This window comes from Symphodus melops, assembly GCF_947650265.1.
Source record: "Symphodus melops genome assembly, chromosome: 3".
Classification (NCBI taxonomy): Eukaryota; Metazoa; Chordata; class Actinopteri; order Labriformes; family Labridae; genus Symphodus; species Symphodus melops.
Window position 1 is genome coordinate 15,367,906 of NC_136693.1, and position 288,358 is coordinate 15,656,263.

Here is a 288,358-nt window from a genome sequence, read left to right on the forward strand (position 1 = left end):
AAGATAAATAAAAAGAAAAAATAACCTTTGACCAATTTAGGAAATACAAAAATAATATATTTTAGTGTTCGGAAACAGACTTCTCCTTGAGGAACCAAACTAAAGGATGGGAAGGAAAAAGAAACAACCACACTCATTTTAATTTAGTTTTGTACTTTAAGCTAATCACTACTTACTTTAGACGACTAGGTGACGTGCAGTTATCCACAACAGGCAAAACACTGTTTTAGACTAGGTTAATGTTTTGACTTATTTGTTTTGAAGAAGAAAATAATGGACATTAGTTCTAATCATTTGTGATGTTATTTTCCTCTCATATCAATATGAAACAGTAACACAGCTGTGTGTAAATATTAAACATTGCAATTTGATGGAGTCATGTATCTTTTTGTTAGGTTTTAGAACAACACAAAATGTGATAAAGTACCATGAAGCCGGAGTAGTGAGCTCACAGTAAGTTATTCTCCTCCTCAGGCCTGACGATTGTCAGCCTGTGGTCCATCCACAGCCCAATCTCAGCAGAGGACACTGATTATTGGCATACTGCACCCTGACTCCACGGTCTGAACAGTGTAAGAGTGACCACAGCTCATCTACCTGCAGGAGAGAAGGTCATGTAAGCCTTTCTGGATGCTCGAGGAGGAGTGACAGCTCTGAGGAAGAGTGTACTGAACCACGTGTGTCCATATGGGAAAGGAAGACCTCTCTTCTGCTACCAACACATCTATTTGTCTGTCCTCTTGCAGAATTGGATTAAAGCGGACCCCCTCCAATTCTGCACAGTTCCCAAAGATTTAATATGCCGCTGGAATTTGATATATGACTTTATTTAGATGGAAACCTCATGACATGCAGCTTGTGACCTCCTGTTTAAACACGTCTTAACTCTTTGTGAGTGTGTTAATGCTTCATGGACCAAAGTATACCAAACTCTAAAAAGTTTTATTCGTTCAAGTTGGAGTTAATTCTGTAAAAAAAATAAAAACATAAGATATATATATATATATATATATATATATATATATATATATATATATATATATGATATTTGTAACTGACAAATGTTAAAATATGATAAAAGCATTTTTTAAAGTTACCTAAATTATCCATTTCATAATTTTATTCATTTTATGTCAACTTAAGAATACTTTTTAAATACTTATTAAATACTTTAAATTATTTTACTTTTTTTCATATGTACTGACCTCTTACTTTACCAAGTTTCTAATTTCAGACACATTCAAATGTGATGTTTTTAAACGTCTATCGTCTCACAAATGGATGAATATATGAAACATGTTTCATTCTGGTTTACTAAAATTCAAGCTCTCTTTGTTTTCATGTTTAGTGTTAAGTTTTATTATAAATGCAGTGTTGGGAGTGACTTAAAATTATTACATGCCAACAGTTTGTCTTTCACACCTTCATGCATTTCTTTTTCGACATAACATTGTTTTCTTTTCAGACTGAAGATGATAATATGCCAGTAAGGGGGGGGGGGGGAACAAACATAATTTCCCCTTAAGGATTAATAAGCATGTTAAATTCTTCTTTATTAGACTTTTTCAATTTTCAATATATTTTCTCTTATCAATTGTAAATATCTTATTCTGAAATAAATGGAGATTTGCTTCTACAAGTGTCTGAGGTTTATTTGCACTTTTGTGCACATGGAGCCGGGCAGGTGCGTGCAGTCCACCGTGTGGTATCAGGTATCCCCTTGGCCGAGGCCTCTCCCATTTGTCATGGTGAATGAGTGGTCTGCCTGACTGCACTTTCTCATTCCATTTCCTCCCAGGCTGCGCTGAGGCCCTACCACCCACTGTACACTGTCATTTCTTTAACCCCTTTTCCATTCACATGAAGTGTGGGCAATAATGCTCTCGCACATTCCTTCTTTCAATAGCTTACACGCTACGGTCCCCCACCTCTGCACTCCGAGTCACCATCACTCCCTCCCAAACACACACACACACACACCTCTCTTCTGCAGGTCAGCCTACACCTCCCCTAATGGTGTGAAAAGCAAATGTTAGCTATTTGACAGTTCACATGTGTTCTACAAAAAAGCTTATTTATTAGTAATAGTAATGCTGATAATAATCAGAAAAAATATAACGAGAACTCCAACACAAAAAGAGAAAACGTAAATACATGTTTTTGAAACAAATAGCTATGAAGTAATCATAACCTATTCCTAAAATATGAAACAAAAAAAGCCCTGGAAAATGCTCATACGATTAATTATTAACCTCTTTACAGTGAAATCCAGTTTCCCTGCACTCTTTATTCTCAGTCCACTTACAAAGAAAAATGTTCATGCTGTTCTTACTTACGTCCAAAGCTGTGATATTTGGCCCCGCCATCCTACCCACCATGTTCCACAACAGTAAAGTCCCTAACACTGAGCAACCACTCTCTACTGTCAGACGCAAGCCAGGAGAAAAAAGAGCAAGAACACCAGTAAAGGTAATTGCAGAACTCCTGGAGCTCATCCTATGAAGAAAAAAAAAAAAAAACCCTCACTTCTTTCCTTTTTTTTCCTGCACAAAGAAAACCAGGAAATCTCCACTTATTTCAACAAACATTTGGCTCAGCTCAGAAACCAGGCCGGACGCTTTTTTTTCTTCTTCTTCTTCTTTTCTTTTTTTGCTTTTAAAAGTGTGCAGTGCATGTCTGTGGGAGACTGGAAGGGCATATGGTGTCTCGTGCTGCTGTAAATGATGTGCAAAGAGATTGTAGCACCATCTGCTGGCAGAAAGAGTCTAAATAAAAAGATAAAAGTTTCAAAGAAGTTGGCAGAAATATTTGGCACAGTGTGAGTGTTTCAGCATCAAAACAACTGGGGTCACTCATTGTCACCCTTATTTTTATTTTTTTATTTTATACTTTGTTAATCCCTGAGGGGGAAATTGTGGTTTGCAGTTTGTAAAGACATGTTTCTCACACACTTAGGCCTGAATCACACACATGCACAAAAAGTACCCGGGGACATGCATTAATGGAGAGATGTCAGAGTGTGGCGACTGCCCCCACTAGAAGCAACCCCTGAGCAGGTGGGGGTTCGATGCCTTGCTCAAGGGCACATAAGCATGTGCTCGAGAAGCGATCTGGCACCTCTCCAGCTACCAGACCGACTTCCATGTTTTGGTTTGCAACTGGACTTGCACCAGTGGAGTTATAGTACAGTTTGGAGCTTTGTATAAAAGTCCAACATGACGGAGTGAAGATGACCCAGACAGTGGGAACAATTCCCGTATGTCAGAATCATAATTTAACTGTGAGCTAAAAGTTCAAGGAGGCCTCTTCCTCAAATCACATTCATAACTCTGAGCAGGAGACATATAAACAACCTTTTTTGCTTCTTGCCCTCATTTCCTTCAGTGAATCCCGTGGACAACTAATAAGGACTTAATCAGCCTGATTGCACATTCATCACCGTGATCTGTTTCTTTTTTGCAGCTGACGAGGGGAAGCATGTTTTACTTGGGAAATGAAATATTTAGTGACCTGTTGCTTTTGCCCTTCCACTGGAGGCAGAGGCCCTACAGCTGAGTAAACAGCAGGGCTGTATGGAGGACAGGTAACAAAAGTGCCTGATCTCCCCTGCACTGCCCAATAAGACCATTGTTACACTGGACACAGGGCCTGGATTTCGAATAAAAATATCACCTTTTTTTTGAAGCACAAATAACAATTGGGCGCAATACAGTGACTTGTGTTTCTTTTGTATGTAATGTATTACATTAAATGTGTATGAGTTCAACAATAAACCATCCAAGGAGTTTACAGTGAATTCCTAATAACAGAATGACAAAAAATGAATCTTTAGAAGGAGCACCCATATTAGAGGCGTTAAAAAGACAAAGACTAAAATTCTTTCCTTGATCAAAATAAAGTCATCTGTGGACATTTGAGTTGTTCTCCTCTCTTTAATTTAAGCCTCATCCCTAACCCTAGCCTCAGCCCTAACCTTACCTCTTCCGTAGCTGTGGACTTTGTAAGAAATCACAGCTTGTGTTTCAGTAAGTCCTTCATCTATCTGATATATTCCTGATGTGGTCAGTCTATGGAGACATTTGTTATACTTGGTTGTTAAGTCCCACAGCAGTGAGGGACGATGAAGAGATTCCACCATAGTCCTCCTTAGTAAACCCACATCTCATCGCTACAGCCCAAGAAGTTCAAGGAGAATTAAAATCTTTACTCTGGGTCTATTCAGCCAACTTCAAAGACTGTTATGAAAACCAACAAGACCAGAGGGCTCAGGAGATGTTGGGAAAATGAGAAGAATCAATATCTTTGAGAGGAAACTGGGGGAATTATGTAAATGTATTATTCAAAGCTTGGGAGATGTCTCAATGTATTTTTATTCCTGCAGTAACATCCAACGAGTAACCAAATGGCTTCTCCTCAGAGATTTATCAAAGTTCTGTTGCTTAAGGAATGTTTTTGTATTACTGAGTCATTTAGAGAGGTCATTTATGAGGCTGTAAAGAGAGAAAACCATAAGAGCTATTGACACATGTAAATTCAGTTTGTTTATGCCATGCATCAGCAATATACCGTCTTACAATCTGTTGGACAAAGAAAGACTTCAGAGATATTAAGTATAGAAAATAACAAAGCTCCAATTGAATGATTGTATATTTAGAACAATCACGTATGTTTGCATGTGGAATGAAATAACACGTTTTTAAACCATATGGTCATAGTCTTTGTTTTGCTAAAGGTAATCCTTTTTGTAGCCATTTTGTGTGCAGATCTCTTGTTCAGAAGCATTTGCTTTAAAGTTGTGCTCTTAAAGGTGTAAAAAATGTGGAATGTTAAAAATACCTTGAGCAAAATTCATCTTATGATAACATCTGGTGGTTCAGTAAACAACCAGAAGTTAAGGATTGATGAAAATAGATTGGTTGTGCCTGATCAAGGTCTATTGAATTCTAGCTTTCAGCCATCCTCAAATGACCAGTCAGCACTAATGCATCCATATTGTGTCTATAAGTGTGAATTGATTTATATTGCTGCAAAGCATCCCCAAGACATTGAAAGAGCACCATTGGATCCCAATACCAATTATATATGTTTGTTTCTGTGGAAATGGCCACTCAGTGCATTGGATCAATGTGGACATCAAAGGTCAGAGCAATACATTTCTGCTGAAAAGTTAGTGTGCCATCAAGCAGCTCATCTGGCAGCAACCAACCTTCTGCAGAGTGGAAGTCAGGAGCACTAAAGACAAACAGATATATTTACACAAGTGATGTTTTCTAATATGCACTATGCTCCTTCCCTCACTCCAATTAAAACTAGACAGAACAAGTTTATACAAATGTGTACAAATGTCTGCTGTTAATTTCATCAAAGTGAGAACATTGGGTTTATCTGAGCCTGGCTTGAGTGGCAGGTTTTGATATTGAGGCTATACACATTGGCTGCCCTGGTGGCTTTGCACACACTCTTTTTAAACTAAGGGGACTGTAAACCACCCCATAGGAGCAGAGCCTATCGGCATTCATATGCAAATCTAACTAAAGACCATATTAATTGCCTGGGCCACAGAGCCTCTGCTGAAACCAACACCTGGCATGCCTGCAGACAGGATATCCTTATGCAAGCATGCCTTATAGATTGTTGCTTTTTTCCCCCCTTTACTGCTCATGTCTCTGAGGACCTTTTGAATCCATATTAATTTCCTCTCTGGCAGTTATGTGGGCAGGGTATGAACTGAGCTATTTCACTTTTAATCTGTCAGTAATTTAGTAATGTGTAAACTAATTATGCGGCAATATTAATGTAATTGGTTCTTGGAGCTGTTCAAAAAAATCAATGTGTTTGCAGAGAATGCAGTAAATTGCATTGGGTTATTATAATCATGTGTCAAGTGCTGATTATGTTATGAAACTAAAAAGTGGATGTCAGCCACAGGTCAATAAAGCCTGGCTCCATAAAATCTATGCCTCTCCATTCATTAATGTGAAAGGAGTTAGTGAGGACTGTGCTTCCAGCCCTACTGCAACCATTTACACATCAACTTCCTGTTTGTATGATTACAGGAGACTAGAGGTTTATAACCTGGCTTGTAATAAATAAGGTAACAAAGACAGAGAGGCAGGACGTCAAACTGCTTATTAAAGTATATTTTTTAGATGTTATCTCACTCAACCTCTGTCACGTCACAGCAAGAAGGTTGCTGGTTGGAATCTCCGTTCTCTGTGGAGTTTGCATGTTCTCCCTGTGCATGCGTGGGTTGTCTCCGGATACTCCGGGTTCCTCCATCAGTCCAAAGACAATCTCTGTGACTCTAAAATTGCCCATAGGTGTAAATGTAGGCACTGTAATTGACTGGCAGTCCAGGGTGTACCACACCTCTTGCCCATGATAGATGATGGATGTATAGATGATTCTGATGTCATAAGCACATACATATTTATTATATAACAATAATAATGATAAATAAAATTAAAATAATAATGATAAATAAAATTACAATTTCTGACTGTTTTACATATCGTGCAACACAAGTAAGTAAGTAAGCTTGCAGAGGAAAACACAAAAGGAAACAAGTGAGTGAGATTTAAATGGAAAAGATGGTACCGATTCATTTGAGATATGTGTTGCACTGTAAATCAGGAGGTTTAAAATAAGGAACCATTAATATAAATTAAATATATGTGGATGTGGATAAAAAAAGATGTAATTGTCAAGACATACAATAACCTCTGGACAGCCAAATTCTGTGAGTCATTAAGAAAATCAGTTCTTTTAAACAGACATTAAAGACTCTTTTAATGTTTACACCAATGGCAATGTCATGTCATACACTTTAACAAGATACTTTGTAGTTGAAGGAGACTGGCATGGAATACTGTGGGACTGAATGATGTCTTAATGCAGTAGTGATTGAACTTACTCCCCATCTCTGGTAGCAATTACAGCTGTCAAGGGTTATGATTGATAGCCTTTGTTTACAGTGTTTAAAAAGGGAGACAGATTTCAAAACATCATTTCGTAGTACACATAAATAATTGAGTCTAACTTGAACGTTAATCCGGAGTAAAGACTTTAGCATTTGCACCACAAGGTTCAATAATCAAACAGCAATAACATTTCCCATCTTTACCATGAAATTATGTCCGCTTTATATACCCGCTCATACATCTTAACTTGACAGGTTTCAGCCAACTGTGACCATTACTGGAGGTAAATACAGTGCTCATGTCAAACTGTACATCCTCATCAAGGGAGTGGTTTGGACTTCCCCCAACTGAAAATGGTTGAAATAAAACATCTTGAAAATAGAGTGAATGCATTTTTAAGTGCCTGAATTAAGCAATCTAGTGCCATTTACAAATAACAGATTTTGAATTATTTCTAATTGGGACACCAAAGCCTTGAATTTTATCAACTGATTAAAAAAATGTATGCAAAACTTCTTTACTTTACTTTCACAAGCCAGAGGGTAACTTTTCAAATGACAGTAATCAGCTATTTCTTGGTCTTTTCCTTTTATTGGTTAGGGTTAGCCAACAGATGGTGAAATGTCTCCCTCCCTGTCTGATACATTTGCTTGGCTAGAGTCAATGAGTCTATTGAAGCTTGTATTCCACAGAGAAGGCATTTAGTTGAGACCCAGGCCCATACTGTGAACAAACAACGCATCTTTGGGTGACTCTGGCAAAGCAGTGTTGTTGTTGTATAGCTGGCAAACAGCCTTAAAATTCAAACCCCCCGCCATTGGTGGGGGGGTTTTACTTGCTGCCTCAGATTGCTAACAGAGGTTTCCTGCATGCTAGACTTACAGACTCATTATAGGAGTATTGTTGCATGGTATGTACAGTATGTTTAAAAAAAATAATCTAAAATTGGAGGAATGTTACTATTACACAAAGTCCCTATGTTGTGCTTTTGAATGTCTTATAATCCATCTTTTAGGATTTGTGTTGATCATTTTTTCAATGTTATGAAATAGAATTTTTGGATGCTATCACACCAAGAAAAGCTGGTTTGGTCTATTCTTAATGGGACTTTTCCTAATTAACAGATTCAGTGTATTATTTAGGGAAAGACAACATAAATACAGAATATCTAAAGTTGACATGCACAGAACTGGTGCCTCACAGTGCCTCTTGTCTGAGCCAAGCAGTATTAGTGATGATTCATAGCTATGCCTGGTCCACGGTTCTTCTTTCTGGCCCTAACAGCCTGAGCTCGGGGTTAGCCAAGACTACTGAAACATCTTCTTTACTTCCAAATCACACTAAACCTCTCTCCTGTTTAACAAATTGTCTGAACTACAGAATTCCTCGTCTGGGGAAGACTTGATCAAGCTTTGAAGTCTACAGGTCAGCATAAGGCCAACATTTGAAGTCACTGCGGAGGTTGGACTAAGCTGATTTGCTCTGGTGAGGGCACACGAATACCACCACAAACTAAGACTCTGAAGCAGAATGCTTTCCATTTCCTACCAGTTCACTTTTTGATATATCATTCCACTAGAATTATAATAAACCTTTGTGACTTAGAGGTTAATATATTTACTGTAAATATGAAGCCAAAAAGAATTCCTACCTTTCCCTACCACATACCTCCACTGGTCCATGCACAGTCCATTCTATGACCGTGCAGTGGCCGAGATCCCCCGCGATGTCGGCGTCGATGACATATGTGGACTTGTAACGCCCCTACGCGCCAACCATTGATCTAACCACCAGGAGGAGCAGCGTTAATAGAAGCTAAAGTGATTACCGCATCTGAAAACAGCTGCGCGTAATACTGTATGCATACATATTTTCACCAAAACGTTGTGAGCTTAGAAGCTTTATACAATAGATCAAATTTGTTCATGTGCATCATCAAGAAAGTGGTCAAAGAAGAAGGTGGTTGCTTTTCATGAAAGGTCACTTGAGTATTTGAATACAGTTTTTAAAGTTTTTTCCATGTAGTGTTTGTGATTACGTTTGGCTGCAATCTTGGTCTCTCTTGTACAAAACATGCTAATTGTTAATCAAACTTAATGGCAAAATAAAAATAGAAAGTTATTTGTTGAATACAATGGTTATTAACCAGATGACAGGTCTGGTCAGGTTATATATTTTTCCAGTAAGTATAAAAGTCAGACTTGCAGTGAAAATTTCCAGGGGATTGGATCATTTATGAAAGGAACGTATTGTATTTCCTCCTGAGAAAAAACATTCTCAGCTACAGCCCACACACAAGGCAGTGTTTTTATATGTTTTATCTTACAATGACACATGTGCTGTAGCCAACCAAATAAAAGTGTTGAGGCAAAGGTTGCTCAAGATGATCACTCTCTCACTGGTCGCCGGGCATGGAGCACTCAGTCCTGTGGTGAATGATTCGCTTATGGCGGACCTGGTCAAGCAGGGAACGAATTGCAAGAGCTAAGGTCACAGGCAGATGATGAGGCTAATTAATCTTACTCTGCACTTCACTCGCTAATTATTTGCTTCCGTAATTATGCCCCTAATACAATCCCACCCTCCTGAACTGATGTAGCTCATCTCAACCTCCTGCCTGTAGCTACAGAAACAGCCCATAAATTAGAATTTATGGTGCATGTGGTGGTCAGAAATGAAATCACACAGCTTTATTTGTGACATCTGTTTAAAAAAAGTGAAAAATCCCTTCACATCATCCAGACCCAGCACACTCATGTTCATGTTGGGTCAACATGTTTGAAAAACTCTTACTCTCTCTGTGTTCCTTACAGCAGAAAATCACAGAAAATTGGAAGGAGAGAAAAGATGAAGGAACGGGGACTCATCAAGTGACTCATTAATTCTACATTATTACTCTTACTGATGCTTTTCTGACACTTCCTGTCTGCTTCTTACTTGTAACAAGCTGGCTTGTATGAGCCTCGCAGAGATTGCAGCAGCAGCAGAAGACAGCAGCAGTTTCAGATGGCAGTGATAGTTAGGTGCTCAACAGAGGGGAAGTGACACAGAGACAGGCAGTCACAGAGCTGGGGGATAAAGAACGCTGGAGTAGCAGAAGAAGGCTGGATGAAGACCCCAGGGCTCAAACAGAGCTAGATTTACCCTTATGTGTTGTTCTGGAGGAGCCATGGCCATTGATCGAGGCTGGAGAGCCATGGAAGCCGCCATTTAGGCTGGAGCAATACAACTGTGCTGGTATTGATTGATGAGGCTGCCCCTGTTAATATTATTTATGGAAGGGGGGCTACACAGCTCTCTGGCAGAGTAAGACCCCCATAATAAGTGGTAATTGATGGCAGAGGAGGCCAGGGCTCCCTCACCCGGCCTTCCCCCTACTCACTGACCTCAGCCCTGTGGAAGTCAGATGGATTGCCTCTAACACATTTATGATTGATATTATCAGATTACATAACCAGCTACAGAAGCCTTGTGGGCCCACTCAAGTGGGCACATTGATTTTTGATTAGGATGCCACTCAACACATCGGGAAAGGAGTTGGGAAAATATTTCCTGCAGATCAGGCTGCTTCTCAGGCTAACTGAAGAATTTTTCCCCCAATATATCAGTGTCCCAAAAGCAGTGTGTACTATGAGTCATTGGTGAAGCTGAACATATACATGGCAGTCAGTTGACCAATCATGTTGCTCTTATTCTAAACTGCGCAAATATTTATGACAGTAATGATTAGGATCAGATAATGTGTGGTTACAATTTAGTCCTCATGCCTTGATAGAACCAGCCCTGAACCAAAGGCTTATTAATTATGGGTGAATTCTGAATATGCTGAACTCAGTTTTGAGTAGATGTTTGCATACAATTTGTATTACTTGTGTTTTCCCAATGTGTTGAGACTTTTCTGATATGAGCAGACAGAAGCTATAGAGTATAAGCAAGGAAGGTAACCGTTAATTTGATGTTACAATATCATTTCAATGTATTTTAGCACCAAATTCACAGTGGATTTGACCGTCCATTCAAAGTGACCATTTTTTGTGAATGAAAAATGCACCAAATAGAAAAGTAGATGCATGGTTTACTGGTAAACGTAGCTCGTTTTACAGAACAAATATTATACACCTGTATCTCTGACCTGCTTTGTGACCTATTTCTTTGAACTTTAAACAATTTATACTTTATCTTTAATACTGTACAGCTGGCTTCAGAAAAGGGTAAGCACAGGTTTTAGAAAAGTACCTGTGCAGTAAATGGCTGTACTGTTGAGTGACCAAGTTTTGAGTGCCCCCACCCCTACACCTCTCAATTACTGTGAACAGATGGACGACATCCAGCAGGTCTCAATGGCTTTCTGTGAGTCAGGGGCAATTTTCACATGCGGCTTGCAGTAGGATGAAATCAAAATATGTATTTCAAAAACATATTAGTGTTTCCCCTGAGGCTTGCCATAGGTTTTTTCAATGTACGTGGTGTTAAGATGATGGTGGATAGATGTGTTCCTGAGAATCTGTGATTCAGACTGTGATTAATGTGTCTTCATGACTCTTTTGAAACCTCCGGTGTAATTGCTAGATTAATAGCTAGAAATAGCTAATTATCATCTTATTTCAGCCAAAAATTGTGTTGTCAGCATTTTCCCTGGAAATGAAAGACATATTTAGCTCGCATGGGAGATTTCTTTGGAATGCTGAATTATGGAGATTGAGGATCTTGTTTTTTACCCACTAAAATCTTTGGTCTGATGGCATTTTAACGCAGACAGCAAAGAGCATCTGTGAGCCTACTGTGTGAAGTGACCTCTGGCTGACTAGAAGCAGAGGGAACAAGGCTTGAGTTATGTAGCTAGGAAATACATCTTAACATGGGGTCTCAGGTACTTTATGAACAGGTCTGTTTGTTCAAAACTTCAATATTTCCAGATCTTACATAAATGACGTGAAATGAAAACACCACGAGGTAAAGAAAAAATGTATTGAAGTTATTTTAGTTAAATGCTTGATCTCAACAAACTTTATACTTCTCACTTCAAAAAACAGGATGTACCTTTTAACATGAAAACATAATTTTATTTTATGAAATGCTGCCTTCACAAGAAATGTTATTAGTATTTGAGACATTTTTTGAGACGTTTTTCCTTTTAATAAGGTTTCTACAATAATGAAAGAGTGCCAACAGTGTTCCATCCATTTAATTTTCTGCATAAATGAAGACTGTAGCTGAGGGATGATAAGAACCCCTGCCTATACTGCTTTGCATTTGGTCAATAAATTTAAAGATAAATAACACCAGACTTGTAAATATGATAATAAGAAATTGTTCCTCCTGTGCACTTCCCTTGTTGTTTTATTGCATGCGTGGGCAACCTTCCAAATAGAGTTGAATTGATTTGTTTAATGATCTTCAATCCCTCCAACGCTTTTTCCTCATTTTCTAACAGCCTGCCTCTAACCCCTCAGCATCCGACGCCCTAACCCCCTGCCTCTTTATCCCACCCTCATCCTCATCAGCACAGAGTAAAGCTGTGAATATGAACATTATGAGCTTTGGGTTCAAAACTTAATGGTTCACAAATCAGCCACTATAGATTTTCTGCTACTGCAATCAATAGTGGCTGGAAGGGGGTCATGATTTCCAGCTTTCAGATATACTCCCACTCCTAATTCATATCAGTGATTTAAAACCCTGTAGTTCGAGTTAGTCATAGACAAAAGGCAAAAGTTTCAGAAGTATAAAGCATTTTTCTAAAGAGATGTAATGAACCTTACAAACGTAGTGTACCAGCACATGTGCCGTCTTCTTGACATTACATCCATTTACAGTTAGTGATAAAGCTTAGGTTTTTGGAGTGCAGTTCTCTGCTCGCAGTGTGAGTATGACTTGGAGGCCTTGTCCACATAGGAGACCTCTACATGATATTCAAATAGCAAAGAGAAACACAGAGCCGTTCACTGCAGGACAGCCTCAAATGATTAATCACCTCAAATTAGGGCCGGGATGGCAGGTTTCATGGCTTCCTACTGCCCACACCTCCCCCAACCAATGATAATTTCTGTCAGGCGTGCCTCAGCAGCTCAACTCTGTAACGTCAACAACGTCCAATTTTTGGACAAGACACTCTGCAGACTAGAAAGGATAAGACCTAGCACTACTGTCCATCCCATTTACATCTGCAGGGTAAAAGTCTGTTATGTTTATAAAGTGAATGTATAAAGAAGTTTGTCTATGAAGGTTCTCAGTCACCCAGATCATGGTAACTCAAAGTTCGATCCAAAGGCACATAATATGATAAACAAAAAAGTATCAACTATGAATATGAATCCCCATGATAATATCTTATTTTCAGAATATCCAAGGCTTTGGCACCTGGTTACTGATAGTGATAAAGATCACCATGAATAGCTGGTGTGAATATGAATGCAATATGAAATTGGCAAAAAAAGCATGTTGGCAAGATGGCCTGCTCTAGATTTTTTTAAAGGCCACATATCGGTCTGTCTTAATGAGTTTGTATTCTGTTCCACAGGCAGCTTCCATTTGGGCAGCATGCTGCCTGCTGGCTTCAACACAGTGCTGGAAGAACTACTTCTGTTCATGGAGTTTTGACTCTAACTTAGTCTTACAAAACCACTTTCTTATTAAAGTCTGGAAAAGGTTTCAATGGGTGGGGGAAAGGAAAAAAAAAAAGAAGACCTGACAACAATTAAATACAAACCGCGTTTGTACTTGGGAAGGAGTGGTTGTTGTATTTCAATACCAGACGACCTATGGGATGCCACGGAAGTGCCATTAAAAAGAGAAAGGATGCGTGAACAGCTGTTTTCTGTGACGGCTCACACTGCTTACCATGATTTTGCTCTGTGAGACTGGGTCAGGATTACCACAACCCCCACACCAGCCTTCTAAACTTCTCCCTCACATGGCGCACACATGACAGAGTAGACTGCGTGTGTACTACATCTGTGTTTCAAGAGACAGAGATATGTGGAAGGAGACACAAGCCATAAAACATAAGCATATGTGTTCATGTTTGTGTGCACTGCAGTAAATATGTGAGTGCCAAATTGACATTTATGCGTTCTCAAACGTGTGTGCATGTTTTTGTGTGTGCACAAACCTAATTATTGCTACTTATGTAGCCTTTTCCACAGACAGAGACATTTTTTAATATAGATTTGACAAAGTCAAAGACAACTATAAATTAAAAATGGCAAGAACCAAAGGGAGAGAGATATAGAGAAAGAAAGAGGGAGAAAGAGAGAGAGACTGCTGTAAGAATGTGATTAAGTCTGTTTATGGAGTCCTATCACTGACACACAAGAGCAGGACCACCTGCAGTCTGGAAGTCATTACGCTGGGGTCACGGGATATCCTACATGTAAACTCTGAGTCACTTCACCTCAAATTGGGTGTAAAGATCCCATTTCCTCCCATCGACAAACTGAACCACCTGCAGGGTGATAGGATATGATGTTGTTGAGGTCTGCGGCCTCCATTTCTATTCTATCATACAGCTGTACAATAGAGGAGACCTGAGAGCCAATCTTACAGGTTTTGAGATGTTGCTTGTTTGAGAGTTGAATGAAGATTTAATATTGAGTATTATGTTTTATTTTTATTTTATAGTTTAATGTTTTCTTTTGTTAGTAATGTCCACTCTTAAACCTCACATGAAATCCATGACTTCTAAAGATACTGTAGCATTTAGTGACTACAAGGCTCAACATTATCTATCAGGAGATAGGAGTTTAAAAAAATGATAAAGAAAAGTAAATATTCAACTTAACATAAGAAAAATGGCAAGACACGCCTCTAAAAAAAAGATAGTGAGTAACTGCTACCTGCTAGCTGTTTAGATAAGAAATTGATTCGCAATATCATCTTTAAAAACAATGTTATCTATTGTTCACAATCTATTAAAACTGAATACAGGTGTGAAAAAAATTTGTTACATGGGAACCGGTGATCTTTAAGATGGTTTCTGCTGTCTTCACGCTGTAAAATCCCTTTAAACATTAATAAAGGCCTCTCCAAAATAATGAGAAGATTTTCTACTCTGCAAGCTGAAATTTTGCTGAAATGTACTGTAATACTTACCACATGTCTACTATTATTTTATCACTATTAATTACTCATCTAAACGGAAACCCTGTGCAGTTATCTGCTATAGTTACTGTTGTCTATTTAAATAAAAAATAAATACTTACGAGACACTGATATGGTATGACTCTACCTCTCTTTTTAAAAGAAAAGAAAAGTAAAGTGACACTATAACAATAGGCTAACATTAAACAAAGCAATACACAGCCCCCATATTTGTTGTGTACACTTTTCAGCCATCTCGTGACTGGAAGGCAGATGAGGCGATGTTGTGTTGTTTAGATTGATGCTTCCCCTCTGTCTGACAGTTCTGAATCATGGCTCTAGCCGCACACACCAGAGGCAGCTCTGGAATGTCTGATAAAATGATATTAATTCCACACATTAATGAGATTAATGAATCAGTGCTGCTCAAAGTAGAGAAACCAGCTTTTCTTTTTGTCTGGCCCTGAAATAATAACACAAAGGTAATTATAGTGCATCCATCAATCTGCTGCTGGACAGTCTAATTATCTGGGCATTTCTGAAGTGCTCTCACTTCTTCACACCCATTTGTATTGTGTGATATGTTATTTTTTCATTAATGGAGAGCTCATCTGTGGCTCCTCCTGCATGTAACAGTGACTGCCTGTCAGCGGCTGCAAGAGCTATGATGGAGGGTTTAGGGTGTGAAGATTGAGAGATCCAAAATTTCCATGATGGATGAAGATGTCATACTGCTAAGAGGTACACATCATCAGCTCATCGTGCATCTTGACAAAGTGCTCTTATCCTCCAAAAGGAATAATGAGGATGCTGACAGCACATCCACTATAATCAATGGCTTTTAAATGAATAATCAACTCTACTAATTGAACAAAGAATTTCTACTTGGATTTGGACCCGAAGAAAAAAACTATCATAGCCTTATTTAGAGTTTGTTTTACAGAACTGCCATTGTTGATGCAAACCATGTTGCACCAAGATGGGTTTTTTTTGTTTTTAAAAAAATATATATATATTAAGCCTTTTACCGGGTGGCTTTTGACTATTTTGAAGAAAATTGGCTAAATACTAAAAATACTAAAAACTGTATCCTAAAGTGGCTAAAGGTAGGTGAAAACAGATAGACAAGGTGAACATTAAAGAATATTTTCATATTCAAGATGGTTTACGTGAGCCATAAAGTATTCTAGCTAATAGAATATTTTAAAAAAAACAATTGTGTATTTTGTTAAGTTGGACAATAATGCTCAGCATTTGAAAAAAGTCCCTCATCCCTTCTCATATTTTCACAAGCAGCTGAATAACCCTCTACAGAAATTCAGCCTTTTTCAAACAAACTCTTCAACTCCATCTGAACTTTAATGGATTTTCAAAACAATAATAATTATGTGAGCTGACCGGAGTGAAACAAGGTTTGTGCTGGGTCTGCCCTACATCCCGACTCAACATGAATCATAAAAACAGCCACTTCCTGAAGCTTCCTTACTAATTGCTACAGACAATTGACATTTCAGAACAAATAAAGTGTCCCCCAGCTGTGTAAGTAACTGGTTTCAGAAAACTTCCTTGTGTTTTTCTTTTTTTTTTACACGTCAACAACAGAAAACTACAAAACCATCCTTCCACAGTTTCCTGCAGTTTGTATCCCTTTCTACTGGTTACTGTGTTCCGCTATACCTGAAGAAACTCTTTCTTTTTGACATAATCTGAAGAGAGGATGGAGATGAAATGTGTTTCTCTTAGCTAAGCAAATTGATCCACAAATGCCTTTAAAAGCTTTTATACAACAAGCAAGCCACAAATCATCTGACAGACAATGTTATGATGTGTCTCCTGTCTCTGTGAAGGGACTGCCTTGAAGGCAGAGTCACCTCGTCTGATAAACACTCCCTTAGCTTTCTATAGCCACAGTCTAGGTGGGAGTGAATGGGAAAATGTACAAGCTGTGCTTGGATTACAGCTGTCGCGCCAACCACAGACAGGTTAATGGTCATATCATAGAGTTGCCCCTCTTTAATTTCAATAAAGTCATTAAAATTTGAGACAATTCATTCTGCTTCCTTCAAACGTCTTGTAAATGGCTCATAAATGTCCATTTCCTTGTTTAAAGAGTGGGGTCAGTTACTTATCATGCCTGGCAGAGGGACACTTACTTTAAAGTGTTTCTCGTCTCTGTTTTTGAATAGAGGCAGCACAGATGACGGTAAAATAAACAAAAGAAGAAGAGTGTAAAATAAGACACAGCCCTCATCCTGTCAATGTCAAAGAGAACCTAACAAACACACCATGATATGTTTCCAGTCTGATCTGTTGCCTCTTATTTTAATGCCTAATAAGCATAACTACTTCATGGAAAAAACACATGTGTAATATTTAAATCAAAAGAACAGGTCATATGATAACCGACACTACAAAGAGTTATGCTGCAAACGTCTTTTTTGATAGAAACAGCTGCAAGTAAAATCCATCCATTTTCTACCACTTATCCAGGGTAGGGTTGCAGGGTAGCGGTCGAAGCAGAGACGCTCAGACTTCCCTCGCTCTTCCTCCATCTGTTCTGGTAGGACCCCAAGGCGTTCCCAGGCCAGCCGAGAGACATATTTAGGCCCTTTTCGACTGGAGGAACTATCCCCCAGAACTATGGTCTTTTTGAGGAGCTACTCTCTTCACGTCTACCCAGAGGCATCATTCCAGAGGGACATACCCGGAACACCTCCCAAGGGAGGCATCCAGTGGGCATCCAGAACAGATACCCGAGCTACCTCAGCTGACTCCTCTTGATGTGGAGGAGTAGCGGCTCTTCTTCGAGGTCCTCCATAGTGACCAAGCTCTTCACCCTATCTCTACGGGTGCGCCTGGCCACCCTACTGAGGAAGCTCATTTCAGCCGCTTGTATCTTTTTCTTTTGGTCATGACCTAAAGCTCATGACAATAGGTGAGGGTAGGAACGAAGGTCAACTGGTAAATCGAGAGCCTCACCTTTCGGCTTTGCACCTTCTTGACCACAACGGACTGATACAGCAACCCTATGGCGGCGGACGCTGCACTAATCTGTCTGTCGATGTCATACTCCATCCTCCCCCACTTGTGGACAAGAACCCAAGATGCTTAAATTTCTCCACCTGTGGCAAGGACTCCCCAACGCCTTCTCGAGATCCACAAAACACATGTGGACTGGTTGGGTAAACTCCCTGGAGAGTGTAGAGCTGATCCAGTGCAGCCGGGACAAAAACTTTTTCTTTTGGATCCGAGGTTCGACTAACGGGCAGATCCTCCTCTCCAGTACCCTGAAATAGACTTTCACAGGGAGGCTGAGGTGTGTGATTCCCTGATAATTGGAACACACCCTCCCATCCCCCTTCTTAAAAGAGGGACCACCACCCTGGACTGCCAGTCCAGAGGCACTGTCCCCGACCTTCATGCGATTTTAGAGAGACATGTCAACCATGACAGCCCCTGCACATCCAGAGACTTAAGATACTCAGGATGAATCTCATCCACTCTTAGTACCTTGTCACAGAAGAGCTTTCCAACCACCTCAGTGACTTCGGCTTGGGTGATGGACAAGTCTGCCTCTACGGACTCAGCCTCTGCTTCCACAGTGGAAGACGTGACGGTGGGATTGAGGAGATCCAAGTATTCCTCCCACCACCCAACTACATCACCAGTTGAGCTCAGCAGCTCCCCAGAGATCAGATGACACAACCACAAGCATTGAAGTCCCCCAGTAGAACAATGGAGACCCCAGTCGGAGCACTATCCAGCACACCTCCCAGGGACTCCAAGGAAGCTGGGTAGCCCACACTGCTGTTTGATCCTTAGGCCGAGACAACAGTCAGTGACCTGTCCCCTACCCGAAGGCATAGAGACGTGACCCTCTCATTTACTGGGGTGAACTCCAACACATGGCTGCTGAGCTAAAAGCATTTCCAGAGAAGTGAAGAGTCCATCCTCTCTTGAAGAGCTAGGTTCCAGAGCTCAAGCCATACATGGAGTTTAGCTCAACTATATCTAACCAGCATCTGAGGTGATAGTCCATGTCTCAACAACCAGAAGCTGTGTCCAGGAATTGGGTCGCCGAGGCCCCTGCTGTCAACTGCCGCCTGATCCACAGTGCATGCACCCGACCCAATCAGGTTAACAATAAACATCTCAATTATTGTTAAAATCCACACATAGCTAAATCAACATAATTACTCAAGGAACTCTCAACACAGTCTCTTGTACAGCCCCCTGCCTGTCATGTGAAAATAAAGCTAAACAGCTTAAAAAAGAAAAAGAAAAATACACAAAGTCTAAAATAATGATGTCATGATTAAAAAAACATATTGCATTTATTTGACATTACTTCCTATTATTTGGAACTCCTGTACAAGTCCGTTGGGCTTCGTTCCCTCCATGCACCATTTTGATTTTATTTTATTTTTTTATTGGAATGTGTGCTAAACAAATAAACTAAACTATTTTTCGGCCGAAGCAATGACAATTTGAAGGACCCTTTTGTATCCCAAAAGAGTGTTTTTGTTCTTTTGCTGCCATTTTTGAATCCTGAATGCTACTGCTATGCTATTTATAGTATACCTGTTTGAAGGAACTTGTCCAAAAGGGAACGCGTTTGATGCAAACCTAGTGTTACTGTGTTCTAGACATTAAGTTGTGCTCCGCACACTATTTTGTCAAATTTTTACAATTTTATGTATGTTAACCATGTCAGGACCAACCATTTGAACATAAGAACATAAACTCAAGACACTATTCATGCCAAATCAGTCACAGTGTATTCTAGACATGTTTAAGATTTCCCGTTGTGCTCCTTCTACAGAAAAGTGTCATGTTTTGGGTTGTTTGTGTCTCTTCCCCACGTGTGTGTTTTGTTTCCCTGTCTGTCACTCCCTCTGTGCTTCCCTAACCATTAATCAGTGTCCACAGGTGTGTCCCATCACAATGACCGGGTTACTTAAGCTGGCTCCTGCCAGGAGGCCAGCGCCGGATTATTGTTGTTCCACAGTGGTTAGTAGCTCTCTGTGTTCTCTAGTGTTTTCAGTGCTCCAGTGATATTTCTTGTGTGATTCCCTGCCGTGTTTATTAACCTCCGTGTTCTCTTCCCTCTTAGTGTTCCCAGTCCTGCGTTCCTGCCCCCGTGTCCGTCGTCGTCGTCTTGTTCGTCCCATCTGGCTTCTTCACGCGTGCCTTTGTACACCTCGTGTCACATAGTTTGTTGTTGCACATTTAGAGTCACTTAGTTTTTGTACACATAGTTGAGAGTCACATTGTTTGTTTGTTCACATAGTTTATTGTCACATTAATTACCTGTACACATTTTCGAGTCACTTAGATTTCATGTTACACATTAGAGTCACTTATATTTATTGTATTCATTATCACCGTGTCACCCGTGTTATAATAAATTGTTATTTCGTTTCATTTTCTGTTTCTGTCTCGTGCTTTTGGTTCCGCATTATTCTAAACATAACAAAAAGGTCGTGGCCTCGGTTTACTGTCAAACTTTCACTTTTACACAAATCCAACTATATATGTAATATGTATGATATTTAAAGATTCCTGATTTTGTTTCAACTCTGTGTAACAATGTTTATTGTGGAAAAAGCTATGAATGAGGTTATGTGTGCCATAATTGTGTTTAATGGTCCGTTTGTCAGGTGGTTCCTTACACTGTTCACTGCACATCCGCTGAAATTGGTGTGAGTCAAAAAAAGAAGAGCGCAAGCTAGCTCTAAGTACCCGCCAAGACTAATGTAGCTTCTCCAGCTTTTCTGTCCCTTATGTAGGCTACTAACATATAACTAATGGGGTCTTGAGATAACATTTCTCATGAATTGACTGTATACAAATAAAGATTGATTGCTTGATGGATTAATTGATATACAACTATACAAAAATCTTCAGTGTGTCATAAAATGATTATTGTAAAGGGTTGTCTCGAGTTATTATTTCTAAATCACCCTCAGTATTTCAATCTGCAGAAATGATGGATAGATTTCAGATTTTTACCTCATTCTCTCACCGAGACGGTATATATACTCAACAAAAATATAAACGCAACACTTTTGTTTTTGCTCCCATTTGTCATGAGATGGACTCAAAGATCTAAAATTCATTCCAGATACACAATATTACCATTTCTCTCAAACATTGTTCATAAATCTGTCTAAATGTGTGATAGTGAGCACTTTTGCTTTGCTGAGACAATCCATCCCACCTCACAGGTGTGCCACATCAAGATGCTCATCAGACACCATGATTAGTGCATAGGTGTACCTTAGACTGTCCACAATAAAAGGCCACCCTGAAATGTGCAGTTTTTGCTTTATTGAGGGTCTGGGGACTCAGAACCAGTCAGTATCTGGTGTGACCACCATTTGCCTCATGCAGTGCAACACATCTTCTTCGCATAGAGTTTATCAGATTGTCAATTGTGGCCTGTGGAATGTTGGTCCACTCCTCTTCAATGGCTGTGCGAAGTTGCTGGATATTAGTGGGAACTGGTACGCGCTGTCGTATACGCCGGTCAAGCACATCCCAAACATGCTCAATGGGTGACATGTCCGGTGAGTATGCTGGCCATGCAAGAACTGGGACATTTTCAGCTTCCAAGAATTGTGTACAGATCCTTGCAACATGGGGCCGTGCATTATCTTGCTGAAACATGAGGTGATGTTCATGGATGTATGGCACAACAATGGGCCTCAGGATCTCATCACGGTATCTCTGTGCATTCAAAATGCCATCAATAAAATGCACCTGTGTTCTTCGTCCATAACAGATGCCTGCCCATACCATAACCCCACCACCACCATGGGCCACTCGATCCACAACATTGACATCAGCAAAGCGCTCACCCACACGACGCCACACACGCTGTCTGCCATCTGCCCTGAACAATGTAAACCGAGATTCATCCGTGAAGAGAACACCTCTCCAACGTGCCAGACGCCATCGAATGTGAGCATTTGCCCACTCAAGTCTGTTACGGCGACGATCTGGAGTCAGGTTAAGACCCCGATGAGGACGACGAGCATGCAGTTGAGCTTCCCTGAGACGGTTTCTGACAGTTTGTGCAGAAATTCTTTGGTTATGCAAACCAATTGTTTCAGCAGCTGTCTGAGTAGCTGGTCTCAGACGATCTTGGAGGTGAACCTGCTGGATGTGGAGGTCCTGGGCTGGTGTGGTTACACGTGGTCTGCGGTTGTGAGGCCGGTTGGATGTACTGCCATATTCTCTGAAACGCCTTTGGAGACGGCTTATGGTGGAGAAATGAACATTCAATGCCCGAGCAACAGATCTGGTTGACATTCCTGCTGTCAGCATGCCAATTGCACGCTCCCTCAATGCTTGCGCCATCTGTGGCATTTTGCTGTGAGACAAAACTGCACATTTCAGGGTGGCCTTTTATTGTGGACAGTATAAGGTACACCTATGCACTAATCATGGTGTCTGATGAGCATCTTGATGTGGCACACCTGTGAGGTGGGATGGATTGTCTCAGCAAAGCAAAAGTGCTCACTATCACACATTTAGACAGATTTATGAACAATGTTTGAGAGAAATGGTAATATTGTGTATCTGGAATGAATTTTAGATCTTTGAGTCCATCTCATGACAAATGGGAGCAAAAACAAAAGTGTTGCGTTTATATTTTTGTTGAGTGTATTAAACTAACTTGACCTCTAGGTCTTCAGTTACAAACATTACTCTGTACTGTTATACTTGTTAAGTAACCAGTTAAAATACTGTACACCTGCTATTGATGAGTAACTGCAAAAACTCTGCATCCCAGATTTACCTTGGTCAGTATTTTGTAAACGACATTTTTGACACTTGATGTTAAAAAATGTCACATATCAAGAGCAATACAACTATGTCAGTGACACAACTGTACATTACTGTACATAAAATACATCAAAATCAAACAGACAAATAACACATGAAAACAATCATATTGCGCTTATAATGCTAGCAAAAAAATGACAATAAATCTAAAACAAATGAAACAGTTGTGGGAGCACCAGAGGTCACATCACAACTTGTGTACCCTCCCGTGTAAGCCACTGGGACAGCAGCCGCCAGGGTTTGGTTTTAACCACAGCTCTTTGCTGGATGTCATTCCCTCTCCCTTTGCTGCTTTTCATTTCTAAGCTTTCATGATCAAAAACGACAACAAAAACAATGTTAACATGATGTAAAAAATATAGTCTCCTTTCTATACATTCAGCACACCATATGACTGACTCGAACACTTAAATACACATGCAAAGATTCAGAGCAACACAACTTCAGTAAATGTGGCAGAATAAAAAATGCCCATGAGAATGCCACCGACTGTCAGCTTCACCGACATTGTGACAAGGGACTTGCTTCTCTTCCTTTAACATCAGGATTCCTCCTCATTCAGGACTACAGCATCTTTAAGATGAGTTATTTGCTGCAGAGTCTGATAGATCACCTCATCGGTCTGACTTGTGTGGTTTTAGGCGTTTTCATTTTCCGGCCCCTCTCAAAAGTTATCTAAATGGATTGCACAATATACCGTCGTGCCCTGAAACCACACAGAAAATAATTATTCTGTGTTCAAATGTTTGACAGGAAAAATTAGTAACAATCACCTGGAGAGCAGGTGCTTTTCTTTCTCCTTCTCCCCTCCCTCCCTGAGTGCCTGCAGCAGAAAAGGTTGTGTACAAGGCTAGTATTGATTCTGAAACCATTTGACAAAGAATAAATAAGACGGGAGAGCAGGGGGGCCTTAGCCATGAGCTTTTTGATCAATCAACTTGTCACAACCGGAACTAAATTCAATTCTTATTTATCAAAATCCCCTGCTTGGTTAGAATGCTATGCAACAATGCTTTTCACTGCCCTTAATAGTCATTGGAGCCACAAGCATCACTGTCACTGGCATAGATTTCACGACGGACATAGTTTGCTGTTAAATCTTTATCATGTGAAGACAATAAATTCAATGAAAATGCATGAGGAATCTCTAATCTCGTATTCAATCATAAGATCACAGGTGTCATGCAAACCCCTACTGACTGAAATAATATAAAAAAAGACGTGGTTGTTGCTGAGGGGTAGAGCAAACACTCAATGTTCAATGATGAGCAGCTATTACTTTCTGATCTGTTACATACCCAGTAATTTCTGACAACCTTCATGTATTTTCATAAAACATGGATCAGAGGTCAGCATCCAACCTGTGATTTCACAACAATACAGTCTGATGAAGGCTGAACACCAACAGCACTCTTCACTCAAACACCCTGATTAAGAAATCAATTTTCTGTCATCTACCGAAGACGTCAGATAAAGCTTACTTGACTTGTGTTATTATTGAAGGAAAATGGAATACAGGTCACATTTTTACTGCTGTTCAACAATCTACCGACTTGTCCACCTTTGCTCCACCACTTTGCTTTCATACACCTCCACTCAACCCATGATCTCTTTGCCACTGGCACAGTAATATTTCTTAAGTTCAAGGCTGGCATGTGATTGAGGTTAAGAAAGGGATGAAACACAGTTTGACTGGTCGACTATTTATCACAAGGTTAACAAAGACAAAACATCTTTAGGCAACTCCAAGTCCAAGAAGTAACTAAGGCAACTAAGATATGACACAGATGGAGGGAAGGCCAAACTTTAAATAAAAACAATTAATGTTTCAATAAAGACATTTAAAAAAGCTTGTTTATATAGAAGACATTTGAAAGCACGAAAATGAATGTTAACGTTTTTCTGACGAAGTTCTGCAATATATTTTTCAATGGATAAATACTGACTGCCAACAACACACAAACACTTTTTCAACCCTGAATATTACATAGAGGTAGCTCAGTCTGTTGGGGCTTTGATTGGGAACCTGAGAGTGTCCAATTTAAGATCCTGTGCAGACCAAGTATAGAATAGGAACTTGCTGTTGAATAGCCAATTTCCATCCTGAGCTCTGCCAAGGAGCCCTTAAGAAAACACTGAACCACCATTTATCCTGTGCAGTCCCTGACCCCTTACCCTGACAACTTAAAACAAAAAAATACATGTCTATAGGCCTATGTGTGTGGTAGGTATGTCTCACAATAATAGAGACAAGAGTTTAATTTACCCTCTTGGATTATTTAAGTATTTTTGGAAAAAAAACAACAACAACAAAAAAAAAAAAAGAGTAGCGCCAGTATAACAAAACTTTAATAATCAAGAGTTGAAGTATTGTGCCAGGGAACCCCTTGCTAATGAATCAACATGAGGCGCACTCAAATTCCATTGTATTTGACTGTTTTCTGTTTTCTATATTCTCTGTATAGTTCTCTATGGCATTCTTTGTGAACTCAACAATCAATTCCTGTTGCTTGACAGTTTTAGTGTTGATTTTTATTTTGTTTTTGACAAATGTAAAGAAGGGGGCATTGATCAGCAAGAGGATTGTCCATACATTTAAGTCAGCTAATTTTACCAAGCGACAGGATGCTAGCAGAACAATAGGCTAACACAAGTCTTGTTAAGTAGATGGAGCTTTGAGACATTCTGAAGTCAACAACTATGTTTAAATTAACTTTCGTATTACTAAAGTTCCAACATTTTGAAAAAAAAAAATCTAAATTCTTCCCAGAGAGAAACGTTTAGATTTTAAACATGTTGTTGGATGCTCAAATCAGGTTAAATGTGTTGCAAACTATACCATCCTATGTGATAAGGACTGAGGACCATAACTCTGGGGTGACAGTAAGAGCCAGAGGGAGAGAAAGAAACAATACCAAGTTGATATTTCAGATTAATTTCTTAGTAAAGAAATATTTATCTTGAAAATTGGTTTCGCTGATATCCCTTCTCTGTTACAGGAACATAAAACATCGTTCATGAGAAGGTGCTTCAGTCACCGTAAGGCCTGTTTTATAACAGAAGATATCATGAATGAAAGCTCATTCCCAAACGTGGGAATAATCAATCTGCAATGCTTATGACAATTAACAGTGTGGAAGCAATAAAAGCTGGGTGTTTTGACAGCTTAGATTTGGATTAAACCTGGTTTAATAGGATCATTTTTCTCACAAAAGGTACTCCTTCAAAGCAGAGCAATCAATTATTATGAATTATACATGCACTGAATTAAGTGTCTAATGTCATTAATATGTCTCATTAGTTTGCATTGAGTGCAGGATATTTTTTCCTCTGTGACTCCTTCATCAAAGGGGGCTTGGGGGGGAGGGGGACTATACAGGCAGAGAGGGGGAGAATAACAGTATTTGCATTGAGCAAAGGCGCCATTGTGTCAATGTCAAATGGAGTGTTTGTAATCTCTCTGTCTCTCTCTCTCTCTCTCTCTCTCTCTCTCTCTCTCTCTCTCTCTCTCTCTCTCTCTCTCTCTCTCTCTCTCTATTCATTTCAAATATTTTCAGTGATGCATTAGCGTCAGGATGTGTCGGGTCCATTTCTCAGGGACGAGCAGAAGCATGACAGCCTGGGCGGATGTGTAAATACAATAGAAAACACTTAACTATGAGATCATCTGAATGGGGTTATTAATCTTGCTTTTTAAAGGGCTGATGTGGCCTGACTCCATCTATGTATGTTCCTTCCAGACCACTGTTGTTATATTATGAACCATGATATCCAACAGAAAAGGACAAAGAATCTCCATTAAGGAGATGGATGCATCTTGGGGATGGTTGGAAAACAAGAGGAACACACAAGTGCTGATTGGTTGGGTTATGGGTTAAGGGAACAAATACAATGGGTGCTTTTGTTTGGACGGGACACCACACAGGCTACAACGGCTGTTGCTGTAATCCCATACATCTTACTGGTATGCGGGCGATTCCTGACCCTGTGGAAGTCTGCAAAGTGAAATCTACTGTTGGACTCAGGAGTTTTTATAGTATACAATGTGAATTATAAAGTGTTTTGAAAGTACCTGTCTTTTATGACAAACCAGCCTCACATTAATACAGTTACACACTATCACACTTGTGAAAAGCACATTATTGTATGGTATTTGTATTCAGGGTCATGTTCCTTTAGAATGAGTTTGTCTCTATCCTATTTATTCAAGTCACATTCGAAACATCAGAACATGCATGTTTTTCAATGCATAAAACACTGATGCTTCACATAAAAAAAACAATTAAATGTTGCTAACATTGTAGACTGCTTCATAATAAATAGTTGTTTTATCCTAAATTTATTCATAGCAACTGTCTGAGGTCAGTCTGTGCAATTCCAGCACAAGCCTTGACATACACTGCCCATACTTATTCACAACACTTCAAAACATGGAATGACCAATGTATCATCTATGCTGGTGCTGAATCCAGGGGTGATGACATGTCTCTGTGACAAGGCTACTAACACCAAACCACAGGCCAGTGAGGCAATGCCCCTCTACAATTATAGCAATCCTTGTCCAGGGATTCAAGCACATATCCTCAGAGTGGATCCCTGGACAGTTAAAAGCCAATCAGAGTTGAAAACAGACAGAAATATAACTATAACAAAGACTGGGGCTTGTATCCATTGATTTCTTATTCCCATTTATCAGGCTGTAAACAGCAAACAAAAGACAGCCATGCATAGGACATTAGACTACTTATAAGAAGACACAGCGAACTTGGCCTTGTTGAATTCAATCCATGTATACTTCAATTAATTAAAGCTAAATAAATAATGTGCAAGAAGCTTATTTAGAGGTTTTATTCTCAAGACATAAAAGCCATTAATTATCAGGGTCAATGTGGGGGAGGGAGATAACGGAGAGCGAGTGTGTATGGAAAACAGGTAGAATATAAAATGTTTATTCAAACTAGCAATCTTTACCATTTAACATTGAAATAGAGTCAAAACAACATGTCAATTTTTTGCTTTGCCATTTTTCCAATATCACATACGGTGCATACCTGAATCACATAAGACTACAACATTCCTGTGAAATTACTCATCCTTGTTTTGGAGTGTCCAGGGAGGCAGGTGAAGTCTGCCCTTATTACCAATGTCAGTGATTCGATTAGGCACGAGGAAAGCAAATGATCCCAATGAACTAATGATTAATCCGGCAGGTCTATTTACTAATGTACCAGAATGCATTAGAGGCATAAGTTAATGGGGACAGGACATCAATTCAAATACAAATGAACCACATTTGCATTGGACGCTTATTGACTGGTGTAACAAAACGAATTACAAAAGGTAATCTACTTATAAACCTTTGAGACGGATGAAACATGATTCCCTACATATCTACAATCCAACTTGGGCCCAGTCTTGCCTCCGGAAATGACAACGTCAATACAAACAGATTGACTGGCTTGTCATCAAAATAAAACATCTGTTCAAATTAAAAGGGAGGCTGGAAATAATTAACCTGATTTCCCATCTGTGCATCGAGACAACAGTTCACTCAGATGGGTAAAGACAACTTGTGCTCCTTGATCTGTAAAGTTGAAATGTCAGGGGGACCTCAAGCCTTTTCGGGTTCAAACATTTAGCATACTTAAAGTCGACAATTTGTGTGTAGGCTACTTCAGACTAGTGACTAACAGCAGCCCCTCCTAATAGAGACAGACATGTTCCCACACTCTTCTCTGCTAGGTGAAGATGAGCAGTGTGGGGGATCGTCAGACCTGCCTGAGGCGACACTGTTATGGCACTCTTGAAATGGCTCCAGCCAAGACTACGGCCATCCCCAGGGGTAAGTACAAAAATAAAAATAAATAAAAAATACTACTCCCACTTTGTGGATGAAAGGCCCAGACTTAATCCTTGCTTTGTTCTTGTACATAGATGAACATGAAAGCCCACTTCTGTGGATTGCTTCTCTCTGGGCCCTTGGGCACAGCACTGGACCCAGAGCACACTCTTATCAATAATGCTGCGCTCTTAACTACAGGCTTAAACCGGTGGAAAATTTTCCACAATTTCACGGAAATCCATCCATCCCCTCTTCCCAGCGGTAATGACACTTTTGCCAGCTTGTCTAATACCATCTAGTAAGTGATTTTTGTAAGGGGAGGAGGGGGAGGTTTAAAAAGAGAAAAGCAGCAGTTCTATTTGATGTTTCGATCTGGGATTGATCTCAGAGGAAAGACTCACATTCTGAAAGTGGGATTATTGGCTTCACTGGCTCTCCTCAGATGTCAAAGATCTTTGAACAGCCTTGTAAAGTGCGCTACTTCTAGGCTGCTGCTGAACTGCTTATGAACTCATCAAAAGAGCACCTGTCTCCATATTAATGAGGAACCATGCACTTGACAAGGGTCCTCTTCCCACACATACCTGTCCCCTGGAGAACCTCGCCGCTTTTCCTGGAAACCGCAGAACAAAGGTGCTTCTCATTCTCGAGCTGTTGTCTCCTCACTTTCACACTCTGAAGCGAGCACAAGAGATCTTCAGAGGAAACTAAGAGCCACACTGAAAGTAAAAGAACACAAACCATGATCAGGAGGACGGGTGTGTAGATCAGAATTTTGGAACATGCTAAAAAATATCTTAGTATTTGACTTGTATAGTTGGCAGATTGAAAAAAAAAGAAAAGTGGCGGGAATGCAATGTGGTGTCAGTTTTAACTCTTGTCATTCTTCACCTCTAAACTTCTTTTTAACAATGTGCCACGTAATCCAGCTATATTCCTTTTGTCTTGTTGTGAACTTTTTCTTTGGCTAATTAATTCTGTTCAGGATGTCTTCATTCATTGCAAAGCATGTTTTTGTTGTGTTTGCTTTTTCCCTGTATGCAGCCCTCTTTTGGCCTGTTATTCACTGTGGCAATCTTGTTGCCATACCCAGAAATACACAACACTTTTTTTAAGTCTGACTTTGGATAGTGCTATCTAAAACAAACCTTCCGGCTGGGTATAGTGTGGTGTGGCGGGGGGGGGGGGGGGGTCGGGCCATGGCTGAACTGTAATTGATAATGTAAAGGCAGATGGGGGTCTCCAGGGAGACCGAAAGAATCCAAGCAGATGGCCAAATTGCCGCTTATTTATGTGGAGCAGAGGGCTCAGCCCCCTCACCCGCATGGTATGATGGATCATTATAGCTCTCTGTGCATAAACACCAATATGCTTTTAAATCTGGACGACAAAGCTGAAGAAAGCCAACAAGCAAAAGAGCTGTATTTTAAGGCTGGTGTCAGGAGCGGGGGGGGGGAGTCTGGTTATGGCAAACAACCTATGCTACAATGAATCTGATTAAACACCATCCGCTCACAACCTCTACTGTGTACCTCCCTCACATTGTGGTAAGAGGTTTCTTCCATCTGTGGTGCTGTGTTTACAGATTTAAGGAGCTGACAGCAGTGAGACTGCTTGGAGGACGAGCGCATACAGAGAGTTTTCTTTAAACCCAGACATCTAGATAAGGAGTAGTAAAAGTAACATGTACACACAAGGATCCATGCACACACACAAACATACACATCCTTGTGTTGGTGGTCAGTGTGTTTTGATGACACACACTGTCATTACGTTCGATCAGCTGTTCCGTGTGCAGACACAGACAGATTGGTTAATATGGTTGAGGCTCCTTTGATCCCACCCGGCCCCTGGGTTAACTCTATTAATGTCACCTCGGACAACCTATTTCATATTTACTAAGCCTGTTTCATCTCCCCGTGCAGTAATTGGTCTCCTAATGTGAGAGCGCTGATGTGAAGGCCATCCATCGGACTGACATTACAGAGCATTCTTTCCCTTCTTCTCATAAAGGCACTTCAATACTAACCAGCTTTTCACTGCTGGGGATTGTAGCTCTAAGCAACACTTCTAAATCATTTGTACAACGCTGTCCATCTGTGGTACAAAAAAATGCATCAATGGACCAAAAAAATTCAACATCACTGAAAATTCATGGTCACAACCTGGTATAACTCATGTTGTGTTTCTTTAACCATAGCATGGAGATATACTGTTTATACATAACACCTGGTTAAATGTTCATTAGATATTACTAAGTAAAAATACCAATATGTCAAGCTTTTTTTGATAAATCATTCTGACTCATTGGATTGGATCGTGTGAATCCACAATTTTATGACGATCAAAACCACTGCAGTATTTTCATTTAATATTAAAACTCTGTGTCTCTGCTGTTTTTCCTGAATGGAATGATATATATATATATATATTATTTTTTTATTTTTATAAATGGATAATACACTTTTTCTGAGTTGGCGACTCTAAATGGCAAACAAAACTGAAAAGATATCATTAGCACAGAAAATACATTTGAGGAGTGAGGAGAAAAACCGGCCCACAGACCAGGAAACTAAATGTGTCATTAAGAGGGGAATGTATAACAACTCCCTGGGCCTCACATATTTCACCTTCCAGAGTAACACCAGCAAATATTAATATTTGCTTTTCATTTCAAGTAGCAGGGGTACTCGGTTCAGGGTGAGTGAAAGGAGGAGTAAAGCACGTGTGGTAAATGGGACTTCATACTGTACAGGATATTATAGTCACGAGGGCTACCTGATCAGTCAGTGATATAGAAGATTGTTGTAATTGATGACATTTCTACCACAGATGAAAATAAATTCACACAAAGGGCTCCCATTGTGAGGTCTCATTGTGCAGAGATTGAGGATAAGGCTCTCTTTGTGCTGAATACAATGATCGACAGAACATATAAAAAGTCAGCGTGTTAAAAAAATCCTCCCCCATCTTTCTTTCTTGTAGAAAGTAGTGACAGTGTGCTGTTGTGGAGTGCTTACTTCACACCCTAGAGTACACTTCTAACCCCTATAACAATCAGAGTGTTCAAATTATCCCACAGTAGAGGCACTTTGGGCTCTAATTAAGTATTGGTATTGATTTTCGGAACATATAGGTATTTACAGTAAAAATAAAAATCTTTATGTCAACATTTATAATTTTAACTATTACAAACTCAAACACAAGACTTTCTCTAAATGCTCAACAAGAGACTCCTCCGTCTCCAGGCTGCTCTCATCTCTGTGCATGGTCCTGGCAGCCTTCAGTGCAGATTGGCTATTATCATGCAACATCTAGCGAATCAGATAGTGCTGTGGGCGGGACATTAGGTGAGACAGAGTGGGGACTAAAAATAAGACGCAGACAGGAAGACAAACCTGCAGTGGAGCTAAAGAAGCACACTTGTAATTTTTTTATTGTATCAGTGATCAGTAAGATAAATTACTGATACAAATAATCAGGCAAATGCCTAATATCTACAGTACTGTACAAAAAGTGCCCAAACTAATAAGGATGGTTTGAGTTAAGCTTTAAACATCTGACTCTAATTTTTTTGATCAATTTAACTATTAACTTTTTTTTGTATTAGTCATTAATTAAATCTATGTGAAAATTCAAGCTCTTTAGAAAAAAACAAATGGATATTATATACCATCAATTGTAGCTGACCATGGTAAATGTTCAAGACTGATTTTGTTTGATTCAAAATGAAACTGTATTGACTTAAAAAATCAGTAACATAGTAATGTAAGGTTCTGTCTATGGTACCAAACACATTATTAATCTCAGCAGCATGTGCAGGAGCCACAGACATGCAGAGAAGGAAAACTAGGGCCAGTAGTATTAAATATTGGGCAGTTTTCCATCAATCGAAATTAATTCCTTAACCTCATGAGTAAAAAACTGATTTTTTGGAAACAAATAAAAAGTGGATAATTTTTAGAAGGAATCTTTTCTTTCAGATGTCGAGGGGTGCCAACTCATTCAGTACTTCAAACTGAAATGTATGATTCCACGGCTGTCCGTCTCTGCACTCAATTTTGTTAATTACTCACTCGGCGGGAGTAAGAATGAACCTGGAAGCAATTTGTGACAGTACAGCCAAGTTTTCTTTTTCCTTCGACAAAAGTTATTCTAACTATTGACCTTGACACGACTTGAATGGCATTTCCAAGCATTCTGGGTTGCCATCACTGCTCTCAAACGGAACTTTTTAATTCCGTGCGTCAGTGTTGTTTTAGGCCTCATCTCCAGGGTAAAGCACTTAAACTATTACTGTATACGCTCACACTTTCAGCACAGTATTTCAATAGAGGGCCATTCTGATAGTTCTGAACTGTTGTTAACACATTACAAAGTCTACCCCAGAGAAATTGTGGTCTGGTGGATTTTTATGTCAAGCAGCAAAAATAAATCTATCATTGTCTTGACCATCCAATATAAACACATATTAAATTGTTCCCTTCCATTCAAAAACATAGCCTTACATGTTTTTATACAGAATTGAGTTGTCATCGATCCTTTATGATGCACTCAAACAACCTGCTGATCTTTCTTCCTTTAACACTGCTGCTCCCTTGTGGTGTATCCAGATATGATAGGCTGCTTTGACAAAGTGTATACAAATTCAAAGTCCTTGGAGGTTAATTGAGAGCAAAAGGGAGAAGGGTTGTTGTGTTCATTCCTGTTACAAGAGTTAGTAATCACAGGTTGAACTAGAACTTCTGAATAGAATTTGAAGCTTTTTTTAAAGTTACACAAATAAAAGGTCAATTATGAAGGCTGAATCACAGTCACTCGAAATAATTAGTCATCTAAGTTTTTGATTTGCCTCTTTAAATGCTCTTGATTAGCAAATCAGAACAGCAGGAAATAGTTTCTTGCTGGTCATTTTATTTATACAGGGATGGCTGTATTCAGGAAATCAGATAACTGAAAGCCATCTCCAAACTTCAAAATTAGTCCAGTCCTTAAGACTCATCCCTCAGTCATATCCTCAACCTGCTACCACATCACCCTCATCCCAGCTCCCGTCTCTCACCAAAGCAATCAGGTAAATCCCACATTAACTCCGGGGAAACAGCCCATTAATATTTCACTTGTTTCCAAGCCTGTTTGTGCCATTCATCAATGCCCAGCCTCTCCTTTCAAAGCCATACATTAGAACTATTTTCAAAATACTTCATTGTCAGCCTGTGGCAGCCTCATTACTTATTAAGATAAGAGAAAAAGATGTGCAGGAGCAGTTGGTGGCTCAGCTTGCTTTAAAAGCTGCTTTCTACTGTTTCTACCTCCTCTGCATGCCTCCCACTCCACCTTCTCCTCCGCTGTACTTGTTTGTGTGCTAACAATGTCAGAAAACCTTCGGGAAGTTGTTTAGCTGAACATAAGTGGGATGGAACTTTAATAGATGGGAAATAAAAAAAAAGTGTCTATACTTAAGAGTTCTAAAGTAAGAGGATATTCAGCTCTGTTTTTAATCCACCAATTTAAATCTTAAATCTCAAAGAGAGACATGAACGATGAATAAAGTTTGCACACCATTTAACTATACATTAAATATAATGCTATATACATTTCATGAAGCTGTCTTACCATAACTACCAATAAAGTATTAAGTATTATTGTATGTGAACACTACTATACTGTAGCATACCGTTAAAAAACTACAAGTTTTGAACGTGAGGTCCTCCATATGATAAAGTATCCGTCATTGCGGGGCACCACATAGTGTAGTGGTTAGTGCATGCGCCCCATGTTTGGAGGCGATGGTCCTCCAAGCAACGTGTCCCAGGTCCAAATCTGAGTCCTTTCTCGCACATCACTTCCAACTCTCTCTCCCCAATTTTTAACTCTGTCCGCTATCCAATCTCACAATTAAGGCATAAAAAGCCCAAAATAAAATAAATGATAATAGTAATATATAGATTTATTTCATGCATTCTGTATTTTCTTTAGTTTTTTTACTTATTTTTAAAGCAGTTGCTTTAAGACCTGGTGCTAGTTCTGTGAGTTTTGTTGATAATGCTTTTTAAGGAACAAATTTAGTTTAAGTCATTTGTATAAGATGGTATACACTTGGCATTGGCCCTAAAAGCACTGTGGCTGGGGAAAACACCACCAGGATTGTCACTTCAGGCATATCAAGAGTAATAAACTGCCATCCTGCTGGAGCGACGACAGAAGAGCGATTGCAGTAATATTACCTCATCTTGGCAGACAAAACATTAAATTGCCATGAAGGGTGTTCAAAAACTTTTGCAATAGGAAAAAAAGATCAGAGAGTAAGATGTAAGAAAGATATAATCTTACTTTATTATAGGACTTTACTGTCATTCTTCCAGCATGATAACATACCTTGGTAACTATTGGAAAGTGTTTCATGACAGCTCTACCCATCAAAACTATTGAAGGCAGAGGTTTTATAGCAATTATATAAATCCTATTATATGAATCCTGTATACAGCATAATACATTATTAATTAAGCAAGTTACAGTTACAGGCCCAGATGTGTTATAGCAACTTTATTTGATCTCTAAAACCCATAACAAACAAGTCAATAAAGGGAAACCAGTAGAAGAAGAGGAAACTCTCCAGGTGACACAGAACTCAACGAGGTCAACACTGGGTTAAGGACAGAGTCGGGCATTCATTTCTAAAGTGTCACCAAACCTCCACTCCAGTGGAAAGTCAGAATAAAAACATGCTACACCTGGGGAGTATACTTACTTACATCATGCTATCTGGCGAAGGCAATGTGACTCTACAATGAACTCAGGGGTCTGTTCCATTTGACAAACTCAACATTTTGAAAAAAACTTGTCAAATAAATAACATGAGGGCAACATCTATGGCTATACAGTTTAGGCCTTTCAGAAGATATGACTTGTCATAACCAAACAACCACAGATGGAAGTAATAAGACTAATGATGGCTTTTTTCCACTGCTTTCACAGAAAGCTGTCATTAAGGTAGCATGCCTGAAAGACCTAAGTTAAATTTGGTCATTATGGCTATTAATGTGATTAATTACCCCTGTGCTGTCCCTGCCATGACACGTTCAAATGTCTCCTGTAATCATAGCAGCACAGTGACAAGGGCCTTTGTTACTACTCCCTCACAGACGACTATTAGCTTACTGGATGGAACAACATAACCACTATAATGGAAAAAATGGAATGGACTCAAGAAGTGGAAAGCCAAAGCTATCAGCATAGCATAACTATGATACATACACTACAAAACATCTGGCGACATCTGTAGCCACATTGTAAAATTTAAACGGACAAATAAGCAGACACCATAAGATCACAAATTCTAATTATATTGAGCTAACTTTATGAAGCACAATTGGGGACTACAGATGAAAAATAGCCCTTTGGCTAATTCTGGCGCATTTACAGAAATGTTATTAATGTGCACTGTCCCTGTTTTCAAATAAACGTATTATTAAACAATGACATAGCCCTTAGTTTGTAATCAAACTAATCTAAGTCTAGCAAACAAGCATTACATATTACCCCCTTTAGAAGCCTTATATCCTACTTTCACTAACTTACAGCTAGGACCTACTGTAGGAAGCAGATGTCACAGTTGTGATATTCCACATACATAGAAATTTTTCTTCATAAAAACTGTCTCTAAATGGTCAGGGACAGATGTCCCTGTATTTTTTGGAACTTGTATGCTGGTTAAGTTCCTTTCCATAGAGCAACGTAGATTAATTTAACTTTTTTTATTTTTTTTCCCATGACAACAGTTATTGTACAGTACATTACAGGGAGCATCAGCTGTTCCCAAGCAGATAATTTGCCTGTGCAAACAACTGTACCTTTATCAGACATCTCCAGTCAGGCTATTAGTCATCACAGAGCAAATGCTGAGCATTTTCTGGAAAATGGTGATGAATGAAGTAACATTTCAGTTGACATTCATCATCTATACAAAAGTTAAACACACTGATCCTTCATCTCTCCAAGGATGATAGAGTTAATATGGAATAGAATTTAAAGTTATGGCTAAACCAAACCAGTTACAGCAAAAACCTCAACTATATGAGATATTGAACTTAATTTCTTTTTACAAGATAATGACACTGAAACGGAGAAAAGGGCGTGAACTCGTATAATAATATAATAATTGGTATACAATAAGGTGTTCAATACAAAACAAAGAATGGGTTATGGCACAGCTGGAGTGTTTTGAGTGGGACCCAACCTATGCTCAACACCTCGTGCACATACACAACAACGTAAATGGCTGTTTTGTTTTCATATTCATCTTTTTTGTACTGAGTTACACACACACACTCTACTAACTCACGTAAGTACACATGCCAACACATTGTGTCAACAGACTCACCTAAAAAGCAGGGAAGAAAAAAAGGGGAGGATGCTACCAAAGAAAAGTAACTGCTGATAATTCGGGCAAATGTGGTCATCCACAGGTGCTGTGTGTCTGTGTGTGTGTGTGTGTGCGTGCGTGTGTGTGTGTGTGTGTGTGTGTATTTGACTGCCTGTGTGTATAAGAGAGTTCTGTGGGGACGTCCCTGTACTTTACTGTGTGGCTCCAGCGACAGCCTGGGGTGGCACATCCATCTATGTCTTTTTGCCAAATTTGATTTTAAATATTTATCACACCATACATCTTGGCTGAAACAAATTGCTGGCAAAGTGCTATTGTCTGTGAAACATGTAGTAAGAAGGATGGAGGCTTTAGAGGGAACATCAATGTTTCATTTGGTAAAATATATGACTGGGAAGCGTATGTGCAACTACAGCACTTTTCTTTTTTTAAAAAAAGAGGATGATACAGAAGTTAAACTTTTCAAAGTCCTTTATTCGTATGGAGTAAAGGTTGGGGAGAGTACTGCAAAATAAAATGTTTTTAGTCTTGTTGAAGCTGCATACTGTGTGCACATTTAAATTCAAAGAGTGTCATTTATTACAAAATAAGATGTGTCCTTGTTGAAGGATTTTGAAAAGCTGCCTGTATAATGAGTTTTTTTTAAGAAACTATATAAAGTATAATATAATCCCATCTCACTATAAGAATATATTCAGCAGCCCATCGAAATTATTCAACATATTCTCATATAAGTATCATGCTTTGTGACATCAGTTAACATAAAAAAAAAAAAACTTGTTTAACCAAAAAGGAAGTTATAAAGGAAGAGGAGGGGAATGTTTAGTAAATGTTTTTTTTTACATTTAAAATACATAAAAGCTAGATTTTATGTCAGAAATTTGAATTCCATTTATTGTAGACTGACAGGTATAACATAGGTTGTAGCGATGAAAATGTGTTGATTCATCATACCGGCATGGTGCACACACTGCTGCAACATCGTCCATTTAAAAACAAGACTAGTTTGGCGCTTCTTTTGCATTTATTACAGTTATGTAGACTAGAAACCACCATCCTCTACTTTTAACCACACATAGAGGGTTGTTGAGATAAAAGTGGAGCATCATTCTTTGATTTCCTAATTCCTCAGTGCAAAAGCAACCCTGCTAAAAACAATACAATCAGGCCAAAATTGGAATAATGGCAGCTTTCCTATCGTAAAAAAATAGAGGATGAAGAGCTTAAATCGGGACAGAACAACCTCAGTACTTCTGTGCTGGAGGAGGTCAAGCCACTAGCAGATTCAAATTACTAAGACATTGTTCAATTGTAGGTACTCAGAAGGTGCACTATACCAGTTTCATTATAAACAACTAAGAAACTTGCCTGAGAAAATTGCTGCTATGTATCTAGATATTTAGAGCAGTGAGGACAAAAAGTAGTTTGAATGTTCCATCGGAGAATTATTGCATCAGGAAACATGAAATAAATGATAGATTGACTTATTTTAAGAGAAAAGGTCCATACACTCTTTGCCCTTCTAACCACAGGTAAATCATCAAGCTGAATGCTTCCACTAAATCTTTCCAAGCTGCTGCTGCTGCTGCTGCACAGGAGGACAGAAGGATATAAATGACATTATACAGCAGAATGAAGTACAATACTTCAGCAACATATGGCTTTGTTTAACTTCATGACTGACTTATGACTCTTTATTTAAAATACACACACAAATCTGTCTAAATTGTCAAATTTTCCAAACAGATGAAAGAAGAAGAATTTATGTAGCTTAGTAACTTTTAACACATCTACACCTATTGTTTTTCTTTTCTTTTTTTGTACAATCATTGGATGACCACACGATGGTGCTGTTGTCATGTGATAGATTTAAAGATTGCCAGTCAAAGAAAAGAGAATGAAAACGTCATGCGTTGTACAACTCCAATCATAGCAAGAAACATATGCGACCTTCAAAACACACCTCAAACAGTGGATAAAATAAAACCAAGTCTGTGACCACCTTTAACCTCTATTATTGTCTTGTGTAACTTGTGCCTTTGTATTCTTTTGTCATTTTATAGCACTTCTGCTATAATCTGGCATTTTTTACAGCTGTAATTGTTACAGCTGTTTATTAATATTCACTGTCCCTAACAAATAAATAAACAATCAACTAGTTACACTGAGTAATGCATTTAATACACATTAATGTATTTTAACTAAATATTTACAATGTATTTCTATATTTGTACACGTTTATTACAACATGTGATCTAAATGTGATATTGATACCCTTTACATTACGTGGGGCTGTGTAAAATGTTCCCCTCAATATCCTCCCTCTTAGCCTCAAGAGCCTGACAAGTTCTATTGTGCATGCAGTAGAGTAAAAGTGAGTCAGAGACATTATTCGGGTCATCCCTGGCAACAACACCTGCCACTAGATGGCACTAGTGTAGCATCACTACCTGGGAAAAATGCTTATTTTCTGCTGCCATTGTTCAAGCCATTGCATTAACCAAAGGACTGGCTACAAAAAACAGCAGTGATCAATTACTAATTCAGTATTAGCACACATTATCATCCAGAATTCAGCAAGAAGCAAAACGACAGTGCAGTGCAACCAAACAGTGAATACACTTGGAAAAAAAATATAAATCAGGAGCTTTGAGAACATTTGGACATGCATCTCACAAATCTCCTCTGCACATAAATATGTATTACATCTGCAACTCAATTAGGCATGGTGAAATCTGGCCTTTGGGGCTGAAACCTGTGAACTTGCATAGATTTGTTCAAACCACTTTTCCACAGGCCTTCAGCTGCTTTTGCTCTTGCTGATAATCATCCCAGCCGACCAGTTTATTTAGGTTGTAAGCTAATATACATTTCATCTGAATGCACCACAGGATTACAGAAGCATCCATACAACTGGATTATGGTCTGCAAAATAGCTTCATTATAGTCCGACTTGTGATGCTTGGATATGCAAATATCCAGAAATCCAAATGAAGAACTGCAGCTTCATTAAATTTGGCAGTAAAATATTTGCAATACCTCATTGCCTTCTAATAGCCATAATGAGAAGTATGACTGTATCCAATTGCCTTGCATTAGATTTAATTTGTTTGGCATTTTACAGACGGGGATGCATTTAGAAGAATTGAGTAGATATGATAAGTCATTACAAACTCAGAACATTGACCAAAGTTTGCTTTGTGGTGAGTCAGTCACCACAAAGCCACTAAAGACAGGGCTCTTTCTTACATACTAGAAATACCAAACGTTAATTTCAATGTGTTGCATTTCAACATATCAGGTTACTGGAACTTAACTAATGCAATTCCATTCCTTATAACTATTTGCAGCTGGCTTTTGTCCAAGCATAGATAAGATTGACCGTGCAGACTGAGCATGCCAAGTAAAGATAGCACAAGAATAAACAATGAAGCTGCCTGTAAACTGAGAAAAGAGGTAAACGCAGATAAGAATTCTGTTCCAATATTGGTTAGCTGATTGCAGATTTTTCATTATGATTGAAAGAGCTTACTGAAAATCAAAGAAGTGAATATCAAATAAAGATACAGAGAGATCTGTGGTCAAACAATGATAAGCCACAGTAAGAGGGACTGACTCATAGTGTGCGTCTCAATACAGCAGCACCCTAGTGTATAATATAGATAGTGCAAATAGCATCTTTACATACTGACGCCTTGCATCATGAGTCAGATTGTAAACACATGATTGCTTTCTTTTAATTCAATAAGCAGCAAAGTGACACAGAATAGCAAAAAACCCCCCCAAAAAACAGATTGCTTCATTCAGCGGCTGTTTGTTTTGCTTTTTATAGCACAAATCAAACATGCCCCTTCATATGGCTGCAGACAAGAGAGCAAACATACATAACAGATTTTCTGTTTAGCATCAAACACATGATTCAGTACATGCTACCGTATCTATCTATCTATCTATCTATCTATCTATCTATCTATCTATCTATCTATCTATCTATCTATCTATCTATCTATCTATCTATCTATCTATCTATCTATCTATCTATCTATCTATCGATCTATCTAAATTCGACATTTCTCATCAGGCAACATGTTACTTGTAACAGAATAGGATCATCAGAATTCAGGGATTACAGCAGAGAGAATAATGAATACAGCAGAGTAGGAACAATGCAAAACACAGAGCAAATGATTAGATGCTGTCGGGAGAATAAGACTCAATTTGATTACATCCTTTACTTTTCAGAGCACTACAGCAATCCATTCAATATATACACAAACTAGCTAATCAATTACAACCCCCAGCTAAAGATGCTTTTCATACAAAGCCTCCTTGCTGCGCATTGCTAAGATAAATTGGTTTTGACCCAAGCATGACCCTGGCTGATGTTCATGAGACCATTAAATTTCCTGCAAAGAGGTTGTAGTTGGGTTTTGTGTGTACGTTTGCGTGCGTCTGTCCATAAAGGGTACAAGAGACCGAGATGTACAACACAAAAGAGATTTCAGAAAGAGACGTGTAAATTTGATTCTTTTCTGATTTGAGTTTTACAGATTTTTCTTGAAAGTGAGCCAGATATTGTTGCAGTTGTGGTTTGGAAAAAAAATAAGTGCAGAACATAATTTATCTCTTAAAACAAAAAGAAAACAATATTTTTCAGATTAATATGAACATCAGCTCTCACATGCATAGTCCATTGGAACCTCTGTCCTATAATTAGAGGCTCTTAGATGGCCTGTTTAAGTAGGTGTCTGTTAGTCATGAAAATACTGTTTGTGACAGAACAACACCTACAAAGTACAGTATATTAAAGTGTACAATAAAGTCCAACCTGGCATTAAATTAGGAAACAAGAATAATCTGTTATTTCCTATTCCACTATAATACACTAATTCACACCTCTTGCATTCAAAGATAAACAACAACTAAGCAGACCATTTATTTTGCTAAATGTAATTTAAGTCATGAACGTTACTTTCAAGTTTGTTTTAACAGTGTTTACAAAGGATGTGTTTGCACATCTGACTAACCTATGAAACAGCTGCAGAGGAAATATAAATGTAGCTTTGAAAAGAAAAAAAAACAGCAATTAATTTGCAACATAAATGAAGAGCGAAATCAATAATGCATGCACAATAAATGAGTTTCAATGTAATGCAAAGAGATCCTAGTACGAGTCACAATGGTTTAATGTATCCATATTAATAAACTGAATATGTTATATTTACAATTCCATTACTTATTCAAGCATAAATGCATCAATGTATTCATACACATTTTGCATTTTAAAAGGTTAGAGAGGGTAATCAGGAGAAGCTATAAGTCATGCATCAAGTATCACCGATGTGAGTTATAACCATAGGCTGTAATGGTATCAGGGATAGCCTTATGAAAGAAGTTTCATATGCATTACACAAAGCATTATCTTAAAGCTCGAAATGAAGAAAAAAAAAAGTTGCTCACAATTTAAGCTAGTATAGAGAACCCATCATCAGCAAATCACACCCTTACACTGCAGAACATCCCAACAATTACTGCCTTGGCATTGGTGCAGCAGAGATCAGCAGTGCAATCGTTAGCTTACATTAGCTAACAGACATTGAGCAGAGGATGCCACAGGGGTAATGTGAATCTTTGCACATGTTGCAGGCAAAATGAAGACAATTATTTTTGTTCCACTGAGTCTTACTCTGTGCTGTGAGTGTGTAGTGCGTTTCCCTGGTCCCTGTAATGGATTAGCACAGTGACCATGGATTCAAGGGTCAGCTCTTGTAGCTGTGAGCTACGACCTCAGTGTACTGTACTTATCCCACAGTGTTAAAACACTTCCACTCTGCTGTGCTGGCTCTCACAGAAGCATGTGGACGCAGTGAGAAGCCCCATCAGAGCAGTTTGTCATGTTAACATAATCCAGAGTGATGTCTGGTTAATTTGTTTCCCTATTCGAATAACCTTGCATATAAATAGTAACTAGCAGCAAGTGTGTTTCATGCATTTTTCACCTCTGGAGCCTCAGAGGAAATTAGCATTTGAATTTGTAATCATGTCCCTTTTCAGTTGCATCACATGCAGAGGCTGAAATGAGGAGACAATTAACCTGTACAGCTAAGTGGACAAGAAGATCTGACCAAAATAGCTCAGAGGAAAATTAAGTCACGTAACATATTTCATGTTCTGTTTTAAGTAGGGTGGCTGTGGGTAACAGTTTCATCCTTAAATCTCAGTAACAGGATTGATTTCAGTTACACTGCTGAAAAACAACTCTTTGTATACAACTCAACCTATGTGAGAACTACTTTAGCTACATTAGGTAGATGACTTAATTAATAGATGTAAAATGATTTGTTTATTTGGGTTCTGTTTAGCTGGATGTTAGGGGCCATGTCAAAGGCAATTATCTCAAATTTTGTAATTAAAGTCAGTAAAAACATGAGTTACGTTATGTTAAAATCATTATGTTAATAATAAAGATGTATTATCATATTATAAAATAACATGTAGGTTAACCATAGCCTAAAGTTATGACTTATTTTTTCTTGTATCAACACAACTTTTTTTCTAGTGACTCAAGTCACTCTCTCCATTTTATTCATTCAATGTGGTCCCAATATTTCTACATAATTTTGTAAAAAAATGTCATGAAATTAAAATGAAAGTTTCAGCCTGATGACAACAAATTTCCCATTCTGTTGTTGGATGACTTTGTGTGAGCCTAAGGTTTGGCTTAATTTATTTTTCATTTAGCTTATCATGAAGCATGAACATCTTAATGTCCACAAATTCGCTAAACACACACGTACTGTGAGTGAATTCCAGAAAAGAGCAAAATAAAGAGGCAATATATAAGAACAGTGTTTCTTCACACAAAGGACAATATATGTACCAGAACATTTTTGTCAATTAGAGTTACCCTGTATAGTATTCTTGTGAACAAAGATGGTCATTTTGTTCCCATTCAATAGTTTCCACCAAACATCTCATTAAAAACAGGCCAGGTTGTGTAAGGAGTCTGTCATTGTGGAGAAAGTAAAGCATCATGAGCAGAGGCTCAGAGGGACAGAAAGTCGGGGTTATTATTAATAAGTGGAGGAGAAAGAACATTATGCTGGCAAGCTGGCTCATGAGCCAGCAAATTGAGCTTGCAAGTACTAAAACAGCACAGAGATAGATCATTAAGATACCCAGACTGGAGCTGAGAAACACAGAACTCACAAAAAGGCTTTGTGCTTTCTGAAACCACAAGAGTTCAGACAGATTTTCTGTTTAGATTCTCTTTTGAAGCTTAAGGTGCCAACTGCTTCCTAAATTAAAATGATTTAAACCATTCAACTTGAATCAATGTGAGTTCTTTTCTATTGGAGTACAGAACCATTAAACCACTACTTTCTGTGTATACATGTGCTTATGATGAACACCAGGCTATTCAGAGGAATAAATCAGCTCCTGAATAGTTGAATCTTTTTGTTTGCAAAAAAAGCCAGATCTTGTCAAGTACACCACACTGAACCATTAATGATAGAGGACAGAATACCAATAGCTCTTTGTTTTGTTTAATATGTGAATAACAAACGGGCAAAACAAGGAATAAGAAACTCAAAATGTCTCATTTATGAGAAATACAATCTTATTTGCAAGAAATCATTATGAGCTGGATTCTAATGTGATTATCGAAAAGGATTTCTTTTTTTGTCAAGGGTGGCTCTTGTTACCTTTCCACTGTATTTGCTGTTCAATGACATGGCCTACTTTTTAAAGTAGTTGCAAATCCAACATTTACGAGGATGATTCGGTTTCGCTTCATGCATAAATGATATTTGCTTTGAATAGGTCAAGACAGAAAAAGAGATCCATCATTCCTCCCCAAAAAACCTTCTGCAGAACCAGTGTTGGGATTTTTGCTTCCATATTTCAGCCTCCATCCCTCGAGAAACCGTCAAAGAACTTGTGCACTGACCCATCGCTTTGAGGTCTGTGACCTGAGTGGTCACCTCAGATGTCTTGAGCCAGATAACTGCGTTTGTACTGCTTTTCTTATTGTATTTTTGTCAACGCATCCAAAACAATTCGGTTTTGCATTACCATAAAATAATAGAAACATGGAGGCCGAATGTTTGAACATATACAGGAATAACAAGTGGTTGGTATTTGGAGTTAAATATTCAGCATTTGATATAACTTTCCTAAAACAGCAACAGCATTTTGAAAAAATATATATATATGTACTTGTATACACTTGTGCTATTATGTGCATGTGCTTTTTTTTTTAAATGCCATGATACATTTTTTTTTTTTTTGACAAACCAAAGTATTATCTCCTCTGTTTATGGTTTATGACCCCACAGACATACAACAAACTGCACAAACCAGGCACGAATACAAAACAAGCTGTTGAGATTCACCAGTTACTTTATTAACACCACAACACCACTAAAGCACGCTGCCATTAGGGTCTGCAACCGAGATAAGAATGTGCAAAAAGCAATTTCCGAAAAGCAAAATCTAACTAATCAACAACTCTCTTTTCCAGCCCATCTGATATACAAATTGTGCCTAATGAACCTCGCAAAATCAATTACCTGGGTAACACTTTGCATGCAAGGGAAAGCAAACACTGAATGCATGATGCATACATAAACAGACATTACTCACTGCAGATTATTTTGCTCCATTTACATTGCATTAGCACTAGAAACAGCAAACTGACTGGTGCACATGTATTCCTCAATCATGTTTATTTTATTAGAATGCAACTAGGCCGGATGCATATAGCTTAACCGCCTGAAGACTATAGTAAGAGCATTCATTACATGTAACACTAACTTGATTAATGTTACATCATGGAGCGGAGTAACAAATCACAACATTGTGTTTGTTGGGAAATTAAGGGCAAAGAATAATAAAGCGTGAAAAATTTAGCTGACTCCTGAATAATGGATGATAAGTCTTCGTTCTGCTGATGAAGATCTTTATTTATGCCTGTTAAGCGCTGACACTGATGCATGAAACATACTAGCATCCATGCTGAAGATAAAAATTTTTTACGTATAGTTCAACCACAATCTTGTATATGTTTGAGAGATGAAGAGGCTAACAAAATCTGATACCTTGAGACTTTGACAAAGCACATAATTGCACTTATCAGCCTCCTCATATGAAATTATTTCCAGGATTAACATGGCATAGCAAATGCTGTGGATATATTTCATCCTTTAGTGCTTCTCCATTTCATTTATACTAGAGTACTGCGTGATCTGCGATATATCAAGCTTGGTTAAAAGTTGTTCAACTGTATGTCCAACTTTACAGAAAAAAAGAAAAGCTGATGCGCAGCTCTTCTGCAAAGTAACATAGTGGAGAATTTTCAGTTTCAGAGCAGCGAGGCACAAATCTAAATCTGGTGCAATGAATTATTAAAGCCCCCTTTATGGAATTTTTGTCAGAGGAGAATATCCAGCACAGTACAGTACAAGCTGGAGATCAAACACTCCAGAGAAATAGAGCCAAATGTAATGCAGAGAAAAAAGGACTTCGATCAGCATTAACTCGATCATAACAACAACTATGGTAAAATGTAGTAAGAGCCAGCACCTCATGGTCATTGTCATTCTCGTCATCATTTAATATACAGAGGAAATGATAGAACTCAGCCTACCTTATTTGATGACACAATGATGACAAAAGAGCTCAACCCTCTGCTAAACATTTTGAGACAAAAGAAAAAGCTTTGATAAGAGTCAATTGGGGATGAATCACTCTTTTCCGTGTCATCAAACTCTGTTGCCGAACAGCTTTTTGAGTAATAGTGGCATTTATACAACATTTTATCTTTTCCTAAAAAGTATTTTTTTAGCAGTCCTTTCAGTCAATTCCCTGCTGGGGAGATACATGCAAACGTCTTTCATGGGCTTTTCATCCATTTGATTTGGCCTGTGAAGCGTTTGGGTCATACACTTGTTCCAAAGCACACACTACATCAAAAGCTGTCTTTACTTTCTCACAGTGTTATTTTTGTAGATTTAGGACACATCACACACCGTCTCAAACTAAATGTTTAGTTTTATAAAGATGAATAGAAAGGGAATAGGTTCATTCTCTGTTGACGACCATGTTGTGAATGTTCAGTCGTGTCTTCACACTTACTTCAAAAAAAGAATACACAATTTGAAAATGATGTTGCATTTTTTTTTTGCGTAAATGAGGTTTATTAGCAGTCTAGCTCTTATAACATTGACATGGGCAAGCCTTTTAGACATACATGTATATCTGTAAAAGAAAAATGTGGCCTTTGCATGTACATTGGCTTTCTCCCTCACTCGTAAAGCCTACAATGTAAGGAAGACATTTAATGTTCTTATATTGTTGTCAACAAAGCCAATGATCAAAAACCTAAAGCCAACACTCAATGTATCAGTTTGCAAATAATGGATCCTGCAGCTTGTCTGATGTAGTTTTATAAGCACAATCATTTAAATATAATAATCATTTAATAACTAATAATTGTGGGGCATATGCATTTATTAAAGTAAACATGTACAGTTTAGTTGGTTCTTCTCCTTAGGCTAAACAAAGCAGCAAATTCTTCAAACATCAAACACCAGAGACTTTTTCTCTTGAAAACCAAAGTGTTTGAAATGTTTGAGCAGAAATATGCTGCAAAGTATATATAGTGAAGGTTTAGAATGAAAAGAGCTCAACGTTGGTTAATTTTCTAGAAAGGAGGAAACAACTTCAGTTAGAGAAATCTAAGAGCTTTAAAGTCAGACCAGACACAATATATTGTCATCAACAGCTGCAGTTCTTGAGAGTTCTAATAACCATCCTAAATAGACTCATCACTGTCATCATCAATATCATTAAGTGTGGAGGTTTAAAAGAACTGGGTCTTTCACACCTATGCGCTTTTTCTTAAAGGTGCAGAAGGACTCTGGAAAATGATGGCTGCTTCACCATTATGTTCACAAATTAGTTTTTCTGTTCAACTTCAATGTTTCTTATTGGTCTCTACTTCTTTATTGCCCAAGGAACACCGAAGCATGGAGCCACTGAATTACTAACTTCCTGTTGGTGGGTTAACTTCACCAGAGTTCAGAATTTGATAATTCTCCTTGATTATCTTTTTTTTTTTTTCAAACCAGAAAGTTTGTTTCAATAGTTTCTTTTTTTCTTTTAACCCTTTTTACGTAATACTTTCTCTCTCTCCTCAAATTACCTTATTGACTCACCATGGTGTGGTGTGTTAAATATTTTATTGTTACCCAGATTGTGCATTTTTACATCCATTAAAATCCGCCCATTTCATATAACCATGTCCATATTGTGCTCGCAGGCATAAGATTACAATGACTACAGTTGCATCATCATAAATATATTACAAAGCAACAATTACTGTTATAGATGCAGCTCAAGGAGCTACAGAGGATGCGTTCTATGAAAATTGACTGAAATACTAAAACATGGCATTATAAATATTAAATACTAATACATCCATATACCTCTGTGCAACTAGTAGTGTATAAACATGTATATGCAATGATGACAGCATTGTTTATTTACTACTTGTAGATGTCACAGATTGAGAGGTTTGAAAGAAGGAATTACACGGTCAGAGTAAGTTCTGACTTAAAGAGACGACTTGATTGCATACACTCGTCGTATCATGATGGCAATGTAAAAGAAAATATGTATTACACTATTACTGTATGGTATGTGTCAGATTACAGTGACATACATATATGTAAACTCTACAGCAAAGCACATTTAAGACTAAAGTGCTGTACACATGCCTGAATATGTATTCACTCCTTTTTGTTTGTCTGCAGTCGAAACTTTGCAGAGCTCTTTGTTATTTCCAATCTCTGCAGCTCTTCGACTGGTAAAAAACATCAGAGGAAGGAGAAGCTGTTGTCTCTTAAGAGAGATAAACTCGGCTCCCAGAGTGAACTGCTTTCCATGGAGAGAGAAATGTATTTTCAAATCTGTATTCTGTTTAGAAAACATTATAGATTGGAAGAAATAAATAGAAAGTGATATAATTTAGTTTGAACTGAATCTCTCCACTTGACTGAATCTGTCTATAGAATTCTCAGTGAAAAGTAGGTTGCTAAAATGGACTTAATTTGGCATGATAGATTGAGTCCATGCTTCAGTGACTGTAATTGAATCTGTGACCTATTTCTTCAGAAGAAAATTGTCTCTGGGGTTATTTGTCACCATACATTTTAAAAGGAATTCAAAGACTGACATTGAATTTGATACTTTTTCATTCAATTATTAGTAGTTCCTTTCCAATCTGCAGGATGTTTGAAATGTAGTCTTTGATACAGTAATATCCCAGCCTCAAACGTGACAGACACAGGCTTGTCACAGTGCAGATTTGTGTTTAGATTTCAGTGAATACATTACTGTTGTTCTTATAACTGAAATCAGCATTAACGCAGCACGGGATGACCGCAAAGTGTAGTTGGCTTAAACTCTATTTATATCCAGATATTTGTCACTCATCAGTGATTAGTGGGTATGAGAAAAATCACAACAGAAGCTAACCACATTTATTTATTCCTGCACTGAATGTCTCTCTTAAAGAGATCATTGTTGATTCTTTTAACCTGCTGTGAATCATATATACATTTGTACTTACTGCGATCAGCACAGCAGTCTTTTCATGCATTATTGTACATTAAATTATTTTAGAAACATAGGAGGTATTTTTACCAACTAACAGACTGAGCTGTATGTAAGACAAACGTCGATCAGAACTACATTTAGAACCACCACATCTTTTTTTTCTAAATAGCGTAGTTGACTTATTTTACAAAAATACAATACCTAAACACTGGGGAAAAAAGTCACATATGGATAGAAACATTTAACATTTTGGGTTTTTATTTTTCTGAGCTCGTTGTCCTCTTTACTACAGTAGGTCATGTTTTACAACATCATTGGCTTATTTTGTAGTATTATTTTCCCCAGAATTACATCTAAAATAGGATGGTAATGATGGTACAACCTGCTTGTGCATCTTTGCAAAAGCTGTTCCTGTCCTCTCTGACATCAAGCTTTGACACGGTACTGTACAGGAAGAGCTGTCACCCATGACAAAAGATGCTAAAAAGGAGAGACAAGTTTTGTCAAACAGTCAAATAGAAAAAGTGGAGTTTTTCAAGAATGCCTCAGGACACACAGGGTGTTCCTCTACAGAATCTTAAGAGCCAAAACTGGGCTGGTTCAGTCACAGTACTGCTGACCATGTTCAAAAGTCATGCCAATTGACTTTCATATTTACATTAAAAGACATTTTACCAAGATATAAGTTCTTCTCTTATCTATTCTGGTGGATAGAGCCCTAATATATTACAGAAGCACAAATGGCTGAGGCCAGACTTGGAGCTAAATTCTAATGCGAGCGTGCTAGTGCACTGATGTTTGTAATTTATAATGTTAACCATGTTTGCCATGTAATTATACAGTTTTTGTTTAATTACATTTGCTAAAAAAACAATTAAAAAAGCTTCATATGGGAAGAGCAAGATTAAAAAGTCTGAGATTTCCTCAAAGACAAAAGTTTTTCCAAGTGGTGTCACAAATGTCAACCTCACGATGACAAGCAGGTGAGCGGTGTTTATCGTTTTGGACATTTCAATCTGGACTAAAGACAAGGACTGACCATCCATCTCTCAAGCCAATGCCATTATCATCTTCATATTCTCAAATAATTTACTGACTGAAAGAGATAAAGTAACTCTTGGACTAAGTGGCTTAAGACTAAAGTCAGGCTAAGTTTAAGTTTAAAGTGTACATTTAGCACTCACTGGGAGCACAGCATTTGAGATTTACAACACAAGAATGACTACTAAAAAACAAACTACAACTTCATCTTGTTTTGTGACAAAACATCTGCAGGAGGGATGGCTGGATCAGTATCATACTCTTAAAAATCTAACAAGATTTTACTGACATTTGGGTATTACTTCTATTTATTTCTCTTCTTTAGAACATGTGACCTATTGGTCCTTGCACTTTCTTTTTAAGAGATTAATTATTATTTACACAAGACTGCAATAATGGTCAATGCTCTTAAGATGTTAATTTAAACTACATGTCTTAATATACAGTATGTGGCCTCTGATGACAGAGTACATTTGGTGGTAAAATGTAATTAGTGGGGGCACCAACCGGTCTGGCTCAGACTGCTGCAGCTGTCATATATATTTATGTGTGTGTGTGTGTGTGTGTGTGTGTGTGTGTGTGTGTGTGTGTGTGTGTGTGTGTGTGAATTATAAAGTTAAAAACTGAACAGACCTGACTGATAAAAGCCTCTCACTCATGATGAGATGTTTCTGCTTGTTTACTGACGTAAAACAGAGAGCTTTAATCTTTCATAGTAAACTGCTGTTTATCATTGTTGTCCATATCCCATTAATGAGTTCCTGGACATTTTCATTCTAAGTAATACTTCTAATTCCTGTTAGTTAATTGTTGATGAGGCTCGCTCTATCTGCTGAGAAGAGGAAAGGGAAAAAAGGGTAATTGTAAAAAAATAAATACATTTGTGATATTGAAATATGGGTCTAGTTTTCTCCTTTATTTGTTAAGCAAAAAGCCTCAGCAGTGTGCTAAGTAGCAGATTAAAGCAACTATTTGTACTGCAAACTATTTAGCATGAGATAATCATTCTGTTAAAAGGTTTATCATATTTACGCATGAGCAAAATGTAAAGCAGTGAAGGTTGCCAGAGGAAGTCCAAAAAATTTGGAGTGTTATGACGTTGAAATGTAATGAGCTAACAAACAACTTAGACATATAGACAGTGTATTAATTAGGGTTGTCAGCATAGATAGATGCATGAGAGTCAGAAATGATTGCCTTATATATGGTTATTACATTAAACACATTTATTTATAGCTATTTTGTTGTTTCAGGCGCACCTGAGGTAAGCTTCTGCCTGTTCTCAAAGGGATACAAAGAATGAAGCTGCTTCACCTTTGGATGTCTTATTTCACTTTTTTCCTTCATGCATTGATGTATTACAGAATGGATACAGCATTGGTAGTGGAGTCCTGTTTCTTCCAATGCAAGCTTCTCATAGACGCACAAAAAAAATCGGACTTCCACTTGTAAAATTACTTGGATCTTTCGCATTACTAAACCCATAGAGCACATGCACTTGGGGTGGGGGTGGGGGGGTCCCTCCTCTGGGTCTAGTAGCCCGCCCTGTCATATGTAAACTCCTTTAACTCCTTTCACATCCCACAAAACAACATTAACCAAACATCATCAGATTCAACACATACCATACACACTGCTCAAGTCACTTTTCTCACGTTCTCACTTTTTTCAGGCAGTAATTCAGAGACCCTAATGAATACATTTTGTCACCCATCAATCTTCCTCAAGCTTCTGATATACAGAAAGAACTGCTGAACAAGCAGATTTCAAAAGAGGTATAGTCATGCAGGCTATCAAGGATTTACAAAATATCAAAGCCCCAGTGCTGGACGGTTTGTCTCCTGAATTCTATAAAGCTTTTTAGAACCTGTTAAGTGATCCCTTGCTCAAGATGCTGTCTCACTCTTTTGAATCTTGAGCTCTTTCCAATACTATGATTGATGCAAACACTTCATTAATCCTCAAAAAAACCCAAAAAAACCTGCAGATGAGTGTGCTTCCTATAGACCAAGTGCTCTGCTGGATGTGGACCGAAAAAAAAAAAAAAAGAAACTGGCCAAAAGGCTTGAAAGTGTCCTACCAAATATTATCTTATTGGACTAGACTGGCTTTGTTCTAGTTTGTAACTCTTATAATAATGTAAGGAGACTCCTAAATCGTATATGACATGCTCTTGACATGGAGCCATTGGCAGAGGCCGTTAGGATTGACCCACTAGTGACTGGCATGCAGTGGGTCCTCTGCAGCACAGAATTTCGCTTCACGCGGACAACACCCTTCTCTATCTTTTTAACCCTGAGGCTTCTATTGTAAGAGCAGTGGAGAATTGGACAATTTTCAGGCTACAAAGTTAATTACTCTAAATCTGAGGTGATGCCAAAGACCCCAAATGTGTCATGGTCTTCAAATTGCTCTGCCCCTTTTCGTCGGTCCCCATCAGGTTTTGTCTACTTGGGTATACATATTACACCCTCCATCTCTGGCCTGTAAAAAGCCAACTTTGTGCCCTTAATTTAGGGATCTTTGGGAAGCCGATTTTGGAGAGACTATTTCAGATGAGGAGTTGAAGGAACAGTTGGGTCGAGCTCCACAGGCTGCCTGTATACCAACAAAGCTAGGGAGTTGCAGTTTAAGGTTTTACACAGGCCTCAAATTACTCCTGTAAAAAGTAGCAAATGCAGTCCTTTGCTTTCAAAATACTGTAATAAGTGTAAAATTGTTGAAGTTTCAGAACAATGAATCTTTGTGTTACTGATCCCAGAGTAGCCTGCCTATATGTTACTCATCTCAGAACAGCCTTCCTATGTGTTACTGATCCCAGAATAATCTACATTTGTGTAACTGATCCCAGAAAAGCATGTTATGATCCCAGAACATCCTACCTATGTGTTACTCACCACAGAACAGTGAATCTTGGTGTTACTGATCCCAGAACGGCCTGCCTATATTCTAGAAAAATAAACATACATTTGTTCCACCTTTTTAAGATTTATATTCTGTTCTGCAGTGTCTGTCTTGCGGCAGTCGGCAAATTACTTGGTGGTCATTTAATAGTTACATACTGGTTATCTCGTGGTTCCTTCCCCTATAGTTTCTCACTAATTATGGAAAATGCGTATATGCAATGTGTGTACCTTATTGTAAAGCGTTACTGAAGAATAAACAATGATTAGCAGGATTTTTTGGCTTTACAACTACTTTACAATGGTTGAACATGAGCCAGGTCAAATTGAACCAAAGACAAAAGGGTTCAAAATGATATACACAAAAACTCATGAGAATGTTAAACAAGATATAGCTGAAGTAAGTGTTCTTCAATTTGATGTACATGTTAACAGGTCAAATTATTTTATTGAGAAACCACAACTCAAGAAACAAAAATCACAAACAATTTATTGTGAATGAACATTAATGCTTACCTTTGCATCTGATCATTTTGTTCGTCTGTTTAGCGTCTCTGTTGATGTTCTATCACAAACTTTTGATGTCAACAACCCTTTTCAGGCCTTTTTTAGATGAATTCAGACATGGCCATTTAGACTTAAGTACATTTATCAGAAAATCAAGGCATTAATGTTCCCTGCTACACATATTCACAATTTCTGAAGTTCTGCCATTTAGTCTTCTGTAACATCTCATGCTTACGAAACACATAACATGATCCGAAATGATAATGGGGTTTTTGAGACCCAAACTGAGACCCCAGTAGGCCTATAGAATTATCACTACTTTTAGTTTTTATTCCATTGTTGTGTGATTTTGTTGTCAGCACATTCAACCATGTAAAGGACAAAGTATTTAATAACAATACTTCACTCGTTCAGATCTAGGATGTGTTATTTAAGTGTTCCCTTTATTTTTTTGAGCTGTGTACTATTGGCTGGTGTTTTTGCCAACTGGTAACAAGAGACAGATGTTCTGTAATAAGAGCAGTCCAGTATACCAGGAATGGAAACAACCTTTACCTGGTTTGAAGAGGGGAGGATGCTCACTGTGTGAGAACTTGTTATCAAAACAAATTCTTGTTGCACATAGCACTGGTTTGCCAATGTCTGTTGCAAATACCCACACAAACACCTCTTCACAATGTGGCATACAGTAATTACTGTAGATACACAGTATATTTCTAAGTCTGATATATTAATATTTGTTGGTTCAATTCCCATTACAAATAATTGCAGACAAATGTGCCAGCATGTTTGGATATGCATTGTGTTGCTTTCTCTACTCTCTTCTAACAGAATAAAAACACATGGGGGTTTTGAAATAGTTAAGACCTTAAACAGGGTCACTGGCTAGACAAAACCAACTCAGAAGCACAAAGTCATTAAATAATTCTTGAATACCAATCCAATTACTCATAGAACAATTAGCACTGTTGCACGCTCAAAGACAGTTTGATCCAAACTGCATTTCCCTGTCTGATGGTATTGTTTAACAAATGTCGGAGCTATTAACGCTGGCACTGCTGTGGAATATTAACTACACTCCTGAGATGCTATTGAGCCATTCGCCTGACAGACAGACAATAGCAGCTAGCAACCAAAACCAACGTTATATCTGTAATCATATTCAGATCTCAGTCCTCTTAACGACCAAGTAGAATAGAGGGTTTTCATTTTTTCAAAAAGTGGCATTTGTACAACTGAATGAAAAAACATTCATGCATGCCAAAAACTAAAGTCAGCTTGTAAAAAGACTGTGGAGGAGTGTAATTAACAGCATCTGTGGCATTTTATGTGCTGCTAAACATGGCAAGCGTTCTGCCAGCTGAAGACTTATTGTGGGGAAAATAGTTTAAAAAGACAGGACACTAAACAGAAAACCAACCATGCAACAGGGAATGAGGGGCTAATTTATCACATCTCTCTGCATACAAACAGAGACAGTGAGTGTGTCTGCATGTTTGTATCGGTGTGCGTGTTTGTTGGTGTATGTGTGTTGTATGTCTGCAGCATGGCTCAATGAGTTAATCGATGACATCTTCATTCTCTGCAGATTCTGAGTATGTGATCAGTAAAGACTTTCTATACTTTTTAGTCAGTGGGGGACTTATCTGTCACTGCCTTGTAACTATAAACCTGTGATGGATAATAATTAATCCACACTGAACAGAGAATATGAGTCAGGCCCATTATGACATTGGACCTTTGAGTACAAAGTGAGTCACAGTAAGCTGTTTGGAGTCCTCTGATTAAGATGAACGATCTTAAATAAAGTGATTTGCAATCTTTACATTTAATTAAAAAATGCACTCCTGTTTATATTAGGTATTGTCATCCAAATATTGAGAGAAGACATTAAGATTTATGCTTTATACCTTTGGCATTAAATCTGCCGATTTCTCATTGTGCAATAAAAAAAAAGGTTAATACTGCAGCAGGTTCCTTGTTACATACAGAAGGGTTTGGTCCAGTTAAAAACTGCTATGTTGACTATTGTAAAAAAAAAAAAAAAAACATGACATGGACATACACATGATGAAAAAATACATGCATCACCTGAAGCGTAAATCCTGCAGGAGAACATGTATTTCTTCACACAACAGATGGTTGAAAGCGCCTGGTGAAAAACACTGTATCCTTTGCTTGCTATTTGGCAAGCATTTTAGTTGAGACCACAATCATTGTATTTCTTTCTTGTACACATTTATATATTGTATGATCTGTAAGAATTCTTCTAATTTGATACAAATTTTAGCAATCTCTTATTTATTTCATTTTCTGCCCATCTGCTGCTGTTGTGTTTGTTTGTTTTTTTAAATAAAGAGTTTTGCGGATTTGCATCTTCTTCTAGTCAAGTGATCGTGTGATGAATGTCACTAACAAGTCAACATTTAAAAGTGCCAGGTTATTTGTGAAGAGAGTCTTTAGAAGATGCTGAGACAGAGAGCTAACCTGAGCACAGACTGAATGATTATGCTTCTAAGTTGAAAGAAAAATAAAACCTGCTCCTCCCTCGGCTAAAAGAGCAAAACTTTGTTAACAGGCTCTTTGACTACTTTCAAGGGAAATGAGTGTCCTCCTCTTAGCACCATGGTTCAGATCTACAGCATTATACATGTATTTGTTTGTTCCTTCAAATTAGGAGGTTGTCACCACAGTTACATCCAGAAAGAACAATAATGCAGACTATTTGTCTTGGAGGGATATGGGACGAGACAGGCCTCATAATTATTCAGCTGCTACTGACACACCAATCGAACACAAAAGGACTGCAGATTGCGTCTCTGTAAGGTGACCTCTGCTTTATTGTGGCACATCTTTAAAAAAACATCCACATCCAGACCTGCCACAGAATACAAAGACTGCTTTTGTTCAACAAAGCCTTGCATCAACCTGAGTACTGTAGTGTTGAGAGTAAAAGTGAAAAACACACACACCTACACACACACACTGCACATACAATGCAGAGCTGTTATTAAGGTCCTATGCAGGAGGGCGTGAAAAACCAGAACGATTTGCACCACAAAACCGACAGTTTCCAGGGCCAACATACTGATTTACGTGAAATCTTGGGTAGGAAACATATGACTAATGGGCAGCCATGTAATGCTTTTCTCCCAGGTGAGCTTGCTGTGTGTGATTACCTGTTTCATAATCAAAAGAATAGGGTAGGCCTTTCTGCCTATTATCTATATTTGGTTCAGTATCAGTAGGCAGTTTAAGGCTTCAGCAATCTGTATTACTGCAACCTCTAGATATCTCAAGGTGACCGAACTGTTGCCAGTTTAGATATCAGACATTTATTGTAGATTTCAGCAGAAATTACGGATTACACACTCTTTACAAACTTATGGTATGACACTATCAGGAAAACATTGCAACGAGAAAGTATGTGTGATATTTACTGATCTGGAGAGACAAATCCCTGAGTGGTTGATTACATTTGTACTTTGATGGTATAAACAAATCAACAATGTTCTGTAAGGTGTTCCTGATAATGTTTTTGGCTTTGCGCTGAAACGTGTCCTTTGGTGATCTGTACACTGCTTCTTCTTGTAACATGTCTGCTGTCTGCTGACCTTTCTGTTTTCTTGTAAGTTTGTTTTGTGGCTATGCACCTTAAGGTTTGTAGCTGTTTGAATGTGCTCCTTGTTCTGCAGTTTTAAATTAATATTTAAATGAATTACAAATTGCAAATGACAAATACCTTGACGAGCTACCTGCATCATCCTTTCCATGTTTGCAGAACCATGCTGATCATGTTCTATCACTTTGTTGTAACAAGTGTGATCTTCTAGGCTGCAGTGTGCTGGGGCAGCATGTTGAGGGCAAATTACACAAATAGAATCAATAAGCTCATTGAGAAAGCTAGTTCAATCCTGGGATTGAGTCTCTAGTTGATGAGTCTGACAGGAGGATCCTGAGGAAAGTACTCAGTATCATGAACAACACCTCTTACCCCATGCACTCCACTCTGGAGTCCTACCAGAGCACCATCAGCTGTAGATAAAGACCATGGAGAAACACCAGAGAAAAAGGTCTTCAAACTTTCTGCAGCAGGAAAAGTAGTGCATAATTTTAAGACAGTATCATGTGCAATACTGCTTGCCAAATCAATCATTTTCATAATATCCAGGGTACAGCGTTTACCCTTACTTATTTTTTTAATTGGGATTAATGGTTCTGAATGTTAGACTGTTATCATGTAGTTTTATCAGTGCAGTCACGGAGGGTCTGTGATTGAACCCGGGCTGCCCCTTGCCAAAGCGGCAGATTTTTGAGGGACTCTAGGTTTTGACAACGATGAATAAAATGATCTGCACATATAAAGTCAGTTACTTTCGAAGACACGGTTAAGTTGGTTTAAATTTGAAGTCTGAATGTTTCTGTTGTGATTCTGAAAAAAAAACAAAAAAACAAAACACTGGGAACACGAAACATTTCATTTGCATGGATCCATTAAAAATCGGCTCTGACTGCTCTTCACTGATGTTTGTAGTAACAGCTTACTGATTCCGTCTTCAAGCATTGATCAAAGCTTTCTGCAGGAAACTTGCTCCATTACAGTAGATCACAGGCCCTACATTTCTTGACAATAATAATCATCACATCCATCTAAGCCCTCTGAATGAGCCTTAAATCATGTCTATGCTGCTGATAAATTGCTGCAGTAATTATATACATGCAGCTGTTCGTCCAGATGCTGTCGAACTCTACTCTCAAGTCATGTTGGCAATTAAACCTGGCTAACACGGAGCATGTTAATCAGAGTTTCTCAAATAACAAGTGCTACATCTGCTCTTAGACACACCTAGGTTAAAAATATATATATACAGTAAGTATCAATGTAATGATACAATCTGAAAAATGGATTCAGTAAGTCTGGTTAAAGCAGCTATAAATGATCATTTAGGCACTTTATATATAAAGAACCAAAATCACACTAACTGTACACATGCATGTTTTGAAAGCTGAACCTTGAAATGAACTGTAATATTTCAAGGGAAAATAAAGTCATCTTGGGAATTCAGCCATATTTTAATTTTTAGTGAAAGAAAAATCAACAAATAATTGTAAATGAACAAGAATGGAACATTGTATAGCTTTTGGGAAAAGGTGCAGCCTGTTTCAGGAAAATAATATAAATAATATAAACAACATTAGAAGAAAGAACTATTTGATAGGCTCGGTTGGTTGAGTCTGTCATCTCTGAACCAGAAGGTTGGGAGTTCAATCCCCAGCTCCTGCAGCCACATGTCTGATGTGTCCTTGGGCAAGACGCTTAATCAAGTAGCTTCCACTGCATTATCAGTAGTGTATGAATGGTATTTGTTGCTTCTGATGGACTGTTTACATAGCAACTTCAGCCATTAGAAAGTGAATAGGTGTGAATGTGTATGCACATGGTGTTATAGCGCTTTAAGTTTTGAGAAGACAATAAAAGCACTACACAAGCTGAAGTCCCAGTCTGCTGGTATACAGCTCACTTCCTTCAGTAAAAAAACAAAACAAAAAAAACTGCAGCTCCGAAGCGACCAACATGTGATGTGCTGCAATGCAGATGGATTTGTCAATGCCCTGCATGGAGGAGGGCACAAGGGTAACATTCCCTCTTTCCTCACCGAGGATCTCTCTTGTCTTGGAAGCCTCAGTCAAAACGCATGATCATCATTTATCCTCTCTTTAATGCAGCCACAATGTACCGTGTCCTGACCGCCCGACAATTTTATATACGCTGAAATTCATGACCTCATCATGATGCAGAAATTGATTTAGCATGCTCTGATTTTCTTTTTCGTCTGAAGCCTTTTCTGATTTTTATATTTTTGATGTCTCAGGCAATATGATGTGCTAAACTTTTCCACCATTAGATTACGCTTAATGGGATTTGATGATGCTCACAGAACACAAGTAGCTAGTCTAATAGGAATACAGAATCATTATGAAGCCTACACATTGACTACAGATCTCGACTTTCACTTTAAAATATGACAATAAATGTATTTCTTTCATATTTAAAGGCATCTCAAGGCTTTAATTCTTGTTGTAACGTCTCCAGCTCAGAACATTTTATCAGTCTGGGAGGAGCCAAAAGATTATGCACTGCAATGATTTGGAATAAGAATTGAATCAGTAACTGGTTGGCTTAATAAAGCGTGTTGTTGTCAAAAATGACAGGTTGGGGCGATGTATTTGATAGGGTGCATTTGTAAATCCCATTGAAAGGCATCATTAATCTTCTCATCTGGATGCCGTGAGACATAAAAATGAGAGAGTGGGAAATTACTTGTCATCTTCACAGCAGTGCACTGGAACATTTTAAATGGGGGTGTAATTGTTTTGCTGATTAGTTCAGTGTGGGTATGTGTCTATTTATTTACATTTTCTGTTAACAAGGACAGTGTTTGTTGTGACCCACTTTTTCTTTTCCCGTAGCCAATTGAGGATGAACAATCCCTTTGAGCTCCATGTGCAGAGTGTGGAGCTGCCTCTGCTGGAGAGGGAGACATTCTTCTAGTTTAAGGAGACGTTCAACGATTCATTTTCACCAGAGAAATGCGGGGAGTCTTTTTTTTTTGCATGCAAAAGATGAACAAATGTGAAGCTAATATAGGACAACATGTTTATTAACCCATACATTCACATGAAGCACGTGAATACCTCTCACCAGAAAATATTATAGAAAGACAATATAAACACTGGCTGGGCTAAATTCCTGCAAAACCAGAAATACAGATGACAACATTGCAATGCTGCTATTGACATCTACTGGTGAATTATGAATATAAATCCCCTTTATACAGAACAATAATATTAAGAGTACAATTTGATGGGGATAATTGATAAATGATATTCCTGGTATAATCTTAGGTAAATGACTTCTGTATATACTGATTTTAATTGATTAATTATTGCTGTGACAAGCATCAAGCACACCAATCCCAAAATGATAACTGCTTAGTAAAACGTAGCCTGTTGAAATAAACATGTTTTCTTGTTATTTGTGTTTCTGTCCGCCTGTTCAATGTTAGTTCAATATTGTCTTCTTTTAGCTCTTAACTCCAGAGGGAAATATCTCCTGAATTTATCACAGCTCTTTGCAGAAACCAGCTGCCAGCTGAGGCTGAGAGGGAGGTGGATGATAAAGTTTGAAGTGAAACAAAACAATTGGATCCATAAAACCACAACAATGAACTGAACCACTCTGCAGAGCCCATAGAATCTATAGTATGGGGTGATAATGCCATTTGTTACTGAACAAATGCAGTCAAAGCAGCCTTAAAGAACTGTCCAGGATATGTTTTGGGCCAACTGGTGTGTTATTTGGTGTCGTATAGTTATTTTCATTGAAATGTTCCAGTATGTAAATGTTGGTGTTCTTGATACATTAAAAACAGAAGCAGTCACCCACCCACCACCATCCTCCGAGCAGACACTCAGTGAGTAACAATGCAAAGCTAGTGTCTCTACAATGAGTAAACAAAGATACACTGAAAACAGCTCTTCCTCTGTAGAGAGAACTAAACTATCAGGAAGATTTATAGAAAGGCGGAGGTGTGCCTTGGTTTGGGTTCACACTACCTTCCCGAACCTATAATTAAAGTACCTGCCCTAGTTTTAAAAGCTCAGAAATAACTCCTGATTGAGCAGATGTTTGCATTTTAATAGCAGCTGCCATGCCTGTATGCTGGCAGCCTCATAACATGCATATTTGTTGTAATTGAGAGGTAGTTTTGCTTGTCAAGGGAGAAAATACATCTGTCATAACAAACCACTGCTGCGACTGGTGGGATTTATTGATAAGCGTTGGTGAAGTTCCCAACAACCTGGAAATAATTTTAACTTTGTCATGGAGCCCTGAGCAGCATTACTAATAAACTGTATTATTACACCATATCTGAACTCCTCTGTCGTGGTCACACCTCACACGAGTTTAGAGGAAAAAGGGGAGAGCAAGGTGGTGGACAAATTATTTTCAGAGACGAAATGGATGATTTTACAATATTTTGTATTTCTTTGAAAATAAAACTTTATAAAAATGAGGAGGAAAAACATTTTCTCAAATGAATTATTACTCTAAAAACATACTTACTGCACTAAGCATAATCCGACTGTGTTTTACTTACATGCTGTAAAGTGTTGGTCATAGACAAACTCACATTGTCAATGAACCACAATGCAACTAGATCTTAACACAAAAAGCTGAACCTGATCATTCAGGTCTCCAGGGAATCTGCTGATGTGCCAAAAAGGTCTCAAGTTCACAAGCAACAAAAAGCCAAGGACGCAAGCCACCTGCTGCTCCAACAAAACAACAGGCAGCCACTGCACGTTAGAAGGCTTCTTCTCAGAAGCCCTGTGAACCAGTCAGAGTAATGTTAGCATTGATCCAGACAAAGCTGGTCCCACACACCATCAATAATTAATGGCGAGTCATAATCACAAGGTTTTTTTATTAAATTATTTGCCGGTCATTGGTCTTTTCAGGGTTAACCAGCTGTGTTGTTGGAGACGTTTCAAACCAGGGCTTTGTTCCATCCAGCAGTTGTCTGCTACACTTTCCTGGTTTCACTTACTTTTATTCTGTCAATGCATATTAACCACGTGTTATGAGTTAAATGTTTTTGTATAGAAAAACAAAAGCAAAACTGCTGTGTGATCTTGATCATCAGAAATTCCCTTAAGCAGTCACCTGTGTAGTATTGTCCTGCATTGCCAACTTCAGATGTGCTCTGTGCTATGATAATAACTATTGCAGTCATTAGCAATATGAAACATGAACAATAATAATGCTTCATTCTCTGTACTGTCCTAGCTGTTTAGAACTTAACCAACCAAGACTTGAAAAGAAACGGTTTAAAAACAACTACTACAAATCAAAGATTGTCTGGGTACAGTGTGTCTTCCTAAAGCCAAACAATCCATTTCAAGGACTAGACCTGACCCACTACTTGGCCACAACAATCATCTGTTAACTATATATGTTGTTATTATTTCACGTGGTGCCTCATTGTTCTTAATTAATTAGATAACATAATAACGCGAAGGCAAAAGGCTCACGGTTGTGGATGAGGCAAATGGCATAGAGACAAGTATTTAAAGAGGCAATTGCAGGTTTTTAACAGAAAAAAAGTATAACCATCATGTTAATGAGACTTTATTTCCATTTTATTTCACTTTGTTAGTCAGCTTAGCCTTGTGTTCATGTTTGCCAATGTTAGTGTGTGTGTGTGTGTGTGTGTGTGTGTGTGCGTGCCATAACCAATTAGAGGTAAATGGCATCATGCCAGCCTACTTTCTGTTGCCATGGCAGCTGCTGGTAGCCTTTGGTAAGAGCAGTTACTGTAACTTCAAATGTAATCTAATTTCTGTAATCTGTAAAATTACATTAAGATAAAAAGTGTTTACGTGTTAAAGCTCAAAAAGTATATTTTTCCAGAGACTAGTATAGTTTTGAGTCCTAAAACCAGGAAGTGAGTTAGCATTTTAGCGCCATGGGTTCCTAACTCTAAAAGTGTGTTTGACACAGAGCTTATGTTCTGCAATGATGCAAAATCCAATGCAAAAATCCCACAGGCGAATTTTCGTAGGAACCACCCGCGCCATTTTTTCGGGTTGACCTACAAAAATATTTCATTACTATACCAGTCTATTGCTTGCTTTCATGGGTGTGAAGTTCTTGTGTTCTTATTCCGGAATCAAAGGTTTCTTTCTTCAACTGTTTCTCGAACCAGCAAACGCATAACTTGTTTGTACAGATGAAGGTATTGGAGATTTAGGCAGCGATTCATTGCTCTAAAGACCAGATGAATGGTGATGTTCCATAAAATTAGGAAAAAAAACAAAACCTCAATAAAACCTAAGAAAGTCATGTCCAGGTTTTATTTCATATTCTTTTGTAACATGTATTTGTCGTTTAAGCAGGGCAAGGTGGTGAACACAACTGTCCTAACAGCAGTATAATTTCTTCAACGTCTAGAAGTCAAACTAAACTGCCACAGCTGCCATTAGTCTTGCAAAGTTTAGCATCATGAATGTAATGTTAGACTGCTGTGTTCAGGACAGGACAGCTTTGTTTGTAAAATAGAGCTTAATCTCGCTTCACAAACAGATGAAACAAAGGCTGGAGCCCTGTTGCGTGTATTAGAGCTCATATATTTGTGGCTGGCACAGTGTCGGTTTTACATAACGTGAATGAGAGAAGGAAGTTGCACCTGCCCCTTTGTCCTCTTCCCTGAGGGGGATCTTTTTGTTTGTCCCAGAGCACCATGGAGTACAGTGACAACGTTCAGTCAATAAACCTCAGAGCCAGTGACAAAGCTTGAGGAGCAAACAGAACGTCACACTCACAGTTAAAACTATTTGAATGTGTGGTGAGTGGTTGTGCGTTACAGACAGATGGAACACTGTCCAAACCTGCTTTTTGAATATTTTTTGTTAGTTTTTGTAAAAACACACTTTACACAGGAATACAAAATTAATAAATTAGGATCTCTTCCAAGCTAATTAATGTTTATTTTTAAACAAAGCAATATAGTGATTAAAAGGAGATGAAAAATAAATGTAGTAAATAGAATTAGATGGGTTAGGGTGATGTGTTCTAATAGCATCTCACACACATCTCCCTTAACCCACTGTAGCTGCATCGGCCCCTGTGCCTAAGAGATCGGAGCTGCAGAATAAAGACGGCATCTGTACTCTTCCAGGTCAGTCATGTTTGGGAAGGTTGGAATTTGAGATCCAAACATAAACATCAGTTCCCCAGAAAGGATGGTTAGCCATGTTTGAATACTGCACAGGGAAAATGAATCTCTCCACAAGCAAAACAGGCATGAAGAACACTTTCATCGGCTCTACCGAGTTAATTCTGAACCTGCGGCTTGAGGCTACGCAGTAACTGTTTTTGTGCTCATCCTGTGCCAGTCGCTTAACTCACATGAAAAAACATATGATTGTGGAGAACATGAAATAATGACAACGCTTATGCCAACAGAGAGCAGTAAATTTGTCCACTGAAGCTACGTTCTTTTCTGCTTACAAAAACCATCAGAGCTAAACTTGAAAAAGCTATTTCTCTGCAAACGTCCACAATCTGATTTTGATGTGCAGCATTTTCTGTTTATTTTGATCTCCCATCTTTTTCCTGGGGAGAGAAAAATATCTCCTCAGGCATAACCAAGAGTAACCAGCTGTGCATTTGTACTATGAGTGCTTACAGGTAATCAGCAATGCATCCACTTACCCAACACTCCTCACAGAGGAGATTGTTTTCAGCTGCACACAGTGATTGAAAGCATTAGTGATGAATGGCAAATGGTTTAGATGGCCTGCACACGTGCACTGGGACCGTGCCCGCACCGAGACCGTTGAAGAGGATATCGTTTCTATGTTTCTAGCACATTTGAGTAATGGAGATTCAAAATTGAATGCACATGGTACAGTAAGTGGATGTTTAGAAAATCATTTGTATGACAAGCTAATACAACACAGACAGATTCAGAATTGTGTTTTTAGTGAACACTACATGCTCGTTTCCTATATTGTGGAACAGACACAAGATCAAACCCATGATAAGAGGAATTCTTTAGAGGTTAAATGTGGTACACTTGCACCTTTTTGAGATAATGTAATGCAGCGAGACCTCTCTCCCTTGGCATGCTTCACATCTGAATGGATTCATCCCATAAATATAGTATATATGGTATAGTGAAAAAAAAGAAGGTTATTTTACCTTTCAGGTGGTTGTTTTGCTGCTCATGTGGGGTCTGTTTTGACATAATAATGACAGAATAGAATGTACAGTCTGTATGTTGAATGTCCATCATATATGTCGACATTCTTAGAAACAACAAATAAAGACATGGCTTGACTTTTTTTCTCTCTCCATGTGCATATGTGGGACTAATGACTGCTAACTTCTAAGCATAGTCATGTCAATTAGATTGAATGTATAACATAATTACCCAGCACACAATGTGCCTGAATTAAAGTGGAGTGTGGTAACAGTATGTAAAGTGATCCTACTTCGGTTTTAGTCAAAGTAAGTGTTTCTTAACAGCAATGAACTAAGACTATTTGAAAAGTTACATAAGGCCATTCCTTTTTACAGCCATAAACAGCTCATATGAGCCTTTTTTTTTCCACATTATGAATGAAAACTGTTCCTCTGACATTTTAGCCACAGTTGAAGTTTAAGTTGCCAGTCTCTCACTCCTTAAAACCAACATCTGTTTAAAAAAGTTTTTTATTTAAGGCAGTAGAATAAAAACTGCTAAAACAGCAGAGGCACAGTTACAATAGGTGTAAGAAATCAGGCACATCGAAGTGTCATAGCCAAACATAAAGTATGGTTTAAGCTTACAGTTTTAGATTTAGATTCAAACAAGCTTATTAAGCTATTTTTCCAAGTGGAATGCATTGTATTTGCCACAGATTACATTGTATATTTACTCATCTTTTAATCATCAATCTTTGCTCTCTTCCACCTCATCTGAAGTAAATATCTGGCTCCATGCGGCTGAATACTCCTTGATTAGCATCAGCTAGTTGCTAACTTTGTTTGCCATTTGCTACTAGTTGACTACAGTGTGTTAGCCTGGGCTTGTTATGGTAAAGAAACCAAACCATGTTCAGTAAACCTTGAGGTTTTAAAAAAATGGAGAGTACCAATGAGACCATGTGTATCAAACAATCATTTTTAAAGCTTCCTGCTTAAACCACATACTAGAAAGTGTTCAACAAGCCATTAAAGCTATTAAAAATTACAGACATCAATCTATTCCTAGGAATTAAGAGTAACATTACTCTACAATAAGTAATAAAACCAGAGATAATTTAAAAAACAGCTGGTTTTAAACAAATACAAGTAGACACTGTTGCATCCTCCTGGAGTACAAATAAGCTACCCTTGGTACAGTCCAAACTGCCTACACCTGGTGAAGCAAGGTGCATTCATGTGCGTGTGGTCATCAGAGAACTCTCCTTACACAGGAGCCTTAAAGACAACGACACAATCAAAGAAAACAAGAAACAAGGAATGATAACAAACTTAAAGGATATTAGCTGAACAACACACCACAAACACCTCATATTATTTCATTGGCGATAATGTTTGTGTCCAATTAATTGCTGAGAAAATGAGTGACACTCAATAATAGATGTTAACCCTGAAAACAACCGTGTGCATCTTTTATCTTTAAACAAGACTGGGAATGTGAAACATGAAGTTGAACCAAAGTTGTAAAGTTACAGCCATCAAACAAAACGTTACCAAAAAGATCCATGGAACTGTAATTGATTGCAGAGTTGGATGAAAGTTTGTTTCTATACAAGTCTAAGATAGAATCATTTGATCAGAATATTAGTGATTGCAGCTTTGATATTTTAAATTAAACATTGCTGTATTTATTTAAGGTTTGTGCTTACTGTAAAGAGAAGAAAAATATGATACTACTACATAGTTTATTTTACGAAGCATTTTATTCAGAGCCAAAGTCAATTTAGAGCAGGACAACCTGGTACAGATTATTGGATTTGAATAAAGAAGGTCACACATTTGCATCTTTCACTATCCAGCTTGTATGCTTTAGCAGGTGCCCTTCTTCACCATTTCTCTTCAGTAGTGTTTAGGTCTGACTGGCCATCTGGCAACAGTAAGTCCAGTTTCCAAGTTCAGTTAGTCAGCATTAGAGCTGACAGACAGAATGAGGTACATGGTTCCTAACGTGGCATTAGTTTATTTTTTGGCTAAAAAAGAAGGAAAAAGCTCTCATCCTTATTTTTTCCTAAAAAAAAGTAGAGATCACATCTTTAGAATCCCATTCTTAACACACATCAATAGTTGACCGAACTGTCAAATTGGCTGCTGATTTTTTTTTCTTTGGATGGTTTATTTCATTGTGCGTTGGTTAACAGATCTCTTCTTATTTAGAAAGTTGTTAACAATACTTCTCTATATCCTAACACATCATCGGTTCTGTTTATCTATATTTGTTACATTCAGATGTTTTGGTCTTTTTTATATACAAATGCATTTGTTTGAATGTTTGAGCTGTCAATTCTGCTCTCAGAACTTTGAATTAGACTCATAATGATAAACACAGAGTACAAAGTGTTGGATCCAAAAAGAAACAGAATTCCTTTTCCAAAAGCATAAAAAGCTAAAACCTGGGAATTAACTATAAGTTCAGCTGCAGCTTCAACATTGTTGAAAATACATCAGGGGCAGCTGCAGCCTCCAGCTTTTACTGTTCCTTGAACAGGGTAATGTTGCCTTCATGTGCTCCTAGAATATACTGTATGTCCTCCAAAGTCATATTACGAGTTGGAAATTGAGATATTTTAATGATACCCAATTTACCTAGTTGTGTAGTTTGAGAAACAGTGTCAACAACTGACTGAGACAACAGGAAGTGAGACAACACACAAACAATATGCTTACCTAATATCAATGTTTGTTAAGCTTATAAAGTAAAATATCAAGTGCATACCTGATGTGGATTCTGCTGCTGAAAGCACAAAGGATTTCTCTGCTTCTTGCTTTTGTTTAATAAACATCAGCCACCAAAACAAAAACAATCTGGCTAACAAGGTGGGACGAGGATTGCTAACAACCAATCAATAATGAGGAAAGCAGTGGGTGAACAAAAGGAAGTGAGGTAGGTGATGAATGTTAGTGGTGAACATAAGGATATTTACTACACTACTTAGTTGGCCTGTTCTTGAGTTCAAAAAAATTCTCCTGTCTACATCTACATCTGGTTCTGTTACAGCTCTCTTTTAGTACGTGTTTTAAACCCTCCTCCCTCTTAGTTGGTGTCAAACAATGACAGACCAGCTCCTGCCACCAAATCTAGTGTGGAAGATTTTGCACTAAAAAAATAAAGATGCTGTCTGTCAGCACCCTAAACAAGCCACATGGCAAATTCATGAATGGAACTGGGCAGACATTTCCATAATTGGCATGCTGGTGTATAAGAAATAATTGGCTCATTTTGGTCCGTTGACTGATGACTGGAAAATGTGCACTTAAAGATTACCCATTGTGTTCTATGGGGACTAATCCGAGAAGCGTTAATATTTATTGTCTGTGCTCAGATAGACATGGATATCCTTGTGTCATGCGTCAAGGGTATGAAAGGAAGGGATGATTAATGATGCAAGTTTCTCTTTTAAGTGCCATTATGAGGCATCATTCACCAACGCTAACCTCAAGCAGCTCAGATCTTTATTCAGGCGCTGTTGCCTCTGTTAACGTGGAAAATATTCAATCACTCTCCCCTCAACAGTGGAGAGAGTCTGAGAACAACATTACTGTGTTTAAAAGCAGGGGAAGTAAGGCAATACTGGGCTTGAAGGTTTAAAGCATTAAGGGAAATGGACACACTATCTCCCTCCAAGTCAATTCAGTTTCTGAATGACAGTTTTAGTTATATTTGACAAGATAAAGTAATATTTGCTTGGCTGGATCCTATCACAATTTATTGGTAATCAATTATATTAAAAACATCTCGTCTCCTCCTCTAGTGCACAATTTTCTGATGTTAACTCTTCATAAAGCACTTTCTCATGAATCTCAGAAAAAAAGACCTGAGCTCTCCTTCACAAAAACCATGTTGTTGTTAGCATGACAAATACTAATTGTTACCCTTGTATCACCACCGTATAATCGCCAAAAAATCCAAACTTTTTTGTGACTGGATTAGGAGTCATTTTTGGGAAACACATTTGCAAAAAAAGATTCTCAGAACAAACGGATTTTGGTAGCTCTAGGGATGAAAACATTTCTTCTCTGCACAACATCTCTTTGTGAAGAAGCCCCAACATCACACTGAATATGCATGCTGATTGCTGAAACTTAATTCCTCTTTGCCAAGGTCACCACAGGGGATTGTATTATGGCTCTGTCTTGAACAGGTGCGATGAATGGGCATCTTGTCTAAAACACACTCCCATGTGGAGTACAAATAAATCACATCTCTTTGCAAGACATAACGGTGTGCAGACATTTCAGTCACCTCTACAGCTTCAGCTCTAGAAACTTCAAGTTTGATTTCAAAAGAAGCATAGGATAAAATTCCTCTTATTGGCACTAAATGTGAAATAAAATGTCCTTGACCACATTTATTGTTCGGATTAAAAAAACAAGACACAGCAGGAAGACGTATTAACCTCTTGTAAGTGCCTTCAACCAAATGTCTTGTATTTCCTGTCTTCACAACATTTTTGTTTCTGTTGCTTTGGAGTGCTGATGGTTTTATGCATTTCTGATGTTTATGCTTCTGCAGCTTGAATCTTTTCTCACTGTTAAAGAGCATCAACCCTGTTCCTTGAATCTTAATAAACATGCTCTGTGTTGCCAGGCAACACACAAATGTACAGTATGAATGGATTTAAGCATTACCCTGACACACTATTAAATTGAGGGACTTTTTTGGCATGACATCAGCTCAGTCACGACAGTTCCCAGCGATGGATCCTCAACTGCTTTGCTTTGGAAGAGCAAGCAGACGAGATAAATCACAAATATGCTTCTATGAAGTGCAATAATCACTGAGACAACACGTTTGCTGTAAGTGCTCACGTGCAGTAAACATGTCCGCTTGGAATACAAAGAACATAAACAATGCATTGTGAGTTTAAATAATTGTATTGTAGCTATACATTATCAATGCAGATAAATGGTCACAAGTCTTTTGTTTTTTGATGATATGTACTACTGCTTTCATTGTTCATTCAAGTGTTCTGTTTCTCTCTTCTCTTGTCGAAGTCTAATTTTAGTGACTGTGGTTTTTACACAGACTTGTGGAAAAGTAATACACAGGGTCAGGACCAAATGAAAATGATTTGTACTGGCATTTCCAACTCCAGACATAATTTAACATCTAAATAAGATCCTGATACACTGCAGAAAACTGCAAGTTCAAGAAGTTTTGAACAGAAATTGAACAGTTAGGCTAACTGGCATGGGGAACATAAAATCTCAGAGCACCCATTCTGTAAGTTGAGCAACCCAATAGCTCCAGCAAAAAAAATCTCTGGCACCACCACTGGTTTGTATGTCGGGTCTCGGTTTCAAAAAACAAAGAGGAGGACTGAATTTCAGGAACAGAAAACATTTATTAAACAAAAGGCAAAACCATAAAACTTACTAAATAATCATCCAAAATGCCCAACAGAGCCACAAGGAGAAATAAAACAAGGTAATCCACAGGAGCAGGGAGCCTAACGACATACTACACTAACAGAATACAAAAGCCAATGAACCAACACATGAGTGTAAGAAACACTATATAGACAGGAGGTAATCAGACACAGGTGAGACTAATGAGACAGGTGAGCACAATCAGGGCAATCAAGACACAGGAAACCACAGAGAGGCAGGAAACAAGACAACACTGAGGAACAGAACTCGAAAATAAAACAGGAAACACTAAAGACTGAAACTAAGAAACACACCAGCGAAAACAGGCAACACGAGGGAATGAATAAAACACAATTCGAAACTCTAGAATAATCTTTAAAAAACCATGACAATAAAATCAACTCCATACCCTCTCACTTGATTTCCTAAGTTGTACCATTTTCTCCACAGAAAATAGACAGTTGAGCCTGCAGACAAACAGAGAAGCAGACAGGCGTCGACCTTATGAATCAGAACAACGTGCAGCACAAAGAAAGAGAGATCAAGCAGAGAGGACTGAAGATGAACACATGTACTGGAGTGTAGGTGTTGTGTGTGTGCTGCTTGTTTAGCATTTTAACAAAACCATCTGAATTAGTAAAAATCTTTAATTTGTAAAAGGGCTGTTTATCACCATCGTAAAGCTCAGTTCATTAGTGAACTATTCACACTTTGTCCTTGTGTTTGTTCATTACTATTGGAATAAAAAGGATAATACATCTTAAGAAGTCAGTCCTGTTTGTTGAGATTACATCCACAATTACCGGCTGTAAAAGTAAAGGCAAACTGTTGATTAAAATATAAAAGTGTGTTTGGAGATCACTGTGAGTACATATGTAAAGAAAGTTATAAAGAGAATTTAGTGTGCGAGAGGAAGGAATAGCTTCAAGTGACAACGTGAGTCAGTACTACTAAGGGTTTAAAGGTTTTCAATGCTGATTCTGAAACTCCACACTCACAGACTTCAAAGTGTGTTCCTGATAAGTATGTACAGTAAGTGATAAGTGCTGTCACACTGTTGAACCTTCAAGGGCATGAGGACTCTGAAACTGGAGATGAATTCAATAAAGCTATACAAATATAACATGACGGCAAGCTGGTAGTGGTGGGAAAACACACATAAGCTAAAGTAACAATATGCATCCTATGTATTATTTGTGTGGTTATATACAGCATCTACATTTAAAGGTTTTTTTTTTTAAATGTTCACAAAGTATTAATATGTATGTTTGTTTCTGACTTAATAATGAGCTTGCAAACTAATCATAAATTGGCAGTAGACCCTTTTTTTATTTATTGCCTGTTTACAGTCAATGTATGACGTCAAGTCATTTCTTTTACCATCTTTAACGCTTTCATTTAAAACAGTTTTTTGTGTCGTTACATAAATATGTCCTGTCCAATAATCAAGTATAAATGTGTGAAAGCAGTTATTTGTATGTGAGGAAGTGGTGATAATAAAGCTAAGAGGGAGTCCTCCAGTAGTGTGTAGTTTACATTAGCATCTTGTTTCCCTCAGTTAATTGAATGCTTCTCTACAGACCTGCAGAGCTGAGCTGCAACTCACCATCAAACTAACCACAGAACAACACAACATTTTAACGAAGGATCAAATGAGTGATGTTACATGACAACAGAGACATTGCCCACCCTTTGTTTTTCTCACTGGCCTACTTTTGTCAAACATTACCGAGAGAGACTGGAGGTAGAGTTGCTGTAATTCAAGCTCTTATCCACATACAAGAAGGGGAAGAGGAAGCACTTTGAACTCAGCAGGAACCGCAAACAGATGCTAATTAACATGATGTTCTAGTGCAGGCCTCTAGCAACAGGATTATATCAATTTAGAGAGAAATGAGGGGGAGAAAGTATTCACATGAGAAAGCATGAGCAATAGATATACTGTACTTAGGATCATTCACATGGCCTGGTTAGTTTTAATAAGAAAATTATTTTCCCTTAAATTTTTTATAAAACAGTGGAGCCAGTTTTTTGATATGATTCGAATGCTTGGGAGATTTTTTTCTCTATCATTTTAATTGCACTAAATTCGGCAAGTATTCCTTCCAGCAGTTCTGATTTGAGGTCAGGCAATGATCAAAGAAGTAGTTCTATGTTTAAAGTCCTTCCAACGTTTAAGCATATTTTCCCAAATTAATTTCCATTAAATACATTTCTAAATGGTGTTGTAATAATAACAATTCATGTACAAAAAAAAACATTTCCTCACTCTCTCATCTCCCTCTCAATGAGTCGTTTCTTGAAGATTCCATGTACTCGACAGTTGTGTGTCTCTGAATGCTCTTAGATCTTCCTTATCTAACATTTAAATTATGTATAAAACTTTATCTTCACTGTGTATGAATTGTGTAAATATTGGCTGATGCTGGTTGTATATCAGCATTTTTTTCTCTCTTGATATGAATAACTACTATGCTTGACCGTCTTTCTCCTTTCTTTCTCTTCATTCTTTTATCTTTGTGACTACCAAATCTTAAGCTACATTATTTGAATGACTATCACCTGAGTAAGAAAGAAAGAAAGAAAGAAAGAAAGAAAGAAAGAAAGAAAGAAAGAAAGAAAGAAAGAAAGAAAGAAAGAAAGAAAGAAAGAAAGAAAGAAAAGTGCATTGACCACTCCTGCCTCCTCTTCCAGTTCCTCTATAACAGGGGAGCTAGGTGTCATTGGTTATTTGCCATGGGTAGTTTATCTGAGAGAAACTGTGATGAATGCTACAGTGAAAGATGCAGCAAAGACGACAGAGCCAACGATGAAGACAGTTCGGGTACAAAAGGTGAGACAATGTTGCAAGATACTTCTGTGTGTAGCAATAACAAGCAGTAGTAAAACACAAACGGTGGCATGAATAATGTATTAACATGTGTGCGCATACACACACACACTTCTTACACTAAACATTTGCACACGTGCACACATAAAACAAATCACGTCAAATAAATGCTTGATTATAATGTATGAAATGTTTCTGATCAGTCAGCTGAAAAACTAATTTCATTTTCTCATTAGAAGTCTGTGCCTCGGGCTCATTCTCATGTCAGTGTTTATTACTCTGAAAACAGAAAATTAAAATCATCAGCTTGGTCACAATCAGAGCTCTGCATCGCTGTTCATGCCTGAGAGAGAGGGAAAGAGAGAGAGAGGAAAGAGGGAGGAAAGATATTAGAGACTGGACAACAATTGAAAGAACCCAGCTCATTTTACTGAGGCAGAGGATTTATTACCCATGTGACCTTTCCTTCTCCAGAGATTTGCTGCTCTGCTGTCGTCCATCATGTTTCTAATGTGGTAGAAGGTGCAGTAGGTTCATCAATATGTTTTTGGGGGGTTTTTTTGGTGAGGGAGAAGATTTTGGCTAGCTAATAAATGTATTTAGAGAACAAAAGTTCACAGTATGGCTATTTCTTATGATTGACTAATTCTATGTGCATTTTTAAAAATAAATTTCAAATTAAAGCTATTGTGTTTGTATATCACAACAAATCATTGAATCACACTTATCATCTCCAGGCATTATAAGCAAAAACAAACCACCTCTGTTTGGTAGTTTACTGCTATAGTTTACATTTACTGCTTGCTCCCGCACACTAGCACACGCTAACAACTGATGTTAGGCACCTGCATTTCCAACAGATTGCAGACCAACTCAATGTCCATGGGGGAATGTTACTTTCAAACAAGCTTTATCTACTTCATGATTCACTTTGATTATATTTTCTCTTCTTTGCCGCTAGTCCACGTCCATTTGAGTCACACCCAGTCACTGAATTTGATCCATTTATAATCTCTATTTTTGAACCATTTAATCAGATCTCTGGGACGCTTGCCTAGCAATTAGTGCGCACCCAATGTACTAAGGCTTTGTAGCGAGTGGCTTGGGTTCAAATCTGACCTGTGGTTCCTTCACCGCAGGTCGCTCCCAACTCTCTCTCTCCGGTTTCAGAATCTATCCACTCTACTATCTCTCAAACAGCATAAGTTCTTCTCACATTAACTTAACATTTGGTCTTAGGTGGTCTTCTCTAATAAACGTCTAGAGAAGCATTTCTAGTACATTAAGTATATCATTTCATTTAAATTAAATTTAAATATATTCATTAGTATAATCATCCTTAACTTAACTCAATGGATTATTTTCAGAAATAACTTTACCTTGTCTCTTTAAGTCTCACAATGTGGAGGGTTTTTGTATGAGGTGCAGTGAGCCAAACCTTTGCTATAAACAGACTTTATTCCACATCACAGAAACATGTGTCCTGACCTTCCCACCAAGACCTTTCATTTATTTTCTAATACAGTTCCCCTTGTGAGTTACTCTGTTCTCATAGTCATAGAAAAGGTCAAAGAAAGCACTGATGTCTGCCCTGTGCCTGCTGAATTAGCTGTCACCTTTCATTTTACAGAATCAGACTTCATCACAAAGCCCACCATCATATATCATTTAAAAGTAGTATGCCTTTAATATCCATGCTGTATAGTAATTGTATTATTATATGTAATTGTATTGTACAAATTAATTTTAAAGTATGATGGGGATAATACATTGCAGCATCTCTACTGAAAAACTAACCCTACGCTAATGAACAGATGTGATTGTCTATGAATAAAACAATGGTAGAACCAGCTCATTTGTGTTGTTGCTGAAAATGAGTTTTTGAAATTTGGGACATTGTGAAGAAATGACCCCTTTATGCATGAGATCAGCCTCTGAGAGTAGAGACAGGGGGGAGGGGGCTGTCAAAACAATGTTGATCAATGATGCAGCCTCAGATCATGAACACAGAATTAGCACATTTGGATTGAAATGATAAATAGTCCAACCACCAGCCAGTCCCCAAATCACCTCAAAGAACTGATACACTAATTGACTGCTGCCCCAATTTGTGGTGATTTTAGCTGGTCATTGTGTTTGTAGATTTGTATCCCAACCGTCCACAAGATACAAGAAACACATTGGACTAGAGGTGAAAACTGACTTCATTAAATAGGCTTTTACAGATATCAAGTGTTTACATAAAATCTTTTGTTTCAGTGGAATTGCCCAAATTACGATACCTTTGCAAGGGCAATGTAAATGAATGTGCAGTATATTTATTGAGCGGAGTTTAATGTAAATGACCTGGAACATTTCCATTAAACCCTCTTAAACAACATGCAACCATCTGATCTTTTAAGGGAGTACAAATCTGAAAATTTAAACATGAAAAGGGAGAAGTTTGCCTTTTACCAATGTTGCATTCTCCACTTTAACTTCAGTCTTCTCTGTGAGAGTGAAAAGTTCTGCTCAAATGACAGTTTACAAGTAGAGATGTGACAGAAGGTAATGACACATATTTATGTTAAATGAACTTTGTGAACGTATTGTTCTGTTATTGATAGAGCTATTGATTCGCTAAGGGGAAGTTAGCTTTAGCAATTCTTTCCTGTTTTAGTATGTTTTAGTATAGGCCTATATCACTTGAATTAATATTTTCAACACTTTAAAATCAACACTGTCAGGACTGATCTGCTCAGTACTGAGAAAATATATGGCAACTAATCTAACTGTTGTGGCCTTGACTAAGTAGCAAGTTAGCTGATTGAATGCATCTGTATTGACATATTCAGCCCTTGAGCAGTCTTTTGTTAAAGCCATGTGCAGAGACAAATAAGTCAGTTATCTTAAAATGTGAGTTTATCTGATGCAGTTGAGTAGATGCACAGCTACAGCCAATCCACACAGGTCTTCTATTTGGCTGTTTTGGCCTCTTCTAGGAATAGTAACTCAGATCATATTTTAAAAATTCAGTAGTACTGACTACACTAGCCTCGTCATTAGATGTTTATTTTTCATAGATAGCCTATGCTTGTTTGCCTGTGGGTGTCTTTAATAAACAGTATATTTGTATTTAGCAGTGCAAGGGCAGTTATGTTGTGCAGCTGTGGCCATGACTGAGTTAATAATAAAAATATAATAATAAATTTATTTGTAAAGCGCTTTCAGGTCAAAGTGCTGTACAGAGCATGAAAAATACAGTTTAAAAACATGTAAAACTAAAAACTAAAAACTAAATAAATAACTAAAGCAAAATTGAAAACACACTTGGACTCTCAGGAAAACATACAGATAAATTAGGACTCATATACAACAGCAAAAAGATGGGTCTTTAGCTTTGCATTAAAAAACTTAATGTTAATGCTAGAACAATTTAAGTGTGACGTGACAAAATGATCCATTAGTAAACTCTGTTGTGTTTTAAATAAACTGAAATAAACACTTTCCTGGACCCAGTATGATGTTCTGATCATAAGGCTGCTACTTTGCCAGTGTATATTTGTAATATTAAACTCGTACAATATCTTAATAGTGTTGATGAGTTGAATATAAGACGGTTATGTTAATGCAGCAGCTGTTTATTTGGACAATGAAGAGAGAGAGTTTGAAAACAGTGCTAAGGCCAGTAGAGAAGCTGGAAAATCAACTTCCTCTCCCGAGTTTCATTCACCGAGTGCAGAGTTGATTCTTCAAAAAGGAGATTCAAGAGGCTCGGTGTTAAGCACTACTTCTTTGAATTGACTGAATCATACAAAAGAAAGCAAAGTAATAATCATAATTAATTTGATGTGAATTTCTTTTAATTTGCCTCTTTTTCAATTCATAGTTACAACCAAAATAATATGGGTGCAAAAGAGACATTTAGGTAAAGTATTTTGCTATCAATTGACTAGTTGCTACTATATAAAAATTTAACAGCATAAAAAAATCACACAAATTTTAAGTAAATATTTGAAGGTACCCCACTGAGATCAAATCTGCTGCGTATTCAACAGTCTGTTCATTAATGCATTGAAGACATGAGGGATTGCAACAATCACATCAAAACAACACAATATCTGTGTAAGTCTGAATTAAGTGATCTACAAATTTAGCTTCCTCTATAGTAATGAAAAATCCATATTGCATGATGGTCATTCAGCTCAAACATTACATATTCTCACGAACAAGTCACAAGTTTCCTGTTTCCTTCTGATGACCTATCCACTCGGCTTGTCAGATTGAGCAACAAGCTGCAGCTTTGTATGTTTTTTTTTTTTTTTTTTTACTTCATGTCAGATTTATACAGTAATCTTTGTGTTCTACATGTCCGTGTGAGTGATACTCTCATCCAACCTTTACATCTAACCATGAGTTTGATTTACAGTGTCATGCAGCTCACAACCATAGGACTGTTCCAGTCTTTTACTCTGGTAATATTTACTCAGATCAAACAATAGCCAATAAGGAAGCAATATGACTGAAGTACAACAAATATAATCATGGGAACGACAGCAAACGCAAAACATTAAGTTAGATAGATGTCATAAATTGAGAACTAACTTGTTTATTTGTGTTTCAACCTGTCCTGTAAACAAACCAAGCTCCAACTGATGAGGAAAGGGGGACCAAAGTATTTAACGTAATGGATGCACCAGCTAACAGCTAACCAAATTTAGTATGATAATCATGTTCATTTACTCTTAAGTTGCATTTAACGGCATAGGACTTTGGATGTTGGTAATTAAATTGGTTATTGTACGGTGTGCTGAGTTGGTCATCTCTTTGCCCACCACACCCTATAAGAACTGAACTGTTCTTCTGTCATCATTTGTCATTATGTGTGGAGTCTCTGACATTTTAAAGATAGTTTAAGATTGTAAAACATATTTAGAGTGTGCCAGGCCTTATCATATCTTAGGTACCCACACCCTAAAATATACCACCACCTTTTTGACAAGTTTTCTCCAAAATAACAAAATGAACATCATGCTGTTTTGTAGAACAAGCAAACCAAGCAATTGAGATCGACGGAGGGTGGAAAAGGTTATTTCTTGGCTTTTTTCTTATCCACTATGAACTTTCAACCAGTACTCGGGGTTGATGAACAACAAATGCAGTCCTCCCCTGCAGGCTTCACTGTGTAAAACAAGAGATAAGTCTTTTCTTATACACAGTCTATGAGAAAATATTAAAATCCTTTGTACTTTTATTCTATTTTGAAACCTGAGTACAGCAGGTTTTGATCTATTTGAGCTTCCTCTCTATTTCATCAGTCTGCTTGTAACCACATTCTGATTTTCTCAACTCTGTGCAACTTTTCATGTTTTTTTCTTCTTTTTTTTTTAAATCATTCTTTTACATCATCTGGGCTGGCTTGCTTTCCCAGTACATTTTAAGAGGCTTCTAATAAGAAAAACAACAGAAAGCTGACTTTATCTATACATGACAGTGGGTGAACTTTAAATATTTAAGCTGCATCTTAGAAAGATCTGACCTGTGCAAGTCTGGAGAGCCAAGTCTGTGTGTGTGCCAAAACACTGGTGCACTTAATAAACATGGCCTTTTGGGGACTAAACGGACTGTAGGTGAGTGTGTGTTGAGGGTAAGTGTGGACCCCTGGCACCCAGCGAGACCCCGGCTATGCACCGTCCCTCCCCTTTCGCTGGCCCCTTCTCTCTGTGCAGGCCCCGAACAAAGAGAGGACCCAAACAATGGATCACTCTCAGAGCTGAATGGCTTTGCGGGTCAAGCATGAACCCCCCCCACCCTGTCCCCCCTCTTTGACAGAAACACAACCCACACTTGTTCTGCTGAAGAGAGGCTGACCCTCCCGGCAAAGAAATAATGAACGCAGCCTGGGCATTAAACTGATAAAACTAGAGGGACTGGGATCAGTTTGGCAGACAAATCACGTCTAATGGCGTGAGGCTGGAGCCTGTCTTCTGTCCTGTCTCCCCTCCTCTTCATTACAAGTCTACTGTACACTGTCCAGGCATCCACACGGCCATGTTAAGTTCATAGCTCAGGACGTGACCTTAAAGAGCAGCTGTCCACTGCTTCTCCATGTATCACTCATTTTTATTCCATTTTGATTTCTGTTCAGGCTTTTCCTGATGGTTTCACAAGCAAAAGTCTTTGTGTGCTTCCAGCTTAAATGTGTTGGAGAGATATTTGTTAGGCAAATTTGCTGATCAACTGCCACAGGGGCGGCTGTTTATAAATAATAAAAAAAAAACGTGTATCTGTCTCAGCATCAAGGTCCAACCCTGAGATTTGCATGGCTCATAGTCAAATTGGAAGAAAAAAAAAACGTGCAAATCATCTCTAGCTTTTATGATCCACCCATTTCCTTGGGCTACAACGTGTAAATGGTGGTTATAAATCCCAGCAAAAAAAGATAAAGATTTTATTTTAAGAAGCTTCTCATACAAACAATGTTGCTTTAAAAATGCAAAATGCACCATCTGTGAGGTTAGGGACATATTCTAATGTTATAAATTAAGACAAAATGTAATTATATCCAGGTCTCTTCATCGTCAGCATAAGTTATGATAAGATAAAACTTAATTATCCCCATGGGGACAATAGGTAAGATCATCATCATTAACTGATCCCTCCCTTCTTGTCCTCTTGCTCCACTTTCACTTTGTTTCCTCTCAGGCCGCCTTTTAAATGCAGCGTTGTATATCAGGTGCATTTGACTTCCTGTCAGCTTTGTGTACAGCAAGCCGTGACTCTTTAAAACAGCTCAAACAGTGGTTTTACAGCTCGCCTTCTGTATGGGCAGCTGAGGTATGGAGGCATGCAAGCTGTTTGGTTTTTCACCTTCGCTTGTGGCCCCTCCCCCAGGTCAACGGCCATACATTAGATCAGGCAAGGCCTCAAAGGGTCGAAGAACCACTGCCAATCACTCCACAATGCAGCTTAAAGCACAGCTATAAGCCTTCATGAAAGAACAGAAAAGTGTTTTTTATCATTTATCTAAAGCCTGGTTTGATTTAAGATTTTGTAACTAAATCATTTACTACCAAGAAAGCATGTCTTAAACATGATTGTAATTAAATATGATTTCATTTTTTAAACAAATGATCACTGAGTGGATATGCTGTTAGTATGTAATCGCTTTAGCATGGACATTTTAATTGGAAACGAAGTCTTTCCTTCTGCAACTCTTTTTACTGTATAGTGGTGTTGTTCTGCAATATTCATAAATACACCACAGCTGAAATATGACATAGTTCAGTACATCAGTTGTGAAATGAAAATGGTCAAAAAAAGTGACTTGGTTAGTTTTGCAGCTGGAGTTAAAGCTGGGTTTTACTTTTATTTCATAGCCACTACTGACTTTGCAGATAGACACTTTCCATTCAAAATGAATAATCAACCATTTAGCATCTATTGTGGTAGATCAATAATACTGTACATCATCATAATCTTAGGTTGGTAATTGCTTTGAGGACAGCTTTCTGATAATAATCTGTACTTTTGTTCATTTTAAAGAGTCGAGCTTTACACACACACACACACACACACACACACACACACACACATATATATATATATATATGTTTATTTATTTTTTGTCTCAAAAAGTTGACATAAGACATTGACCTGCTTACTCAGTCCTTTACTACTGAAGGATACTTTATAACTCATATATCATCAGCAAATTGAAAAAAAAAAAGAAAAAAACCAATAACAGTGATTTATAACTAAACTATTTATGGATAAAATTATCTGTAGAGAATTTACCAATAAATATTATCGATAACTTATATAACCTCTTCTTGCCGACCTCTTTGTTTTAGTAAGACGAGCATGTCCCTGAACAAGATGTGTCCGTGTGTGTGTGTATACCTGCCTCTACATGTAGTGCAGCCGTACACTGTGAGGAGACTCTACGGCTCATTTACCTCTGCTTTTCACCATGAAAACTCACTGTATAAAAGAATCAAGCCCAGTTTGAATATTGTCACCTGTTTCAAATGTACCAGGTCTGCAGCAGGAACACCTTATTTGTTAACCCTTTCCCTTCCTCTCTGCTGGCTGCCATCCCATTCCCTGAATATAACCATGAGTAAATGTTTTCCTCGCCCTCTTAAATGAGTAATTTTTGGTTTCTAACTTGTCTCTAACCTTTTCCTGCCCCCTTTTGTTTGGCTTTTGTTTTGAAACAGCTGTTATCATGGATTTCTTTTTTTTTTTTTTCTGGTCAGCTGTGATTGCTCCAGGCAAAACAGGAGCAGATGGTGTTTTGCTATGCATGAATGGAGCGTTAGAGGAGTAGGACTGAATAGGCCAAGTTTTGAATGGTGTCTACACAGCACCTGCCTCTTGTAGCAGCAGGGACATCCTAGTGGCATGATCTGTCTTGGCTTGGCTGCCGTGGTAAGGGATGAAAGAAAGAAACAGAGGGGGGAACCTCATTGGGTACCGTCCATATTTATTGATTTTCCTGCAAGTCGTGGCATAATGTGGTGTACAGTCAGTTTGAGTTAATTGGATGTGACACAGCATGCACGTGTAATCTATCACTCTGCTCTCCTGGTACACTTTATCAGTTTTGTTGCCATAGAAACGTGTTGGCTATATTAACAGGCTAAGTAAGTTGCAATGAAAGGCAGTTTTAGAGTAGGGATCCTCTGCTGAACACAAAGCCTATAAAATACTGATTAAATAAATGGGAGAGTGGCGAAGGGAGGGGGCTGGATTTTAACATTCCTAAACCAAACAAGTCCAAATAAAAAGAGACTGCGATCGTTTCTGTGCTACACAGGGACATCTGTCAACCTCTGGGGCATGATGATCTGTCACAATAAAGTAAAGCTTTCTCAAATCACTGACAGCTTGCTCTGCTTCTTTTTTAAGCACGACTGTATAACTCAACAGAGAATAAATGCTCCAGATGCTTTTTGTCCTCTAAATACTGACAATACACGAGCACACTGCGAACCACACTAATCTGAAATAAACCAGCTCCTCATACACTCACTGAGGTTATTGTGAGGGCGATGACTGCTTCAAATAAACACTTTTACTTTGGGCTTTCATGTATATTCTTTGACCTTTCTAACATTGACAGCAGGGTGATGGTGGCCGGCTTATCTTTCCTCTTGAAGCTTGGGCTCAATTGCCCAACACAGAGTCAAATATATATAAATGACATTGACATGAAAAATCCTATTATTTAGGCTGCTGATTGCAAATGCCCCCCCCCCCCCCCCCCCCCCCGATGTTTATAAAATGACAATCAAGCGTATAGGCTTGGTGTAATTACTTTCTTTTCTAATATTAGATATAAAGAAGTCTTTTTTTTCCTTTACTGGATGTGTTAAAATTATACATATCTTGTTGAAACAAAACAACAACATATCACTCCAATGATTGTGATTAAATATTGTTAATCCTTTAAAAGAAATAGTCATTTGCAATCATTCACAGCCACAGCACATTCCTCTGCAATGTTTTATATACAGTACAAAAAGCATATCAATCTTTGCAGTACTGTTTTTTTTTTCTTTCCAATAAAAAAGAAAGGTCGAGAGTTGTGATAGTGTGGCAATGCAGAGTCTGACTGAGGTCAAAGACTGGCAGAGAGAGAGCAGACTTACAAGAACAGAATAGAACAAGAGAGGGGGCTAAGCCTAATGGATGAATCACTGCATCACCAAGGCAACATTATCGCTCAGAGATCTAACGATTGAGAAAGGTGTGTGTGAGTCTTCATGTTGTGTGTGGATGCATGTGGCTGTTAAGTGTGAGCAGACAAGGAGCACGAGGGCAAATTTGACTATTTGTGCTTTTTAAACATTTAAAATCTTTAAAGAGTTCAAACGTCTTAAATTGATAAGAAGGAATAACAGATTGATTTCATGGCGTTAGCTTATGAGAGAGGGTACGTTTTTTCATAAAAGTTCAATGAGGTTATCAGAAGTTTGTACTACCCCCCTGAATATACCATCCACTTTGCTCTAAGGAATCATCTATGGCCCTACTTATGTCTTGCAGGTCAAAAGTTCAATGAAAAAAAAACCCTGACCATTGGTAAGGGATGTCAACAGTGCAGCCAGCCAACAGAGCAGCCCCAAACAAACATCACCATTCATCTCAGAGGTCAATAGTTCTCCCTGCAAAGTAAAGCACAGCGAGGTCAAGAATTCCTTAAACGTAGTCAGCCATTTGGCTAGAGGCCGAGTTCCTGCCTGTAAGAATGGGGGCATGGCATTGGACTTGTAGGATCAGCTGTCTCAGTGCGTCCCTGAACCCAGTCATACAGGAAAAGAAGCTTCTTTTTGTTGTCGAAGGAGAAAAAAAGTTTGGTGTTTGAGCAGGGTGGCTGATCCCACATCTGCCCCCCAAATCTGGCCCTGTGCAATTGGCTGCAGCGTCGGTCTGATGGTCAGATGGTCAGTGTCAGCAGGCCTTTTGTTATGCTCACATTGTATATGTGCGATGAACGGGAAAACAACAAAAGAGCCAAATAAATAATTAAAATACAGAATCCCTCGGCTTCCACATCTGACTCCTTAGTCATTGTTGGCACCGAGGATCGCGACTGACCTCAGCAAGGAGGAGGAGGAGACAATTAGGTCACTTGGTGATTGCATTACAAAAATGACATTAATGTCATAGTGCGCTTCATGCATGTCATCAGTGTTGCTTAATGATGAAGAGCAGCATGGGGGATATTGATTGCTTCATGCTGCTGTGATCATATCTCAAAGTACATTTAGCTTGCAGGGACGTCAGAAAAAAAAGCAGAAAAAAAAAAAGGTGAAGGTCATTTTTTCTGTTATTTAAATGTTACCAATGGTCATTACTAGAGGAGCAGTGTATTATCCTTGTAAATTATGTCCGTGTGTGTATAGTGGTGTTTTGAAAATATCTGTAACCTTTTTTTCGCAGAGTCCCATAACTCCAACCCTGGCTGTGAGATATTTGTACACACAGTGACCGCAGTACTGAGGGGTTATGGAATAACAAGGAGCTCCATGCATTATTAATGGGCTCTGCTGTGAATCTGTTCAGAATAATAACAGCGATTTCCCAGTGCCTCATTACTGTGTGTTTTTAAAGCATGTGTTTGGTATCCATGGACACCCGCTCTCACATTCTCCTCTTCTTCCGGCCTGTGTTAACATTCAGGTCATGCGCGCCACTTGCTGTTTTTAATTTTCATTTCATCATAAGCACTTTAAGACTGTTGCCAGCGCTTATTTGCAGTTTTGCTGCAGACCTCTTCACTCAGGCTTCTGACGGGACAGATGCTGCAATTAATCACGGCAGAGAAATGGGCATCATCTCCACTCAGAGCTGCAGCAGCAGTAGCCTCTGCCCCAAATTACAAATGCTTTCCTACAACTGTCTAATTGAAAACAAACTGCAATTTGAAAATTCTATCACGCCACTATCACAGAAAGAACAGGAGCAGATTTCTTAATTTGTGAGTAACATTAACTCATGTTTAGAATGTCTCAGCTGCCTTTGGAAAAAAAAGAAAGAAAGAAAGAAAAGGCCCTTCCCTGGGCTGCTGCATTCAGGGGCTATTGTGAAGATATGATAATTATTGTTTGCCTGCCTTCCCTCCCCCTCTCTCCATATTATTCAAGGGAGCTCAACAAACCCCCTGGGGATGTCTTGGAAATAAAGCGATTTTGAAGCAAGTAAGAAAGAGGCAAAATCCAATGCACTGGTGTGTTAGAAGGGGACTGTTATTGAGACGAGCACCAGTTACATGCTGACCTTGTCCAGTATAAACTGTTTATACACAGTTACAATGAGAAATTCACAGGGAGATGTGATCAGAAATTATAACTCAAATAAGCTTTGAAATAAACAACTTTCTACAAATAAATACTTGTGATTGATAGTTTAATTTTAAACAGAGACACAAAGAAATATATAATACTTCATACAAAATTATGGCTGCTATCATATTAGTGATGGAATGTCTCTGGATTCTTTTTCATAGCCGAGCAAAACCTCAAACATTAAATTACTTTCCTATTGTGAGCTGAAACAACTTTTCAAGAACTCCATACGTATATGCATTTATTCTATGGACAGATTTAAAGCAGTTGGTTCGTAAGCAAAAATACAAACAAAATCGCTGCTATTGAAACTCATAAAAAAGTATAAAAGGGCAGAAATGCACTATGTGATATAGCAATCCACAGGTCGTTTGACAATGTTTTAATTAAAGCCTCACATATTAAAACTTTACAACAGGTGATTTGAAAAATGTACAACATTATCTATTTTTTTTCCAGGGACTTCTGTACAGCTGGCGAAAATACCTCTTATGCCTTTTTCAGTTGGCTTTGGCAGTGCAACAAACTGGCTCTGCTAGTGTTCTTTTTTTTTTTTAAACAATGACGATATCAATGAGCAGAGTAAAAATACATCAATCCCCAAACCATCTGCCTTGATCTGAATATTTGTATTTACCATAAAATATCCCCTTTGTTACACAAAATAAAAAGATAATTTAATTGTTAAAACATCTGAAGAGAAAACAAATACATTAAAGAACAGGGTTTTTTGTGGGGGATTACACACTTTTGGACAAATCCTCTGGAAGGTTGATTATGATTACTGGATAAAGGAGGTTTCCTGTCCCCCCTCCCGACTCTACAAAAACATGTACAGCAGATTATAGCTACACTTTGATGGTGAGATGTGATGACATAAATGAATTATGGCAGGTCTGTCTCAGTCTGTTCAGTCATTTTCTTTCCCCTTATTCTTCCAGACAGTCTGCATTTGTGACAAGGTTTAAATGTGTCCAAATAACACTTCGCCTTCAACATGTGATGATTTGATTAAAACCATTTCTTCCAACCCATTGTCGAACAGTTCCATCGTAGAGAATAAAGGGTGAAGGATAAAGGTTGGACAAAAGCCTCGCTATATACTGGCCAATGTGGGGACAAAGATGGATGTGTGGGTTTCTGGTTTCCAGCAAAAAAAATCCTGTATCATTCAGTCCAGGAGAGAGCTGATAGAAAGCATTGTGTTCAACAGTTTTTGATACGTCCTTTTGCTGCACTGAACTGACAACTCAGGCCTCATAAATAAAGCTTTATTGTTAAATAAAACGGAGAAAGACACATATCTTTCAGCATAATGTGTGCCCAGTCAGTTTAAATTAACAACTGAAAGACCTCACAAACAAACAAACAGATAAACAACTACTGGGCGCTTATTCTAACTGGGCGTCTGACATAGCTAAGCCCATGGCAGAGAACAGTTTACATGTTTTTCCCCCCTGTACACACATGTGCATATCCGTCTATAACAATGGACAAGTTCTTTGTATAACATTCTAAATCTTACACACTTCTTAAGTGCAACTTAGAAAAGCAACATAGTATGATGCTTTTTTTTCTATTCCTGTTCTTTGAGATAGGATTTCCATTTGGCTCAGTAAATGCTGACCTGGGAGAGGACCTGGGCGTGGGCCTGGATTTGGGAGGGGTGGGGTTGCTGCTGTGGGGCTGGCTGGGGGCTGCCTAGGGATGAAGAGCCCCCTACTGAATGTGGAGTACCAGGAGAGTGCTGTGGTGGGGAACACTGGGACTGGTGCTGCTGTTGTTGCTGCTGCTGCTGCTGGAGATGTTGAATCTGCTGCTGATGCATCTGATGCTGCAACTGCATGTGCTGCAGCTGCATGTGCTGCTGCTGCTGCTGTTGTTGTTGCTGTTGTTGTTGTTGTTGTTGTTGCTGCTGCTGCTGTTGTTGCTGCTGCTGCTGCTGTTGCTGCTGCTGCTGCTGCTGCTGCTGCTGCTGCTGCATGTGGTGCTGCTGCAGCTGTTGCTGGAGGTGGTGTTGAAAATGCTGATGCTGCATCTGCTGCTGGATCTGCTGGTGATGCATCTGCTGCTGCTGCATCTGATGATGCTGGAGATGCTGCTGCATCTGCTGTTGCTGCTGGAGCTGCTGCATGGCATGCTGCTGCACTGGTTGCATGGGCGGGCTCATCTGAGACACGGCTGTGGACTGGGCACCAGCCACCATGGACCCTCCGTTACCCATCTGGCCCAGCATCTGCGGCGGCATCCCAGGGGACATGTTCTGGTGGGACACTGTAACCGAGGTCACGATCTGATTGCCTCCTAGTCTCATCTGCAGAGGTTTGGGGGCGATTGCCCGTGGTAGGGCTTGTTGGAGGGCCTGAGAAGCCGATGACATAGAGGGATGCTGGTTGAGGGGTGAAGGCAGTACCAGGCCTGGGGACAGGCTGGTGGAAGCCAGTGTCTGCTGTACTGACCGAATGGTCTGGGCCTCAGCTGATTCTGCCGCAGCCTGGATGGAGAAAAAAGGATCAAAACTTATCTACAAAGCCACAGTTCTCTCCTTTTAAAAATGTAATTTCTTCCATCTACAGGCATACTATAAAATGTATAGACCTCAAATTGCTTCTGTTAAAATGTAGTACAAGGAATTCTGAGAAAAAGGTATTGCCTTTTACTTTCAAGTTCAGACACTCAGGTGATAAGAGGAAGCAGTTTCTCACCTTAGAAACCAGGCTTGCACGGTACGCAGCAAGGGCTTTTAAATATTCCTTCTTTGCTGCTTCAGTTTTGCTTTTGTAAACCTGCAATGACACAAAGGTATGTGTGAATGGATACATGAATAAAGCTTTTTTTCAATTAAAACCTTAGGTAATATCGTGTACATTTCACACTGATTGAAACCTCTAGTCTAAATTGATCCGTTCAGTGTACTGCTCCATATTTGTCATCTGTTTAAATAGTTAAACTGTACAGTACCTGCTTCTGCTCCTCTCCCAGACCATCCCACATGGAGGCAACAATCTTGGACACCTCTCCAAAGGTGGCGTTGGGATTCTGCCCCTTAATAGCTGCCTGAGTGTCTCTGAAGAACAGAGCATATGCTGAAACCGGCTTCTGCGGCTCATTTGGATCCTTCTTCTTCTTCTTCTTAGGAGTCTTGGGCTTCTTTGCAGGATCTATGGGGGCTGGTCGCTTCTCTCCAATGACCTGTAATGATCGATGGAAAGGTGTTCACATCATCTGCATAACTCATTATTATTTCCGTGTAATACAACCATCCAATGCTTCTTTGCTCACCCTGTTTCCGTCGTCCTGGTCGTCCTCGTTGATGGAGCTGGAGGGAGACGGGGTGGCTGACTTGCTGGCAGGGGGTGATGGGGAAGTATGGTTAATGTTGGGTCCAGCCATGTTTAGACTCAGCTGTGTGTTGAGTTGGGATTGGTTGATGGTGGTCAACTGGTTCCTTGGTATCATCCCATTGGGGCTGTTCATGCTGATGATGGACTTCATCACCATGGCAGGGTTGGGTGGGTACTGGCGGTGATGGGCTGGTCCAACATTCTGTAAACACAGATTAAAGTGGGCTTGATAAGGAAGTAGAAACCAATGGTAATATTTCACTGACCCCTTTGCTTCCATGCCACTATTGATGGTCTGGCTTTCTTCCTCCAACTCAAATACATTTGTCCTCACTGTGACATCCTCCTGCCCAGTGTACAAAGCTCATAAAGCTGTATCTATTTACCAGAGAGGAAATCGGGTCACTGGTTCCTCTGGATTGTTATGTGGCAGATAGCATGTCACAATGTCCTAGGTCTTAAATGTCCCTATTACAGACCATGACAAATTATCTTGACACGTGAGAAGTCAACTTTATAAGCCAGTAAGAGAGGGCTACACAGCTCAGTTGATTAATTTCAAAACTCTATTGTATGGAAATCTGTGACACTGCCTTTGACTGACCCGTCCCTTGAGGGAAACAGTGGATACCCGCACTGTGGTAAACATCAAATGCTACAGAATACTGCAGCTCGAGTGCATTGACCAATTGTTTGAGGCGTTGAAAGCCTCTTTGTTTTGAAGTAACATAAGGTTATAGCTCTGAAGTACGAGCTCTTCATAGATTCTGACTGCCAAACAGTGCAAAAAAACCCTTCTATGTTATAAGAGTTTTTTTGTTTGTCTTCAATACTGCCAAACATGCACTATTCCACATCAGCAAGCATGCTAGCCCAAATAAGGCTTTCAGGTAAAATTGTATGCCTATAATAAACTATAGTGGTGCTATTAGGTGCTATTAGCATTTAGCAGAGCTATAAACATGTTAGCAATCAGTGTTGGACACACGTTTTTTTTTTTTTAAACGATGCACCAATCCACTTTTATTCATTCCTGATCTGATTCATATGTACTGTACATATAGTGATACTGATTCCAATATTTGAAAATAAATAATTACTAGTGTTATTGTTGTTGGTGGTGTTGTGGTAGGCTACACAACACTTTAGCAAACCCAGCATTGTGTTGCATTGCGCTGGCTTCACTTACAAACAGGAAGAAGCAACTGCAAGGTTTACAAATTCAACACTTTAAACTGCAGTGCAAGATTTGTACTTTTTATCATATAGAAGACGTTTCATCTTGTCTGCATGTTGTGATAACAATTTGATGGCACTTGTGGTTGAGTTTGAATGTTTTCCAAGCCAGACTGTGCATGTGAAGAATGTGTTCTTGATCAGTGACATGGATTGGTGCCTGAAATCCAATGTGTAAATTACGTGAATATATGAACCGATACCAATATTAGATTAGATCCGTCCCATTTTTAATAACCATCATAGCTACACCGATGCTCAAGTCCTAGTAAGAAAAAGGGTTCTCTTCCATAAAATCCACCCCATAATCATCTGGCTGACAGTATGATGCTTAAAAGCTTTGAACAGGTTCCCTCTCTTCTACCTTTCAAAGGTTTAGAGTAATAACATTTTCTGAATCTCTTTCAGGTTTTTTTGCTCCTAAAACATTTTGTTCTTGAAATAGTCTCTGAGAAGGTGTCGGCAACATGTTTGCATTGATTGTGGTGAGAATGAAATTACAAGGACTGCCAGCTCCCCAGAGGGAAGACTGATCAGAGAGGCAGCAGAGCTGACATGGAACAGAAACACAACAGAAAAGGTGATTTGTTCTCCCTGGGTACATCCATCTGGTATTCAGCAGCACAAACCCAATCTCTCCCAACATCAACACATCATAAACCCACACACCTGGCTTTATTGAAAGAACCTTATAAATGTGGCTCTTCAAAAACAATATTGTAACACCATTTCAGACAGAAACATATTGGATCTACAATCCATTTCTTTCTCATATAGCATGTCTGCTGCTTATCATAAATACATTCTCTGAAGTGAGAGTGGATTTATATTTACATGTGCAAGGACGATTTCTGGGAGAGGTGAGGCAAGGGTGGGGGAGAAATTGAAGACATATTGTTGTGATTCCTCAAATATGGTAGCTTTCAGTTTTCTCTCAAATAAAAGCTGCAATAAACAAGCCTGCGACCAAAATGACTGTGATTTACATATCAGCAACCCGCCACGTTCCAAGTGCTATTGTCATCTTCATTACTGTGAACACGATGGCTCGCAGTTTGCTCTCTGCTCGCTGCGAACATCATAGACACACACACTGAGCTCATTAGTCGTGGCCATCTGTATAATAACACTTTTGGATGATTCCGATGATGCAGTTTTGACTTAGAGCAATGGTCCATTCTGTCAATTGTTTGGAAAAATCAGGTGATTTCTACTGAATGGCCTTTTTATGTATTTCTTTGAGTATTTCTAGAAAAATATGCACTGATGACCACATCTTTCCACTTCATTATATCAATTGTGTGTTCTTATGAGGAGTCTTATCATAGCACATATTATAACAATAACTGGAGCAGCAGCATTATTGGCTTTTTACTTGATGCAACAAAAGAGCGTTGACAGTTGCGTCAGTGAAATGCTCTCACAAGCACGTCTGATTTGAATAAAAAGATAACAGCTGTAAGAGCGAGTGAAAGAAACCGTCTAAAGTAACAGTCCCCTTGATTGTGAATATGAATACGAGGATGTTTATTTATGTTCCTCTGCCGTCTCATTTGCATTTTGATTGCAGTATTGTCAGCAGTCACAGCAGACATCTAACTGGATATTTTGATAGTCATCGTAAATCTGCAAATAAGTCCTTATCTTGAGTACACAGAGGCCAGATGTGCCCTCCTCAGTCAGGTGTGTGTGTGTGTGTGTGTGTGTGTGTGTGTGTGTGTGTGTGTGTGTGTGTGTGTGTGTGTGTGTGTGTGTGTGTGGTGTGTGTGTGTGTGTGTGTGTGTAGGTGTGCTGTCCTTCTGTGTGTTTGATGGTTAAACCCTAACAAGTAACAATCTAATCCTAAATCAATAAAAGTTGTTCCTGTTGGTTATCGTTTTCATATATTACTCATTGTGTTGTTTTTATTGGGAAATGCATTAAGGCTTGTAAAAAAACATCATGCGGTCAACAATATGCTGCAAAAAAAAAATGTTTTATACATTTTGTTGTCTTCCTTTACACAGTAAACACACCACAAACAGCCACATGAAATGTGCTGACGGGAAGGAAACACTACTGACAACGTGTGAAACCCTTTCCACAATAAAACACAGGGCAATAAACACAGCAGCTGGACTGGAAAGGCAACATTATGCATTCACAGAGTGATACAAATCTGAGCACTGTTGTGAATGAAAGCAGGCTCAAGTCTGCTCTTAAAGATATTTGAAATCAGAATTGGTGGAGAATGTAGGAACACTGGCACCATGTACTGAGCTGTAACAGGCTGAAAAGAATGTTAACAAGTTCAATTTCCATTCAATCAATGCCAGAGCTCTTGGAAATGTTCCATGGCAGGAGAGGGGTAAAATCATCTATATGGTAATTATAAGGATGAATCCCCCAGTAACTTTCGCCAGCATGAAAGGTCAGTCCTATTAAAGATAGTTTATCAGCGCACTGCACATATTCCTTTACTCCCCTTCTAAATGGGTACATCATTTTATTTTTTCCCCCCTCCATTTTTGTCAACCTGCTGAAGTCTGTGCTTAAACCAAATGAGAAAAATGGAATTTTGAATGCCAGTAAAGGCTATAATAGCATGAAGATAAATTGTTTTTCTTCCCCCCGCCCTGTCTCAGTCAGACACACTCCTCTGTCTCTCTTTCTGTGCTGCAGACTTGTCTATCTATCTCCCCAACCTCTCAACCCCACTTTAAAACAAATCCCCCCCTCCACCACCTCGGAATATGAGGTTAGAATGTCCACCCATTCCCCCCCCCCCTTCCAGTACTGACCCATACCCTTTTTACCATTCCTCCTGATGCATTATGGGTATTTAAAACTTGTCCGACATGATATCATTTCATTGTGAGAGCTGCCTGAGAAAAGTAAATTACAGAATCAATCATGCAGAAGGTCAAGCTGAGACTTCATTCCGCGTACTGCATGCCTGCATGAATATCTTTCATTTCTGACTGACCAAATATGTCCGTTGAGGGAGAAAAAAGAAATGCAGCAACAAAACAAAACAAAAATCCACTCTCTTAAACTGATGTACAACTCATGTTGATGCTTCTTGGCTTGGAAGGGAGATAAGAAGGGAAATGTAGAAAAACACACTTTCAGCAACACTGCTCACATTTTCCAGTTGATTTAGGATACAGAAGGTTTTGTCCGGTCAAAAGTGAGAGTATTAAACTCAATTCACTGTGTAATCTAAACAACATCAAGGCATGTTGAATCATGTCAACAACCATCTACAAAATGACTTTTCCAGCCTCTCTTTCAGCTTGAGAGACGAGATATTAGCATCTGGTAAAGCTAAGCGGAAGTGGTTGATGGTAAAAAATATATAATGTGTCACCACATAGAGCTAAATTTAATAAGACTGCAGGTCTTGTGTCTCATAAATACTTATTTTAACATCTAATACAACTACTTGACTACTGTGGCTTTCAAATCCAATCATTGAGGACATTTCAATGCATGCTTACATGTGTCAAGAAAACCCTCAAAAACGTGTCGAAGGCACCAGGTGTTTTTTGAAATGGAACCCAGAGACCCTCGCTGTGCAGCAGGGAGAAAAATCGAGAGAGAAATTGTGAATAAAGCAATACTGGCAGCCCTAACTCCACTACTATTTGGCACTATTGAGATTCAATCACAAATCAGGAGGACACATGCTGGGAGACAAAAATGAGAGTCAGAAGCTTGTTAGAAGAGCAGATTAAATAAATAATGACTTCAGATTCAGGGCTCGCCTGGCACACTGCAGCTGAGAAAAATGTATTTCTCTTTGTAGAAAGTCAGCATCTGTGGCCAATTTGCGAGACATACGCTGAACATTACGGGGAGAGGAATTAGCAGAATACTTGGCAATGGGATGACATGGAAGAAGCTTTTGAAAATAGCCCAGGTTTATTCACTGGTTGGCTTTCTCATTAAGTTCTGATAAGAGACGCACACTAAATATTCTCCAGCAGTGAGCTAGGACACAGAAAGAAAACCAAGATGGGTGTTTGGGAAAAGTGAGCATGCTGTCTTGATGAAAAATGTAATTGCAATAGTGCATGGTTTATTTGTTTGCCCCTGCAGCCATAACAAATAACACAGAATGTAATCATGTATATAAGGTTGTCATTCCTTTATCAGCGTGCTGACAAAATGACAAAACACCCCTCTTAGGGCCTTCGTAAATCATTGTCTTTGTGTATACAACGCACTGTGAACCGTGCTGTTACTTATCTCATTTAAAAGTTGTGTCCTCTTTTCAAGACAAAGATAAAACCGCAGATGAATAGGATTTCTATAGGCACAAGACTTTTGGGGATCAATCCCATTTGTAGGAGAAATGAAGGGCCACCGCGAGCCTTCCTGTCGTACAATGTGTGATGACTGATAACTTTGAGGAGTGTGCCGACGACAATGCCACGAGGCAAGGAGCAGAAACCCACATGCTCGCCTCCGATTTTAATAGAGTCTCCGCACAATCAGAGACATGAGCCATGCAAATGGCGTTAAAGAGGAATAATGTTTGAGAATCAAATCTAATCCTCCAGCAAGTCGTGAGAACAGTCAGGAATGTAATTGTGTCAAGGCTCCGTTTCTTCCAGATGTAGAAAGCTTAACTGACCATGAAATGAAAATTCTTTAGGCAAAAAGCCTTCTGGGGCTCACTTACTGTATGAAGCAGAAAGATCTTTTAAAAGCTGCAATTATTTTACATGCCAAAAGCATGGAAGCAAGATGAAAAGGAGCTGTTAAATGTTATAGGTCCTACCCATATGGAATGTAAATAAATATCTCCAGTATCAGTTTGATTCAACAAATGTGTTAACAGAGAAGAAGGTGGGGGAAAGCAGCGGGTCTTTTATTCACAGTTATAATAATCATGGCACTTTTCCTCACTGCAATGTGTTTTGTGGTTCCCAAAGAAAATCCAGCATCATCATCTCTCTGCTCATGCCCGTGTCCTTTTTTTCTGCTCTTCTAAATTAATCTTCCATTTCTGTAATAGGACTCTACGAGAACTAGTCGGCCGCTGACATTTCCATTTTTCCCCCTCAATGCTTCTATGATGGTGGCATTTGAAAATGTCCCTCCACTCCAAAACAACAATCTCACAACCTATAGCACAAAACAGCATCAACATAAAAAGGAGGGATTTTTTTTTCTTTTACTGTTCCATGTCAATGTCATCCAAAGATAAGGACGGGGTCATTAGGGTCATTCTTAACCAAACAAAGATGAATCTGATACTTCACTTCAAACAAAGCGCGTGTCAAAGAAAAGTCTTTTCTGAGGACCTCATGTGACATTGGACGGAAGCATGCATCAGCATTTACAGCGCCACAAAAAAAAAAAAAAAAAAAAAAAAGCTACTGGAGGCAACATGAATTAAATATGAGCATGTGAAACTGTAGCACTTTTGAATCCCATTTTCATTGTCCTTCTGGGGCTGAATAAGCCTTGTACTCCCAACACCTGTGATCTTTTCACATCTGCTCACCTTACAGAGGGGGGGGGGGGGGGGTCACCTGCCCTCTGTGTGCCTTTAAAAAAATCCTCACAGTAAGTAACATAATATGATGACATTTACTCAAAGTGATCATATACCTCCTGTGTTGTAAACAAGGCCAGATGCTGCACCAGATGCACTGACAACAGGAAGCGTACGGAAACTGTGAAGGTGACATCAGGGATCGGTTAAAAGGACTCATTTAAGCACTGCTTGATTCTGATATCAGTGGTCTTCAATATTATTAATATACTAGGGATATTCTTATACCATTTTTTCCGCTATAAACGTAAATGCAGACTTTTCGCAAAAATCTGTCTAACATAACATTGTGATGTGGCACCGGAGATGTGCACAATTAGTCAACAAAATAAACGTTACCCTTGCTATTCGGCACCAGATTTACCAGTAGGTTAGACCAATTATTTATCTGTGTATTAGTGCAGGCCCTCAATGCTGGCCAAATGCTCTGTCAAGGGGCACCAGTAGCCTACGGTCCTGTACAGGTTTTTCCCCAATCTCTCTGTTCCAGATTCCAAACTCTATCCACAGTCTCGTCCCGATAATAAATACATATAATAATTCTTAAAAAAAAAAGAAAACGTGTCAAAGCTATATCAATCTCTAACTGGGGCTGTAGCTCCTGTTAATCAGTGTAATAATTACCAGGAATAATAGTCACTGGTAACTTCCCTAGCTGACATCACACAGTTGTTAGTTGTAGTCAAACTATAGTTGCAGTGTTTCCCTAACACATGAACATTTTTAATCCATATTAAAATTGCCAGCGATCAAACAAACTCAAGTGAGCAGAGATCGAGAGAGAGAGAGTTGCGTTGTAGGTCTAGGACCCTCCTGTCAATTCAGCGATTGTGAAATAGTCACTTTCTCATACTGCTGTTTTTATGATGTTCAGTTGTTTGTGTTTTTGTACTGAAGAATTTCTTGGAGTTACAAATGTGAATAATAGTTGTCTACTGGATGAAAGGAAGATTTCTTGATGTACTCGTGTTGTGTATGAGTAGAGATGCTCACCACTGGTTGGCCACTGTTGACAGACAACCCTCCCTGGTCCATCATGTTGCGTGAGATGGTAATAGAGGGCAGATCCAGGCTCTGAGGGGGGAACTGTGGGAGTAAGTGACCCCTGTGTGGAGCTGGGGGTTCTTGCATTGCGTGGAAAGGCGAGTTCCCTCCTGTTAGGCCTAGCACAGACTCCGTCTCAGGTGGAGGTGTGATTGGGGGGATCTCAAACTCCTCGTCTCCCAAACTGGGTGTATGAAAAGTCTGCAGAGGGGGAAGAAGGAAGGAAGGAAGGAAGGAAGGAAGGAAGAGGAAAATCATGAATTCCAGCAACACAAAACAGCCAGGAAGCATTAACTGAGTTGGGTCTTATCTAACATGCCGGAACGAAACCTTCAGGGATTAAATCAGACAACTTTGTTTAAAAGGGGGAGTGTTTTAGTCGAGTGGTAATACACTTCTCTGTAAGTGCACTAAGATGTAACATTTCCTTAACCTACTAAAGTCCACTTTGATAAAAGAAGAAGGAATAAAGCGAGAGCAGAGAAAGTTGTCAAACGCAAAAATATCAAGCAGCAATCACGAGAGAGAGGCAATACACGATAAAAGCCCTTAATCTTGAGGATGGAAGATGTTGGGTTGAAGTGCGGTGAAAAATACACGTCACAGGGAGATGGTTTTAAAGAACATTTTCAAAGATTATTACGCTTGGCCAGAAGTGTTTCTTTTTGTTCCCCTTGCCTGCACCCTTAAATCTGCTCATCAAACAGCCTAATCCTTCTGCTTTTTGAATTAAAGCTTTTGGTCACACTTAATTTGCTTATGTGCCTTCTCAGAGATGGGACTGTTCACCTACTTGAGTCTTGTTTTCATCTGCACATTGCATTAAGCTCCTTTCTGGAAAGCCAGCATATTCATATCCTCACAATGACCACACTGCGGGTCCACAAACATGCAGCTGAACACAGGGCCAAGCAGCTTGCTGTCTGTAGAGCTGGGCTCTGCTGCTGCTAAGTTACTAAAACCTCTTCAAAGCATGGGCCTCCTGCTAAAAGTGACATGATTTGACCTCTTAGCACTTGGCATACATCATGGAAGCATATCGGTTTAACAGTAAAAGCAGGTTAAGCTGCCAGTATTGAACAGAATGTGGAATGAAACAAAAAGAAGATATTGTGAACAATAAAATGTCTTCAGTGCTTCAGGTTGATATCAAACATTTATTTCTTGACCTTTAATACCCTTTACAAGCACTATTTAAGTCCTGAATACTGCACTTCTTATTATAGAAAATCCTAGCAGAAGGAAAACAACTGACTTAGGATCAAAAAGAAAGCAAATCGGCATTTATTCCAATTTCAACGGGCTAAATTTAGTCTCCCATGGGATGGTTTCACCTTTTCAAATATACATGCATTTATATTTCAACAGGCCTGGAAGTCCTTGAGATGACCATGCCTCCTTCCTTTTTCATAAACCTGGCTTGTTGCAGAGCAGAACTGTTTTTTCTTACACTCTTTAACAAAATGGGCCGTGAAATTATTCACATATGAAGTGTCGTTTATTATTATTATTTCTCTCATCCAATAAGAATTAAACTATAGGGGAAAGTTGATTTTTTTCTTCTTTTTTTTGACTTTTACTTTGAACATGACAACACATGTCATGAGAAGAACATTATGTGGCACACAGGTTATAATGCACACCCTATAGGAAAGTGTTGCTTTTGTCCTTGTTGCAGTGGCTGTGGGTTTGAATCTGACCATGGCCCTTTGTTGCACGTCATCCCCCATTCTCTCCTCCCAATGTTTCCCGGCTCTCTTCAGCTGTCCTATCTATTATAGGCTAAAATGGCCCAAACGAAAACCATCTATAAATTAGCAGTCTCTGAACCTAAAATTGAGAACATTTTAAGGGATCAGTTAAGGTGACAGATCATCCCTGATATATTCCCATATTAATGGTTTCTTGTACAGAATTTATTAATGGAGATGAACCTTAACTTACCTAAAACATATAAATGTGATAGGAGAGACAGGAATGTGGCCTGTGAGCAGATTGAAAGATGACAAGCAACAAAGCTAACCAGGCATGTCTTCAGTCTTTTTTTTTTTCCTCTTTCTGTCTTGGTTGAGCATAGAAGGGAAACAACAGAGGGGATATGCCAACACAGCCGTTGATTAGGGAGTATTAATGTTCCCCTTGCTTGCTTTAGCACACAGACACTTGAAACTAATTCATTGCCTACTCAGGGCAGCTGTCTTGACAAGCACTGATGAATTCCAGTGGCATAGGCAGCTAATAGAGTTCTCTTTCCTCCCTTTTTCCTTTCCCTCTTCATGCTCCCTACCACTGTTTCACTTTTCAGTGCTCGTTTCACAGCTAGAGAATCAGCTCTCCTTTTTAGAAAGAGCGAAGGTCATATTCATCACAGCTCTGGCCTCTGGCTTGCAGAGTGCAGAATAAATCACCAGCACCTTCAGTAGGAACCATTTACTCTCAGTCCTCTGCTGTCATATTATGCTTTAGTCCACTCAAAATGCCCCCAGAACTTAGTTCACAATAATGCCTGTTCAGCAGCATGTGAATCAAAACACGGACAGTATACAAAAAAAAGAAAAAAAAAAGAACAAACATGTCATGAGTCATGGACAAAAAGTTTCTGTGGCACATTGAAAGGGATCATTCATCATCACTGCCTTCATACATCTTTTGTAACATTTCCTGTGTGGCAGGGTCAACCTACACACTAGCCTCCAGATCTATAGTCCACGTCTCCTCTGTGTCACATCATGTAGCAATCTGAAAGCACTGGCACACTATTACAATCTCTCTGACTGAAAAAAACAGCCCTGTGTGGTTCTTGCTTTGTGTAGTTCAGTCAGAACTCAACAGGCCAAATGTATCCACTTAATAGCTTGCAGGAATGCTTTTGTGGAAATTAAAATAGCCTTTTCTGTAATTGTGTGCTCTTTTTAAAACTATGAATATTTCTGCTGAAGTAAGTACCTTTCCTGTGATGTTACATTGTGTAAGGTAAATCAGGGCAGATCTACAGAATATAGGCCACTGGATCCTATAGGCTGATGTACTGTGGCCTGAATTACAGACCCCACCCTCGACATTTGAGTTGTCAAAGAAAAAGGTTGGCTGAGGTGAGACTCACCTTTGTATGAGAGAAAGCACAAGCATGACTTTGACCTTAAAGCAAACAGTAGACATGTACTTGTGGGAGAGGAACACTAGTGTTTAGTTTCTACTCAATAGAATGAGAGAAAAAGGACAGAAGAAGAAACAAACTGTTGTGGGGGAGGGATTGGTATCAGTCTGTCCTTGTGTGCTTTGCTTTTGTTAATGATGATACAAATTAACATCTGCACCAGGGGCACTGATAATGGAGACATGGCGTTTGTGTCTCATTTGGGGGGGGGGATGTCAGACTCTCTCCTCAGGGAAGAAGTGCCAGATCTTTGTGGAACCCACTGAGTGTTACAGTGTTGCACACTGTCTAGTATCATTTCACATAAAGCCAGTCTAATTCTGCACCCAGAGCAGCTTAGGGGGCTCTGATCAGAGATTAATAGATGTGCGATCCACTTTCTTTACATCACCAGCCTGATTATCCATTTAAATTGTTCTGAAAAGCTCAACATAAGCAAGTGTCAAAGACAGATGCTGGCATTGGATGTTCAGACATGTAAATGGATCGGGTAAGTGTTAGTATTTTGGCTGTCAGATTCCAGTTGTATGGGGGCCGAGGACCTTGTTACAGAAAAGCCTGATGTGTCCAGCACAAGCATCCCATGGAGGTCTGTGTAAAGTCTGCAGAGGAGGTACACGTCATGGTGAGCAATATTTGTATCCCTGCAGCCATATCACTAGCAGTGTAAGGGGTCGACAAAGTTTTTTCTGTAGAACAAATGTGTTGCTTAAAAAGTACAGGTACATCTTTTAACACTCTGATGATGATGATGGACAAATGATGGCAATGCATTTACAATCGCATGCAATTACTGCAAGGTGGTTGGATAAAACATCAGAAGGGGAAAAAATGACAAATGAATATCTTCCAGTGTGTTACCCAGTGCTGTCATGACACCCTTTCAATATCAGGACAAAGAGCAAGAAAAGGCTTTTAAAGCAATTTTCCCAGGCCTTCATTAAACCTACTAATGCAATTCACAGATGCAATGACCAAGACTTGTTAAAGGCAGCAGAATGCAATTACTGCATATAATAGGTCTCAGAATCAATATGGACAGGATTGAGGATCCAGTTTCAAATATTTCTGCAAGCAGAGTGCAGCTACTCAAATGACAGCATCAACCCTGGCAGCCCTCATCAACATTATTTAAACTTTGGATCATTTGTAGTCCATTTCTACATATTTATAGTTCATTATATGTCTCTAATTTGATTGGGAAAGTAAAGTGATACATCTGAGTGGAACACAATCCGAGTATACAGTATCCTTTTTCCTGAGGGAAGCATTTACGCTTTCTCTGTTAGGATGTATGCTTTACCAGGCACACAAGGTCATCTTATCTTATCGTAAGTGCATAAGGTAAATGATACATTGACCATCTCACAAAGCAAATACAAGTCTGCTGTTCTGATGTAGGAACATTCTGCCTCCTACACAACAGCGGCTTTGTTCAATTTTATGTATAAAAGTATGTGCTGCAAAAGAGTAGCGATATATAAACAAGTTGAAGTAATTTTTTTTAAATGATGATCTCTGTGTGTATTTGTACCTTGACACAGGAGTGAAAACAGCTGTGGTCCAAACAGAATCTCAGATCATTAAACTGTAATATTGCGCATATTTCCTTAAATAATGAATTTTATTGCATTTATACGCGCGTTTTATCAACATCACAAGGCTTTATGTTTTGTTGCTATGATAAAGCCAACCCTAATCCTAACCATAGACTATGGTTGCTAATGCTAGCTAAAGTAAGAAAACTGTAAATATGATGGCTTTGTTTTGGCTGTATAATAACCAACAGATGGCAGGTGTAAAAAAGTTACAGAGACTCTGTAACTCACTCTGTTACACTGTTAGGTAAAGTTTAAGCTTTTTAAATTCTGTGTGGTGGTTAATCTGTAAAGCTTCAAACAAGTTAGTTGTTGAGCTTTAACTGAAACCACTTTCTGACATTCGGCAATCTAATCTGTTCTCTTATTTTAAACTTCAGCCATGCAGACAGCTACGCTTGCTTAGCTTGTTGTGATGTTTGAATACTGCATGTATGCTCCATGCGCGTTAGTGTCCTACTAGGTTTGATGATATGAAGTTAATGAGTGTGGACTCTCAACACATGATAGTTTTTTTTTTTGCAATATGAAGGACACAATTCCAATATCACAATTTGCATATAGGGTTTGTTGTTCTGTTTTTGTTACCACCATGGGGGTTTGATGTGAGGACAATAGCTGACGAGATGTGGTGGCATACAGTAACTCTTGCTGTGAAAGTTAGTTGTTCATTAAAGAGCCGTCATAATGGAGACTTCCTTTCCCACTTTACTCTCAACCAAGGCAGACACATTAAGAACACAAATGTAGCATTGCAGTGGGGATAGTGTAAAATCTCACAACCTTTTAGTATTCTCACATTAGGTCGGGTTTCAACAAACAATACTGCACACTCTTTGGCTTGAAAAGAAAAGGCAATGCTTAAGATTTCTGCTCCCTCCTAAGCACAATACCATCTGTGCCCTAACACTGGAAACAGTTGTTTCTTTTGATAAAATGCAAATTAGCTGGGCTGTGTTCTTTTTTGAGAACCCCCCCCCCACCCCGGGCCTAACCCTAGCCCATCCCCCTTCCCCTGACTGCCACAGTGGGCCCTCACAGCTGGGGGCTGAACGCTCCCCAAGCAGCTTGTGTCGGCGTAGTCCCCAGCACCCACTGTGTATATAGAGCATGTGCCCAACTAAGTGCAAACGAAGGGGAAAATTAAACGTTTTCCATAACGCTCTGTAGAGCGGCCACTTTATGACCATGAGGTCAAACCCTCATAACACAAAATGTTACAGTTTCATATGTAATGTGAATGAAAACAATGAGGTTAACAACAGCATCTATCTCACAGTTTCGGAACTGTGTAGAGACGCTTTCCTGTGGGTTTCGAAGCCAGATCAATCTCCCCGGCTAAACAGGATGAGATTGGCCCGTTTGAACCACAGAGAATGACAGGTATTTTTGGTGCACTTGTCTCTAATGACAGGGCAGCGAAGTGGGTGGAGAGGGAATAGAGCGGGTAAATTTAGCACACTGTTAGGACTACTATGGCCTTACAGAGGCTGTTATATACATCTCTGGAGGAATAGCTTTTCCTTTCTCTTTCTTTTGAATGCATCAGTACAATACACAGATTTATTCCAGCAGCTCCGACAGATTCAGATTGTTGGTGACATTTCACTTTCTTTAAGTGCCACTGTAATGAGTGACTGTGAGACTGACAAGACTATAGGATCTTTTTGGGATCCATCATTACGTCTTTGAAAAGAGACAGAAAACAGGTGTTTATATCCTCTGCTTTCTGGGATATCACTTTATCTTACAGAGATCAGTAAAGACAGTTGGATCACATCAGCGTCAGCTCACAAGTTACCATGAGGCAATTTATGGTGAGCCGAGCTCTTCTTTCTCTAAGCTTATTGTCTTTTGTGGGTCTCAAGACAGGCAGCATTTGAGCGGGAAGCTTTTTCGAGCAATAAGAAGAAGTTAGCTATGAAACAGATGGAGAGATTCAAATAGGCATTTATTTTTTATGGATGTCTGAGGGCTTTAAAATGTCATAAATAGGGTTTATGCTTTATGGTATTGGATGTAAACAGTTAATTTTCCAATCCACATTTCCTGGAAGATAATCAAGTACATAGAAATGTTTCTTTCTTAACTATTCAATGGCCACAGTATACATGTCCACCCTTTAAATGCCTTAATGCATTTCAAATTAAGTTATGATCAGTTAAGATAAGAAAAAAAAAACATCTTTACTGTATTGTAATCTGCTGTATCAGTATTTGAGTTGAAAGCCTGAATCAGTTGATTTGTTTAAAATACAATTTTAAAACAGTAAAATGTAAAGTGTACTCACATCTCCAGCAGCAAGCAGGGCACTGTTGGCCTCCGCCATGTTCATGTAGTTGTTGTTATTCTGGAACTGCAAATGAAAGAGAAAAAAGAAAAAAACACACAATGAACCCACCAGTGTCAAGATAACATCCAATGCAACCTAAGCTCTCTCTTTTAATAACGGACACCTGTCACTCAAACCGACTGCTCTTACACACTCAGCTCTTAATGTTTACACATGGAGTTAACCCTTGTCTCCATGCGCACAAGTGTATTCTGCCACTCTGCCATTATTGTGACACGACAAGAGGCATGTGAGAGGCCCGCGCACATTCAGACCAGGGTAATGAGAATCTGGTCTGGCCTTTCAGCTCTTATGGAATTGCAATTAAGGATAGGTTTGCATCACAAAGCCAAGTATCAAGATGCAGTGGCAGAGAGAGTGTTTTCAATATGGGTGGTGTGCATTTTTCGTTAAAGCTCCTGTGAGGGGATTATAGCTGGTGATGTAATAGACTGAAATTGATACTGATGTCTCTATATGTGCTACTAAAGCAAACCAGAACGTCAGTATGAAGATAGACTATGCCGAAAACCGCTGCCGCAGGGTAGGTGTCAGATAAGAAAATAAACAATGCGATAGACTACATTTTTCACAGCTCTTACTCAAATTGATTGACTATCAAAACACAATACAATGATGTACTTTTTTTTTTTTTTTTTTTAGGACACAAGGAGGTGCCACTTTGTCCACCCAGTGGGCACCAAAATCGATACAAAAAAAAGTTTCTCACAGGAGCTTGAAGTGAGCTGGCTTTTTACAATTGACAAGATACATTTATTCATTTTTATCATATTTTAGAGTGACCAGTGGAGATAGATTAAGTCCTAAGTTCGTCACTGCTGTTGGGGTTGTCGGTTGGTCTAGTGAGTTGCCACATGTTCAGAGGACGTCGTCCTCGAAGCAGGGGGCTTTAAGTTTGACTTTAGAGTGTGGCTCCTTTCTCGCATGTCATTCTCCACTCTCTCCAAGGTTTCCTACTCAATTCACTTATGTTATCTGAACACATGCACACAAAGCCCAAAAATAAACATCTCCACTGTTCAAAACAGTTGATTAGCTATTAAAACCCTATACTTTGGTAAGAAATAACATGTTTTCACAACATGCTCCCCCCTGCACCCACGCACAGCCTGCTGGCAAAATGGCATCCACTTCCTTTTCTTTTGAGACACAACCATGCTGACAGGTAGGAACAATGGGACACAGAATGAAGAATTATGGGCTAGCAGCTGGGCCCAGGAGCACAATGCACCTTTCTACGAGCGAGGAGAGCAAAAAAAAAAAAAAAACAGCCTGCACGGAGGAGAGAAAGGAGTTTGTGTCTTCATGAGGTTCCACTGAGAACACATTTTCAACAAAGCACGGCAGTAATCTCTTTTGTGTGTTTATTACAAAGTGACTCTCTTAAAACATTATGACAGAAGAAGAACTCCAATGGATAGAGGAAGAGAGAGAGAGGGGGATAAAAAAAATTCTTATCTGAGCAGAAACCAAATAATAGTGGAAACAAATTAAGATCAGAGTGAACTGAGAAGTGCAATAATACATTTTCTAGCCCTTTGTGTTTTTTTCCCATAGTCTTTTCTTCTGAGTGGTTAGTATGCGAATGTAATTACCGAAAGAACTGCTGCTAATCAACTGCGAATGGTATCCATTAATTAGTCTATGCCCTGGAGAGAGAGCTGGGAATCAGCAGCAATGTTAACAGTGTTATGCACCAATGAGAAAGGGAGCCGGGAGCTTTAGCAGCCACTGAAGCAGGTGGTTTGTGGTGTCGTTTGGCCTCCGGTTTTGTCGTACCTGGAGCTGCCCCTCTAAACTGTATCCAACTCAAATCACTGGGAGTTTAAATGTTTGTACAAATACAAATGCACAATCATAAAAGACACCCCTCCTCAGATGTGAATCTGTCAATAGTTGGCCCCCCTTCATTTCCCAGCAGAGTGTAACTTTGAGACTTGACATGGCTGGGTTACGTTAGCCACTCGGCTGGTAATTAACCTTATGCTGGGCTTATCTTGGAAGTGTTATTGCGTCCTCCTTCTTCTTTAAGATAACAAATTGAAGTCTCAGAGATATCCTTCTCAATTCAAGCACTAGAACATTGTGCTGATTGTGGGAGAGATATAGTGCTTCGTGCACTGGTGTCTTCTTTTCCTGCATCTTTGCGGATGTGAATAAGATTGTAATTTGCAGGCAGGAACGACACATCAGAAATCGTAATAATATTTCATAAAGCCGCATGCTTGCCGTCCTGTCTGCTACATAGTAAGACAACACGCTGAGATGCGTTTCTGTATGTACAGCAGCTTTAGCTCAGGTTGTGCGGCCTACTCTTGGTGGCATTAACGGTCACATTTTAACACTACAAATTGCAGCAGTTTATTTTGATGAACTTCGCTTGGATTTAAGAGTTAAAGGGAATGTGACGTTAGAACAACCAAACTGAGAGGTACAGTTGAAACGCATACTGTTAGCGAGGACATTTTGCAAATCACATTTGTTTCATTAGAGAAAACATAAGCTAGTTAAGTCTGAGTGCTAATTAGTGACGTGAAACTCGCATGGGCTCTTTCTGTGCCAGTCATGTTTGACTGTTTTTCTAGGGCTCTTTAAGAGCAGTTCCACATCTCCTCTGAGAACTGTGACTAACATCCCAAGAAATGTCCCCTGCCACCAGTATCAATCTTCACCGTTAAAAGCTGTACCATGTGGTGGAGCAGCTCAGACTTGAGACCTCAGAGGACGACCAGAGCAGAGAGGGTTATTATTGTTATTCCCAATTCATTTTCTTTTTTTAAGGGTGTGGGGTGGGGGGGCTCATGTTCGCGGCAGTAGCAATTGAGTCAAATGCCAGATGAAATTAAGCACGATTGGAGTGACCATGCAGCTGACGGTGAGGGACGACACTAAAATGGGTCAGTGCAGACAATGAAGGCTCTGTAATTAAAATGATGTGACGAGCAAGATGAGAGCTCTGCTAGACATGTGAGGGGTAAACAATTGTGTGCATGCATTTTGGGATGCGAATTGTAACATAGGAGGAAAAGTGAAAATATGGAGGAGTTACAAAAAGTTGATTTCTGCAAAATAAACGCAGCTTTAACAGAATAAAATATAGATACATTGCCCCATAAAGGATCATAGCAGACAGCTCAGGCGGTGATGATGGAAGCCATAGAAAAGATGGATTTTAAAATAGCTGTGGGTAGAAGGCTTTTATTAGATTGGATTTACAGTTAAAGGTGCTGTGTAATGTGAGTTGCACTAAGAGCCAGACATGGCTACATGGCAGGGCAAACACTGGGTACTCAGTGTTTTTATGTTGCCTTCTGCACCACCAGCACATTTCTTAAATAACTGTTTAACAGGGGAGAATTAAGAGCTTACATGGAGCCTGATCCCAACCTGAAAAGACTCCACTGTCTGCATGATCGCAGGCAAACAAAAAAAGAGAAACCTGGCCGTGAATGAGATGAATTGTGCCATAGTAATAGCATTCTTTGTTTTCTAGATAAAGATAATTCTTGAAATCACTACATACTTCAGTTGAGTTTTGCATTATCAGGCAAAGAAGTAACAATCCCATTTTAAACAAACACTAGCATGCATATGTGCAATTTCTGTTTTTCTGACTGCAGTGGTAGTGTAATTTTAATGTTTCCCCACCTTTTAAATCCCAGTCCAGGAATATTTGTATGAAAGAATGTCTGGTGGGAAATAAGGTGTTTTACAGCTATTATAGCAAACAAAATTATTTCAACCTCAGGGCGAACACAATATTGCACTAACACGACCCCATCTCACACCCCCCCCCCCCCCCCCATATGATGGAGTAACCACCAAATAGATCCTATCAGTAAACATGAACTGGACAACCCAGAATACACGCCTGAAGAGCCTGTGATAGCACAGCTGCCAGCTCTGCATGCATACAAATGGAAAATAAACATGCAGGACCTAAACATTCACATTGAATACTGCTTGGTCAATGGTGACTGTATGATAATGCAGAGCAAGAAAAATGCTAATTCACATATGAGAATAAACATGTCAGGATTGTTTTTTTTTACTCTGCATTTCAAAGAAGCAACAGCAGACTAGTCCTTAGTTTTACAGTACAATAAAAAAAGTCATAACACAGTGGCTGTCCGTCAGCAAGTAACCAAATTAGACACATTCTTCCTCCCCACTGAAAACCACCAAACTAATTCAATCAAGAGCCCAGGCTTTTCCAAAAACACATCCACTGCTGACAAGTGATTTTACAGTTCAGCTGAAGCTCAGTAATCACAGCCTAGCATGTGTTTCCAGGAACATGACACTTGTGCAAGTACATGTTCTCCACTGGTCCCAATAAAAGATCTCAACCTCCAATCCAGCAAAACTTAAACTTGTGGTAGTTTTTCATGCACTTTTTTTTTTTTTTTAAAGTTTGGACCACAACTAGTGACTAGCCTGTATTTCAGCATACTGCATTGGAGCATTTTTTCCTTCTCTGAAATCCTGGTCAGGCACCCTGGAGCAGCTATCTTCTTCCACCCGAGGTCCTCCTCACCAAAGACATGCTAATTTAAAACTCAATTCAGCATAAGCTCTCTGCAGCTGCCCCTCTGGTGGTCACAAGGCCCAATCACGCCCAGCAGGCAGCAATGCATGCAGCGTAGAGTTGACGTATATAGATACATTTCCTTCTATGTCTGCAGCAGTCAATTTGTAAAATGACTCCACAACACAGCATGTCCATCCAGTGGGCTCACAATCCATGTTCTGATCTGCAGGTCCAATCGATTGGTAATTCAGTTTAAAGCTAAAATCATTACACCGCCAGCCCAGTACGGTCTTTCACCATTTAAGACAGCAAGTCCTCGGCTACATAGGAAAACCAAGAGGGGAATTTCATTGTGAGCATCTTACTCTTCCCCTGCCTCTCAGTGGGACTACAACCACAGGAGTGTGGAGGAGAATGTCTGGGATTTATCTGGGATCGGAATCAAGCTGATGACAGCTCTGTTCAACATCTTGCTTATAGTCTTCTCTCTCACATATTGCTAACTACTGTGGCTTAAATTAGAATAAACATGCTGCCTTTCTACAGTATTCAGTCAATGTTAAACAGGTTGAATTTTGCTGCTGTCACCAGCGGTCCCTCTAATATTTAAAAAAATACAAATTACAGATGGAGGGAGTCACAAAAAAATGACTGCACATGGTACAGGAACATAACTATTTTATCAAAGTCTTTGAAACTACGTCTGCATATTCAACAAACGTTATAAGCTAAGTGATAATGTAAATACACTAAGTTCAAGCATTTACAGTTCACAGCTCAGCAAATATGATTTCTGCTTTTAAAAAGGTTCACATGTCATTTCAGCTGTGTTGAAAGACAGTGAAACAGCAGCTAACGTTTGTGCATTTAGTATAATCCTTAGGGCTAAATTTACATTCAGCTTGGACACAGTGTACAAGTGTGACAACACTGGGACACATGTGGTTGATAACTCTAGGACACATAGGAACCAGACCGAAACAGCATTTAGGACATTCTTTAAATATCATTAATCACATTTTCTAAAGGCAATAGTTGAATAACTTAAATAAAGCTAAGAAGAAAATATCTGGTACACACTGCGTGGTTGGAACTCATTCAACAGCACTGTAAAAAAAAAACTGTATACTCTTGCTATACTACAGTGGTTTATTTCCATTTGGGCTTGTGTTATAAAAGAATGACAACATCAGACGACAATTGTTCTGAGATATAGTTATACATTTCCATAAAAACAACAGGCCTCTCTCTTTAAAATCAGATAAACACATACGTATGCACTAAATGCTGAAATCAGCATGCTAATAACTTTACCATTGAAAATACTACTTATCGGTGGTATTTATACCAATAACAGTCTCAGTTTTACATCTCATTAAAAAAAACATTTGCACTAAGCTAGAGAAATTAAATATTAATATTTTGAATTGTGGCTTCCCTCATTTGTATCCTCTGTACATTTTTTGTTGAACAGTTGAAACATCCTTCAATAATCCGATTTATTTCAATTTTAAGGGCAAACATGATCAATCCAGAACCACTTTAACCATTGTATATGTAGCATAACCATTGGCCACATCAAACACCCTGTTACACAATGGAAACAAAATACACTGAGGTTCACCATAGATTTATTTTTCTCAGGCTTTAGACTTGCAAATGCTGCCAAAACAAAGCTGGTCTCAGCATTTGTCAGGATGGGACCAAAGCCTGAGCACTGAAACCTTAGTACTATAAAGGTCAACATCCAACATCCTTTTTATTTCTAGCTGTTGAGTCTGCTCTGTACTCTCAAGAGCAAATCCTAAAAGAAAGCACAAGCTAAATGGGGTTCCATCTTTGATCTGGCGGGGTGCAAAGCCATTGGCCCACAGCCACAAAGGAGCTTAGGAGATGGAGAGGGCCTCAGAAACATGGTGTAGCTTTCTCACAATGGCTGCTGTTGCATGGACACACAGCTCTTCAGGAAGCAACATGAGAAAGGCTTGACGCTGTTGTCTTGCTTTTGCCGTTAAGCCACATCTCTAGGCTGTTTACTTTCAGCAGCTCTGAAGCAACTCCAGCTCAAGATGGTATCAGAGGTGTGGGGTTTTGACAGAGCTCATTTGGCTCTGCTCGCCATTCCTCTGCTGCAGACAGAGAGAGATGGCTGCAATGCTAAGGAAGCTAATAACTAAAATACGATGGTCAAATGTGTTACCCGAGAAGAACAGCCTTTTGTCACTGGAGATGAGTTTGTTTTTGTTGGTGCTAATAGTGATGATTCTGCTTCTACTGTGGGTTTGTCAAATGGATGTGAGCCATTTGACATAAAGCCCTTCTGAGAGCTTCTGGGAGTTGAGTCCTCTCTCTTTGCTCGAGCAGTACAGACACATTTTTCTATATCCTGTGTGCTGTTACTTGCTATTACGCTCATTACAGCTGGCTTTGGAACTGTGCTCAGTGAAGTGCTTTAGAAATGGATCCAGACACAATTCTTTATTTCTTATCTAGTCATGACAAAAAAAGGGTTTATTTCAGTGTTTGTATCTTTCTCAGAACGAGTAAAATAACATGCGCCTGTATCAAAAAGGAATCTCACATGAAGACACTTAAATAAGTAAAAGCTTTGATAAATAAGAACGCATCCCTTTGTGTATGTTCAATAACATTTGATGCTAAATGAAAGAGACTCTTTCTTGGCGCTGCTGCATTTGGAAACAAACAGAAAAATACCCAAACTCCCCAGTGTGTATACACTTACATTATGTCTTCTTTGTAGCTCCGTGTAGATTTAGATGTTTGTTAGTCTTAGTTCATTTGTCTCCTCCAGTTACTTGCTGTTTAAATGCAGTTGGTCCAGTAAGACATTTTATAACATTAAAGAAAAAGTATGTAAGTTGGTGTTCAACCTGTGTCTTTTCTGTTTTTCTTCGGTAAGCCCACACCAAACACAGTCCTACTGCTTGTTCAATCTCTATAAATCTGAAAAACACAAACTGCTGAGCGGTGACTCATATATCAGTCTATTATATACTAGAGGGCCGACTGTATTAAACAAATGGCTAGGCCTGCAGCTGGAAAAGAGAGGCAATATAGAGAGAGCAGAGGTTATTGTCTAATTTAAATCTTGGCTGCTTTCCCAGAGCTGTACCACATTCCAATTTGTGGCTGTGTTGCTTGGCGCTACTGACAGAGGTCCGGCTGCAAATACTCTCCGGCTGCTCTCCAGAAATGTGTCTCCAAAACGATGATCAACAAGTTGGCAGAAATTAACGGAATGGCTCGGGCATATTAGGTTAAATAATGAAAATGCACACACTGGCGCGTGCCTTTTTTTTTTTCCTTTTCGTTTTTTAAGTCCTCCGATGAGTGCAATAATGCATCAATAATCATCATGACTTGATGTGCAAAAACAAAGACTCATAAAGAAAGCCAGTTCATTGCATGTGTAATGTGTTTGAGCTCCATAATGAAACAGCAGCTGGAAAAGACATCTGCGAACACGTAGTGGTTACAGAACGGTTGAGCGGCTCTTAGAAGCAATTAGCTGTTTCCAGCATTTTCTCCTTGGCATACTATTGTCCGTTTGTCTGGTGGATTGACAGCGCACCAGGACATCATTAACAAACCTGTTGGCAGCTGAGCAGCACACATTGTTTTTCTCGTGACAGCAAGCGTCAGGCTAAGTGCTTCACAAATGTTTTTAGCAGTATTTAAACTCAAAGTGTCACTTAAACATCTTTTTACTTCTAAAGCAATTGTGAGATTAAGATGCCAGCTTTTTGCCATTACAAACACTAAGCTTCAACTTTGATTCCATATCATTGCACTGACATTTCAAGACATTCGGAACAAAGACACATTACACATCTTTGAGTCATAGCACACAAATTATTCCTTTCCTTTGTGTAAAGATGGCAGGTTGATGATCAAAGGCATACAGAGACCTGGAGGTGGGCTGTGTATAAAGGCAGAGCTTGTTAAGAGAACAAGGCAAGTAAGAAAAGTTTTTACTGATGGAAAAAAAACTGTGTGCATAAATCGTTCCTGATGATGACATTTGACAGCATGTAGCCCATTAAATGCAAGCGTTTTTCCACACTACATTTCCCTCTTGATCCTTTTAGGCAAACCGATGTAAAATTGAACCCAGCACATTTAAAAAACGGATGTTAAATTAAAGTAATATACACAAGCACAACGTTTTATCTTTTGCTCTGTGGATGAACCTTTGACACGCTACAAGTAAATAAACTTCTCTTTTTACGGAGTCAGAAAATAATTGTACATGTATTTGTTTAACCTCCTTTAAAGCTGTATTGATTTTTTCCTTTGACCACAGCTCCTCCAAGCACTGATATTCCGTTTTCTACACTACTGCTTGGTAAAAAAAAAAAAAAAAAAAAAAAAAAAGGTGTCACTGCCATTTTTCTCTTTTGAGCCTTGACCTCTATTTTAGGACCATGCTGTGAGTTTCTCCTCCAAAATAAATGAGAGAGGCACACAGTCTCTTCCTCTGCACTCACCTTCCTGTGCACGTGTTCTCCTATCACTCTTTATTTGTTTTCATCAGGAACATGTTGGACTGTCTAATACAATCTCTGCAGTGATACGCAGATCCTCAGAATGGATTCGATTTTAATTTCCCCCAGGGACAAATAAAGTTTTTATTTTTTTGTAAGCCATCATAGAAAATCTGTATCGTATACAGAGGGGCAGAAGTACATCTTTTTTTAAAATATGTTTCAATAACTTGCAATTTAAATCTAAATAGAAATAATAATTGCCAAAAAGACATTGAAAAGAGGTTTCCCATGTCAGTTAGTTGCATTCAGTTGAAAATCCCTGAGAGATAATTGCCACTTATCCAATTAATCAATATGTAAACATAGCCAGAGATGACAAACTGAGCTGTGTCGAGAGGGGTCGTCATGCTGGAAATCCTGACTGCATGTTTAAGTCAGAGTGAGAAGCAGAATTCCCACTGTCAACTTGTCATCAGCTAATTTACCTGCAGCCAGAGGGGAGATTCACTGGACACATAGGGAGAGTTAATCTCTTCATTCATCTTCACTAAAGAGATCGACCCAATTAGTTTGCCACATTGACTGACGGTGCTTGTGTTTGCCTGTCTGCCTCCACTCTTCTTCTGTCATGAGTACTGCATTTTACACTGGCTCCATCTCAAGGCCTCTGAAATTATTCGAGGGTACAGTGCAACAGTGAAATAATCAGGATGTCTTTATTCAGATCTGCAGTCTCAAATATTCACCACTGCAATTTGCTGTGACTGATTAGCCAGTGGAAGGGTTGCTTGGGGAGAGTTCTCCAGAGCTCTGTAATTGAGCAGATTTAAATTGGGAGAGAGGGGTTTTTTTTCCTGCTGATAACTACACATGTTCCTATTAGACTATACTTTTCTTTCTTTTTGGCCTCCCTTAAGAGCTAGGGCACACCAGCATGACGACGCTTGCAGAAACAGCAGAATGCAGAAGAGTTTACACTATGATATAACATGTCCCAATATGTGATTAATCATCATGTTTCATCCAAGGAACCAGTAAATGATACTTTACCTGGTTAATGCAGAGCTGTCAGATGGAGTAAATCAACAACTGCCCAGAGGATTCTACCTCTGTGCCTTAAAGTCTCATTATGCCCTCAACATAGGGAAAATGTATGTAAATGTCTGTGCCACTACTAGTTCTGTATGACATGATACAAATTCTTAAACTAATGTATTTCTTTTGTAATCTTTTTAGACTCTTTAAGGGGAGGACTCTGTTTCATATAGTTATTTTTGCCAACCAGTGTGACATTATTGTAAGACCTTATTTTGGTATTTTACAAACGATAAAGTCTGTTGAATTGGACTATGCATAGATCTATCTCTTACAAATAAACATATAATAATAAGCAATTAAATGCATCATTGCATCATTTAATAAACCCAAGGATTCTACGGTTCTACGACGCAGCTATGTGAATACTGTTTTTTAACATGCGTTATCAAGTCAATATTGTGACTGATGCATTTAAATATTGAACATTTTGTCATTTGTCACCAGTTGCAGCTGTTTCATAATAGTTATCAAATACATGTTAAATAGCTTAGGCAACATTTCCCTGTGACAATGGTCATATTAAATGTATGAAAGTATGCTGTGTGGCGTTTTGACAAAAGCGTTGGTATATTCTGAAGCAGATACATCTTGAGCATTGCAAGGTTAAAAGGGAATGATAAATAGTGCAGAGAATGGGGTAAGCCTTCAAATGATGTCTAATAATGAGCTTTTTAGTCATAATCCTGTATGGGTTGTTATGGGATTAATAAATCAATGCTGGTTTTGGCAGAGTTGGTAGTCTGGAAGGAGTAGATTTACCACGGTGCCTGAAACAAAATGCACTAAAAACTGTTTTTTTTCCCTTTCTCTCTTTTCTTTCCTCTGCATTAAATCTCATTTATATTGTAAAAGAATGAAGGGGAGATGCATTTTTTTCCAAAACACACCTCTAATGCTCCAGGGCATGATTTGTCATTGTTATTCAGTGCTCGATCACCTACACTTAAAACATGATCCTTCTGGATTTTAATTAAGCACCATGGTACCTCCCAAGGGGTTTAGGCTTGGCAAAGGAAACTACTTTGATTTATGTACTACTTTGTTGTCCCTGCTTGAAGCTTGCCTGTTATGAGAGTCTCTGCTGATGAATGAAAGAGCCCAGCATAATTGTTATTTGTTAATTAGTTCCTGTAAGGGATGTATTCTTCTGAAATGATCAATAACTATCAATAGGGAAGCTGGAAGAAGTGCTACATATAACTGACTACGACTGTGCACATGTTGAGATCTGTTCGGTTGACTTTTAAATGATCTAAAGCTGATACATATTGACTGTTTGTTCAAACATGAAGAGCATAATCAATCTGTTTATGTATTTATACTGGTCCCATATAATTGATTAATTCGCACTATGTTCATGTTTGACAATTATTAAATATTTGTGTGCATCAAATCCACAAACCTTTGTTCTTCAAAGTCATTATCGCTCCGTATTTTAAAAATATCGCCATGGCAAGTAAAAAAAAAAAAACGTTTTAGTAATGCGAGCGAAAGCACATTTTAAGACTGATGAGCTCAGCTTATTTCAGGCAGTTTTCACATAAACTCTTACAACTTGGAAGCATTAAATGCGTCAGCCACAGACAATGTTCTTATCTTTCTTTTGAGAACGATCTAACTTGTACAGTAACAGTATAGTATTGATTGCAGCCAGATTTCAATAGGACACCTAAAACATGGCACTGATCATTTAATCTAGACTCCGCAGGTGAATGATCAGCAGCTGTTTTGAATAGACAGCTTCATGCGCTGCTATAACAGACGACAGATACCATCTCTTTATGCAATCTGGTTACAAAAGCACTATAACTGTCCCCAAACTTTAGTTAATCGTCTCTTTATTCATTTGTGTGGTCTGATCGGTAACATGGTAATATGATGTAAAAATTACACTGTCGGACAATTTCAACTTCGAGGCATGCTGTGCCTCAATTCCACTTTGACAAATCAAAGCAGTAGCAGGAGACACTATCTCTCGGTTAAAGATAAAAGTAAAGATGGTCAACTACCACAGTGACACATAATGGATACAGACAGAGACCTCGTACCAGGTCTGCTGTCCTCGATGCATATCAAAAGCTAAAGGAGTCTGGAAACCGCAGGGGTGCACAGGATTGCTACAGTTAGCTCGTGGAACTGCTGAAGGTCACCACTGCGGAGCGGAGCAGCCACAAGCCGTCATAAAACCATGCAGCGTATCATTATTTTCAAAGTGTTTCATTATGGACGGTTAACCTTGGCTAACTCCAAGCTAACACTTTAATCAGCTGCCTGTAATGCCTTTGAAACAGTGTAATCATTCAGCTTCTCTTCTTGTTTGTCAGCGGGAGACACAAAAATGTAGTGGACACTATTTAGATACAAAAAGAGAGAGATCCAATTCCAGAGGCTCGTACAGGTATTTGACCACTTGCACTGTGAGTCAGAACCTCCAATGATGAGGGACTCGATCAGTTTCATTGCAATGAATGTCATTTGAAAGAATCATTGGTGGCAATGCAGTAGGGGGAAACCTTGCCAACCCTGAGGCCTCATGGACCTTGATCTTGTTTCTACTTCTGCCACACCACACTATGACCACATACGAGGGTTCCAGAGCCAGCAGAAACACACATCACAATAAACAAGGACATGCTGTGAATGAGCCTCCAATTCAACTCCCCAAAATATCTGAAGTCGACTCAAGAATTTCATGGAGTCCATTCATGATCACAGCCGAGGTTTCAGAGCACAAGCCTACATTATCTGACCGGAGCTTTAACTGAGGCCATGTCCATTGTTCCTTTTTATCATCACAGTGAATAACAACTAGGATCTTCAAAGCGGAGCCATTTCACTTGAATGTTCATAGCTTTGCTCTTTTAATAAAGACTATTGTTGGATAATTATAGACAAGGGGAATGCTGTAACAGTGATGTAATGAGTCAACAGTGTTTCAAAACATTGGACTTCCTGCAGAGTAAGTCTGATTTATATTCTCTACAAAAAGCAGCTCCTAGCAACCAAAGCATGATTAATAGTTTTATGGATGGTTAAGTAAACTGAACAAAGTTAGGTCCATCATTAAAATAGTCTATGGTTTTACATCAGGTTTGTACAGTCTACACAAGTTCTTTATGAAGGAAAATGGTTACAATTTACACAAATATTTGAGGAACTTATGACAGTATTAAATGATTGTTTGTTTAACTTTGTGTATGAACTCGCTACATCTCAATGAAATGTAAGTTCTCTCAAAGAAGTGAGTCAAAAAGAGACGTTTTTAATCAATATAGCAAACCAGACAGTATAAGTTATTATTATTATTGTCTTCATTTATTGATTGAAATGAGTCATTATAAATGTTATTCTTCATGACATATTTCCCACTTTCTTAAGAATTCAGGGAGATTGACAGGTTTATAGACTGGATTGTTGCTTACTCTGGCAGAAATTAACTTCATACAACATAAAGACTTAGTTTGGAGTATTTGAAAACCACAAGATGCTCCAACAACCAGTATTAACACAATACTGCAATACACAATACAATATAAACCATGTGTAAGACGTTATTTAAATGTTAAAATGTTAAAAATAGAAATGTTTTCTAAAGCTTCAGATGTAATGTGGCAGGTTAAAGCTAAAGCTGGTCTGTCTTGAAATCTGTACCAGTTTGCTTCGGCAGCTCATTTTAGCACTCAAATAAAGCTTTTATTTCACTGCATTGTTTGCACTCGTTGCTCAACAGGTCTAAGGTATATTTGCACACCTGCTAGTACTGTCAGTCCTCTAAGTGCACCCTGGTAACACACTGCATTATGGCTGTGTGCGTGTGTGTGTGTGTGTGTAGGTGTGTGTGTAGGATTAATCACACTGTGTAACATGTAATAGTACACTCACACCTGCAGCCAGTACTCTAATGAGAAAGAAATCCACAGTCAGACTGACATCAGAGCAACTGTTGGGAGAGTGACTAATGGGCTGCTTTAGTTAGTGGTCACCTACTTTCTGCTTTAGGCCAATCACAGCTAGCTTAAGGTATAGAAAAATACAAACACTCTTGTTTAGTTTGATGAATTCATATGCAACAGGAATAATGTATACATTTTTGTTCTGTATTTTTAGGGACATGTACTTGGGTCTTATTACAAAATAAGGAACAGCACACAGAGGTACAACTTCTCCAGCTACAGCTTCAGATTGGTTCATTATACACACATGTACAAAGTGAGCCGGATTGCAGCAACATCTGCTTAACGGCAGCTATGGTATCCAACATGCAATGACACATTTGAAAAAAACAAAACAGACAATGGTAACATGCAGTGCAATGTAAGCAGCGTTAACCATGCGTTTCATAGATATACTAGTTTGATGCTTCACAGCATGAGCTTACAGCACAAGTAGAAACGAGCGGAGGGACAACAGGCAGTCTTCACTTCACAAGTGGTGAGTTTAAAGTCCAGACAAGCGAATAAGGGAATAACAAAAACGATGACTGGATATATGATCACGTTAAATTCTGATGTAGGAGCAGGCTTCTGGAATCTGGTGGCGTTTTTCGAGTCGTACTACTGGCCACCATCACAACAAAGAACAGCTACAAGTGAAGGAGATGTATGAGGGAAGCGCTGCAGAAGCACTCGTTGCTCAACAGGTCTAAGGTACAGATTCGTCGATCGTCTATATAGACTACAATAAATACCCATCCCTAGTCATTTTCCTTTAACAAACCGAATACGAAGTACAACAGAAACTGCTCAAACACAGTCGTTTAAAATTCATTCAACTAAACAAGCCCCCAAAATATGACAATAACTTAGACAAAGTCATTCATAACTGGCCTGTGTCCCTTGAAAAGAGCTTAGGAAAAGGGCTTAAGTCAAGCAAGTGAAGTTAAAAGGGAAACAGCTGAATGTTTTGATACAGTCTGTGAGCCCATTAAGAGAATTGGACATTAGATCTATGAAACACTGACTGGCTGCCTCTCTGGAAAGCTTTAAAAAATGAATGTGTCTTAACAGCGAGGCTAACCACAAAAGGGACACAACACTTATTGAATCAGCCAACCAGAAGTGATTGACTGGTCCTTTTGAAAACTGCTTAATTCAGGGTAAAAGCTTTTTTTTTTTTTCCTAGGGCACAGCGACTTTTTTTCCACTCTCTTTTAATAAGTCAGCAAGGTCGGAGCTGTCAAAGATGTAGTGAAGCAAACTCAGATTAAAACAGTTTATCTTGGTGGAAACAACTCCTGTGCAGAGGCCTGCTTTGATTCAGGGAGGAACTGAACTCATCAAAATAAGAACTCTTTGAAACACATGTTTACCTTTGATCTGAGTTAATAAACTCGCCCAAAAAGTAGATTTACTGTTTCATATCAGTGACAAACATACAACTTAGAAATCTAAGTTCACCTAAGTGCTTTTCGAATTTAGCACTTTAGTTATACCGACTTTCAGAGAAAAAACATGTTCATTGTATTTACTTTTTATTTTTGGAAAGTACAAAAGACTTTTGGAAGGGTTTTTTTTCCTTCATATTAAATCCATATGACTTAATTTCAGAGTTGAATAACTAAACAGCATCAGTGACTTGGAATTTGTCGTTTTCTTCTTGTGAGCTAACCTGGGCTAATTTAGGAAGCTTCATAAACTCTCGTTACTCGTAAGGATGGGAAGCAAAACCTGAGTGAATCATTTCATAACTCTGAATCAGGGCCATCGTCTGGTTTGTAGTTTTTGCCAATCCAGATCTTCAGAGTTAAGATTGGTTACCGATTCAGCTTCAGCTTTTCTTTACAACACAAGATGTTAGGCAGAATGTGTAAAGACACTGAACACGTCAGCACAAATTCTTGACTCTTTTCATCAGCGATGCAATTTGTTCTTATGCTGACTCCTTGAAGAAAGAGGTCTACCATGTTGTCAGTAGGACACATTTTTTGCCTCTTGGGTTAAAAAAACAACTTTAGAGTGTGAGGTCTGCTGAGTGTTGTACGCAAAAGACATAATGAAGTGAATTTATGAGCAGTGATGGCAGCAGTGCAGAAGATCTTTACGAGGACAGAGCTGGGTGATAGTCTATGTCTGTCTAAGATTTCAGAGCCTCTCTCACAACCACTTCATAAACAAAATATGTTACCGACGGGTTTAGACTGTTTGTTCAGATCATCAGATTGCACTTGTAAAACACATCGAAAATGAGCAGAAACTCAAAAGGATCCGGTGCGTCTGTGTGTGCACGGGCGCCTGCAAACTCGCCATATGTCAACATTTCAATGTGATCACCAAAATAAAGAGAGTGACAGCTGTGATAATGCCATGCAGCAGGAATCAGAACGTATCAGGCTCATAGTTTCTTACAAGGCTGCTACAGCTAATGGCTAGCTCCCTCCTTCAGAAACTTAAAAGTCTATAAACATTTATTGAGTATTTGCCAAGATGCGTCTACGGCTAACACATCAGCCCAGGATCATAGCAACTATCATCAGCTTTGTTTAGCAGAAATTAGGTGTAAAAAAGATATGCTGTATAAAGTGAGTGCGGGGCATTAACATAATGTTAACATCAGATGTATGTGCACATTGCGGTTTGTCACACAGAGCAGTCATTCTTCGAAGCGGGAAGCTAAAGTACAGTTTGTCTTCCAGCAGGCGGACTAAAAATAACATTGTGTAATCTCAGTGGGAAAATTAGGTGTTTAATAAATCTGTTGAACTACATCTCCTGACAAGCTGCAATTAAAAGTCTTCGCAAAACATGCATCAGCTATTCACTGCTCGGACGTTTAGACATTTAGCATGCACCTTGAAGACAGATCCATCAACTGCAGAGTTTGACAAAGCCTCTGAGGTTACACCCCAACCCCCAACATAACATCCAGCATCTGTGTGCGCACACACACACACACACACACACACACACATATATAAAGCTGTGTTTGGATATGTTTAGAATGTGTGTGATGAAATGGCACCAGCTGTGTACACTGGAGAGATGCACAAGGCCCCCTGGTTGAGCACAGTGTTAACCCCTTCCCTCCCGATGGAGTACAGCAAAAGCAAAGGCGGCCTGGCCTTCTTTGCTTTGGACACAGTACGAGGTTATCATACCTATGACTTTGTTGCTGTAGTAGTAGTAGTAGTAGTAGTGTGATTCACTTAAAGTTATTCCCCTCAGCTCTTACTTTTGGCTTCTGGATGGGTCAATAAGACCTAAAGGGACCATGGACATGCTTCTGTTTCTCCTACATCACATTTTACAAGCTCAGTAAAGTCCTTTTGATCATTTTCAGCTATTTTTTTATTTCATGCTAACCATGACGTCGGTTCCACAGAAGCACCGGGCAGCAAAGTTTGTGACATTAATATGACGTTTCGAGTGTAGACTGTTGCCCATAACCGCTGCTGCAAAAATAATGCCGAATTCTTCTTTTTCATTCTTTATAGGTGTATGTTAATGTAGCGTTGGAATGGTGAACTCTGCCAACCAGTAAAACTAGTGTATGGACGGGGAATTACAAATTGTAAACACACTGAACGACAACTGCATTTTACGAGGACTTTTAATTACCTTTCAATTGATGTGACCTGAGCCGTTTGTATCATTGTGTGAATGTTTAAAAGTGCAGTTAAAATATTCTGAGTCAATACTCGAGTGTAGTCAACTGTGAACTAAAAAGATCAACGGTGTCTCGGTTGTGCTGGTACCCGTTTTGAAAACTCAACTTTTAGCACAAGTACAGGTAAAGGGTTTGTTAAACATCTGTTGGTAATTTGAGTTTCTGTGCCTGGAGGTAATGAAAGCCCACACTAAATGGATTCTGTATCTAAAACATTATTAAACCTTAAGAAGAAAAGAAACAGACCAGATGGCCATAAATATGGGGATAACAGTTGGTGCCTTTCTTGAAATCATTATAGGCAATCACATTTTACAAATTCCAAAACCAGTCAAATCCAAACAGCTCCTCGTCTGTGACTGATACCGAGCATGACTACAGAGCTCACCACATTACTTGAACAGTCTTTTCATCACTGGATTCATCAAAATAAGAGAAAGGACACAAGACAAAGTCCAAGCATATAATGTAAGGCTTTTAAACTACAACAAAACATTGACCGAATATAACCACATGTTCTTAACCCCAACCAAAGAGCAAGAAAAGCCAATAGTCATTATCCGAGACAAATTGAAACCAACAAGATTTAGAACATCAATCAATCAAAGAATTCAGCAGGTTTGGTCTTGAGCATAGCTGATCCGTGTTGAACCTTTGGTCCAGGTAGTTTAAGAGAGACAGACCCTGCTGTGACTGGCCAATCCTCCACCTGCACACTCTGCATTTCATGTTTCAAACTCGCAGAAATAAACCTTTCCACCTCAGCTTTAAAGAGTTTACATAAAAGGTACTGTGTTTGATTTTACCACATTATAAAGAGTGTTTTTTTTTTCTTGTTGGATTTATTTTATGGACATAATGCAGCTGTGTGAAGTTGTGGCATGTTTCTCTTCAGCACCGCTGTTCCCTCTTCATGTCAGTGCCAAGAAACAGCGAGCTTCATTAGTCATGACTGCAGCACCTAATTAAGTTTGTGCCACTTGTTTGGATTTTTTCTGTAAATTTTATAGAATCTCTGATGTGTCAAAGTGCCTCAGGGCCGCTCTGTCATTAAAATTGAACATTTCCTGTGCCAGTATTTTCCGAGGGTATTGCCTGTTTTCAAATCAAAACTGTGACTACAGTGAAAGTTTTGCTGTGACAGCTTATAAATAGATTTAAGAAGGAAAGCTTCAGTTCAGTGTGACTTGTAAGCACGCCACATCTCTGGGATGACAAACGGCTCTGCATTGTGCTTCCTTTCAGCGGGTTCATTCAGATAAATTGGAGCCTTATTTGAAAGATGCATGAAAAAAGAGCCCATTTGTCCACCATGGACAGGCATTGTAACTAGCATGAAATGCTTTCTTTACTCTTTCCCTCTCTATCTCTCTCTCCAACATTACTGCTGGAGATACTGGATAAGTACCTTCTGATCGCCCTCCCTCTTGCTCTACCTTCTCCTGCATTGTAGCCCATTACCGTTACAGATGGAACATTTCAACTGACCCAGGGAATTTATGAGAAGGAATAAAATCTTGCTTCAAGTCTTACAGCGATTCAAAGCAATGTAGTTAACATTTCTCAAGGCTGATGAAGACATGATGAAATTGGGCACACATGACAACTTGGCCACACGACAAAGAGCTGATGAAACAGTGAGACAAACCTGGTAACTGTTTAGAGCAGAGTCAGATTGCAAGGGGCAAAGAGACCCACGACAGGGCTGAATTGTTTTGGAGGGGGTTGACAACTGGTTGTGTGTGTGTGTGTGTGTGTGTGTGCGTGTGTGTGTGTGTGTGTGTGTTTGAGAAAAGAGATGGGGGATGTCAGGGATGCCATTGTTTAAACTTTATAAAAACATCACACTTCGTCATTAGTTTATCAAGGTGGTTTGAGGAAGTTGAATTCCTGATGGGTGACCGGTCCAAATTGTTCAGGTGTGATATCACTGACGGCATCAAAGACTATCATTCGAGTGTTTTACATAACCTCTGCCTCTTCTTTGAGAGTTACTAAACCTGAAAAACTTTAGTTTACTTCACTATTGCTGTGGCTTGTATGCAGAGAGAGATGAGAAAATTGTCAACTGAAAAGAAGCTTTTAAACCTGGGGCAGAGTAGATAAAACCATTTTGTGGGCCATGACATTTTGAGAATTTACTCATGCTATGTTTAATAGCATACAGTGCAAGCTAAAAATGTAAAATCGATTTTAAAAAGTGAGCTTTTGTTAATCTGATCAGTTGAAAATCAATAATGCCCTAAAAAAGTTATTATTTGTGATGGCTGCTTTGGTAAACGTCAACATATCTGCATGTGTTTCTACAACAGATCTATATCCATGGAGCAGAGTTGCCTAATATGACACTTGATCCCCTATCGTCACATCACCAAATGAATGCATACAGCGGCATGTATGGAGCCCTTACAATGATCCCTCACTGATGTCTAGTAACATGTAACTGTATAGCAAACAACACCCATGACTGTGGATCACATCACTCAGTCTGCTCAGAGTTCGGCAGTGCAGTGAGGCTGATCAGAGCATGGACAAAAGTATCACTGAACCACTACACTTGTCTTGTGTCCCCATTTCCACGAGAACTAAATACACAACAGCAAAGTTTGCGGCAGAAGAGAAGGGATTAATTAAGAAAAGAGTTGATTGCTGTTCTCGAGTCAGAGAGAACCACGTGGAGGCAGCAGAGAAAACTAGCATTGATTAGTGTAAATTTAACGAAGTTTTTTGTTTGTTTGTTTTTTTCCCCAGATTGTAAGTAATTACGGCAGAGAGTTGCAGAGCTCTCTACGCACAAGCGCGCTCACACAACACACATTAGGGATGCAAAACACAACAGTGTGAATTCTGACCTTATTGAAGTTGTAGTAGCCCAAACAATGGGCAAAATCCAGGTTTGGTGAATCTCCGGGGATAGAATTCCCCCCAGCAGACGGATAAAACCTTACATCCATGGTTTTAAGAGAGAGAGGGAGCCGCGCTGCTGTAGCCTGCCCTATACGGAGAGCAATTTGTTTGTGCCGTTTACAATCCAAGCGCGCACAGAAAGAGACGCAGAAAGAAAGGCGATGAAACGGACCCAATCTTTGTTGTGAGTCAATGAGACACTGGGATTAAAAAAAGGTTCAGGAAAAGTTCAGATATTCCTCTCCTACACCTGGTTCAGTCGCTTCATTGCTGATGAAGGACGGGCCGGGGGCGAATAAACTGTCCCTCAAGGAGCAGTAGACGCTGTGTGCCCATGCATTTACACACAGCTGCTGCTGTATACAAAGAAGCCACGAGACCGGTGGCTGAGCGTGGGTCCACCTCCTTTCCCTCCTCCTTTGGACGCAGGGAAAAGAAAATTAAAAAAGGTGATATTAAGTGAGAACCGAGTGGTACATCCGCAAGTCGAAGCAACACTATGAAAAACTGTCCGTATCTTCCGATGTGTCTCTTTGAAGTATATTTCTCCAACTTGGAAAACTAGTTAGTGAAGCACTTTGGGGGAGAAGTAGCCTAATGTAAGGTATCTGCCGGCTGCACGCGCCCGTCTGCAAAATAGTGCAGCGATTGGAGGGTTTGTAAAACAAGCAAAACACGCTCCACAGATGGTGCAATTAGTGAATATGATGTAGTGCACGGGGTATACGAGTCCAGCCTTCGGCTCTGCCTGTCGTAATGATGAACAAGAAGAAATGTGTGAACAAGACAGACACTCCCCTAACACACTATAAGCCACTCCCATGAAAACACTGCATTTAAGTCCATGTGACATGTTGGCATATGATCATTAATTACACTCAGGAGTTCTTTGAGCGTGCATTTTTTTTCTTCCTCTCAGATACATTATCAAATTGTCATTTTTCCTTTGTTTAGTCTGAGCACCAAGTTTACAGAGCAAATGAATGGATCATTTGAAGAACAGATACTTTAAGAAACCTCATACAAAGGATGCTATAATGTGCTTTATATAATGGCTCTACTAAGTATACTATACACTGTTATAACACAGCTTCATTTTACCATTCACTCTCGTTTTACCTGCATCATTTGATGGTAACAGGAAGAAGGTGGGAGTTACTGTCTGAGAATCAGCCAGCTTTTGAATTTCAAAATCGACCTTTTTCATGCATATTTACTTCAAGTCATTTATTTCAAACCCTAAAACAGACATACACAACAGCAACAAGGTTTGAAAAAAGGATGGCTGAAGCAACGCTTGTAGATTTCCAACCCCAGTCAACACAAATACAACGTAAAAACAACAAGAAACACAAAATCCCTCTCTGCAACCCCTCAACCATACAATTATCTTGTTTGTAAGCTAGTTAACCTATTTTTTCCTCTTTGTGATAAGTTTCAAACACACCTAATATGAACTTCCTTTTGAATTGGTGAACATTATTACTGAGTTAGACCTCAGAATTTAGACCATTCCATAAAATAACCCCACCAACTGAGACGCACATACTTTTGCGAGTCGATCTGGCTATTGGCTGTTGCAATTTTTGGGTACCTCTTAAATCATAAAGTCTATTACCTTCCCTCTCGTGAAATAAGTTTTGGATTGACCTTGGAAGAAGATTATTTTTTGCTTTATAAATAAGTTGTGTTGTTTTAAATTTCACTAAATCAAAATATTTTAATGCTGATGCCTTTAAAAAGAGAGGATTTGTATGGTCATTGAACTTAACACCAAAAACTGTTCTTATGGCTCTTTTTTTGTAGTATGTAAAGGGGAAACACGTTGGTCTTACAGTATATGTATTGCCCCAGACTTCAACACAGTAGCTCATATATGGCAAAACAAGAGAATAATATAAAATAAGAAGAGACTGTTGGTTGAGTATGTATCTAGATCGCCTCATGACACCCACACTCTTTGCTATCTTTGATCGTACATGTCCAATATGAGGTTTCCAGCAGATTTTGTCGTCGATGATCACACCTAGAAATGTAATATGGTCCACTCTTTTAACACATACATTATCAATTACTATTTGGATTGGAATGTCAGTTCTGTGTCTACCAAATAGCATAAGTTATATTTTACTGTATTTACATAATATGTGGATGTCCCGCTTGAAAGAAGTGGCAGCCACATACAACTGTACAACATATATGCTAGCCTATGTACATATTTCCCTACTCAATTTTGCTGTCTGACAATATTCATGACTTTATGACTACAATTTAAAGAAAACAAAGTAAGTGATTCTTGTTTTAAATGGCTTGTGCCATTTAAATTGTAATGCCAGTGTGTTTGTGTCTTTAAAAAAATAGTGACAAAGGTGTCAAGGTGAACGATGCGATTTAAAAATGTAGTTTATACTTCAACAGTTGTTTAGGCTTCATTCCCACACAAAGCTGTTTCATGTGGAGCCAATACATTTTCAGTTCAATGATGGAATATTAAAGTGATAAACTACACAACATCTGCTTAGCTGTTTTCGCTGCATTCATTTTCCTGTGGTATGTCAGGAAAAGCAGAGAATGATACATGGTTGTGATACATTAACTTGTCAAAGTGAGACAGCATGCACAACATCAACACCTATGTAATGCATATGTGCTGAATGTAACATAGTCAAAATGAATCATACCCTTCACACCTGTGCCTTTCCTGATTGTATGTGTTAAACAGACTGTAATGAAAAAGGTCCATTATTACTACCAGAAACACTTTGGATTCCAAACACAGTGAAGTGACAATTCAATCAATGGAAAAGTCAGAAAGCAGACTTTCACAAATAAAGAGATGAATAAATTGAGGATTGGTGGATTTAATGCTCCCTGTATTGTGCTGTAAGCACACAAAAAGACTCTTTTCATGCAGCTGTCACATTCATCTCTCCAGAGTTTGAGGAGGTCAGAATATAAACATGAAAATCAATGCAGAGAGAACACAAAAGCAAACCTTTGCTGTTTTGTCATGTTAGTGTAAAAATGCCAGATTTTCTTTATTTACCATTAAACATCTGCTTTGCAATGAGACTACATTTGTTATTTTGCTTTTATACCCGAGGACGGCAATGCTGTTAAATCAAACATAAGCTGCTGTTTAATCGCATTCTCCCATTCAATTGTTGTTCTTTGTCAGGGTAGTACAAGGTCTGCAAATGCAAAATAACTACTTGCTTTTTAATCAGATATATTAAAAGCAAATAGATGGCTCTTGATATAACTTGATGATACTTACCTCCTGTTCTGTAGTACAATCATTCTCCTTAAATCTGTTTTACTCCACCATGAGTTAAGGCTTTTGTACTACAGAAATCATTTGATTTTCTTTTAATAACAATTCTTGAAAAAAAACAATCCCTCTCATAAAGAACGTGTAACAAGAAGTACATCTTCCTTAATACCTAACGTAAATTAATTGATACTTCACTTACAGAAGGCACAACTAGTTGTTTTGTATTTATTTAACCTACAAAAGTGTAAGTAATAGTTATATATATATATTTATTTTTTTGTTGAATAAACTATTTTCTCAGACAGAACACGTTTGTCTTTACATGGAGGTGAACCTGTAATAAGAATACAAACTGTAAAGGGGAGTGCATGCTGGCATGTACCATAAGCAAGCTTAATCAATGACATACAGTGCTAAACTGTGCCATGCTGTTCTGAAGGAGATAATCCTCATTTGAACACTCTCCAGTGCTTGTTTAGAGATGGTCAACAATCCACTGTGGTCGCCAAGAATTCTGCTTTGTAATTATGGACACATTGATGCATATGCAAACCATTTTTGGTCATGTTCCTGTTTGATAGTGGCTCTTGCATGCATAACGAAGCAATGCCTTCACATACTACACACTGATACGCCCACCCAATCAAATCTCATTCACTGCTACACATACAGACACACAAAAAAAACCCACGCAGTCTCCCACACATCCTGTATCAGATAAGCAGACTCCTCTACATTCAGCCTGCTTATTGGATGTTTGCTTTTCAATATCAAATGAGTATAGTGCGTGTGTTTCGGTTGCTGTTGTTATATATTTCTGTTTTTAATATTATTTGTGCAGCCGGGGAGCAGAATTAATTTCTTTTTTTTGATGGTTGGATATCAGTGTCTCATCCAGATGAATTATACTTTTCTACCATATGTCATTTCCTCTCTGCTTGGCAACGCTGCAACCATTTGGTAAAGGGAAAACAAATGATCCTCTGCTGGCTGCTGCTCACATTCAATAAAAGGATGCAGAGTAATTATATACGAACAAAGAAGACTACAGAATAATTAATTAACCTAATAATCTGTATTTACCATATAAGCTCCTTCATATTGAGCGTCTGATCATGTCAGTGTGACATCTTCATAAATAACTGCAGTCTGATGTTTGAGAAATCAGACTTTGAAACAGTCTTCTAAATCTTAAATTACAGTCTCACCTCTGTCACTTTGAATCATATGTGATGTGATGCACAGGCACTTGTCATACTCAAAGCTGTTATACAAATCACTGTAGCCCATGGGGAAAACATGTATGCTATACTGTAATAAACAAAGGTGTTTAATCCAAAGACAGTGTCATTTTTACCTCAGACCTCAATTCAGTCTTTGTCTCCCTAGCAAACACTGTATATCATAAAAAAATGTTAATGTTTTCTGCAAGAAATGTAGTGGACTTGCAGCTAAAATGATAAGCCTGGAAGTACTGAAAGAGGTTGAACTGGCAGGTGAAGCAATTGTAAAAGTGGAAGTGCTGGAAACCAGTTTTAATGTAACCATTACAAGTTTATTCTCTGTTTTAGAGTAAAAACACAACCGAACTTCCTAAAAGCAAATACTTAGACGTATACCCTGGTGTTGGGTAGTCATTAGGCTATGCATTTTACAACACTACCCACAAGTGTTGGGGGGGGGGGGGGGGGGGGGCACATGAGCTTCAGCCTTTTAAAAGAGGTGAATTATCTACCTTTACAGCTTTTAGTTCCACAAAAACACTGCTCCTATCTGTTTCTTGTCAAGAGCTACCTTCTTTCAAGAAACAACAGAGACAGGGGAACAAGAATGTTGTTGAGTTTAGAGCACAACATGTTCTCCTCTTCTCAGACAAACATCATAAATGCCATTAGAGGACCAAACAGGACAAAGTAGCAAGAATGTGCGGCTGATTAAGTGCGATGAGAGTGAACAGCCACTCCACTGAGACTTAAAACACAAACACACGCACGCACGCATGCAAACACACACACACACACACACACTTTCATCACTGACAAATTTAAGTCTGACACCCTCTCAGAGATAGACAGTGGCCTGCAGCTAGACATGAAAACATGAGGGGATAACACACTGGAAATCTCACACAGTCAGTTACACAACCCGCTTACCACTTCTATAACTGCTCTCTGAATATTTGTTCCATGCAAAATATGATAATGATTATGCTCTTCAGTTATTATCAACATTTTATTAAACAATGTTAAAAGACCGTAGGCTTAAAGGGGAAAAGGTTGTAAAAGCTCATCAATGGTGTTTCAGCAGTGATAATCTGTTTAGTAGCTCAGAGAACATGTCTCTGTAAGCTGAATGGCTTTTAAGCCTTGAGTCATTACACGTCAGCTTTAACCTTCTGTTGCTCTCTTCGTAACATTCCTTGAGTAATGATAATAGCTGCAACATGATCAGTGTGAGGAGCTCTGCTTTTTTATAGGGAGCGTTTCACTTGAACATACGAATATGATATTTTTTATGACTGAGGACATTAACTGGTGATTTTAGATGTTGGTGAGCTAAATGATAACAGAAAAACAGATGAATCAACTGTTTACTAACGACAGCGGGCAAATATGGGTCAAAGGATATAAAGGATGCAATTATGTTGTTTCAACCAGGATTTAAAGCTGCTATCATTCATTCTGTAATTTTTTAAGTGAAAGATCGAACTCAAACCAGTTAGATCTTCATGTACATTATGAAGCTGCTTCATATGTTTCTCTGTTTGCCAGAAGGCCAGTGATTTCTCATCGATAAAAAAGGGAGAACAGTCACATTGTCAGATGTGTCTCTTTGTTTCACCCACTGTCTGCAGTGTCCTTTATATGACACGTCCTGAGACTTTACCTCCCTCCTGTGCAACAGCAAAAATATCACTCTGTGAGGGTCTCACCTCAAAGGGCAACTTAGAACAATTTGAGGTGGAGGCTGTCCTATATATTTCAGAAATTGTTCAGAGTTCATGCTTCAGCTACTTGCTGTTGTTATTTAGGATTATTATGGAGTATTTCAAGAACCAAACTGTATGTTCACTTTAATGAGATGTTAGAGAGAAAGCAGGGCCACACAGAGAGTCAACATTGGTTTTATAGTCATATAGTTACCTGAAAAGTCTATAAATAAATATTTATTTTGATAACTGTCTGCTAGTTTGGAACGTGTTACTGTTCCCTAACATTATGGTACAATATAAGCATTAAAGAAATAATTGTGGGCGCTGGTGCGGAGTGAATGTCTTCATGTAGTCATTGATCTTTTCTTTGGTTGTTTGACTGTTCAACTTTAATTTATCTACATACTGCTTCCCTGGTGCAATAATCACAAGTGCCCTTGTCTGTTGATTGACTGTCATTTGTTAATTGTTTGTCTCAAATGTCTTCAGTTAAGTTTTGCTAGAATTTGTTATTTTTATAGTATTGCTATTTTTTATTGCTATTTTTAATTGTCATGTTTATTGTTATTCTTTCGTGCTTTTTTAATGCACTGCAGGTTTGCACTGTGGGTTGAGGGGCATGCAACTTAATCTGTTCTGTATGTTTAACATGGGGCATATTTGACAATAAAGCCTACCTACCTACCTACCATGGCAACTGTTCATAACTCTACAGACAATGTTACACATTGAAGGTAAACTGTAGCTTCATTTAATTCTTATGAGAACAGTTTCACTGTACAGTCCCATCTTTGTTGCTTAATATAGAATAAACAACCACATCTCATGTTTGTTTTTAGTTTATAGGAATGTTGTTGTATTTTGAGACCGCTCATAGGTATACTAAATGTTACCTTCAAACACAATCGGTCAGATATATGTTGGGTGTTCTGAAATGAAAATATTCCCTCTTAACTTAAATATAACGCTGTGTTAAATTGAAAATACTAAATACACTAAGTCACTTTGTCATCTGGTTTTGTGTAATTTAAGAGAACAGACAAATAATGAATCAAACCTGTGCACCTGATATTTAAAAAAGGCTTTCTGATATGTGTAAATACTGAAAGTCTTAGACTTGTGTGGACCAATGAGAAACAAGGACTGCATACTTGCATATCTCTAGGACCCTTCATTATATTATTCTCAATTAAAAGCTGTCCTCAGCAGCATTAGTCATTTGAGTACTCGTCATTCATACTAATTAGTGCTTGCCACATGCTGGAAGAGGATATTTCAATATCCCATTAAGCGATTCCAAGATATGCCCTTGATTGACGTTCCCTTAAACCCGGGGAGTAATTACATTATATGCTTCAGTTTCTTTCAATAATTTCAGCTTTCCTCAGGTCTTTTTGAGTTTTATGTTTAATTTGTGTAAAAATTATCCACATCAGCAACGTGTGAGAGGAGAAAAAGAGCAACATCTCAACAAGAATACATCCTTTCACAATTATTAGATATTTAAACACCCAGTACTCGCTTGAAAACTAATATGAAATAAATACATACATTTAAATTACACATCATACACTCTTTAATAAAGCTAAATTACTTGCAAAATAAGAGTTAATTAGAGGACACCCATCAAAACAACACACTGTATATGGATGACAAAAATCTTACTATTTACTTGTTAGACATATAATGAATATGCTTCTGTTAATTGAGGTCTGCTGTGCATTTGATACATTTGTATTTTGGAATGAACCCTCCATGTTGAAATCTTATGCAGCACATTTTCACAGGATACAGCCTGCGCTTTCAATTAACTGTCTTGTTGATGTAAAGCTGCATAAATGCCTAAATGGCTCCTCATGCTGAGAATGAAGCGAGCACATTACTGAGCTGCCTGAATATGCATCAAGCTCACTGTCAGCGATTTCATTAGAAGCTATTTTCTACTAAACGTAAATGATAGGGAGGATGTGTTGCTGTGAAGTTTTCCAAATGTAGTTCTATATACTGGTTCTGTTATATAAGCTTAATGCAAATGGGTGAAGTATCCCTTTAAGCATCATAATGGAATTTTCTGAAATTCTTGTTAACCTGAGTCAGCAGCTAAAATCTTAGCCGCAGAGTCTGAGATTTAAAATTGAAATATCATCAGGGGAGACAAAAGTATGTAGAACGTATACATGCTGCTTTGTGTTATTCAGGTAAACTGGCCCTTTAAATTCTTAGATTAGTGTAATGTCAAAATATATCAACTGAAAATGGTTAAGTAGATTCAAATGTCAGGACCTGCATTATATTTTCGGTATTTAACGTTTCAGTCTTCTTAAATGCAAACAAAACCAGAGCCATCAGTCCATTGTTTTACAAAAAAAAATAAAAAATTGCATTCAAACCTCCATATGATGTAGGTAGCTTTCAGAAAATGTATTTCATTACACAAAGTGTATCGCAATTTAATTACTTATTGTGTTATGACAGAACATCTGTTTCCCCCAAGGTTTGCTTATATAAAAAAAAAAAAAGAAAAAAAAAAAGAACATACAGTAAATGGTCCAGCGTAATAACTTTTTATTAATGAACAGTCAGTGCATTATGATTAATAGTGCTGGGCTCTGTTTTGCAGAATGCAATTATTTTATTCTGTACCATGTCAGGACAACGTTCACATTGTTTGTCTCCCAGTCATCACAGACAACAAGCAGGTCTTTGTTTGGCCCCATGTGTAAATTATAGTGTTCACAGGGTAATTGTCACCTTATCATACACAGAAAACACTGCCACACAGATTATAACCTATTCTCAACACCGTGTGAGTGTCACAACGCACTGCCAGAGAGGAGGGAATAACAAGGCAGGTATGTTAAGTGTGATTACAAAGACTATACATCATGTGATATGTTGAATTTGAATCTAAAACTAAGGTTTGCTCATAATGTTGCAGACTGGAGCACATTCCATAAAAGCGTGGACTCACAATTGAAATCATTTGACATCGATTATTGTGTTACAATTAACACTCATTTCAATCTCTTTTAATCCTCCTTCCAATGTGTTCTCCTTATTGATTAAAGTTCTTCTCATTGTTTTCTGGCAATGGGAAACAATGCCAGGCAATGGGAAACATGCTATTCATGTTATTTTAACACGAATAGCAGTATTCTCTTAGGGTTGTCTATATATTACCTTTTCACTCATTTACTTATGCTGGAACATCCACTGTAGCAGCAGCTGATTGGTTATCTCTCCTTTGTGATATAAGACTTCCTCACTTACAGGAAGATATATATATATGCAAGTTAGATATAAAAATAGATATTTTCCGGCATTTTCTTTTTTGTTTTGATTTTGCACATTATAGGTAACATCGGACAAATAGGAGACAATCTTTCTTTGAACCCATCAGCTATCATCTCACAACAACTAGAGTAACAGAGCTGTCAACTTTTCTGTGACAGTCTATAGTCTTGGAGAGTCACTTATGTGACTGTTGCTAGTATGACTGTCGCTAGTATCATTTTAGCTTGCGGAACTGTCGCTGTCCTATGCTGAGCCTAGCATTAAGTTGTAGCGTTTCACTGCAAATAATTTCTGTTAGCTTTAACCTATACAAGATTTTGCAGGAAATGTGGCTTTCATTTTCATGACCAAATCAAAATGTGTTTCTGTTAAAAAGGTTCAATTACCCTGGTCATAATATTGACCTCAGATTATGATGGGTTTGGTTAAGTTACCACTGTCAGAAAAAATATTGCCACCCATTTGAACTCTCCTTTGCTTGGGACGTAGACAAAAGAGGATTTTTTTTTGTTTAGTTTTTTTTTCACCGACTCAGTCATATATATGTCTCTAATCACAGTAATCAAGGACTGGTGATTCTATTTGATCTAATGTAGCCATTCTCTAAAGCCTGCCACTGGCCATATTCTTCTGTTTATATCATGGGTTTGGAAGAATCCTCATGAATATTTATGCCACACTGCAACTGAATGCTCAGCATGAAATGAAATACTGTGCCGCTTCAGGGTTTTTTTCCTTGAGACAACAAATCTAAATCTACATATTGCCCGTTGCATACAAATGAAAGTCCAACAGGCTTAAACCTGCAGGTTTTTAGTATGATTGAACTTGGAGATACCCATTTATTTTGCATATTGTTCCTTGTGTTTGATAAAGTTCAGAAGCGCTCTGTCTATTTCTTTTGATTTCAGATTACAGGTTAATTTTCCAATTTTGAGTTTAAAGTTGGGTGAGATCTACTTAAATTGCTGAAAGGGGAACTTTATTATTTTCTCAATTCATTTCAAACCGTGTTTTTACACCTGCATGTTTGTTGCCTGACAATTACACTGTGGTCTGAGCTCTAGGACCGACACGCTTCATGGGCAGTATGAACACAGCATCATTTTCCAGCTACATTAAAATAAATGCATTTTCTTTTCCATGCTCCAATAACTGAAGAAAAGATCTTGATTTGTTTTCCCCCATGGCAGCAAATCTCATTTTTATAGCACACTATATTATGTGCAAACCAATTCCAAATCCACTTTTCCAGTCTACTTTGCCATTATCACAATAAAATCGTGGCTCATTTTTATGATGGCTGAATGTTGAGAAACATTAACATGTGTCTGAGAATAGCCTTGCCCTCTTGGCCATTGTCTTTTGAATTAAATGTCAACATAGGTGTAAAACAAAATGTAACCTCATATTCTCCTGCATATAAATGTGTCATTTTGCTGATATAGACAAGTCTGAAGAGAAAGAGGCTCATCTCTGTTCTCATAAATTAATAGGGGCTATCCACGCTTGAGTGACACATCTTTGATTTGTAGCAAGCTGTTAATTTCAATCCAAATCCTCCATGCTCAATTCTCGCAGCGGCCTGCTTCCTTAACGGCTGCACAGAGAAAATGAATATACCCCTGTTTAATGAATGACATGTCATGCTATCTTTCATTTGCTAATGTAAACTAAAGCAAACACCAGACAACTCCAAACCATCATTGAAATGAACCTGAGCAGTCAGCCAGTTAACTAGTCCAGACTAATTGCTGATGTTTCCTGTTGACAACCAATTGTAATGATTTCCAGCACTGATATTGTTCCAGCGTAATTGATTTCCACTGTGTTATTATGTTAGACAAATGCAATGTTTTCAGCATAGCAGCGTATTAAGTTGTGTGAGAGGACGCTCAGGGAGGGCAGCCAGTTTGGACGGGAGAGAAACAGAGGGGTGGCTGGATCGCAGCCATGACCCTTCTACTGTCTCTCTCCAAAACTGTCATTTCCATTAGTATAGACTCGCCAGGCCTCTGACAAACTCTCTCGTCCTTTCCAACTCTATTCGATTTGGACAAGCACTGGACTGTGTCGTTAAATTCGTCATAAATGGTTGTGTTTTCTGAAGCATGAACGGGCCTACAGTGCTGGTGAATGGAAATTAGTATACAGTGAAGAAGAAAGACGTTCCCTGGAATATGAAACAGGAATTTAGGAGAATAGATGGGCGACAATTCCTCCTGTATGTGTTTTAGAGTAGTGGAATTGCAACTATGATAACTCTACAAAACATTTTCTTGATTGGGACATGAAAGATAAGGCTTGCATATTTGTCCTAAAGGGGGGGGGGGAAGAGGAGCTACTTTATTGAATGTACTTGCATGACTCAGGTCTGACTCTTCCTTGTGATATTCATGATATTCAGTTCATCCAAGTTCAATTACAACAACAGAAGTATGTTTTTGTTTTACATTAGATGGACTGTAGAAAAACATAATATATAGGGGCTTATGCAACATACCAAATATATCTGTGTTGTACCTTTTTGTATGCCATTGAATCAAGAAATGTGATTGTATAATTTAAAAAGCAGCAACAAAAAACGACATTTCCTGCAGGACAAAAGCCTCAGAAAACACAAGATGGGAGAACAGTGGTATTGAAGTAGAGAGAAAAGAAGAAGGGTATAACTGATGAAATGCTCTCTACAGACAATCCATTTACTCCCAAACACACCTTGGGTTATTGAGAACGATAACAATCCAGCCTGAGCCTTTTGTGTTTCGCCGCACAGACACATGTTTCTCCTAGCCTGACATAATTGCCATTCTTCCTCTATTTTCTATCTGGGCAACATCAATCTCTGTTGCCTGTCTGTCAGAACTGTCGGAGGCACAGAGCAAAGTCAGGCTTCTTATATCAGGGCTTTGTGGAGTGCTGAAACTATAAGCACAAGATGCAGCTGAGGATGAGAGATCATACAACCAGCTCAGCCAAAAGATTCCGTTCTGCTCTTTACATCATGTGTCACCTCGTAGATTTAGAATAAAACTCTGACTTCAGCAGCAAAGTCCTATATAGGCTGACAGTAACAAACTGATCTTTGTTGTCTCTGCAATGTCTGCTCACATCAATAACACCTAGAGTGGCACAGGGAAAGTGAAGACCATGAGACACAGAAAATTGGGGAACGTCAAAATTGATAATGATGTAACAATATTAAAAATATCATGTGATTTAGGGACTCAAATTTAAAAGTGAATTTTGACTCAAGAAATATAAGCTTTAAGATTAGATTACAATTTGTTTAGGGATATCAAGAACACTGTGAACACAGACTAATCACTGTTTCAAAAAAAAAAAAAAAATCACAACTTTGGGATGAAAAAGATTGTTTGAGGAGAGAAGCAATATTTCAGTGGGTGAAAAAGGTGCAAGCAATCTGCCTTTGGAGTGGAGAAGGCAGCAGTGTTTTATAATGGAAGAAATTCAATGTGACATGTTCAGAATGAATTGCTCAGTCAACCAGAAATATCCCTTGTTCTAATGGCTTGGGACATTCAGTGGCGTGTTCTCTTCTCCCCGTCCCCCTCCCCCTCCACCTAATATTCCTCTCTATATCTCCCTCTCTCTGTCTGGGTACACAACAAACATATGTAATGGGTTAGGTTATTTATAGGCCACAATTGCTGAAATTTACCAAAAAATGTAGCCGCTAAATTAGAACAGGGAGTCTTATGGGGCTTCATGGTAGAAGAACAAAACTGACCCATTCAGTAAGTGTGAATAAGTGTGAGCAATTAAAAAAAGCTGTGGATATCTTTTCAAACCTTTAAAACAGATCATTATTTTGACTAAAACAAAAAGTGAGTGGGTAAATTAAAGCGCTATTTTATGCTGGTTGTTTTATTTGTAAATGCAACTTTGTATATATTCTATGTAGAAAAAGTGGATACTTTGATAACAAATGCCTAGTCATGACTTTTCTGACAATGTTGTGGCTCACATTACATTCTTAAAGTTTCAATAACTTTCACTTTCGACAGATTAACAAATATATACTATATATAAAAAATGTGGCTCCTCCTAAGAAGTACGTTTCTGAAAAGTCAAACACTTTTCTTGTTTCTTTTTATTGTAGGACACCAATTTCACAAGCCGGTAAATATGACAAAGTAAAACATGTCTTGAGTAGAATCTTGATTCTTGTTCTTATTGAGTACATGTACTTATATTATTACACTTATAGTTGGCCTTCAGTGCTAGAGTGCTGGTGACAGATGTCCAAAAATGAAAGTCTCTGAGTGGTAATCTCTAAAATTAGCGCAAACTACTCTGCGCTCTCCCTTCAGAAGCTAACATGCACATTAGCCTAAGAGAGAGAAAACGTTAGCTTCCTCACAGGCCCAACTCCTTCACGTTTTGGTCTTACCTTGTTAGGTGATATATATTCATTTCTTTCTGCTTATCTCAAACTGATGTGATCAGTTTCAAACTGAAGTGTGAAAGGACAGTGTTGTCTATTAAAACCTTTTATTGAATATGTGTTCTTTAAGGCCAGCGCATAATCTCCTTATAAATGAATCCAATGTTCTGCTGTAAATTATACTTCCTGCCTGACATGTTAGGATTCAAACTTAAATAGACAATAATAGTCACTGACCATTAGTGTTACAACATGGTCATAGCGACACTAATATTGAACAACATAGAGTTCAGAGATTGACCACATTTTGAAGTGATGGACTAAGATGAAAAGTTATATGTGCATTATAAATAATAAATGTAGTCTTCTAAAATAATCATGCAGTGGTTTTATCTGTGAACTGGGCTGCACATAATGTTACGGGGTGTGCACGGTGAAACAATACAAATGTATTTTCCACAGGTCACTGCCATGTTGCGATGTGTATACTCTCCCTGCTGTTACAGAATCTTAATTTGATAAGAGAGTTATGTATCATTTTGCCTTCTTGTTGTCTGCGTGTATACACTTCATAATTGGCACTTTAGATATTCATCCTGTCCTCAGAGCCTGTCTTACACTACATGAAATATGATTTCTGGAGAGGTGTAAATCATGGGTTAGAAGATTGCTTTCTATTGTCCACAAGTGAAAATTATAAATTGAAGCTGTGGAAAAAATGTTTCATCTGGGGGCAATTTTCCACACACAGTCAGAGTCATTGTGTTAGGAGTTTGATCAAAGTATTGTTGAAGATTGTGATGATTCTCTTCTCTCATCAGTAGGGTTTTGCGAGGACCAAAACTGAATGTAGTCTTTACTCTGGATGAGTTAACCGACAGTCAGGTTCTGTTTGCTCCTCTGTGAACATTGTACTCCTCCTTATTTTACAAAACGTTGCTGCTGTCGTTCACTGAAATGCAAACTGGAAACAAACTGAGACTCTAAAAATATCACAGCATTAAGATAGGTTATCTTACTCCTGATAACAGGCTGAACAATACATTACATATTAACCAACATTAACACTTGGGGGTTTCAACACTTGTGTTGCAGCACATGATTACAGAAGAGCTGTCTCTCGCAACACAAAAGAGCCTTTCCTCCGACAACACACATTTGTGTCTATTATCATTTAAAGGAAAAAATTGTCTAATTAGTTCTTACTGATGGAAGGAAGAATCTGTTTACCAATGATTAAACAAGCTTTAAGTTTTATATGAAGTCAGATGTATCCTGCCAGGCAGTGATGAAGAATCTTAAACACAAAAATTTAGAAAAAATAAATACCAATAAAGAATGTATTCAAACAAATACATGTGTAAAACGACATGGTCTTCTGCCATAGATCAGTACTCCATCAGTAGAGCATGGCATCTTTGTTTTTGTATTGTTTTCATTCTCTGTTTTTTCTTTTAACCCTTACTTGCTACGTGCATAAAAAACAGTCCAGGACATATGTGTATGTCTCTTTGCACAAGCTGCTCCTGCAAAGCATGTTATGCGAGTTAAACAAAACATCAAACAGGGAGCCTGCATTAAGGCACACATTGTTTTCATGCACACAACCCCAGCGGATACCGGCCTGATAAACACAGCCATGTGAGAGTGAACTGAAAATAACAACAATCAACCTTTTGATATAGAGTTACTACACACACTCAAATATCAACCTCCAACGACCCTTACTTTGTGAAAGTTTGTACGGCAAATCTCCTTGGCGCCAAGACGCACTAGCTTACTTTAGCATTGCATCAATTCACTCAGACACTGGACAGGTATTTATTGGTAATGAATCTACATTACACAATGATTATGCATTTTTAAAATTTGTGTTTTTAAGCATTTTTAATCATGTTAGAACAAACATTTCCCCTAAATGTTGTGGATATAGCCTTTTTAAATTTACTCTCCAACCGGCAAAAATCTAATCGCATAATCTGGCTAATGAGAATTTTGGACCATCCCTGCAACGTAATAACATGCTAATACTGTTTGAAAGCAATAACCAAAAATAGAACCTAATGAATTAACCAACTACACTTGTTTGATTTAAACTTGATTTAAACTTGTAAAGGTCTTTTTATGGAATCAGTGAAGTTAAACTGCTATGATTTCCTCTGTTCCATGTGTGCTCAATGGGAACTTTTATGGGAATGACGAGACAGATTCTTTGGAAGTTATGCAAATCATGTTTTATGTTGAATCAACAGAAACAAATGAGTAGATAGCCCTATCATTAAAGTGAAGCAAAAAACAATAAAAATGGCCTCCAAATCAGACATCAGAATGATGCAGCTTTTCAGAGCACTCAATGTGCTCCATAACTGATGGTTGGTTTTTGATTAATGAAATTCACCGATAATATTTTTGTTAACATTTGAAGAAAATAAAAGATTTCCAAAAAATATATATATATATATACAATTTTACACATACAAATGTGATGATTTTTTATGCAGTAAAGATGTAACGTATAGCAGAGTCCAGAAAGTATCCAAAGACTTCCATGGGGTGTTTAGCCCACATATAGTGGGCTCCAGAATTTGCCATTAGATCATTAACACGGGAAACCTCTTTCCTCACTGAGCCAAAGCACAGCCGTCTTTTCACTCAGACCCATCTCCCTCTGAGCTCTAGCTGCGCTAAGCTAATACTCTCCAAGGCGTTAACATTAAGCTGGGCTAAAATGTCTGCTGGAGTTGTTGGAAAAGAGGGCTCCCTGTGCAGTCCTGTTTAGAGTCAACACACCATTAGTCAAATCTCCTCAGCCATGAAAAAAGGACAAGGGGGGGGGGATGGGGAAAAAATCAAAACAGAATATGCTTGCATAAAATTCAACACATTTGTTCCCATGGCAACCATTTAGCATGTCATTCACTTGTCAAGCCGCATCAGGGCCAACGGGGTCCATTGTTTGGGCCCTGGTGAGCATGGTTGCCTGAAACAGACCGGCCCCTCTCTCTCCCTCTGACCGACATCCAGGTCATTCACCACGCTGTTATTTCTCTTTAATTCACATCAGGCTTGTTTTTTCAGCACTAATCACATGACAAATGACCACCACAGCTAAGAAAAAGAAGGGGATAATGCAGTGCAGTACTGAGGCATAGCTTTTATGATTCTTATGAATAGGAGGTGGGGGCTATTGGATTAGGGAGAAACTCAGGGCCCCCACTCTCAGCCAACAAAACACCTCAAAGATTTTCATAGCTTTTGGTTTGTAGATTTGGTGGGCAGGGAAGGCAGCACCGATTCAACTCCTATGACTGGCTGTCAAGATCAGTTTAACAGTAACAATGGGAGAAAAGGCCATTTGACTTCTGTAATCTTTTCCAACATGCTCCACAGTTGCTGCTGATTGGCATTGCTCGAGTATTCCCCTTTGTAAAGCTCTGTGCTGGATGCTAAGCTTGTGCAGAGTTTGTTGGATTGTTGTACACTACATTCACACACTTGTTAAGGTTCATTGCTCTTCCCCTTTTTAACTGATTTTTTTTTCAGCTGTTTCAGGAGTTTAGTGACCTGCAAATTGGCCTCTTTGTTTTATGAACAATGACGTCCAAGCAATTCAAACACACACTTCCTCCTTAAGTTAATAATCAACACATACTTCAGCTTGATAAAATGAGTCACATTTGTTAAAAGTTGTATGGAAGTTACAACAGAATTTCCACAACAGAAACAGAAATGACACTCTGAAATGTCCCGTTTCTGTTTACTTTCATAGTTTCCAGCCAGTATGAGCAGTTACAACTTCCTAAAACTGCTTATTAACAACATATATGACCGTGTTTCCCAGCACCACAGTATTGATTATCAATTCCTTGGTGGTGGTGGAAGCTGCTCTCCAAGCTTTGCACATGTGGAGATCAGTGTGTTGGTGTGTTTGTGCACTGCAGATGGTCCTCCTGAGGGGGCTGGAAGCTGAATCAAACCATCCCTCAACACAACAACATGGCTGCTCAATGCAATCACCTGTCAGGCCCCAATCAATATACATCAGTGGAGATAATATATGGTATCGAGCAGTGTGTAAATCCATGTTGTAGTCAGTTTATTGCAGATTTTATTTGGTCCTCTCTCATGTTTTGTTAACTTCACCATCTCTGCACCCAAAACCCCAAGTGCAATTTTCTGAAAATAACACTTCAGAGTTGCTCACACTTACAGCCACAGTAAAATACAAGATGAGACTTTCTGTTTTTATCGTATTGGTGTTTACTTTTTCTCCAGCACTCTCATTACTCATTGTTGCTCATGCTTGTAACAACTTCAACAGACATCAGTACAACCTGCATGCTTCTAGTTTCCTCCTGAAATAAAACAGAGATTGGGCTGTTCTAACAAGTAATGCCATTAAATGGGACTTCTCATGGATCATCTGCAGCTCAGAGCTATTCACACAACAGCCAAATGCCAAGGCAGGAGTAGGGGAGATGAATCAAGAGAGCTCTAGTCGGCTTTATTAAAAAATGAAGCCGACACATAATCAAAAAGCAAAACTATACACAGGACAGTTTCCTTGGAAACTGAAGGGTTATGATAGATTAAGGAATAGCAAAAGAACAAGAACACAGATTTAAAACAAATGAAAAAATGGCATGCAGACAAAACGTTGATCAATTATATATTTGAGGTTAAAAGGATTGAAAGCTCTATTACATCATTAAGTGTGTTTTCTTTTTTACCAAACTATTCTTTTATATATCACTTGTTTTATAATGAAAAACAATTTCCTTCATTTCTTTGGCTGTATAGTATAGAAAAGTAAAACAAAAAAAGTACTTCAGTCATATTATTAACACAAAGCTTCTGCAAACAGAGAGAGGGACAGATTCCCAGTTCAGAAAATATATGTACTGCTAATTTGTTTTTGGTGTCACATAAAGTTGTACTAAGTTATGATTAAATCTTACAATCAGACAGAGAGCATAAAAAGGGTCAGAAGTGGTGACACTGTCTTAATTGTATCAATGCTGTTGGGTTTTTTTAAGGGCATTTTGAAGTTTATGTGAGAGAAGGAAAGCAACATTTTGAGATTCAGTTGAGTGAACAGTTTAAAGTTCCACTATCTCAGAATCCTGGAAAACGTAAAAAAAAAATGTCAGTATTGTAAAAGTGAACTTTTGTATAGAAATTAGGCACAGAGACACTTGGCTCAAAGAAAATGTTGCCTATTCAGAAGAGTTTACACCATATTTCATGCATGTTAATGGCAGTGAAATAATACATGGAGTTAAGCCTCACATTTTCTGGTCACATTAGAGTCAAATTTGTTTTATTATGGTGGCTGATGTGATTGAAAGCAGTATAGAACTGTTTGACAATCAGATGAAGAGATTGGGGATAAGCCTTGACATTTAAAAAGAGCCAAAGGTGCACTCTGGCCCTGCTACAGAGTAGAGGGGTGTGAGAAAAGGGGAGTTAAACAGAACCCAGGTTGGGGGCTTCTTAATAATTTCTCCCTGGTGGTGAAAGTTTGGGTGTGGGAGTTGTGCCTAAATAGATGTGAAATGTGCATGCCGCCCATGCTCACAGCCAGTATCAGGCCTAATGAGGCATTAATCGGAGGTGTGGGATGTTGCTCTTTACAAAAGCGCAGGGTCAGCAGAGCACAATGAAGATGACAACAAAGACTAGCGAGGCAGCGTTTCTCTGAACTGTATGCTCAGCAATCACTTCAAAAGCATGGTGACAGAATATTCACCAAAACTCAATAGAAAACTTATGAAAGGGTATTTGAACGCTTTTGTTTGTAGGTTTTTCCTTTTTTTTCACAAGGGTGATTAACCCCCCTTTAACTACCCCAACCCTATGCATGTGAAAACTGAAATTCCTGTGATTTCTGGAAACTGCGATCAGGCCTATTACTGTCAATTCATTTGTGTTTGTTTTTCATTTAAAAAAAACCCCAACTCACTATGATATTTAATGAAGTACTTTTCCTTAATTAAAGAGAATTTAATAGCTCCAAATTATTACAATTGCATATTATGTTACTCCCCTCAAGTTTGAGCTACAGGCATTTATTAGCATCTTATTGCCCTAAATCATGCCTTGAGAACTCACTGGCCATATTAACCAAAGGGGTAAAAGAAACTTCACTCATGTGTCAGTCTTCACTTAAGCACAGAACCACTCAAACATCCTTCTGTGATGAATCTTTTGAGTGGAGTGTAACTCAAAGTAATGTGCAACCCCCAACTGCACAGAGAACATTAGTTCCAACAGAAAACTTCTTTAGAAATATACTCTTGATTACAATAATGTTATAAAACAAAAATATTCTTTTAATAAAACGTAAAACTTAAAACTGTGCAGGCCTAACTGGCTCTCATGGTAGTAACTTATATGTTTAACACAGGCAGCAATCAGCCAGCTCTTAACTCCTCATTGCTTCTCGTGTCCTAAATAATAAATAGATTTCTATAAAGTGGATTTATTTTCATTTCCTTTTCATCAAAACTGAAGATTGTTCTTTTTATTAAAGCTATTACCACTTGGGCTGTTTTAGATTTCAATTTATTGTTGTTGTTTTTGGAGGTGTGGGAGAAAACATGAAGGTTACTGAATATAATTGATGTGAACTGTCTTTGTTTTGTGGGGATGAAATAAATGTGTAACTTGATTCCTGCCCTTGCAAGATAGAACATGAAACTTGTCTGTGCCTTTATATCAATGTCTACATATAACTTCTCTCTGTATGCAGGATGGTTGGCACAGGGTCAATGATCATAAACTGGTTTTGTGTTTTTCTTTGTCTTTTTTATTATATCTGCAGCTACAGATGGCTGTAAGACCCGACCATCTGGATGTGAATGTCCGTGTGTATCCCAGAGGAAAACTGATTCTCCTCAGATCTAATGAAGAGTCCGACATTAGCTGGCCTTCACAGATATTTGACATCGCTCAAACAAAGTATTTACTTTTTATGCCCAATGACCAGTATTTTGTGGCAACAGTGCTAACCACTGCAGCTCAGCCCAGCCCTAATGGCATTACTTGTGCCATGCAAATAAAAAGTGGATAAGTTGCTGTCCATGCAGAGGATGTTTTTGTTCTTTTGTCTCATCAGCTTTCAATGGGAAAAAATTGATTTCATTTACTTCGCTCCTCAAAGGCTACAAGGCTACTTTGAAGTAGGAATGTTTCTTCAATGGTCTAATATTGCAAGAATGACAACTTTGACCATTCCCATAAACTCTCTTGCAGTTAGGGTTAGATCTTTATTAAACGTGTAGATCTAGGAAAATAACGAGCTCAAAGATTCAATGGTCAGGTGTGGTATCTCTTATCTATTGTCATTTTGAATAGATGCATTGGGAAATAGTTTACAAGTCTTGTTTACCAAGTCATGTTCCACAAGGGCTGCAAAAGATTGTTCATTGTGGGTAAAACAAATCATAAAGCAAAACATTTTACTGACAGTTTTTTATGCGTTTTGCTTTTCTGATGTAGTAACTTGACGATAACATATTCACAAATGTTGTGCAGATTTTAAGACTAATTATCACCACAGCTGTCAGCACGACAGGTTGAGAGCCATGCTTTAATATCGTGTGCAGATGGGACTCCCTGCTTGGGCAGATTTCTGTGTTCTCAACCAAACATCCATGAAATGCAAAAATATGTGTAAAATAGACATCTGTGAGAAAAATGAAAGAAAAAAAAAAGTCAAATAATTATTTCAGGTAGGCACGAGACAGAACTATGTTACACAGTTCACAATATAGGACATAAAATGGATTTGTATGAATTTTACATCTTGACTGCAGGACATAACTTAAATCGCCATTTGTCCTAGTGAAAGGAATCCTTTGACCTGAATGTGTGTAACTATCAGAATATACAGAAAAAGTACAGAAATAATGAACACACAAAAGTATTGAGGCCCTGGCAGGTTTGTTTACATAATGTTTTGGGCAAATAGATGACATTCAACCCTGTGATTGATTTCTACCTTTAAATGCAAATTATAAAAAAAGATATGAATTCAAATGGAATCAGTAAACAGACTGTGCAGAATTCATTACTTTTCTCCTAAATTTATTTGAAGCTGTGTTCAGATTTAAACTTTATATTATAATGGTAAGATAACATGCTTGAATACAATTCAATTAAAAAAGATAGTAATTTTATTTTCCAGATTAATCAATTACAGTAAAGGAGAAACTAAACAATCATCACACTGTATTAAAGTATGTGGAGGCTACAATGCCTTGCATGCAGTATAACAGCTAGTATTGATTTGATGTACCTTCCAGACACCGCTTCATTATACCACAAACGACATCAGACTTTGATTGAAAACGCCTTTAAAGTTAACGGCTTGAAAAGGTACTTTATTGGGCAGCTTCTTAATTTATTCTTCCTTTGACATTCATCATGGGGATCAATAATCAAATGATCTCACTGATTATATGAAATTAAATGGACTGAATTAGCCCATGCAGTAACTATAGACAGCTTTTCATGTAACAATGGAAATATGGGATGTGTTACACGGTTGCTATAGTTTTATGAAGCAAATTAGATCAATTTCAAGAGGTCTCTGCCGCTTACTCTTGATGTTTTGTTTGATGCAAATGAATGCACTCAGCCTCTTAATAAGTGCACTGTGGATCCTTTGAAAAGGAAAACAAAAGGCTAAGATGAAGACGCAGGATGTAGGCTATATGTAATGGAACTTAAACATCAATATTTTTGATTTACAGAGTTTTCGTATGACCTCTTTTAAAAATTCACACCACATCTCTTGGTTTTGATTTTAATTTTACATGGTACATCTTTAGCTATTACATTTAATAGACTTGAGGACTTGGTTTCAAAAATGACCTGTTTCAATGCTGTTGCTGTGACAATATGGACAATATTGCCAAAGCAATGCAAAGTGAGGCCTCAGTCGCAGGTCCAATTGTTATCAGACAATATTAAAAATAGAATTTACAGCACAGATGCATTGACCTAAGTCACCTATATAATGTTTCTGTACAGCTCCCTCAAAAATGTATGGAAAAACAACTATTTCAATCTCTCCTTTTTTCTCCTTTTATCAAAAAAAATAATAATAAAATCAACAAAACAGCCAATGTGAAAAGCAATTATTTGTACACTATTTAAATTGAGAGGGAGTTGGTTAGGTAACGGGGCTGGGGAAATTGAATACTGAAAGAGTTGCCACTATGTTTCAAATAGTATAGTATCATTGTTCCCTGTATGCACTCTCCTCCAAATAAACGAATATACTGAACAAAACAAACAAACTTCCAAACATCACAGTTTTCCTTTTGGCTACTTGTTGCGGTAGGGCAGCACTTGGGGCTTGTTGCTTAGCGATGTAGCGTCAAGATGTTGGGGTGTGGGTGTGAATAGAAGTTGACAGCTGTCCATCATTCAGCTAGCTAGCTACACATTGAGAGTGAAAAAAAATGGCAGAAGGTTAAATAGCGAACACATAGCCAGACTGGGTGGAGGAATTGTCTTTTTTGTTTTGTCAAATGTAATGTTCAACCATCTCATCTGCCTTGTAAGTGTTGCCTTGCCAAAGAAGGGCAAGTTGAAGGGCCATGTCAAGAAGGTGCGCTGTACAAATGCTAGGCTACGAGACGACTTTTCCCGCAGAAATAGCTGTACGAACTACAAGATGACATTTAAGATCAAACAGGGGAACAGTTGAACAGAGAGTTCTAGAACCTACTGCTGGAGTATTCCAACCTCAGAACATGTGCCTAGAGTCTGACATCTCTTTTTAAATCAACCCATTTGCTCTTTTCAAAATGTAGCTATGATATTCTCTGTATGTTAGCTTCCCAACTTAGTTTTTTTTGGTGTTGTTTTTACATTAATTTTTGGCAGATTGGCAACTTCACAGGTAGATTTTTGACTTAAGGTTAGGAGAGCTTCAATTGGTTATAATCAAATACTTCTAAAGCAGACATGATATAAATGTTGCCAAAAAAACATCAAGACCTATTTTGACAGTGAGACACAGTCTGGTGTTCTTTCCTAAAAACAAAAACGGTTTTCTTTAATGGCAACCAAATCTACGAAGGAAGCTGTTTAAAGGACTATTAAAAGAGTCTGATTCTCATTAGCTTTGTTCATCATTAATGTTGTTGTTAAAATGACTGAACACAGTTTTCTTTGCACATGGCAGTAAAAACCTGGCAGGGTTGGCTTAGCTATATCTATAAATACTCGAAAGAACAAAAGAGCACTTGACTGCAGCAGTGTAGGTGTTACACCATCTGTTAAGGCAACAGAGATCCTACCTTCTGGATTTTTTTTTTGTATTCACATGAGATATTAAGCACACACCTGCTTTGTCCTTGTGCTTCTTTTATAAGCTGAGACACCAAGATTGACCTCTGATTCCAAACACACAGACAAATTTGAAAGAGAAAAACAAACAAGAAACTTAAATCACTGACAAACTTCTCATTAAATATGACTGAATGTTCTCAGTCTCATGACTGAACTCAAGGACTGCAAAGAATGAAAGAAATTAATGGGTTAAAAGCTTTTTTAAACCGTCAGCACTTAAAGCTAGCAGTGACCTCTAGCTAGTTGTATGAATGCTTAAAAGTGTGACAGCATGCTACTTGAACATCGGAAAAACTCACTATTGCAATGCTACCAGAATTTCATTAATGCACCATATACAACAATGTGTCTAGGTGACTTTGCTCGAGAGGCATATCGATGACTCTGGCACATATACAAGGACAGTGAGCACCTGAAGTGTTGTGTAAAGGGTCAAAGCATAACAAAGTGTTACTGAAATCAGATGTACCGTAACATTTATTCTGTGAATATTTGGTTGGCTTATCAACAATTCAATGTTATTCATACAGAAAGAAATGTTCCTCACCCATACAATATCTATACCTGCCCCAGTATATTTGCAGTCGCCAAAGTATGTTTGCTGACCAATATTTTTCTTTCCATATAAGATCACCACCCGGAATCAATAAACTACAGAATGACGTCCGCTTCCCCTGAGCATACAGGTTGTAGGAGCATCTGACTCAAGTTCTCCAGGCCATCAGAGAGAGAGAGAAAGAAGTACTCTGTTGCATCCCTCCTGTAAATGATTTGAGAGGTTTGATGGCTCATGTTATATGTAAAACTTCTCAAGTCATTATTTTTATAGTTTTCAGCCTATGGTTGCTCTTGATGTTTTTCTACACTAACTCACTATCATTTCATGATAGGGAAAATCAAATTTGAGTCATTTGTGAAGAAACATTCAAATGTTATGAACCCCTCAGTTTACCCCATAGTTTCTCAATTCAAAAGAGATCTTGAGCAGTCTTGTTGGTCTTCCCTGCATGCGTTCAATGAAGCTTTAATAAACAGTCTCATTAAAATATGAAATTTGCCAACTATTAGTGCTTTATTACAAAGTTGTAGACCCATTGCAATTTGTTAAATTAGGAGTTAAGACTTTCTTACAGAGAAATTTCCAAAGCAGTTGAAGTCCCTTTGGTGTTATTTTTAAAGAAACATCGAGAACATGGAAAGTTTTGTTGAAAAAAATAAAATAAAAAGACCTGGTAGACAAAATGTACAAACACAGATATCTACAGGTGCCTAATTAGACGGATGTAGGCCATTTCCAATGATATCTAGGTCATCTCCAGCAAGCTTCAAGGCATTTGCAATTAGAACATCACTTGAATTGAGTAAAAAAAAAATGCATGAACATGCTTATTCGATGAAACAGAGTCATGGTCATCATAATTAATGTTGTGTATAGCTGATAATATAATTATGAGTAACTTTTAAGCGGACAAGGACACGTCCAATGGTTTATTTCTATTTTTCAAGTACTTTTAATTACCACAAGATAACTTACTTATCACAAAGAATTATAAATAAGTGTGGCTCATCAGACCTCCTGATATTTTCGGTGCCACTGAAAATAGTCTTTTAATTTTGTGATGGAGCTCGCTTGTTAAAAACTTGCTTATATACTGTATTGCTGCTTCTTCTCCAAAAGGTTATGCATACAAAAACTGAAATATGTTCTCCATAAGAAACAACTATATTTGATTAAAAGGTGGCCTGTTGTGGAGCAACAGAGTGCATACGAGATACAAGAACAATAACCAAAGTAGTACGTTCTTGACAACATATTCTATTGTTTACTTGTTTTGCATAATGACAGCATTTATTAATTTGTTTGTCCCAAATTCAATTTTTTATTTCATAATGCTTCTTCATGTAGCCAGTTTCTTTCTACAATGCTTTCATGGCCAATCGTGTATATACCTTCTGTTCTCAGAATTATCATGCTCTTACGCAGCGAGGGGCAGAGAAAGACATCTACTTCATTAGCTTTCAAGTTAAGGCCTGGTGATTGAAATCCATTAGGACGATCTAAAATAGATCTGATGATAAAAATGGATTGAATTGTTGTGGAAGAAGGGGCAGGCTCTTCAAGCAAATGTACATTTGAAAAGGCCACAATGTTTGTGTGTGCATGTGTTTAAGCCGTGCCTGCTTGCACAGCGAGAGGGAATAAGAGGTGGAGAGAAGGTAAAATGGGGGAGAGAGAGAGAGAGAGAGAGAGAGAGAGAGAGAGAGAGAAAGAGAGAGAGAGAGAGAGAGAGAGAGAGAAAAAGTGAGTAAAGAGAGAGAGAGAGAGAGAGAGAGAGAGAAAAAGTGAGTAAAGAGAGAGAGACAGATAGAGGGTGAACTGAGTGCAGTAATATCCATTAGATTTATTGTGGTGCAATTCCCAGTCCCTCCAGTTCTGCCTGAGGGGGACTATATTACATTTCATCACAGTTTCATTTTCTCCTGCAGATGAGAAATGGGAGTTCTGTTGCAGTAATGTAGCATGTATGTGCTGAGTCGTATCTCCAATAAAATCAAACACATCACAACTACTGGCAGTTTGCAACAGCTCCATGACAAAATCAAACACCATCTGTTATCGTATCAAGGCCGACTTATTGGAACATAAAATCAAACACATCCAAAGAATAACAATGAACATAATGAATGTAGCAAGTGATAGGATGTGATAGGACAGGGCTTAAAGGTGGTAGATGTGTCCTTTGAAATCAGAAGCACTTTCATCCCTAAGTACAGTAAGTATAGTACAAACTACAAATTAAAAAGTAAAAGTTCAATAACAGGATTTTATTTTCGTAATATTTCATGATATTACACAATTCATAACTCATCTAAAAAACGGTTTAAATACAAGCACTACAACATTAATTAGACTAAATATTCTACAAATAATATAAATAATAATGCACATTTAGTAAATAATAAACAGGCATATGATGGCACAAACTATTACGCTGCACTAATACTAAAAGTTAAACATAATAAGGAGACAGTCCAATTGGTTCGAGCTCAATTTGCTCTTAGTGAAACAGCACTCTTTTTTGTCCAATATTTTAGTATAACCTATATAAATGTTCTTGGGTTTTTTTAAGTTCACACAGCCATGGGTGTCCCCACACCATTAATTTGAAAGACTGCAGTGCCTCCTCATACTGCTGCCTCTGCAGTGGATGCTGTACTTAACCGTTCAATATTATATTGAGAAATGTTACCTCCCAAGCCTCATATCAAATTGTAATGTATCATAAAGCATCCACAAAAATCTGAATGAAAATAAAAATTCCATACTATAACTAAACCTTTTTAAAAAAAAACAGTTTTCAGTACTGCGTCGACGTGGCAGCTTACATTTATTGTGCAATGCAACAGTCTGACTCGCTGCTCAAGGCATCCTGGGATTCCTTGCCTCACTAACAGAGCCTGTGGCATTGCCACTTTTTAACATATTTACTCCCTTATTATGTCAAAATCATCCTGAAATGGTGTTATACTGTCTGGAAAATAAACTTTGTAGAGCATTGGTTTGTTTAAAGGCAACGAGTGACCAGCGGAGGAAGGCGGTTGACTCTTGCAGAACTTTTGGCTCACTCGGAACAGGACACCACTGCAGTTGTTGGACGAGGTCACTTGGAAAAGGCCACAGTTTCGGACAAAACTGGTTAACCAGTATTGGGGGTAATGAGCACAGCATTATGCAGGAGTGCTTTGGTATGACTTTAACCCAGTGTTTCTCCAAATCCATTTTGTGACAAGCTGTTATCATCACCCATGAATGTGCAGCCAGGAATGTCATACACAAGCATGAAGGCTGAGCAGTAGGAGCAGAGTAGTTTTGTTGCACTTGACTGGGTGAGACATACTGATATTTATTACACATATTGATTTGTGTAATAAATGTCTGAGCAAACACTGCCCACTAAACACCCAATTTCCAATTTTTCCAATGGTTTGAAGGTATCTCCTAATACTTACAGTCAGTTTATATTATGTTCATAAGATCATAATGAACAGAGTTAGAAGCTTTTTGCAGATTTGTGTTTCTGGGGCTTTATGTATGTAGCCACTAATTTCTGACTGATCTTGGTCAGTTATAAAACATGTCACCTAGAAAAAGTAACTTAAAAATGTATCTCCTGTTTTCATCAAGTCAGATGTTATGATAGCTGGCTAGCTAGCTACAGCTGACAAAATCTAAACAAAAGAGATTTCAAAATGCCAGAAGTCTGATTTTCTACATCTGTTTTATAGATGGATACAATTCTTTCAAAAGTGACTGAAAATTTCATGTAGCAATAGTAGTGTTAAACATGGAGTTGGTGTTAGCATGAAGCTTACCAGCACAGCAGTGACCTCATGTAGCAGCTCATTAGCCAGTAGAGCGACAGGGTCAGTTGCTTATGCTTGATATTGTGTGTCAGTATCAAATGGCTGACAACAGGTGGGGGATTATAATTGTGGTTGTGCAACTAATAATACCAACTGCTTAGTATATCAGTTACGACTCAGACAATGGACAATCACTGCTAAAGTAAAAAGCAAGAGCTGTGACAGCAATAGGCTACCACCAACACACCCTTCTGCATTTCAACTTGAGAGGAAGCATTTGCAAAAAGGCAGAAGACGGCAAACAAAAGAGCGGCAGCAGAGAAAGCAAAAAGGCAAGAGAGTCAGGAGGAAAATAAGTCTTTTTCTCTGCTTTGTCAATTTCAGAGTCCCATCTCGAGATAGTCATTAAATAAGTTGTGTTGTTGTTTTAATTATCAATAGTAAAGCAATCTGTTCATAATTACAAACATTTGCTTGTGGCAATTACAAACAGTGGCTGGTAGCAGTTTAATTTGCCTGCTCTAATCTTGTCTGTAATTAGAGCACACACAAGCAGAGCACTGGAGTTGTTCAGCTCCAAGGCAAACAAGACAAGACTGAATTTCCCATTACAACAAACTGCTGACTGCCTGCGGCACACACACACACACACACACACACACACACACACACACACACACACACACACACACACACACACACACACACACACACACACACACACACACACACACACACACACACACACACACACACACACACACACACACACACACACACACACACACACACACACACACACACACACACACACACACACACACACTTGCCTTCAGTGCAAACATTTTGTACATTCTAATCCATTTGTTAAACTTTACAATGCACTCACACTGATGTGGCAGGTTCTCATTTTCACCCTCTGTGTGAAAATTACGCCGAATAAAATTAAATTGGAAAGATATTAAATTGCACTGCAGGACCAACAGGGAATATAGCTACATTTTGTGTTTATTCATGCTGAGAAAAAGGTTGAATTTATATTCTACCACCAATGTTAATATGTGCTGCAAAGTGCACATCAAGCAGTCATAAACAAGGCCTATCATCATCATAAAACTAAGTCAAAACCCAAGTTATTGTTTTTTAGACTGAACCTAGACACACAGTGAGATATTAATGCAAGACATCCCCCTGTTTCATGGCAACAGTGATGACCTGCCTGTTGAAATTGAAAAGTGTTACCCAGGTATCAGTTGCATATCACAGGCTCTCCCCAAACAGTTCTTCACCACAGCCCTAACAGTCCATCTCCAGATAATATAAAGATAAGGCTGCAGAAAGGAAATGTATGTTGAACATCAATGCTGCGTTCAATTTACCTCAGAACTGAGAAATCGGAGCTGGGAATGACATCACACCCGAGTTGAGCGTTTTCCAGTTGCAAGTAAAAGCAACATGGACACCTCCAGGACTGTGATACTTTGTCCACAAAAATAACACAACAGCATGTCCACAGATAGAACTTGCACAATGCTGTCGGTGTGATTTATTTAATCACACAAAAAGACGAGCAAGCGCTAACAACACTATAGTTACAGCTTTAATGTACGGATGATGCAGGTAGCAGCCATGTTGGATTCTACCTCCGGCAATTCCGACTTTCCGACGAGTAAATATAACTTTAGGGGGCGTTCCAGTTGACGCTTCCTGGATGGGAACTCGGTATTTTCCACTTCCCAGTTCAACTGGAACCCAGCACAAGTCTTCTCTCACATGCCAAGCTCATGTCAATGAATCCCTCTCTGAGGTCTGCCTGAAAATGCTATGTGTTGCTCTGAGAACTTAAAAAGATGGCACTGATACAGGAGGGTTAGAGTGAATGCATCCAGGTCAAAGAGTGGAGCAATCACACAAATATTTGTAGCACAGTATGCACAGTATGGCTAATGAATGGTTGTGATCAACCAGCAATCCATTCTCATATATGAGCTTTCAATACGAACACATTATCAGAGTCCTTGGCTTCTCATACAGAAGGTACCCTTTGGCGTTTGCAGAAAATAAGCCTCAACTAACTTTATAGTTATCCTATCTGCAGCAACGCCAAACACTAAGAGAAACTGTTGTAAGTGATGGGGTAGAAAGATAGAGAAAGTTTGCTTTAGGCAGTCTGCAGGTGATTGAACGGCCAAACAACTAAGGACCCTTGCCCAGTAACCTAGAGGATTGAGTCCAGTGTTAAAACATTGTGTTAATGTTTAATGGTGTTTTCCCTAACCTTAGTCTTGCTGAGTTTTTTTGGCTTACTATCTAATCTGTCTGTTTGACATCAATCGTGTTGGAGAGACAAAATGCAGCTGACATGTATCTATGACATAAAACAGACAACTTTAAGGGAACATACTGTATACAATGCTAATGGATATCTTGTGCTTTGAATGAGGCACTAAAGAGGTTTGGAAAAGCATGTGTTTTTAAGGATACAGAATGTATGAAGTTGAACCAGAGGTATGTTGGATTATAAATCTATTATTACATTTTGTGCAGTGCAACCATGCACAAGTAGGGTCGTTTTAGAATGTATTTTCTTATATACAGTTTTTTTTCAATGTCTTATCCCTTAACAATAATAACTCCAGGGAAGCATCATTCACCGTTTCCACAACCCCCATTCCAGTCTGTCTGAGGCCCCTCTTTTCCACTCAGTTAATAGCTATTAATTCCCCTAAGAGACAGCTTGATGGAATGCTAACATCATTTTATATTGTTGATACACTTCTGACTGGAGCTGCATGCTCTCAATTACAGATGAAAGATAGCTGGTAACCTGGTTGTAAATAGGCTACGCTGTTTAGATGATGTCACGCACCTTTATCGAGTTGGTATGGAAAAAAGGCGGCTGTCTGTAGACCACTTTTCCCTCTTCCAGTTCAGACGTTATCCCTTTGTTAAGAGATGGTTAGCTGCACATCTATGTTGGCTTTATGCAATTCAAATCTTAGCTGAGGGATTATTGTATATTCTAGCTAACAACCCTTTCAATGGAGGTACTGACACCAGCTCAGGGATATTCTGTATGGCTGAGTTTATTAAAGGAAAAATCCATATTACTGTAATTGTGGAGGCTCCCTATTGAGAGAATAAATATTTACCAGGGGTCTTTAGTTTTGTGACATGTGCTCTAAAAAGAAAAGGTAAACGTATCCAGCTCAGTATCAATGCAACTATTTGATGGGGCATCAAACAAAGGGATTTCATTACTGACATAACGAGCACTGACGCTCATTTTTCTCTGCAGTTCTTTGTTAAGCAATGGTAAAACTTCCTCACTACAGGCTACTACCCCCTGATTATTATTACTAGTGCCTTGTCATAGATTAAAGAGTGAGAACAGCAAGGAGTTGTATAGAAGCACAAATAAGTGGATGTTTTTTTACGAGTGGCTCACTGAATGTTCCTGCTCCCTGGGTCTTTGGCCTGAATACAAATGCAAACTGTTACATAATGAATGAGCGCTTTACTCGGGGAATAAAGATTAGCAGCTGACCCCTTTTACATCATCATCTTATTTGAGGGACCAGATCCTCTTGGGTTCGACGATATCTCTGCTGTATTTCTGCCTCAGTCTTCACTTTATGAATACTTAGGTTAGTATGAAGAGAAAGAAAAAAAGGTTGATGCGTTCATCTTTAAATAAAATAGACATGATGGTGAGCAGATTATTATGAATTGTCCCTTGTAATGGCGCTCCTCTAACACTCGCATTACGATTCTATTAGTGATGTGAGAGATGATGGGATGATCGGGGGAGATTTAAGTGTCTTTCTAGCTCACTATTGAGGGTCAACAAACAAGCAGGCTTCTGGTTAGTGAACTAAATGAATAAATCATTGAGCATGACCCCCCCCTTCCCAACACCCTCCTTACACATCAATTCGTTGCACATCACTACAGAAGCTACATGCAAACCCCCCTTTTGTTCCCTCTGTCTACCCTTGGACCCTCACACATCTGCTACCATTACACAGCCTGGCCCATATTCATGTTGCTGTTCATTATATGGTGTCACGGTGTGCTCTGGGTCTCTGCCAGCAGAAATTAAACTCTTCAGAAAAGATAAACATCATATTACTTCATTACCCTTTTAAAACACATGCAAATTACAGCCATTAACCCCCCCACAGACACACACACACACACACAGACACTCACTCTTTCACAGACACATTTTCTTTATTTTCCCAAGTGATGAAGTTTGTCTGGCCAGTGTTCAGTCATTCCCGAGTTTGTCACAAACTGACCTTGAGTGGGCCAAACCATGCGGCTCTACTCTGCTCATTTTCCACCTCTGAATTAAACATTAATGCCACTTGACAGCAATAAATAATATTTATCACAATGGGGATCTAATAATGATTTGGCTAAGCTTGGGCTGCTCGTCAGCACCAATCAACTGACGAATATGGCAGCACGATTATGCCAGCAGCTGTCTGTGACAACTGTATCTAAATCACTCTGAATGCATCTCTTAGATCTGCAAAATGTACGTCCTTATTGCAGAGTTGCCTTTTCATTCATCTCTGTTCGTTTTTCACTACCTAATTGCTGTCCCAGTCATGGATATCATTATGGTGTCATTAAAGCCATCCTGGTGCTTACTCAGGGATTCTGATAGGTTTACAGTTAATGGGGATCTACAGAAATTAACCATAAACATATCACTGCAAAGTTTATTGTATAAAATGTCCCTCAGTTAGTGTTTCAGTGTGGCCTTTAGTTTTGATTAAACATTGCTTATGTATTCTGAGGACATTTTTTCCCCGGGTACAGACTGTAAAACATTCTGGTTTTATGATAAAAGTTATTTCATTCCGCATTCAAAGAGAGTAGCAGTTTTTCTCTCCAAAGTTAAATGGTTCCTGGGCTTTGGCTTTTAAAAGAGAGAGAGATTGTTGAACAGCCGGGTGGAAAATAAGCATAAAATGAATTTAAAGCTGTCCTAAGAGCTCCGGTCTGTTTGTTGTTTATGACAGCTTATGTCTATGAGTGTATATGTGCACATGTATTAAAGCATGCACAAACTAGTTGGGATGCACTGATCCTATCCTGGTATCAAATATCGGACCAATCCTGACCCAAATAGCTAGATTGGGTGTTGTTGACGTTAGGCTGATGCATGGAGTCCTTGATTCCTATACAACCTAGGCTATTCTGTGTTTACAGCAGTACGTGCATGTGCTATTTCACTGTCAACAGTGCACTGATAGGCCTGTACATGGCGCAAACATAGCACAGAGGACGCTAACAACAAAGGCTAAGTAGTATTTCACACTTGCTAGACCAACCACTGCTATGACTACAAACAATCTGTGCACAGCTCATGTTTCGAAGGGTTTTGGTTTGAAGATGAGCTTAAACAAACTAGGAAGGCAGAGGAAACAAATAAGTTAATTTTCTTGGCAGCTTTGCGATAATGGACTGAAAGAGAAAAAAAAAATATATATATACAATTCAGAAATATTTTCTAAAGATGGACTGTCAGGCTTTTTCAAGAATCTATGAGAATGTTTATCAGCAGCGTTAATAGATGGAAAAAGCTGTAAGTTTACTTCAGAAACCTGACGTTATTTGTTACAGCAAAGTGCAGTGCTACAGTCTACAAACCTGGAGCTGTAACAGAAATACTTTATCAGTTTACTAAAGTGCATGGCATTTTAAGGGCAGGTCTTCTTGCTCTACCATGCCATCTTGCTGAAAGGTATATAACTCTTCTTCATCTGTTTTGTTTTGTCTGCAAAGTGTTATTTAATAGTGGTTAGCAAACAGTTACAATTATTATTGTCACTTGCATTGGGGTGTGGATACTACAATGTGTGATGGCCCTTTTTTCTACATTCAGATGTACCCATGAAATGACTGCATGCATTGAACAGTGGTGTCCGAAATGGACAAATGAAAATACTTTTAAGGCCCTGATACATAATGTGGACTGTCCTGTATTATTGGGCTTGTGCTGAACCCTCCCTCTCTAAGTCAGTGTGAGAGAGAGATTGAAGTCAAATAGCACATCATGATGAGAGTATTCTTCAGCTCTGCTTTTGATCTCCCAGTCTCTTATAACAGAAAAACACTGTTCTCAGACACGTCTCTCTTATTTTGTCTCAGAAAGCATAATAAAAGTCTTTGCTGTGTGTCTTTAAGATAAGATAGCCATCAGACCTTGTGAAGATAAAAAAAAAATATATCAAAGAAAATTAGAATGACGATGAGAAAAGATAATTAAATAGTATGCTGAGCATGTAACAACATGGGTTTGGTTTAATAAGCCGATTCATTAACCACCGAGCTGTATCAGTATTCCATTTTTTTGTTTTTGATTAATAATGAGCTGGACCCGTTTATGAAGAATAAAACATCAATCATAAACACACATAAATCAACTAATGTATTTTTTTTGGCAGATCGTACAATTGGATCTCATTAAACTCTTTCCATTCACTGATGTCCTGGTAGTTAATTGAAATGCTTTAAAACCTTTAAAATGTGCTTGAGTCAATCATTGGGTTTGATTCACAATTAGTCTAATCTCTGTCACTGGGAAATGAGAAGTCCAGCAAAAGAGTGTATCAATTCAGCCTGATGACTGGGTCCGAGTCACCTTTTATGCTTGTGATAGGTTTTTAAGTTCTATTGCAGAGGGGATACCAGGAGGGCACACAAAGCAGCAGCTCATTAATCTTCCAAGAAGTGGCAAAGAAATTGAGTTCAGAATCAGGAACAAAATCCCTAAAAATGGAAAAAGGGGTTTCTATGAGTTCTGACCGGAAACAGCAGCTGAACAGGGCAGAGCAGAAATGCTGTTACATAGAGCACATGGGACAGAGTCTACCACTGCTAGTTTTAAGGATCTATAATTATCTGATATCTGTGGTGGCTCAAATTGAATGATACTATTTCTGTTTTTGGATTCATCTGTTTTTAGAGGTAGCCCAGTCATCTCAGAAAAGGAAATGAAGTTCTCACCCAGCTGTTTGTCTTTGGGATGCAGTAATACTGTAAGTGCTGTCTTATAGCACTAGGTCATCGTTTCAAAAATGTTTTTGAGTTGTTGAATGAATACCTTGATACCAGTTAATAAATTAATTACATTGATAGAATGTAATAATGTACTAAACCCTTAAAATGGTATCGTGATTAAAATGTGCAGCCTTTACAGAGACCTTGATCACATGAGACTTAGTCTTTTGATCAATGGGAAAAACAAAACTATTATTAAAGGCATTTTTTGAATAAGAACAATACAGATGTGTATTATTTTGTCTAACTACAGAAATGTATCTACATTGCAAAACAAACTCGTATTGAGCACGTTTTTGTAAAAACATGGACAGCCTGTTAGAAAAGTTGAAAAGAATTAGTTATAAAAAGGGATAGAAAAATAACTGTTATAAAGGGTTTGGGTTCATTCTAAGCTGCATGTAATGAATTTGATTATAAATAGGCCTTAAAGAGGGTTTTTCAAAGCACATTGGAAAAGAGTAAACAGTGAGTATGACAGGCAGCTGTTTTCCCTTGTATCTCTCACTACACTTCACTGGACTCTTCAAAGCACTTCTTAAATGAAGAATGATACAGAGATGCCTGTGGCAAGAGGAGAGCGTCTTTGGCTGCATACAAATAGCCTGGACCATACACACTGTATCTGATGATTGGTGCCTCCTTCACTTCAGAATAAGCTTACTTAAAGACATGGCAAGGAGCCTCACCCTAATCTACAGCTCACAATGCAGCTTTCACGGCAAGTCAACACTCTGATGTTTTATGCATTTAGAACAGATGGAGTGAGTCAAACACTTAGAAGATGTCACTGGTGCTGTGTAGAATTTAATCTGTCTTCCACTGACGCACTCACACTAAGGAAACGAATAAGCAGTTACTGCTGTAAAGTGTTTGCTCAAGTCTGACACATGCACGGCCAGACCAAAAATCCCCCAATAAACACACGTATCTGTTTTACAGCCTATAATATATAGGCATCAGAATCAGAAAGATTAAGAACCTGAAAATGCAGGCTGACACAAAAGCACGAGAAATAAAAATGCTGAGTTTCTTACACAGCAGGGTACTTGTAATAATAAAGTTTACATTTATCTGTCTAATAATTGAAAAGCATAAACCATGTGAGACTGAGACTTGCTGAGGCTCTAGTTCATGCAGAATTTCAGATTTCTTATGTTATGTGTGCATTCATACCCAAAGGCTCGCTTACACAAACATTCACACAAGCACATGCACACATTTACCCAACCTTCTTTAAGTACAGTGAAATGTAATTGTGCAAGGTTAATACCTCTGATATAAAATAGGAGCTTATGGACACTGAAGTGCTGACCTCAATCACTGCTATGGATCAAAAACACTTGTCAACCAAGGGTTTTCAATTTCATCCACATCTGTTTACGTATCGTATGATGTTTGGATTATATTGCGGACAAATCCCCATGGAAAAGCGTTGCAAACTCTTCTCATAAACTGCTGTTTACCATTGCATTAGTATTATATAATCCTTGTGCTGCATAGTTCCCATTGTGAGAAACTGGGAAAGTGTTATTAGGCCTCAGAGGCTTCTAGATTTAATTTCCTCCCTTTGCCCCAGTCTTTGAGAATAGCCTCCTTATGGTCGAAACATGCCAGCCTTTACAAGCTTCCTGCTTTTGGACCAACTCCTGATGGAGAGGTAATATCATCCTTTTCCATGTCCACATCATTTCTTGCACAGCTGGGATTTGTTTCATTTATGTAACAATGAAAGCAGCTGGCAGACTGCCCACATGTTGCTAAATGGAACACAAGTGCCAAGAAGCAAGGTGATTTCTAAACGGAAAAGACGGAGTGATACCAGAGAGCGCTTGTGGGGAAGAATGAAGGAATCAGATGGCAGAATAGAATAGAAAGCAATCATGTTGCTTTGTGCTCTGTGCAACTTTTACCCAATAGCTCTTCCACTCTAGAAGCAGTTGTGAAAAAATACACCAAGTTTAACTGTAGTAAATCAAAGTTATAGAGTGCAGTAGCAGTCAGTGCATTGATGAGAGACTATTGATAAGGCAAAGACTGCGCTGCTCTGCACCAAACCACACAGCTGTTCAAAACTGTACACCTTTGAATCTGTGCAAAGTAAATACCAAACCCATACAGTCTCTGTCATTAACGAGTATATGTTTCAGCAACATCTGCCCTCATTTAAATTGTCCAGGTGCTTTAGGAACATGATGCTCATTATGCTCTGCAGATGGGTATGTAGTCATTGCATACAGTTTAGAAGTAAGTGTGGGAAAGCATTAACCTCTGCAGAAGTGCGCCTGCAGTTGGATTGAGTAAAATGTTTACCCCCTTATCGTTTCAAGGTAGGGGACGATTGTGTTAGAGCTGCATTCAGGAAGTTGAATAAATGGATACTAAATACAACTTGCCTAATCACATTCCATGTATTAACTCTCTGAGCATGTGCTATCAAATCATAGGAGCGCAATGCAGAAGTAGAAATGACTTGCAAACTTTCCCTGTCTGCTTGATGTTGAAATTAACCCACATCATGTTATTTTAAGAGCATGGAATGTAAACACTAGTATCCAGCATTGTAAAAAGCAACTTTTTAGCATTGGAAATGCAGAACAATAGTAATAATAAAAAATAAAAATAAAAGATTCAGTGTGGACATTTCCAGTGAGCAAAACTGTATTTTTTATAAAGATGTTAAACAAGTAATTTATTTTTGATGACCCAAACTGTGCATGAAAAGTACTTCACTCAGACTCAGGGTTCATCAGGGTTTCAAAAGGATATTTAGTATTTAGTCATTTATGGTTGAAATAAGGTGTGAATATATTCTTATGAGTCATTTTTGCTCTCCAAATCTGTGTATAACAGCTTTGATGCATCTCAGCTAAGATCACAAGCATGTTATTTCCCCCGAACAGTATGTTTTTCCCACAGGACTGCAATATATTTTCTACAGCCAAGTAAATAAAGATGAGGTTATGTAATCAATCTTTTGGGGGTTTGAAATCATAATATTGAACACAACTGTCAGCCGTGCCATTAGCATGATTCATTTCTGCCGTTTTACATTTACAATTTTCCTACAAGAACAACATTGATTCCCTGTGTGTGTGTGTGTGTGTGTGTGTGTGTGTGTGTGTGTAGGTGTGTGTGTGTGTAGGTGTGTGTGTGTGTGTGTGTGTGTGTGTTAGAGTGAGAGTGTGTGTTTTTGTGTGTGTTCCCTTGTGTATTGTGTATGTGTGCGTCTGACACAATTTCCTTCCTATTTTGTTCAGTAATTTGAATCAGAGAAAATGTATTAATTTTGCAGGGGTGAGAGAAGCCTATGCAGAGCCAGTAAATAAATCTCTCCTATTATTACCCACAATGCTCTGTCAGGTCCATACATCATCTCAGCACATCATAATTAATTGCACACTAAACTATTCTGTTCAATTAACCACAAGGGAATGGATGTTGAGTGGGAGGGAAGGAGAAGAGATGCACTGTGTTCAAACCTTTATTTGAAGTGAAACACTATAACAGTAATAAAGTTAGTAAGTATTATGATTGTGTTGTATCTTTTGTCTTGTTTCTGTTTACGCATTCAGGCCAGCTTTGTTTGTTTTGATACCTCACTGACCCTTCTGCTTGTGCATATTTCCATACTTTCCAGAAGTACTTGCATTGTGTACGGACAAGAGACGTTAAATTTCCACTTGCCCTTCAGTGCTGTTCTAATGGAAAATGTGCTTATGCAAGGCGATCTCTCCCTGGAGGCTTCACATTTTCCGCCATGGCTCTGTCAGGTCAACAGTCTCATATAAAAAGTGGAATAACATTATGAAGACGGTAATAGTGAAGTGAGTTTGTTGCAAACACATTTCCTATGTTGCTTCAGGACCATTTGAAGCAAAACACACTTAAATGCAACTTTCTCAAAAGAAACACTTTGAGATGGGGTTGCATCAACTGTCCTCCTGCAGAGACACACTAAGGGACATCTTTGACATATACTCAAGGAATTTGCATTGTTTTTCAGTTGATTTCACCCTGTCTCTTTTTCTGTAAAATGCAAGACAAATATGAACACAACAAGTTAAAAAAAAATCACCTCCTGTCCCCCCAGACAAACTTTTTTTGTTGTTGTAAGGATACATAATAAATGTAGTTATTCTTAACAAAATAATGCAAATCACATGCAGGAATATAGGTCAAGCCTGTCCTTGTGATGCAACAGTTCCATAGTAAAGTTCAGAGTCTTAGTTTAGAAAGGATTTGCTTAGGAAAACAGATGTTATGAACTCTGCAAATATAGAGAAGGGAAGAGCAAATGTGGAAAGGAAGGATTAGACTTATGGATTGGTTTTAGCATTACAGGCTATAAAGGAACTGGGTCAATGGCAGATGCTGAGATGCAGTTAGAAAGAGTGTTTGATCAATTAAACCTACAGTCTACATGGTTGTCACACAAGGCAGGTTCTCAGTACTTTGAAATATGTGCCAAGAAGCAGTTGACTATACATGTAACTCCTCCCCCAATGAGGATTTCCCAATCAGGGTTCAGCTCACATAACAAAGTATGGCAAGCCTGTAAAGCAATAGATTTTTATTTAGTTCGTATTTTTATTTGGCAATTAAAAAAACCCAATCAGAACAGCTAACATGTCTGGCTACCCAGCTACCTAATACCTACAATATTGCCAGTTCGTCCATGCCATATAGCACATCATTAAGTGACTCATGTGTGAGCTTACAGACTATGTTCACTGTTCATAATTTTGCAAGGGAGTGGAGGCTATAAACTAGAAGGTCTCTCATGCTCTTCCAGCACTACTTGAGATAGTAGTATGTCCAATTCTAAATTGCCATCCCACATGCATGTCTTTTATCCTGAAGGTTATAAATTAAAATGTATTTTGAAATATTTTCCATACGTTCTACAAAATTGAAGGAGACATCAATATAATATTCCCTCTATATGTATTCCTATAAGCAGATTATTTTACAAGCTGTCAAGTCCTTTAGAATCATTTGCTGTATGTGGAGATTACATATATTTGTGACGCGATGGCCTTTAATATTACTTCGATCCTATTGTAGCTACATGTGAGAAGACTGCTTTTGTCTGAAAAAGCTCATGCTACAGACATTAACTTAATTTTGGAGAATAACTTCTTCCACCGTTTGGCTGTAAATTGCAAATGTGTGGTTCAGAAATTGGCAACAGTATGAAGACTGTGTAGAAAGGCAATTAAAAACAACATATTGGAAAAAGACCAACTTGTATAACTGGCTTCATTTTTTAACTTTCTTCAATGATTGTTTCTGTGTTGCTCTGCAAAGTTTTTAAATGAGCTACAGTTTTCTTTGGCAAGTCAATCCCACTAATGTTGAGCATTCGAAGTATATTCCTTAAACATAAACTTGGTATGCTAAAATTCAATAATCATTTTGCCTTTTTAACAGTTTCTCTTTTCCAGACACACTTTCCTGAACTGAGCATTTCATCACAGACAATTTCCACGACAAAATCCACCCACATCCCCGCTGAAACTTTAATAATATGGTTTGTAATAAAGAATTCACGGCAGTGTATCTTTTCCACTGTCACCCTACATTTTCACTTAGCAGGATAAGTACCTGTTTCATGTAGAAACCATCACTGGCAGAGGATGAAAGTCCCAGAGGAAATTTCATATCTGATGTACCATTTGTCACTGCTGCATGAAAGTCACAATTTATAGTTCCTATTACCACTTCAGTAAATCCAATGTTCTTTGGCCGAAAGCTTTTTTGTTGCTTGATTTAGTCTATCTGGAAAATACACCCACCAATAAAAGCAGGAATATGCCAGTAAAGGCAATTTATATCATAACAGAATGTCAGAATCTAAATAAAATGACTCAGTGGAAAGATGGTAGATTCAATTATGTGTTGTATATACAATAACTCCTGCAGATAATACCGTTTCACTGCATAAATGAAGTCTGTAAAACAACATTACAGCTGCTTCAAAACTCTTCTCATGCATTTCGGTGATATAGGTCATCTTCTGATTTCAGTTTTTTAACATGCATGTGTATAGAGCTGCAGGATATTGGAAAAAATACATTGCGATATCTTTTCTTGCAATATATATTGTAGCACAAAAAGCACTTCTAATTGTGAAGTCTAACTTTTTCAGTTTCATGCCCAGAGAAGTTTTCAGGAATGAACAGTACTCCTCCTCCAGTGCGTTTTCCATCTCTGTAAGAACATTTGACATTGATTTTTTTAATTTCATGTATTCTGTTATATTGTCACTTGTTGATTATATATAAATATATATATATATATATATATATATATATATATATGTGTGTGTGTGTGTGTGTGTGTGTGTGTGTGTTGATTATATATTGTATCTATAGCATGAGAAACATTTTAAATTGTATCAAGATGATGTATAAAGTATATAAGCATAAACTGGGACAGTTCAATGACCCTTAATGTATTTTTCTTTAAAACAACTGGTACTCTGTGGTCTGTGTTAGCTTCCTGGCGCCCCTGGACTGAAATGTTTTTCATTTAATATCCCAAGTAATTTAATTGAAATTACAAGATAGTCTGTATCACCATTGTCAAATTTGTCCTTACAATACTCATCCTTGAAATGAAACTCTCCCAGCTTTCTCTTTCTGCTCTCCTTTGACTCCCTCTCAACCATCTTCATTTCAAGAAAGGTGGTGAAGAATTGTTTTAATTTTTTTCTTTTCAATTGTGCTGTATTAAATTATTTTCCATTGATAATGATATTATAAGTCAGTAAACATTTAAGAGTTGAGCACTTCTTTAAGTAATTTGTTAAGTCTAAGGTTGTACTTATGGGAGAAGAGAAACTGACAAGTTCGTGTTTTGCGATAAGCACTGAAAAATGGCAGCATGATGTGTTTTTAGATCATATTCTATTTGTGACGTGACTGTTGCATATGGGCACCTCACATTTGCCCTGGTTAAGCAATCTGTTTGGCAGCCCCAAGGTGAAGCTACTCACAGCAAAGTAATTTAGTTTAAGAACTTAGCATTTTATGGTTTACCATTTGCAGGTGGAGTCCACCAAAGCAGCAATAAATCAAGAATCTCAGACTTCCCAGTCCAGATCTTATCGAAAAGATCTGCTGGTTTTTTGATTTTTTTTTTACAAATAAAATGCTATGTCTTTATTTTTTCAGTCTAATGAATGGACGAGCTAAAATTAACTACCGTAAATTCCGGACTATTGAGCGCACCTGGATATAAGCCGCACCGGCTAAAAATAGGTAAAAAAATGTATTTGTACATATATAAGCCGCACTTGATTATAAGCCGCAGGTGTCCACGTTATAACAAGAGCTATTTACACAGAAAGACGTGACACAAAGACATTTTTTTAACTTTTAATGAAATACGTACTACTGGTAACATCCGCAAATATGAAGCCTACTGTAAATCCTTTATCAAACAGTGTCTGTAACGCGGCTGATGAAAAAGATTACCGTAATATATTTCACAGGAAAAAGTCCATCCATTCACTGCCTCAGAATGACTTCATTACTCACTTCCTCAGTCTCTGTTGTCGCTGTCAGTGTCAACTTTACGTGCAGCAGCTCTGTTAGCTTCTTTGACAGCCAGGTCGATCGCCTTTAACTTGAAAGCTGCATCATATGTATTTCTCCGTGTGTTTTCCATGATGAGGGTGCGTGCATAAAGCGCAAAATGACTGATATTAAGATCCGATGTGACGAAGTCAAATGTTTTTGCGGCACAAGCTCATTGTCCCGCAAGAAAAATCCATAAATAAGCCGCATCGTTTTAAAAGCCGCAGTGTTAAAAACCGCGACAAAAAGTAGCGGCTTATAGTCCGAAATTTACGGTACTTGTCATTTAAATTTAAGCCTCTCAGCTAATCAGTGGTGTCAAAGCAATGCATCTCATCCTTTTGCCTATCTATGCAGCAAAATAACCAAAAACTCATAGTCGTGACTCATATCTTATTTCTCTTACTAGTGTGGCCCTTGAGCTCTGTACACATCCTTCTGTTTTAAAGCAAGCCACTAAAAGCAGCTTTAAATAACTGAAGAGAAATCCAATGGAACTGTGTGTACACGCGTACGTGTGTGTGTGTGTGTGTGTGTGTATGCGTCTGTGTGTGCGTATGCTCGTGCTTGTCTGTGCCTATGCAAAAGATCAAATGAAAGCTCGCTGCAGTTGTTAGCTCAGAGGACAGAGAGGCTGAGGGTTATGCAAATGTTTTGCAGAATGGTGAAATTCCCCTTCTATACATTGCCAGATATTATGAGTGTGAAAACAATATTTACAGTGAGCAGTATATGAAATGGACACTAAAGGTAAAAAGGGTTGGTGTATACGTCAAGACTAGTGTCCACCAGATATTGATCTTGGATTAAATATGTTTGTAGGTTTCAGCCCCAATTATGCGACATCAATCTTAAGAACTTTCATCACATGTAACATGATTGACATGCAGCAGGACTCCATCGGAAGCTCACACACAGTCAAAGCCAAATGTGGAAAGTTTCTGTAATATATAAATGCAACCGAAAAACACAAAAAGGTCTGATTCAGATGTGCACAATACGATGGATTAGACATTTATTCCTCTTATCTCTTGCCAGCAGCAGTATGTATTGCACATATCACTTAATGATGACAGAGATGCAATGGCTTACAGAAGTCAAATGGCAATTCAGCTTTGATCACACTACATTTCTGATTTACATTTGAATCACTCTTTGATTGCATCAGATGACTTTTTGACAATGAGAGGGTAAAAAAACCCAAACCAAGGTCAGAATACATTTGAGCTGAACTTGAAAGTTCTCCCTCCCTCTTAGCCCACCGCGCACTTCAATTTGCCGTCTCATTATTCAAAGTGAAAATGAAAATTGGAGCCTGAAGCGTTTGTATTTGAACAAAGAGAGGGGAGCAGATTATGAATGTTCCAAATGTAATTTCTATTACACTTCCATTATTCTTTTATTAATCACAGATTCATTCTCCCTGCACTCTCCAAGTAAAACACGCTTATACAGAATTAATGTGCATATAAGGGGAGAAAAAGAAATTTGCAAGTGTATTTGAAATGTTTTATTTATAGAGTTGATGTCAGTCTGTTTAAAAGAAATGTGTTATAGAAATGTTTTAATCCTAACTTGCTATTTGACAATCAAACTAGAAGCAGCCTAAAGCCTCTGTGTTCTAATAATCCCTTCTCCCTGATTTCAACAACACAGTGTTTGTGAATAGGGACCTGCATCTCTTTTTGTTCTCGCTGCCTTCTATAGAGGAGGCTAATATTCACAGAGAGAGATGAGATTTAATGCATACTGATTACTCTGGAGACCCGCTATTCAACTGTGGGAGAAGGCGTCAATTAAAGAGTTTTAAGCCTCCATAAACTGCACCTTAAACAGCTGATCAACACTGTGCAGGTTTTACCTCATGGATTTGAGCTGAGTTTTGTTTAAAAAGGAGCAAATTCATCTCTAGAGAGAAACCTTGTAATCCCTTTTTTAAATCTCCAGGCAGTGGAATGAGTGCACTATTCATACACAATTTTTTTACTCACACATAAAGAGCAGCAAAGCGATCTAGAACAGTGCCCCATACAAACCTTACACAATCACTGTAGTGTTTAAGAAATGCACTAGCACCAAAATATGTAAGCTTGTATAGAAATACATAAAGTGTACATCAAAAGGAATGCTATCAACAAAACACAAACACTCTTTGCTTCTATCTGTTGGAATTCATTTTTTGTGTGCATTCAGTGGCGCTGAGGCTTGAATGCATAGAGACATTTTCATTTGTGTGCAGTGAGGCTTTGACATTGACCTCTCTTTTTAAAACATACCACAATGGCTGTACAATGAACTTCAACATTTGGCTGGAGTTCAACACTAAAACCTTGAGTTCTTTCTTATACTGGCTTAAACAGAGCTGCACAAACCCCATTATTAGGCAGTCATTAGTTTAAGAGTGCGGTAGTTCTCTTCAGCGTTTGATTGTGATCATTACAAAAGCATATCGCCAACTCTTCTGTTTGTGTGTTCCACAAGTGAAGAAGAAAACTGAAAAAACCTTGCATTCACAGAGCCTACGAGCGTCGCAGAACAATAACACAGCAGGACTATTTTGCGGTGCTCATTTTGATCCAGACCAAATAAAATGAATGGGGGATGGGGGGGATAAAGCGTTTGGTATCCAGCAGGAGAAAGAGATGTTTAAGACATTGATTCACCTTGGGTTCAGAACCACAGTATCTAATTATAGCCATGGGAATCTAGTCAAGGCCTTGGTATTTCAGAGGTATTCAGGGCTGGGGAGACAACATTCTGCTGTAACTATGCTCACTCTACATGAATCATATTCCCTTTGTGGTTTGGCAGCCATTAAAAACAGAAAGAATGCCCTTTCTCAGTCAGAAGCCATGGGCTAGTGTACATCTATTGCACCAGAAAGGTTAACATTTTTTGTGTGATCAACACAGACTGTGGCAGCATAAAATCAGGTAGTCTGAAACAAGAACAGCTCAGGGGCAATTTCACTGGTAATTATAGCAAGATGTTTTCAACCAAATAGGTTACATGCTCTTTGCATTTCAGGTGGAAATAATATGATAGAAGTAATCACAGCATTTGAAAAAGATAGGGCACAAGCTTGTAACCCAGCAATACTTGGCACTCCATGAAAGTGTTGCTTATGCATATATCAGCTTCATCAAAGAGGAGGGGAGGATAGGGGGATGGTGTCTTTGTAAGAGTAGGAGGGAGAGAGAGGGGGAGGGCTGCTCTCTGAAGCACACAACCTCATTATTCAGTCTATAGAACAGCACATCCACTTCATTGTTCTTCAAATCAGCCCAAACTCACTGGGCTCATCCCAAAGCCCTCTGAATAAAAACAGAGCGGCTTTACATTAAAAAAAAAAAAGACACAAATCTTCAAATGAGATCTCCAGAATGATTAGTCAAGAGCACCTTTAATGCCTTTTTTTTAATGCTCTTCATTGTCAAGTGCGATGATGTGATTTCTCTTTGGAAACATCAGCTGTCATTAGCAATTCAATATGATTCGAGGATGACACAAACATGAGGGGGAGATGTCTTACTGAGATGTTTCCAGCAGTGTAATTTCCCTAAGGCGGAGCTGAACGGTTTCTGGAACAGGAATGTGATTGTGACGGATACATATAGTAGTGTCCAGAAAACCTGGGCTATGTGGTGAATCATTTCAAGAAATGTAAACAGATTTCATTGCATAGGAAAAGTGCTTAAGATGGTGTGTTGCTGTCTTGTTAAGTACTCTGCTATGGTGCGTACAGGACAAATAATTGCAGTTTTAAACTGGCCTGCGTGTGTCGGTCCTCCCATGGGTGTTTCATGTAAATATGCTTTAACTATTCTTCTGCAGCTGCATCAATCATGGCCGATATGACAAGGCCCCCTTTGTTCCAAACAAAGAGTGTAAACACAGCTGGAGCATGCTAGAGGAACCTTTCCTTCCCATATCTTGCCACTACACCTGTCGAACACACTGCATCAAAAGCTCATTTAAAGCTCTGATTATCCTAATGACACCTATGTCTTATCCTGCTCTGGCCATTATCGGTTAAACTCCCCCCCCACCCCCACACACACACCACCCCCTCTAATTAAAGACACGCAGGCCACACATGGTCAAGCATGAAAAGGATTCTCCTCCCCTTTACAACCCTGCCATTTATCATTTGTTTTATTTTGTCATTATTTATTCAACAAAGATTTCCCTCAAGTATAATTTTAAATTGTTTTACATCAAAGCAAAATTATATTTGGAATGCATATTTTATGTTGTTAAAGTGAGCCACAAATGTTTTATTAAAATAAATTATTTGTATAAACTATAAATAAAAATGTTTGCCCATCAAAAGTTGTCCAAGCATTCGAGCAAATAACATGCTGCCGGTTAAGCTAAAAGAGAATCAAATGATCTTATGACGTGTAATCACCCAATATATCACTATTTTATTCTGCGATTAAAGTTAATGTGAGAATCATACAGAAAGGAACACTGATTATGCATCAAAATGAAACTAATTTCGGCAAGAGTCATCGATGCATGTAGCTATACTGCCTTCATTTTTTTCTGCTTTAAGCTAAATTGTCATGTCAGGATGCTATTACAATAAAAATGCAAACATGCTAGTGGTTAACAATTGGGATGCAAAGTTGACACATAACTGGTCATAACTAAACGCGTGACTAATGAAATCATGAGCTGATGATGGCCCTAAATGACAATTAAAAAAATAAATCATAAAATATATCGATAGCACATTATAAAATCTATTCAACCATGGTGGCTAGTTTTTACACCAATACTGTGCAAAAAATGTTCATACAAGTTTCAAAATCTTTTCATCAAAACATTTTTAATTCATTGGCATTTATACCAATAAATACCAATCTGAGTACAAATAACACAACATTACACTTTCAAATTACGTGCCATGCACATGAAAAATTGCAATTTGCATGTATATGATACGACTTGCAACACATCCCGACTGGTTAAGGTTAGTAACAGGGGGGGAGGTTAGAATAGTTGTCTTTGGCCCCTCCCAGACCCCTGTCCTAAGCCTAACCAGCAGACTGACTTGCAACACATCCCGACTGGTTAAGGAATGGATTCTGGGATTGGTAACCCCTTGACTCCTGACGAAAGTTATGTACATTCTTGTACTGTCACGCTACTTCGCTGGTGACGTCATGACGCAGACTCGTCACTTCCTCATTCTGCTGAGCGAAACTGGACTGATCAGAAGTACTATTGTCACTCTCATCTTTGCTCCTGTTTACACTGGTTTTTGAAGCTTGAATGTGTGTGAGAATGAGGTTTAAAGCTAAAAACAAGTTGGGAAAACATTGAAAGGATGTTCATAACTTCATTTGTTAATGGGTCATCAGTCTGAGACCTGTTACATTTGCACGCAAAATTGCAATTTGGCGGACACGTGGCACATCATTTGAAAGTGTAATGTGTGTTATTTGTATGCTGACTGTGAGACCAGGTTGATTTATACATATCTTATATTAATAACAATGGGGGTCTAATGATTGACAAATAGACACATTGGCATTGCATAATGTCAAAAATAGCCAAAGACAAAAAACTTCAAATTACACTTAGCTTTATTTGCAACCATAATTCCTCATCCAATTTAGGCATTTACAGTAGGTAGCAGCACATTTGTATAATGTCACTTTATACCCAGAAGAGAAAGTGCTGATCAACAGTATGTGACTCAGGCTAAGGCAAGCTGTCAATTATGGCTGCACATGTGCTGTAACTTTCTTTGTTTCTGAAACCAATCAAGCTTAAAATTCAGTGTAGCAAAACTGTGTATTCAGCTTAATATCCAGCAAATAGAATGGAAAAGGCCGCGGACAAGCAGAGTTCCACTAACAAGAGTTTAATGGTGCTTAATGTAACTGCACAGTCGCTACAATCAGCACTGCCAAAAAAAAGTTCAAGTAAATCGTAGGCCTGAACTACATGCCCCAGCTGACCTTGTAAGATAATTACTGTTGATATGGAGGGTATGAGAGTAGAAACAATTCAATTTTGATTCAGCAAAGGAGTTTCAAGTGTTTTGGTCTAATGGAACAGGAGAGTTCTTGCATACAGAGGTCACCTTGGATGAGGATTTTCTATATACTGCAATCCTAAACTCCTGGATATGATTTATTCTCAGCTTTAAACCACCACACACACCACACTGACCCAGAAGTTCCTGGGCACTTCCCAATCACTGCTGGGGTGCCCTTGATCAAGAAACCAAATCCCCAACAGCTCTGGTGCGCTCCCTGTGTAAAAGTGTGAAGCCTCCCTACTTTGACATCTCTTCACTAATGCATTTCCACAGGTCTTGTTTGTGCATGTGTGTTCCAGGCCTATTCGTGTAAGAAGTGTCTGTTAGTGTAAAACCAGAATAATAAAATACAGTATACATAGTTTTGCAAAACAATAATATGGTGATGTCCCTTAAGTCAGGGGTGTGGAACATGTTTTTATTTGGGAGCTAAACAATGGAAATGAATGGAAACTACACAAACACTGCTTACGTTTGGTAACATAACAAATCAAAAAAAAAAAATAATGAATGAACCAGCTGAATTAAGGTACTTGTATAAAAATGTCAATCGTCAATATTGCCACGTCGCTTTTTTTTTTAACCATGAGCCTACCACAGATGAGGTCAACACAGTTGTCTCTCTTTCTTAATAATAAAAAATAAAGGTAACACTTTCTATAATGGGGCTTGCAATAAGCTGTAATCAATGGTAATAAATCACTTATAGGGCCTTATTAGATTCTTTTGAACACAAATAGGTCTATAAATGTTATTAAGTGCATAATTAATCCTATATTATATCTTGGAAGCTTGTAATGAGCTGCAATTAATAGTCAAGGCAAGTTTATTTGTATAGCACATTTCAACAAGGCAATTCAGTGCAAAAGTGCTTTACACAAGACGTCAATAATCATAAGAGGTTAATAAGTCACTTCTAGGACAATAGACCTTATTAGATTCTTATTACCACCAATAAGTATATATAAATGTTAATACATGCAAAATTAATGCTTTATCATGTCTTATAAGCTTGTCAAAAGCTGTAATTAACAGATTAATAACTTACTTATTGGACCTTATTATATACCTTATTTGATAGAGATGCTTGCGCTGATGAGGTCAACACAGTTGTCCTTTTCTTTCCAAATAATAAAAAATAAAGGTAACACCAGCTTCACTACCTCTTAATACCTGCATAACAAAGTATTTATTAACCTTTATAAGTATTGTTTCCACTTTAGATCCAGTACCTGCAGATGAGCTTTATTATCGCTTAATATGCATAACAAAGTATTTATAAGGCATTTATATTTCCTTTTAAAGGGTTAATAATGTAATGTAAATAAACATCTTAATAATGTTTATGGCAGTATAAACTGTTACCAAGTTTCTAATTTATTTTTTTTTGTTTCAAATATTTTTATTAGAAGCAAAGAACAGAACAAGTGTGCAGGCCAGACAAGACATATGCTTCCTTTTTGTTTTACAGTGCTCCATAGAAGCCAACAGAAATAACTTAAAAACAAACAGTCAGTAAGTTAAATGAATGGATGAGTGTAAGATGAAACAAAAAAAAAAAGAGAAGCAAAGTGAAATTAAGAATAAACAACAAAATACACAAATAAATAAACAGATGTCAATCCGTTATAATTCAAAGTGATCTTGCTGCCTTAAAAACAAAATACCAACACAAAAATCAAAAACCTTCCCTGACTGCTAAATTAAATATCCCCAAGATAGGAGAGTAGAGGTTGCCAGATTTGTTCAAAAGCATTCATATTGCCATTAATGGCATATCTTATTTTTTCAAGGCGGAGTGTATTTGTCTGTGAGCCACATTTTTAATACAGGAGTATCTTTACCCTTCCAAAGCTGCAGGATAAGTTTCTTTGCAATGATTAGTGCATACGATAAAGCTTTTCTGAGCACATTGTAGGTCCTTTGTTTCTTTGGAAGCCCCAAAAATAATCACTGTTGGACTTGGGTCAATCTTAACTTTCAGAACATTCGACAGATAGGTAAAAATGTCACACCAAAAACCCGAAGCTTTGGACAAAGTACAGAACTATGTAACTTTGTACCATGCATTTTTCACAAAGGGGTGAGCAATCTGGATAGCTTGAGTTGTGTAGCCTGTGTACAATTTTGTATTGGATCAGGCAATGACGGGCATTTATAGAAACTGTGTTTATATTGTGTAAAGTCTTCTGCCAAAAAGGGTTAATAATGTAATGTAAATAAATATCTTAATAAGGTTTATGGCAGTATAAACTGTGACCAAGTTTCTAATATTTTTTTTAATGAATTGAAATATAAAAGATAATGAATGTAGTATCTGTATTATGTATATGTATTATTCTGTATATATATACATACACACATACTTATTTGTGGTAATAAGAATCTAATGTGTTGTACCGTCTTATAAGTGACTTATAACCCATTAATTACAGCCTATAACACACTTATAAGAAATAATAAAGTGTTAATTATGCCTGTATTAACACGTGTGTGTGTGTATATATATATATATATATATATATATATATATATATATATATATAATTTTTTTGTGGTAATATAAATCTAATCTAATTGTTGTCTAATCTATTTGAATGAAACTGGTCTCCCACCATCTGTGGAAGAAGTACGTTTTGAGCCTTTTTCATTGGCATGGCTGCTTTATTGTCCATTAAATGTACATAAACTTGAGCTCAGATTTATCAGTATACATTTCTGACTCAACCTGTTGATGGAGTATACGGCATCATGTTAGCTTCAGGTGTTGAGAAACTTAAAAGGAGCCTCTTATTTGTATTGACAGCTGGCCTATACTGTCTCATTATTTTGTAATTGAAAAGGAAATATAGGTTTCTTTGTATCCTTGTGCGAATAGAAAGAGGCTTTCAAAAGGTACATTTATTGTAGTTGAATCTTTTTGTACACTGTCTGTTAATCTCGAGGTCATCTACTGAAAACCCAGCTGCGAGTTACTGGAAACTCAAGATTGAATGGTTAAGGCGTTTTCACGCATACATTCTTTAAGGTGGAAAAAGAACATGCAGGAGCCCTCCAAAACCCCCTATTAAATCAAAATGATAGACAAACACAAAATTGGATTGGAAAATAAAAGGTAAGTGGAAGTTGATGAACAGAGGGGCAATGGAAGGAGTTACAAAATGGTCAAAAGAAAAATGCATTCTCAAAACACACAACTGAGATCTTCATTCAAAAACAAAAGCACAGACAGCCAACTGATCGTGTTGACTCTGGATACACCAACTGGGCAGGGAAACTTCCACCGCCCTGTATAGCCTCCCAGCCCAACTGATTGTCATCAGCCATCAGATGAGGGAGAACATCACAGGTGCAGTCAATAGCTCCTGATGAGCCTGAAGGACTGTGATGTAGTTTCCTTGAGAACGTTTCCATCACAGACTAGAAAGGTAAAGCTTTGGAATGTCTTTTCTTTAGCATTTTGTTAGTAACTTATTTGTCAAGCAAAAATTTAGCAGGCCTTTTGATCCAATGATCAGGTTAATCAGATTATCAGAGATGTTACTAGTTCATCCTGTGGAGAACACAAACATCATATACCGTATCACATTTCATGAAAGGTTAGCTTTACTGTTGCGCTACATTAAAGTCAACATAACTCTGAAGTTGGTATGATTCATCCTCTGCTAGATTTTGTTTTAGTTTGATCACCATCCATTCAATGGTTGCAGTGATATATAAGTCTTGACATGCTAGCTCCGCTAAATGGATATTGTTACATCCATGGTTATTTTTGTAACATTTGACTTGTAGTATTAACACGCTAAAACTGGTCAGATCAGGAAAAAAAAATTGTTCTCACAAACTTTTAAGCCTTTAAAAAAAAAAAAAATGTTTTTGAGTTGACCCTTCATTGGATAATTCTCACTTAAATGAGCTCACACTTACAATTCTATCAAAGTACATACGAATCTTTTGAGTTAAACATTTAAAAGCAAACCAGAAAATAGCCATGTGAGTGAAGAATTGATTTGCAGCTGATTCTAGAAAACACAAACACAAAGAAAAGTATCACAAATGAAGACAATTTCAAACTCAATGCCGTTTTCGTCACAAGGGAACAACAGCTGTCAATGTTGAGCCAAGGTCTCAACAAACCACTTTGCCACTTCCTCCTAATAAGAAGGGGAAAACATGCTGCTGCAGAGCTGCTTCCATGCTTCCTCATTCTTGTCCATTTTACCTGAAGGCCTGTGGCCTTTTTTTTTTTAACAAGACCTCATCAAACTCTGCAGCCCTGTTTATGAATTCTGTTAGCAGAGAAAGAAATATCCAATTCTGCAGAAGAATAGTTCACTCTTTTTTTTTTTTTTTTAATATATTATTTGAGACATGGGCAGGAACAAAACATACCGAGAGAGTCAGATAGAGCAAAACTCCCAGCATCATAAACCTGGCGGTGCTTTCTGAATTATTTACCTTCAGCAGCCCCTTTGAAGCAGGCTGAGAGTATACTGTATGTCCCTTCATATGACAGCTGTAAGGCAATACCCAGAGTTTGGTTTTCACAGCGCTTCTTTAATGCTCTGTTGGTTTGCCCTTTAATTCCACCTCTAGTGTGAGTCTGCCTCAGTACCCAAAAGAAATACAACTTGACCTGCAACAACTATGTCTATAGAACCAATGACGTTTTTTCAAAGGCAAAGTTTGTTGGCAAAGGGTGGCTTCAGATTTATCCAGTCTCTTTGGCTGTCTCAGATTTCCATGACTATACTTTTTTTTTTTTTTTTGTCAAAGCGACTTTGGGTTTTTAGAAAAGCGCTATATAAAATAAATGTATTGTTATTATTATACCTCAGGAATCACAACATTTGTTTTTTAACCTGCATAAATTTTAACGAGGAGCTTTCTTTAAACATGTTTATGGTACAGAACAGACCACAGCAAATCTAATTGTCTTATTTTGTATTTTATGGTGATTTAACCCTTGTGTTATTGGCATAATTTATTGCGTTTAAGTTTCCTGAGCTCCAACTTTACACATAAGCAGTTAACGTAATTAATAAGTACTGGATGCATAATCCATATTTACATTTTAACAATTCACCCTCAGGGGAACTCAAGGGAATGTCAGGTCATTGGCAAAATCAGGCTTTGCGATTACCTCTAGTAATTGACAACCCCCAACGGTTGTGATATTTCAGGCTTGATCACAGTTGTGGACAAAAAAAACGCACTGTGGAGACATGTGATATTGTCGTCCCAATAGCCACTATGCTAGAATGTGTAATCATATGACATTTACAATTAGAAGCACTCTACAGTATATGTTCAATTCCATTTGATGCATCCTGATTACGTTCATGTGGATTAGCTGCTTCATTTAAAGTGAACTTTTCCAACGCTGTAGTGAATAATAGCCCATATGGAGAAACATCTCCCCACTGTGTAAACAGAATCTTACAAGCTTTGAATCAAACATCCTGCATTCATCCTTTTTTTTATTATTACAATCTCAGAGGCTGTGCACAGCCAAATAAACCATACAAACACATACACACACCAGTGGCATGTCTACCTGTCCACACTGTAATGAAGTGCAACCTTTCAACCTCTATATAAAACGCACTCTGTGTCCCTTCATGGCCTAGAGGGAGTCGAAAGCATCCTGGTGTTTTGCTTTAAGAAGGAGTCTTGTTTTTTGATGGGGGGGCTGCGGAGCTGTTGGTAGCCATCTTTAACCTCAACTGATAGAGAGAGGACAGGAAGGGAGGGGATACAGCTGAGGAGATGCGAGATCTGCAAGCAATTTTCATCAACCTGCACTGTTTAAACAGAACAGGTGTGGCCACTCAGTCAAATAAACAATGTGAGAGCAATATAGGGGGAGCGGCTGTCTTTTGACGCTTTCTATTAAGACTTATCGTGAAATGAATGCAACATATTGGGAAAAAACAAATCAAGCAATAAACTAATCAGTTGCAATATGCTGCATATGACTGTTCGAAATATAATACAAACTAAATAGAGAAGAATTACAGTTAGAGAAAGATTTGTAAGGCCCAATCATGAAACCCTAAGATCGGTTATATTGTCTGATTCCAGAAGAAGGAACAAGCCTTTATTTAAGCAGAGTGATGGAATTCAGCAACATAAGGCTGGGTTTGGGATACCAGTATTATTTAAATGAGTGCTGCAGCCTGTCTGCACGGATAACATATGGTGCTTTAGACGAGCACTGCCATATGGACCCATATGGTCGTCATTCCAGACATAATGACAACACAACTAAATTTGGGGTCATTTCGCAGTGTATTTGCTTCTGAGGGATAGAAGGGGCTCTGAATTTGGCTCCATGTCACACAGTCTAGCCAATCTGTGACGGCTGGCAGCGAACGCAAAGAAGATTGACTCGGGCTGATCAAAGCGACAGAACAATGACAAGCGTGAGTCACACAGGGGAGCGATGCCATACAGTAGAGGTGCTTGGCATCTAAGTTACTCAAAATAAGGCAAATAAACAACACAAGCACTCGTCAAAATACTTTGCATACACAATCAAGAAGAAAATAGTGATAGGGATTGGTACCAAAATTCAATCAGCTCCTGGACCCAAACACGACCAAATAAATACAGCTTTGATTGCCCATCATCTAGAAGTTGGAACCAATTGGTCCCTGGCAGAGTCAAGTGCACAATTTTCTCTCTCAAGCTCTGTAATTGGGGGCTGCTCAAATCACCTTTCCACGAATGAGCAATTCTTGGTGAGATGGAGAAAATAACACAATTTATAACCTGCCCAGTAATCACTGCTTTGCATATAGAGGAGGGAGGGATGGGCTGCATAAGCTGTTGGTTATGATGCTGGGACTTAATGACTGTAAACTGGTTCTGGACAGACAGACGAGGAACCTCTGGAGTTTGAAATGGCTGTCAGAAACTTTCTCAAGTGTCACATTTTAAATACATATATGTGCACTCATTGCAATGTGGGCACAGAAGGATAGAGATACACTCATTTACTGTTCACTATTTTATCTTTTTTACTCTCTCTCTTTCTTTCTTGCTCTCTCTCTTTCTCACTCTGTCGCTCCTCATTTCATGATGCTAGCAGCACTTCAGGCTTGAAACTCAATTCCTCAGCCTTTGAATAGACAGCAATTGCACCGGGCTAACTCAATTGTGAAGATAGTGCAGTGAAGGCTCTTGAATAGATTGAGGCTTCGACTTTAATACAGCATCACTCATGTTGCTCACACATGCAACACAATACTATTTCATTCAATTCAAAGCACTTACAGACTACATGTTTAAGAGGCAAACCATTATCATTACAGTCCAAATAGATGGAATAAATATGTTCAACAGGTTATGTTACTGATGAACTACTGATGACTCAGGTTATGAAGCTTTTTTTTATTATTATTATTTTTTTTTAAATGGAGCCTGTTGTGTAAGTGTTTGATTATCACTATCTTTTATGGAGAAACAATTTAAAAATGTTTTAGAGTGAATGGAAAAATTGAACTGATAAGTTATGCATATGCATTCTACAAACGTGATGACATTCGTGATCATTTCATAATGTTGTCATGAGTCTTTTTACACATACGGCACTCTCTGTAAAAACTCTGGAGATTACCTGGAGGGGCTTTACATGTATACAGCCACGTTTTTCACCCGGAGTTTCGCCTGCCAGACCACTAGCATGTTTTCCGCAGAAAGTCCGAATGAGCTGATGTGAGAACGCAGCTGGATCTCTGGATAATTCACCTTGAGCCAATGGAAATGGGGGTTCTTTACTTTCACTGCTGCACTAAAGTGCCTGCACTCGACTGATACGATCCCTGTACACATAGTTAAACGGCTGCATCACATTTTCTGTTCATCAGTTTTTTATTCTCCTTTTTGTTAATGTTGTCAGTCCGTTGGACTACATATAGCATTGATATAAAGGCAGTTGTTGTCATTATAGCGTTGTGTAGTGGACTCTGTTGCTTCATCCGCGTTATTTCTGTACGTCACATTTTACCTCAGGAAATCTCCCTGCCCCCCTCCCATCTGACAAGGATAGTCTCCAGCTGTGATGAGCATATGTGAATGGCTATGTAGGAACAGTCCTCCCTTAAGAACCTATATATTATTTGGATGGCATATGTGAAAACTCACTGTTTTAAACAACATTTCTATTTAGTTTCCTTCATGAAACTATCTCCTGCTAACGTCATTCAGAACTATAAAATACATCACTCTTCTTTAGTATTCTTTAATATAGCATCTATTTTTGACATGATGGATACAACCAGAGGACTGTAAACTACATTAGTCAAATGCCCTAGTATTTTATATTGAAACAGTGGACACTTACAAACTGAAATAGTCCTAGTGTTTATACAACCTATAGCCATGATTATGAAGGAACATAGCTATAACAATAAACAAAGTGTGGGCCATGTGCTTTTCTCTCTCTCTCTCTCTCTCTCTCGATATTCTGGACTATACGGCAGGCAGGGTTATTAAAATACACCCCTCTGACCAAATGATTTGGAATCCAAATCCAAATTATATTTTTCTTTTTTTTGATGAAATTTCTTGACCTGGGTGGCTGATTAAGGTGTAAGAGTGACAGTCCAGCAGACATAGCTAGAAACCCTGAAAGCCCAGTACATTTTCTGTAATTGAGAGTTCAAACAGTGGACCTAGTGTAAGCGCCACTGATGTAGCTTTTGCTCATCAATCTCTAAATATCATTGTACCATAATTTCTGCTGTACCTATTATTTATATGAAAATAGATCATTTACGATCTTTTGGTTGCTTTGTTGAATTTTTTGCTTCCTTTTGTATCATTAAGGCTTGGCGCTATATTGCGGAACTGTATTCATTAACAATGCTATAGTATGCCTATATAACAATGGGGATCCATTTAATAATATTATATTTAATAAATTCTGTGTAGTTGGTGTGAGTCATGTATGTGATCTGTGCATTGATGTTATTTTTACACATGAATAGCCAAAGGCATGTTCCAGCTCTGTTTCTGTATTCTTATATGGCATGTCTTTGTGCAAAAACTGTGAGGTTATACCTCTTTCTCACTTTTTAAAACAGTCCTCTGTGGTCTAAATGAAATATCTGTTATGTGCTTTGGTCAAAATATAACATGATCAAGCATCAGAGGGGGTAAGTGACCTTATATATATTAGCTCTCTCAGATCGCTATTATCTAAGGGTTAATTGATGGCAGTTATTTAGATTTATGAAAACATACAAAGCAAAGAAAGTCATGCTTTGATTTATGATTTCTTGTCTCAAGAATCTTCACATCTAACTTTAAATTTAAAATTCTCCACTCAGCCTCAAGTCCTAAAGAGTTTTCCTGTAGCCGTTTTCTGTCACCTAAAGGCAAATTTATGTTGACTAAAGGTCGAAACCCAAAGAATAAAATCTATAAATGTATGTAATCTATTGAATAGAGTTGTATGTGTGGAATAGGCTTTAAGGCAGCAAAATGATAGTCACCGATCCTTGATTTGAAAAAACCTTGGTGTATTTTACACTTACAGCTATAATACTGTCTAATAGAGAACAAGTTGCTTTTATAACAGTAAAATGTGATGTACTTGGATAAAGTCACTGCAACTAATCTTTGATCAGCAAAATGCATTTCAATTTGTGTGAAACATTACTTCGGGGGAAGAAAAAAAAAAAGTTTGCTTACATGCTGTCCAATAAATTTTGGTCAGATTATATCTATCTTTTCTTATCTTATGATGACATGACAAAATACATTATTGACACAAGTATTGCGTCTGTGTCTGAACTGCCAATGCCATTGCCAATGATGCCATTTCTTTGCTGTCATTATCATGTGTATAATGTCTGTGATATCTACCTGAAGCTTGCAGAACCAGGTTCTAAATCTGAACTTTCAATGCTACTGTCAATAATGCCATTACCGTCATACTGGGCCTACTCTATAATACACTATACCATTCTTATTTTACACACACACACACACACAGTACTTATATCTGATGCCCTTTTGTGCTACTCTTTTTTTGTACAGTAATGTTGGAGCAACATGGCACAATAATTTCCCTTGGGATTAGTAATTTGTATCTTATTTCTGGTTCCAATAGAAATTATAAGTTGGTTCTTGTGACAGTGAAAAATCATAAAGGGCAGAAAATATAAGATGACAGGCCATAACTTTAACATAGCTTTTTTCCTGTTGGAGCTTGTTACTCTCTGAGAGCGTGGGCTGAGGAGCACAGGCAACATATCAAACTTAATTACCTTTCAGGTTGCCTCATCAAGTCACAGCTTCAATGAAGATGGATTGTTCCAATTCCTACAGAACCTTTAAAGCCACAAACACCACATTGGCTCTTTTTCTAATCTTAGCATCCTTTTTGAATTATTCCCCTGCACCCTTTACAGGAAAATGTGCTTTATTGAACAGCATTTCATCTATGAGCCCCATTTATCATGTTATTACACAGATGAGGCCTCTAAGTCTTGAGGTAAAACAGCACCACAAGGTTGCAATTTGGATTACATCTGAAGAATAACAACGTGTTTACCATGTACTTCCTTGGTAATCTTTCAGTTTTATGTTCTAAGTGCCAGTTGCTTTCCTATTTTATTGGGTATTACTTTTGTTTTATGGAGCAATTTCCACATCCTGCCCTTGATGATAGTGGCCTCAATCTCTGTTAGCAGCAGCAGAGGCCTACTGATGAACACACAGCACCGAATGGTGATTATGGAGTGCTAAACTAATGATAGTCAATGAGAGGCAGTTCTCACTACCAAGCAAATTCATTTCTCTGTCACTGCAAGTTAATGGCTCCTTTTAAGGAGATGAATTCTGGTCACAGGGGAAAAATCATCCTCAGGTACATTTATTTTCCTTTGTTGCCATCCTTTTATCATTAATATTAGCGTATACATGCAGGGGCATGTCCAGTCGTTGGCTTGTGGTAGCATGGTCCCTGTGAAATTGGCTCTTCCAACCCCGGTGACTAAACGATGATTGGCTGTCTTCCCATCTGGTGGTGGGACTTTGTCTTCTATATACATCTTGTATCTCTTTTGCAACAGGTGGAGCACATTTTCTTTTGTTGGTTTACTTAATACAGTCATGTTTGGAGATACTTTAGTTTACTTTGCGTTTAGTTGTCAGGGACCATGTACAAAAATAACATTAATCTCACATACAAAAGATATTTCACACCAGATTATAGGTGTTTGCTAATTTACATCTTCATTCCCCAGACGCATATATTTCTTGTAAAATAGGGAGGATTGAAGAAATTTCTACCCTATTGTGCTGTTTTTTACATAAAAGAATGAATAAAAATTAGGGGTGGGACAAAATATTCATACAACTACCTTCACGCTGACTGCTGAGATACAATTATCCTATAAGTAATATGAAATATGTTGGCCGACACAGATTCTTTCAAATGTTCTCACACAATTCACAATTTCTTGACTGCTCACAGGGAAAAGAAGAAGTTAAAGACAGGGGAATAGCTGGAGAAGAAAACAACAGAGGGATAATGTCTGCAGTGCAGCAGAAGTGATTTCCGTCCCATATATGCTTACTGTACTACCATGTCCAAAAGAAGACCTCAACCAGAAGCAGGGGGGTGTAGTGAAATGGAGAGATGTTTATGAAGTCCTCAGTGATCCACTGCCCATGTATAAAAAGGGTTGTTAGCCTCCTGTTTGTAGCATTTTATTTTTAATGATAAACTGAAGAATAGACTTCAATCTTGCACAGATGATTTTAGGCATCTCGACGGCAATGCCAGAGCACTTGTTCTGTGTACAATACTGGGTTAACATTGATGAATGATTTAAGAGAACAGGGTGAATCGGTAAAGCTGTGCAGCTGCATCCTGGAGCTTACAGCTGTTCTCCGGACGATTTTACACCTCAACAATATTTACCATCATGAAACCTACATAAATATACTTCTTCAGTGTGTGCAGAGAGCCTTCTGTAGATGTTTTCATCCCCATCCTGTTGGAACTGAATTAGGTTCACCCCATATACTATATACCTGTATTTTTTTTTTTTATGTCATCTGACAGAACATACACTGCCATAGTGTGAATATGGTTCACTAATACTGTTAAATATCCCAGCTGAGGGTTGAGAACAAATCAAATCTATTTTTTATACATTCAGCGGAATTATTGAATAAACTTAGATAAAAATCGATGAATCTTTAAAATATAAGATAAGAATAAAAGTTTTGTACACAAATCGATTCATTTTTCCCCACCTCTATTCATTTGAATTTATCTACAAATACAGATATTGCCGTCTTCACATATGAAGAAACCCTGAAATGTAATTTTTATTGGAAATTCACAAGATTTAATACAAAAAAACAAAAATAGTACAAAAATCTTAAACATAAAACTGCCTCTGATCATGAGATATAAATGACTCTGTCTGATATATCTTTTCAAAAACAGCATAAGTACACAAAAAAAGATCCTCTTCATCTGTCACACTGTTGACAGGTTGTGATGCCAAAAATTTGTTTGTATACACATTACACTTCTGATCTGCTGTCATTGTGTTTATGTGACTGACAGATGGTTGTTGCACCTCACACAGTTCTCTTCACACTCACAGACTGTACTCGACATGAAATCAATACATTTTAAAATCAAACATTTCTGCTTCGGTTGGAACAAAACGGTAACATAGTGTGTCAATATAGTTGCATTAATTACATTTCCTACAGTATTTCCTTCGTAAGCGAACATCAACTTTGTCATGTCTGATTGGTATGTTCATTCAGGACAAAGACTGTGATTCACTCAACCTTTGACTATTGTTGATTTCCAATCAACAATGTAGCTATAATAGAATTAAACATTATACTTCCTGAAGGATCCTCAAATAATACTACTGTTTCTAATGCATTTCTTTATTTCAAGGATTGGTGGGGGGACTACAATAAAAAATAATATATTTTATAAATATAATAGTTGACACATAAGATAATTTCCAAGCTCATATGTATAATAGAGTTCAGTGGCCCTTATCTTATAGCGTCTGGTCATTTAAATACAGAAATGTGTTATCTCTCTCTGCAGTCAACCTAACAGTGTAACATTTGATTGAACTGTGAGTGGGGGAACAATGAAGCTGGGGTCCAAGAGCTGACCCAGAAAGAAAGGATTTAAATACCAATTTCGGCATTTTTACATGTTATAATATTCTAAGGTTCTTAAAAGGAACGTATTGTGATTAAGATAGCAATCATGGTTTGTTTAAACATTCTGCCAGGAAAGTGGTAAACTATAGTTGAGAACTGTCTTACCCTCTGCATGTTTAACTCACAACCCTGCAGAAGATGGCATGCTGTGCTATTTAATAAGGGATATGTGTTGTACTTTGAAAAACAAGACTGTTGAATCTAAATATGTATGGCACTATAACCAGATTTTGATCTATATCCAACTGTAACAGTTATGCAATACAAGTGTATAAAATGCAATACAAGTCAGAGTGAAGGTCAAAAATATTAATGGTTTAAGCATTTGATTATGTCAAAATCTAGAAGGATATTCTTTTTGAGGAGGAGTAGCAATTATCAATAATTATTTACAGAATGCTAACATTAATGGATGTTGGTAACTTTGAGATGTGTGAATATTCTATTTATTCTTTGCTTTATTTCTGGCCTAGTTAATTAAGTTAATTAGTATGGTAGGAAGGTGGGGGTCACCTGCACCTGAAGATATATTTTTTTCACCTATTTTTTTGTGATCCTTAAGGTATCTAGTAAAGTAATTTGTATGTTCCCCGATCCAATTTTTGTCCCATGTGTGATTTTTTGGACCATTTATTGTGTCCGAACATGGTTTTCGGCTGTGAAAATTGAAAACTTTAAATGTACATAGACTCTTAACAGTACATCTTATAGACATGATACACCCCACATTCTCTTTGTCTTTGCATGAGGAATCCATTGATATGAAGTTTGTTTGGCTCAGATGATGTATGTTGCATAAAATCGCAAACAAATGCCAAAAAATGTAAAAAATCTGTGAAATTAAGTCACTAGAGCTCCTCCCCTATGGACCCTGTTGATATATTTTTTTCTAATCTTAGTGTTTTTATAGTCTTTAGGATGTCTAATAAACAAATGTTGATGATCCCAACCTAAAATAGTCTTACATGTATGACTTTTCTGTCTATTATGGTTGCCACCCCGGATTTGCAAAAAACAATTGCCTTGACTGTACATTATGTCTATACAAATTTCTTTTTCAAACGGTTACATATTAGTAATGCCTTGTAACTCTGATAAACATATTTCTCACTTTAAAATAGTTTGTCAAGCTTATAATTAAGATCTGAATTAATTCCAACTTCATAAATATTGTCAATGACCGATAAATGTAGTCAAAAGTCGACGCCGCGGAAGGCCGTCAGAAAGTGCAGATTTAGCAAGGCCAAAACACAAAAAAGCTGTTAGGAGAAATTCAGTGTCACACAGCTGCTAAAACAGTCTGAGGAGGCCACCATGGAGGTGGGTCAGGAGTACGTCCTCAACACCTTTGACCTCGGTGGTTGCATGAAGGCCCTGCCTCTCATTTGGAAATTTCCTGATGAGTATGAAAAGCATGTTGTCACCCCAGGACCCTTTCACACTGGAATGAACTACATGGGCATGGTGACCGCCCACAAATGCAGGGGCTCAGGCTACGCTGAAATCCTCATCGAGGCAGAACTTGTCACTAGTGGCTGTCTTGAAGGTGTCCTGAAGGGGAAGGCATATGCAAAAGCACTGTTCTGACAGTGACAGCCATGGAATGACTGCTACTTGAGAGGTTCATTGAGGAGGAGAGTGTAGAGATTATTAATCCCAAAGCCCTCTTTGATCTAGTTCAGACATGTAGTCGTGAAAACCTTGACCTTGCCCTGAAGGATCCCTCCACTCTCGACATCCTCAAGAAGTATGAGGCATATGAAAACAAGGTGCGTGCTGGCCACCTTGGCAGGACTGCCTCTTTCTGGTTGAGTGTGATTGATCATGCCCATCTGATCTTGATGTTGCAATTCTCTGTGAAGACAAACAACTTGGCTCTATTCCACAAATGCAACGGGGACATGGCAGATCTATTCTTTGCATATGATGGGCCGAACTACTCAAGGTAATCAACATGTCAGTCAAATATGAGACATTCATTACACTATGAATAAGACAATGTTGTTACTTATGTGTAGTGGTGATTAATTAATAATCGTAATATTCTACCCCTCAACAGGTCCTTGGTGTGGCTGGAGGTGTTCCTGACAAATATTGATAGATCTCATCTCGGTGCCAAGGAGCTGCTGCAGAAAGGTGGCATTGCAGTGGCACGTTCTCTGATTCCCGGCTCACTCTGTGCAGTGGACAAGACAATGGAGGAGACATTTATGAGATCTGCAAAGTCAGATGGTAGGCTACTTAACATTGAGCTATTACTACAAATTAATCTGTTAATAACAAAACATTGTGGAAAACCATTGTGGGGAAGAGTGCAATACTGAAGTATGTAATTCCTTTCAGGTGGATTCATCGGTCTCTTCTCCATGTATGGAGCCTACCATCGATGGTGTCGAGCAACATCAATTCATGCTCAATAAAAAATTTGAGAAGATGCTGGAGGTCTGTGACCTCATGGATGACCCTGATAGCTTGAAGGCTGGAAAACATAGAGAGCTGGAGAGAGCTGAAGTCAAGAAATCAGAGGAGGCAGTTCAGCGTACTATCTCTGCTATTCAAAACTTTACCAATCCTTTGTCCTTGGTCGACAAAGAACATCTCTACAACCTTGCATCTGGTGCCCCTGCTTCCCCAGAAGTGGAGTTTGATGTCTTACGCGCGGAGGCGGCAGGCAAGAGGTCCAAAGAGGCTTTCATCCAGGATTGCTTTGTGAATGGCTCTTCTGAGGAGCTGTATTTTGAGCCAATCAAGAAGATGAAGCTGAAGTGACTATGGATGCCTCAAACAAAACAGTCAAGCTCACTGGCTCCCAAGGAAAGGTATGAGACTCCATACTCCTCATAACATAAAGTCATAATTGTTGACACACACACACGACCACCAATCTCTTATCTTTTGACTGCTAGATTCCCGGTGTATTTTCTCATCTCATCACTCTGTTATGTGTCCCCTCTTTGTCCCTTCACACACACACACACACACACACACACACACACACACACACACACACACACACACACACACACACACACACACACACACACACACACACACACACACACACACACACACACACACACACACACACACACACACACACACACACACACACACACACACACACACACACACACACACACACACACACACACACACACACACACACACACACACACACACACACACACACACACACACACACACACACACACACACACACACACACACACACACACACACACACACACACACACACACACACACACACACACACACACACACACACACACACACACACACACACACACACACACACACACACACACACACACACACGATGGCAATGCACTCTTCCATTCTCTGATGAACCTCCCACCAACATTCGAGGGCATTTGTTTCCAGGCCCTTGACCACATGGTGGCTAAGAAGAATTCTATTTTCTCAACGGACTCCTATCATCAGCATTCTGTCAAGGCCCAGGAGAGATTGCGTCGAGGTGTGTCGCAGCGGTACATCATTGGTGGTCCTGCAACTAGGAAGCCGAGTGACTTCCAACTCTTCCTGGCAAATGAAGACAACAAGACACAACTCTGCAGGCTGCTTCATCAGGTATGGGGCAGCAATGTGTCTGCTTCACGGCTGCAGAAATGTGGGACTGCAGTGGTTGTTGTTGAAGGCAAAGCGTATCAGTTGTAGTCATCAGATGGCCACGTGAGTAGTTTAATTTTCTTCTTTTTTATTAGAACCTTTTGGAAAACATTTAGCCAGAAATATACTAGAAACTGATGAAATAGTGTTTCTGTGGACTATCACACCTTACTCAATAACTTGTTTCAGGTGTCTACACATGCCATACCTCAGCTGGAGTCAACTCTGGAGGAGACAGACACCCGGGTTGTTTTATACCTACTCTATGCCGCTCAACTGGAGCACAAGGTGGCCGTCGTGAGGACTCCAAATATGGATATTTTCTTCATTCTTCTACACCATGCCCAATGCATCCCACTGACCATCTAGGCGAATCCTAAATGTCAGCGAACTTGCAGAATGTAAAGGGGCAGACTACTGTACAACTATACTCGGCCTCTACGTTTTCACAGGGGAAGACGTAACAAGTACCTTTAGAGGTAAAGGGAAGGTCGGGCCTCTGAAAAAGCTGCAGAAGAATCCAAAGTACCATGCAGCTTTCAAGTGAGTATTGTTAACCAGATACTCTGTGGCATATCGTGACGATTAATGGTGAACATAGTTATTGATACATTGTGACTGTAATACTGTTTTATGTCTGTAGGAAACTTGGTGATCAGTGGTCTGTGGAGCCAGATGTGATGGAGGACATTGAGGCATTTGTATGCTTGATGTATGGCCAGGCCCGCGAAAAGTGGGTCAACAATGTGTGCAGCATCATGCTTAGGAAAATGATAGGGCAGGACGAGTCACTTACTACGAGATCCAAGGTAGACCTGTCCCGGCTCCCTCCCTGCCAAGACAACCTTGTCCCACATATCCACCGTGTAAACCACCGTCTGGCCATCTACAAAAGAGCAGCCACACCAATGTTCTGGTGTCCCAAGCCCCATGATCCTTGACATGGGTAGGAAAAGACTGAGGAGGGTATCCTAGAACTAGTGTGGTCTTGTAGACCTATCCTCCCGAATTCATTGACCGACTTGCTTCAGGAAGCAATTGATGAGGTCAATCGTGAAGAAACCGAGGAGCAAGAAATTGACTATGAAGACCTACTCTCCGATGAATAGACGTCATTACCCTTCATCTATGAAAAAGAAAATTGCAATACGTAGGCCTAATGTAACGATTGCACATTGTCTAAATGTTATGCTTAGCTTTTTTGCAAATCCGGGGTGGCAACCATAATAGACAGAAAAGTCATACATGTAAGACTATTTTAGGTTGGGATCATCAACATTTGTTTATTAGTTTACTAGAGGAGCTCTAGTGACTTAATTTCACAGATTTTTTTATATTTTTTGGCATTTGTTTGCGTTTTTATGCAACATACATCATCTGAGCCAAACAAACTTCATATCAATGGATTCCTCATGCAAAGACAAAGAGAACGTGGGGTGGATCACGTCTATAGGATGTACTGTTAAAAGTCTATGTACATTTAAAGTTTTCAATTTTCACAGCAGAAAACCATGCTCGGACACAATAAATGGTCCAAAAAAAATCACACATGGGATAAAAATTGGATCGGGGAACATACAAATTACTTTACTAGAGACCTTAAGGATCACAAAAAAATAGGTGAAAAAAATATATCTTTCAGGTGCAGGTGACCCCCACCTTCCTACCCTACTAAATCATCTCAGTGAAGCAATGGACAACATTTTCTTGGCATAATTGGGTGACAACATGATCTGTTAGAAGTTGTTTGACAAATTTGACTAGTTTCTGATTAAATAATTAATATGAACTATTGAAGCCTCAACACACTTGTATAATGTCAGCTATAATATTCACTAAATGTTTTGGCAAATTCATGGCTAATGGGCTACCCTAATGTAATGTATTCATAAGAAATTGTGATGTCTTACTGTGAATCTGAAACACCCTTTTTTGTCTTCAGTAAAAGTGTAAGTTTCTTATTAATTGTGTTGATGGTATCACACCATTTTTACATTGTTAAGACATTAAGATGCAGTGTTGCTCTTACATGCATTTTATTGGGGTTTTTTCTTAAACATGTTAAATGTTTAGATTCAGTGTTTGTAAATTGTCACATAGTATTGAGCAGTGTTACAAAAAAAGAATATGCTGATTATTTGGAGACCGGAAGTTATGGCGCATAGTAACCTTGTTAACAGATTGGATTCGTAGTTGTTTATCATACTGGTTCTGTATGGTCTTGTATACATAATTCATGTTTGAGCTTAATTTAGTCTCAAAGTTTACAAGTATCAAAAGTAGCACAATTTGACTGGGACAATTGAGTCTCATCTATTTGCATTTACTTGGCTCTGTTTAAGGGATTTGATGCTGGTAAAGTTTAAAATAAATAAAACAAACATTTTGAATGGACATGATAGATCGATAGATAGATAATACTTTATTGATCCCGAGGGAAATTTAAATTGATTAGAAGTTGTTACATACATTATAATCTATTAAATTAACTTAAATTATTCTGCTACAGTATATTAATTTATTCTGTGTAAGAATTCAGAGTTAATACAATGTAAAATTACAAGTTACTAGTGTTTCCAGATTGTTTCCTGAAGTCATTAAGGCAGAGAGTCACACCTGTCATGGTGTCTTCTATGACTACAGTATGTCTTTGCTGTATAAACTGTTGGATGTCCCAAGCCAGATACCTGGAAGGGGCAGTAATATTGTTGCATGAATATAATACTTTTAGATGCATAAAAGTGTTTCAACACAACACTATTTCATCACTGTTTGCTTTTATAGCTACCTGCAGAAATACTGCAGTTGCTTTGCTTCTTATGAGACAGACCTATCCACAGTTTGCCCCTCAGCTCACTCTCATATTTCCTTTTTATCACAACCACAGCTTATGACCTTGGCTCTGATTTGTGCTTCAGGGTTTTTTTTAAAGAAACTTCAGTAAGCATTACTCTGTGTTGGACTGTCAGAGTCCATCTGTGTGCACAGTAGAGGAGTGTTTAAAAGTGCTTCTTTGAAAATGCATTGAACTAATAATATGGATGGTATGGTTTGATAATAATATGGAGGTAAAAACAGAATCTTTTGTGAAACATTGTTTATTGCTTAGTGGTGATTATTTTTTGCACAGCTGAATTAAAATGCCTTGAATTAGATGAGTATAAATGAAGTCTGCACAGAAATAACGACCTCTTCAGAGTATTTCAAACATTCATAAAGCTTCAGTAATTAAACTGTAGACATTCAAAGCCAAGGTTTGCTAATTTTACTCCTACTTTTTTGATATTCTGCAAATGTATGGCATTTAATTAGACTGGGTGAACTTGCTGGTTATTTCTTGTGCCTCATGGGCTGAGTTTAAAGGTGGTGAACCACACAAACTATGTGCTTTTGTATGTTGACATGCTTCCATTAGTTCATTGACTTTGACCATGCAGACCTATTTTGTATGTCAAAATGTAAGACATGACAGAAAATACAGTCTTTAAGCTTTAAGACAGATCTCGGAATATCTGACTATATTTAAATTTGCTATCTTAATTGACTTCCTACATACATAGTACTTCCCTGACTTACTGTGAATGCATGACAAAATATGTATGTACAGAGCAGAGCATTACAATGTTGTCAAAACCCCCCCTGTGATTTTTGGGGTGCAGAATTCTGAGTTGGAAGCTGTCCATACTGGCTGACTTTAACTAATGGCTTACACATAATGGTAGGAGAATAATTGAAGAAGCTGAGCCACAGAGCTTTATAAAATTGAATTGCTCTTTATAAGCCATTAGTCGTAAAAAGACTTTGAAAGTTATGATGGAGTCCTCCAAGTTCATGGTCAAGTATGTTTCTGATGGTAAGTGTTTGATAATCTGATCATGTGCTTTCTATACCAACCCTTTGTAGTCCTAATCCATAATTCATCCCTTCAGTACCCTATAGTATATTTTCAGAGAGGAATGTCCACACTCATTAAAGCAAAAAAAAAACCCTCTTCTCTAAAATCATGAAGAGGCAACTGATGCTCAGATCCCAAAACAGAGGAACAAGATATGATACATAATTTAGGAGTATTGATTACTTTTATCAAATCGATGAGATGGCAAGAAAAAAAAAACAGCTGCTCATATGAAAGTCACGCTCGGCTCATGGCCCTTTCTGTTTGAAGTGTTTCAGCCTTTCAAGAGAACATAAGCAGATCAAAGAGGAACCAGAGCTGCTGAGATAGAGGGGGAGGTGTGTATATGGGGTGGAGGGCTGAATTGAGGAATTCCTCCAAAAGGGAATGGCCTAGCCTATATCACTGAGCCAGAGGGGATGTGTAGAGGCTTACTTTATTTATTCTCATTTAACAGTCCTCTGCTATTATATATGCAAACATTGTTTCTCAAAGAATTTTAAAAGGGCTTTGTTGCTTTCACTGAAACTAAGACTTAATTAGTTTTCCATAGAAACCCATGGATGTAGTTGAATGTAAAAGGCATGTAGTGTATGTTTGCAGAAAGATGATGGCAGGTCATAGCTACAAGGGGGGAGCCATTGAAGGTATCAAGCCGTTGACCTTTAAGTTTCTCTGAACTTCAAGCTCATGGCAAGTCATTTTGGTTTCAGGAAAATGTAGAGTGGAATCTGTGTTGAAAACATAAAAACAGATTTTGAAATTCATTGACAGTAAACGATACATCTCCGTCTCCTCTTGTGTTAAAATTTTTTTTTTTTTTTTAAAAAGCCAAAATATCCCTGCAACGAGGGATGACATATTGCGCTGGTGATGTCATGTAGTGCCAGGACTTGTGTACACGGTAACTGGATGGTGGAGCTGAAAAATTAACCTCCCACATCATTCTGAATATCCCTTAGGACAGTCCACAACATCTGATTCTTGTATCAGTTTAAAGTTGGCCCTGAGAGCTAAGGAAATGTCAGTGATTTTCCTCTTCATGATTCAGACAGGGGTCTTTATTTGAGGTTCTGTTACACAAGAACTATCACACTCTTATTTTTTGTAATATAATCAAGACCTAATTTTTATAAGAGACAGCAATAATGTATTTCTGCCTCTAATAGCCTATACATCACTGACAGGGTGTATATTTCATTTTCTTGAAGCACGATGGCGAATAGAAATCTTAATGATTTGCCCATGCTAGCATAATTTTAATTATGGATTTTCCTCTACATGATCGATTTGGAGAGAGCCATAGTAATACAAGAGGTACATTCTGCTGTATTAAATATTTGATATCCATTAAATTTTGATGATTAATGTTCTGGAAAGAATCAGTTTCTCTAAGCCGCTTTATTGCAGACTAAATTAGGGGTTTTACTCCCCTAGAAAAATATATAGCCATACAGTATATTGCACTACAGCTTTGCCTGTCATGAGTAATGGAGCAATTTCACATTGATTATATGGGAAATTGTGAGCAGCAGCTCTCAAAAGGAAGATTTCAAAGATGTGTTATATGTTTCATTTGGTAGACAGTTCGATCGCACAATGCAGCAAGTTTTCTGTATAGTTCCTAAGTCATCTATTGATCTTTAGTTTTATTTGGTTTAAAGAATTCTGACATGCTTGCAACATTTTCAGCCATGTACAGTTTTACAACATTGTTACACCCATAAACATATTTTAACAATTTTTTTTTTTTTAAATGAAAAAGAGAAAACACTCTCTCCAAGCAACCTGCCATTTACAGTGTAAATCCTTTGAGCCTGTAAAGTCTGTTTTTTTGTATACTGAGCAATTTGACATGCCTACCTCTTTCTGTAAGGTTTTTGTAGTCAGAAAGCAACTTGCACGCCAGGCTAACTGTGGAACATCTGAGGACCCTGAATACAAATGGCCCTAAAGTCAGGGTGGCCCATTAAGATGCAATACAAATGTATGTACAAAAGTATTGTTTTACTTAAAAAAAGGGCAAGACACATACATTATCAGTGTTTCCCAGATCATGTAGAGAGCAAGTTCGGTCAGTGTCTATCTTTATTGTCCAATATGTAAATGCATAGTCATTCTTTTTAACTCAAAATCATCATTGTAATATAAAGTTTTCAAAGAATATTTTAGGATGCACAGGAGGAAGTCCACGTTATAATTTTCTATACTATTTGTATGCTGTATGAAAAATGTGTCAGCATGAGATAATGATGTAATAAAACGAGAAGCACCCCTGCCTTCAAGACCATATTTCCTCCACAGAGCAGGTGCAGTGGCACATATAGTCCAATCTCTAAGCAAGAATCCTGATTGTGTATCTGATCAGAGAAGACCGCATGCCTTCCTATCTCTGAACATGGAGGTGTTGGAGGGCAACACTGTGCATGCAGAGATATGGAGAGAGGCAACATGAGAATAATACACCACCACAACCTCTTACCTGAGTTTAGTAAATCCTAATCATTTCTGGCCCCAATTCAAAGAAGAAAGGCCCACTTGAAGCCAACTTTCATTTCTCGCTATAGAATGGTGTGAATCTCATCTCAAAAAAGAATTACATGTCACACTCTGCACTGACCACCTTACACACCTTCTCTGTCAATCAAAATGTGGCAGGAAAAAAGACTATGTTCAACCATTAGAGGAGGATATATAGGTTATAAAGAGTTAGTTATGTGGTTAAAACCTGATTTTCCACATTTGTTTGAAAAGTCCTCTCACAAAATATGATGTTTAACTACCCAAAGTAGTTGTCAGTTTAGAAAGTAAGACTAGATTTCACTCAAACCATTGTCATGTACAGGTAATGTAATCAAAGTGAGCAGTTCTTAAATTCCCCTTTTGAAGTGTTCACATCTTTGTACTCAGTAACTGTTTCTCTTATGTAAGTGTTCTGCTGGGAATAGCTTTGGCACGTCGCCCTCATTTTGCAACACATTTGACGTAGAGGTAAAATTCTCAATGTCATTGAGTTCTCTGCATTCTGACGGGCTAAGGCAGCGAAGCATAGCACTCTTTCATTGTGTGTTGCACTCCCCTCGTTGTTGATCTTGGACCTTATTGCAGACAAGTCACAGTAAAAAGGTTTACCTCCTCAATAACAGCTTTCAATCTGAACAAAATGAGCAGAGCGCTTCAAAAGCAAACGTATGTCACACCAAAGAAGCTCCTTTGTGTCTGCAAATCAAAGAAAATGTGATCTGTAGAAGGTTTTTTGTTTGTTTTTGCCACAACAAGAAAAATACACTGGAAACATTTCTTGAGAGGAGTAACTGTCACTTCATATTTAGCTTTTGGCATCTCTGACAAAAATGAAGCCGTTTTTTGGGCTCAGGATCGACATGTAATGCATTTTATATAATTGTATTGAGAAGGGTGGATAGGGACTAAAATGCTTATTCAGAAAATCTTACTCTGCTTCCTTTACTGCTTATTTGGGATTTCTCTCTAGTTCCGCCTCTTAATACTGCTCCCACATGACACCCTCAAATTACCATTCTGCTATCTGCAAGTTCATTATCATCAATAAGTCAAGTATATATTCTATCTTTCATCATCCAACCATCCATTTCAACCACAGCAGCTTTTTTGGGGGGGTGATGTAAACCAATTTATTTCTCCCCTCTATTGGAGATAGTATTAAACAATGCCCTAAGAGTAGAGGCTGTCTGAATGGGAATGATTTATTACAAAGAGAGAAGTCTGTGCGTCGGTTTGCAGAGCTCTGCAGTGTAAAATAACCTCATTTATATTCTATATTGCTCGAGCTGCCTCACTTAATATTCCTGTCAGCAATCTTATGCTATGCTTTCGCTTGCAATAAAGCCACTACCTTTGAAAAGTGTACAAACAATGTTTAACATGTTTCATCAGATTACTACAATGCAGGAGAAACACCTCTAATACAAAACAACAGGGTCAAGAGAGCCACAGAGCTTATTGTGTGATGACAGCTTTGCATCATTGTGCTGCAGGCATCAGGACCATTAAAATACAAGATATGGGACTGAATGTCATCAGCCATTGTTCTGCATGTTTGTGTCTCCAGAGGAACATAAGGGAGTAAACATAATCATATGTAAATAAGCTGATGACACCACTTATTATGCAAACTCGACTTGACATTTTTTGCCCTGTAAGCATTCAGATTCTGCTATTGCTACAGCATACTGGATAACAATAGTTAAAACTAAGGTTGGGGATCTCAGGGTAACTGGTGATACCATACGAAATGTGGCTCACGATGAGAAAATTATACTGTTAGGTATTCTGCAATTGATACATCGTAAAACAATTATAATATGATGATACATCACAACGTGTTATCTACTAAAGAAGATAACATGCCCCTTAAAAGCCAACATGTAGGATTTATGTGTAACGGGAAGTGTATGTCAGCACGACAGGAAACTGGCATATACAGTCACACACACTTCAGCCCGGAAAACAAGCAAACATTAACCGGAAGAGGCTGAAGCAATAGTCGTGGTTAGGGATAGAGGGCTGAGGTAATTACCGGGGTTTTGACAGAATAGGTGAGTCCAAGGCAAGCAAGGTCGCTACCGGGAGGTCGGTCCAAGGGGAAACACTGGAAAGACAGGCATGGATGCAATGACGATCTGGCAATGAAAAAGTTTGGAGCAGCAGCTTTTGTAGTGGCCTAATTACTGATCAGCTGTATCTAAGAAAGCAGGTGAGCTGAGTGAGCTGATGAGGAGGGTGTGGCTGAGAGGGAGGCAGTCTGAATGGAAAAGTACTGAGAGGCAGAAATAAGGCTATGACATCATGTATGTATAGAATTTTGTAAGACAGCAAGTAAGAAACAAATAAGAAATTAAGCAGCAGCTATTAAATGAGTAAATATAAATGACTTAGTGTGTTACCGATGTCTCTTTTTAAAACCCCCTCAGGGAATCCAGAAACAGTTTCCTGTTTCATAATAATAAAAAGTTGACATCTCGATTTTCTAAAAGAAAATATTTGTTGGTTTATATTTTGAGACCAAATACATACAACCTACAACTTTTTTTTTCGTTTGTGTACAGATGATACATTCACTTACTCATAATACCAATAATGAAACAACATCAAACACTTCAAAAGCCAACTTGCATTGTTTTTAATCTTTCATCACTCTGTATTAATTGAATTGTATCGCATTTGTATTGTGGTTTCGTTTTCAGCATGCATTTTCTTTCCACATCACCATAAACAAAATAATCTCATGTCCCCCTCCCTGTCATCGTTCTTCTTTAATTAGTGCTGTCAGATTGCATTAATTGCTCTTTATGAACTACAAGGCCGTCTATGAGTGCCCCCTCCCACAACATAATTTCTCACTATAAACAAATGGATGATTATGACCACGGCTAAACAGCTTAATAGTTGATTAAAGGCTGAGATGTGAATAAGCATAAGCTTGAAATATGCTGGTGTTTTGCTGATGTGCATAATTATTCTTTATTTTCTACAGAGTAAGAACAAAGAAAAATTATACTGGATGCAAACATGTTTGTTTTAAATGATACGAAGCCAACGTATACAAAAACAACCATTAAATCACATGGGTAAAAGGAGTTTGAGGATTGCGTAAACAACTGATGAAAAGGCTGCTCTGTGCAGACCAGAAGGATCAAGGTCTCAACTAAACAGAGTAATAATTACTTTATATTGAGTCTGAAAAATTATTTTTCAAAAATAGATAGATAGATAGATAGATAGATAGATAGATAGATAGATAGATAGATAGATAGATAGGAAATTCAAGAAATCACAAACTACAAAGTGGTGAGCTCTTTTCATTCGAATCATGCTCTGAGTATGCAATCCGTTTATCCTCTTTCAGCTCTGACATTGGGTGGAGATTCCAAAAGAAACAAAGTTCCTTTGATTATGAAGATAGAAATGAAATTTCCCCATCAACTGTTGAGCCGGAACATATTTGTTGTTCCTAATTGAAAGCTCTACAAGATCCTAATAATTAATCCAGTAGAGCTCCCATACCATAAGCTTATTCTTGTCATGAGTTTTTTAGGTTTAGTTTTGTATTTTAAGTATTTCATTGTTTAGATTTTCTTGTTTTAAAGGTCCCATATTATGTATTTATATGATTTTACAGTATATGCTCTATTGTGTGTTTTCCAGGTGTCTTGCATGTTTAGGCACATCTATGTGCAAAAATTCAGAGTCCATGCACTAGCAATATCCATCCATCCATCCATCCATCCATCCATTTTCTGCCGCTTATCCGGGGCCGGGTCGCGGGGGCAGCAGTCTAAGCAGAGACACCCAGACTTCCCTCACCCCAGACACCTCCTCCAGCTCTTCCGGTGGGACCCCGAGGCGTTCCCAAGCCATGATGAGAGAGACATAGTCTCTCCAGCGTGTCCTGGGTCTACCCCGAGGCCTCCTCCCGGAGGGACATGCCCGGAACACCTCCCTAGGGAGGCATCCAGGGGGCATCCGGACCAGATGCCCGAACCACCTCAACTGACTCCTCTCGATGTGAAGGAGTAACAGCTCTACTCCGAGCTCCTCCCTGGTGACCAAGCTCCTCCCCCTATCTCTAAGGGTGCACCCAGCCACCCTACGGAGGAAGCCCATTTCAGCCGCTTGTATCCGAGATCTCGTTCTTTCGGTCATGACCCAGAGCTCATGACCATAGGTGAGGGTAGGAACAAAGATCGATCGGTAAATCGAGAGCTTCGCCTTTCGGCTTAGCTCCTTCTTCACCACGATGGACCGATACAGCGACCGCATGACTGCAGACGCCGCACCGATCCGTCTGTCGATCTCACGCTCCATCTTCTCCCCACTCGTGAACAAGACCCCGAGATACTTAAACTCCTCCACCTGGGGCAAGCACTAGCAATAGCCACATGTAATTCTCGGTCCCTCGCCCCCCTAGTTGAAAATGATGTCACTGATCCAAGCCCATTGGCTTGTTGTAGCAAGCACAAGCTTCCCTTGTCGCATTCCCAATATGGTAAAAGGGGCTGGACACAATATTCACTAAACTAACTAATAAAAAGGATTAAAATGTGTTCATACAATTGCAGACGTCCTATAATATGCTATACTATACAACTTGGCTAAGTTTATGGTGTGTTTTCTTTTCATTCAACATTTCATAGTGGTATATAGTGTTGTGTAGAATAGCATGGTGTATTATATAGTATATTACAGCAGTTGTGACATGTCAGATGTAATTGGTTTGTCTCAGTACACATGTATAAGAGCAGTCCAAGAATAGCTTACTATATGACATTAATAGCAGCAGTGAGTTACTTTTGAACTATAAAAATATTCATGGATAAACACAAATCTAATAAATAATTATGTATTAGAGTCAATGCAAGACATTTCACAACTTGTTGGCTTTTGAAGTAGATGATCTGCTTATAGTTGTGCATTATTATATTATCGAAAATGAAATGCAATGTCATTTGTATGTTGAACATTTATTAAAAATGATTTTTATCAAATGCAACACTGTAATAATGGTGAACTGTAAGATTTACATAAAACAAGGGGCTGTCATGACGCGTAAATTGAATGTACACTGAACACTGAATGCTGTACAAACGCTGCAAAAAATAAAACCAGCAATAATGTAAAATGAAGGATGCTGTGATGACCTGCCTGCCAGGTGATGATTTCTCAGAGAGGCAGCTGTGCCACCGGCAGCACAATGCTACGCCTTGACAACAATACAAGAGACTTTTGTTCATCCACACAATTTACAGCAGACACTCAAGACAAGCAAAAGAAAAGAAGTATACCATTAAAAATTGGTCGATTCCCAGTTCCTGCCCTCTTCAGAATGTGTCCAAGAAGGCCAAACCAAGCTCATGATTTTTGTTGAGGCTTTTGGAAGAGAGATCTCTTATTGAGGGAAACAATGGCGCAATACAGTAACCAGTTTCCCCCTTCCCTTTACCAGTGCACTCCTCAAAGGGGTCTCACAGTTAGCATCATAATAAAGCTTTTTTAATTGACGTAGATAAGGATATGAGGAGAAACCAAGTGCCCAAGGGAAAGGTTTTGTGTTTTCCTGGACCTTGTGCAGTGAATGTGTTCTGCTAATCAGATGTGAACACATGGCTGTGGGGGCCCTCTGCTAATTGGCAGTGTTTGTCTGCTGCTGGTTGTGTTCCTTCAAGGACCCAGAAGCCTCCCATTGGTATTCAGGGTTCTACTTTGTGCTCCCAGCAGTGACGCCAAGCCATTAAGAACAGGGTCCCAGGACCCTTCCATTTACTTAAAAAGGGGAATTCTCTTTCTCAGCTCTGAGCAGGCCACAACCCCTCCCCCATGTGTCAGAACATCCCTGAATAACAACTTATTCATAACAGATAGCCACCTACAAACAGTATAATTGGTCAAACTGTTGCTTCATTAAGGCTCTATTGTATGTGTCTCATTCAATCTTGGAATCCATCAGCTATTGTCTGACAAAGTAGTTTTGAACGATGGCAAACTTTTTTCGGCTTCCAGTATAGCGTTTTATAATAAAGGACTTCCGGCCAAACAAACAAGCTGCCATCTTTGTTGTTTATTTTTGTATCAATCCAAGCTTATCATTCAATATTCATTCAAATGTGGAACTCATTAATGCATGATAAATATATGGAATATTTAAATCCCTTAAACAGAATTCTGGAAGTTTTGGAATAGACCCGAGATGTTTTTTGTAATGCATGTTTGCAGATTATTAAAGACTAGAATTCTGGTGCTGGTGGAAATCTGTTCTCTGAGCTTCCTTCTACTGATTGTTTACTAATTTGAATTGTATTAATAGCACTTTAAAAACAACCACTAAACAATAATTAGTACAATACAGTAATACAATGTAGTACCGTAATACAATAATGTAAATCACATGGAAAACCAAAACAGTGTAATGTGCAAGATACTTTAGCAACTATTTTACATCAGTCATATTTGCTTCTGTACTAAAATTCAGTCATTAACACTCTCATCATAGATTTAACCATTTTGTTCCAGAATATACAATTAGATGTTTTGCTCTGCTATCAAGTTGATCCCTGGGTTGGCTGCCACAGCTTTCCAAGGAGCACCAATACCTTTATGAACAAACTATTGGACCGCCTAGTTGTGCGTAATGGCTGGGATTGGTTTGCGCATGGTTAGAAACAATGATTCAATCAGTGGTATGTCAGCTAATTTCAGATGGGACTTATGACTGCAGTGTCCTGCATGTGCCAGTGCAAAGCTTCATTCAGTTGAATTTATGTTAGCTGCTCCCCTTCATTATTAGATACACTGTTTACTTTACAAACCAATGTGGGTATACATAATTTCAGTTAAAAAATGGACAATATTCTGTAACCTATGACTTCCATTAGCCAAAATCCTGTCCCTCAAGAAAGCACAAATGCCCCAAGAATTTTACTTCATCTTCCCTTCAGGTTTTCTACAGAAACATTATCCTTTTTGACCTTAAGATTGCTATTAATATGTATACTTTGTTCAGCTTTGGTGCCGTTTTCAATAAAGGTCAGGCCTTTTATGAAAATTAAGACGAAGGTAGGGGTTTGTGGTGGAAAGTAAAAAAAAAAAAAACATGATGTCTTTCTGATGGAATATATTGGGTAAATGTTAGCAGCTGTTTGGAATTGTTGTTCAATTTAGCTTTATAGCAGTCCCACCAGTCATGAGGCAAGGAGTCGTATTTCTCCATCAGACCCTTGAATCAGTCGGAGGGGGAGAATTTGTCCATACATGCTGCTCCAGAAGCTCGATAGCCATTTGTGAGTATTTTATGTAAAGTAGATGGTTGGTTGGTTTATCTCCAAAATATAAATGATGCCTTGCCCATATAAAGCCATGCTGGCAAACCTGAATTAGTGGGCTTGTAAATTTTGAAATAAAGCTGAATGATCTAAACGGAAACAGCATGCATTTTAGATTGAGATCTACCTGTGTGTGCATTTTAAATGATTGCATCGAATACATGTAGCTGACAGTATGTTAAAAATCAGGTCATTTTTAAGTGAAGCATTTTTTCCCACAGGTCATAATGCAGCACTCGCTCTGTTCAGCTTTTCACCTCTGCTCTACTGGCTCATCATTCTGTCACGTTGTATGGGAGCTGTCAACAGTGACACCCTCCACTAGTTGGATGTCAAGGATGGATGGCACAGCCAGCACAGCCTCTTTATTTAACTTATAGTTTTACTCTATAGCCATGTTAGGTACATGGGGTGAAGCCTTGCTGCTGTGTGATGGAGGCATGTTCGATCTGTCCAACTGATGCCGCTGAAAAAAGAAAAGTCAAAAAGTTTCTTCAACCAATAGCTGATGATTCCATTTTCAGCAGATCAATAGCAATGGTTCTTAGTTTGAAAGAACTAAAAAGTTGTATATCTTTTTTATTAATATGCAGTTAATGTTTAGAATTATTATGAACGTTTTTGTCAAATGTTTGGATGGATGGATAGATGGACAGACGGATTAATAGATGTATGGTGGGTGAACATTGACGGATGGGTAGATGGATGGAATATGGTCCAGTAATATCTGGATGGATTTAATGACTACACTATGGCCATAGTTTTTTTAAAGCTGGCTGAGTTCTCTAATGAGCCGTCTTTTTGACAGCACTGGTGTCAGTGTTAACATTTTTAATGCAACAGTCAATGCCTTTAAAGACAATATATCAGAGGAAAAACAAGTTCTGCTTTGTTCATTATAAAAAAGGACACTGAATCCATGGGATAATCAAGCACTCTGCAAGCAGTTTTGAAGTAATTACCCACAATCCTAGAGACCTTTTCAAAGTACCTTGTGATTAAAGTTTTGCAACACTAAAACCGGGACACAAGACCTCAAAGGCTATTGGTGCTCAGTGAAGGAAAACTATTTTTCTTTTGTTATAACCTGTCTTGTTGTTGAATTCTTGGCTGTAACTCCTGCTGATGATTTAACCCATTAGCTTTTGTGCTGTGATCACACACCCTCTACAATTCAAAGAAATATTCTGTGACGTTAACATGCAAAAAAGTATTTACACAGCTTTAATGTCTTTAGCTAGAAGCTGGTTGTATCGTCATGTCAAAGGCGTTTGCTAACCACAAATAGATTACAAAAGAACAAGAGAGCATTATTAGCGGGGGATACAACTGTAGCATAACAGATAAAGATGCTAACAAAACTAATTTGGCATCTCATACACTCTATTTTACAACTGTGTCTTATCATAAAATGACATTGAAAGGCTCATCCATGTGACATTAATATCACACTACAACTACATACAGGCATATATTCCTACTGGCAACATATTATTTCATAATTGTATTGTTTTATCCCTATTTTTGGGGTCTTTTGACAGGAAAGTATTATTAACGTTGGGTCTTATTTTATTGTATTTTTTCACATATTCAGTAATGCACCATTAATATACCATTAATGAGAAAAATCCTTGCATTTTAAATCTTTTTACATGATTCATTGTGTGTGTGTGTGTGTGTGTATTTTACAGTCATCAGCAGTAAGTGAGCAGATGTGACAGGAAGTCTGCAGAATGTTTGTACTCCAAACTACTATTCTGAACTCTCATATTGCATACTGTCAGCTACATATTCAAGCTCAGTCTTTCTTCTGTCGTCTCCTCATTATTTTCTCCACTGATATTTTAACCCAGAATCCAGCTGAGATCAATTCCTCCTGATAAACAAGGACCGTACAGACACAGGCCTCAAAGGAGCTAAGGAAATCTTATATTTAAAACATTATGATATATAATGCACATGGATCATACATCTTTAAACTCTCACTCCTGAAACATTGCTATGGTGATTTTTAACAATGTGTGTTTTATAAAACTAGTGCTTGCATTTCACGCTTCTCACTCATTTTATCAAAATAATAAGGAATAATACACAAAGAAAGATAGACAGAGAGATGAAGGAAGGCAATAAACAATTTGATATCTCTGGAGAGCTGCTGGGAGCACTCGCCGTGTTGTCTTTGGTCTACATTGCCATTTCCATTACGGGTGGGTTCAGACAAGATTTTGACTCTCGGTAGAAAAGGGAAAATGAGAGAGAAGACTCAAACAACCTCAGGGTAGCTGTTGATTTGAAAGAAGAAACAAAAGAATAAGGGCCTTTGATGTGAAAATGAAACAAACTGTTTCACAGCTTTGATGGGAGAATGTTAGGAAATAGAAGTCTAATTGGTGTTGTAATCTCTGTGGAAGCGAAGGCAAAAAGGGTAAGAATGAGGATTTGTGGCCTTCTAGGACAGATGTGAGATACATGTGAGCTTGATGCTACACATTTAAAATTGCATTGTTAATGACATACACCGTTATTAAGGCTAATAATCATAGGGTAACTCATAATGCTGTAAGAGGTGATATGATAAAATATGTTACGATACGTGATATATGATATAACACGGCATGATGTGATGCTATGAGGTACTCTACTGTATACAGCATAAAGTGATATGATCAAGTACTATACATGACACGGTACGTTATGGTAATAGTATAATACAGTACTTTACACAATACAAAATGACGCAGTATGATCTGTAATATTTGGACCGTAATAATACGATATAATGATTCAGCGATAATTGATGCGAAAGATAGTCATATGAGGATACATCAAAATAGCTTAACTGCAGAATATATGTGCCCAAAAAATAAAGTGCAGGATTTGTGTATTTATGTACTGCAATTTGTTGTGGTTTTCTCTCTCTCATTGTTTTTCATCTATTAACTTATTTTCACCGCTGTCTACTGTCCTTATGTCTCTTCTTTAATTTTTTTGAACTCACTCTTGCTTCTTTGGCCAATTAACATCCATTTATCATCTCATTAATGTCATAAGCGCAACCCTGAGGAGTCATTAGTAGCTCAAAGAGCCCAATTTTAGGGGCAGTATATTTTTCTGATAAAATAACTTTATTTGGCACAAGTCATTTGTTAATTGAATTACAAAAATCAAGGAATTCATATGTTCATCTCTTCCTGTCTCGATTACAGTAATTCCTTAAATACTGGGATAAGCCGGTGGCCAGTGTTCTGGCTGCAACTGGTTCAAAACACTGTAGGACTGCACTGCATGTTAGGCCTACCAAGTTTCTTTTCAGTGGCTCCCAGTATGCGTCAAAATAGATTTTAAGGTTGTTTTTAAAGCCCTGAGTGGCTTGTTTCCTGTACCAACCGTCTTAGCCCTTACTCTAAGCCCCTTAGATTGTGTGAGATAGGCCTCTTGCAGGCCAAAGCTGATCATGCTTTTGCAGTCATGATTGTTGTCTCTTTATTATGTAACTCTTGTAGGTTGTTTCGTTGTTGCAACGAACAGCATTTTGGTCAGTTGCTGCTGTTTTTACTTGTGCTTTATACATAAATGGAACTTGACTTGATTTAAGGGGCAATGTGCGGTTTCCTTACGTTTCTGATTAATAAGAAAAACAATGAAGTACGTTTTTAAAACCTGTCCCGTGACTCAGTTCAGTTTATTGCCATTTACAGAATAAAACCACGTTGGAATACATGTACAAGAGGTTAACAGTACAACTGGACAAAGACACAGGACAGTAAAGTAAGTAAGACAGGAAATATCAACTACTTACCATAAAAGGCAGAGTTCTATAATGGACAGCTTATCCTGCTTTATGCCTATCATCTACACTTCTGGAAAAGGTTTGAAACTCATAAAAGTGCCAAGTTGAGAGTACCCTGTTGTTTAATTCAACCATAATGGTTTGGAAACTCTCCACTTCTTTACAAAGACATACAAATTTAAAACGTAATTGATGGTAACTGAATGTTTTGGGAATGAGTGAGGCCGGCATCAGGTAATGACATTTAAAAGCTTGCGATTACCTGTAAATGTTGCGTTCCTTTAGCCATCAAAGATGGGATTTGATGTTCCTTCAGTGTGAAACCAGTTCTTTAAAACATAAGCACAACCACACATTTTCTGGACAAAAATGTTACAATGCATAGTTTTCATATAAATGTATCCCTTTATGTCATTCAATGCCTGAAAGGATTTTCAGGGGTTAAAAAAAGCTGTGCAAGACAACATTGCCCAGTAGAGCAGAGCTGGCTCGCAGCAAGCAGAATATAGCTTTGAAGATTTGTCTTACTCTGCAACAATAGAGATATCCATAGTAATTAGGAAAGTCCAATACAAAACATTGATAGTACAGTAATGAAATAAGCCATGTTCCAATTGAGGCCTTAGAATCTTGAAGAAAGCTATTGTAATTGAGGAGCAGTTGTGTTATCCCAAGCTCCATTAAAATTTCATCACTTTTGCACATTTCCATGAATGGCATTATTCAAATTATGCTAAATCACATCAGCTTGCCTGCTTGGCAATGCAACGTTGCCCATTACAATGACTGAGGCAATATTTCAAAAGTCTAGAATGGGTCTGCATGTGATTTAACATTTTGCTTCATATTCCAAACAGATGCTGAGAAGTGTTGGTTATTTTGGTTAAGTGCTGTTATTTTTTGTACGCATACAGTATATGGAACTATATCGTCAGTAACCATAGTTGTGCGCCATTGTTCCTTAGTTACATGTTTTATGCGTTCATTCACAAATGCCTGAACAAAATGTATTATAATTTTAAAAAATGGGCAAACAATAATTGCACATCCTGTTTTGATGTTCAAATGAAAAAAGCAGCATGTCTTACACATGCTGCTTTTTTGTGCATTTCTGACTGCACACAACACCTCCAAAAGTGTCCAACACAGCTTGACACTGATTTGTTATTGCATGTTAGTCAGTTGGAAGTGAAATATTCATCAGGTGGAGGGAGCCTCCTTCCTCGCTCATAATAAGTCACCTGCTAACATGTTGAGTGCTGCCTGTCTTAACCCAGGCCACAGGAACGTCATTATGATTATAGCAGTGATTTCACGATACCTTGCTCTTAATAATACATGATAAATAGCTGGATGAATGGAACAAAGCAGTGTGTAATATTAGGTGACCCCATGTTATTAGCAGTGAGAGGAACCATTAGTGTGTTGCCTTAACCTGCCTTAATGAGGTCTCCCTGCACTGGGAGAGAAAGGGACGATTGGCGCATATGATAAAGGGGTAACAGGAGCTGAGGTTGGAGAACATGCAGAGTAGTGTGTGGTCGCTCAGATTCAGCTACTTAGTGCGGTGTCTATCTATTGGGTAAAAGTTCCCCTTTTTAGCTATGATGTTTGTGGAACACACAATTAGTTTTTGTTCCAATTTGATCTAAATTTAAAAAAAAATAAAAGATATATGATACATTTCTGTAAAAGTACATTAAAATACCTGAAATATAAATGCATCAAAACATCCAAAACAAGTGTGATGTGTTTGACTCATCACACTTGGAAGAATGCAAAAGAACAAAATTGATTTTAAGAATGCAGAGAGTCTTGTCGGAGAAGGGTGTGGATTTTTATGTTGCAGCATGTGGTATTGAAAGGCTTAATGGAACAAGACTATGCATCTGATTTTAGTTAGTTATGATTTTAGGGTATCTCTGCACATTTAAACAACCATCAACAAAATGCACCTGTGTTCACTGATCCTCAACAAGTGCATCAGACCCTGGCAAGCATGACAACCAGAGACGCTTTGCTAAAACTTTTCTATTTGTGCAGATTTGTGTTTTAACCCTAGAACACAATCACTAACGCTGGGTGATTTTTACCCGATATGATATACGCTATAAAAAGTAGATGTCATCATAAAATATCAAAATATGACAATACATGATGAAACTAGAATTCTGTTCTTTTATGTTCCAAGTGTGCCATGTCTAACAAAATGAAAATAAGTATCATGGGGGAACCCTATAAAAATGCTCCAAAATAAAAATTTATTAAAAAAAATAAAAAAACAAAAATAATGAAACTGGAAACTTGGTCTTTGGTCCACCCATTCTTGGGACATGCGAGACTTCCCTGGTGAAGGCACAGTTTCCGTGTCACATGAACAGCTACAGGAGAGAGAAACTATATGACAGTGTTTACTACTGTTTCTGCTGTAGTGACCACAGCTCAATTCACATCTGACATATTGGAACAAAAAAACAATCTTAGTGCAGAAATCAGCCACAACATTACCCTTCATCTAATCTAAAAATGTAAACAAGTTATGGGGTGGCTATCGCTCAGTTGGAAGGTTGGGGTTTGATCCCGAGCTCCTGCAGCCATGCTGATGGGCAAGACGTTTAACCCCAAGTTGCTTGCACTGCTTCGTCCATAGCGTAAGAATGGGATTAGCTGATTTTGATGGTCACTTTCAAAGCAGCCTTCAGTGTGTGAATGGCTATAGGTGAAGTGTAGTGTAAAAGTAGACTAAACTACATTAATGTAGGACTATGTCAACCTCTAAGAAATGTGTCCAGATGTGACTCCGGAATTACAAGCAATGAGACAATTGATGGTAAAAAAAATAAGTGGTCAAAACAAGGAATTATTGGGACATCGGTGGCCTAGTAGTTAGTTTTCAGACCCATTAATAGAGGCTGCATGATTCAGACACTGCCTGGGTTCAAGTTCTAACTTGTGGCTTCTTGCCTGCATGTAGTTCCCCTCTCTCTGTCCCGCGGTTTTACAAACCTATCCACTTTCCTCTTGCAACAAGCAATAAATGACTATTGATGAAATTATCCTGAGACTGGAACACTGCCCAATACTTTAGAATGAACATATATAAAACATGTAATAACTTACAGCACTAATACAGAAATTATGGGGCCATTGCAGAGCAGGTCATGCTGGTTAAATGATGCAACATTTTAAATATATTGAGAAATATAGATGATTGAAGAGTTTCAAATGAATTAAAGGAATGTGTGTTACAGTTATTCCTAAATTATGAGGGCATTGTAGAAGGTGGGGGGGAAAGGGGACTTAAAGATGAACAGAAACAATGAACCAAAAACTGGATGCATCAAGATGTAGGACAGATGTCTGACAGAGGGTGCAGATAGTTGTATTACATGGATTTGTGTACATAACCATTATTTTACATCTGATACATGAGTGGATGCACAAGATACTACATATTTAAGGAGACAGATGTAACTCCAATCTATTGCTGCTTTTATCTACTCTTTATGTATTGTTATTTTTGAGATGTACACCACATTTTCTAATGTTGAGTTATTGAAAGATGAACTTTGTGGTGTGAAACAGCTTTGCAAAAAAAATAAATAATAATAATAACAATCCAAATAAGAAGACATGAATATGACAAGTGTGCAGGTGACATGTTGAAGTATTATTATTGTGTATTGTTTGAGGTATTGTTTCCTGGCTGTGACTTCCATTTCTTCACAAGGGTGTCAGGTGATTGACATCAAGAACAGCATGAAATATATGCCCACTGTGATGAAAACACAAAACCTAGCCAAAGGAAAAAGAAGACAAAACAGACACTTAACTTCAATAAAAATATATAGACATTTAAAGAAATCAAGTGAACTCATATAGTGTACATGTTTAACTATGGGTCGAGTATCTCAACAGTAATGGCTGTCATCCAGACCAGAAGATGGATGTGGTCTCCACAGGGATTGTCTGAATCAGAACAGAAGAAGATGCAGGAACATTACTTGTCAGTCATGTGACAGAGCTTCATTACACTCACACATCACCAAAGCAGAGACTCTCTCTAGTGTTTATTACACTGGGCTTCAGGGAGAGATCGATCTAAAATGACAGCTGTTAGGTTCACTCCTGTGGAGAGTGAAGTCGACCTGTACACAGTGACAACTCAGTGACTCGTCCACCTGAAGTCTCTGTGTTCATCTATCCAGGCTGTGATCCTACCAGAGGCTGTATATGTCATCCAGTCACATGATGGCTTCTGCTGATTGCTTTTTTACAACAAAGATGGGCGAGAGGACGGTTTCAAATGTTTGGACATTTACAGAATTATAGGACAAAGTACATATCACGAAAAAGCAGTCACTTTTTTTCATTTTTTTTATTTTATTCAAATTAATTCATTTAGTCTTTTATAAAGCTTCGTAAATGCGTTATTGTGCATTATATGTTATAAGTTTCACTTATAGGAAGGTTTTCTTTGCCTCTCTGATAGAAAGCAAGTCATTATTTTCCCTCTGTAAAAACTTATGATTATGAAATCCAGGTAATGAAAATTAGTGAATATAATACATGCTTTTTTTTTTTTTTACCTTAACTGTGAGCATAGACAGAAACAGAGAGATAAACATAGGCGTGCTGCTGCATACTGAAAAAGAATAAGTCTCTTCACTTATGAAGCTTCTCAAAAATAGTTTCAGAATGACAGGACATGAACATATGTATTTAGATTAAATGTTGGGGGAAAAAGATCATCAATCTAAAAAGGTGTAAAAGTTCAACAGTTCATTTAGAACATGATTGAGATTTCACGCCCCCTCCCTCCCTTTATTCATAACAGTAAATACAACATTTGAAAGTATTTAAATCAACTCCTTTGAATAGCTAAATGAACTGCACAGAGCAACACTTCCTACTATGTTGTACTGCTGCTGGTCTGTGGGGAACCAAACGCATAGCACAGCTGTTAAGTACTTTAAGCAGAGCTATTGTTCAGTGAAACAAAACAGCCCATTCAGCTTGGCTGGTTTCCAGAGCACTCCTATAGTGGCCAAATGTTTATCATTGTTTTGACACTGCATAGGATAGGACGGCATGGGGTCTGCCTATGGATAGCAGGGTTATGTGTGTGTGTGCGCTCTCGTAAGTGTGTATGGAGGAGAGAGAGAGAGAGAGAGAGAGAGAGAGAGAGGTTGTACAAGGCATTATGCGGGAAAACAAACAAGTGTTGAAACAGACCATCATTTGCTATACTCAGGCATTTCCTTGTAACATATAAACGTTTTTTACTGTGTATTTAATCTGAGTGGAGGAGAAGATTTGCAGGGATAACCTTTAGGAAATCAAACTGAGGTGTTTTCATTTTTAAGTTCAAAATGATATGCCTTTGTTTCTTTTTCTTACAAAGTAGGCCACTCTGTCATCTCAAATGATTGGCGTTTCCTCCATCATTGAATCGTCAGGAATAACCATCCCGTATTTGGTGTAACAGTACAAGACAGAAATGAAAGGTGTTACAGTTATCTGCCCTGACTGCAGTCCGATTGCTGTTGCTACACTGATTGTGTTCCCCTCTCCTTACCCATTTAATCTCTTTATTCTGGCAGTGTGCACAGCCAGGACAGTTCTGTTTTATTCTAATTGCATACTTTCGATTAAAAAAGCTTGTTTTCCTTGATTACTTTGATGTTGAAATGGGAGCTGGGGAGCAATTCACATTCATTCGTCGGTATGTTTTTCCCCCCCACTCTTTTGTGCTAACAGCAGAATTCCTATTTATATATTGGCAGTGGAACTAAATTACTGCAAACATCTCTGTGGGCCAGCCAGGCATAACAGATTGGAAGGGTCTTGTATTATTTCAGTGCCCCCTACTGGCTACAAGCAGGAATGCACTATTGTTCATTCCAGGCACGTATGACATCAGGGGCTGTTAGAAACACAGAGGAATGGTCTCCTGGATTCTTTGCTGGGCTGCAGGAATATTTGCTAAATGAATCTCTCATGACTGGGATTCCTCTGCACATTGTACTGCTAGATGCAAGTACCAGAAACGCATGCAATTTACATTCGCATTACCTGCGTTTAGCTTTCATGGTTCTCAATTTAAACAGTTCAGCTGGCTCCATCTTCAAGATCACGACATTACAAGCATTCAAAAAAAAAAAAAAGAAAAGAAAATTGGATTTTTTTGCAAGGCTTAAGATTTTATATAATTTTCCAAGACAAAAAAATAATCATATAGAAAGGGCTAAACATCCAACCTTATAGAAGCCCAGAAGCAATGAAGATATGAATTACAGGGAGGGGCTGACATCTTTTAAATAGATGAGTGCTTAAAAGAAAGACAGTCCCTAATGGAAGGGGGGGTTAATGGGGATTTAAATAGAAGAGAGAGATTCTTTATTTGTGCTTTGATGCTACATGCTACACGCTACAAGTGTACAAGTGCTGGGCTTTGGGCTCAACCATCCGTTCAACACGAAGTCTTGATCAGCCATATATCATTCATGCCCTCCACTGATGTTTATACTCTAACCCCTAACCCAGCAGAGTGCAGGAGCAAGTTTGCAAGTAAAGGCATGGATCCCTACTGAGATGTGAGCGAATCTTCCCTTGAGTCCCATCATGCACTGTGCAACACCAGCAAACATCAAGGGGCTTCTACCATTTGTTTCCCCATTTAATTCTCTCTGCGTTTCTCAATACAGAGAAAAATTGGCATGCACAAGGGTGCAAACAATACAACAAACACTGCCTTGTTAGCCTATTAGTACACATGCATAGGTCCATTAAATGTTCTACTGCTGAGAGCGCAGCTGAAGCCATATATTTGAGATTAAAGAAGAGAGTTGGGGACAAAGATGTCTTTTGTTTCTCTCTAACAAATAAGATACTGACAGAAAGAGAAATCTCTGCTCACACTCAGCTGTGATTGCTGAAGACATACAGTAAATAGTATCAGATGCAGCCAACCCAGCAGTGTGGCAAACAGGTCATGTTACAAATGCCATTCAAGCGTTTCAAGAAAATGCATCTCTGCAGCGTAAGAACAAGATAATATAAACCTTTTTTTTTCATTTAAATGCAAATGCCAACAACTGAAATGTCATCTAAAGTTCAAGACGGCAAAAGAACTGAATAATGTTTCTAAGTGCTGCCCTCCTTTTACTTGCTTAAAACAAAAAGGCATCTTAGAGGATGCTTGTTCACTTCACAGTGAGAGTGTTTGAGATGATTTCCAATCACTTTTGCAATTATTGTTGTTGCTTTCTTCTCTTCGCAAAAACAGCACAGCTCTGTTTTTGTATAATAGTTCTATTGACGGGCATCATGTCAGAGCTGGTGCCAGCTGCACCTTGAGATGTGGCTGTTTATCATCATTAGCATCCAATGTTTTCTGCAGTGTTTTCATTAGCAAGGTCCCCTCCTGTATTTGTCAACTGCAGTGAAAGGGCAGAGACACAACAGAATCTGGGTCACGCTTTAATCGTTTTCATGCTATCTCCACCGCTCTCCGAGGTGTTTGTCTTCCATTAGCCGTGCAGAGACTTTCCCACACTGGGGGTTTCTCGAGCAGCTGGTACAGTCTGACCTGACCAGTTTTGAGAATGAAGCTGCAGGTTTTTTGTTTTCCAAGCATTCCCTAATTCCCACCTGCACATACCCATAGCTTGATGGCTCTTCTTGAAGAAAAACTGGCAACAACAAGATCCAGATAAGGTGAGTTGCAATTTACTTTGTAGAGAAAGTCAGGTGAGCTGGAAGCAAGCAGACACACATACACATGAAAAACTGCACTAGCATCTTTCAATTATAACAATAAATATGTAAATGTTTGTATTTTCAGAGGCCCTTTTTTAAAATAGCATTTAACTACCTGGACCAGGAAAGATGCTTTGTTTTAAATCTCCTGTGACTTGTTGTCATTGTAACTTCAAAGGTCGCTGTGCCTTAATTTAAACACGTCACATGAAATTCCCATTCTTTTTCGCCTCAAACATAAGGTCAAGGAGTTTGAAAAGAGAGGGGGAAAAAAGCACAGACTCTCAAATGTTCATGGGTAGTAGTGAAACCAATGCATAATATGAGGCTCTATAATAAATTTATCACACACAACCTAATAGGAGATCTACCTAATTGTGCGCATACAGTTGTCAATCTTTTCACAACTGTGCTGCTGCATAATCATTGCAGCAGCACGTTTTTATGACCTCTAATTCGCAACTTTGAAGAGGAACCGTCGTCCTCACTTCATTTCTGTGTTGCCAGTTACAGAAACAGAGTTAAGGTGCTGTCAGCAGTTTAATGAGCCTCTTACCTATTGTTTCCAGCACTTTTCTGTGGAGCCGCAGCTCCGCTTTTCGCTCTCATGACTGTAGACATTGGTCTCGTTGTGTAAGTTGCAGTGATTAGCAGCTGTGATTTAAGCTATTTCTTAATTAACCTTCTTCTTTAATTCCCTCCCCCGCTAATTTTCAGGAGAGACAATGAAGACTGTGCAGAGAGAGTGCTTATGGGACTGAGCCCATTACAACGTCAGGGTGATAGAGATATGGTGTATCTCACCGTTTGCACATTAACCATGTCAATTTGAGATGGATGGAGATGATAATGCTTAATCATTAATCTCTCTGCATGTGAGTGGATCTTTTGGTTTTCTGGTAGACCCCTGGTACTCGGTTCCTTTATTTCAGGGCTTTTTTTCCCTCCATGTCCTCTGACATTTAAAAAAAAAAAAAACATACGAGAAGCTTAAGTAGCTCAGTGGTTAAATTGTATACAGAGGTTTTAGCCTTAAAGACCTGGCCCTATGCTCAACCTCCACCCTCAGCCATTAACCACATCTCACCCCACTCAAGTCATCTTATCCACTCTAATCCACTATACTGTCCTCTCAATAAAGTCACAAAAACACATAAACTAGCATCACTTTATATGGATATTATACTTTATGACAAAAAGATTACACCCTTCTCATTGATGAACATTGGACATTGTTCAAGTCCCTCAGAAGATCTAATGGTTGGTGTGTGTGTCAGGCTGCATGTGAATTAACAAAACAATACGTTGGTTTCTGTTTAGACAATCATGTTTCATGTAAAGTTGGCAGAATGAAAAGTGAAAGAAAACATACAGTAGTTCTTCTCACTTGGGAATGATTCTGTGTTACTCAAACATGGTTATTGCATATCCCTCAGTCTTTTTGACACCAGACACAGACAATATTTGTATGGCTAATACTGGCTGATTTGATTATAGTATTAGGGTCTTATTTCGATTTAAATGTCAGGGAAGTCTGAATATCTGACTCGGTTGCCTGTAAATAACATTTGAAAATTATGACATTAGGCTTGCACAAATAAATACTGTCCTGTATGTGGCTAGCTTTAATTCTTGTTACAGTGCAATACAAATATTTCTGCCAGAGTTTCATTTTCAGTAGTTGAATTAGTGGACAAGTATTAATAAAACATGTCAGCAGATGAATTCAAGCTCATATTTTTGTTCATTCTGTTTCTGTCTTTCCTGTGTCACATCAGTGTTACATCATGGCAAATAAGACCATCAAGCCTTATGGCTATCGAGAAATGAGTCTATTTTTAAAATGCCTGTTCCACTATTCTTTTTCTCAGTCAAAGTCTGTTGGGTCTATTGATTTTTACTGAAGTGGTAATCTCTGCTCACTTCATAGACACCAACCCGCAGTCTCTCATTGTAAAAATAATTTATCTTTGCTGTGGTGGTTGGATGAATGGAAGAAAAATGGAAGGGGAGTGGTCAGCTAAATACCAAGACCATGTCATGGCTGTCTGTTCATGAGACAAGCTCTGTGCTCAATGATTGTGGACTGGATAGCTCGAGGCAGGGCATCAGAATCAGGTCAGTCTGTTTACTGATCAGCCATGAGCCCCCAGAGAGCAACCCCAGCTAACAGTGCTGAACAGCAGAGAGGGGAGTGTTTTCAGAAACCCATGGAGGTATCCACTGCCCTGGGCCAAACTCTGCAGTATAATTTCAAAATGCAATAACCATAAGTCAGAAAAGTTGAAATTCATGGATACAACGAGCAATGCTGTAAGTATTCATGTATGCATTAGAATGAGTAATGCTCATATTTTTAGTGTGTCAATGCTTAAGGCTACTCCTCATCCATCCATGCTTTTTTTGTAAACTACTTGCAAATAAACTACTTGAACATATTATATACTGTATAAATTAAAGAATCATTATCATTTAGCTGCAGCTTGTTTGGCATCATGATGGGCTGTAAATATAAAAGTTGAATAGAATTTAAGCTTGGATGTATCGTTTGGCATTTTTCTAAACATTTCTAGACACATTGCACACATTGGAGGTCTACTAAGAAACTCTTTTATAGGACTTTATATCATTTCTTCCTGTATTTTGAAACATGAAATTCAAATGCAGAAAGGCAATAGCATGCAGACCTAAACCATTGTTATACTCAATACAGCAGAGGTACACAATACAGTATATACCTCTGTTCAAGAAGTACTTCTAGAAAACAGGAGGAGGCCTGCTTGGTTAACTTATTTATGGACGATAGTCACATCAACCTTTTTTAAACCCCTGGTTTTAATGATGTACTTAATATAGCAATAAATGCTTAAACTTTGTGTTTGGCCAGGGACACTTGATACATTCATGCAAAAATCATGTTATCAAGGGTAGATCTACAAGTCATTAATTTGTAAGGAAAAAAAAGGGAAATTAGGGCCTGTGTTCACAGACTGCGGTTTTTGCTCGGGTAGTGCTCATTTTAAACAAAAAAACACAAAGTAGTTCAGCTATTTTTATAGTTTTTTATCATTACACTTACACCGCTGTAGTTGACTTTACATTATGGAACTTTATTTTTATTGCGTTGTTATTTTCATAACAAATGTTGTCTTAAGACCCTTTACAAAAAGCAGGTGAAATCTTTCTCATGTTAATTTAACTTTTACATTCAAATCTCTGTCTTCACAATAGTTCCTGTATTATACACAAAGTACACATACAATACAAAGTATAATCTAAAACGATTATAAAACAAAAATTCAATCCATTCATCTAATCTTGGTTTTGATTAACATTCTGGACAGAAAATAGAAAACTAGCCAGTAAGTAAGCTACTGGTGTCAACTGTTGAACTTTTACACTTTGGCATTTGCGAATTTTGAACATTAAAACTTTTGGCTCCAAAATACCTACATGGCAGCTGCGGGTTGCCAAACTCAGGCTTCACATACACAATCAAGGAACCAATGGCTGACATCACAGTGGTGTTGTCCAGCATGGCTACAATCAATGTCAGGTGGGGGCGGTGGATGACATATGGTAGCCAATAGACTCAAAATATAATATCAGTTCATCAAATTGACAATTCATCCCTGAATTATTATACTACCACACATTTAATAATTTCCACTATGAATACGCTTTTATCCCTTTCAGATTTAATTATTTTTTGTATAATTATTACCAATTATTTTTTGTAACTTCCAAACTCAAATGCCTTTAAACAATGAATGGTAGTGATTTGTTGTGGATGATTAATGATGTAGGACTGATCTCGTTTGTAATGGCTATGATATAGGATTGTTTGAAAACAATTATAAGATAGCAGTTATTAGTTAACTTAATGCGATAGATAGATAGATAGATAGATAGATAGATAGATAGATAGATAGATAGATAGATAGATAGATAGATAGATAGATAGATAGATAGATAGATAGATAGATAGATAGATAGATAGATAGATAGATAGATAGATAGATAGATAGATAGATAGATAGATAGATAGATAGATAGATAGATAGATAGATAGATAGATAGATAGATAGATAGATAGATAGATAGATAGATAGATAGATAGATAGATAGATAGATAGATAGATAGATAGATAGATAGATAGATAGATAGATAGATAGATAGATAGATAGATAGATAGATAGATAGATAGATAGATAGATAGATACTTTATTGATCCCGAGGGAATGTATGATCAGGCAAGCCTTTTACAGTATGTGAGAAGAGCTGTGACTAGTTCCTCTGGTTAAAGATTTACATCTATACATTTTTCTTTGAGGTCATTTTGGGATTGATTCATACTTTAATAACCGTACCTAGTAAAACAGTTTGTACCATCTAATAGCCTGATGATATGGATGTGTGCTTGTGTCTCCACTCTGCAAGAAGGTGCTGATTATTCCTATTAGAACCGTGTTGTGTTTCAGGCACAGTAACAGCAGTGTCATCTGCCAATGTTATTTCATGCTCGGTTGGGTGTGAATCAATTTCATTTCGGGGAACAATTACCGAAGATTGCAGATTTTTTTTTCCTCCATCCGTCCAATCATAACATTTGAATCAAATCATTATGCATTGCTCAACATACAGTGCCAGAATAAAAACACATCAGCAGCTCAGTGCTGTTATTATGTGATGTCTATGACAGACTGTTTCTGAGAGAAAACTACTTGTTAGTAAATCACGATGTTGGTCTAAATTTGAAATGACAGCATTTAAACCCCTATTCTTTCCTCACTTTATTGCAGGTCAATACATTCCACACATGACCTTGGTGAACTCTGTCTCAAAGCGTTTACATTGTTTAGACGGGGCAGTCAAACAATACATGGGATGGATTATAAAGCCTGAACAATCTTCTATTACTCATTTAAAGAATGTTGGCCCCTCTGGGATGGACACACAGCCTGGATTCCCGGAGCTTCGTTGGGCCAACACTGACAGTTATTTCTGGCTTCAGAATGGGAATGAGGCAGACTGGAAGTTGGGAAGTCTACCCAAAGAGCCATGCTTCAGCAGTTAAAGAGGCTGATCAGATTGAGGTTGTGCACCTTCACTAACGTGGAGGTGTCATTCAAGCCTGGCTACCTCTAACTGGAGGAAAAGGTCCATCCATGGATCACTAACCAACAAAGACAGACAGGCACTCTCCAATTAGAACCGGCTGCAATGTATCCGCCCTGTCTTCCACTGACTATTAGTTGGACTTGTGCGAAATACTGTGGAGGGTTAGAATAAAGGTGAATATACTTAAACTAACAAATCCTTAAGGGCACAAGTGTTGAAACTCAGTGTTGTTTCTATAATAAGAGTTTAGATTATGTCCAAGGATCTTGTTACTTTTACACTGTTTTAAGGTGACTATCATTGAATGAAATGTTTGATTGGACTTGTCATCAAAAAATAATTACCAATCCAATTAATGAAGATGCTCTCCTGGTGAGCATTTTAGAGCTGAAAAATACAATATGTATTTTAATTATAGCAATTGCGATGTGCGCATGTGCAATAGTTAGATCACAAGATTTGTTACAGCGAGAGAAATTAACTGTAATACATCTTACAGTTCCTTTTTGTTACTGAAAATTAAACAAAAACTTGCCAGGTTCTCATTTTATAAGATCTTCAATAAAGTATTCTGGAGATCACATTACTTCACTACCAGTTACTCCACTTAACGGAGTAAGCGTGTTTCCATTCTAAATAGCAGGTCATACTGGTTGAGAAGTAGCTTTATATGTGGGCTGTTAAGGGAGCGGACATGCTGCAAGGTGTTTACTTTCAGCAGCTACAACCTATTACACACTTACAGTGTGATGAAGTATAAGTCAACAGGAAATAGGAGATATTAAGCTACTATTTCAAGATAGGGCTGGACCACTAACATTATAAATCTTGATCTTTTATACAGTCTTATGACTAGACACGCTTATAAACGTACATCTTGATACCGTTATAATGATTGATGCGACCCACACGTCTACTTGTGAAGTTTTGTTACACACATGGCAATGTATATCACAGGAAGAAAAAAAACACCACAATGTCATATCTTACAAAATCTTATCTAGAATCCCTAGTGCAATTGTTTTTGTCTTTGGCATTTGCAGCCGTGACAGATTGAAATCTCAGTGTTTTTTTTCTCTTTTTTTTCTCCGTAAGCCATTTGAAAGAAAAGGAGTTACAGTGTGGAATGATGAGGATACATCACAAACAATTCTAAAAAAAGACTTGAGCAAAACATGTATATCTATTAAAAACCAAAGGGTCACTCACGATACCACGCTATTATTTTTGTTGCCTATCAATGTAAATATAGTTATACCAATTATTTGAAAAAATATCGTCTTGAACTTCATCAAATAATAGAAATGTATAAACAGTGGCATCAATAAGGACTGGAACCAATGATCATCAATAATGCATTGGCATCAATATAAATACATCCCCATCCATACTTACAGTATATAAGATTCTTTTTTACAAGTTTACTTTGGAGTAAACTTGCCTGCAAAGCAATGTTTTCTAAATTTGGAGTCTATAGGGCCATCCATTGTCTTGCTTCCTGCTCATAACTGTTTTAGCATCAGTCTTTTTTTTTGTTTTTTGGCACAGAGATTTTTCCCTGATTTCCCTCTCTTGTGCTTTGTAAACTCCTCCTCCCCTCCCTGTCTATATTAGACAGTTATCCAAACGCTTTCAACAAGACTGCGATCATCAAGCCCAGATTTTTGACTCAGGTCTCCACAAAGAAGAAGTTATTTCTAAAAGAGGCACAAGAGTATAAAAAGAAGGGGAGAACAAGAATCAATAGAGATTTCTTTTGCAACATCGGGACTGTGTGATGTGGTGTATACTGTAGTACGCTACATCAACCCTCCACCCTCACTTTGCAGATCCAAACAGACACTGTGCTTGTTGTTGGTCATGTTGCCACAGCAATATTTCTATTTATCCTGTGAGACAGCTACACAAATAGATGAAGTGCAACAACATGACATTTTCTGTACTTCAATTACTTTGCAGGGCTGGGCCACGTGGGTTAAAAGCCAACAAACCATAACTTTCCCTGACATTTCCTCCCCCCACAGTGACCGTTGATGGATTCTCCCTGACAAAGCATTCATTATCGCCGAGAACAGAGAGTGCACTAAAATCTCTTCTCTTTTCTTCTCTCCTCCATCCTCTGCCTGGCTGTCCAAATCGAGATGAACTCGGCTACAGAAACAGAATGGGCTCCACACTCAGCGTCAGAGGGGGGAAAAGCACTGAATCGCTGCAGGATATTCACAGGCAATCAAAACGTATATCCTTATTGCAGGGCAGTTATTATGGTGCAGTGGGCAGAGGGGCATATCAAATGGAAACAACTGTTCTGTGCCAGCTCCGATTTGATCCCACTACAATGAGAGAGGCTGCTATGGAAATGAGCTATGATGGCATGCCATTGAAGATTAGCCCCCTTTTATCATTTATCTCTGAGTTCAATGCACTGAAGCTCAGTGGTCCAAGATGCAGAGAGTCACCTTACATGGCAGGCAATTTCCCAGCCCCCCAGAAAACCCTCTGGATGGATGAAGCTAAAATGTATAAATTCAAACTCAATCTGTGAAGCAGTTTGGGTAAAGGGTATCGTCTCTGGTCAAAAAATTAAACCTTTGCTTTCTTTTTTTTTCACCTTTTATGTGTGACACTGCAACCTGAAAGGATGCAAGAGGGAGATACTTACATGCAAGGGTTGGCGTCTTTAACACATCGTTCTTACATGGATGCAAACACACTCACATGCACACAAGTCTTATCCAGCCACAGGCAGGGGACTGATTGTCTGATAACATTAGCATTCCTGTCCGACCCTGATAGAAGCAACACAGAAATCAGGCTCACTTCAAGGAGTTCACATCACAGACAGAAACACATCCATTCACAGCGGACAGGCTAATAAATAAAAGAGTAACCCTGTGGCAGTAACAAGCCCATAAAGTATAGCTATGTTTTACAAGTGAATGAGACAGACAGACCAGAAAGATTGTTACCTCGCGCTAGCCAGGCGGCTCTGTACTTTACAAGGCTGAGAGGAGTTTGTGACTATCTAATATTGAACTCTGCACAAGATTGACTCTGTTCATCATAATCTGAAAATTTCAGTGTCACAGCATGAATTATCATGTTTCCACTGCGGATGCAAGTCATCTGTATGCTGTGTAACAGAAATTTTTAAATTCAAAAAGTATTTTTTAAAAATACTATACATACTGGATTTCAATTTAATAGAAAACTAAAATGTAGGGAAATAAATGTGTGATGTATGACAAAACAGAAATCAGAGTTTTAGGATTTTCCACCTTTGCTCCATGCATAAGTTTAACCTCTGTCAGTAAAATGTTGTAAAATATAATCATTTTCAGCACCACAAGTGAACATATTTAAAAGCTTGTTAAGTTGAACAACAGTTACAAACACCCTTCACGTCTATTGAAATAAACATTATGGTAGAAGACTACAGTGGGCCAACTGCTTGAATTTCCCTCGGGATCAATTAAGTATTCATCCATCCATCCATCTTTGTGCTTTCAGTCTGAGTTTAGTCCAAGATCAAACCTGACTTATTTTAAGAATTTGGACACATTCCTGCACAATTGTCTGGTTTAACACGCAGTATTTATGGACAACCACATCAGATAATTTATTGTACAGTAAATTAAAAAGATTATGGAAGTTTCAGCCTGGAACCCATGCCATTATTTAATGTTCTTTAGAATTATACCTTTTTTATTCATCAAAATGGGAAAAGATTAAATTTCTCTCAGTTTTCTCTTTTTTGAATAAGCATTATTTCAGGTCTGCCTATATAACTGCACTATATAGATCAATCTATCAAAGTGGAAAAGATTGTTTTTAACTTCAACATTGGTTGAAAGAAACAAATATTTTGTGTAATAAATTACATTTTCCAATTCTCTATTTTGATATGTATAAGTGTATTTATTTTAAGACTACAGACAATTGTACCCAGAAAACAAACTAGAACAGACTATGAAGCTGAGATTGCCGAGAGGCTCCAGTCTGGCTGTCATGCCACATCCACGCCTGGTGGACACAGCACAGATGAACAAAATGACTCCATGTCGGCTCCAACATATGCACGTCAAATGCTGGATCCAAAACACGTCTGGTAGACACAGCCCTTTAAATGTACCCAGCGTCTGTTACACACACAGTCATTCAGCCGCCTCAATTACAGGGAAAGTCTGAGCAGCCAAAATGTTGGCCTCAGCATGTCAGCGTTAGCCCCACTCCAGTCCACAGAGACCGCAATCAGCAGCACACTACACAAATATAAACACATTAGCTTTAATTAGATTGTGGCCAGCACTTTGACTCCATCAAATCTAATACATATTATGCTGGATGTAATCCAGCTGGTTGCCATGGTGTTTGTAGCTTCTATAGTGGAAGGGAGGGCTGGGTTGGAATATGGGCTGCAGCGGAAACACTGATTTGTTTAACTGGCCATAGAGATGAGAGTAAGTCTGAGTGTACAAAGGCTGCTAACGGTGCACTGAATGTTGCTGTGCATGCAGGCTCAAATGTGTGTTATTGGTTATATCCAGGTGGTTTAAAATATGTGTGTGTGTCTGCGTGACAACTATTTCGTAGGGGGTTGCTTTTAGAAATGCATGGCCACGCACGTTTGTCAGTGCAACCGTGTGTCACATCCAACATATGCTCCCCAGCAGCTCTGCCCTCGGAGGGAGGCTGAGCCACAGTACACAGCGGGACTCCATGACATGATCCAGGGGGACAACATGGAGCATGGTCCCAGGGGTCATGGGGTCTCAGCCTGGAGCCGAGAAAAGGCTGGAGATATCGTTGTGGCCTCACTGTCACCGTCTATATAGCTCTATGAGCAGGAGGCTGGACTGCACGCAGAAGTCCATAGTCATATGGAAATATATTCAAAATATGTTGTGTAGAATGCACAAAGACATGATTGCCAAATCCATACATCTATGATCTCAAACATTAATCAAACCAAAACTAATACTTTAAACAGCCTATAGGTTTGGTTTTTTTTATAAATGGATTTTAATGGACTTCTAAAGAAAGCCACAACAGTTTGAGTCTGTGTACATTAGCAAATGTTTGACACTCAACAGATAATGCATGTAAACTTTTCCTGAGCTTGGCTTTCATTGAGGCGATGCTGGCCTTCAGCTTTGAAATGGTAAGGCAGCAGGACATAGCCGATTCACCATCAGCCATATCACAGGTTACAAACTGGCTACACTATTCTAATCTCACAGACAGCTGACAGTAACAGAGTACAAGTGTTGTTGCTGGTTAGCAAGATTTTCGTTAACTTCTGGGTTCCAGTGAAAGTAACAATAGTACAATGATCCATTTCTTGAGACGCATCTACGTGAGGCATCATTCATAGAAATAGATGCATTATCTATTGTCATTATTTGACACAAATCAATGGATACATATTAGAATCATTGGGCCCTAAATGGCATGGCTATGGCTTGTATAGTGCTTTCTTGTCACAAGCACTTTTTTTTCCTCTTTGACTGCAGACCACATTGCCCAGTAAAACCTCATTCACACACTGATGGTAGTGGCTGGCATGTAAAGTGTTCGTCAGTATCGACTAATTCCTTTCATACACATTCAAACTCATCCAACACAGCAGCAAGAGCCGTTTTAGGGTCAGTGTCTCAAGGACGCCATAGCAGTCTATGTGACTGCAGGAGCTGGAAATCGAAACCCAGACCTTTCCTCTATGCTTATAATATGACTACAAAACTATTTCACCATTTTTTCTAACTGGCCATGTAGAAAAGGTATTTGAAGCCTCAAAATACTGTTTTGCAGAGTATAATGAGCCTACACAGACAGTACCCTCAAATGTCACAGCCACAGCACCAGCACATCTTCAGCCAATGGACACAATGAATGCCGTATGGAGTTTAGCTTCTGTAATGTGCAAACATTACTGTTGGAGCAGTTCTGGCTTCAGTCTGCACTGTTCTCTCTGCCTCTCCAAACTTGGAAAGCAGCAGCTCCACGTCTCTAATCCTGTAATTACTGGCCCATCAGCGCCTAGTAAAGCCATAGTTGGAAACAGCTGTCTATTTGTTTTGTCCTTTCCTCTCCCAATCTGCACCATGAACAATCTGACATTTGCGAACGTGTCTCTGGACCTCCGAATGAGCCTGTTTGGTTTGGTTTTTTTTAACAAGTTCAGACAATTTGGTCCTGATTACATTAGTCCAGAACCATGAGCCAGAGAGTCGAGGGAGCACTGTCAATATCTCCTCTTCTCACATGTTGCATGGTTCTACAGTGTTTGTCTGTGTATGAGTCAAGAATTAGGTCCAGATGTACAAAGAGGCAAATAATAACCTGGCTGAAAACAAGATGAAATAAATGATCAGACCTACAGTATTCATGGACAGACTTGAAGGGACACAACAAAGGATACTGAAGAACAAACACAGGAGAAGAAAACAACAAAGTAGAAGTGAGGTCTGGCATTGCTGAATGTAACAATTACCAGAGGCTGCTGCTCTCTTGGTGAAAGTGTACAGCAGTGGCCAAATGTTTGGAGTATGACAAAAATGTGAATTTCCACAAATACTGCTGTCTCAGTTTAGTACTCCAGAATGTTATCAAGAGTAATCAGATGAATTACAATTAATTGCAAAGTCCCTCTTTGCCATTAAAATCTGTTAAAAACCTAACCCCCCCTTCAAAAAAAATACAATTCCACTGTATTTCAGCCTGTGAAAAAGGACCAGCTGACATGTCAGTGATTCTCTGGTTAACACAGTTGTGAGTGTTGACCAAGACAGGGCTGGAGAGCACTCTGTCATGCTGATTAGTTAGACTGGAAGCTTTAAAGGGAGTGTGGAACTTAAAATCATTGTTCTTTCTCGGTTAACCATGGTTTCCTAGAAGAAAACACGTGCAGTCATCATTACTTTATGTCTTTATGTGAAAAGGGCTTCACAGGCAAGGATATTGCTGCTAATAAGATTGCACCTAAATCTACCATTTATCATATCATTATGAACTTTAAGGAAAGAAGTTGTTCAGAAGTCTTTAGGGTGCCCAAGAAAGTCCAACAAGTTCCAGTATCCCCAAGTTAATTCAGCTGCGGAATCGTCGCTACACCTGTGCAGAGCTTGCTCAGGAATGGGGTAGGTCATTTTCTCTGATGAATCCCCATTCTGATCGTTTGGGGCATGCGGAAAAAAAGCTTGTCTAGAGAAGAAAAGTTCATTCCATCATTTCTTTTTAAGTTGTAACTACTGTAAGTGGTGCGGGGAACAAAAGTATCAACATTTGGGGTCTGTGGCCAGGAAACTCCCCAGACTTTAATCCAATTGAAAATGTAGGTAGGTGGAAAAACAAAAACCCACAAATTCTGACAAAACTCCAAGCATAGTTTATGCAAGAATGGGCTGCCATCAGTCAGAATGTGGCCCAGAAGTTGATTGACAGCATGCCAGGGCAAATTGCAGAGTTCTTGGAAAAAGAATGGTCAACATTGCAAATATTGAGTCTCTGCATAAACATAATGCAGTTGTCAATAAAAGCTTTTGAGATTTGTGAAATGCTTGTAATCACATTCTAGTACACCCGAGTAACATCTGACAAAAAGATCTAAAAATACTGACAGCAAACTTTGTGGGAAAAAAAACAAAACAGTTTTGGCCGGAAGTGTATTTGCTTTGTATTCATATTATAGCCAAAACATGCCTGCATACTACAGAGATAAATCAGCATACTCAAATCGACACTCTCTTTGGAGAGTTGGTATCACGCAAATTAAGTGTGACTATTGACTCAAATAAATTTTAACACCAGTTAGCACTATCCAGTGTCTCTTTTGTTTAAAACTGTAATGTTTGGTAAGAAATTCACTCTTTCACAGGATCATGATCTGTATAATTTATTTGTTAGTGTTGACAGAGTTTTAGTGTGGGAAGACAGGATGTCTTAAAGTAAATGTTCCAATGTGTAGCCATATAGTGAAATATGTACAACATAGAATTATATTTGCTGCACTATTACTGCACACAATCCTTAAAGGTTTGTGTAGACAGCTCCTCTAATCTTTGAAGTTAAGAAGAGCTTCATACAGTGATACAAATCATTGAATTAACTGTCACAGATGACGGGTTGAAACACAGGGAGGAGGACCAAATTGCAGACAAAACAAATACTTATTTAAACAAAAGACAAAAGAAGAAACTTACTCAGATAATACAGCCAGAATGTCAAAAAGAGCCACGGGGAGAAAAAAACAAGGTATAATCCACAGGAGCAGGGAGACAAACAACATACTAGACCTATACTACACCAACAGACTACAAGGAACAAAATGACTAAATTGACATGGGGTAATCAGACACAGGTGAGACTAATGAGATAGGTGAGACTAATAAGGGTAATCAAGACAGGAGGGAAAGACAGAGAGGCAGAAAACCAGACAACACTGAGAGCTACAAAGTAAAACATGCATGGAACCCTGAAGAAGTCCATAGAGGCACAAGGAGAAGACATGACAAAATAAAACAGGAAACACGAAAGACTAAACAAGTAAACACAATAGCTCTACACTAGGCAACATTCACACACAGAAACACTACGCTCTAAAAACTGTTACTTAGATCTAACTCAATAAAAATGAGGCAAATTTTCCAAGCAATGTTTGATAGTTGACTGAACTTATTGTTTTTTTAAGTTGGGAAAATCTGATATGAACTTTACTGAACGCAACGAAATTGAAAACAGAAAAAGTTCTATTGTGGGCTCTCATGGATGTAGTTCTTTTATCATTGTTGTTGCTATCTCAAGTTGTGGAAAGTAATGATTTGCAACAGAATAACTAGAATGATACTTAATATAAATACAGTTCAAAATGTGTGGATAGGTGTTGCACACTTGAATGAAGACTCGCTGTGACTTCTAATGTTATTTCTTAACTGTGTTTTACTGCAAAATTCACAGAAATTAATACTTCATTCTTATTTCTGTCCAGCTTTCCTCTTAGCACTCTTAGTTCAATGCATGTGGACTAAAACACCAGTTAAACAAAAAAAAAAAATAATGTCACCAAAATACAATATATCAAGGTGCACAAAATATGACTGTTGGTAAGACATTGGTTTGATTTTTTTGTCCACCTTGGTATGAGCAATTAGCATGTTGGTATCTACAGTATATTATGAACTTGAGCATATCACTGTTATAATGGCAACAACAGATATGTTGTAATCCTGAATCATGAATGTTTTGTTTCTCATAATGAGATCATTCTCTTAATTGAGACATAGTGGTAATTATCATGAAAAAAAACCCCATCACATTTGAATTTTTTTGATTATTGTGATAGGGTCCATTTTCAATGCAAATGATCTTTACTTATCACACCAAATATCTCATATACTTGTTCTGCTATTACATTTAAGACACTTTGCTGGTATTAATCCAGAAAGGGGAAGTAAGATCAGCCAGGGGAGGGTGGTGTCAAAGAAGACGGGGAAACTGGTCCGCAAAAAGTCAACAATGCTGAATCTCCATGTGGCCAATCTCCCTTTTTTTTTGGATACTAAAAATGCTCAGCATTAACAAATGCCTTATGTTGTAAGACCATCTTTTGTCTGAGCAATTTTTGTGGGGTTTTCATTTTTAAATTTAAACTTCATTAGTTGATATCAAGATTACATTCCACAGTATTTCACGTTATTTTACAGTAACAAATTGTTTATGGAGAATACTGTCGGAGCTGTAAAATAACAGTATAATGGCAACCAAAAAGCTGACAGTATAATACTGTAACCTTATTTTCCATACAACACAGTACTGTTACATTTTGTACAGTAATAAACTGTTTTCATAGATTACAGCGGGTACACTTTAACATAACATTATCAACCTGGCAACTGCAGCTGCCAGTAGTTTACTGTAATTTAAAAAGATCCTTTGTTACAGTGCAGAAACAGAAAAAATCAAACAAGCAATCAATTCTTACTCAGCATGTGTACATTTGACCTGTGGATGGGATATATATATATATATATATTTTAAATATATTGGGGCAAATAAAGTGGTTATTTATTTATTTATTTATTTATATATTATTATTATTATTATTATTATTATTAATTTATTTATTTTTTGGGGGGGGATTCCCATACAGATACTTGTACACTTAAAAACAACTTTGAGTACGGTATATATATCCTGTATACTCTTTAATATTTTTTTTGTATTGTACTCATACTGTTTTTTAAATATCTTATATATATATCTTCTTATATTCTGCCTAGTATGCAGGTATAAGGTAGAGCTTTACACTGAAAATACCAAACTGCCGGCTGCCGCAGACAGACAGTGACAATAAGAGCAGTGAGAGGTAACCAGCTACTGCTGAAGGTCAAAGTAAGTAATACAGTGTAAAGTTAGTCTATAATATGTTTATAATGCAATTGTATGCAATTGAAAATAATCAGGCTCTGTAATAAATGAATGCATCCATGCTCACTTTTCCCCTCCTGCTCACTGTGACAGGCACTGTGCTGAGAAGCACACTTATTCCATCACTGTTTTTGACCTCTCCTGTTTAATGTAAATTCTTGCAGGGTTTTTAAGTGCAGCTGCTTGTACAATTTGTACTTTGGTGACATAATTGAAATGTTTGGGGTCTGTGACACTTCAAATAAGAACATTTCGATAAATGTCAATGCTGTCACTTGCTCTGATTCTAACAGACAACATCAAAAAGACCAGAGAGCTTATATCTACATCTTCTCAACAAAGCTCTGCTGATAGTGGTATTTTAGTCAGTTAAAAGCAAGAAGAATTGAATATAGAATATAATGGGCAAGATAAGCAAGAAGATAAAGGCAGCGAGTTTAATGTAGAACATACTAAAGATAAATCAGAGAGTCAGACAGCAAAGGCAAAAACACAAGTCACTTTGGTTTGACATTGAGGTGTTATTGTTACACTGTATGTAATATGGCTAATATTCAATGGAAGACGTGACTGTATACCATCCATGGAAATAAATGTTTAAAGAACTGCCTGACAACAAGCATACCGGTTTGCTTGCAAACAAAGCTATGTTCTGCTGTTCCCTTATTATTATTATATTTATAAAGAAACTTATAATAATGACAAGGCAACACAATCAGTCAGTTGTGCACCTAAAAGGTGATCTAAAAGAGTTTTCACAATTGTGATAGTTTATTAATTATCTTACAAAGCCATACAACTTTAATCATCCTGGAACAGCTGTTTTTGAAAGGTAAATTGCAATAAAGGGCTTTGCATCTTTCTGATATTGAAACAGCTGTTTTAGACTGTCACAAAAATGTCACTTATTGTATGTTAAATGATGTTGATAGAGGATACTTTTCCATTTTCCTGACATAGATACAGTCAAGTGTTTACAATTCCAGAAGGAATATTCCACAGGTACACACTAACCTTCCCTTTCATTTGTTTTCTCCTGTATAGGTCACTGTTGACTTTCCTCTCTCTGTTTACATCACATTTCACAGTCTGTTGCTTCATTCTCATCTAACCACATGCAGGCTGCTCTGTCTGATTTACCAGAAATGAAAACAGACATGACAGACTAAATGACTTCAATTCTACTGCAGAGTAGAAATACCTGAGGTCTGTGGGAAACACACAGAGGATGAATAACAAATAAAACAGATGTGATCAGGAAATACAGTCACAAAGAAATAAAGCTGGAGAACTACAGCACAGACAGATTAGAGTTGTTTATGGAGGCGAAATTAAAGTAGTTATTCATTCATTTTTTTTAAATGGGCTTTTAGAAACATGTGCCCTCAGATGCTTTTTGTTGAGGACTGAACAAGATTATGATGAAAAAGAACTGTGTCAGTAAAATGTTATCTTTAAAAAACAGATGTGTTTTGAATTGGTATATTACATTTTAGAGAAAGAGCATGATGCCACAATGAATATTTTTTCATGCTTTTATTCACCGTATCAGATAAAACCTTTATGAGTTGTTCTAGTTAGGTTGACCTTTACCTACAAGAAGCAACCAACTAGTTTCAATAGACTTTATCTGCTTTATAGATACCTCATGACAGTCAAAACAGGAAGTACTGTGCTTGGGATGCACAAAAGAGGGTCTATTTTGAAACAACTGGTTTGAAACTAAGCCTTTTTAGTGAAGCATCATAAGTTTTGGATAAACAAACAATGAATAACAAACAAAAATGTCCTCAAAATAATCATTTAGCTTTTAACAAACCTCCTTTCGATGTCACTGAATCAGGGCTCTCAAGACTTTGGAACTTCTTTTTGGACAAGAATTAAAGGAAAACATAGAGTTAGCAACAAAGTGTTTTCCTTGTGATGCTTCCTTGATGGTCTTAAAACATGTTTTATGTATCTCAAATTCAATAATAAGATCATGCTGTGGAGTTTTTCTGCCTTTCTTCCTGGTGTTTGATACTTTACCTTTTAGCCGGCGTTGCCTCAGGGCTTATATTTGAAATGTTACAAATGCTATATAGCAATACAGGATAATTTAATAGGTTTCTGACTGCCAGTCCCCAGGAGCCAACATGAGACAAGGAAGAAAAAAAGGCAGCTATTCTAATGTATGCTTGGCTCTCTTCCTTGACTCGGCTACAACTAGCACTGATAGGAATGATGGTTTTTATATGTATCACATTCTGAGTGGCGGCAGATGTTCCGCATTCTCCAGCAGGGCTCGGATCCGGGGGGAAATCAGGGAAAACTACGCACTATAAAATTAAACCACTAACACTTCACCGGCCCTGAAACCAAATAGGGCCTGCAGCATCAGCAGGCTGGAGCGAATCCATCATTTCTCATTTTTAGAGGGTTCCATCTGTGCTAACTTTCATTAACACTGCTGCAGCTGCAATGAACTGCTTTATAATAGATAAACACCACACTACTTATTCAGCCGGGCCCATTGTGCTCGATATCAGAAGAAAACATACAGAGTGTATTGTAGGATTAGGAAATCCCCATGTGGGAGATAAAGCTAACATTGTCTGATTTCATTACATACTAACCAGCCATGATTATTTGCATTGGATTGTGCCACGATTAGTTAGGCTCAGTCCTGCCACAGAAAACAACTTGTGCTACAAATGTGCGTATGTGTCAGTTTGAATCTGATATTTCTGGTTCTCGATGGTAATGGTGGATACAGTTTGTGCTGGATAAATCATTCTAAATTTTAAGGGGAAAAAAAACATGTCCAATAAATAATAAATAGTGGTGGGACAAAACACTGATGCTGCAGTGTTTTGTAGACTTGACTCATGTCATCAAATTGTTGCTTAATGTCCATATTTCATTAATTTAAAGATACAGCTCTCTGAACAGATTTCCCTGCAATTTGACTCACCACATACCCACTTAACGTTCACATGTGAGGGTAACGTGAATGTTAGTGTACAGACCAAAGGACCTGATAATAGCAGGAAAATGATGTACAGCAGTACAAAGAAGTTTAAGGATGAAGTATGATAAGTGATGAAACTGACACGGAATGTGAGTGAATAAATACTGGATATAACTCCTACACTTTAAAGGTAAATTCAATGTTGATTACCGCTGTATTGTAATATTGTATCGTGGGACATGTGTTCATATCATGGGGGACCCAAATAATGTAACCCGATTAATACCTTTATTAATGATTTGCTGCTATGCATTGGATGTGATTTTTATTGCTGAATCAAAGAGTAAGGCATATAGAGAGACTGAAATTAGATGTTTGTCAGAATGGAGATTTGCTTAATTAAATGACTCACTGGATGGTAACATGATAACTCTGATATCTCTGTTATTTGCTTTCCATAATGGCAGGTGCAAATGTAATTTGTACATTCTAATTATGGACACACACACACAATGTCATATATATATATATATATATATATATATATATATGACATTTTCAGATTACTTCTTTCACTAGTTTGAATTCTTAACATTGTAATCTGTTAGCAACTGTAACTGCCTCCTTCAATAGCAGGTCACACCCAGTTGAGCCTGGATAAGGGGGATTAGACCTCAGGCATTATGGAAATAGAACAGATCAAAAGAGGACCAGCAACGGTCACACTGTTCATGCAGGTAGACTGGTGGAACAAAGCCTTTTTAATTACCCTTTTAATTGCCCCTTTAACAGTATGAATTAGCATTTTAATGATGGGTATGTAATTAGGGTGGAAAAGGCTATGAGAGCTGCAGGCTGCTAATAATGTCTCTCAGCCCAGAGATCACAGCAACAGGAGACAAGAGCAGCTGCACCTGAGTGTCATGCACACTGCACTACTCAGCAGACAATGAACAGATGCTATATATGCACATAAATACAAAGAGGGGATACTTCTACACACACAGACACATCTGTGGGTGCAAAGGATATGTGGTCACTCAGGGGAATGATCAGACAGCTTCTAGACAGACAGTGATAACAGTGAAACAAACATTATTTGTAACCAGTCATGAGTCATCAACCACAGCAGGCCTGTCCAAAAAACTGATTAAGCTAAAACAAATTAACAGTAAAATTATTCTATCCTCTTTTGCTAAAATGTGTCTCAAGTATAACTTGTCAAACTTTCCACTCTGCAGCAGCTGTGAGGAACATTCAGTTTGAGTCTGTTTTGGCTGCCCTTGTGAAAAACAACAGTGCACATGTCAAAAAAGATTTGACTTATTCTAGCATGGTCATACTGTAGGTTATTAGTAGGGTTAGCCCTATAAAATGCATCATATTTGATACACAAAAGATAACATAGACAACAGGAGAAAACACAATACAAGGGAGAACCTCTCACTACCCGTGAAGGTGAAATAATAAGTCAGCAGAGAGCACTGGAGTCCAATAGTGTATATATAAGCTCCCCACACCTGGTTTTAATCAAGGCCAATCAGCAACAAACACACCTAACTCTGCATTGAGTTGATTCCTTAACCAAACTCAGTGAGAAGCAAGAGAGAGTGCCCTTACATTATGTGTTGGCAGATAGTTCTGGACATGGAAACAGATGAACATACAGACGCGTGTTCTTTCACTTTGCTCCAACAACACAGCCAATCAGTGTAGCCGCATCACAGAGGAAAGCGCTAAGGATACTAGCAATTACACCATTACCAACAGGCTTCCTATAACAGCTCACATGTAGAGATTGAAGGATGTATAAGGATGAGAGTAGTTTAGCTAAAGGCTTTCCAGCTAATTAAAAGACTAACGTAGCCTACAAACTGCCATTAGGATTCATTTAACTTGTGTGCAAAAAGGCAGAGATGTATTCCTCATCATGAAATGTGCCTCAGATGAAAGCGGGAAACATCAAATACGTCATTTCTGTGGGCAAATCACTTTTTTTTTTCCACAGAGAAACCTTTACCTTTGTTTACATGCTAATCAAATTTTTCAACTGCCTGAGCAACATCAAAGAGGTTCTGCTAATGGTCTAAAGTCAAGGGGCATGCAGTTATTTTTGTGTGAATTAGTCATAACTCAAATAGGCATAAAGTAGACACAAGGCAGAAAATAATTGTGAGACTTAATGGCATTACATGAAAAACAACAGTCGCATATGTCTCATTATTACAGAGTATGATATCTGCAGTATTAAATGTCCACATTTTCTTTTTGATTCTCGCCCCCTTACACAATAATAAGATGTAAATTCAGAGCGCTTTTCTTCCTTATATGATTAAATATGAACACATTGACCCCATTTTAAAGCTTTACAAGTATAATGTAGCTGTTTATAGTACACTAATGACATGCTGCAAACAATGAGACACACTATATCTGCTGAAAAGAAATCAAACCTGACATGCAGCCTCTATTTTTGAGAACCTGCAATCATCCTTTGCATTCAGTTCAAACCTGTTCCTTTTTTTTGGCTAATCTGACTCTTGTGACTGCCCTACTAAACATCGCAGATGTGTTTCTATTTAGCACCTGTATTAAGATTATTTAGCCAGAGCCCAGACAGAAATATAAAGGCGGGGCCAGCATGGAGGATAAAAAAAAACTGTCTTCGAGTGTAGTGTTTCTTCTCCGAAAAGGGGGGGCTCAGTCTGCTCTGGATGCCCGTCCTAATTATTTTTCCCAGAGATGAGGTCACATTCCTCATGACCCAATCATGAAGAGAGGCGAGCTTGTTATTAAGAATCTGCAGACAAATAAACATGCCGACAAAAAGGTATTTATTCAGCAACATAGCTCTAGTCATAATGGTCAAATTCAAACAAACAAAGGTAGACACAGAACGGTAAACAACTAAAGAAAAAATAATTTTCATATTTTAGCCATCATTGCAACAATACAACAGATTTTTCTCTTTTTCCCTCAAGGCATGCAGGACTGTGGTATGATGACACAGCGTGCAATAACACCATTAGCAGACTATTACTGTTATTTGATGTGCATTAAGCAGCCCTTCTGCAGATGGTTTAGTAATGTTCAGGGGTATTAAGCTTGTTGTCATGGTGAACACAAAGGCTCAGTCGGGGAAAATGATTGTGATAATTAGCGTTTCTTCTCCTAATGGATTTGTCTCTGGTATTGTTAAATGTTGAGCCAGAAATCTAATCCACAAACAAACAGGCGTTCAAATACACACATTTGTTTCGTGTTTTCTGCCATATATAGCATATGCAACATGTCTGTTATTTATATACCCTCAAAGGGATTTGTTTTTTATAAAAGACATCTCATTAAGAGCTAAAGGGGTTTATTTTACATGGATGCCTCAAAAACAATTAACAGTAAGCAATAGATGAAGCCCTGCTCCTCCCAAATGTTGCTACATCTATCAGGATTAATCTATTCGAACCTAAGACGTGTATGGAGTTAATAATAATAGCAAATTAACCAACTGAAAGCACGCAGAAGCAGTTTGTCCTTATTTGGGGTTATTACGCTGTGATTGGGCACTGGCAACTTAACTCAAAGGTTAACTTATGTATAAAAAGCCAAGCAGAAACACATAAACCATGAGAGTATTCTTCCATGAAAGTAGACTGAACAGATGCCCAACTAAACCCATACAAGACCCATACAAAAATAATTTGCTTTTAACCCCAACTTTTTCCTTATTAAATCTGATATTTTATAATGCCCACTAGTCCACACTCACAATAGAAATAGCTGATTCTGGTGAAGGTCACCTCGACATTCATGCTGAATGAATGACATTTAGAGTACATTTTGTATTTTTCACAATGTCCTTTGAAAAATGTTTTCTACATGTACCTACACGTATGCACACATCCACACTGGCCCCTACCACGTTCATGCACACAATCATACAGAAGGCTTTTAGCTGCCACCAAGCCCTCTGTAATAAGATGACATGATGGCTTCTAAAAAACACTCATCTAACATAAATACAAAACTAGTCAGAGTTGTTCCACACTGTTCCATTTATCTTAAAAAGGAGTTGCTGTTGGCCACTTTTACAAAATGCTCAATTGCTCAAAACAGAACAAGACATTATTTCAACAGATGTAATTTTGAAATAGCTATTACATTTTAGACATGAACAAATATAGTTTTGTTTTATGTTGACAGAGCTTCTGATGGATAATTGTGTGCTTTACAGCATAGAATTCCTAATGAATGGTACCACTGTTCATCAATGATAAAACACTTTTACTAGAGAAAAGATGGTTTGATTTAGTGTGGAATACAATTAAACTGCACGCTACAAATATACAAAGCTAACACAGTCACTTCTGTGCAATACTATTGAACAAATCAAAGGCACACATCAAACACAAATACTCACCATACCAAACATAGTTCCCACAAATCTTCAAGCTGTTAGCAAGAAATATGTCTACTGTAGAATTAAATAGCTAACTAAATGAATAAGCAGATCCATTTTACATGAAACAGCTTTCCTCGACTCCTGTTAACAAGCTAGAAGCAACTCAGTTAGTTGCAAGGCATGCAGCAACAAATAACAATTGGTTTACTTAAATGCACAGTATGTAACTTATAAAATTCTGTCTGTCTGCCTACCTGCCTGCCTGCCTGCCTGCCTACTTACCTACCCATCCTTCCATCCATCCATCCATTCATCAAGCTAGCTACAATAATGAGTGTTGGCCTGTTTCCAATGAAAGGGGCTTGAAACGCTGTCTGCCTCCCACAACAGCTTACTTTTACAGAATTCCCTTATTTATCTGTATTTTTCAAGCATTTCTAGCCGGCCCTTGCTATTAAAAGATGGATTTTTTTTCTAACCCTGCCGCAAAAGGACATGTCTCTTTGTGCTCCCATCCAGGATAATCAAGTCATCCTTGTCCACATGCCTCCCTCTATCTCTACTCCAGTGTCTTGACCTTTATCTTCTGCTAAATCTTATTTGCCTCCAGGAATTTAAAGGGTTCTCCACTCGTTCATAATGTATTTGTAGTGTCCTACAGACTTTTCATTGCTATGACATTTGACAAAAAAACGTAATGTTAAGATATTTCAGTCCCTGCATTAATTTACAGTGGATTAAGAGTGAATCCTTTTGGACGCAGTGAGTAAATGGATTGTGAGCAGCTGCCCCAGGTGCATTGTACCTGTAGTAAAGGAAATTACCTTTTTTTTGATGTACAGTGGGTATGGAAAGTATTCAGACACCCTTTCAATCTTTGTTTCATTGCAGCTATTTGCTAAAATCAAAAAAGTTCTTTCTCATTAATGTACACTCATCAGCCCATCTTGACAGAAATTTAAAAAACAGAAATGGAGAACTTTTTGCAAATTTATGTTAGAAAAAGAAAAACTCCTTCATTGGAGTCCAGCTGTGTTTAATTAAATTGATTGAACTTGATTACGAAAGGCACACACCTGTCTATAGAAGACCTTACAGCTCACAGTGCATGTCAGAGCAAATGAGAATCATGAGGTCGAAGGAACCCAGTCTCACAGTTTGTGTACAAATAACACAACATTGAAATGTCGTGCAATGCATACGCCACATTGCAGTGTTGCGTGCATATGATACACCAATCCCTAACTTTCGTCAGGCGGAGTCAAGGGGTTACCCATAGACAACTATTCTCACCTCTCCCAATCCCTTTTCCGAACCTTAATCAGTCAGTATGTGTTGCAAGGCAAATCATATGCACTATTCTTCCTCTCCCAATCCCTTTTCCTTACCTTAACCAGTCCTGTTTCCTAACCTTAACCAGTCGGTATGTGTTGCAAGGCGTATCATATGCACGCAAATTTGCAATTTGGTGTATGAATATTTGTTATTTGTACGCAGATTGACGAGACCGAGTTGGGTTGAAGATACTGCCCAAGGAGCTCAGAGACAGAATTGTGGCAAGGCACAGATCTGGCCAAGGTTACAAAGGAATTTCTGCACCACTCAAGGTTCCTAAGAGGACAGTGGCGTCCATAATCCTTAAATGGAAGAAGTTTGGGACGACCAGAACTCTTCCTAGACCTGGCCGTCCAGCCAAACTGAGCAATCGTGGAAGAAGAGCCTTTGTGAGAGAGGTAAAGAAGAACCCAAAGATCACTGTGGCTGAGCTCCAGAGATGCAGTAGGGAGATGGGAGAAAGTTCCACAAAGTCAACTATCACTGTAGCCCTCCACCAGTTGGGGCTTTATGGCCTCAGTGCAAGACATATGAAATCCAAAAAACACATGAAAGAAGAAAATTCTCTGGTCTGATGAGACCAAGATTGAACTTTTTGACATTAGTCTAAGTGGTATGTGTGGAGAAAACCAGGCACTGCTCATCATCTGCCCAATACAATCCCAACAGTGAAACATGGTGGTGGCAGCATCATGCTAAGGGGGTGTTCTTCAGCTGCAGGGACAGGACGACTGGTTGCAATTGAAAGAATGATAAATGCAGCCAAGTACAGAGATATCCTGGAAGAAAACCTCTTCCAGAGTGCTCAGGACCTCAGACTGGGCCGAAGGTTCACCGTCCAACAAGATAATGACCCTAAGCAAACAGCTAAAATAACAAAGGAGTGGCTTCGGAACAACTCTGTGACCACTCTTGACTGGCCCAGCCAGAGCCCTGACCTAAACCCAATTGAGCATCTCTGGAGAGACCCGAAAATGGCCGCCCACCAACGTTCACCATCCAGAACTGGAGAGGATCTGCAAGGAAGAATGGCAGAGGATCCCCAAATCCAGATGTGAAAAACTTGTTGCATCATTCCCAGGAAGACTCATGGCTGTACTAGCTCAAAAAGGTGCTTTTACTCAAAGCATGAGTAAAGCATGAATATTCATGAACATGTGATATTTCAGTTTTTCTTTTTTAATAAATTTGCAAATTCTACATTTCTGTTTTTTTTCTGTCAAGATGGAGTGCTGAGTGTACATTAATGAGAAATAAAATGACCTTTTTTGATTTTAGCAAATGACTGCAATGAAACAAAGAGTGAAACATTTAAAGGGGTCTGAATACTTTCCATACCCACTGTATGTTCCAAGCAGCAAATCCTATAAACGCTCTAGTACCAAAAAACTTTGGAGTAGTTTTCGTTTTGCTGGAGATTCAAGTAGAACATGTAACAAACCAATGAATCACCTGTGTTTCCTGTTTGAGTTTGTCTCACGTAATTACTTGAGCACTTTTTCTTCGTCTGCAGAGAGGTACAGACAGTGACTCACGGGACAATCTAGTTGGTTCAAGCTAAATGGATGAAGTTGAATTAGCTTGAGTGAAATATCATATGACTATCTAGAACTGGATTTAAAGTTCTTGAAGTGCACTAACCGCCACACACATTTTTATTGGTTCACTCAAATCAAGTAAACACAAATCCAAAGTCTTTGTCCTCATCAGTTCAAACAATGCCATATAGTAAGGGTATTTTATCAGATATTTGGCCAATCTGGGAATAAATTCCTTACCAATAGATTTCTTCACAAACGTGTTTATAAAGGTGTCTTATAACACATAAAAAACATTTAAATCCAACTCCCATAGGAAAATCCATGAGAGCGGCTCAAAGTCGGGGTACCTGGAATAGTACTTTATTGGTACTATATACTTATTGGTGAAAACTTGAAAATGTTCCTTTGCTTTTGGTAGCTTGTGAGGGGTCAAACTAGGGGTTCTTTAGGATTCTGAATCCATTGCAAACATTTGTTTTCAAAAAAATCCATTCCTTGGTGGAGAAATGGCCACGCCCACTTTTACATGTAAATTTACAATAGCTCTATATGTTCATTTTAATATCTCGAATACTAGTTAAAAATATACTGCACCACATTGCTTAATGTATTAGGGGTCCAGGTCTGAGTTTTCTTCACACTCTACTGTTCTTAAAGTGGGGACTGGGACCCCCAGGGGGCTCATGAGACACTGAGAGGGGGGTCACGAGATGCTTTTCATCACCAAATACAAAAGTTGAATGATCTAAAATTTCATATCTTACCCATTATGTCGGATAAATACCCCATTCAAATATTAGTTGAATTTTAACTAATGGATAGCAGTGGCAAAGTAATTTATGCTTCCCAAAAGTGAAACAATGCAGGTGTCTGCTGCTCCCTGTGAATGACATTTGACACCTACATAAACTGAGTGTCTGTTAAGGAAATTCTGAATGTCCACACAGTCCTGTTTATACATTTTATTATTATACAGCATTTCTTACATTACTCTGCTGAAATAGAGACAGTCGGGTTCCCCGGTCTCTAGCACAGTTATTGTGGGGGTCCAAAGCTGAAATGTCTGGTAACCTCTGCTCTACATCATCATTGATACAGTTCTTGCACGCTGTACATTTACCATTTCTGCATGCCAAGGTACATTCAACACCTTTCTCCATACAATTAAAGCTCCTCAGGAGCCATTGGGTCCTGTGTTTGAACCAGCTTATAACGATAAACTCCTCCCACCCATCAATAGTCACTGAGGTTCAAAAGACTCTGCTAAACCTTCCAGTCCCAGGTTTTGATATAGGCCTGGAAAGTTTGCTTTGCAGCTTCACCCTCTATCTGTTGGAGGTACAGTTTCGAGTTAGATTAACTCAGCCACCGCCTTCCGTAAGAACCTGTATCAAACCAGACACACTGACACCAGGTAAAGAGTAACAGATGGTGCATGATATGTGTACTGGAAAATGTGGATACCAGTTCTTTAATGGCTATAGTAACTTGCAAAAAGTTCACTGTTAAAACCAAGAACTCCTGTTTTGATCAACAGATTTGAGCAGATATGATACGTTTATCACCAAGTGCAAAGCACCTGGTGCATTTATGCAACAACCTCTAATGTTGAAAAATTAAGCCGATGTGAAAGTGTCAAATCTTGCAGTACGTCGAGTGTCCACTAGAGGCTGACTGCAGCGGCACAGGAAGTCACATACACACCCATTCAAAAAGGCTGTTTTTACAGCAGACATGAGCATGTTTACAGCCTGCTTCAAAAACAAATAGGTGTGATTAGCTCATGTCTCCATCCACACACATTGTACAGGGGGTGAATGTTTTGATGACTCATCAGTTTTGATTGGATGAAGGATGAGAGTTATTCACAATGAGGTGTGTAGCTGACCTGATTGATAGGCAGGCGTGGTGTAGCTGGTTGTCAAAATGCTGAAAACCTGCCTCAGCTCCAGCTCTTAGCCTGTTGTTAGGTTGACTCAAAGTTAGGTTAACTCAAAGTTAGGTTAACTTCCAAAGCCCCCTGCAGTAACAGATAGGTGATGTGACGTCACTCAGGCTTCTGCCATTCATATTTACAGCCTATTGTAACAACACAAGCAGAGACACAGGACCAAGGTGATCCAGAGCTAAATGTACAGGTACACTCACACTATTAGATTACTGCTTAGAAACTCGGAGACGAGCAGACAGTTTGTAAAAAATAGTATGTTGTTGTGTTTTGATACGTGTTTCTAAGGGAACCTTATAAATATGTTGTTTTCTATATAATAGATGCTTCTTTGTTGTGCTTATTAAGATCTTATCTAAACAGATATCTGATTCGAAAAGTGCAAACTCAAATGATAAAAGTCACCTTGTATGGTTTTGGTCAGGCTCAGCCCATAAACAAAGTTGAAAGGACAGGCTGGGCTCAGAGAAATCCTGCATTGGCTCAGGTCAGTGGGGCATAGTGTAAGCTAAATGACAAATGTACAGCGTGCAAGAACTGTATCAATGATAATGTAGAGCAGAGGTTACCAGACATTTCAGCTTTGGACCCCCACAATAACTGTGCTGGAGACCGGGGAACCCCACTGTCTCTATTTCAGCAGAGCAATGTAAGAAATGCTGTATAATAATAAAATGTATAAACAGGACTGTGTGGACATTCACAATTTCCTTAACAGACACTCAAGTTTATGTAGGTGTCAAATGTCATTCACAGGGAGCAGCAGACACCAGCATTGTTTCACTTTTGGGAAGCATACATTACTTTGCCACTGTTAACCATTTTTGAACCATTAGTTAAAATTCAACTAATATTTGAATGGGGTTTTTTTCCACCATAATGGGTAAGATAGGAAATTTTAGATCAATCAACTTTTGTATTTGGTGATGGACAGCATCTCGTGAACCCCCTCTCAGTGTCTCATGAGCCCCCAGGGGGTCCCAGTCCCCACTTTAAGAACAGTAGAGTGTGAAGAAAGCTCAGACCTGGACCCCAAATACATTTAGCAATGTGGTGCAGTATATTTTTTAACTAGTATTCGAGATATTAAAATCAACATATAGAGCTATTGTAAATTTACATGTAAAAGTGGGCGTGGCAATTTCTCCACCAAGGAATGGATTTTTTTTGAAAACAAATGTTTGCAATGGATTCAGAATCCTAAAGAACCCCTAGTTTGACCCCTCACAAGCTACCAAAAGCAAAGGTTAACATTTTCAAGTTTTCACCAATAAGTATATAGTACCAATAAAGTACTATTCCAGGTACCCCGACTTTGAGCCGCTCTCACGGATTTTCCTATGGGAGTTGGATTTAAATGTTTTTTTATGTGTTATAAGACACCTTTATGAACACGTTTGTGAAGAAATCTATTGGTAAGGAATTTATTCCCAGATTTTTGCAATATCCCCTTACGAGAAGTCCACTAACCGCTTGTTCACTAAATTAGCCGTGATATTTTACAGAATGATCCAGGTTAATCAGTATTAGGCAGAAGTTTCCTTATTTGAAAACAGCTATTAACTACTTTAATTTCCTTTTTGTTTTTCCCGGAAGCTGATTTTTATTTCACACCTATTTAAGACTCTGTGGTGTATTAATATAACTGACACTAAATCAGACCACAGGGTTATTATAAAATAATAAAAAATACATTTATTTCTGTTTTTGATCTGTAAAACACTCCTACGCAGCTGTTCTGCTAATAAGTCGGCTTTTATTAAGTCGTTTTAAAGCTCCTTTGAGAAACGTTGTGTTGATTTTCGTGCCCTGTGGACAAAGTGGTACTTCTTATCTATTTTGGGATTGTGTCCTGTACACACACACAGGGAGTGATTTCTGAAGAAATATCATTTCCAGCTTTCTGAGCTTTCAATCATTTTGAATATTGTCTGTGGAAAATGTGAATGAAAAGCTGTTTTTTCATCTTGCTGTGAATCATCATTGTGTGACCCCTACCCCCTACAGCAGCAATATGTGCAAAAAAACCCCAGAATTTAGAAACGGTATGTCTTATCGCTGATGGTCTTATTTGGTACTGTTGGTCATAAAAAGTCATCACAATAAATTTCAGTCAGTTTTATAACTCAATAAAAAGTCTTCACATTGGTTTAATGTTTAAGTGTGCTTTTTCAGATGTGACTATAAGTTTAATTGTTTTAGCTTTGAGGTCTTAGTAAATGGTTGGTTCAATGGATTACATAATTTAGTAAAATGTAATGCTGTAAGCAGTTATCTGTGAATGATACATTTGTGGCAGTGGATGTTTATAAAGCACAAAAACAGAAAGATTTTCATCAAGCTCACTGAACTTGATATTTAAAACTGGTCGGATATTTGTTTATCTGCTAAGGCATTTTACAGCATTTCCTTTCTGTCTTTCCTTGCTGAAATTCAAATGGTTAGTTTGAACAACATGTTTTATCCTTTGTTGAACAACAAGAATTCCTTTAAATTGGGCTTCTGTAATTTACAAGTTGATAATGATTACACAGCATTGTGTTGATCAAGGCCAATACACCACTGTATTAAGCTATTACACTTTCTTTAGCATTGCTTACTTACTTTCAAGATTCATGGCTAAAATTGATCCTGTAGAGGGATCTCACTTACTAAATGTGTCAGTTGATTCCAACTAAACAGGTTTAACATTAGTAAGATTCAAAAAATATAATTTAGTATGAGGACATACACTGCAGATAATGTCACCACAGAGAGACAATGACTTTGTACAATATACACCTGTTGTTTTACAGGAGGATCAACAAAACAAATTCAAAAGGAGAGTAGTTCTTTGGGACAGTCTTTGCTATGTGCACGTATAAACCAGCATGTCAAAGGCCTTTAATAATCCTTCAAATGAATTAAAACTAAAAGCTTTTTGAACATCCAGAGATAGGTTAGTGCATTGCAGTTGGTTCGTTGTTGCAGTTGTGGTGGTAGTGATGGTGGGGGAAAAGGAGGAGGAGGATGAGGAGGATAGGAGAGGGTGTTGGAATCAGTGACATTCTTCAAGGCCAGTGTAAGATTAAAGACCCAGGCTGTCGGGCCTCTGATCATATATTCACAAAAGATACCCTGTGAAGAACATATCTTTAAAGAGAAGCTGGCTTAAAATAAGACCACTGCTTGTGAATATTTGTGGCAGCCTATTATACATATCATATAAATGGTCCATTACTGAGTAAGGGGATTACACCCCAGAGAGTTTTCTTTTTCTTTAGTTACCCTTCTCATTTTCTGTTTGCCCTCTTTTTTTTGGCACAATCCTGTGAGCAGCTGCCTCCAGTGGCACAAGTTTGTCCTATGATATTTTATACGTGGGAACTACATGGATCCTGGGTTTGGATTTAGCCAGGAGAGCTTTATCTGCTTTTTTTTCTCTCTTTTTTTTTTATTTCACAGAATCACTCCAACATCATCACATACAGTATAGTAGCATTGAACTTTAAGAGCACAGCTAAAGAGAGAGACACAGAGAGAGAGAGAGAGAGAGAGAGAGAGAGAGAGATATTCTAACAGCCTTGGGCATAATGCTCAACCAGAAGCATTTATGCAGAAATGAAAAATGTCAATAGTGCTCCCTTCCATAATATTGCCTATTTCACTGGCACATAACACTGGCTTGTGACTCATGAACATAAATTCAGCGCACACAGTACAGTTAACCGAATAATGATTAATATAACTTTCATCTTGGGTTTGCTTCACTTCGTGTGGCCTTGGGTCCTTTAATAGTCAAGGCAAAGTGGAAAATTTAATAGCTCGCTAGTCTGCATGTCCTTCACATAAAATGTTTCCAAAATGGATTCTCAGTATTAGCCTTACATGCGTACTTAAACTGCTCCATAAGATTTGCCCTTTTTCTATATTTGAAGAGAGAGTTCATCTAAATGAAACTCTGCTAGATCTCAGGATTTCAGCTCCTGTTTTATACAGTCAATGGCTAAGCTGCTGAGAAGTATTAATATAATAATCAAGTGTCTCATGTTTCTCTTAATTCAATTGTCTTTGTTGACATTTCCCGGCTTTGTCAATCAATGTGTGTATTTTGTCTTTATTCTGGCACCATTAAAACATCAATGTCTAAGTTTTGCTTAATGTCAGAGGGAAAGATAATTGGCATGTGTGCATGCATATTAATTAACTGATAATGAGATGATAAGGCCTCTTCTCTATTTGCAGATGTGGAACCACTAATCAATTGGCAGTGAAATGGGCAAAAAAATCGCCTTCTTTTATCCCTCTTCTGAAATTAAAAACCTATTTAGTACCACATTTTCCAACAAAGTGCTTTTCATTTATCTTCCCCAGCACATTATTCAATCACTCTTTCCATTTGTATAATGGTAATATTTTCATGTAATTTCCCACTGCCTCTGAGATGGGTATTTTTGATATGTCTTTGTGAAATAGCTATTCCATTCCAACTCCATTCTCCAGAAGGTAATAAACTTACAACCAATATTTCAGATTAAGTGTCTTCAGCAAATGGAGCCTGCCTCAGATGTCTTCAGAGTATTGTGGAAAGATCACTTCTGCCCTCTTGTGGTGAAAGATATAACTTGATAAATGCTTGTGCATGCCCCCTGGTGGCAAAGACCAGGAATAACTTAAATATTTCTTTAACCCAACACTTGGCAGTGTGTCATGATTTTGCTGTATAGAGCTCTCACTGTATCTGACATGATGGAAAGCTGCAAGAAATCCACAGCTGAAACACTAGCCAAAAGTCTTAAAGGGTTACTGCTTGAGCCTTCAGTTGAATTTGAAGCATGTCAAGGAGTGTGTTGTAATTATAAGCTTTGACCAGAGGTGTGTGTGAGCTTCACAGGAGCTGGAAAGCAGAGAAAACATATAGCAGCTGTGAAAAGCCATCTAAAGAACACAGCAGGGGCCTTTAGAATCGAAATAGATAATGAAGAAGATTCAAAGTAAAGTACAGTTACAAAAATAAACACAACGTGGTATTTGGTTTAGTGTATTTATCGCAAAAAAAAGTTTAAGCATTGTAATCACAGCAGCTGTATGTATTCAGAAGTGTGTGTATTTGTGTGCATTGCTGGCCCAGATGAAACATAGGTTGATGGACAGTAGTGCAGCATTGCCGCCTCCTCCTCCTCCTGCTGACAGGCCCTCCTTCACCCCTGACAGGCCAATCTGTACACACTGAAAAAAGGACACACACAGCCTGTCTCAGTCACCACACAGCTCATTTGTCATGTCAAATAGCCTCAGAAAAGACATGGCAGTCAGGTTATAGAGGTGATTGTATCAAAGTGACCCCAATGTGTTGGTCATAAATTGCTTGCTTTGTGGTGAGGTACTTTAACCTTATTCCATTGATCACTTGAAAACAGCAAAAAGACATATTCGACTAAAAGGAAAACATAGGCGAAAAATGTTATGAGAACAAAACCACAACTTTCAGATGATCTATGTATAGTATTTCTTACTTTGAGACAAGCTCACAATGAGGTTTGAAGATGGTACTCAGCTGGAACTTTCTGTTTTTTCATCCATCTCTTTGACCATTGTTCCATTAGTTTCCTCTGTAGATTCCTCTTTGGTTGAAGCAGCTGTCTTTGGCCTCTCCTCTGGCTTCTCCGAGGGATCCACCACCGTGCTGCCCTTGCTCGTGTTGCAGCCCATGATTTTGGCAAAATATGACAACCCACAGTGTGCTGTTCTGCTGTTGGGACTCCAGAGGTGAATAGATTGTTCAAACACTTGTATATTTGTTTTGGATTTAGTGTCGTCTATGGCAACCTTAAGACTTCCTGTTCAGTTTGGGTACCTGACTCTGTGTGTACGGTTTTCATTTACAGGCCTTTTGCTGTGAGCCATTATTACCTCCTAAGCAACACTAGTGGAGTATTAACATGGTAGATAGCCAACATAGTTACTGATAAACACAGACAAGGGTTGTGTGCCAAACAGACTCACAGAGTTTGTGCTTTCTCTCAAGCACAAGTGAAATAATTATTTCATGCAATACCATAAAGTCAGGGCTAACGGAGAGCAGATATGTAAGAACATAAAGGGAAAGCTAAAATCTCTAGATTAATTTGACAGATAGACTGCTTTGTGTGATGGAGACCACACCAGCGGTATTTGATTAGAAAACTACACTATAGATAATATAACCTTATTGTCACTTTCTGTTTATTCAATAGATTGGATCTGTGACCTACCTAATCTACTCGGGCTGGACCAGAAAGGGACTCAGATCAACCAAGATGGCTGCCACTCTGCCATTGCGTTGTCAGTTTGATGAACACCCACACCTAAATAGTGGGTGTTGGCTACTAAATAATATGCCAAATGCCTGTGGATGTTAGATTTCAGCCATAAGAGAGAGGAGTAGAACTCATACCTTTCCAAATCTCAAAGAATTCCACGAGATGTAAAAAACAGGATTGATGATTTTGATGTCACAACGGTTGTTCTTCATCGATCTAATCAGCAGTTTTGACAAGCGCGAAACCATAGCTTAATACGTTTTTTATGAACCTACTATTTGCAAGAGCACTGTAAAACATGACTGAATGCTGTAAAGAGGGCTAGTGAAGGAGTTCCCGGCGTGATGATGTTTAATGTCTCCAACAATCACTAAAGTCTCATTTTAAGTTTGCGTAAAAACTCACAGCTAGCTTAGCTTAGATAAACTTAGCTAATGTAGTTTATCTCCTCTAACAAAGCATGGAAGCTTGTGTTAACAACAGATCTTATGTCAGGCGTCTAACCACAAACCCATCTAAAATCCCCATAGACTTTTAGAGTTGTGTGGGCGGATCTCGTACCAACGATGTATATGAGGGCAGATCTCGTACAATGAGGTATGAGGGATCCTAAAACCAGAAGTGAGTAAGCATTTAAGCGCCATTGGTTCTAAACTCTAAAAGTCTACGGAGATTTTGATTGGGTTTGTGGTAAGACGCCTGAAACATGTTCAAGCTTAAAAGATGTTGACGTTTTGTTAGACAAGATAAACTATGTTAGCTAAGACCTCCACTTTTAAATGTTTATGTTTTTACACAAACTTAAAACGCTGGTTGCTAAAAAGTGCTGAATGAGACTACAGAGGTTATATGGGATATTAAACGTCACCACGCAGAGAACTCTTACTAATCTGCCTTAGCCTCTCGTCATGTTTTTCGGTACTCTTGCAAATATTCGGTTAATAAACAACTTTTTAAGCTACGGTTTTGCTAGCTTGTTAAAACCACTGATTGGATCGATGAAGCGTAGCGGTCGTTACGTCAATATCATCAATCCCGGTTTTTTACATCTCATGTAATTCTGTGACATTTGGACAGGTATGAGTTCCGCCCCTCTCTTGCAGCCTGCATACAGACCCTTCTCTATCCATTAGTAAAGCTGCTTGGTAATTAAACATGTACAAAAAGGTTAACACTAGCTAGCATTGCTCTGATAGAATGAGGATCTTTATGAACCCTTTAAACCCTATAAACTCAGAAAGAAAGGAAGAAAGGAAGGAAGGAAGGATGGATGGATGGATGGATGGATGGATGGATGGATGGATGGATGGATGGATGGATGGATGGATGGATGGGATACTTTATTGATCCAGAGTGAAATTCAAGGCATCCAGTATATACTAAGCCCAAAACAACAGTTAGAGCCACTTACGTGACCAAGAATAAACATTACAAATTAAACCTGTGCAATTAAAAATAGACTCATACTGGTATCAAGAAATGTACATAACCTGTGCAGGAGAGAAACATATGTGCTATTTAAAAGAGACCTCTAGACAGTTTAGGAACCTCAGAAACAAAGTGCTGACCTTCAAGAAATACTTGTTGATTATTTATGTACAGTGGAAGTATAGTGTCAGTGGTGTGAGAACAGACATTGAACAGTCAATGCAGACAATTAAGATGCAGATTAAAGGGATACTTTACCCATTGAAACATGAATCTGTAGTGAAATTGGGTCATATATGTAGTACAAATGTGTTTTTTTTTAATTTGGTGCTTTCTTGACTGAGAAAAAGCAGAAAATCTATTTTAAACTGATTTGAATCAAATACTACAACTCCCAGAATGCGCAGCGCTGCAGGCCACTCTCACTGATCCCAATGAACACCAGGTTGACAACGCCCACGAGAGCAAGCCATCAGGCTACAAGCAATAAACTAACTTTTTTGCAGATCCAGTAAGACTTCTGAATGTACTTTGTTTGTTTTTCAAATATAGAAGGAGCACAGATTAACATTAACTGTCCAAAACCATAGGGTGAAACCAGGCATGATTAAGGATATTGTCATTGAAGTGAATTAAAATTAATGTTTATTTATCCATGTACATGTAACACTGATTGCTTAAAACAATCCCAACATATTGTCAAGAAATTAAGAAAATGTGAAGATTCCTCAGTTGGGATGACTGTTACACAGCCATGTTTGGGTTTCAATTAGTTAAGGTTATAGCTGATAATATAACAGTCAAAATGATTACAGTCTTTTTTAATTTTTTATTTATTTAAAAGCATTAAAAAATTGAGTATTGCACTTTTTCACATCATAAAATCCTTCAGTGAATCAGGATTCTGAATCATAAATCATTAAATAGGACATGATAATATTTTGAAACTTCTCATTTGTGCTGTAAAGGGCTTGTCAAGCTTGGGCCATGGTTGTCCTTCACTTTTTAGTGCAGCACACTTGGTTACCTCCTTTCCACTTTGAAACTGGATTCATCCAGTTTCGCCCTACTTTGATTACAACATCTGCATACAGATCCACTCTAAGAGCTGCCCAAGTCGACCACAACCTATAAGCTTTGGTGGTCAATGAGCTGATTTGATAATGAGTGTTAACTGAAGAGAAGAACACAGAGTTGGTGTCAGAAAACCAGCAATGCAGAGAAAAGATGTCATTTGGCTTTATCCTAAATTTCTTTTTAAAGATACCTTCAAAGAAAACCAGAGTTACTAAGTGTTTGTTTTTCTTCAAACATCTGGCATTATCACGTCTGCTCTAGTGCAGGTTAGGCTGTGAACCTGCAGGTGGTTGGCCCTGGTCTCTTCCTGCAACTCTATCATTCACCACATCTCTCAGTCGCCTGTGAAAGGCTGACTGATGGTCCAAACGAAGCCTTCTCAGAGGAGGACCATCATCTCCTTCTTCTTCCTCCTCTACTCCATTCATTGAGATAGCAACATGTGACCGCCTGCTGGGGATCCTGCCTGAGACCATGTTATTGATCTGATGCAGACGCTGTGGAAACAGGGATAGTTGGAAAATATTAAACAGTGAATTGAAGTCTTGATTATTTAGCGCTAATTTCCATTATGTTTAATCTGCACTGTATACAAGCAGAAAAATCTGATGTCAATGTGACAAATTGATGACTGAATGTCTCGGGCAGTTTGTGCTCAGACCTCAGAGTTGCTTGAGTTGAAGTAGTAGCTGAGTCCAGATGCCTGTTGGGGAGCCCATTCTCTGTTGTACAGTGAAATGTAGATGTGGTGACTGCTTGACAGTCTGTATCTATGAGGGGTTATTCTGTACTGCTGCTCATATGAGGTCACGGGGGGAGTGCCAACCTACAGAGCAGTGACAGAAAAAAAAAAAAAACAATCTTAAGAGATAAATCCAGCGTATTACAACTGTTTTCATTTACATTCATTTGTTTTTTCATGACCATAGCGTTTTACATTTCTCTCTTGTTCAGTTTGTCCAAAGTAGCAAACTTACAGAAGGGGGAGCAAACTGTTGGACGAAGTTTGCCATCTTTGTTCTGTAGACGTGGTTGTAAAAGTTAATAAGGTTTCCCCTTTCTTCTTGACGTGGTGATGGATTATGTGATGATGGTGTGTCAGGGGTCAGAGCAGAAACACTGTTGTCTGGAATCAACAACAGAAACAAAAGTGAATTTACAGTTAATTGTCTCTTCTTTAATCACCAACAAAAGGCAGATTATACAATGTGGTTAAAAACTTGTGTTAGCTTATCACTATGTACGATATTTGTTCTAATTGTTATTACTTTTTCAACCAGCCATCCGTAAACTGTACATCTCCAACTCAAACTGAAATAATATTATGCAACTTTAAAGCACTTTAACTACAGGAAATATGGCGGTGGTGGAGCCAGACAGCATCCAAAGAACTTCTGACTCCAAGTCAAGAAATTCCTCATCCAATAAAGTGTATAAACCAAAGCAATTGATTCACCTCCGGGAAATCAGGCACGCTATTAAGACCTTACTGTTTATTCAGGTTAACAGATTCAATATTTATGGGCATTTACACCAAAATGTTTCTTACTGTTTTTCCCGGTTGGATAATTCTCTGTGTTTCTTCTGGAAATCAGCACATTTCTGTAGACCTGAGAACAGAAAATGTCAGTATTCACTCAATTCAAACAAAGCTATTGCAACGCCAACACCAAACAGCCCGCTTTAGTAAAATGTGGATCACGTGAACACTTTAAACACTCACTTTTGAACTGAAATTAGATAAAGCTTCTAATACTGATTCCCCTCTAAAGTTAAATGATCCATAATCCTGACTTGCTTCATCCACAAGGACTTTTTTATGGAGCAAATATGTCATTGTTATGTGAATTATGTTATTGTGAGGTCAATGGCACTGGATTTTAACTGATATAACAAAATACTAATCAAACAAACAAACAAAACAACAACTTACACTTCTGCTGGCAAGTGGCAGAGACATGTAGCATGCAGCTATGCGCCTGAAGGTTAAATCCATATTGGTAATCTGTAAATGCAAATTTCATTAGTTAATCTTTTCCAGGTTCTCAAATAACAAGTGTCTGTTTTAGCCTGATTTTAATACGTTATTATTTAGTTCCATATTAACTTCCGTTTTATCCTCCTTTTAAAGAATTACATTGAAATAGAGTGGCATAGGTTTCAGCCCACCTTAGCGATGATGTAGATAGCACACATGAGTAGTTGGTCCAGGTGGCGGTCTAACATGAGGTCAGGGAAGTGGACCAGAGAGTGCTCAAAACAGGTCCAGATCTTCGAGCAGAGCCCATCAGGAATGGCCAGTTTGGAACAAAGATCCCTCAGACGTAAGTTCATCAACATGTAAACCTAAGGCAAAAAAAGATGAAAAAAACAACAACAACACACTAAAACGTAACATGACGGTCCATGATGCAGAAAATACAGATATGATAAGTACATACTGTAACAAACAAAGCAAGGATATAATATCAAACACAAGTAGGGCTAAAGCTGGGAACGCCTCAAGCAAAGAATTAAAAACATATATTTGCATCTGAATATATCATCATTGGCAAGGGTCAACATTGGTTGAATGAAGGGAAAAAGTGCTTCTGGAAAGCAGCGGAGGTTGAAGCCATTGGCCAAAATGCCGTCTCATAACTTAAAAATTCTCCAGTCACTTCTTACACCAGGGAAGTTGTTAACGTGTTGTTAGATGTTTATACCTTACGAGCAAACACAGACAAAGAGAAGCTGATTGGAGGTCTGTTTTGAGCTGCAGGCTGTTCCACATGGTTTGCAGGCACTGATGAAAAACAGAAGTGATCAGTCAATACAGTAAGATTACTTTTAGTATGCATTAAGAGTGTATTAAAAGAAGCAATCTATGCAGACAATTAAAAATATGTGATCAGAAAGTAGCTGAAATAGATTGCACCAGGACCGTACCTCCTGGTAGGTTTCCATCAGCTTGTAGAACAGTCCTGCTCAGGTCTTCAAACTGTTAGGAGGCATGCCAAACAAAGACTTCCTTTAAAATTACATAATGTACATTTGATGCTAAGTTAATCATTAATGATTTGTTCAGTCAAATACAGTTATTGGTCAAACATCATTCAGGGCTGCTGCAGCCAATGACTGGAACAACTTACAAAAAACTCTCCAACTGGGCACTCTCTTTCTTCTGTCGGCTTTCCTGGACATTCTCACCGACAATTGTTTCTGAGTGCACTAACTTTTTCCAAACCTCTATCTGCTGGCTCATTACTGTCTGTCCCATGCACATGCTGTATATCGGATGTTTGCCTTTCTGTGTGTTGCATGTGTGTGCCACATGTTTGTGGATGTTCTATGTGCTGCTGTTATGGGTGTATGTAAGGATCCATTGTACATGGGATGACTATGTTTTGCTTTCCTTATGGCTGGTATGTCCTTTTGACTTTTTATTGTGTATGTGACTGTTTGGAATGCAGATGGCTGTTGGAAATGTTGTACGCTGCTGTCTTTGAATTGTGCTAACAATGGAAGTTTATGTGCTGCCGCACATAAAGAAAATTATTCAGTCAAAGAAAATGCTTAAATCCTATTTTTCCCAAGTGATGCAAGATTAACGGTGTCTGAGTGATTTTTGCAACCTGTTGGCAGATTGGCAGACGGCCATCATTTGCCCTTATGTCCCTCCACAGAGGTGAGTCGCTGGTCCAGGCCATGCTCTCCAGAATTTTCTCCTCCAGTTGAGCGAGGTGTCTGAAGACAGTCCGAGACAGGCCCTGTCTTAATCGCAAAACCAGTTCAATCACCTGTCAGAGTAAAGGGAAACAACATGGAGGAGGGAGGTATTCTCAAAGTTAGAGTTGTCACAGATTTTCACTTTAATTTAAACCATTGTCAAAAGTGTTTGTTTGTTACACCCTTTTGTATCCCATGTGCTTTTCCAAGACAACACAGACAACATATGATTTTTTTGTTGTGGTGATTGCATGCAAACAGGTTTACAGCTTCTGTAAGCATACATGTATGGAAACAAACCTTTCCAAAGTGGTATGGTGCCAGATTGTTGATTTCAAGAAGCAGAGGGAAGTCACTCCGTAGGTTGTTGGATTTTATGGCCATCTCCAGACAACAGACCACCAGACAGCACTGGTAAAGTTCGTTGTTCAAAATGCACTGAAGCAAAAACACAAGTCACAATCATAAAACAAAAAAGGGCAACACAAAGCCTACACAGATCAGTGCAGTAATTGAGTTTGTTAGACAGCAGTTTGGGTTTTTAGCCACAAGAGGGCAGTACACTCACTGAAAGGTCAGTTATGCCCAGTCTATTCCTCTCTTGAATGGCGTGTTTCTCCAGGATCCAGTAATACCCAATCCCAGCTTGGCGGCAGCACCTTCCTGCCAACTCTGACAGAAATGTCACTCATATTAGAAGTGAAGTGAAAAGTATGAACAACAATGGATTTATTGCAAAATATATTATCTGTTGTTAAAAAAAGCTCCCTTAACCTCTACATGTAGGTAAACTGCTGTTACCTGAAGGTTCTTCTCTGCGGTGATCAGAGAGTTTGTTTTCTCTGACAGATCCAGTGTTTACTCCTTGTTTTTGTCTGTCTTTAATGACTTCCATCTTAACATGTTGGGGTTTAAATTGGAGAACAGCTAGATCAGATGTGTCACCCAACTGTTTTTGGATGATTGAATAAAGCTTACCATTGGTCCCCTCATTTCCTGCTATGTTCTTTTGGTGTTGAAGAAATCTGTTTAACATGCTTCTCAGTCGGGTTCGAATCACATCAGTAGGATCTCTGGAGCACTCCCTGTTTTAGAGGAATCATAAGAGTGAGTACAAAAGCACAGCAGTTAAATAAGCAGGGGATGTTGGTTAGAAAATACCTGGAATAAAAAAATAAAATAAAAACAAAACATGGCAAACAATAATCAAGCTTTTGTTCTCAATGCAATCCTCATTTTAGGCTTTTTTACCGAAACAAAACATCTAAAGAGGGAGTATTGCCCTGTTCCATAAACTTTTGCAAAGTTTCCAGTCTGTTGGTAACATTTTTGTCCAAGTAATACTTCACTCTTCAGAGATCAGTCTGCAGGCCGATCTAAACCCAATTTCACTTTTTTTTTTTTTTTGCCATGGAGATTTTGTGACAGCACAAACTTATGAACTCCTTATATGGTCATGTTTCTGACACTGGGTTCTCCTTGATAGCTAAAACCGCCTGTATCGGACAGAATGAAAAACAAATAAGATGTATTGTGATTTGTAAATCATGCAACGCTATTAAAGTGGTATCACAGAGTGACATCAAATCTGAAATGAGAAGGCTATTGCCCCATTAAAAACAGAAGCTAGAAATTTGACATGCATTTCAAAGTGTTGTGGTTTATTATGTTACATTCACTGTCAGCAGCTTGGTAAAGTTGCTCTATTCTCAAATAAACTACATGAACAGTATATTGTCATTCTACGATCCCATACAACAAAATACAACTGATCATATAGAGCTTACCTGAAAATAGCAGTCAGGTGATCACTGGGTGCAAAGCATCTCGGTCCTGTGGCTTCCATGGTGACCTGCACAGACACGCAACAACACACTATAGCTGTGGCCCATTCCTGGTGTTGCTTCCTGAGTTCCTTCCTCTTTTATAAAAATGACGTGTTGTGCGTGATCCCTGTCATTCATGTTCTAATACTCAAGCAGGCTATTACATTTTGTCCTCGCTGGAGCATTAAAAGGACTAATGCAGCTAGAAGGAAAAGCCCCACAGATTATTAAAACAAACAAACATGTCAGTCCAAAGCATGTAAATAAAGCAGAAAAAAAATATTACACATAGCAATTGTGTTATTTCAAATAGTTTAAATAAAGTCTAAAATAGAGTCATCTTCCAAAAAGGCTAAAATATTAAACCCCACAACAATAATTCAAACTAAAAAAAGGTGACAAGACTTCTTATAATGGCTTAAAGGTTTCACAAAGTAGCCAAACTCAATGTGTACCTAAACAAACGATACTATCACATAACACTGTAATAACAGTAAACGTGTCCTTCACAATTGTTTACTACTATTTACTTCCATGACAAATGAGTTTATTTAAAACAAAAATAGCCCAAACATTATAGTAAGAAAAGCCACTGACACTTCTTGAACATGTGCATCGTCCATGTTTCCTGAAAGCATAAGTCATTTAAAGGGCTTAACCATCATTTATTTGACGAGGTAAATCTTGATTAAAGATTTAAAGGTTTATTCAAATTAGTAAAACTAAATGCCTGTTTATTATTCACGTTTATGAAATACAGTGTATGCTTTCATTCATATAAAAACATTCATTTGTGTCATTTGAGTCTTTTTTGTTTAAAGGGACCAACCCAATAAATTCACTTTGATTCTAGGAACATAAACGGCTACTCTTAAGACAATAATTGACTAAAGAGCTGCTTTATACAGTGTAATAGCTCTTTTATTAACTTTAGAGGGCGAGCTGCAGCAGCAGCAGGATGAAGTGTCTCATTCCGCTATGTTGTCAGCCTTTAGCATAGCCTCGATATTGTTGATCTTCTAATTTAACACATGAAGACAGGTTAACACTTAAACATGCTCTAAATCACTTACCAGGAGTCGTCTGTACTTCTGTAGAGTTCAAGACCTAAATAAAGGATCCTACCCGTTAAATGTCTCTTACTTCCGGGTGATATCGACGGAGAGGTGCCTCTGTTGCCGCAGATGTCAAAATAACCGGGGCTGATGAAACAGCTGTGACGTCACTTCAGCTGCCGACATGTCCAGACAGCCCACGTGTGGGCGTGAAGACTTTAAAGTGACGAATACACAGGTGAGTGAGCGCCACCGTGAGGAAATGAAACGCTATCTAGGCCTTTAATATATGGACAACAACAATATATATTACTCTGTTTGTCCAACAGAGTAATATTATTAATAAACCTGCCAATTGAGTGTTAAGTATGTTGTCTTCAACCATTTATTTTGAAACTTCTAAATGCATTTAGCATGTAAAGCAGTTTCTCTTAACTTGCATACTCATAGCCTAGCTTATTAACACTAGAAACCATAAACTACTATTTTTTTCCTACTTGTTTTTCTTATTTGTTATTAATAGCCTATGCATTTTTTAAAAACATACTTTAACTTTAAAAAAGCTATAAAGTATTTTTAAGTTTCTGCTGTCTGGAGTGATGCCGAGTTGAAAAACCAATTATAGCAAGAATAGAAAGTTATAACCCCCCCTCAATACACACACACATCAACTGACAAAGGCACACTTTATATTGATAGTCAGAAGAATATGTTTAATAAAAATAATTAAACCTCAATTTCCTCTATAGAACTTCATAGAAAGTAATCCAATAAATTACAAATGACTTTTAAGACAAGTTGTCCTGCACTTCATAAAGAATTATTTTGACTACACAGACCACATCTTGCAAATATTACAACTGTCCAATAAAAGAAAAAAGCAAGACAGAAACTGACCAGGGTGACATTTATAGGATATAATCAAGCCTGAAATAAAAACACAAACCAGTGATGCTAGTTTTGTCATCTCAGTGATTACATGTATGCAAAAAGAAAGAAAACCTCCCTGTACAGCAGTAGTGTATTTTGTCTTTCCTCTTGCATATTGGTCATGTACTTTTGTCTCGATAGACAGTCTCTCTAGCATTGCAATGTTTGGAGAGTCCTTGTACAGTACAACAAAAGAAAAAAAAGTAAGAAAAATGAAAGCAGAAAGTCCAATCTTACATCTACCATCTTTTCCATTTGTGTCCTATAGAAGTTCAGCACAGTAATAAATCCATCAACATCACGTCACCGCGAGGCAACAAAAAGAAGCAACAGTCCTCAGATCACCTACAGCAGAAGAAGCGATGGCTGGGTGTTTGTATAAGGGCACTACGAGTTTAAAGAGAGCAGGGGTGCAGATGTACAAAAATGACAGAGGCATGTTTAATTACATTACTCAGACATAGAAAAATACTATATTGAGAGTAATTATATAAAAAAATGCAATTGCATTGCAAGCAAAACCCATGAAGAGGTCTAAATAACAGGCATACAAGAAAACCGCTAAAAGCAACATTAGAGATCTTTAGCCACTCCAGAACGATGCTACAGCAGTACTTAAGAAACTAAACAGACTGAGTAAAGTCAGTGGGGTGTTTTTCCCCAACACTTGAGGGGCGCTCTGTGAGTCCTAACAGAAACCTGAACCTCAGAAATCCTTTTAAAAAGTACATCTAACAGTCCACTGTGTAACAGCAGTCCTAGAGCAAGCACTGTTGTGCTAGAGAAGGTTGCAAAAAGGTACTTCGGCTTGAGTGTTGTATGTGTGTGTATCCTGGTTACAGCCGAACACTGACATGAGCGGAGATGATGAACAAGCACAAGCATGGTGCACAAATTTGAGCTGTCCTTTTGTCAGACGGAAGCAGAACGATAGAGCGAGGTACAGGATAAGGGCACTTCTACACCTAGATGAAGCTCCATTCATTTCCAAAGCACAGTCAAGCAGAAAGTGAAACAAACACAACAAGCTGCAAACTCACAGTAACACAAGCTGCCATCACTTCACCTTTTCTGAATCCGGCCTGTGTGGCACTGTGTAAAGCTGAATGCGCAATCAGTGACAATCACTTCAATATTAGGCGAGATTTTAACTATTTTGTGCATGTGCCATGTTTGTATTGTAAGACTTTGGTTGTAGGGGGACCATGCAACACACATAATCCAGAATAAACGGTTATTCCCTAAATGTTTATTGTGAGTGTTTGAGATTTAAAATATTGGTCGTTTTCCCCACTAGCTTGCAAGGCGCTCTCTTTTAGAGTCGACATTCAGACCGAAAAGCTACGGAAACTGTAGACACCAGGTGAAAGGAGCAGTTGAGCCAAAGAAGTTAACACAGTGGAAGCTCTAAAAAAATATATATATAAAAAAAAAAAAGAAAAAAAAAAAAAGGCCTCCGACATACATTTGAGCAGAGACTAAGACTTTCTGCACATGGACATTGAAAGACACCCAAACACATGTAAATCTGCACAGTGAAGCCAATCATTTTAGCACAGTCGAGGTAAGATGCAGTCAAATACGGCGGGATGTAATTATATTATACACGTCATCAAGACTCCTGGAATCTTCCTCAAAACAATGTCTGGACTGTTAATAGTCAAAGGGCAGTTTTTTGGCACACAGTAAAAGGTTGTCCCCCCCCCCCCGCCCCATCCCCCACTCCTCCGCTTGAGGAGTTTATGAGACACTGTAGTCAAAATCGACAGATGTGCGAGTGAACGGGTGTGAGCTCATTGTGAGCAGCTAAAGTGCGCCTGACATGTTTTTAAGGTGACAGTGAAGAAAAAAAGGAGTTTCTATAATGAGACATTTCACGTGAACACTGACACCTTTATAAAAAAAACAAAAAAACAAAACAGCAGAGAATTGAATTGGGAATCCGTTTTCAAGGATTCAAGCTTATGCTGTTTGTTTGAAGAAAGTAATACTTTGATAGATGTCCCTCTGAGTTACAGAGAGATGGAAGAGGGAGCGGAGCGTCAGGAAAGGATGTGAACAGATGCGGCCATACACTTTTGAACGTGATGTGAAAAACAGTGAAAGTGAGTGAGGTTGGGTTGTGCACTGGGTTGGAACATGGCAGACAGAGAATCTACAGCTTCAGTGACATTCATTAGCTGCCCAAGTTATTGCTGACATATCCAATGTATGATCTGCAAAGCATAAGTGTCAACAAAACTGTTAAAGTTTTATTTACAAAAGAAAACCAAAGTGTTTGTCAAGTCTCATTCTCCCAACCCCCAACAATCAAAATATATTAATAGTACAGCTCAAAGAGCATATTGATGTAGTCTCACTTTTTTAATAAAATTAAATCCTGACATAATTACAATAATGCCTTTTTGTTGCAATTGTACATAATGGTGTGGTACAAGTTCACAGAGTTCAGAAATCTACTAAAGTCTGACATGCAAAATGTCTCAAACAAGACTGTACCATTAAACAGAAACTGAAATCTCATTTCAGCTTCTTTAAGTCAGTTGTTCATTTTTTTTTTTTTTTACGTCTTTGTCTTTATTACACAACATTTTAGTTAGTTCTTGTATTTACATGTAAAGAAATCGCAACATAAGTGCTGGAAAATCCATATATATGTGAATATATGTATACATTTCTAGGCAATACATAAATAAATCTATAATTATATATTCAGAGGATCAGTCGTCATCACTGGAGTCTGAATCGCCTGATGAGGAAGAAGAGCTCCCAGATTCTGAAGAAGATGACTTGGCTTTCCCCGAACCTTCAGGACCACTGTTCTCTTTTTGTTCTGCCGACTCCTCTCCTTCTTCGTCTTCATCCAAAGCCTCTTCTAACTCCTCGTCATCCTCTTCTCCGTCCTTCTCTGCTGCTGGCACCTCTGTCTCCTGTGGCAATGACTGGGAGGCTTCAGGCTGAGGAGGAAAAGGAGCAGGAGGAAGGACATAATCCCTGCTTGAGCTCTGCAGCTGTGTGGCAGACACAGGAAGGTTAAGGCCTGGAGTGAGAAGCATCCCTGGGTAAAGCATACTGGAGAGTAACAAGGGGTTAAGAGACAGTGAGTGACTGGAGGCTGCAGAGGCAGCTGAAGCACTTTGTGGGGCGCCGGCAGAGGAAGAGGAGCTGGAAGTGGAGGAAGGAGTTGTGTTCAAGCCCTCTGTCCTTTCTCCTTTGGTGTCTGAGGTGTTAGAGGGGACTTTAGAGGCTGACGGCTCGCCTGCGACACTGCTGATGGTTCCCTTTGTCTTCTCTTCAGAGCCTCCCGTGCCCTCCTGAACAGGCTTCCCGAGCAAGCTGCTCATGCCAAGGAGGTTCGGGATTCCAGCCATACCAGAGAGCATCATGGGAAACATGGCAGCAAGGTTGCTTGCAGCCAGGTTGCTAGCATCAGACGGCAGTCCCATTAGGCCCGCGCTGAGCTGCATGGACTGTAAGCTCTGGAGGTTTTGCTGGAAGGCCTGCAGGCTGCTCAGGTCCATTCCAGGAAGGAGGCCGTTGGCCAGAAGGGGGTTCAGACCCAGTGCCGAGGCCGCAGGGTTGGGTGCTGCTGCAGCGGCGGCCGCTGCTGCCTTAGCCAGAGGATTCTTGGGTCGACGTCCACGTCTGCTCACCTCCTCAGGAACAATTGGTCCTGTTAGGATCCGGTCAAACATGCTCTCTGGGAGGTAACCCTAAAAAAACATTGATGAGATGATGTGGTTGGTATTGTTACACAGCCGAAACAAACCTGTGTCATTACAAATATTACAGCACACGTTGCTGTAAAAAGACATACTAAGGACTTATTTATTCGGTCCTACGACCTTAAACTAAAATAGTGAACTGCTGTGAACCTGCTGTTCACATAGATGTGTTACTTTTCACTCACCGACTGTTTGACAACATCAGCCCACTCAGGTGGGACACCGTACTCGGGGTTCTCCTGAAGGAAGCGGCACAGATCCTTCAGAGGAGGAGCAAAGGCTCCACCGACCTACATGACAGATTACAGCAGCATGAACCAAAGGGCAAGACAACAAAAATACATGACTTCAGTTTCTCTTCCTGTAGCACCTTGTTCAAAAATAGAAAATACATTACTGTCTGGCTTCATTAGAGTAAAACAAAAAATGTCCACTGGGCCATGTGAGGGTAAAAGCCTCCAGTCTGTCAAACAGATTGACAGTGAAGCTCCGACCCAGTTTTGACACTTAAGTCTTTGAAGGAACACTCAAAAACACAAGCAAACCTTGCGTGCGTTTCTCCTGTTGATGATCTGGACCCTTTCTTCTCCTGTCAGGCTGTTCACATCGATCTTGTTGGGGTTCCTGCAGCGGTGCCTTTTCTGTTTGGGACGACCATCCTGGAAGTGGAACTGCATCTGCATCTTATTTACCCCCTGGATAGAAAATGATACTCGTGGTGAAAAGTCTATTTTCTGTACTAAAGGATGATTGGTTCACTGGCTTTTGCATAGTCATACTGTCCCTCTGTGCTTGAATTCACGAGGAAGCTAAGTTTTTTACCTGCCTTAAAAAAAATAAACGTAAATAATAATAAAAAAACCTCACAAACATTATAGTTGTGATTTTCCTTTATAATGATCCAGATCTTAATTTACAAAACAGTCTTCTTTAAACTCTGCAGAAACCTTTAAGGTGAAGTGATGATAAGTACTCACAGGGATGAAGGCTCCCGTGTCTGCCACAAATCCAGGATGCTCTTTTAGCCACAGGTCTAAATCTTTCCTCCTGGGAGCATCGTCCCCAGCAAGCCGGGTGCCATCTTTGAGGTTGATGACAGGGACTCTGCTGTCAGTGTCTGCTGGTATCTGATTGGTGCTCTGGCTGAAGCCTGGCATTGAGGCCACAGCCATGCCCACCTGGCCAATACCCCCCCACCCTGGAGGCATCTGGAAAAACATGGGCACAAGAAATAGTTTATTAATGGTACAGCTGATCAGATCAGAACACGAAGGTATACTGACTTATTGTTTATTCATTGGTTGAATAATCAAAATAAGTAAAATAATAATAAGAGCATTATTCACTTTGAAGACTGCTTTTGATTAAAAATAAGGAGTGAAGGAGGCTAACCTGATCTGAAGCAGCAGGAACTCGGCTCCTGTTCATGAAGAGCAGGTCCATCCCCTCCACGTTCTTTCTCCGTCCCCTCCGTCTCTTCACCACCGGCTGGCCATCCAGTACACCATTCAGCCTCATCTGACTGGAAAGATCAGGAGGGGCTGCAAACAAAAACAAGGACCTGTTTGCTTCCATCTAGTTTGTCAATGTTTGTTGATTACATTAGGAACTGTCTTAAATGTTAGAGTCGTTCTATTAATGACTTTTTTCCACTCTTGGCTGGTTACTGTGAACTTAGGGCAAAGGTCAGATGTTGTATTTTAGACTTAACACACATTTTCTGTTCTGTTACCATCTGTGAATTAAACTCGCAAGGCCAAAAAGATGAGCATTAACTTCCGGGTCTTTTAAGTTACTGAAACCAGACTTTGCTGCCATCTAGTGGTAGTCAAGGAAACTCGAAGGGACTTCTGTCAACACATTTTGTGTGTGCATGAAAAGGTCTCAACACACCAGTCTGGAAGCTGCACTGAGGCTTGGTGATGTCTGCCAGGCCTGTGTCCGAGGCGCTCTGCAGCTCATGAAGCCGGGCCAGGTACTGCTGCTGGGCCTGGGGACCTTCCTCAGACTCCAGGGGCCTCTTCAGAGGTAGACCTTGTTTCTGGAAGGTCAGTTTAAGACCTCCTTCCTGCTGCGCACACACAACAAAGATGTTAGACAAGTCTGGGAGGGGGGATAAAGCGTTAGGGTGAAAACTAACTGAGGTATAAACAAGTAGAAGTGTGCTATTTAACAAAAAAAAAAATCCTCCTCCGACTGTTTACTGTGTACGGAAACTTTCACTGCTTTTTCATCTAATGGATTGTGAAGTAAAAGCTTCTTTTTTTTTTTATTACAAAAACTTTATCATTCAAGGTATATTTCTCACAAGGTCTCATTATTGATCAACTTTTTTTTACATCAAGAGAACATTTTTGCAGTTATTTTGTTAGTATTGGGACACATGGACACAGGAGAGGGCAGTGACTAGTAGGGACAGTGGGTTTAGTCTGGTCATAGTCTGGACTGCATCGGGGGAAGCCATGCCAGAGAGATAGCTGCTGTCAGCATCAAGGATTATGAAGGTCACAAGCAGCAAGTGTTTAAAGGTATAATTCAAGAAAAGATTTTGTTCAAAAAGAAAAAAACAAAACAAACATCCAATGCAAAGAAATAATCGAAAGCAAGTCTGAAGCCAGTCAAAGTCAATGGCCACATGCCTCGATGCATACTAGAAAACGCCCACAGCCGAGGTCTCCATTTCAATCAGATTATAAGCACGACCCCTTCAGTACAGAGAGGCTTCATACTGAACTCATTATGTCCTCATGACTGAGTGATTTGTGCTCAAGTAATCACCGCCTCAGAGCCCAATTCAAATTGAGTGTGTGGGAAAGGAGAGGAACGCTGTTATTAAATTAATCTCTCCTCCTGCCGGGCAGTCATAACCACTAATCATACCCGAAGGAAAGAAGGATGAAAACCAGAGAAACATGCTGAACACGGCAGCTAACACCAGTCATGGCAACAGAAGTGGTAGGGTCCTACGATTAGGGCGAAGCAGAGGGAGGCGGAGGAGAATAAGGGAGAAATCAACATACATCGTTGAGTTTTACTGAGAACTCCTTGTTTTCTGCAACATGCTTGGTCACCTTTGACCCCTGTGGTGAGGCGGAGGGGTCCTCGCACAGGCTGTTGGCATTGTCCAGCAGCTTGGTGGTGTAAAAGGAGGCCACTGCACCTCCTGGCTCGTACACACGACGTGTTCCCGGCCACTTGCCCTTTAGCACCGCCTGGCAGATGCTGTCCAGGCGGTTGATAATCACACGATCCTGGAGAAGCGACAGCAGACTATCAACACTCAAACGCTTGGGTCATACATTTTTGTTTAAAAAAAGTACAGAAAGCTCCACATTTGAATGATCAAATAATCCCTTTTGCTTGAACATTTTATTTAAATATCATCAGGGACAATGATGTTTAGATTCTTTGCGAGCCAATCAGTTTCGTGATGCCAAAATGACTCATGGCGTGTGTGCGCATATAAACAGTTGTTTACCTTTGGCCAGTAAGATGCGGCAAGCATGTACCCCCCTCCCTGGAAAGGGTGAGAGGAGCTGTTGTTGATGCCGTTCTCAGTCCCATGGGGGTCTTGCGTTTCATCCTGTGTAGTGCTCAGAGATGCAACGCTGTCCTCGTCGAAGCCCTTTACACTCGTTGCAGCAGGCACTGAGAATGTGACAGATAGAGAGGCAGACATAGGGGGATCATTAGTTATCAATTATAATAAAACCAGCTCTTATCCTCTATCTCTGATTGATGTGTTTTTCTGCTGATCTTTCCCAGTATGGTATGGCGTGGTGTCATATTGTGTTAACAAGACCCTTATTCTACATTCCAGTTTTTTGTATCCTGCGTCTTTAAAAGAGTAAGATCTACTCACCTTTCTTCTTCCCCTCCTCTCTGTCACTGTCGCTATCTTCCGAAGAGGATGACGAGGACGACGAGGATGATGAAGACCCAGAGGAGCAAGAGGAAGAAGAGGAGGAGGAGCTGGACCCGGAATGTGAAGAGGAAGAAGAGGAGGAGGAGGAGGATGAAGAGGAGCGTGACGAATTGCTTGAGGAGGAGCCATCCGAGTCCGATTCCGAGCCTCTCCTCGCCTCCCTGCGCCCTCTCTTGCTAGCCTTCTTGGGTTTCCTCTCGGAGGAGTTGGGCGTCAGAGGTTTGGTGCGTGCGGCCACCATCTTTCTCTCGCTGTCCCTGGCCTCCGTAACGGGCTTCTCCTCCAGACCTGTGGGAGTAGGTGGAGCTTGGGGAGGACTCCAGCTGTCCCCAGGCTTCTCCTCTCCTTCTGAGGCAGGTTCCACTTTGGGTACAACCGCACCGGGCTCAGTGTCTTTCTGGGGAGGTGGAGGCAGCGGAGAGCCCGTCAACACTGAGCTAGTGTTCTGGTACTGGGGCTGCAGCAGCGGGGTGGATGCGTGGGATTGCTGCTGTGTAGCTTTTGTTTGGCTGTTACGTTGGGAAGCCATGAAGCTCAGCTCAGGGTCTCTCAGGATGTGATAATCTGTGCGGCTGACACCGTGTTTGGCGGCACCGATAAGCAGGTCGCGGTCATGAGTACCTGCCTCCCACCACACGGGTAAATCTGAGCTCATCTGGCACAGTGGCAGACGCTCATACAGTAACGCATGGCGGAGTACTTGCTCCCGCACCTGGCGAAGAAGCTCCACTCTGTACAGGGTGCGAGACGCTCGCTCCTCCGTGATGGGCTGGATGGTCAGAGACGGGTCCACCGCAGAGTCTGCGACACAGCCACAGAAGAAAACGAAACAAAGTGAGTGAGAGGAAACAGAAGCAACCCAAAGACCTGTCTGTGCTTGGAGTTTAAACATCACACTGTTTGCTATTTGGAAATGATTAACTTGCTCAACCCCTCTGCCTCTTTAAGGTAAAACTGATCTCTCTTTCGAACGCAATCAGTTAAAGGCAGCAGTGAGTGAAGGATATACTACAGTACACGTGTAGATCTGACAGGTTACAGAGAATACAAGTGTGAGGAATAAATACTTCATACATGTTCTGAAGACTTCAGCTTTGTATGGATTCCACATCCTTACAATACATATTTTTATTTCTACAAAAAAGCAAAGTTTGTGACCAAAACCAAAAAATGAACCCTGACATGATCATCTAAAAGTCCAAACCCGTTTTCCCCACCTGTGTAGAAATGTATACCCACATAAAGATTAAACGGATGCTCCTATAGGTATTGTGTGTGCATGTAAATAAGCTGGTAAAACTACTGACCTCCCTCTTTGGGTGGCAGGCGACACACCCTTCGGCACATGGCGGTAAAAGCACACAGGTATTTCTGCAGGCTCTCATCAGTCTTCTTGTGCAGCCGAGCCATTGCCCTGAACTTGGTCCAGTCGAAGCGGCTGAGACTCGGGTCAAACACTACACCAAATGTGGAGACCACGCGGTAGAAGTCGGCCTCTTCTCTCCTGGTCCATCTGAGGAATGGGAGGGAAAAAAATGACGTTCAAAATCCTCAAGAGCAATATTTGTCTGTTACAATCAGACATTGTTCTTTTTTATTTAACTATTTTAGATCAGTCATATATCTGTTTTCCAAACATGGATCTGCTTATTGCTCTGACCTTTGTTGGCGCTCAAGCTTAGCAACCATCTTTGGGTTCAGGGTGTCATTTAGAGTGGGTGGCAGCGGGCAGAGTGGAGCTGACAGTATCATGGTGGGCTGGGTCTGAGGCTGAGTCTGAGTCTGGTGGATGTGCAGGATCTGCCGGCTTTTCGTGAAGCGCTGCGAGGCTGTGATCAGACGTCTCAGTCTGGCTGTCAACACCGAGGGTGAGGGCCAGTAGATGGTTTCACCTCCCGTCATTTGAACTGCATCTGGATCAGAGTATTACATAGTGACATGACGTTTTTTTTTTTTTTTTTTCATAATTAGACTAGCACATTATCAATGATTATATGGATAAGACAATTCAGAAAAGATTTCTTAGAATTCAAAAACTTAAATCGTAGAGCTTTTAAAGTTGCCACGTGGATGTGGGAAGTTAGCATTTGTGCAAATAATGAACATTTTTGTATGGATTAAAAGAATCTAAAGCTCACCTCCAGCGTTGTCTGTGACAACCAAGTCTCCAGGTGAAGAGGCATCATCCTGCAAGAGAAGTTCATGGCAGGTTTTAAAAAAAAACACACTTTACAGCCTTTCAGAGTGTGATTGGTTGAACGAGAAATAATGAACAAGCTGAAATACAAAGAGGGGACAATTTGTTCTCTCAACACCCGCCTTTGGTTCATGTAGACTAACCTCCATATCATCTTTCATCAGGGCTGGAGCAGGCTTGTACTCTGGATCATCCACATCCCTACACACACATAAATACACATCTATTTGTTTTGTGCCCAGAACAATAAAACCCAATGATTTGTCAGAGTCAAGACTCGCATGCTGTACACACCCATCCATGAAATCATTGCCTCTTTGTTCGGCAGCGATGGCCTTCTCGTCTGGTCGTCCAACGCGCTCTATGAAGCAAAGAGACGGGTCTGCACGAATGGTGTTGTACTTCTCATAGCCTAGGAGTGCACGCAGGAGACAAGCAAATCACACGGTCAGCAAAGAATTAAAGATGGGAACTGTCAGATAGGCTAAAGCCAGGAGACACAACCTGGGTGATCGTTCAGATTTACAACTTCATTTTTGACTAGAATGTCACTTTTTGTTCACTTTGTGAAGTCAATACAGACACTTCACAGCAAAGTATAGCTCTTTAGAATACAAGAAGTTACAGTAAGAGCTGACGTATCTTACCATGTTTGTAGATGCCCAGCAGCAAACACTTGTCACATATAGCATCCCACCACAAAGCTGGCAGCTCAGAATGTTCAGGATCTGGCACCCAGATCTTTATTTCACTATGGAGGAGGAAGAGGAGGAGGAGGAGGAGGGAATCAGAATAATTTTAGTGTGTTACTTTTTTTCCCCTTTGGTTTTATATCTGTTCCTCTAAAGTAACATGGAATGAAACTCAGTATAAACAAGGGCTCTTTGTCTTTTTCTGTCTGTTTTGCTTTGAATGCAACTCAAGAGGTGAAAACAGAAATCCTACAGATGACTGAAGAAGTGTGAAAGCTTCCTGAATTCAATCATGAATTTAGGGTGACATGTTTCGATTAACCATCTTTGACAACACTTGTGAGGAAATATTTAATTTAACAGAAACACCCATTGTTCACCAGCAGGTGGAGCACTACAACTGTGTTGTTAATTTCTCTGGTCCATTGATTCTTCCTTCACTAGGCTGACAGCAGATACTAACGATCATATGTACCACTCACATCGAAAAATATCTATTTCACAGTGTTACTGCTAAGCTCTATTTTTGATGATTTGATCTTTCCAGTAACCGTCTCTGTGGTGTTTTATTACAGCTGCTAAAGCCTCCTGACCCTCTGTGTGATGAAGAGAATCCTGCTAATCCACAAATCAAACTGGTCAGAAATGTTAGTGGACAGAGTGTAAAGGTGATAGCTACTGTGCTGCTTGTTGTACTTATTGTTATTTAAGCCTCGAAAGAAGTCGGAAAGGTCCGAGATGACAAAGCATGGGACAGGAAGCTGTTGTGAGTAATGAGTAGGTTTAAAGTTGAGCTCACCTGGAGTCCGCACCATCCAGCACCTTCTGGGCCTGGCTCCCTATCACCTCTTGTTTCAGGTAGTACAGCATTCTGACCCTGAGCAGCACCCTGCATAGAAAACCCACTGGTCACAACAAAGCCCTGACCCCCCCCCCCCCCCCCCCCCCCCCCCCCGCTGAACAAACGCTGAGCGAGCAGTACCATCACACACTCACACACACACCTCTGCTGTAAACTGATGATCACAATGCAAATAAGAGAAATGTGTGAATTCTTAAATTCAGCTGTCTAGTTGTGTAATTGTACATCCACAAACAGCAGACAATCGACTGAACATATAGACCATGTGTATGCGTTTTGATCACAGCTTGTGTGTGTGTTCAGCTATTAATCACAAGCTAGCCTTTCAAAGCGCTTGCCACAACACAGACTAAGCCAGACGAAATCATGTGAATTATGGCTTAATTGAAGTCGACATTATCGTATCGACCTCACAGAGAGTCATGAGCGTTTCCACGGCACGGCTCTGAGGTCTGAATGAACAGTCGACAGTCTCTCTCTCTCTCTCTCGCCAGTCGTCATGTGGTCGTGCTCTGGCAGTAGATGAAGGCTGGGAAGCCGAGGCTGACAAGGTAGAGGGAGGCTGACTCACAGGGGAGACATTAGCTCTGTGATGCATGATCACACATCACAGCCAGCAGGGCTTTGAGCGAAGACACAGTCAAGTGGTGGGAAATGTGTTTGCGCTGGTGTGCCAGGCTGGAACGTCTGGTATGCCTTGAGATTTAGCATTTTGTCTGAACACATAATGATTATTAAATTCTGTCATGTAATGTCTGCCGTTGGAAAAATTGGGCATGGGAGTTATTTTATTTATTTATTTATTTTTTAAGGCTTTCTGGCATGAGAGCCAAACTCTCTGTTGAGGATTTGCATGGCTATGTAGTCATAAGCTGTCTTACAATTGTTCTTCTCAGTATGGCGTCCTTTCAGAGGATACAGTGTACTCCTCTGACACTGTCAAATGCCAGAGAAATTTGTGAATGAAGCGCCCTACAACCGCCTGTTAACAAAAAAAAACCGTTTCAAAGCAATTTAAGCAGACAAGATGAGAAAACGATTTCCACTGATCCTAATTAAACATGTTGTGAAACTACTGATTTCTGAACAATTTAACACATAAGACAAAGAGAAAGGAGACAGATAGAATACCTCTGCAGGTAAATTGATTATTTGTAAACTTCTTTAGTCATTTAGCACTAAAAGTAAAACCTGTTGTCTTCTTCTTGCTGCTCTTGTTTAAACAGCAGTGAAAGACGTGTGGACCGCCTTATGACAGAAATCATTCATAGTTGGAATTCCTTCTTATGTTCGCCCGAACTCAGTTCTCTAAATGAGCCCAAAATCCTGCCTTAAATCACAGACAGCGACATTTTCAGGGCTTGCGCGTCTGTCTGTCAAAGACATGGCTGTCACTTCTTCAAAGTGTTTGTGTGTGCGTGTTGTGCAATGTGCTTCACTCAGAGGCTGCAGAGGATCTCAGCAGAGTCGTACACTGTCTTTTGGAGGTGACTAAGCCAAGTATGAATGACATGAGTGGCATGCAAAGAATCCCTCGTGATCTGTTCACAGATTTAACAAAACACAGTGTAGAAGTCTTAATACAGTTTTTTTTTCTAAATCTATACAGCAAAAAGTACAGGTGTGAAACTGTTTTGTCTGCAAACAGTCCACTTCCTATATTTTTCCTCACTCTTGTGTAGAGGCTTAACTGTCCAGTTAAGGAGGCCAATCAGCACGATCAGCACCAACCTCACTACCCCCCCCCCAGCAGTCACATTCCAGGTCCTCAAACTGAAAAATGCACAAGTCAGCTAACTCTGCTGACCGTGTGTGTGTCCCCATTTGCGTGTCACATATCAGACAATCCCTGGATTCAGCACAACTGGACCAGGAAACAATGACAAACATTTCTATGGAAGCTGCAGTGCTCTGCAGCCAGAAATGAACACCCCCCCCCCCCCCCCCCCCCAATCCTTTATAGAAAGAAGTAGCAGCCATGTTTTCAGCTTTATATCTCTTTGTTTTATAGCAGCCATCCTTTTCCCTCTGTCACTAAAGAAGAGAGATCTATGACAGCCATTAGCTGGGCTGAAGTCCCATTAACAATCATATCAGTCAGTCTGGACTCAAAGTGATGCACGTCCGTTAATGAATCTGTCTTCTGTCGGCTCCAATAGATGTTTTAGTGCCTCCTAATTACAGTGGCTCGAAAGGTGCCAGAGTTTGAGCCACAAATTGTATTTTCATTTTTCACTTAGGCTTCATTGTATTAAAAAGGAACTGATACAATCTGTGCTAGAAGAGAATAATGACCACCTGCCAGGAGCTGTAATAGCAAAACTGTTTAAACACAGACACATGCACACTCACAGTCATGCACACTCTCCCACAGGCAATGAAACAACTCAAACCTAGACTGTTAGTCTCTTTGTGTGCTGCACGCAAAGTCAATCCTGGAAAATATATCCAATGTGTCTCTTCTAAGTTAGAGCGCTGTTTTAGATAACTGAGAATGATCAGTACCTTTCCTGATGTACAGTTCATGCAGTTGTATTGGGAACTACAGGTGAAGTGGATGTCGTTGCCACCTACTTGTTGCAGTGGTGTTTGAGGTGCTTCTTGTAGCCGTCGTCCTGAAGCATGTGCTCTGGGTTGTGTTTCCTGAGCCACTCGGCTTTATGGATGTCAAAAGAGCTGGACTGGGTCTTCATCTTCTTCCCTTTCCTTCCTCTGGGGACTGGGGCAGACAAACCTAGAGGACACAAGGAGTTTACAGTTATAGGTGTAGTATGAGAAGTGAAATGTAAAAAAAAAAAAGCTCACTGTCTAACCTCTTCATTTGTCACCATCAGTTTTATAGACAGTTGAATTCATGCTGAACAAGCAGAGACTTACCCAGGTGATTCTGTAGCTCCTTGGTTTGACCATCCTCAGTAGGGGCAATCAGGTCCCACATGAAGCTTTTAATTTTATCGTCTCCGCGGTAATGCACCAGGCAGTAAGCCAGCAGGGCCCTGCAGATGGACTCCACATCCCAATCTGTCAGCTGCTTCTTAAATCGCCCATGGTTCAGAATATCCTTCCAACGGCCCCAGCTGGACAACGAAAGGGAAAAGGAAAAAAAAAAATAAATTGAAGGAAAGTTGTCACAAAAAGAAAGATTCTCTTACAATTAAAGAGATGCTAACTTAACACACACGGCTAATGTGATCGCCTCACCCATAAACAAGCAGGTTCTTCTCTACTCTGAAGCACTCTGTGCGTCCGTAGCTGTTGAGGCGGTCATGGTTTCGCCTGAGCTTTGGTTTGGACTCATCATCATCGCTTTCACCCTCTGAGAGCTCGGCTAACTCGTCCTTTGTCGCGCTGAACGGCCTCGTCTGCTTTCTGACGCGAGGGGTGTCAATCACCAGGCTGTTCTGCAGGGGGGGGGGAAACGGAGGGTGAACAAGACTTTATATATAGATATTTAAAAAAAAAATCTCATGACTTTATCACAGCTCAGAAAGGCCGTCGCTCTACTGGCTGAGCATTGTATCTTTATGAGGGTGCAACTAATCTTTGTGAGCAATGCCCTAATTCTGTCTAGTTAACAATGATAGTGTTGTATGACATACTCTTCCGTTGACCATTTCCATGTCAACATCCGCCTTTTTGGCCCATTTGTCCCAGAAGTTGGGATCATCCAGAGAGATGTCTGTGCGGTTTCCGGACGCCACAAAACTAGCCTGAAAACAGACATGGGAGTCTACGTTAACAATCCATGAATTCATGATTAACCACTGCTCATCAAAATACCCTTTTAAATGTATCCAGTTATCACAGGTGATGCAATTAGAACTCCAGAAACATAACTTTTTTTTAATATAAAGTTTCAATTTAAATCACAACAGTCACCTTAGCAAAGGTAGATCCTCGTCCCTCGGACTCGATGGTGATGGTCTTCGTCCTGCGCTGGAGAATCTGATCGATGTCCTCCTCACAGAATTTCGCCCCTTCGTCCTCCTCATCCATGATTGCTCCGTATGCACCACGTCGCAACAGATCCTCGATCTCTTTTTTAGACAGCTGCTGCTGCACCGCCTACGAGCAACAGAATCAAACTGTAATGAACTCAAATGGGGTGACAAACAACCTGATTGTGAGCTACAACCTACTACTACTTATTGCAGGATAAGGAAAAGGTACCCTGCAAAACAGGACACAATCAAGCAAACGCCTGTTGTATTGCACCTGTTGCATATCAAGTTTTATCATCAGCAACGCAGTATTGAAACTCAACAGCTGTTTGTGAAGTCAGACTGGAAGAGGAGGCCTGCTATTTGCTCAACCTCGTTTTTCTTCAGCCGAGGTTGGTGTCCTCTGAGAATTATCTAAACATCCACCTACACACTTCACATGTTGTTGACACACTCCCTCACAAAGAGATTAGACTCTAATCGGATTGGTTACACTTGAAGAAGAAATTTCCAGAGCCAGATGTAAGTTTGAGGGTTTGTGCACATTTGATTTTCTCTGTTTTGCTTCTTCTTGTTGTCTGCCATCTGTTGCACTGCTTCTCTGATGTCACTCAGGGCCGCTGATGAAGCAAACTGTTGTCTTATATTATTGTTTGAAAGAGCACAACATCTTTTGAATTTAATTTGTAAAACTTTTGTCTTTCTTAAACCATACAGTGGTTTAAGTGTTGTCACGGTGAGAGTGAGAGACAGGCTTATTTTATTTCATGATTTTCCCCAGTAATAATGCAATAAGGTCCTGATTCAATTAGAATGCAGCTGCTAACGCTTTCAAAAATGAAGAACATTTGCCCACACTATCTGCTCGGTCTCAAGGTCTACACAAAGCGCACAGAGCTAAAGATGTTCAGTCGTGCTCCATGCACTTTGTTCTTCTTGTCGTCTGAAAGCGAAGAAAAAGAGGCTGAACCTTTACTCTGCTCACTCTGACAGAGCTCACTTCTGTCCACAGAAAGACGATTGTAGAAAGTTTGTCAGGGTTTATTTTAATGCCAGACTTCCTCTCTGAATGTAGCAAGCAAGGGCAGACTAAAGAATAAAAAAAACAAAAACAAACAAAAAAAAAAAAAAACCCTCACATCCTCGTGCGTAACAGCTTCAGAATAGTGGAATCATTTTTCTGATCACTGGAAAGTTTGTATGCGAGATCTCCTATGAATACTGCTCTCAACTGTATGTGGTTGTTGGCACCGTGTTTGTAACTTAGACTATTTTTTGTTGTTGTTGCAATCACACTTATTTGCATAGACAGAAAGAAAAAAAGTTCCCCAATTGAATGCGTGATGGTTTATTTAAATACATGCAACCAGCAACCTGCTCTGCAGTGCAATAAGGGGAGCGATTAACCCCCTGTATGTGTTTTGAGAATTAGACGTTGTCCCAACGATTTATCGGCACAGGTTTAGTGGACACGAAAGCAGTGCAATGCTCCTGTGAATCAGGACCTGAGTGTTAAAAGCTGTAGCTACATGTAAAAGATGAGAACGCTGACAAGATAGACGGAGGCTGACGAAGAAAGAAACTTCTCAGTTAAGATCCCTCAAGATTTAAGATGAAAATTGATGCTTATCTGAGTAAGAAAAAAGGCTAGATGGATAGATAAACCCAATTAAATAAAATATAAAACCCTGCACTCTGTAATATTTCTGATACTTATGGCTTCTGTGGTTTCCTACTTTTAGTGTTACCATTTGATGATGAGATAGTGGAATAGAAAAAAAAAAAACATTCGTGCCCAGCTCGAACAGAAAATCACAAACAAACACTGCTCTTTGAAAATGAACTGAACATAATCAACGTGACTCATTGATTTAATCTCCCATTTCCATTTCAAATCATTTGGATACTTCTCAAAACTTACCCCTCCCCCTGTGCCTCCTCCGAGGCTGTTATCTCGGCCGCTCATGCTCTGCAACACTGCTTTGTCGAGACCCAGCTTGAGGCTGGCGCGATCAAACATTTCTCTCTCGTACGAGTTCCTGGTGATCAGACGGTACACCTTGACTGCTTTGTTCTGACCAATACGGTGGCAGCGAGCCTGGGCCTGTGGAGGACAGGAAAAGCTACTTCATATGCAGTTTGACATGATTTCAAATCCTCATAAATGATGGTATCTGGTATAATGAATGTGCACTTATTGCCTCGATTGGACAGCGTGTAAAGCACTTTATAATTGGCGTTTACACGGGCAGATCAAAGTGCAGAATCGACTGTATGCTGAAACATGAATGGCCGCTGGTTGTAACTTCAGCTGTGAGTGAGTTGCTGTCGTACCTGCAGGTCATTCTGCGGGTTCCAGTCAGAGTCAAAGATGATGCAAGTGTCTGCAGCTGTGAGGTTGATTCCCAGGCCACCAGCTCTTGTGCAGAGGAGGAAAACGAAGCGCTCCGAGTCAGGCTTACTGAATCGGTCGATGGCTGCCTGCCGCATGTTCCCCCGAACACGTCCATCTATTCGCTCATACAAGTACCTGCAACACAGAGACACTGAGCTGTGATGAATGTGCACAACAAAAAACCCCACTGAGTCAGGACTTACAAACAAATAATAAGCATAGAACATCTAGTTTTTTGTGTGTTTTTTTTAATGTGGGGAAAATGTGTTGAACTAAGCCTGAAATAATAAGTCGCTACAGCACCCAGTTTCTAAAGTCTCCCAGTACATTTTTTGCTTTCCTTCTACAGAGCAGAATCTGTGTGCTCAAAGACAAAACTGTAGAGTGGTTATGCCCTTTCATCTTGTGTCCATTTCCCTCTCCTCCCACTACCCAACCCCCCCGCCCTCCTCCAAGGTAATCCACTCCCAGTAAGAAGACTCACAGAAACCACCACTTGTGTTTAGCAGTGAAGCCCCGAGGGCTTCAATAACCTGCTGCTGAACCCTGTCTGAGGTCTGAGCTGAACAGCACCTCACATGTTTACAATAGTTCAGGGTTTAGGCCAGCTGCGGGTGAGAAGCCAGAAGAAAAAGACAAGTCAAAAACAGAGTCAAAGTCAGGAAAGCGAAAATGGAAGAGAATGAAAAAAAAAAAAAAAAAAAAAAAAAAAAGGGAAAAAAGATGAGATGCAGCTGAACCACTTGGAACTGTAATTACCATATCTTTCATCGCAATCTAAACCTAAATGCGAGTTGTAAACCTCCACGTGATTGTTACTGACCATTCGTTCCATTTCAGCTTTCATATGATGCCCTGTAATTTATCAAGATACTGCTTACACTAAGGCGATGCAAATACAACAAAGGGAAGCAAGAACTGAGCTCATGATGTGAATCTAAAAAACACTCTCATACTCTTCAGGGCCTCCGATTGTATCAAGTAGCTGAAAGGACCTGATACAAGTCCAGAATATTATACTATAGACGGTTTGTGGACCTGTTGTATTTAGTCTTTGTATTCACAGACATTGCAGTGTGTTATTGAAAAGGGGGAGGGGCTCCTTTTATTCGGTTAGAACACTTAGAGATCACATGTTTGATCACATGTTTGAGTTGAGAAGTTTAAACTCCACTTCTCTTTTTTTCCAACGGAAGAGTGTTCTATTATTTATTCTATCTTATTCTTTATATTGCTACTTTTTTTGTTACCTGCTAAATTTTATTTTATTGTATATGCTGCTGGAACCTAGAGGGAGTCATCCCAAAAGGATCAATAAAGTTCAGTCTAAGTCTAAAACACAAACATTTTGCAGGATTAAAATAGTTTAAAAATCAAACTTTTTGGGTCATGTGATAGTAAGGGTAAGGATTGTTAAAAGTAGGAGACTCAGTGCTCTTTTAAAGTCGAACTTCCAGGAAATGATTTCAGGCTTTCGCTGTAAAGAAGTTTTCCTCCGAGCTTCAAAGAATAAGTCTTTTTTTTTTTTATTACCTTCTCTGAATGAGGTAGTCTTCCAAGATGTCCAGGCAGCGCACCATTTGGGAGAAGATGAGCACCCTGTGGCCTCCAGCCTTCATCTTGGGCAGCAGCTTATCAATAAGGACCAGCTTCCCTGCAGACTGCACCATAGCCTGCAGGTGAAAGTCCATGGCAGTGGGGCTGTACACCTCCCTGAAGTCCTCCATGATCTTTTCTTCTGCTCCTGACAAACAAAAAGACGGAAAAATTCAGCAACACTCGCGCTCTTAACATAAAAGTAAGCGCCGTTCATTCAGGAGTGATAGTGTGGTTTCATTAAGAAGGGAGGAGAAAATAAACACTCAAAAGATTCTACAACCGCTGATGACAGCTCAACGGCTGTTTCGAGGGACGATCACCAGGTGTCTCATGAAATAACCTTATATGGTCCCGCTTTAAAGTGAGCTTCTAAATGTTCTAAATGTAGCCCACAACAACTCCCGAAGACTAAACAGGAAATGGTTATACTGCACATCTTCAGCAGCTGCTACAGTTCATGCTCCTTCATGAACCTGTAGGTAAGTTCAAATAGCCGTACTGCTCTACCTTTGATGAGGTAGGGGTGGTTGCAGCACTTTCTCAGCTCCATCATGGTGTTGACCAGGTTGGGCATGTTTGCCTGGCCGGCTCCTTTAGCCAGGAAAGAGAAGTTCTTCTCGAGGATCGCTCGATAGTATTTCTTTTGAATGTTTGTGAGCTCAACTTCGATGATGGTTTCCTCTTTAGGTGCCAGCTTCTTCTCCACGTCTTCCTTTAATCGACGCAGCATCATAGGCTTCAGGATGCCTTGAAGCTTTTGTACCTGCGGATCCAAACAGGAAAAAAGATAGTTCAAGTTAGAAGGGTCAGAAAATGGTATGATTCACTGTATGAAACACAAAAAGTGCCCTGATAAAATGTCTTTATTTCTTCTGATTCAAACTGAAACAGTCAAATCTTGAATTTCCAACTTTGACAAAAACACACGCTAACGACAAAAAGTTCGAACACAAGAGCACATGCAGCTACCACTATGAAATGGATTTTGCACAACTGACTTCTAGACTTAGTGCTGCATGGTGAGTATTACATGTTTCATATTTGACTTCAAGTATGAGCCTCTCTTCTGCCGACAAATGTAAAAAAATTTTTTTTATTGTGAGACATTGTGCAAATACAAAGTCCAACGAAGACTAGCATTAATACTCCGTGATCTGTTATCACTCACCACCACATGTTGGGTGTGTGCGTGTGTGTAGAAAATGTCACTGGTTGAGTTAGAAAACGCTGATTAAGAACGTCAAAACATGCACTGTTTGTGTCAGCTGGCTCACCTGCTCCTCGGTCTTAAGGTCTCCAAACTCCTGCATGAAAGTGTTTTCTGAGGGAAAGCGTGCCGGCTCCAGGAAGTGGAGCAGGCTGAAGAGCTCCTCCACAGTGTTCTGGAGAGGAGTACCTGTCAGCAGGACCTTGTGCTCCTGAAGGAGAACAAAAGGAGTCCATTTATTAAATTGCATCTCATATGTCACAAGGGTTTCTGACTGCACACATTCATGTGATAACATTGAGTTTTGCTTGTATGTCTGGTGGTGGTTCAAGTACCAGGCTCATAAGCTTGAAGCCCTCTAGCAGCTTGCAGTTCTTGTTCTTGAGGCGGTGAGCCTCATCGATGATGACGCATCGCCACTCGATGGCGTTGAGTTCGGGACATCCTCCCAGGATCATCTCAAAAGTGGTGATGACAGCCTGGAACTTGTAGGCCCCTCGTATCACACGGCCCTTGGGGAAAAAGAAAGGCGGGGGGGGGACACAGTTAACATTTGAATGAAGCATTAAAAAACGAGATGTAAGCATTATATAAGGGCGTGTACAAACTTAATTTCTATAGATGTAGAAAAGTAAATGTAAGCTGGGAGTTTCAATGAGGTTTATGTTATTGTGTTTAAAAGAGCGGAAGAAGAGGAGCAAGTAGTGTTCTTCCATTCAGCCTTGGAGCCGTTAATCTCGACTGTTAATCTGTGTTTCATTCTCATTGGAAATCATCTACAGCGCAACCAGGACACAAGCACACACAGTGGTGAGTCTGGTTTGTTTGTTTGTTTGTTTGTTTGTCTGGGGAGGTTTTGCTTCACCCCGCCTCTCCATTTGTATCTATTGCCTTGACAACACTCCTCTAGGGATGCTCAGTTATCCAGTAACCCCCTCCCACAGCCAGCCAACAGATTGCAGTTGAGGAGCCTCTCTCTCTCTCTCTCTCACTCTCTCTCTCTCTCTCTCTCTCTCTCTCTCTCTTTAATATGCCTGAGCAGTGCTGACAGAGAGCTCCCCTCGGGGGCTGCTGCTGTGACATCACAGGCTGCCTGGGAGACAGCCTGGTGGCGGCATCGCTCTGTACTGCTCTCTCTCGCATTATTTCCTCCCACGGTTCGTCTGAACACTAAGAGCTTGGAACTGCCTGTTGTGACACATCACATGGCCCACCAACCACAGGAAGCCTCTGCCCAAGGCTCACTAACCACCTACAGCAGCGGCTCACATATTGCTGGGCACGTGCCCCTCTTCTAATGAAGTTCACACTACATTAGTAAAATAAACCTGTTCTTTACATGTTGTGCTCTCATGCCTTACTTTAAGCAAGCATGGCGCTGAAAGACAACAATAACAAACACGTGTTGCTTTAATAATGTTTGCCGTGTCTGAATGAAAGTCGCCAAAAGTCTTTTTTCAGCCAGTTGTTCCCCCCACAGCATTAACACAGATCTTTTATTTATCCAGTGCAATATTTCATTATCCGTCGCCTGCCATGAGTCTATCCACTTTCACACTTTCTTCAGGTGATTTCTCCTCTGAAACGTTTCGCTAAGTGAGTTTGCTTTATTACATCCAGAGTTCCGGTGTATCCAGGCGTTCTGCTGCACATGGTAATCACGTTCAGCCTCCCCCCCCCCCCTCTCTTTCCCATAAACCCACTCTTATTGTAATAAAGAGGCCTCCTGTTTTCAAACCTATCATTATGTTACTCGCAGGACTTCATACTGCTGTTTTCTAAAAAGCACTCAAGATCATTTTAATTGAAGAGAATCACTGCTTTCCTGTCTGGAGGTAAAGCAAATGCTTTCTGCTCGTCTGTCTTTGAAAAGAGGAACATTTGGTTTGGATGGATTCATAGAGCCCTCAATCTTGATGATAATTCACATGTGTTTGTCACATTATAAGATGAATGCCAGTCATTGCATTTATTACTGATTCTCCTTGTAGCTTTTCTTCGGTCAAATTTGCAAGCGTTTACAGGCAACAGAGAGGCACATATGACACATTCTTTTTCTTGGAAATAAGACTAGTGTTGCCCAGAAGAAATCGTGAAATAAAAAAAAGAAAAGAAAAGAACAGCAATGTACCTGTGCATCCCTGAAATACATCTCGTACTGTTGGAGCATCTGCCGGCTGACCATGCTTCCGTGATAGACGATGACATTGAGGTGGGTCCAAGTACGGAACTCCCGCTCCCAGTTGGCGATGGTGGAGAGGGGAGCGATGATGAGGAACGGCCCTTTAATGCCCCTGCGGAGGATCTCCTCGAGGAATGTGATGGACTGGATGGTCTTTCCCAAGCCCATCTCATCTGCCAGGATGCAGTTTCGTCTGATGGGTGGACGTAACGTTTCGAGAGGGGGGGGAAAAAAAAGTGGAATCAGCGTTTACGTGTTCGTTACAATGTTTGTAAAGTAATGTTGTGGTGGAGGGAGGGGGGGAAGGGGGAGTTGATAAAAGTCAAGAAATCAAAGCCCAAAGAGACGCAATCAAGAATAATCCCATGATGCTAAAATAATAAGCAGTTACAATGGAGGGGAAAATGACATGATCAGCAGTAATAACACACCAAAGAGAAAAGAAACAAATACAACTGCCTGTGCAGCGTGGTGTACTCCAGCAAACCATTATTCAGCTGTCCAGTGGGTGGGGGTATTATATCTTGATGCTAATTGCAACGTGCAGATATTCCCACTGGCCTCTTAAGCAGCTCTCTACTTCAGATGAATCTCTGTGCCCAGGCATATGCAAAATCCTGCATGCTCACACATAAATCCAATTCCCAGGGTTAAAACAAGCACACTCACACCATGTGCGCCACATCGACACCGAGCAGCGTTTCTTTCGCCGTCTCAGGCGGAGAAAAAAAAGCAATTGCCCTTGCAGCATTGTGCACCTTGACAGGAAATTTGACTCCCGTGCAGGTCTGACCAAATAATGTGAACACAGCGCGGTCCAAACACACACACACACACGAACAAACAGGAAAAGTGACTCAGGATTCATTATGTGTAGTCTCAATGCACCCAGATGATTCCTCTTGAAATACAGAATGCCAATGTAAAATCTCTGAATCTATATCAAACATACGAGTCTAGTGTACGGTTCACATGGAGCTTTAGCAGCATGTATGCAGTATGTGAAGAGATGCCATTTAGTTTGGTGTTTAAGATGTATTATATGCTAACTCTACTATTTGTCTTTCCTTTAAGTAGTGTTTCTGAGGGGTTTAGGCTAGCTCACGTGTCGAGTGGTTATCATACTGCCTTTGTAAAGGATCTGGTTTGGTGTGCGTGTATGTGCAGGTATTACAAACTGACCTGTTGTACCAGTTAAAGAGGAGCCAGTTGACCCCCTCGAGCTGGTAATCCCTGAGGCTGTTGCTGTTCCTGTATTCCCTCGACTGCTCCCTCTTCTTCCAGTGATTGGCCGGGGGCCGATCCTGAGCAAGAATTTCAAACAGTTTGTTAAGCCACTCTGCGGCTGCGTTTCAAAAAGGGGGAAAATAGTAATAGAAGGATTGACAAGGGGAGATGTTTGGAAAAGAGATAGAGATAAAGAAAAAGCCAGGCAGTGCTGCTGTTTTTACATGAAATCAGCAGGTCTGAGTAGAAACAAGATGTGGTTGTCTTTTGGTGGCGATTGCTCTAAACCTTGTATTGTCATACCTGAACGTATGCATTCTGTTTACACAAACGTGGACACACAGTGACAGTTGTTTAAAGTGTGATCTTTTCTAATGAACAGGGATGTGAATATTGAAAGATGAAAAATAGCTTGAACAACACTTGTTGGAATATTGCAACGGTGCTCATCCCAGGCAGTGCACATTACATGCTGCTCTGTGATGGCTGGCCACTTAACTGTATGATAAAAACTACCAAGTGTGTGTTTTCTACATGGAGCTTATGCTTTGGGATAAAGTCAGAAAGTATCTCCCTTTAAGCCTATTTGTGTTTTCTTCTTGCTGAAGTTGAACTTGAAACAGGAAGGTGTAAATGCTGCGATTAGTTGGGATGCTGCGTTGTCATGACTTACCATCCTGCGCGAGTCTGGCTTGACTGCCTGCAGCAGCTCAAACTCCTCAATCTTGCTCTGATCTACATCGTCTTTCAGCTCCCAAGTGCTGTCCTCGTAAGGCAGAGAGCACCACTTCACGAGGTAATACACCACCTCCTGCAGCAGGCAGACAAGAATTAGAGCTGCAAAAGACTAGAACGAGGCCATGCTCTGCTTTTATGATATTAACAAAGGCTGCGAGGAAGCCTATTAGGATGGCCTTGGGCACTTCTGGTTTATAAAGGCATCACTGGAGTGGTGTACTGAAACCGAGAGATTTTCACAGCACACGGCAGGCAGGTAGACACAAATAAACACACACGCTGCAAACAGATATGATTAACACATGAAAGGAGATTTACTTTACCTCTCCTGTGTCTTTGTCCTCACAATATGACACTTCCAGCACTCTGTCTACCTCCACATAGTCCGGGTTAAAGGGGTCCTCTTCCATCTGAGAGAGACAGCAAGAGAAACAAGGAGGAAAAAAAGGAGACATCATAAACCTGAGCGCCCACTCACCATCTGTAATTGGAGACAAGCATTACTACCATCACTACCGTGTCCACTGAGCAGGTAAAGAAACTCTAATGTATGCACACAGATGTGCCTTCCCACACAAAGAAATACACAATATACATCTACACACACAGTGTCTGTTAGGATGTATGCCATACACACACCTGCTCACACCAAAGTGCCTGTGTGCACGTGCGCGTGTGTGTGTGTGTGTGTGTGTGTGTGTGTGTGTGTGTGTAGTATACTGTATATGGACAAAAGCACAAACACACATAGCCTTACATCTGCAAAGAACAGGGCCCTCTGTGCTTGTTTCATCTTGAAACGTTTGATCTTCTGTTGAATCCTCTTGTCCTTCACCAGGTGTTGCTCTGTGGCCCACTCACAGTGTAGGTAGGAGCTGATAACACACACACACAAAACAAAAACACATTCAGACAAAGGTGAGGAATAACTAATCTGATCATACGTTTAACAGATTTTTTTTGTGGTTTGGAAAGAATCCAATTCCGCAATCTAATTTGGTTGACACAAAATGTCACAGTGGCGCGCTTATATGATCGCGTGTTTTTTTTTCTTTTTTTTCGATGATATAAAAATCATTCGTTATGATGTAAAGTGTGTGTCAGTAAACTTTAAACAAGAGCTCTTACTGTTAGACAAGAGGAGTGTGGCATTAAAAAAAAAGTTGCATTTGTAGCGTTATGGCATGATTCATTAACACCACTATAAACCTAAACTCTCCAGCAGGAGGTTCAATCCGAGTCAAGAACTTACTAGTTTTTGTATTTGACAAAAAACTCCTCCGTCTCGACCACAATGCCCGGAGAGACCTGCAGAGAGATTTAAGTCACACAACCGTAAATACAAGTCAAGAACTGGATCGCTAAATGAACTTGTGTGTAATAAAGCTGTGCATTTAGAACCGAATCAAAGGATCCAGTTTAATCATTTGTGGTAGAAATAATAAAAGGCTCATCGTAAAAACCTCTGCATTACCTCCTTTTTGACGACACGAGAAGACATGATTTTGTCAACAACTGCAGCGTCTTCTTCACTGGGATTCTCCTGCGAATGCAGTGGACAGTAAACAATCGTTCAACACCTCCTGCAGCAGCACTTTGCATTAACCTGTATTTACCGTATATATACAGTACATCTGCAAACAACAGATTTAGACTGCCACGGTGATCTCATGATATTAGCCTTCCTTGTTTTTTTCCTTGTGCGTTTAAATCTATAAAATGGGCACCAAGTGTTTGTTTTCCTTCTTTGTGCAGAGAGACTGCAGGGGTCCTGGTTTGCACGTCACATAGAGGAGATGAAAAGAACAGGCTGTGCTGTAATTCACTGCGCATGTAGAGCATCTCAACAAAAATGGTTTTGTTAGCACATCAAGTTCTTTTCAGCTATGTTTTTCAGGGGTAATTGCCTCAAAAACAGTCCTCTGAATCGGCTGTTTTTGAGGCTACTTGTGCGTATTAATTGTGAGATTACTCAACAATGCAGACTACATGGCTGCTTTTACATTTATGCTTTTCGAAGAAAAAAAATACAAATAATTAAACATCAATTTGACCTCTAAGCTACGAGGAGCTAAGCACGTAGAACTACTTACTACAAAGAGTTGAAGAGAAGGCGCCTTGGATGCTGGGTTGGTTTTCTTGGCTTTGACAATAACCTTGACTTCTTCATCTGACAGCCTGGCCTCCAGCTCTTCAGCGTACTTCTTTCTTTTCACCTGGCGATTAGATCGCCTCTTCTAGAAAAAGCAGGGCAAAATAGAGAGAAGCGTTGTTTTACCAAAAAAGGTATGCAGCTAATCTGAATTAAATCCTAAATCAATTTCACATCTGTAACACTAACACTGAAGCTCAGGATACAGGACAAATATATGGTCACCTTCCACAAGTGAAGATGCATCGTCTTATGAGCATGACCAGAACCGTCTTCGTGTGTAACACAGCATGTATAACATCAAAGGATCAATGGTGTCACTTTCCACGAGTGTCATCTCAGAGTGACTAGAAACTCAGCTAGAAACCACGCTGAAAAACCGCATAGTGCGCACCATTTCCTCTCGCATGTGCAATGATTCATTTACTATCAAGTGTGAGTCCACTTCCTGCTCATGGAGGCTCAATGCTGGAGCCCTTTCAAATGTGCATTCAATAGCATTTAAAGTGACGGCGGCACTGTATAAACTTTGATAAAACATTGACTTTTTCAAGTTGTGAATGACTTTTCATGATTGATTTCACCTTTAATATATGAAACACAGATAAGCATGCCCATTATGTCCATGTCATAGTTTATAAATGAGGAAAAAAAATCACAACATCCTTTCTCATCCATGTGAGCCCTCAGTATGAAACACAGAACTAATCTGAACTTCATTACAAGGGAAAAAAATAATAAATCAGAAAATCATTCTATCCAATAAGTCTGAGAAGAACCCACGCAAAGAAACAGAGCTTTACAATCCAGCCTCTTTCAACTCCTTCCTGTCAAGCCTTTATAATTATCCCATGTGTGGGATGTTCTATCCTGCATCAATACATGAGCCCCTCCTAATGATAATATGTAGTTAATTAGGAATAAATGCCACTGAGCTAAGTTTAATTAGGTGTGGAGTACAGTCTCCCCATGGAGTTCTCCCCTCACATCCTCCAGCCACAGCTGACCAGAAGCTGGAAAGTCAAAGGTGCCACGTGCCGTGACGAC

General features: G+C 38.8%; 3 protein-coding genes and 1 long non-coding RNA gene across 11 annotated transcripts in view; all 4 read right to left on the reverse strand.

Moving 5' to 3' along the window:
* Positions 1–86,037: 86,037 nt before the first annotated feature.
* tox3 (TOX high mobility group box family member 3) lies at positions 86,038–229,911 on the reverse strand. Of its 3 annotated transcripts, XM_079338973.1 has the most exons (8): positions 229,768–229,911; positions 212,594–212,652; positions 104,208–104,273; positions 97,112–97,363; positions 89,276–89,539; positions 88,955–89,185; positions 88,699–88,779; positions 86,038–88,487 (listed from the first exon to the last, which is right to left on the reverse strand). In XM_079338973.1, the coding sequence occupies exons 2-8, from the start codon at positions 212,612–212,614 to the stop codon at positions 87,606–87,608; spliced, it is 1,797 nt and encodes a 598-aa protein (XP_079195099.1). In that variant the 5' UTR covers positions 212,615–212,652; positions 229,768–229,911; the 3' UTR covers positions 86,038–87,605. The 3 variants fall into 3 exon arrangements, with proteins under 3 accessions (XP_079195099.1, XP_079195100.1, XP_079195098.1); XM_079338974.1 differs by lacking the exon at positions 212,594–212,652; XM_079338972.1 differs by lacking the exons at positions 212,594–212,652; positions 229,768–229,911 and adding an exon at positions 124,862–125,700.
* Positions 229,912–249,173: 19,262 nt separating this feature from the next.
* On the reverse strand, positions 249,174–250,820 carry LOC306821342. The gene is made up of 2 exons (XR_013778772.1): positions 249,660–250,820; positions 249,174–249,372 (listed from the first exon to the last, which is right to left on the reverse strand). It is a non-coding gene; the product is annotated as an uncharacterized lncRNA (long non-coding RNA).
* A 1,681-nt stretch (positions 250,821–252,501) lies between these two features.
* Positions 252,502–259,709, reverse strand: LOC306821389 (retinoblastoma-like protein 2). The gene is made up of 14 exons (XM_079339784.1): positions 259,558–259,709; positions 258,446–258,510; positions 257,637–257,743; positions 257,227–257,330; positions 256,959–257,096; positions 256,565–256,729; positions 255,879–255,930; positions 255,656–255,735; positions 255,120–255,296; positions 254,884–254,955; positions 254,500–254,560; positions 253,928–254,076; positions 253,612–253,776; positions 252,502–253,447 (listed from the first exon to the last, which is right to left on the reverse strand). The coding sequence occupies exons 2-14, from the start codon at positions 258,502–258,504 to the stop codon at positions 253,208–253,210; spliced, it is 1,569 nt and encodes a 522-aa protein (XP_079195910.1). The 5' UTR covers positions 258,505–258,510; positions 259,558–259,709; the 3' UTR covers positions 252,502–253,207.
* Positions 259,710–260,225: 516 nt separating this feature from the next.
* chd9 (chromodomain helicase DNA binding protein 9) overlaps positions 260,226–288,358 on the reverse strand; it is a 63,338-nt gene continuing 35,205 nt past the window's right edge. For 3 of the 6 annotated variants that reach the window (XM_079340012.1, XM_079340011.1, XM_079340016.1), the window contains 34 exons: positions 287,253–287,396; positions 286,634–286,702; positions 286,412–286,467; positions 285,917–286,034; positions 285,483–285,569; positions 285,095–285,232; positions 284,377–284,498; positions 283,144–283,387; positions 281,348–281,524; positions 281,080–281,223; positions 280,313–280,568; positions 279,740–279,950; positions 278,146–278,341; positions 277,733–277,915; positions 275,750–275,935; positions 275,470–275,580; positions 275,072–275,271; positions 274,748–274,947; positions 274,445–274,604; positions 271,808–271,897; positions 270,964–271,067; positions 270,460–270,728; positions 270,258–270,306; positions 269,780–270,032; positions 269,427–269,632; positions 268,057–268,920; positions 267,673–267,842; positions 267,215–267,445; positions 266,088–266,265; positions 265,587–265,735; positions 265,172–265,402; positions 264,740–264,889; positions 264,380–264,484; positions 260,226–264,182 (listed from right to left, as the gene is read on the reverse strand). In XM_079340012.1, the coding sequence (XP_079196138.1) occupies positions 263,190–264,182; positions 264,380–264,484; positions 264,740–264,889; positions 265,172–265,402; positions 265,587–265,735; positions 266,088–266,265; positions 267,215–267,445; positions 267,673–267,842; positions 268,057–268,920; positions 269,427–269,632; positions 269,780–270,032; positions 270,258–270,306; positions 270,460–270,728; positions 270,964–271,067; positions 271,808–271,897; positions 274,445–274,604; positions 274,748–274,947; positions 275,072–275,271; positions 275,470–275,580; positions 275,750–275,935; positions 277,733–277,915; positions 278,146–278,341; positions 279,740–279,950; positions 280,313–280,568; positions 281,080–281,223; positions 281,348–281,524; positions 283,144–283,387; positions 284,377–284,498; positions 285,095–285,232; positions 285,483–285,569; positions 285,917–286,034; positions 286,412–286,467; positions 286,634–286,702; positions 287,253–287,396 (7,044 nt within the window). In that variant the 3' untranslated portion in view covers positions 260,226–263,189. The remainder of the gene's footprint in view (positions 264,183–264,379; positions 264,485–264,739; positions 264,890–265,171; positions 265,403–265,586; positions 265,736–266,087; positions 266,266–267,214; positions 267,446–267,672; positions 267,843–268,056; positions 268,921–269,426; positions 269,633–269,779; positions 270,033–270,257; positions 270,307–270,459; positions 270,729–270,963; positions 271,068–271,807; positions 271,898–274,444; positions 274,605–274,747; positions 274,948–275,071; positions 275,272–275,469; positions 275,581–275,749; positions 275,936–277,732; positions 277,916–278,145; positions 278,342–279,739; positions 279,951–280,312; positions 280,569–281,079; positions 281,224–281,347; positions 281,525–283,143; positions 283,388–284,376; positions 284,499–285,094; positions 285,233–285,482; positions 285,570–285,916; positions 286,035–286,411; positions 286,468–286,633; positions 286,703–287,252; positions 287,397–288,358) is intronic. The other 3 variants (XM_079340015.1, XM_079340014.1, XM_079340013.1) reach the window with 3 other exon arrangements.

What these genes read in the sequence shown, in the direction of transcription:
- tox3 (XM_079338972.1), bottom strand. Translation starts at nt 124,963, where the DNA reads ATGGATGTAAGGTTTTATCCGTCTGCTGGGGGGAATTCTATCCCCGGA. An exon ending in GCTACTACAACTTCAATAAG is followed by an intron (nt 104,274 to 124,861) that starts GTCAGAATTCAC and finishes TTTCATTTGCAG; the next exon opens with TTCCAGAATAACAACAACTA. An exon ending in CCCTGCTTGCTGCTGGAGAT is followed by an intron (nt 97,364 to 104,207) that starts GTGAGTACACTT and finishes CCCCCTCTGCAG; the next exon opens with ACTTTTCATACACCCAGTTT.
- LOC306821389 (XM_079339784.1), bottom strand. Translation starts at nt 258,504, where the DNA reads ATGGAAGCCACAGGACCGAGATGCTTTGCACCCAGTGATCACCTGACT. An exon ending in AACAGTTTGCTCCCCCTTCT is followed by an intron (nt 253,777 to 253,927) that starts GTAAGTTTGCTA and finishes ACTGCTCTGTAG; the next exon opens with GTTGGCACTCCCCCCGTGAC. An exon ending in TCAACTCAAGCAACTCTGAG is followed by an intron (nt 253,448 to 253,611) that starts GTCTGAGCACAA and finishes CTGTTTCCACAG; the next exon opens with CGTCTGCATCAGATCAATAA.